This window comes from Hemitrygon akajei, chromosome 7 (genome assembly GCF_048418815.1).
Source record: "Hemitrygon akajei chromosome 7, sHemAka1.3, whole genome shotgun sequence".
In the NCBI taxonomy this organism is placed as follows: domain Eukaryota; kingdom Metazoa; phylum Chordata; class Chondrichthyes; order Myliobatiformes; family Dasyatidae; genus Hemitrygon; species Hemitrygon akajei.
This window is the reverse complement of record NC_133130.1, coordinates 37,470,227-37,714,019: the sequence shown is the minus strand read 5'-3', so window position 1 is coordinate 37,714,019 and position 243,793 is coordinate 37,470,227. Positions and strand designations below refer to the sequence as shown.

General features: G+C 40.2%; 1 protein-coding gene across 12 annotated transcripts; it reads right to left on the bottom strand.

Moving 5' to 3' along the window:
- Positions 1-206: 206 nt before the first annotated feature.
- Positions 207-212,820, bottom strand: ppm1ba (protein phosphatase, Mg2+/Mn2+ dependent, 1Ba). Of its 12 annotated transcripts, none has more exons than XM_073050662.1 (8): positions 212,778-212,820; positions 180,748-180,810; positions 178,416-178,501; positions 85,110-85,966; positions 40,597-40,714; positions 29,098-29,209; positions 23,456-23,513; positions 7,888-8,628 (listed from the first exon to the last, which is right to left on the bottom strand). In XM_073050662.1, the coding sequence occupies exons 4-8, from the start codon at positions 85,953-85,955 to the stop codon at positions 8,377-8,379; spliced, it is 1,386 nt and encodes a 461-aa protein (XP_072906763.1). In that variant the 5' UTR covers positions 85,956-85,966; positions 178,416-178,501; positions 180,748-180,810; positions 212,778-212,820; the 3' UTR covers positions 7,888-8,376. The 12 variants fall into 12 exon arrangements, with proteins under 12 accessions (XP_072906770.1, XP_072906763.1, XP_072906761.1 ...); XM_073050660.1 differs by lacking the exons at positions 178,416-178,501; positions 180,748-180,810; positions 212,778-212,820 and adding exons at positions 121,770-121,954; positions 149,549-149,583; positions 150,442-150,796; XM_073050659.1 differs by lacking the exons at positions 178,416-178,501; positions 180,748-180,810; positions 212,778-212,820 and adding exons at positions 89,897-89,961; positions 149,549-149,583; positions 150,442-150,796.
- Between the last annotated feature and the right edge of the window lie 30,973 nt (positions 212,821-243,793).

The following is a 243,793-nucleotide window of genomic DNA, read 5'->3' as shown; positions in this document are numbered from 1 at the left end:
GTAAGCAGATGTCCAAATAACAGAACATAATTCAGCAGTTAAATGCAAAAATGCATTAATTTTTAACCCATACAGAAATCAATAAAAAAACATAACAGCAAATTCTGATACTGACCATACAGGAAATAGTAAAGGAAAGGTTGGAATGCATTTCAGAACTATTGTAGGAAGATCAGGCAAAAGAACTGACAACTTAAAACTTAAAATGTTTTAGGATTTTTTTCATTGATCCTCAATCCAAGATCCATCATAATACTGGCCAACATACTGTAAACATTTGTCAAAGATGTTATTTCGTTCAGCAGATAAAATAAATTTGGTACCCCTTCTACCTTAACTTACCAAATTATGTATGATGTATTGTACATGGCTATATTCCATTGAGTTAATGATTGGAGATATATTCTGTAACTGAAACAAATGTAGCTGATACACCACAGAAAGCATGATGGCTTGCTACCACAACTTCTCTGCATGTGATTGCAACAAACTGCAGAGTTGTGGACACACCACAGCATATCACAAGGTCCCTCCATGGACTTTGTCTATACTTCTTGCTGTGTCAGTAAAGCAGTCAGCATAATCAAAGACTTCACCCATCAAAGACATTCTCTCTTCTTCCCTCTTCTATTAGGCAGAAAATACAAAAGCCTAAAAGCATACACCACCAGGATTAACAGCTTCTACTCCATTGTTAGAAGACTATTAAATAGTTTCTTAGTCCAATAAGATTAACTTTTTATCTCACAATCTACCTTGTTTAGCTGCAATGCATTATGTAATGATCTGATCTGTACGAACAGTAAGCAAGACAAGCTTTTCACTGTACCATTGTACATGTGACAATAATACACCAATTCCAATTCCATGAATATACTATCTATGAATATTCATTACTCAATATCTCTAAACATGAAGGAGAATTACATACTCAGATTGATGATCTGCATCTTCTATTCTAAAAGGAGAGAATATTTTAAATGCATTATCAACTGATGTGTACATGTAGTTTAAAATATGTATATAAATAATAGTATTTCATATCATTATTGGAAAAAGTAAGTGCAAAATAAAATTGCGATGCTTTTGAAACATGCTATGGGCAGAATTTCATGTTTTAAAATCTATCCTGAAATCTGAACTAATGGGATGCTGAATATACCTCAACAGGATTAAAATACCTTCAAAATCATAAATTTCAAAATCCTATTTGAAGTATTTTCTTAAATTAGTAACTGTAAAATATTGACCAGTCACATGGCAAAATGGCTCAACGTTACTAAAGGAATTAGATTTTTCTCTATTACATACAAACCCAAAATATAACAGATTTTATTCTCAGACAGTATATACACAATACAAACTGTAAATACAAAAGTCATAATGCATTTAGCAATCCTTTATTGAAGATAACAAGGTGGTTATGATCACTGTATTGTATGAAACATCACAAATATCATACAGGGAATATACTATAGTCAGTACAGGGAAGGACCAGAGTCGACAGTCCGTGTACAGTAAGAAACCACTTCGACACTCTTCATCCCATCTTCAAACAACCCCATAATCTCAACAAAGGGTCAAACACCTGTTAACATCATCTTCTTCAGGACATTTTTATTATTGTAGCTAAAATCTAGTGAATAAATAAAAACACGGGCAATAATCATACTCTCTAGGCCAAGAATCATACCTACACAATGAACTAAATGATTGGGGCAGCTGGTTGGAGGCACCAGTGTTCAAAAGGGTGTATGGTAACAGGCAGCTTTCCAGCATAAGGACTTAATGAGGGGAAAAAATCAAAGTTAAGAGAAATACAAATGAATTCCATTGTATACAAATCCAATCAGCAACACTCATTAGTATGTTTCAATCACAATTCAGGGCAGCTCTCAACAGTACACCATCCACTGACTGGCTGAATCATTTAAATCTTACAAGGCATCCATAGCATGTGTTTTCTGTACAAGTGGATACATTCATTGCTCTCTCTGCCCTCATATGCTGCTCAAATCCCCTACCCCTCAACCATTAGCTTAAACCAAACTTTAGTACATGCACAGCTCAAATTTACTCAGTTAAAATTGTGTTATTGCAGAAATATAAATCAAACCAAGAATCTTCAGTACCTTAAAAGACAGCCACTCTGTACCATGCCCATTCCACAATGAATGAAAAGAAAAATCACTGAACAAAATTAAGAAACATATTTGTAAAGCTTAAATTCACAATAGAATATTTTAAATTGCATTTATAAATCTATGTGATCTCTAGTTTTATAATTGTTAATGCAAACAATTCTCTTTTGCAAAACTATACCCCAGTTTACACAAGGCTGTGTCTTTATTTCTGCTGCAAATCAATGATACTAATAGAAAACCACATGTAGAACAAAATCACAATTTACAATATAGTGTGAGAAAGGCAAATTTTATAGCGATATTTTCAACTTCTGCAATAATGAGTGGGATGTCTGAAGCAAATGACAATTGACATAGAAGCATAAATTAATCGATTCAATTTTGTCCAAAGGTTCTGCTTAGCAAGAGCTTAAAATCTACACATGCTTTAAAATCATAAGGGAACTTTACCATACATTTGCTCCATTTATTGCCAAATGCAATGTTATCTTCAAGCAAGCAGTAGACAACATATACTGCATATCGGACAGCTGAGAAAACTGAGTATTTGGTAGTACAGCAGAAATCGAAGTGAAGAATTACACGAAATAAATTTCTACAGCATTCTGCTCACTGCATGTTCCCTCTGGGCCTGAGATAGGTGCAGAAGCTCTCAACCTTGAACCTTGCAATCAAGTAACGCCTTATACAGCAATTTGTACATGCTCATGTCCGGCGAGTTAGATTTAAATTAACAGTACTCAGTGCATCTTCCAAATTAAACTAGAAATCCATGCACCTCAGGTACTTTTATTACATCTGCTACAGCATCACCATTCCTTCAGGCAACAAGATGAGTATAGATGCAATCAGTAAGTCTGAGGCAATCAACAAAATACTGTTTTACAGGAAGATGCGTGAGAGTGGCAATATTAGAATATGCAAAAAAAATGAACAAATGGTGTATAATTCTAACAATTAAGTTCCTCCTGCCCTTCTGACAAAATGACTTTAAAAGAAGATCCTTTGGATTTTTAATTTCCCTTGTAGTAAATAAAAGGTGTGTGAACGAAGGTTTCTTCCATATTTCAAACCAGGAAATTCTTAGCGATTTTAGCCTATTAACTACCAGGGGTCTTCAAGATCTGCGGAACCCTGTGAGAAACAAAACAATACTATTACATTTACATTCTCCACCATGTGCACTAAAGTTTTGTAAGTGCCTTGCAAATTTCAAATACAAAAGTAAAGGCATTATGTTCGTTTAAGAAGCAGGAACAGGTGAGCTAAAGCAACAGACCTTGTCTTAATACTGGATACATAGCAGTGAAAATCTAACAGCAGAAAAAATTAACCTCTTGTTTGGGAAGGGTGTGGGGTGCATGGAAAGAAGAAACAAAGCTCAAACTGATGGACAACTTATGAAACGATTTAAGACACGAACAATCAATAATTCAATTATTTTTAAAATTTGCATTAATTTAAATACTGGTCATTGCTATATCAAAAACAAATTTGATTGCACTAATTTCAGTGTAAACTTATTTGTGAAGGGATGTGAAGAGATTTCTGAACAGAACTAAGGATTACATTCAAACCAACCTAATTTAGGGTCATCATATAGTAAATTTTATGTATTGCACTGTACTACTGCAAAACAGATTTCACAACATATGCCAGTGATAATAAACCTGATTCTGATTCTAAATCTTGGAGTATCTTTGTTCTTCATCAATGTATAACGTGTTTTCACCTTTATCTAAAACATTAGCTTGGGTGCCAGACAAGAATATGTAAAATAGCTAATTACCCAATTGTAAATTGAAAATTAGGATGGAGTTCCACAGTTTTGATAGAAGTACTATAATATAATCAAGATAATAATCAGTAATAACCAAACATTAATTTACAATTAAATTTTTGGTTCGTTCCTCAGAATAACTGACAGATTTTAAATATTCAATGAACACATTAGCCTTTTGCTTTAAACTTGTGATATGGATGCTTGATGATCTGCTTGCTCTTATAACAGTCCCAAATATTGCAAATATAAAATACATTATTCTGTACTTTGATCCCCGTCTCTACTATGCAGTCGCTGTAATTTTGATGAAATAATGAAGGCATAAAGAAAATTAGTTGTTTTGTGTAGAATATTGTTTTAAGATTTAGCAGTAAATTCAAATGCAAATTTTAGATCGAAACCTGTTGGTCAAATTTTAAAAGTAATCAGAAGTTCACAAAATACAAAATTTTAACACCCAAAATAAAAGCTACTTTCTTCTAATCATAACAGACACTAGAATATGCATATCAAAAAAACCAGATCTCTGAAACCAGCAGTTTTTGAATCTTAGATAAATTCTTTATGTACACTAAGTACAATATCTAACATCAGCCTAAACTGTACAAGATAGTAACAACATGCTAGAAATTCAAGAGTCGGGGGAAGAAGTGAATGTTGTCATTATTATTAAGGAGATTGTACTTTGGAAGCTGAAAGGTCTGAATGTGGATAAAGTACTTGGACTAGATGGACTATGCCTTAGGGTTCTGAAAGAGGTGGCTAAAAAGATTATGGAGGCAGTAGTAGTGATTTTTCAAGACTCAATGGAGACAGGAATGGTTCCAGAAGACTGCAAAATCACAAATGTCACCCTACTCTTTTAAAGTAGAGAGGCAAAAGACAGGAAATTATAGGCCAGTAAGCCTGAGTTCAGAGATTGGCAAGATGTTAGGATCCATTATTAAGGATAAGATGCCTTAGTTCTTGGGAGCATATGGTAAAATAGCCTGAAGTCAGTATGTCTTCCTTGAGGGTAGATCTTGCTGAAAATATCTGCTGGAATTCTTTGCAGGAATAGCAAGCAGGATAGACAAAGGAGAGTCAGTGGATATTGTTGACTTGGACTTTCAGAACGCCTTTGACAACACATTACATGAGGCTGCTAAGAAAAATAGGAGCTCATGTTAGCTCAAGAGAGGAAAGGAACCAGCATGGATAGAAGATTGACTGACTGGCAGAAGGCAAAGAATGGGAATAAAGGGGGCCTCTCTTGGCCGACTACCAGTGGCTGAGGGTGTTCTGCAGGTGTTGGTGTTGGGGCCACTACTTTTCACATTACATGTTAATGATTTGGATGATGGAACTGATGAAATCATAGCCTAGTCTGTGGAAGATCCAATAATAGATGAAAGAGCAGATATGGTTAAGGAAGCAAGGAGTCTGGAGAAGCACTTGTAGACAGGTTGGGATTCCATGGGTGAAGTAGTGTCAGATGGAATGCAGTGAATTGCATGCTCATGGTAGAAGAAATAAAAGCACTAACTTTTCTAAATGAGATTTGAAAATCAGAGGTGCAAAGGGACTTGGGAGTCCTTGTGCACAATTCCCTAACTGTTAACTTGCAGGTTGAGTTGGTAAAAAGGAAATGCTAGTATTCATTTCGAGAGGACAAGAATAGAAAAGCAAAGATGTTATGCTGTCGTGTTATAATGTGTTGCTCAGACCACATACAGAGTATTCTGAGCAGTTTTGGATTCCATCTCTTAGGATATGGAAGAGTTGGAGGTTCATGATGAAAGGGTTAATATATGAAAAGTATTTGATAGTTCTGCTATTTAGAAAGATTGGGGGTGGGGTGGAGTGATGTGGGGTATCTCAATGAACTCTATTAAATAATGAAAGTGCTGGGTAGAATGGATGTGGAGAGGATGCTTCCAGTAGTGAGAGACTCTACTGGGCAATATTCATACCACTGCCCATGAAAAGCAGAATGAGCTGCCCCTACGACCATCACCCAGTTGTACTCCATTGAGTGTGATGAAGTGCTTTGAGAAGTCAATTAACTCCTGCTGAAGCAAGGACCTGGACTCATTGCAATTTGCTTATCGCCACAAGAAGTTCACAGCAGATACAATCTCATTGGCTCTCCACTCAGCCTTAACCACCTGGACAATAGCAATACCCATTGTTTATTGATTACAGTGGTGTTTATTGATTATAGCTCAGTGTTCATTGCTCATCTCAGTACAAATCAACAAGCTCCAAAATGTAGGCCTCTGTAACAGGATCCATGACTTCCTTGCCAGGAGACCACACCATAAATAACATCTCCTCACTGACAATCAACACTGGTGCACCTCAAGGATGTGTGCTTGGCTCACTGCTCTACTTTACGCCCACTACCGTGTGGCCAGGCAGAGGTCAAATGGCATCTATAAATTGGCTGATGACACAACTATTGTTGGCAAAATTTCAGACTGTGACAAAAAGGCATACAGGAGTGAAATAGATCAGCTTGTACTCAAGGTCATTGAGTACAATAACCTTGTATTCAATGTAAGACCAAGGAATCAATTGTAGACTTCAGGAAAAGGAAGTCAAGGGAACACACACCTCACTGAGGGATCAGCAGTGGAAAGGGTGAGCAGTTTCAGATTCCCGGGTGTTAACATCTCTGAAGATCTATCCTGGACCCAAGATACTGATGCAACTACAAATACGGCACGTCAGCAGCTATGTTTCATCTAAAGTTTGAGGAGAATTGGAATGACACCAAAGACTCAAGCAAATTTCTACAGATATACTGCGGGGAGCATTCTAACTGGTTACATCACTGTCTGGTATGGAATGCCACAGTACAGGCTCTGAAAATGCTGCAGAAGTTGTGAACTCAGTCATCTCCTTCATAGGCACTAACCTCTCCAGCATTGAGGACATCTTTAAAAGCAGAAGCCTCAAAAAGGCTGTGTCCATCATTAAAGATCCCCATTATCCAGGACATGCCACATTCTCATTGCTACCATCAAGGGGGTGGTACAGGCCTGAAGACACACACTCAGGAACAGCTTCTTCTCCTCCAGATTAGATTTCTGAATGGCTAATAAACCCATGTTCACTACCTCCAATTTTTTGCCCTCTTTTTGCACTAATTATTTAATTAAAAATTTTAAATATGTATAATTTATAGATTTTTATTATTATGTATTGCAATATACTGCTACTGCAAAAAAAATTCACAAAATGTCCCAGTAATATTAAAGCTGATTATGATTCTAGGATCAGAGGGCACAGCCTCAGAATAAAAGGATTGCTCTTTAGTGCAGAGATGAGGAGGAATTTCTTTAGCCAGTGGGGTGAATCTGTGGAATTTACTGCCACAAATGGCTGTAGGGGCTAAGTCGGTATATTTAAAGCAGGGGTTGAGAGGTCCTTAATTAGTAAGGGTGTCAAAGGTTACAGGGAGAAGGTAGGAGAATGGGGTTCAAATTGACAAATAAATCAGCCATCACTGAATGATGCAGCAGACTTGATGGAACGAATGGTCTAATTCTGCTCCAATGTCATTCGGTCTGATGATCTTAAAAATGACCAACTTGCATCTTCATCAGATCTAACCCAATACAAAAACAAATGTAAAAGCGTTCATTTAGAATATGCAGTAATAATTTTTTGTGGCAACCTGAGCATTATACCCCATGACTCGACAAGGATCCTCCAAGTCAAAGATATTCATGTAATCAAGTTTATCTTTTGAATAAAGCTTTAATTTATATTGAAAAGCTATGTGTAGAAAGCATGATACACTTAACATTCACTTAAGTGTTACTGGCATGTACAAAATGATGCTTTTAATTAAGAATTTAGAAAAACAAACTGGGGTGCATTGAAATAATATTTTCCCGCAAAGCTAATTTTAAAAAAAATGCAATTGCAATCTCTAGATAAATCACTTGCCAAATGTAAAACATAACCAGTTGGTTTCATGTTTTATTTGTAATCATTTATTGAGGTGAACAAAACAGATCCAAATTAACTTGTAATGAGCAATTTGAACAATGGTCCAGACATACTGTAAAGCTTTATTAGACACTTAAAACACACATATCTCCTCTCTCACTGAATACTGCAAAAGGAACATACCACGAGGGACAGTTTACAATTAACTAACATTTATACTAAACCATGGTATCAATGTCATAAGCATCTTTCCAGAATCATGCATTTACTACATTTACAATTTTACAACCAAAATTAATGTGCTACAGATAGGTTTTGAAAATTAGCTGTCATTGCATAGGCTTTTATGGTAACCAAACAACAAAAATTGAAATTACAAGCACAAAACACAATAAAACATGCAAAGAGATCATAAACTCATGCGGTGTTATAAATTATAACAGTTGATACACAATGCTGGAAGCGTGAGCTCTTAAGGCATTTCTTATTTATTACTACATCTTCATCAGTTCAGTTTACATCCTTAGGACGATTCTCCTCATCTGTTCGCAACCTGGTCTCTGATTCTCTAGCAGGCATAACTGCAGTAGAAAAAGCTTGCTCGGTAGTACTTGCTTCCCCCTGGATCTGAGCTAGCCTGTAATTAGCCAGCATCTCCTCCATTAGGTGACGGTAGTTCCCCCTATGATTAATTCTCAATTGTCTGAGTGTCTCGAGCAATTTGCCCAGTCTTGTTCCCCCTTCATCTGCTCCAGTAGGGTCCTTTTCAAGATTTAATACCCCAGTGTGAGTAAACAGCCTATGATAATTTTTTGGACTATCAAACACACAAATTAATCAATTCTTTAAAAGTGGTTACAGTTAATAAATATTCAAATCATTTTTATGACTACCTTTGAAGTTACACCTGTGCAATATAAAGATAAGCTGCTTCTATTATTAGAAATTAGCAAAATAAGTAAAAAAAAGTCTTAGGTCCTACATTATTGTGCCCCTTTAATCTCTGAATAACTTTCAAATGGTACTAATAACAAAAAGGAACTAGCATACATAAAGTAATTGTATATTTAATTAATATGAAAAGGTTTGAAATATTTTAAACTTATTCAACAGTGCTAAAAACAATTTCATGAAAAATCAGTTTTTAATACTTGTGTTTAAATCTGAGCAGCTTTCAGGTTACTTTAAAATGAAATTTGCCTTGGCATGCTTATTCAATTCCTTTAATTTTTGTAATATATTTTTACTTCCATATTGTGCAGATATTTCCAAAGACAACTTTACGAATTTGTATATTAAACTGAAGCTAGCCCACAGTATAGTACTGCACACAGTTTTAATGATCATATATGAATATGATAGCACAAGAAAGGACAATGGGATTTAGAATAACTTTGCAGGATTGGAGAATATTAGTCATGAAAGACTAACAATGGTGGCTTTGATTTCTTTGCCGAAGACACAGCTTACAGGGGATTTAATTAACGTATAATTATGGAAGACCCAGTTGAAGTGAACTGGGCAATCAATAACTGGAGCGAGGGGACATGCATACAAGGTAACAGATAAAAAACTACAGGGATATTATCTATATGTTGATGACCATGGCAAGGGGTCTAAGACACAATTTCTCAATTAAAGAGGTCATGATTGAGCAAATCCTTTGAAGACCATAAAAAGATTAAGAATAATCTTCAATAGTCATCAGGAGAACAAAGAGAGGGTTTAATAGATCTGGCAAGTAAGGTTAAGGAAAATTTAAAAGGTTATACAGCTATATTAAAGATAGAAGGGTGAACGGAGCAAGTAGAATCAGCAGGGCCACCCATGTCTTGAGCAGCAGCAACGGGGTGGCATTTTCAAAGAACATTTCTTCTCATTGTTTATTGAAGAGAAAACCATGTTTGCTAAGTGTTAAGGGAAACTGGAAGAGGTATTTTGGAAAAAATTCACATCACCACGGAGGAGCATTTACAGCCTTATAGGGCATTAAGTTGCACAAAGCACCCCTGCCCCATGGTCTGACAAAATGCATCCTCAGACTTTGTAGGAAGCTAGAGTAGAAATAGAATCAGATTTAGTATCATTGGCATATATCATGAAACTTGTTGACTTTATGGCAGCAGTACAATGCAATACATATTTATAGGGGAAAAAATCTAAATTATAACAAGTATATATATTAAATAGTTAAATTTAAAAAGTCATGCAAAAATAGAAATAATGAAGTAGTGAGTGGGTTCGACGTCCAGTCAGAAATCAGATGGCAGAGGGGAAGAAGCTGTTCCAGAATCATTGAGTATGTGCCTTCATGCTTATGTACATCCTCTCTGATGGTAGCAATGAGAACAAGGCATGACTTGGGTGATGGGGGTCCTTAGGTGATAAGGGAAACTAGTGGAGGTGTTTTGGAGGAAATTCGTAAGTGTGCGTCTGCGGGCTCTTGCAGAGATATTTGTATCCCCTCATTAGCTACGAGTGATTTTCTCAAAGACTGGAAGGTGACTAATATTCTGTTTTTTAAAAAAAGATTGAAAAAACAAGCCAAGGAACTACAGGCTGGTCAGCCTGACATCAACAGTTGAGAAGTTACTGTAGGGAATTCTGAGGGCCAAAATTTACCAGCATTTGGATCAAAAGAGTCTGATTAAGAGCAGTCCTTATGCAAAGAAAGTCATGCTTGGTGGATTTTTTAAAGAATTCTTTGATGAGGCAGTAGATGTAATCTATTTGGACTTTAACAAGGCCGCAATATGGTAGGCTGGTCTGGAAGGTTAGGCCCCTTGGAATGCTAGCTGGCTCAGAGGTAGGAAGCAGAAGGTGGTGGTTGAAGGTTGTTTCTTGGAACGAAGTACAGTGACTAGTGATGTGTCACAGGGGTCAGTGTTGGGACTCTTATTATTCATTATTTATATAAATGATTTAGGCGCAAATGTGCAAGGCTTGTAGATGATACCAAATTAAGAGGTGTTATTGATAGTGAAGGTTTTTGCAAATCACAGGGGGATCTTGATCAGTTAGGGAAGTGGGCCAAGGAGTGCCAACTGAATTTCAATGCAGTTAAGTGCAAAGTGAAGCATTTTATTTATTTAGGGATACAGGGCAGAGTAGGCCCTTCAAGCCACAGTGCCCCAGCAACTTGCAACCTGATTAACCTAACCTAATCATGGGCCAATTTACAATGACCAATTAACCTACCCGGACTGTGGAAGGAGAATGGAGGACCCAGAGAACGCCCACGCATTCCACAGGGAGGAAGTACAGAGATTTCTTACAGAATGGCACTGGAACTGAACTCTGAAATGCCCCGAGCTGTAATTACATCGTGCTAATGCTACCATGGCACAGACAGTCAATGCAGCGAGGAACTGAAAGTATGAATGGTAGGGCACAAGGGGATGTAATGGAACAGCAGGATTCAGGAGTACAAGTGCATGTAGTTCGTTGACAAAGGTGTCATATGTAAACTGGGTGATGATAAAGCTGTTTTAGTACGATGGCCTTCATCAGTCAGGACATTCAGTTGGGACATTATCTTGCAGCTGTACAAGTCACTGATGAGGCTGCACTTAAGAGTACTGAGTACAATTTTGGTCATCCTTTTGTAGGAAAGCTGTGGTTAAATTGGAATTAGTTTAGAAAATAGTTATGAGAAAGTTGCCAGGACTAGAAAGCTTTATTCCCTGGAATGTAGGAGAATATTACAGAAATATTTAAAATTATGAGAGGCCTAGATAAGGTGGATGGTAATAGTCCTTTCCTCAGGGCAGGGGAGACCAAAACTAAGGGGCACAAATTTAGGATCAGTGGGGAAAAGTTTAAAAGGTACCTGAGAGGTAACCTTTACCACAGAGGATGGTGAGCATATGGAACGAGCTGCCAGAAGAAGAGAAAGATACAAGTACAATAGAATTAATTAAGAAGCATTTGGAGGAGTAAGCCTCAGAGCGATATGTGTTGAACACATGAAATCGGAACTAGCTAGATGAGCACCGTGGTCAGCACGAACATGTGTCAAAGGGTCTGTATCTGTGCTGTATTAATACATGACCATCACTAAAGACATAGAGCATAAAGTTAAGGGAACTATGCAGAACCTTTCTAAGATACTGACTGAACAGTTGCCATAATACCGATCAATGATCGATCAGAGAAACTGGGCTTGTTTTCTTCAGAGTGAAGGGAAACCTGATAGAAGTAGACAAAATGATGAGAGGTTTGGAAAGAGTATTTACGGTAGTACAAAATTGTTCTCTTTGGTGGAGGGCTTGAATTCTAGTCACAGGAATAAAATACTGAATTACTAGTTGCACAATCTAAACATTATTAGTGTGGTTGGAATCTGGAATGTGGTGTTTGACAGGTGGAGTGGAAGTAGGTTCCATTGGAGCTTTCAAGAAGAAACTGGATAAGTATATAGTCATGAAAAATTTGCAAGGCAATGAATTAGGGTCCAATGGGAATTGCTCTGGTAAAGAGCCATCACTGATAGTGACAGGTTATGTAGCTTCTTTTCATGTTATCTCCACTGCAAATAAGAGTGAATAAATGAATAAACAAGCTTCTCTAAAGATACTAAAATACCCATTAGGTTTTTGTACTGAGTAAATTATTAAAAGCCCTAATTACAGATATTATTACATTTCATTACCTTCTGTGAAGCAGATCTGTATTATTAATGTCGGGGAGGGGGACTTTTAGAAATTTGACCTGGCACTATTAGAAAAGGTACCATGGTATTTGTTTCAGTACTATAACAATGATTAGAACAGTTATTCATTATGTACTATAGCATTATGAGAACATGTTCTCAATGATGATCATATTAGTCTTCAGAGCTATCTCGTTTAGTCCAGCTGCATCATGGCAGTAATACTGAACTAAAACTGCATTATGCTATACTTGTATTACCTGCAGATACAAGTACCACATTTGCATAATTACTAGTTCACAGTAATTATTACAGCCATATGCAACCTGAAGAATATTTATATAATGTTTGGGCAAACAGCTAACAATAACTCCAAAAACTCAGGAGAAAATAAACACGCCATTCTGCACTTTCGGCTTAAGTATTAAATGGATATTATTTTAAAATGTTATATCATTTCAGGAAAATATTACAAGGGTTTTAAAATACTGTATTCATTTTAAAATTTAGGTCCATTTTCTCTAAACTGCAAGTGCAAAAGACTCTGAACATCTTTAATTCAACTTCCTAAGTCATCTGCACATCACAGATCAGAGTGCAACTTTTTATTATTTGCTTTTGAAACATTCGGATTCTTTCTTGGAAGTTTCATCCTCGCTTCTTCTAAACATTTTGACATCGATAGTCAATTAACATAAGTGAATACACGCTAATACTTAAACTTTTTTTGTAACTTATTGGGAAGGCAGATGTGGCCAATTGCATTTTGATGAGGAAATAAAAGAACAATACCCAAATATCTTCATTGGACACAATCCATATGTATTAATTAATAACATAATTATAATTGTTTTTAAGCAACTGTACTAAAAATATGAGGAATTAAATTTTGATCATTGTGAGCTGTTTACTGGCTTATTAAACCATGATTAAAGATTTTTAGCAAAGTGTACAGAGCTAACAAAACATTAGTGAAGCACATTTACCTGTAAGCATACAAGACGTTTCTGGTAGACACACTAAAAGCAACATAACTCATAATAACACCTGTGGCTCCTTAGCAATTTCTACTGGATGACATTAATAAATGCATGTGCTTGGTAAAAGAATCTTGGGAAATCCTAGTGAAATTATTATACGTTTACATTTTGTGCCAAATTATGCTCATCAAAATGATGAATGCCAGGATTAGAAAAAGAATTTTCACTTAACTGGCATGCAATCAGATGTGAACTAAAGTTGCTCAATTGGAAAACAACATGCATCAATCCAGGCTTGGAAAGAACATGATGATATAACCATATAACAATTACAGCACGAAAACAGGTCATCTCGGCCCTTCTAGTCCATGCCGAACACTTACTCTCACCTAATCCCACCGATCCACACTCAGCCCATAACCCTCCCATTCCTTTCCTGTCCATACACCTATCCAAATTTTTTTTAAATGACAAAATCAAACCTGCCTCTACCACATCTACTGGAAGCTCATTCCACACAGCTACCACTCTCTGAGTAAAGAAGTTCCCCCTTGTGTTACCCCTAATCTTTTGCCCCCTAACTCTCAACTCATGTCCTCTTGTTTAAATCTCCCCTACACTCAATGGAAAATGCCTATCCACATCAACTCTATCTATCCCCCTCATAATTTTAAATACCTCTATCAAGTCTCCCATCAACCTTCTACGCTCCAAAGAATATAACTTTAAGGAATTCTCAGTTCCTGCACCTGCTTCTGAATAAGGTGCTATATTCCACACATTTTGTCCTAAATTCTAGACTGCATTGTGGTGAGGAACTATACTACTTACAAACTATCTGTCGATACACCAATTTCATTTTGTATTCCTCAACTTGAATTCTGCAACTTACTTTCCCTTTAAAGCACATTCGCTTCTTTCAATTGAGGACGGTAATGCCCTCTATGTGTACTTAATCCATGCTGATGACCTCTTTTAAACGCTGCCCATCTCAAGCTTTGAGATGTTCAAGGGGAAAGTAAAAATTTAGTACATAAAGTGAAAATAATGGGGCAAATGTAGAAAAGAATGCAAAAGTTCTCTACTAGCTTAAAATCAGTAAGCATGTAGAAGACGTGAAGCTGATGAGGGAACAAATAAATTTATTTATGAAAGCGGGTAATAAACGAGTACTTCACCAAAGTAAATGGTACTAAAGTCTCGGCAAAAAAGATTTCAAATGATAATCTGAAAATTATCAGTGTAAGTAGCTTGTGGGCAGCATTCTTATGAATGGGAATTATTCCCGTTTAAAAAAGCATGGCTTTTTATGGATCAGGTAATACCTTACAAAATTGATTTGATTTTTTTCTTTTAAAAAAGTAGGTTAAGAAGATGATTAATGAGAACAGGGTAGTGGTTATTGTCCACATGGACTTCAGTAAGGTAGTTGGTCTCTAATGGAGGGTTGACTAAGAAAATTATTACATGGGATCTATGGAGAGTTCGTAGACTGGATTCAAAATAGGCTTGGCCATAAAAATTAAGGGTAATAGTGGAAAGGTGTGATTCTGAATGGAGTTTGGTGACCAATGATGGTCTGCAAGGATCAATATTGGAAACCCTCTTGTTTGCAATATATAAATGACATGGGACAAAAATGTGGATAGGCCGACTTGCAAGTTTGCAGATGATGCAAAAATTGGAAGAGTTGTGCATAACGAAGAAAGTTGTCAAAGGATACAGCAGGATATATTTCAGTTGCTAATGTGGATAGGGAAAAGGGAGATGGAATTTAATCCAAGTGTGAAGTTTTGCACATTGAGGCCAAATGTAAGGGGAAAGAATACAGTAAATGGCATCTTTACAAGGAGCATTGATATACAGATGCATATGGGGTACAAATCCATTGTTCCCTAACAGTGCAACACAAGTAGATCAAGTGATAAAGGCAGCATCAATGAGGCTTTCATTGGTTGGGCCTCAGGAAATTATGCAGAAACTATATAAAACATTGCTTCAGCCTCAGTTGAAGTATTTTGTGTACTTCTGGTTGCCAGATTACAGAGGCTCACCAGGATGTTGCTTGGACTACAGAGTACTTACTATAATGAAAGTTTGGACAAATTTAGATTGTTTGATCTGGAGGATTGGAAAGCAGGGGGCAAGCTGATCAAAGAATATAAAATTATGAGAGACAAAGGATGGTCAAGAGTCTTTTGTAGAGTAGAAATGTTAAATATACAGTTGCAAGAAAAAGTTTGTGAACCCTTTGCAACTACAGGTAGTCCCCGAGTTACAAACATCCGACTTACGGACAACTTGTACTTACGAACCAAGGAAGGAGAATGCCGTCCACCATTTTAAGTCCGATCGCGATGCCGCCTGCCATTTTAAGTCATTGCCGTTGACATTGTGTTGAGTGTGTAACTTTGTATTTGGCTTAAATTTTTCTTAGCAAGATTCACCCTGATTTCCCCCCCCCCCCCGTTCCAGTCGGCTGGTGGCGCAGTGAGATCAGCACCGGGCTCGAGAACGCATGTTCCCGAGTTCGATCCAGTGACAGACTGCTCCCGTGCCAAGTTGATGTCGATCCAGTGACTCCCGTACTATCCGTGCCGGGTTGATGTCGAGCTCGCAACTCGACCTCGTAAAAAAAAACTGCCACTTCCAGTTTAAATTCCCACGCGGAATATTGTGGAGGATCAAATACAGTACCCAAACCCAGTACAGCCCCCACTTGTCCCATTTAACCTGCGCGGACCTCAGAAGCCGGCGGAGCTTGGGACCCGCCGCCCCACAGTGTTTCTGTTCCGTTGATGGGAAGCGATCGCGATTGAAAATAAAGTGGAAATATTAAAATGTTTGGAAAGAGGTGAAACGCCATTGGTCATTGGAAAAGCATTAGGGTACAGTCAGTCAACGATCGGAACAATTTTAAAGGATAAAGTGAGAATAATGGAGCATGTGAAAGGCCCTGCCCCGATGAAAGCTACAATTATTACTAAGCAACGCAGTGGTTTAACTATTGTAATACATACGTTTCTTAAGTGTTTTATATGCATAGAAAGGTAAAATATATACTATATACTAAGACAAACGTTTGACTAACTGACGCTAAATAATACCGGATGTACTTGTTCCGACTTATGTATAAATACGACTTAAAGACAGATCCAGGAACGGAACTCCTACGTAACCCGGGGGCTGCCTGTACCTGGTTTTCTGCATTACTTACTCATAGAATGTGATCTTATCTTCAGTTAAGACACACTAATAGACAAATACAATCTGTATGAACTAATAACAGACAATTGTATTTTTCATGTCTTTATTGAATACATGAAAAAGTATGTGAACCCTTGGATTTAATAACCGGTAGAACCTCCTTTAGCAGTAATAATGTCGTTTCCTGTAGCTGCTGATCAGACTTGCACAACAGTGAGGAGGAATTTTAAACTATTCCTCCATACAAAACTGGTTCAGTTCATATTTCTGGGAGACCTTGCATGAACAGCTCTCTTCAGGTCATGCCACAGCATCTTGATTGGGTTAAGCTCTGGACTCCGACTTGGCCATTCCAAAACATAAATTTTCTTCATTTTAAACCATTCTGTTGTTGATTTACTCTTGTGTGTTGGATCATTGTCTTTTTGCATCATCCACCTTCTGTTCAGTTTCAGCTGATGGGCCGCTACCCTGACATTTTCCTGTAAAATATCTTGTTCCTTCAACAATTGCAAGCTGTCCAGGCCCTGTGGCAGCCCCAAACCATGATGCTCCTTCCACCATGCTTCTGTTACGAAAACCCCGTAACCAGGTAACTTACCAGCAAAGATAGATGGATCAGCTGAGTCGGATGCTACTATTTTCAAAAGTTTTATTAATAAAGGGGCACAAAAATTAAGGTTAATACAAACATTCAGATAACATGCGTCACTACTCAATCTAAAACGCAGGTACATTAATAATCACTCAGAAATAAGCTCTTTCGTTGTCTAGGGTATAATACTGAGTCCAATTGGAAATATAAAGAGTCACTCTGAAGTCTGCAGGCTTTTCTCTTTTGGTTTCACGTGTTGGAGAGAGAGAGAGATAAAACGGAAAAACTTGCCGTTTACATCCGTGGAATCAGGGGAGCGATCTTCCCCGTTGTTAGTTAAAAGCGATCTTCCGTTGGTTCCAGCCACAAACCCCGCATTCGGAATTTAACGCACGTGGCTTATTTCAAAATGGCTTCCCGTTCCCACGGGAAGCGTTATCGTGCTTCTTGGTGTCTCCTTGGTGCGTCTGAGGGTCGTCCTCTTTCAGACCCTTCTTTATACTGCCTCACGGGATCTCAGGTGTCAATCAGGTTGCAGGTGATACAATCTCTCTCTCAACCAGCCCACTTTGCCCGAGGGCTTTACAATGTCCCTGCGAGTTGGCACGTCTGCAGTTCCCAGGTGTCTCCTGAGAACAATGCCACAGTCTCCAGCTTTTGTCCCAGTGGAATGCGGTATCCAGCACGTTGCTGTCTTTCCATTTCCTGTGTCCATTCAGCCTGTCTCTCTCTCTCTTGCTCTCTCTCTTGCAATTCTCACAAAGGAGGGGGCCGGTATCATAACACTTCACAGTTGGGATGAGGTTTTAGTGTTGGTGTGTAGTACCCTTTTTCCTCCAAACATAGCAGTGTGCATTTCTGCCAAAGGGTTCAACTTTTGTCTCATCTGTCCAGAGAACGTTGTCCCAGGAACATTGTGGAACATCCAGGTCGTCTCTTGCAAACTTGAGACATACAGCAATGTTTTTTCTGGAGAGCAGTGGTTTCCTCTGTGGTGTTCTTCCATGACCACCATTTTTGTTTAGTGTTTTTATTATAGTGGGCTCATGAACAGACACTTTAGCAAGTTCAAGAGATTTCTGCAGGTCTTTTCCTGTTACCCTTGGGTTCTTTTTCATCTCTTTTAGCATTGCATATTGTGCTTGATGAAATCTTTGCAGGATGCCCAGTCCTTGGGAAAGGAGCAATAGTACTGAACTTCCTCTATTTGTAGACAATTTCTCTTACTGTGGACTGATGAATACTCAGGTCTTTAGAAATTCTTTTTTAGCCTTTTTCCTCGATGTATCTCTACATTTCTTCTTCTAAGGTCCTCTAAAAGTTGTTTGGATCAAGGCATGGTGCGCATAAACAGATCTTTTTGAGAAGAGCAGGCTCTGTCAGTAACCTGACTTTGTGTGTCTTTTATTTTTTGAATACAGAGCAGGGCCCCTCTACAATCCACACCTCCAATCTCATCAGATTGACTGGAACATCTGACTCCAAATAGCTTTTGTAGAAGGCATCATGCCAGAGGTTCACATACTTTTTGGAACCTAGACTGTGACTGTTTAGATGGTGTACTCAGCATTGACAAAAAATAGTATAATTGTTTGTGTGTTAATGCAGAGAACCAGATTATTGCAAAAGAGTTCACAAACTTTTTCTTGCAACTGTAGCTTTAAGGTGAAAGGTAGAAAGTTTAAAGGAGGTTTTTGGGGTAAGCTTTTTTTTTATATATAGAGGATGGCAAATGTCTAGGACACACTGCCAGGGGTGAAATCAGACATGTTAGAGGACAGGGAGGGGAGGACTATGGGTCCTGTACAGACAGAGAGGTCTGATTTGAACTATTGTGGCTGGCACATATATTACACCATAAGACCGTAACACATAGGAGCAGAATTAGGCCGTTTGGCACATTGAGTCACATTGATCATTCAATCATGGTTGATCCTTTCTTTTCCCTCCTCAGCCCCACTCCCAGCCTTCTCCCTGTAACTTTTCATGCTGTGGCCAATTAGGAACCTATCATTCTCCACCTTAAATACACCCAGCAACGTGGTCTCCACAGCTGCCTGTAACAAATTCCACAAATTCACCAACCCCTGGTGAAAAAAATTTCCTCACATCTCTATTTTAAATGGACACCCCTCTATCCTGAGGCTGTGCCCTCTTGTTATAGACTCCCACATCATGGCGAACATCCTTTCTACATCTACTGTCTAGACCTTTCAACATTCAAAAGATTTCAATGAGATTCCATACCCCCCAACCTTCTAAGTTCCAGCAAGTACAGACCCAGAGCCACCAAACATTCCTCTCATGATAACCCTTTCATTCCCAGAATTATTCTTGTGAACCTCCTCTAGACCCGCTCCAAAGTCAGCACATCTTTTTTCAGATGAGGAACCCAAAACTGTTCATAATACTCAAGGCAAGGCCTCACCAGTGCCTCAGCATCACATCCCTGCTCTTATATTCTAGACTTTTTGAAATGAATGCTGATATTGCATTTGTCTTCCTCTACCTGCAAGTTAACCTTTAGTGTGTTCTGCACAAGGACTCTTAAGTCCTTTTGCATTTCAGATTTTTGGATTTTCTCTCCTTTTAGAAAATAGTCCGCACATTTATTTCTTCTACCAAAGTGCATGACCATGCATTTTCCAACATTGTATTTCATTTACCACTCTCTTGCCCATTCTCCTAATCAGTCTAAGTCCTTCTGTAGCTTTCCTATTTCCTCAACACCACCTCTACCAATCTTCGAATCATCTGCAAGCTTGGCAATAAAGCTACCTATTCCATCATCTAAATCACTGATATACAGCTTAAAAAGAAGAGGTCCCAACCCTGGCGGAACACCACCAGTCACTGGCAGCCAACCAGACAAGGATTATTTTATTCCCATTCACTGCCTCCTACCAATCAGTCAATGCTCTAACCATGCTAGTAACTTTCCTGTAATACCATGGCCTCGTAACACTTAGTAAGCAGCCTCATGTGAGGCACCTTGGCAAAGGCCTTCTGAAAATCCAAATATACAACATCCTCTGCATCCCCTTTATCTATCCTACTTGTAATCTCCTCAAAGAATTCCAACAGGTTCGTCAGGCAAGATTTTTCCTTTAAGGAAACCATGCTGACTTTGTTCTATCTTGTCCTGTGTCACCAAGTACTCCATAACCTCCGACATCTTCCCAACCACTAAGGTCAGGCTAACTATAATTATAATTATGGTCAGACTAACTATAATTTCCTTTTAGCTGCCTCCCTCCTTTCTTAAAGAGTGGAGTGACATTTGCAATTTTCCAGTCCATGGAGCCATGCCAGAGTCCAATAATTCTTGAAAGATCATTACTAATGCCTCCACAATTTCTACCACTACCTCTTTCAGAAACCTCGGGTGCAGTTCAAATGTCAAGATGTCAAGGGTCAAAGGGCCTGTTCCTGTACTGTTCTATATTCTATGCTGAGTAGACTGCTTCATTAACTGAGTTGCAGCAAATACATTATTCAACCATTTTTGAACATCTACTACACTTGTTCATGTGACATTTGGTAGTTGGGGAAAAGAGAATTCCTGGGTCAATCAGGAAGCAGCTGATGAAAATGGCCCAAACACCTGTTGCAATATTTTCAGGCCAAGATTTGAAGAGTTCATTATTTTTCCCAAACCTTTCATTACTTCTGAGAAACATTCATCAATTTGAAACATTAGCTTAATTTCTCTCTCCCTAGATGCTACCTGGTTCATATAAATACTTCCAGCATAGCAGCACACACAAAATGCTGAAGGGACTCAGCAGGTCAGACAGCATCAACAGAAAAAGAGTATAGTTGATGTTTCGGGGTGAGACCCTTCATCAGGACTGAAGGAAACAAAAATGATGAGGAGTCAGAGTTAGAAGGTGGGGGGGGAGGAGAAAAAGAAACACAAGGTGCTCGGTGAAACTGGGGTGGGATGGTGAAGTAAAGAGCTGGGAAGTTGATTGGTGAAAGACGTGATGGGCAGGTAAGGAAGGAGATTAAATGAGAGAGGAAAATGCTGAAGGAGATGGGGGGGATTGCATTATTGGAAGTTCAAGAGATCAATGTTCATGCCAGCAGGTTGGACTACCCAGACAGAATATAATGTGTTGATCCTCCAACCTGATTTCCAGCATAGTGTGTTTATAAGTCAAGCACACAGGTGCTAGTTCCATCTACTAATTCATAGCTTAAGAACCAAATCACCCCAAATGTGTGTTTTCTTTTGGCCTTCCATATTGAAAACAGTTAATGACAATTATTCTGCATACAACCAAAGTGCAATCAAAACTAGAGAAATGACAAAAGTACACTATTTGTAGAAAAAATGCATTAGGAATTCTAATTATTGTTTAATGTGGCATATATTGATATTCTTGGAATTTTTTTAAGGGGTCAAAAAGAGAACATGACATTCATTAAGTGCATCTTACATGAGTGCATATATTGGTGAACTAACCCAAAATCTGGCTTGCTATGTCAGCTGCTTTAAATTTAGCCTGTCATACTAACTCAGATGTTAGATACTTTCCCAAAGTTGGGCTGGGAGCGTCTAAAGTAAAAGTATACAGTTAATGGCAGCACCCTTAACAGAGGGATATTGTAGACCAACCGCATACCTTCCTGAAATTGACTATACAAGTATAGCATGCTAGGCTTTGGTAGTTGAAAAAGTTTCAATATACATGTGACAAATGAACCTAATCTCTGTAAACAAATGCTTTCTCAGATGTATTTGGCAAATGAAATAAACTGAGGCCTGTCAATTTATTCAACTGATTTCAAATGATAGGGGTTCAAACTTTCCTACTTTGCCTGGAAAAGTAGCATTTATTATTATCCAGTTCTTTATTTTAAAAAAATACTGTTCAAATGTATGTTCTGGTAGCATAATATTAAGCAGCCCAATTAACTGCTTGAAACCAAACATTTTGAATGCTGAAAATCTAAAATAGAACAGACACTGCTGAATATACATGGCAGATCAGGTAGCAGCTGAGAAGAAAGAAATGCAGTTAATAATTTAGTTAATAATTCTTTCAGCAAAACTAATGAAAAGTTAAAAGTTTCTTTTAAAGTTTGAATGATTAAAAACTCTGCAGTGAAGTTCTGATGGACTTCAGACTTTACCACTCCAAATAAGTTTTTCCTTCTAACTTTCATCAATTCTCCTGAAAGAACTTATCCCTGAAACACGAAGACCATTTCTCTCTCCACAAATGAGATACTCTGTTGAAATACCTCCAGCACCTTTTGATTTACACATGCTGTAGCATATTAAAGTTGTTGTGGCAGATTAAGATCACTCTTTTGACACTGTTACCTGAATTCCAATGCAAATTAGAAGTAAGTTTAAACAATTTTCACCAAAATTCTTAAAGGGGAGTATAGCACTGCCAATAAGCTGGTAACATTCAACAATCTAATTTATAGATTCTGCCAAGTGAGAAGTTTCAGGAAGGTACTATAGGAAGAGATAGGGTCTTTTAAGAGTTTCTTGGATAGGTACATGGAGCTTAGAAAAATAGAGGGCTATGGGTAACGCTAGGTAATTTCTGAAGTAAGTACATGTTCAGCACAGCATTGTGGGCCGAAGGGCCTATATTGTGCCGTAGGTTTTCTAAGTTTCTATGTTAGATAAAAGAACATTTTTTCACACATCTAGGCTGATGTGAGTATATAAGACTATACCAGTATTCACAGTCTGTCAGAAGTAGAAGTTTTCCCTTCCTTAAGATTCATTAATCTTGATGAGCATAATTCATTGAAAATATTTTGAAAGGATTGACTTTTCACACTTCATGTCTTCTATAAATTTTTATACCTTCCAATATTTTTATTTTACAGTTTCACCAATTAATAAGAATGTGCTTATACATTTCAAATTAATTTTTCATCAAAAATGCAAATTTATGCAAAAATATTTATCTTGGCCAAAATTATCTATTTTGCTACATATTAAGGATATGTATCAGAATACTTTATCATAAGAAACTTTATGCCAAGCAAATGTTTAGATTAAAAATGTAATCAAATAGGGGAGAGGGGAAACATTGCAGTCAACATTTTACGTACATTCTAATCCAGAATAAACTTCTGGATCTATTTTGTGAATTAACTGTATATGCATAAGAAAATAAAGCTCACCCCATCATCATCCCTGTGTGGATTCAGTCTATTATAAACAGCTTCTATCACACTGCGCCTAAAAGGATTATGGAAACACAAACAATTAAACTTATAACAAAATGCAAAGAGGTATTAAGCCAAGATATCTAGTATAAAAGGAAGTCGACAGTTAAACATGAGCTGTTTCTTTTTTGGTAGCTCATTTAACATATTTTCCACTGATTGATATTTCTCCCCACTGAGAATGAATATTACAGAAAATGGCACAAGTATCTGAGAATTTAATAAGATGCTTCACTTCTGTGTGAAACAGACTTGACCGCATTACATATGACACAGAAAATGATTTGCCCCTTGCGACTCATCAGTCATCAGATCTATATCCCCGATAGGGTTAAGAACAATGGAATTAATAGTGGAAATAATGGAAATAATACAATACTTAAGATGAAAGTATGTTATCAATATCAGCTGACATTGATCATGTGGAGGACTTGAGTGAGAAGGGGAATTCAATGGACAAAGAATATGATGTCATAAACATAAGCATGGCAAAGCAACTACAGGATACTTGAGAGAAACCAGACCAGCTGGGACAAAGTATTAAACAAAATGGCCCAGCAGGCCACAAAATGGCAGGCAACCTCAATCCTAGTTACAAAATTCTCCATAAACTTAAAAGCATACACCTGGAAGACGGGAGAAGTTTATTGTAACAATCTGAGGAGAAAAAGATTAAAATTGAAGAACATATGGGTAAAAAAGCCAAAGTAGGCCATGAGGCTCCTCATACCTTTCATCATTTAAAAGCTAAAGATGTTATTATCTCATTCTTGAATATAAAGTTGACTAAGACATCATGAGCCTCTCATCTGCAGAATCCACTATAGCTCGGTGAACAAAGTACATCTCATCTATGTCCAGATTGACCATGCTTGAGATTTGAACTTAGTATGAACATACCAGCTGGAGGAAACATCAACTTCACATCTAACCTGACCATCCCCAAAAGAACTGTATGTATTTCAAAGAGATTATCTGTCATTCTTCCAAACACTAGAGAGTATACACCAGTTGTTTAATTTTCCCATCCCAGAACAAACTTTTATTAAGACAGACATACATACTTTACTGATCCCAAGGGAAATTGGGTTTTGTTACAGTCACACCAACCAAGAATAGTGTAGAAATAAAGCAATATAAAACCATAAATAATTAAATAATAAGTAAATTATTCCAAGTGGAAATAAGTCCAGGACCAGCCTATTGGCTCAGGGTGTCTGACACTCTGAGGGAGGAGTTGTAAAGTTTGATGGCCACAGGCAGGAATGACTTCCTATGACGCTCAGTGTAGCATTTTGGTGGAATGAGTCTCTGGCTGAACGTACTCCTATGCCTAACCAGTACATTATGGAGTGGATGGGAGACATTGTCCAAGATGGCATGCAACTTGGACAGCATCCTCTTTTCAGACACCACCGTCAGAGAGTCCAGTTCCACCCCCACAACATCACTAGCCTTACGAATGAGTTTGTTGATTCTGTTGGTGTCTGCTACCCTCAGCCTGCTGCCCCAGCACACAACAGCAAACATGATAGCACTGGCCACCACAGACTCATAAAACATCCTCAGCATCGTCCAGCAGATGTTAAAGGACCTCAGTCTCCTCAGGAAGTAGAGACGGCTCTGACCCTTCTTGTAGACAGCCTCAGTGTTCTTTGACCAGACCAGTTTATTGTCAATTCGTATCCCCAGGTATTTGTAATCCTCCACAATGTCCACACTGACCCCTTGGATGGAAACAGGAGTCACCGGTGCCTTTGCCCCCCCTCAGGTCCACCACCAGCTCCTTAGTCTTTTTCACATTAAGCTGCAGATGATTCTACTCACACCATGTGACAAAGTTTCCGACCTTAGCCCTGTACTCCGCCTCATCTCCCTTGCTGATACATTCAACTATGGCAGAGTCATCAGAAAACTTCTGAAGATGGCAAGACACTGTGCAGTACTTGAAGTCTGAGGTGTAGATGATGAAAAGAAAGGGAGACAGGACAGTCCCCTGTGGAGCCCCAGTGCTGCTGACCACTCTGTCTGACACCCAGTGTTGCAAGCACACATACTGTGATCTGCCAGTCAGGTAATCAATAATCCATGACACCAGGGAAGCATCCACCTGCATCATTGTCAGCTTCTCACCCAGCAGAGCAGGGCAGATGGTGTTGAACGCACTGGTGAAGTCAAAAAACCTCACAGTGCTCGCCAGCTTGTGCAGGTGGGTGTAGACACCATGCCTGGAATTGGACTGTTAATTTTTAACAGCACTGCTCTAATCCAATTTTTTTTTTATGTAGGGAGGTCAAACCTGTATATAATATGTCACATACAGTTACACAAGGGTCCTATATCATTGCAGCAGGATGTCTTTATTCTTATCATGAAACATTCAGGCAATACTAATAACCTGAACAATGATCCTTTCAGTCCTGACATTCCATCATGGAGCAGCTGAATAATTTTTACGAATTTCCTCGGGCATCTGTAATGTCTCAGAATGATCCAGAGAGCCTCCCTGTTTACAGTGTCAAATGCCTTTGTCAGGTCAATGAAGACAAGGCTTGTTCTGCTTGATGCACTTCTCCTTGACTTGCCTCAGGGCAAATGTAAACAGCTTCAAATACTTGGGAAGCATCATCTCGAGTGTTGGGTCTTTGGACAAAGAAATTGACTCCAGGATCAGCAAGCCCAGCCAGGCTCTAGAGAGGCTGTGTACCAGAGTGCTCAATCAACACAACATCTGCATCTCCACAAAGTTGAAAGTCTACAGAGCTGTGGTCATCCCTTCTCTCCTATATGGATGTGAGACCTGGACTCTGTACCTATGACACATCAAACAATTGGAGAAATTTCACATGCGCGCCCTCCGCTCCATCCTTGGCATTCGTTGGCAAGACCGTGTCTCCAATCTGGAGGTCTTGGATCGTGCAGAGTCCACCAGCACTGAGTCCCTGATCATCAGAGCCCAGATGCGGTGGGTGGGACACGTCATCAGAATGGACTACCACCGTATGCCTCGCCAGTTGCTCTATGGTGAACTGGAGACCAGAAAGAGATCTCAAGGTAGTCTACGCAAGCGCTACAAAGACGCTGTGAAGGAAACTCTATGCTACTGTGACATCCAGCCAAGGGAACTAGAAGCTGCGGCTGCTGACAAACCCGCTGGTGAGCCCTGTGCTATGAAGCCAACACCAGTTTTGAAGACAGGCGCTGCCAGAAAGTGATGGAAAACTGTGAGCGGCGTAACAGAACAGCAGCCACAATTATTACAATGGACTTCCAGTGCCCCCATTGTGCTAGACTCTGCACTTCCAGACTGGGATTGCAGAGCCACCTCCGTGTTCACAGATGAACTGCACAACAGTGTGTCTACTTTGAATCTGAAGGACTACCACTAAGTAATCCTTTCAGTCTCTCAACATTTAAGCTACCTTTTCTTACCCAAACAGATGACAGAGTACTTTTGCATATTGTATCCCATTTGACACATGCTTGCCCATTCATGCAGCAAGACTTCATGAAGTCTGCAAGTGAGGCCAGCTTAACCTCTTACCATGGAAATAACCTATTTCTGCTCTGTTTTTCATCCAGTAAACATCCTTAATCCATTCCAGTATTTCATCTCTAATGTTACATTCTAATTTTGTTTATTAACCTCTTCCACAGTAGCCTACAAGGGCCCTCTTAAAGTCCAAATGCACTCCTAAACTGGTATGGCTGAATCTACTCTGCTAAATCCAATGTTAAAATTCAGAACACTCACAACCCTCAGAGCAGAATTTCCTCTCATTTTTTCATTAATTGGACAACCCTGATTTTAAAATTGTCATGCCTCATTCTAGATTTGCTCACAAGAGGAAACATGCTCAACATCAGCATATCAAGATTCCTCAAGAATTTTGTATTAATCAATTCGCTCCTCACTCTTTTAAACCTCTGCTGATACAAGTCAAGCCTGTTCAACCTTTTTTCATAAAATAATCACATTCCAGTTATCAGTCAGGAAACTTTCTGTGAAATGTTTCCAATACATTTACATGCTTACTTTAAAAAAGACCAATACAATACACCAGATGTAGTCTCACCAATGTCCAAGGTAACTGAGGCAGAATATCTCGACATTTGTATTCAGTTACTCTAGCAATGAATGATAACATTTTGTTAGCCTTCCTAATTATTTGTGGGTCTGAGAGTTAGGAGATGAAGCAGCATGACAGGGTCTAAGAGCAATATTCCTGATTGACTAATTGTGAGACACATTAACTAATAGAAGGAAGGTATTATAACCATTACAGAAACATGGCTAAGGGAGGATCAGGTTAGCAGCTTGATGTTCCAGGGTACTGATGCTTTCAGTGAGATAGAGGTGATGGTGGAGAAGTTACATTTCTGAATAACTGGAACATCACAATGAAATTACTGAAGGATCATCCGGTGAGGCTTTAATAGGTGGAGCTGAGAACTAAGAACAGAATGAACCCTTTCTTGGGCTGTACTTTAAACCTCTGAATTAGTCAACAGGAATTGGGGAGAACAAGTATGTGGGGACATTGTGGAGAGCTGTAAGAATAAGGTTGCGATAGTTGGGGATATTAACTTACAAACAGACTGGAACTGCTACATTAAGGGCTTAACTGGGGTGAAGATTGTGCAGTATGTTCAGGAAAGTTTCCTCAGTTAATATACAGAGGCCTAAACAAATGAAAGGGCAAAGCTCCACCTACTCCTGGGTAATAAGGCAGGATAAGTGACTAAGTTGACAGTGGGAGAAATGACATTGGACCAGTAGTTTTAAAATAGTTATGGAAATGGACAGAGATGGTCGAACATTCAAATTTGAAATTGGGACAATACAAATTTTGACAGTATGTGACAGGAGCTTGTAAAGGTTGATTGGATTAAATTGCTTGTGGGCAAAGGGATCTTTGACAAAGGTGAGATAGTGAAAGCTCAATGTGCGTGTTCCTGTTAGAGTGAAGGGCAAGGCTGGCAGGAGTAGGTAATATTGTATGGCAAGAGATAATGAGGCCTAGACCAGGACTCAAACCATATTACTTCAATGCAATTTGCTGTTAGAAATTCTCGCTGCCATTTCATGCTCATCTCCATGATTGTTTCTAAAAGTTTGCCTCACATTGATAAACCTGGCAGTGATTTATTTATTCATAATTGTCAAATTTAATCATTTTCCCTTTAATAAACCTATACAATATTACAAAATACTCCAGTCCTTTGCCTCAATCTTCTAGCCAAAGAGAAATGGAAGATCTTAGCAATGCAAATGCACTTTCTATTTTTGTCTTTTGGAAAAGGACAGTTTTCACTATCTTATCGACTGCCAATGTTGCGTATCCCTCTTTTATTCCTTTGTGTAGCTTTGACTCTAATATATTCAGAGGTATTTTCTATTCTGCAATGCGATTTTGAAGATAATTACTTCAGAAATAATTGAGAAAAATACTGCAAGAAGATTGAATAATTTTGTTTGCCACAACCAGTTGCCTTGTTCCTCAATTTAACCAATGGGCAGTCAAAAAACAACTACAGTAACACTCAAAGGCAAAGTTTATGACTCTCATTATAGATGCAAAAGATTTTATACTCACTTGCTTGCAAGGCCTCCTCCTGGGGGAAGATTAGGGATATTCTCCATAGAGAGAGTACGCATCACGTGAACCAAATCAGGCATCCCTTCTTCACTGGGTTTCGACATTATTTCTAGTTTTGATTATTAAAGAGATACATATTACTAAAGATGTATTTAAAATACAAATTTTCATGTGCTTTGCAACAAAATTAAGAACTATTTCAGGCAGTCCCTGGGTTAAGAATGCGCAACTTATGAACACTGGTACATGTGAGCAGACTTCCTTATAAGTACAGTCGGCCCTCCTTATCTGCAAGTTCGCGTGCGCGGATTCTACCAACCGTGGATCGGGAAAACCCAGAAGTTCTCTCTCTAGCACTTATTGTTTGAGCATGTACAGACTTTTTTTTCTTGTCATTATTCCCTAAATAATACAGTATAACAACTATTTACATAGCATTTACTTTATATTAAGTACTATAAGTAAGTCGGAACAGATACATCCGATATTATTTAGCATCAGTTAATCAAACGTTTATCTTAGTATATAGTATATATTTTACCTTTCTATGCATATAAAACACTTAAGAAACATATGTATTTCAATAATTAAACCACTGCATTGCTTAGTAATAATTGTAGCTTTCATTGGGGTAGGGCCTTTCACATGCTCCATTATTCTCATTTTATCCTTTAAAATTGTTCTGATCGTTCACCGACTGTAGCTGAACGCTCTTCCAATGACTGGTGGCATTTCACCTCTTTCCTATTGCTTTATTATTTCCAATCGTAATCGTTTTCCATCAACGGAACAGAAATACTGCGGATTCAGCAGCAGCTGCGAGCGGCAGGTCCTGAGCTCCACAAAGTCCACCACACTGAAACAGGTTAAAGAAGGTCCCCAGCTTCACAGGTTCCTAAAGTCCACTGCACTAAGACAGGCCAAATAAGGGACTTGAGCATCTGCATTTTTTGGTATCCGCGGGGGGGTCCTGGAACCAATCCACTATGGATAAGGAGGGCCGACTGTAAATTCAAAGGTCCCACGTATGTGCATAGGTGATGGCCAAAAGTAATATTATTTTTGATCAATTATGGCTTAGTTATATTAGATACAAATATTTGCACCTTCCCTGTGGGTCAGTAAACAAAATTCCGCTCTGAATATGAACTCCAGAGTCAATTCTAAGGAAGGACTAAATCAGAGATTTAAGCTTTAAATTAAATTGAATACTAACAGTATGCCATTGTTAAGAGCTTAGAGCACCACATCCTGTATAACAGTGTGCAGGTATTTAATGTCCTGTCCATGTATTGCCCTGATGACCTATTGACAGCTCCTCTACTGATCAAAGACAAATGTAATTAAATACTTAACAAGTAATTCACAGAATAGTCCAATTAAAATTAGAACATAGAAATCTACAGCACATTACAGACCCTTCAGCTCACAATGTTGTGCCAACCTTGTAACCTACTCTAGAAGCTGCCTAGAATTTCCCTACTACATAGCCCAGTATTTTCCTAAGCTCCATGTACTTCTCTAAGTGTCTCTGAAAAAGATCCGCCTCTACCACCTTCGCTGGCAGTGCATTCCACGCATCCATCACTCTGTGTGGAAAACTTACTTCTGATATCCCCCTTGCACCTATTTCCAAGCACCTTAAAACTATGCCCCCTTGTGTAAGCCAATGTGTTAGAAAACATTAATCAGAATCAGGTTTATTAGCTCTGGCATGTGTTATGAAATTTGTTGACTGAGCAGCAGCAGTACAATGCAATACAAGATAATATAGAAAGAAAAAAATAGTAAACCAATTACAGTAAGTATGTGTGTATAGTTAGATATAAAAGTTAGATTAAAAATAATGAAAAAACAAATTAAAAAGTGAGGCAGTGCTCATGAGTTCAATGTACATTTATAAATTGGATGGTAGAGTGGAAGAAGCTGTTCTTGAATCACTAAGTGTGTGCAAATATATTTATTTTAAACAAACTACTCATGTAAATTAAATTATTAATATTAGTTAAAACAAAGTTAACAAAGTAAATAACTTACTTTCAGTGAAGGTCATCAACCCCTTTCTAATAAATGGAACGAGAGTAGATGCATCATCTACAGCTTGCCTAAGGCTAAGAGGGCACATATATAATGTATCTGTCTCCACATGCTCATGTTACAGAATGTACTCGGACGTACTGAGATGCAAAGGGATGATGAGAAGTCAAGCATGCAGCTATTGGTTGGCAGTCAACCAGTCCATTTATGATTTTAAGGAAGTACGTATTCACCAAGTTATTTGAAAGAATTTTTGATTATCAACTAAAAGCCAGTTCACTTTCAGAAGACTGTTGTAATAGAACTATTGAAGCTTTAGGTAGTTAAAAATAGATTAAAAATAATGCAATAACATAAATAATTAAAAAGTGAGTTAGTGATCATGGGCTCATAATTTTGAAAATTATGAATACAGATTCACATGAAGTTCTTATAAAATCAGCTTAGGTGAGGTAAAATTAAATCTAGAAGTGTCACAGGATTCCACCAGTTAGACAATTGTGTAACAATGAAGTAAATGTCTGAAATGAATTTTAAAAAATTCTTTTCCCAGTTTGCAGTTGGAATGGTGGAGAGCAGCAGCTGAGAATTAAATGCAACTAGAACTAAACAAACTTGTGTACTTTCCACTTAACAGCCATATATGCATTTTCAAATCTTTTCTGTTCTCTCATAATGTCTCCTGAATTCCAAGAGGAATTCTCACAAGCTCTGCATGCTTCAACAAGATTAAGCACTCAATACAAAGTACAAGCAGATTCCCCAATCTTTTGAAAAAAGCAATTAACTCCACCCCAATGATGCAATCAAGTATCTACCAAAACCAACAATTCACAACCAACAATTCACAACAGGAGGAATGACTTTCATATTCACTAAAATACGTGTGTTTAAAATTCTTCCATTTCTACCTTCATATTTTTTGATACAGCTTTACTTTTAATTATTGCCCAGATTTAAAAAATAGCATACTCATGTTCTGCATTTCTAGTACATTGCTGTGCTTTGTCCAACTTTTTGTTATACTATTGGTCTGATTGAAAACAAACCAATTTGTGAGCAACATGAATACCAGACCAACTGTTTTTGCAAAGTTTTCCTGGGTAATTCAAGCATCTAATTACCAGTAATGTTGAAATATAGGGCATTAATTTGTCTTCCCTGATGTATTGATTATGACATGAATTACAGATTACACACTGAAAAAATATCCAAAAGTAGATTATGATAATCTACTCTATCCAAGCTTTTAAATCACATATCTGCTTACGTCTGATGATGTATTTTATAAAGAAAAATGTAATGAAGGAATCTCAACATATAGGCTTTACCAAAAGGCCTGATACCAAGCTGCATACTTCACCTGATCTAACAGCAAACAATTCAATATACCATTTTTTCAAAATCAAATCAGGACAAAGAGTGAGACTACAGGTGCAAGCAATACAATTGACTCCACAAGAACTTTCAGAAAAGCAATCACATTTCTTATCTCTTAACCACCAGGATTATTTGGGGAGGAATGAAATAAAAATTAGATTCACCTTGACTTCCACAAAAATTATTACAAGTTCATTCAGCAAATAAACAGCAATAGATGGCCCATGAATACTAAAGAAACATGACCACTGTTTCCATTTGTCATGACATTCTTTGGTCTTTTTGCACTAGTGCTGGGAAAAAACTCTTGCTGCCAAACTGTTTCATTATTTCATTAATTGCTCAATTTCTCTGTTATTCTTAATTCATCCTTCCAAAGATTACATCTTTATGAAAAGTAACATCACAAGGACTTAACTAATATCCTACATTTCTTAGTAATTTTTCAGTAATTTCTTTTACCACAGTTCTTTTCTGCTACAGCTGATCTCACATGCATCTCCCACATTTCAAACTCAATAAGGTTCCTCCACATCACACCCTGGTGCAAATGCTGTTTTGAGAGCAAAGAAAATCATTATTGCCTCACCAAGTACTTTTTGTATCTCTTGCTATTAATATAGAGGTCTGGACTGATGAATTATAAGAGTTCAAATTCCACCGCAGCACTGAAGCAGATAAATTCAGTTAAATAAATTCTAGATTGCACCTATTTTAATACAGTAAACGAAGGACAGTTTTTCTTCAAGACAACAATCAGAGGATGAAGATGTATGATGATTGCAAAGCAACATTGAGGAAACATCATGGAAAAGTAAGAATTTCCAAGTGCAGAAAATCCAAATTTATAACCAGTAGCACTGAAAACACTCATGATAGTTCTGATGAAAGGCTACTGACTATGAAGATTAAATGTTCCTCTCTGCAGGTGCTGCCCAGCATGTGAAGTATTCTAAAATGTTTGTTGTTCTTGTATCAGAAAACACCTTCCTTGTTAGGGTAATGAGTTGGACTGAATGCAATGTTCAACACTACCTATGCAAGAAAGGAGTTCTCTTTAAAAAAGTTGACAAAGCATATTGACTTGAAACACTCTATAAAGCTAGTTGAACACTTCAAAGTTAAACCAGAGAGTGAGGAGGAAAGCAGGAGTACGAGATTAAAATGGGATAGTTCTAACTACCGGCCTCCTTTTGTGAAATATTATTACAAGATATCCCAGTGAACCTTGCAATTAACCAGAAAATCTTTCATGTGGTGCGTCAAACTTTTGCACAAACATACTTAGGATGTAAAAAAACTCATCTTATTAAGAATCTTATTAATCTTAAGATTGAGAAACTTCACCAAGAGACTCTTGCTAATAGTTGAATTAAAGCCACAGCCACTTTGAGATGCAGCTTTTAACAATATTGGTTTTAACAAACTTGGCTTTTCAGGGAAGCATTTCTGATTTCTGCAATTCTGTAATAGCTGATGGAATTAATCACTCAATATCCTAACTTGTATCTGCTCACAGTAATTGTTCATTTTGGGTACACAACCTCAGTGAAGCAAAACAGCATTGGGTTATTGGAGATAGAGCCTGTTCTCTCAAGGAAACACAAGCATCTCAACAGTGATATAAATAATTTTCAAAGAAACTGCACAGAAATACACTTATGTCTGTTATTCTCAAAGTTGGGAAGATAAAACCACCAAGTATCAAGGAAAATGAACTCAAAGTTGAGTTAGAAACAGAAACAAAGAAAACCTACAGCACGATACAGGCCCTTCGGCCCACAAAGCTGTGCCAAACATGTCCTTACCTTAGAAATTACCTGGGGTTACCCATAGCCCTCTATTTCTCCATGCTCCATGTACCTAGCCAGGAGTCTCTTAAAAGACCCTATCGTATCCGCCTCCACCACCGTCGCCGATAGCCCATTCCACACACTCACCACTCTCTGCGTAAACAAAACTTAACCCTGACATCTCCTCTTACATCTGAAACCCCTGACATATCCAAGCACCTTAAAATTGCGCCCTCTCACATTAACCATTTCAGCCATCAAAAGCCTCTGACTATCCACAAGATCAATGCCTCTCGTCATCTTGTACATCTCTATCAGGTCACCTCCCATCCTCTGTCGCTCCAAGGAGAAAAGGCCGAGTTCACTCAACCTATTCTCATAAGGCATGCTCCCTAATCCAGGAAACATCCTTGTAAATCTCCTCTGCACCCTTTCTATGGTTTCCACATCCTTCCTGTAGTGAGGCAACCAGAACTGAGCACAGTACTCCAAGTGGGGTCTGACCAGGGCCCTATGTATCTATAGCATTACCTCTTGGCTCCTAAACTCAATTTCACAATTGATGACGGCCAATGCACCACCATATGCCTTCTTAATCACAGAGTCAACCTGTGCAGCAGCTTTGAATGTCCTATGGACTCAAACGCAAGTCTTGGACTCTGATCCTCCACACTGCTAAGAGTCTTACCATGAATACTATATATTCTGCCATCATATTTGACCTACTAAAATGAACCACTTCACACTTATCTGGGTTGAACTCCATCTGCCACTTCTCAGCCCAGTTTTGCATCCTATCGTTGTCCCGCTGTAACCTCTGACAGCCCTCCATATTATCCACAACACCCACAACCTTTGTGTCATCAGCATATTTTCTAACCCATCCCTCCACTTCTTCATCCAGGTCATTTATAAAAATCACGAAGAATAGGGGTCCCAGAACAGATCCCTGAGGCACACCACTGGTGAACGATGTTGATGCAGAATATGACCCGTCTACAACCACTCTTTGCCTTCTGTGGGCAAGCCAGTTCTGGATCCACAAAGCAATCCCCTTGGATCCCATTCCTCCTTACTTTCTCAATAAGCCTTGCATGGGGTACCTTGTCAAATGCCTTGCTGAAATCCATATACACTACATCTACTGCTCTTCCTTCATCAATGTGTTTAGTCATATCCTGAAAAAATTCAATCAGGCTTGTTACGCACAACCTGCCTTTGACAAAGCCATTTAGACCATTCCTAATCATATTATGCCTCTCCAAATGTTTATAAATCCTGCCTCTCAGAATCTTTTCCATCAACTTACCAACCACTGAAGTAAGACTCACGTGTCTATAATTTCCTGGGCTATCTCAATTCCCTTTCTTAAATAAGGGAACAACATCCGCAACCTCTCCCATCCCCATTGATGATGCAAAGATCATTGTCAGAGGCTCAGCAATGTCCTCCCTCACCTCCCACAGTAGCCTGGGGTACATCTCCTCCGGTCCTGGTGACTTATCCAACTTAAAGCTTTCTAAAAGGTCCAGCACATCCTCTTCCTTAATATCTACATGCTCAAGCTTTTTAGTCCGCTGTAAATCATCCCTACAATCACCAAGATCCTTTTGCCTAGTGAATACGGAAGCAAAATACAGTATTCATTAAGTACCTCTGCTCTCTCCTCCGGTTCCATACACACTTTCCCACTGTCACAGTTGGTTGGTTCTATTCTGTCATGTCTTAACCTCCTACTTTTCACATACTTTCATAAGCTCTTTTCTTCTTGACTAGATTTACAACAGCCTTTGTACACCACGGTTCCTGTGCCCTACACGGTCTGACACGGTGGTCAGCAGCACAGGGGCGCCGCAGGGAACCATACTCTCTCCGGTCCTGTTCACCCTGTACACATCAGACTTCCAATATAACTCGGAGTCCTGCCATGTGCAGAAGTTCGCTGATGACACGGCCATAGTGGGGTGTGTCAGGAATGGACAGGAGGAGGAGTATAGGAAACTGATACAGGACTTTGTGATATGGTGCAACTCAAACTACCTGCGTCTCAATATCACCAAGACCAAGGAGATGGTGGTGGACTTTAGGAGATCTAGGCCTCATATGGAGCCAGTGATCATTAATGGAGAATGTGTGGAGCAGGTTAAGACCTACAAGTATCTGGGAGTACAGTTAGACGAGAAGCTAGACTGGACTGCCAACACAGATGCCTTGTGCAGGAAGGCACAGAGTCGACTGTACTTCCTAAGAAGGTTGGCGTCATTCAATGTCTGTAGTGAGATGCTGAAGATGTTCTATAGGTCAGTTGTGGAGAGCGCCCTCTTCTTTGTGGTGGCGTGTTGGGGAGGAAGCATTAAGAAGAGGGACGCCTCACGTCTTAATAAGCTGGTAAGGAAGGCGGGCTCTGTCGTGGGCAAAGTACTGGAGAGTTTAACATCGGTAGCTGAGCGAAGGGCGCTGAGTAGGCTACGGTCAATTATGGATAACTCTGAACATCCTCTACATAGCACCATCCAGAGACAGAGAAGCAGTTTCAGCGACAGGTTACTATCGATGCAATGCTCCTCAGACAGGATGAAGAGGTCAATACTCCCCAATGCCATTAGGCTTTACAATTCTATCGCCAGGACTTAAGAACTTTTTAAAAGCTATTATTAATGCTTTTTGAGATAGTGATTTAGATGTATATCATATTTTTTACTGAGTTAAGTATTGTATGTAATTAGTTTTGCTACAACAAGTGTATGGGACATTGGAAAAAAGTTGAATTTCCCCATGGGGATGAATAAAGTATCTATCTATCTATCTATCATCCTTTCCCTGTCTCATTGGAACGTATCTATGCAGAACCCCTCACAAATATCCCCTGAACAATGGCCACATTTCTTCTGCACGTTTCCCTAAGAACATCTGTTTCCAATTTATGCTTCCAAATTCCTGCCTGATAGCCTCATAGTCCCCCTTACTCCAAATAAACGCTTTCCCAACTTGTCTGACCCTATCCCTCTCCAAAGCTATGGTAAAGGAGATAGAATTGCGATCACTATCTCCAAAATGCTCTTCCACTGACAGATCTGACACCTAACCAGGTTCATTTCCCAATACCAGAGTAAGTACAGCCTCTCCTCTTGTTGGCTTATCTACATACTGTGTAAAGAAACCTTCCTAAACACATCTAACAAACTCCAGCTCATGTAAACCCCTCGCTCAGGGGACATGCCAATCAATATTTGGGGAATTAAAATCTCCCACCACAACAACCCTGTTATTCTTACACCTTTCCAGAATCTGTATTCTGTCTCCCTATCTGCTCCTTGATGTCCCTGTTACTATTGCATGGTCTATAAAAAATACCCAGTGGAGTTATTGACCCTTCCCTCTTCCTAACTTCCACCCACAGAGACTCCGTAGACAATCCCTCCATGACTTCTTCCCTTTCTGCAGCCGTGACACTATCTTTGATCAACAGTGCCACGCCCCCACCTCTTTTGCCTCCCTCCTTGTCCTTTCTGAAACATCTAAAGCCTGGCACTTGAAGTAACCATTCCTACCCAAGCCATCCAAGTCTCTGTAATGGCCACAACATCATAGCTCCAAGTACTGATCCACGCTCTAAGCTCATCTGCTTTGTTCATAATACTCTTTGCATTAAAACAGACACATCTCAAACCATCGGTCTGAACATGTCCCTTTTCTATCACCTGCCTATCCTCCCTCTCGCACTGTCTACAACTTTCTCTATTTGGGAGCCAACCACCTTTTCCACCATCTCTTCAGTTCGTTTCCCAACTCCCAGCAATTCTAGTTTAAACTCTCCCCAACAGCCTTTGCAAATCTTCCCGCCAGGATATTGGTCCCCCTGGGATTCAAGTGCAACCAGTCCTTTTTGTACAGTCACACCTGCCCCAAAGGAGTTCCCTTGATCCAGAAATCTGAATCCCTGCCCCCGACTCCAATCCCTCAGCCACACATTTATCCTCCACTTCATTCTATTCTCATACTCACTGTCACGTGGCACAGGCCACGTGATCCTGCTTCTCAACTTCCTTCCTAACTTCCTGTAGTCTGTTTTCAAGACCTCCTCCCTTTTCCTACCTACGTTGTTGGTATCAATATGTACCACGACCTCGGGCTGTTCCCTTTCCCACTTCAGGATATCGTGGACACGACCAGAAACATCCCGGTTCCTGGCACCTGCAAGGCAAACTACTATCCGCGTTTCTTTCCTGCGTCCACAGAATCACCTGTCTGACCCACTAACTATACAGTCCCCTATCACTGCTGCTATCCTCTTCCTTTTCCTACCCTTCTGAGCCACAGGGGTAGACTCTGTCCCAGAGGCGCGGCCACTGTTGTTTCCCCCAGATAGGCCGTCCCGCCCAACAGTACTCAAGCAGGAGTACTTATTGTTAAGGGGGACAGCCACAGGGCTACTCTCCAGCCTCTGACTCCTGTCCTTTCCTCTCCTGACTGTTACCCACTTATCTGTCTCCCAAGGCCCTGGTGAGACTACCTACCTATAACTCCTATCACCCCCACTCTCCCTGACCAGACGAAAGTCATCGAGCTACATCTCCAGTTCCCCTAATGCAGTTCCTAAGGAGCTGCAGCTCGATGCAGCTGCATTTTGAGATCATCCACTCAATTTTAACAATTAGTCCTTGACAGTTATACTCCAACAATATTAAAAATACAAATAAAAATAAAGATAAAACAAATCTAGAAACAAGGTTAGCCATCCTGTCACTATTAAAATATTTTGACAATAGATCCTGTACCTGAAAACCAAAATGAAATGATGCAGCAGGAAAAATACAAACAACTCTAATACTGGATAATTATCACTGAGGCCAACATTTTGAAAGGAATTTGGTGAAATCTATTGAAATCCCGACACTTTTACAGCATGCCTTATCCAAGAAATTGCGAACTATTGAGTATCAATACACCACCCTTTGTTAAACTGTCTACCTTCGGAAGGCACAAAGCCTGGGAACATCTTTGTGACTTGAGGTATGGAGAATGAACTACGCATTTAAAAGTAAATACTGGATCATTTGTAATACTGATGGGAATTACATTAAGAGGGCATTGATCCTTGTTGAAAGTATAATTAGACAGATACAATGATTATAGTCGGCCCTCCTTATCTGCGGATTGAGAAAACCCGGAAATTCTCTCTCCAGCACTTGTTGTTTGAGTATGTACACTTTTTTTCTTGTCATTATTCCCTAAGCAATATAGTATAACAACTATTTACATAGCATTTACATTGTATTAGGTATTATAAGTAATCAAGAGATGATTTCAAGTATATGGGAGAATGTGCATAGGTTACCACGGATCAGGAATTTTTTAAAAACGGAAGTTCTCCAAGTCGGAACAGGTACATCTGGTATTATTTAGCATCAGTTAGTCAAATGCTTGTCTTAGTATATAGTATATATTTTACCTTTCTATGCATATAAAACACTTAAGAAACATGTATTTCAATAATTAAACAACTGCGTTGCTTAGTAATAATTATAGCTTTCATCGGGGCAGGGCCTTTCACATGCTCCATTATTCTCATTTTATCCTTTAAAATTGTTCCAATCGTTGACCAACTTTAGCCTAATGCTTTTCCAATGACTAATAGCGTTTCACCCCTTTCCAATCGATCTATTATTTCCACTTTATTTTCAATCATGATCGTTTTCCAGAACAGAAACACTGTGGGCTGCAGGTCCCAAGCTCTGCCGGGTCCTAAAGTCCACCGACTTGAGCATCCATGTTTTTTGGTATCCATGATGGGTCCCGGAACCAATCCCTCACAAATAAGGAGGGCCGACTGTAGTTTAAGCCTGGCTAAAATTTTCTCCAGTTTAACAAACACAATGTCATCATTTACTGGAAGACACTTCCACTACTCAGATCTTGGTGGTACATCTAGCAAGGCAATATATAAAGGTAAAATTATACACAAGCAACATATTTCTGTAAATAACTGGAAAAAGCAGCTACACACTGGAAGGAAAAAGACAAATTAATGACCAACTATACTCTAACTAATGCATTATAGTGACACATTTATGGACATTTTTTATTCAATTTCACATTCTACACAGACAAGTGGAGAAGGGGTTCTTAATGTTCTCAAGATATTTCCTTCTCTTGAGAACACAAAAAATTAAATTGATACCTGAAGAAAGTTATTACTTTAAAAACCTACTTAGTAATAAATTCACTTAATCTTTTCTACAAATATCTCAAGCTAAAAGAAACAATTAAGCCAAATCTATCCTACCTTCAACGCGAGATTCCAGGTACTTATCCAGTTCAGCATCTCTTCTTACTGCCTCTTCTGAAACCTTGGGAGCATTAGGGAAGCAGACCAGTACAATGCTCATATTGTCTCTACTTCCCTACAGAAACAAATGAAGTAATATTATAAAAACATCACTCTACAGGATTATCAGACAGATCAGTCATATTCATAGAACTGGCTTAAGCAAAGGACACAATACTAAGTTAATTAATTTGCAAAATTTCACGAGCTGCTTAATTGACACATACGGATTTTGAAGTACAAAAAATGAATATAGTGGATTCCAGTTAATTGGTCCACTACTTATTTAGGACAACTCTTAAAGAATTAAAAATTAATTGAGAAAATAGCCAGGATTACCTTCATTTATTTTGGACATTATATCACTTAATTGGGGCAGGAAACTATGCCAAGCATTTTCTAACTGCTGTCAGTCGCGTGCACATCGTGTGGCTGTAAGACACGACAGCGTGCTTAGAGCAAACCGTTTTTATATAGCGTCACCGGCACATTTGTGCTTAAAGAGCAGTGATTTTTGTCAAATACTGTAATTAATAGTAAGACAATCAGAACTGTTTTGCTCACTGCGGTTTCAAGCATTTAGGCTTGGAGATGCCAGAAACAGCCAGGAGTGAAAATGAAACCATTTCACTACTTCAACAAGTTAGGGACTATGAAGAATTGAAAGTATTGAAAATCACCTTGAGTATTACAATTAAAATGAAGATTAGGAGGTACAGTCATCAAAAGCACAGTTTGAAGGCAGTCCACTATCTGCACTGATTTTGTTCATTTACAATCAAAAGAACGCATCAGCATACACTGAATGAGTTCCTCTGCCAATAACTATTAGGAGCTAATAGACAGTTTTATAGTACTATAGTTGTTTCGGCAGTGTTGCAATTTATTCTCTATTTCATTTAAATACATAATTTGTTATTCTGTTAAACTGTAGGTGTCTTTTTCGACCTTTTCAGCTTTTTCCATGAAATTTCAGCTAACTGGGGCAGTCACTTAGTTTGGCCAAAATGTACAGGTCCTGATTGACTATCCAAATCAACTGCAATTTCTTGACTTTTACAGGTGATATACTATTATTTTTATCTGAATATAAATTGTAGTATCATTAATTACTATCCTTGTATTAAAATATGAAATTTGTGCCACAACCCCTTTTGAAATTTATATGTGCCATTAGTTTCTAACTTATGCATGGCTTTGAACTTAATCACACATATTTTTTGTCATTTCTTTTCTCTCTACCATGCTAATGGAGAGCAATTTTTAACTGGGAATCCATCAAAAGATGCCTCAAGTTGAGAAGACACAAAAAAGATAATCCATAACTAAATAAGAAAATTATAAAATTGAAAAGCCTATTAATATTGTTGAAAAGGGTCTGATGACTGGGAGCAAAAGATGACACAAAATGAACAGAAAGAAATTAGAACATGAGAAATTAGTAAGTAATGTGAAAACAGGCGGGCAGTTCAGCTATTTTTTTTTAAAAGAAAATGAACAGATAAATGGAAACAAGATTCCATATACTGAGATCTGCAGCATCAATCTGCTGGAGGAACTTGGTGGATCAAGCAGCATCTGTGGAAAAAACAGGACCCGTTAATTTCATACAACAGTCTTCAGGACATGATAGCCTGCAACCGAGGGATCTTAAATATAAAAGTGAAAATCAAGAGTACTTTGCTAGAAAGTTGAAATAAAAAATCGAAAATGCTGGAAATACAAGAAAGAACACTTGGGGGAAAAAAACAAATATTCCAAGTTGAAAATTTGTTGGAACTGGGACAGGACTAAAGGAACCTATCAGATAGAGTGGGGCCAGAGTTGCCAAGAAAATAAATTACCGTATATAGGTTCATTGGTCAGTAGATTAATGGGGACAGTTAGAGAGAGATAATGTAAATACTTGAACCTAGGACTGTAGGACATGCTGTGCTAATGCAGACAGAATGTCTGACAAATGACTTACAACAATACTGGCCAGCTCCAATAGTTACTTGAAGTTGCAGAAATCAATTCAGCATCTGAAAAGCTCCGACAGAAGAAAGAAGCTCCTTAATTGTATTTTGGGCCTCTTTATAACACTGTAATAGACTACACATAGCTAGGTCAGAGTGGGAATAAGTGAGAACTAAAATGAAAAGCAACAGGAAGCTCAGGACCCTCTCAACTGAATGCAGGTACTTTTCAAATTGTTTTCTAATCTGCCTCGGGTTTCTCTGATGTAGTGAACATCAAATTCTAGTCTTTAAGAAGAGCAAGGTGAACCACTGCTTCACCTGAAGGCCTGTTTGTGATTTTGGATGGAGGAAACCGATGATGTGAAAGGATAGGCGTAGCAACAAAAAAGGGATCTTGAGGTTGATTGCGGAGATGAAGTGATAATTTATGAAGAAACATGAAGCAGGTTAGATATTAAAAGAATGACACCTGGTAGCATTGAAAATTTAATATTCCGACAATCGTAATATTTACAATCGTAAGATGGCGATTGTTTAGTTGCTTCGAACTTTTGCTCCGTTACTCTTCTTACCTTTGCACTATGTGTCTCCCTTCTTAAACCTTAGTTAGGTATTTTATTAGTTCTCTTCTACCTGCCTGCGAACACATCTATCTTATAATGGCTACCAAAAGTACTAAAACCGGGAAAAAGGAAACTTCTACAGCTTTGTCGGCTGACATTCTCGCTGTTCTGGAACAACATCGACAAGATACTTTAATGGATTTTAGAAATGAATTTAGAACTTCTTTCAACCAGCTGAATGTCAAACTGGATCAGATTAATGCTAGAGTGGATGATCATGATGAACATTTATCTCGCATTGACGTAACTTCTGAAGATTTAAAACGCCGTGTTCAATATCTTGAAACTCTCTGCTCTAACCTGGAGGAGAAGAATAGTAAACTTTTTTCCAAAATGGTGGATCTTGAAAATCGGAGCAGACGTTGCAATCTACGAATTCTTGGTTTGCCAGAGGCCACCAAAAAGGGCTCTCCCATTGAATTTTTTTCCAAGTTTCAATGTGAGATTTTCGGGAAAGAATTTTTTCCGACTCCACCTGGGCTTGAAAGGGCACACAGGATCTATGTTCCTCGAGCAATTCTGGGTTCCCGCCCACGGCCGATTATTTTATGCTTTCATCAATACCAGGTGAAAAACCGTTTGATGATGGAGGCACGCCGCAGAGGTACTTTTGCCTTTCAAAATACGGTCATTCGTTTTGTGGAGGATTTTGCCCCCCAGGTTCTGAAGATGCGCGCTGAGTTTAAAGGTGTAATGAAAGTGCTTTTTGATCGCGGATTCAGACCCTTTCTTCGAAACCCAACCGATCTTCAAATTACGCTTACTACTGGAGATTATAAGTGGTTTAAATCAGTGAAGGAGGCTGAGGCGTTTGTTGGAAGTCTCCCAGCCACCTCGTCTTCTTTGGAACCGGCCTGACCTTCTAAAATGGTTGATAAGTACTTCTCAAAGTAAAACTATCTTTTCCGAACTCAGACTTTACTTGAATAATTCAGTCATTATCTATTGAAACTCTAAGGGCTGTAGTCAATCTCTCCCTGGACTTGGTGCGTTTTTTCTAAATAGATAATTTAAGTTTAATGTTTCCCTGCGAACTTTCAGATTTTACCTGTGTAATCTATTTTATTTTTGTATAACCTTATCTATAGAGAACTACAGTTGTCTTTAACTTGTTCTGGAGGTTTGGTTTTTATTGAAGGCCTCCCTGTTGGTTGATTCATAGTTTAAGTTTTGCTTTTTTTTCCTGTAAATAGTTGATAAGGACTCTCTTTGAATTTTATAATTTCCCACTTTTCTCCCTCCTTTTTTTTTTCTTTTAATCTTTTATAATTTTTCACGGGTAGGTTAGTTTTAATTTTCTTCTGATTTTCTTTGTATTAAGTTTTATACTTCTGTTGAAGTTGTTCCTATTTATAATTCTGTTTTCTAGTGCATAAATTAGTTATTATTTGCTATATTATTTATACGGAACTTTTGTTAATGACACAGAACTGGAAGTCATACTTGGGTTAATTTTTTTGGTAGAGCTAGCTGCTTTTTTAGGTAGCCGTCTAATTTTGGGTTGCGAGGGGGGGTGGATTCTCCAGTTCCAACACTACTCACTGTTTCTTTTGTTTTCCTTTGTTATTCAGGACATGTCTCTGTTTTGATTCTACGGATCTATGTTTACATTTTTGCTCCCAGACTGTTATTTTACTGCTTGATTTTTTATATGCCTGCTACCTTCTATGCACTAACAATTGATAATGGTTAGTTCACTTAAATTTGTGAGCTAGAATGTAAAGGGATTGAATCATCCTGTTAAAAGAAGGAAGGTCTTCTCGCATATTAAACAACTCAAAGCTGACATTGCTTTCCTTCAAGAAACTCATATTCGTAGTTTTGATAATTCTCGGCTTCTGTCAAAGTGGGCGGGTCAGCATTTTCATTCATCCTTTGCTGCCAAAGCTAGGGGGGGTCTCCATCCTTATTAATTCAAATATTCCTTTTGAACTCCATAATAAGATATCTGATACAAATGGCCGTTTTATTATTGTTTCTGGTAAATTATACAATACTAAAGTTGTACTAGCAAACCTGTATGCTCCCGATTTTGATGATGTTAATTTTTTTGAATGTTTTTTCTCCTCGCTACGAGATTTAAACTCATACTCTCTTATACTGGGTGGCGATTTCAATTGTAGGTTAGATCCTAATTTGGATCGATCATCCTCTGTTACTAGACTACTTACTAAATCTGCCTTAGCTATTCACTCTTTTCTCTCTAATTATGGTATCTCTGATATATGGCGTTTCCTTCATCCCACTGAGAGAGACTACTCTTTTTTTTCACATGTTCACCATACCTTTACCAGAATTGACTACTTTTTACTCGATAATCAACATTCCATCTGTCTATTCTTGTGACTATCAGAGTATACTGATTTCTGACCATGCCCCAATTACTTTGTCTTTAAATTTTCCTGGTCTCCCTCAGAGGAATAAACACTGGCGTTTTGACTCGACTTTATTATCGGATGATGATTTTCTAAAATTTATTAAGGATCAGATAACCTTTTATTTTAACACCAATACATGATCTGAAATGTCATCCCAGATTGTCTGGGATGCCATGAAAGCATATTTGAGGGGTCAAATAATCTCCTATACAGCAAATCTTAATAGAAAGTCCTGTGCAGATCGATTAGACCTCATTAATCAGATTAAAGAATTGGATCAACTGTATGTTCAAACTAAGAATCCTGTATTATAAAAGAAGCGTGTAGAACTTCAAACTAAATTTAATCTTCTGTCTACTCAACCTGTCGAATGCCAACTTCTTGAAAGTAAGAGTTGCTTCTATATTCATGGTGACAAATCTGGTAAATTTCTAGCCAATCAGCTGAGACGTTCCAAAGCCAAACAACATATTACAAAGATCCGGAAGGAGAATGGAGACTTTACATCGGATCACTTAGAAATCAATGACGCATTAAAAAATTTCTATTCTCGACTTTATTCCTCTGAATCTTTGAATGACAATATCTCTGTTGATCACTTTTTAAATAATCTGAATATTCCTTCGCTTTCATCTGATTTTAAAGCCAAACTTAATGCGCCTATTTCATCAGAATAAATATCTTTTGCAATTTCTGCATTGTCTTCAGGGAAATCTCCTGGACCTGATGGGTTCCCCGTAGAATTTTATAAATCATTCTCTTCACTTCTTTCCCCTCAGTTATTCTCAGTATTATCTGACTCGTTTAATTACGGTAAATTGCCACCCTCTTTTAATGAGGCATCTATTATTCTTTTATTAAAAAAGGGTAAAGACCCAACAGAGTGTTCCTCGTATAGGCCAATTTCATTGCTCAATGTTGATGTTAAAATCTTGGCCAAAGTTTTGGCTTATAGATTAGAAACTTATCCCCTCTATTATTTATGATGATCAAACTGGTTTTATTAAAAATCATCTTCCTTTTTTTAACATTCGGCATTTATTTAACATTTTATATTCACCTTCAACTGGGATTCTTGAATGTGTTATTTCCCTCGATGCGGAGATAGCATTTGATCGTATAGAGTGGAACTACCTTTTTGCAGTTTTAGAAAAAATTGACTTCGGTCAAAGTTTTATCTCTTGGATCAAATTGCTGTATTTGTGTCCTACTGCCTCTGTTTTGACTAATTTTCAGAAATCCCAGTTATTTAACCTCAAACGTGGCACCCGCCAGGGATGCCCGTTAAGTCCCTTTCTCTTTGATTTGGCTATAGAACCTTTGGCGATAGCATTTTGAAATTGTCCTGAATTGACCGGGATTTGGAGAGGGGGTGTTGAGCACAGAGTTTCTCTTTATGCTGATGACTTATTACTTTTTCTTTCAAATCCGTCTACATCCTTACCTCCAATGTTTTCACTTCTTGATCAGTTTAGCCAGTTCTCTAGCTATAAACTTAATTTACATAAGAGCGAACTTTTCCCAATTAATAAAGAAGCACAAGAATTAACATTTCGTGATCTCCCTTTTAAATTAGTTCATAATCAATTTACTTATCTTGGGATTACAGTCACAAGGAAGTTTAAAGATCTTTTTCTTGAAAATTTTGCCAATCTTTCATATACTATAAAACAGAGTCTGTTACAATGGTCACCTCTATCTATGTCTTTGGTAGGTCGTATCAATGTTGTTAAAGTGTATGTTCTCCCTAAACTTTTATATTTATTTCAATCAATCCCAATTTTTATTCCTAAATCTTTTTTTGATTCCTTAGACTCTATTATTTTGTCATATCTGTGGAAGAATAAGCGCTCTAGAATTAATAAAGTTTATCTCCAAAAATCTAAAAAAGAGGGTGGCATGGCTTTACCTAACTTTCGTTTATATTATTGGGCAGCCAATATATGTTGTGCTACCTTTTGGTCTTTTTTCCATGGCCAACCCGAGTACCCTAATTGGGTGGCAATGGAGTTGAGTTCCACTAAAGATTTATCTATCTCTGCACTTCTTGGCTCTGTACTCCCTAGTAGTTTGTCCAGATTAATTGTTAATCCTCTTGTTAGACACACTTTGCATATATGGGCTCAGTTTAGGAGGTTTAATGGTTTCCATGGATTTTCCCTTTCTAGCCCTATCTTACATAATCACCTTTTTTTACCTACTACGTATGATTCAGCATCTATCTATCTATCTATCTGGTATAGGAAGGGCATTAGACATTTTGAAGATTTTTTTATTGATAATCGCTTCGCATCTTTTCAACAGCTCTCTGCTAAGTTCAATCTGCCCAATGCTCATTTTTTTAGATATCTCCAAATTAGACACTTTATTAATCCTTTAATTCCTAACTTCCCTGAAATGCCTGAGAAAAATGTTATGGATTTCTTTCTTTCTATTAATCTACTAGGTAAAGGTTTAATATCATTTATTCATGATAAATTAGCATCCTTACGGCGTGCCCCTGTGGATAAAATTAGAATGGCTTGGGAGCATGATTTAAATATCTCCTTATCTGATGAGACTTGGGATTCGATTCTCAAATCGGTTAATTCAACCTCTCTTTGTGCTCGCCATTGCCTTTTACAGTTTAAGATTGTTCATAGAGCCAATATGTCTAAATCTAAACTATCCCAATTTTACCCTAACATTAGTCCTCTCTGTGATAAATGCAAAAGGGGCGAGGCCTCTCTCATTGATATGTACTGGTTTTGTCCTAGCTTGGAGAAATTTTGGAAAGACGTCTTCATAACGTTATCTTGTATTCTGAATCACCACCTAGAACCTAACCCTTTAATTGCTTTGTACGGTTTTTTAAGTGAGACAGATTTACGTCTGAGTTCGACTAAGTGTCGAATATTATCTTTTGCTTCTCTCCTGGCTAGACGTTTAATCCTCCTTAGATGGAGGGATGTTGCCCCGCCCACGCATGCTCAATGGCTTAATGATATTATGTCCTGCTTAGACCTTGAAAAAATTCATTATTCAGTTCTTAATTCGGATACAAAGTTCCATAAGGTCTGGGGACCTTTTATTGAGTATTTTCATAACCTTCCTCTTAACTAAGGTTTTTTTTCGGTCCCTTGCTTTCAGCTCCTTTTTTGTTGGTAGTAGGCATTAATATCTTCTGTTGCTAAGTGTATTTACAGTTTTGGGGGTTTGAATGTCCTGATGTATATTCTCTAGATTGTGTTGTGGTTGGTCTGGAGTTCTTTTTTGTTGCGGGGCTTGGGTAGGATACTAATTTTACATATCTTCAATTTGGGTGCTTTCTCAATTATCTTCTTTTGTATTATATTATTAATATAGTGTGTGTGTGTGTGTGTGTGTGTGTGTGTGTGTGTGGTGTTATCCTGGATTTCAGGCACTCTTGGTTTTGTTTTCAGCAATAAGGAATTGGGTTGTTATTTAGATTTTCCAAATTGGATATTCATTTTCTTTCACACTTAAACAAAAGTAACATTTCAGCTTTACTATCATTCCCAAACAGGAAATCAATGAAATATGGTTTCCACACAGGATGTATTGAGATCAAGATAACTCAATAATGAACAAGTAGAAGGTACTCCGACTGATAGCAGGCTTTAATATATAGCATCTGAAAAACTTATCTCCAGTGACTTTGCAATTTTATTGTATAATGGATCAGGCATGACAGGCTGAATGGCCTACTCCTGTTTCTATTTTTTTACATTAGAAACATAAAAAACCTACAGCGCAATACAGGCCCTTCAGCCAACAAAGCAGTGCCGAACATGTCCTTATCTTTGAACTACCTGGGCTTTACCCACAGCCCTCTATTTTTCTAAGCTCCATGTATCCATCCAGGAGTCTCTTAAAAGACCCTATTGTATCCGCCTCCACCACCGGCAGCCCATTCCACACAATCACCACTCTCCCTGACATCTCCTCTGTACCTACTTCCAAGCCTTAAAAATATGCCCTCTTGTGCTAGCCATTTCAGCCCTGGGAAAAAGCCTCTGACTATCCACAGGATCAATGCCTTTCATTATCTTGTACTCCACTATTAGGTCACCTCTTATCCTCTGTCGCTGCAAGGAAAAAAGGCTGAGTTCACTCAACCTATTCTCATAAGGCATGCTCCCCAATCAAGGCAACATCCTTGTAAATCTCCTACTGTGACACACAACACGACTGCCTTAATCCAGACGCCTCTGCTTCTTGCAGCACTTTGTGGATATGCAATAGCATGTAGAGAAAAGATTACTCAAATTAGAACTTCAACTGATTACTGGGTTCATCAACTTCAGCTGAAAAGAAAAACAAGATGGCTTAATGATATGTCAAACTTCCCTGGCTGCATCAAACAAATGAAACTTCAGCACATTTTACTAACAGAATCCCAGATCCAAAATATCTACTGACCTAAAAAGTTTAAGGGAAAATCTGTGATACCATAATCTTTGAGAAAATAGTGCCAGGATGTGAATCTGAACCAGAAATCTAACTACATGTACAATTCTCTGATTCTTACTCTGTGAGGAAATCCTCCTGTCAGGAATACAAAATTTACTCCAAAATCTAACAAAGGCTTCTTCCTTGAAAGTCATTAAGTCACTTACATTCACATTACTGAAGACCAGAATCCGTCACTGCTTTATAAAGATTCATGAGATATGCTGAAATTCTGGAGAATTTTCTGGAGGTTTTCATTCCACTTATACCTCCGACTGTTCCTGTTTACTTTTTTCAATTTTTACAAACCAAAATCACACAGCCCTGGAAATGTTACATCTAAAGCATGCATTCAGTTGTCATAAGTGCGTAAATGCCTACAAAAAAAATCTTTAAGAGCTGCGTGTTTAGACAATGATGAACTTGTGCAATTTCCTCTTTGTCTTTTTCTCAGATAATACAATCACCAGAACTAGGTACAACTCAGCAAAATCTACTATCTTTTAATTACATAATATATGATGGGGCTTCTTAACCGAGAAAAACTACTCTAAACAAAATAAAGCATAAATTACATACACATTGGTTAAATATCAACCTTTTGCAGCAAGAAGTTGTCAACTCATGCAAGTGTGGTTTGTTGCAACATATGCCAATACCAGTGCAGGTAACAACAGGGAAATTAGAAACGTGTATACAAGCCAATGAAGTTTCCAGAGATTTTCTGGCATTGGAGAGGAAGTTTGGTGCTACTTCTCCTAAATAAGCTAAAGGATTTTCTAAATGTTTTCTTTCCCTAAATATCTGGGTCGTTTATGTTACCCATAAGCTATGTTGACATTATTGGCTACACTCAATGTACAGTCTAATCATATTCTTTTTAAGTTAGGAAGTGGAATGAGATACATCAGACTTAAATTAGTTATCAGACAGCAACAGGAGCTTTCATATCAGTTTGGTGTAACTATCACAAATTGAAGCAGTTATCTTGAGAAATTTTACCACTCATTCTTTGCCTAATAGCCAATGAAATGCTTCATTCTTGTAAACAATGCATTTTTTAAAAAATCAGTGGACCAAAGACATTTGCTTAGTTTGCAACTGATATATCTAGTGGTAGCTGGAATCTCCCAAACTAAGTCCCTTGAGGCAAAATTTCTGCTCATGCTCTCCTTTTGCCAAATGAGTAGTAGTAGTAGGATCACTTGAGTTGACTAAAATATTATCCTAACTAAAGGCTTGCCTACTGGCGGGTCCTTGGGTGGCTGTCAGAGATTCACATATTCTGATGCAGTGTGAACACAAGTAAGTGGTGGCTGTTGTTAAGTATCACTCTTTTGGTTGGTCATTCCCTCTTTTCACAGCTGCCACTTATTCCCTGTGGCACAGAGTGCAGCTCCCTCTAAAAAAGATTTCCTCCAAGTGCATCTATTGAGTGCAATGTCTTCCCAGTTTTTAGATGTAACGTTGAATTTCTTCAGGCTGATTTTGCTGTTATCTTTGAAGCATTTCCTTTGCCCACCAGGGGTTCATTGACCTTCCTTCAACTGAGAGCGAAGGATCTATTTGGGGGAGATGCGAGTTAGGCATCTGAATTACATGCCCTATCCACTGCAGCTGGTGTTGATTTATTGTGGTGGAAATGCTGTTAATGTCTTCCAATACACTGGTGTTAGTTCATCTACCCTTCCAGCTGATTCTCAAAATCTTCCACAAGGTTATTTGGTGGTATTGTTCCATGGCTTTCATGTGTTTATGGTAGGTGGTCCTGATTCACCTCCATACAGTAATGACAGAAGGATGACTTTATAGATCAAAAGTTTTGTCTGGATCTGTAGATCATGGTTTTCAATTACTCTTTTCCTTAATCTTGCAAAGGCTCTACTAACACTACTCAGGAGGTTGTTTGCTTTTGAGGAGAGAATGCTGCCAAGGTAGGGAAAGGGCGCTATCAACAACTTTTATGGAGGGCTAGATAAATGGCTGAGATAGAACCTGTGTCTTTTTTTTATATTCAAAATAAGACCCAGGGCCCTATATGTCTTGGGAAAGGCTTTCAGGATGCATTGGAGGGCTTCTTCAGAGTGCGCTGCGATGGTGTTGTCATTCACATACTGAAGCTCCATGATAGAAGTGGTGCTGACCTTGTTCTTGGCCTTGAACTGGTTGAAGTTGAAAAGCCTGTTGACCATTCTATACACAATTGGGATTCCATGTGGCAGGTCTTGCCCAATGAGATGAAGGATGTCAGCAATAAAGATGACAAACAAGGTGAGTGCAATGATGAAGTCTGTTTGACTTCTGTCTTCACAGTGAAGGGATCTGATTCAGAGTCACTATTGCTGAGTACTGAGGCTGACATATCATCACGCATTCGCCTCAGCATTTATAATTACGTCAGGACAGCTATTTCTCGATAGTATATGCCACGGAGCTTGGTGGTCCACTGTATCAAATGCCTTCGTCAAATCTATGAAAGCCAAGTACAAAGGTTGCCTTTATTTAAGGTAGTTTTCCTGTAATTGGCATGCAGTGAAGATCATGTCTGCAATAACTCTGGATGAGGGGAAACCATACTGAGACTCCGGGAGTACTTATTCAGATAGCGGAAGGAGCTGGTTGACAAGGATATGTGCAAGCACAACCTGCCTTGTTTCCCTTCTTGAATATGGTCCCTATTAGAGCATCCCTGAGCTTTGAGGCCAGTTTTTAATTTTCCCAGACCTTCATGAGCAAAGAGCATGTATGTGGTGCAAGAGAGCTGGTCCACCTTCCTCAAGGATCTCTACTGTGATCTTATCAGGACCAGTAGATTTGTTGCGACTTGTGCTTTTGATGGACCTCTTTCATACTGGGAGGTTCTCCCATGTGTTCCTTCACAGGTCTTTTAAGTATTTCGATAGTAATCTCTGGTTCAGCAGTGCTGTCGCAGTTAAGAAGCTCTTGAAAGTACTCTCACCATCAATTGTTGACATCCTTCCAATCTTTTAGCAGGTTCTTCCCATCCTGTGGGCACAGAGAGTTTAATCTGAATTAACTCTGGTGGCACTGAAGAAACCTCTCTTGTCACCAGAGTCCGCCAGTCTCTGGATTTCCAGGGTTTTCTCAGACCACCGCGTATTCTTTTGTTCCCTTATCATTCACTGGACACAGAGCCTTAGCTCTGGAGTAAGCTTCTCTTTTGGCCTTGCTGCTGATGTCATCTGTCAGGCACAAAATGCTTTCCTTTTCTAGGAGATGAGTTCCATCTCCATGTTCTTATCATCAAACCAATCCTGACGTTTGCTTGACATGTCCAAGGATGTTTTTGCAGGTATTGAAGATGGTGGATTTAAGCAAATCCCAGTGTTTTTTAATATCCTCTGGATATTCCTGTTGGAAGTTTTCCCCCAAATGAGGCCTGGAGGTACTGTTGGGTGACGGTGTAAAGCGGGCTCTCAAATTTTAGTCTTGGTCTCATATGCTTCTTATGAACCCTCTTTTTTTTCCATGAGTCTGATAGACATGGTGGAGCAGATAAGGTGATTATCTGTCCAGCAGTCAAATGTGCCAATCATGACCCTTGCAATATTCACATCACAGTGATCCCCAGCTTGGACAATGGCATAGTCAATGAAACACCACTGTTTACATCAGGGGTGCTTCTAAAATGCCTTGAATTTACTTTTCTGGTGGAAGAGTGTGTTTGTGATAAGATTGTGCTCAACACATATGGTGAGAAGTCGTACTCCATTTGAGTTGATGTTGCCAATGCCTTTCTTTCCTATGGTACCCTTCCAAAGGCTGAAGTCCCAACCGACCAGGACATTGAATTACTTCATCTTTCTTGGGAATGCTCAAGAGTGTCACATTCAGGCAAGCAAAGAAGGGTACTTTTTCATACTTGTACGAGTCCAGAGTTTGTGCAGAACCGCTCACAATAGCTGCCATCTTGTTGCCCAGTCAGGAGGTTTCAAAGCAGGCTGTTTTTAGGGCACCCTTTTCAGCCCCTTCCCTGAGTGGGGGGAACAGACTGAGCTAAAAGGGGCTGCATAGTTGTGGGTGCAGCTGCCAAACTACTCTTTCTGCCGCAGTCCAGGAGCCCAGCCAACAACTACCACTTTCAAACCTCTCAATCCTGCCCCTTTTGTTACTTGCCGATCACCACAGGACTTAATCTGGGATGTTATGGCGGATTCTCTCAATAGAAAACACCTGAGCATCACTTTGTTTAAGGTAGGGAGGCTGACGCAAGGGCAGATCAGGGTCAGGGTCCAGTGGCATGGAGTGCAAGACAACTGTGGACCCTTCACTGCTGAAGTCTTCCTCTGCTTTTACTGACACTGTGGTGTGTCATCAACTGCCAACTCCACTGTTGAGGCTTTCGAGGCACTCTTTGTCTGGAACCAACCCCTTGACCTTACCACCATGAGTGACCCTACCAGGAGCTAAACTCCAGGTGACCTCGCTCTCAGAATCTCAGGAACTCACAAGTCTCTCCACCATGACAAGGGGATCTTTGGAGAAGTCAAATGCAAGTAAAGGCCTTGTCGCTTGTATTTCAACATGAAGCCATTTCTGCATTGTACAGACTATATGGTACTGATATAATGGTGCTTTGTCAACAGATGTACCTTGTAAGTTTTCTTTTGAGGATAAAACCTATTTTTTTTAACTATTTTCCACTGTTTACAAAGGACATCATATTTCATGCAACAATCCCTAAGAAACATGAGAGAAAAATTTGTGGTAAAAGCAAAAAAAAATCTACAGTCTCAGAAACTGAATCAACTGCTCTTGAAATTAAGAGAAATAGTAGTTGAAGTAGGCACATGAGTAGCATTGAAAAGCCATCTCAATTTAAGTGCATGGATATGAGAGATTTAGCCAAATGCAGACAGATGGGACTTGCTGGGCAACACAATCAGCACAGATGAATTGGGCTGAAGGATCAGATTCCATATTGCATTACTATATGGTCTACTAGCAAACATTAAGCAAACCTGGACAAAGGAGTTTTACATGAGCATAATCAGGACCCAGCATAAATGAAGATGAAGCTACAAGAAATAATCATGGGATGCTACTGTGCCTGTTTTAGACAGATTCCATACTTTCAACCCCACAATGCACACACAAAATAAAGGTCTAACACTTAAACAATAAAGGCAATGAAGCTCGGATAACCACTATTTTGAATTGTGACTGAATATTAAAAGCTCCTTCCCCATTTCTCTACTCAATTATTCAAGCTTCTCAATCTCATGAGTACCTCATCAAGATCAGTGAATTTGCAGCTGAAAACTAAAGCTTAATGCCCATGAAGTAAGTGTTATTGTGATTTCCAGATCATCCCAGGCTCTTAAAAGGTGATTAAGTTCTTTTGAAATGACATACAGTAATAAATTTGCACATTAAGGCCATATAAACGGTGGCTCAATAATATGGAATAATGTGGAAGTCACATATTCTTCCTTGAAATATTACCATCTCTGTCTTTTACTCTTATAAAAGACTGAACATTTCTCATCTCTAAGTTCTCAGAAAGAGAACCACAAAACAGTATACACATTGACAAACACCCAAATACCAGCTGATATCTTCACACATCTTGGGGATGGGTGTGAGCACAAACCCTCCTGGCTCAGTGGAGGGGGTGGGGGTGCTATTCCTGTGCACCAAATGACTTTAATTAAATGTTTCCTGATGTTTCAGTAGCATTAACTTGCCAAACAGACACGTCTCTCACAAATTTTAGACCAACGACTCTATAATTGACAGTTCCTCAATACACTGACAAGAGCCAGATTACTTTCTCAATTGGGCAGCTTTAGCAGATATTCACTTCACAAAATAATGGACACACACAGCTCCAATCTGCTGACCAAATTCGCAGATGACGAGACAGCTTACAGAGGAGAGGTTGACACCCTGACACACTGGTGCAAAGATAACAACCTCTCCTTCATTGTCCAAAAAGCAAATGAGCTGACTGTGGATTACGGAAGGAATGGAGACAGGCTCACCCCAATCAACAATGGATCTACAGTTGAGAGGGTGAGTAGTTTCAATTTCCTGAGTATACGCCATCACCGAAGATTTCAGCTGGACTGCACACACAGACTGCCTGGCAAAAAAAAAAGCACAACAGCGTCTCATCCACCCCAGACTATTGAAGAAGTTTGATATGAGCCCCCAAATCCTCAAGATCTTCTACAGGGGCACCATTGAGAGCATCTTGACCGGCTGTATATGCCTGGTACAGGAACTGCACCAACCTTGATTACTGGGCACTGAAGAGAGTGGTACAGACAGCCCAGCATATCTGTGGACGTGAACCTCCTTCCATTGAGGCCATTTAGAGCAGCAGGTTCAAAAAGGCTTGGAACATCATCACAGACACCTATCACCCCAACCATAAACTGTTCCCATCTGGCAAACAGTACCACAGCATTACAACCAGGACAAACAAGCTATGGGACAGCTTCTTTCTATGAGCCTTTACTTATAAATTCACATTGTGACAGAGTCATAATGCAAAGATTTTTACTCCCTCACATTGTGGGATGGATGTAAGATTTTTAAATAAATTCAATAAACTTTGAGATACTCTGAGATTTAATGTATTATATTGCAAAGCAACAATAATGATCCAAAGTAAAGTTTCATTTAACAAAAAAAATTATGTATTTAATTTTTTGTTGCAAACCAGTAAAATTTATTGCTGGTCCTTGACTTTTGCTTCTGATTCTTCAAATTCCAACTCGTTTGGTGGATGTACCTTTGGTCAAAAAGACAATGAAAGGCTTTGAAGCTATCCCCAGCAGGAATATCGTTTAATATTTCACACTGAATAACCTTTTTGTATCATGGCCTGTTATGACAATTTGAATGCACAGGAAAGGAAAAAGCTACAGAGTATTGGACTTAGTGCAATGCATCTTAGGCACATCCACCTTCACTATTGAGTGTAGCTAGGAGGTGCTGCCTCAAGAAAGCAACATCTACTTTCAAAAAACCTCATCTTCCTATATATGCCATCTTCTCACAACTGCCATCAGACGGAAGGTATAGAAATCTGAAGTCTCACACCACTAGGTTTAAGATGTCACGTATATGCAACCCTATAAAAGTATCAGCAACAATAGAACAGACCTGGAGTCTGGTTTTGCTGTTAACAAAACACTACTTTATTACCGTAGATTCCGGATTATAAGCCACTACTTTTTCCCACATTTTGAACAGCTTTGAACTCTGCGGCCTTTAATCCAGAGCGGCTAATACATGGTTTTTTTTCATGCCGCCTCGTAAACATTTTGCCTCGTAACAGTAGACCAATAAAATTGATGAGTAGTTCACAGAGGTCCAATGAAATTGTACGATAAATCAAGCGCACTTTCACAATTAAATTATTGTAAATCAGTCATTTGTACTCACCCTCATCAACATGGAAAATACTCGAAGAAAAGCAAGACCCAAGCGCGTCAGACCCGAGCGCGTCAGACCCGATCGCGTTACGCAAGCGCGTCAGACCCGATTAGACCCGATCGCGTTACGCAAGCGCGTCAGACCCGATTAGACCCGATCGCGTTACGCAAGCGCGTCAGACCCGATTAGACCCGATCGCGTTACGCAAGCGCGTCAGACCCGAGCGAAAACGCTGCTTTTAAGTTAAAGGCGATCAATAACTTTTCCTGGTAGGCTGCCGTATATATATTTTTACCAGTCGCTAGGAGATATTGGAATGTTGTTCGTGCTGTTCAGTAAAAAAGTATATGCAACGTAATTTGTGTTACCGATACGTATGTATATTTAAAAGTAGCGGTGCGGCCTTTACAATTAAAAAATTGATTTTATTTCTAAAATTAGAGCCAGCGGCTTTTAATCAGGTGCGCTCTGTAGTCCGGAATCTACGGTAGTAAATATGTCATATAGTAACTTAAATCAGGAGTTAACGTCATATATAGGTGTAAATAAAGTTCCCAAAGTTATTCAAGCTCAGGTGGCAAGAGTTACAGACTTATGATAGTATGTAAGTTCAGTTCAATCCTCAGATTTATTATTGTTGGTATGAGAGAGATATTTGTAATCCAAAGGTGAATGTTGTGAGAAGGGAATTATGTCGATATTCCACAGTTTCCATGACAGCAATACAAAATAACAACAGTAGGAGGTTGTTCCACTCCATACACGAAGTATCACCGACAGTGATCTTCAACGAATATCCTTTCAACATAAGTGATACCACACCCGAATTCAACTATGGGCCATCTCAAAGTGGTAGCCATAGGATACTCAAACAGAATCCATGTATGGATTATTACCAACAGTAGCTTATCACAAAGGGGACAATCTTCAAAGGAACCACCACCCAGGCAAGGGTCGACAAACCGGTAGATTCCACAAAGTTACCCCAACACACAATGTGATAGCCATTTATCCAGTTCCATGACATACAAAATAATTCCAACAGTGATTTGCCACAGGGGTGCCTTTCTTCAGTGAACTACAACACCCAGACAAAAAGGTAAACACACACGTGGTATTCACAAAGGTTTTCCCCTCACCAGAGAACCCACTATGTGAATTAACTAAATGACAATCACACTGTTGAAGCCGAATGGAAACAAACCACCCTTACGGGCTACTTAGAGAGAGAGTCCAAACAGTGATCTCTTTGTCACTAGGTTTCTTCTGTTTCAAACCTATCTCTCCTCTCCTCTCTTCCTGCAAACTTGTTCTAGTTGCAAAAAACTTGTGAGAGTCATTTATCAATACTCTGGATTGATCTTAACTCACCCCTTTTGGGCTACTGAAAGTTTAAACCAGCGACCGACTCACTGGTGTCTTCCACTGACCGAATCCATCTTGACTCTGAGCTGTGTGTCCTTGTATATTCAAAACAAGCTGCAGAGAAACTATAACATTTGTTGCCCATCAAATAACTCCAACTCTCTCCACCAAGGTAACCAAGCAACTCTGCAGTCAGCAGAAATCCAAGTGTCCAAGTCAGTCTCATTAGCTGACTAAAATATGAACCTTAGGGGTACATAACAAAGAGCAGCTATTTCCCTTCAACCATTTGGTTCTTAAACACAACTTGGCTTTTTTACCCCCAGTGAGCATCAGTGAGAGTATCAGGTAAAATTCACAAACTAATCAAATAGTTCCTTCCAAGGATTTGTACAAGCACAATGGGACAAATCACTCTTTTATGCTTCTATTCTACCAAATTTGGCATTTACAATTCAGTTTCAGTGTAAAATTCCATTACCACACACATTCTCAATTAGAAATAGAAATCTTAGTTTAAGAACAAAATACAACTTTAACTTCAAATGGCTCTTTTAAAACAAGTTTTCTCAATTACAACTCTACCATAAACAACAAAGAATTACATGGGAAAAGATGTCCACAAATCAACTTCCTAATCATTTGAGCTGTGCTACTCATTAAATGGCATTTCTATTTACCTGTGGCCCAATTCAAAACACCTGTCCTGAAAGAAATATACAAAGTTAAAAGAGACACAGAAAGAAAGATAGTTTATTATTTCTCATAGCAGAGATATCCAAAACTAGAGGATATATGTTAAAGGCAAGGGGAAGAAGGTTTAGAGGGAATCTGAAAGGGAATTTTGCTCCCCACACCCAGTACCTGAAATTTGGAATTCAATGCCTGAGATCATGGTGAATGGTGGTCTTCTCACAAAGTTTAAGAAGCTTCAAGAAAAGCACTTGACTCGCCAAGGCATCAAAAGTTATGAACCTAATATGAACACTAGCCAGGATGTGGGATCCAAATTTCAACAGGAAATAGAAAAAGAAATAGGCATGAACCAGATTTGATTAAGGAGCTAAAGGGAAAGAAACCCTTCGGAGGCAGTGATCATAATATGATCATATTATACAGTTTGAGAGGGAGAAGATAAGGGAAGATGTATCAGTATTACAGTGGAGTAAAGGGAATTACAGAGGCATGAGAGGAGCTGGCCAAAGTTGATTGGAAGTGGTCCCTTCCAATCAATCCCCCTACTCCGCTCACTTTACACTTATGACTGTGTGGCTAAGTACAGCTCCAACGCCAGATACAAGTTTGCTGATGACATCACTGTTGTGGGCTGTTCAAAGTGGGTGATGAATCAGCATAAAGGAGGGAGATTGAAAACTTGGCTGAATGGTGTAATAACAACAACCTCCCAATCAATGTCAACAAGACCAAGGAACTAATTGTAGATTACAAGGGAAACCAGAGATCCATGAGCCAGTAATTATTGGAGGATCAAAGGCAGAGAGGGTCAGTAACTTTAAATTCCTGGGTGTCACTATCTCAGACCCATCTGTCCTAGAGCCATCATATAAATATAATTACAAAGAAAGCATGACGGTGCCTCTACTTCCTCAGGAGTCTGCAGAGGTTTGGCATATCATCAGAAACCTTGGCAAATTTCTATAGATGTGTGGTGGAAAGTGAGTTGACTGGCTACATTACGGCCTGGTATGAGAACACAAATACCATTGAGTGGAAAATTCTACTAAAGGTAGTGAATTCTGCCCAGTACACCACAGGTAAATACCTCCCCCCAACCGTTGAGTATATCAACATGAAATGTTGCCACAGAAAAGCAGCATCCATCAAAAATCCTCACCACCCAAGCATGCTGTTTTCTCTCTGCTGCTATCAGGTAGAAGGTAGAGGTGCCTCAGGACTGCACCACCAGGTTCAATAACGGTTACTATCCCTCAACCATCAGGCTCTTGAAAAAAAAAGGGAATAGCTACACTCATTTAAGGACTCTAGTTATATTATTATTTCATGCTTGTTATTTATTGTTTTTATTTACATCTGCATTGCAGTTTGTTTACAGTTTATAGTTTTCACGTTTAGAGTTTAGTTACTGTTCTATAGATATGCCAAGATTAAATGTTACAGGAAAATTTTTTTACTTCATTAAAGAAAGTAATATATTGAGTAATAGACCACTTTCCCAATAAAAACTTGAATACTTTGTAGTATATAGCTTAGTGTATGATGAAACAAAGATGACAAATAGGATGCTAATCATCAATGACATAATGAGTTGAATGAACTAAACAGATTATCTGAAACAAAAACTGGTGTAGAAGAAATCAAACTGAGCAAAAGACAACCAAACTAAAAGTTAAGGGTGTGGTAGATGTGACAATTTAACCTTCAAATCATCAATTTTTACAACATGGCATGAGTACGCATTGCAACAAGGTGGTCATCCTGCATCAGCAAGGTCTTCCCAAGCAGAAATTTCACAGCACACAGGAGTTTTTAAGATGTGCTGCCCAAGCTCTTCTGAAAAAGCACAAAGAAACAGGCAAGGTTGAGGACCAGAAATGCAGTGGACAGCACAGAAACCAAGAGCAGCAGAAGAGACACATCAAACTGACATTCCTTTAAAATTGGAAGAAGTTCACCAATGCTTTCAGCTCGAACTCACAGAAACCATTGTAACCCAAATACACCCCTCCACAGTCCGGATAAGTTTTGTCAGAAGTGGTCTTCACAGAAGAGCTGCTGCCAAAAAAGTCATTCCCTGAAGCAGAAACAAAGTCAAGGGACTCAACTATGCATAAAAACACAAGGACAGAAGTGCTGAACGAGGGTAACAAGTGCTCTGGACTGCCGAGTCAAAATTTGAAGTTTTTCACACAAACAGGAGGCAGTTTGCCCGTAGAAGAGCTGGAGAATGCAACATGGATGAATAACTGCAGCTAACAGTGAAGCATGCTGGAGGCTCCCTACAGGTTTCGGGATACATTTCTTCAAGTAGATTTGGTGATCTGGTCAGAATTAATGAATCCTCAATGCTGAGGAGTACAAGCAGATTCTATCCATCATGCAATACTATCATAGAGGAGTCTGATCTGTCCAAAATTCATTCTGCAGCAGAACAATAACCCCAAACACATGGCCAAGGTCATAAAGAATTATCTTCAGTGATGAGAAGAACAGGAGTTCTACAACAGATAGTATGGCCTCCTCAGAGCCCTTACCTAAACATCAAGGCCACCTGGGATTACCTGGAGACAGAAGCAAGCATGACAGCCAAAGTTTGCAGAAGAGCTATGGCAAATTTTCCAAGAACAACATATCAACTGATATGTGCCTGAGCTTTGCTCAGTACTGTACGCTGAGCCAAGTGTCACAATCAAAAGTCAAAGACTCAACCTAGTGAACAGTTTCACACATCTTGGCAGCACATGGTCCCAGAACATTGTCATTGGTGAGGAAGTAAACACCAGGATTGCCAAAGCAACTGTAGCCTTCAGCAGACTTTACACCAACATCTGGAACAGGAGAGGCACAAGTCAACAGATGAAACTGAAAGTGTATAGGGTCACAAGTACTTCCCACTCTGCTTCACACCTGTGAAACATGGCCAGTGTACCATCAGGATGCCAAGAAACTGAACCATTTCCACACAGTCTGCCTCAGAAAGCTCCTCAACATTAAGTGGCAAGACAACACACTAGGATTCTTACTAAGACATGCCTACCTAATATCGACACCATCCTAATGTAATCCCATTTGTGCTGGGCAGGCCATGTAGCACTTACTCCAGAACATCGGCTGCTTAAGAGACAGTTAAAGTCTGTCCCAAGCCTTATAGGCTCATCAGGCCAGTGGTTATGCCAGTTTCCGTGAAGTGACTGAGAGTACGAGAATGCCGGTACCCATTTTCAGCTGGGTGGACTGAAGCAATGTGTGGTTAAGTGCCTTGTTCAAGGACACAACACGCTGGGACTCCAACTTACAATCTTCAGATCGCTAGTCCAAAGCCTTAACCACTTGGCCACACGCCTAAGAGACAGCTTCATAGCAAACTACATCCCCATCAGACTTCAAAGGAAAAGCTACCTACCCTGAAAACTTCACTGAAAGCCTTTGGCATCAACCCAGACATAGGAGCATATCACCCGGGATCAGGTTGAGTGGCACTCCTCTCTCCACAAGGGTACAGTAACACATGAGGCAGAAAGTACAATTGAATCAGAGACACATAGGCTGGCCAGGGAAGTAAAATCCAGTGACCCCCACCAACAAGGCTGCCATCTTTGCTCCACATTGCCAAAGAATTTTCAAGCGTGGATTTAAAAATCAGAGATGCAAAGGGACTACGGAGTCCTTGTGCAGAATTCCCTAAAGGTTAACTTGCAGCACGAATCAGTGGTAAGGAAGGCAAATACAAAGTTAGCATTCATTTTGTGAGGACTAGAACATAAGAGCAAGTTTGTGACGCCGAGGCTTAATAAGGCATTGGTCAGACTGCACTACGGTTATGAGCTCCTTATCCAAGGAAGCGTGTACTGGGATTGGAAAAGGCCCACATAAGGGTAATGAGAATTTTTCCGGGAATTAAAGTGTTAACATATGAAGAATGTTTGGAGGCTCTAGGCCTGTACTCTCTGGAGTTTAGAAGAATGAAGGGGGATTTCATTGAAGCCCATCACATATTGAAAGGCTGAGACAGAGTGGATGTAGAGAGAATGCTTCAAATAGTGGGGGTGGGGGGGGCTGTCAAGGCACAGATGGTACAGCCACAGATGGGTATCCATTTCGAACAGAGTTAAGAAAGAAATTCTTTGGTCAGAGGGTGGTGTATCTGTCATTGAGTACACTTAAAGCAGAGGTTGATAGGTTCTTGTTTAATTAAGGCGCCAAAGGTTACGGGGAGAAGGCAGGAGAATGGGATTGAGAGGGATAATAAGTTAGCCATGATGAAATGGCACAGCAGACTCATAGGGCCAAATGGCCTAATTCTGCTCCTATGTCTTATGGTTGAATGTGGGTGAAAGCAGTTAGTATAGATGGGTGTGAAAGTCAGTGGATACTTACTGCAATGAATGGCCTATTCCTGTACAAGTGCATTTCAGAAACACACTGCTGTGCCTCAAGTCAGAGATGTAATTTTTCAAAGATGCACACCCATGACAAATTCTCCCTTCTGAGTACAAGCAATGAATAAGAAGTTACTATTTTATAATTATATAATACACCAATGATTCTGATTTAAATACAGGAGTCATGGTTATTGAGAGATTGGAAAAATACCAAAATTAGCAGCATAACTATTGATAAGAAAGCCTGAGATAGGCTGCAGAAAAAGATCAGTAGTCTGGTTAGCAGTGGCGAAGGAAAAATAGCAAATGGAGTTCAAATTGGAGAAATAGAGAGAATTAGAGTCAGCATTGGCAAACAAGTCAACACAAAAAAATGAAGCGATACAGATATCACAGTGTTAAGAATCTTATGGTCAAGGAAACAGACCCTTCAGTCCATCATGCCCGGGCCAACTTTTTTGTCCATCTACAATCACTCTATTTACTCACATTACGACTGTATGTTCCTATGCCTTGCCTATTTAATTGCCTGTCTAAATGCCTTTAACCCAATAATTAAATCTGCTTCTACCATAAGCTCTGGAAATACATTCTAGGCAACAATCACTTCCTGCGTAAAGTTTTACTGCTCAGATCCTTTTTAAAAACTTCTTAGTCTTAGCTTAAACTTACGCCTTCTTGTTTTCAATTTCCCCATCAAGGGAAAAGGATTTTGACTTTTCACACCATGCAATCGAGAAATATCTTGAAGAGCACATCCACGGAAGTCTGAACGTGCCAGAATGGTAAAAATTGGTAGCTAAGGTGGGATTTATGACATTAGACTCTATTTGCTGTAGCTTAAATTGCAAGAGTAAGGAGATCAAGGTGGAAATGCAAACATTGCTTATGCCATTGCTTGGTACATTGTTACAGTCACTAAACTATCGGAAGAACATGAGAGCATGAAGCTTTAAAGATGATTTCTAGATGATGATGTCAGGATTGAAAAATTTTAATAAGCAGTTGTTTTCCTTGAAATAAAGAACTCCTGAGCTGATTTACTTGAGGTGCTTCAAATTGAGTGCACTTCACTAAAGCTGATAAACAAACAAGAGGTGGTTAACAACAATAGAACAGAGATTTAAAATAATTGGTAAAAAAAATTAGAGAATCTTAGAAAATTGGATTTCTGGATGCTTGCAGAAACCCACATTGCAATTAAAAGGCATCTGCATAAAAACATTGTCAAAGCCTATGAGACTGCAGGAATTGAGCTAGTTTTTTGGCCAGTACATAAGTTAAATGGACTCTTACTACTAATTAATTATCCAAACTAAAAATCATTTCCATAATCATAATCAATTTTAAATGCTACATTGTTCCTAACCCCTTCTGCAAGCAATTATAAGATTTTTCTGTGATGATTTTGATGCATCTTTTACATTTTGATACATTTTACATACTAATTTTATAGTCTTGCCATGTTTTCTATCACACTTTCAATCACTTCATTGACAAAGTCTGCACTGGTATATTTGCTTATATGGTGTTTTAGACTGTTATCCATGGATATAATTTGTGGAAGCTGATATTTTGATCCTCAGAGGTACAAAATGAATCGGTATTGCATTATTTTATGAACTTTTCACAGTCATCTTCTTATTTGACCCATTTATTTATTTCCCAGATTACTGTTTATCTCTCATTATACAGCCAGCATTACCTGGACTTATCTTTACTCCCTTAACATTCATGACTATACTGCCACACACAGTTCCAATTTGCTGATCAAATTTGTAGATGACACGACTTTGATCGGCCTTATTTCTAGTGGTAATGAGACAGTCTGCAGAGAAGAGGTTGATAGCCTGACACTGTGTTGCCAGGATAACAACCTTTCCCTCAATGTCCAAAAAATAAAAGAGTTGATTGTGGATTACAGGAGGAACAGAGACAAGCTCAGCCTAATCAGCATCAATGGACCTGCAGTTGAGAGGATGAGTATTTTCAAGTTCCTCAACATACATGTCACTGATGATCTCACCTGGACTGTACACACTGGCCTTATGGGGAGAAAAGGCAAAACAGCGTCTCTTCCACGTAAGGCGACTAAAGGAATATGGCATGGGCCTCTAAATCCTCAAGACCTTCTATACAGGCACCACTGATAACATACTGAATGGCTGTATCACCAACTGGTACAGAAACTGCACTAAGCTTGATCGCTGGGCACTGCAGCGTGGTACAGTCAGCTTAGCGCGCCTGTGGATGTGAACTTCCCTCCATTGAGGACATTTGTAGCAGCAAGTGCAGAAAAAAGGCCTGGAAGATCATTGGGGACACCAACCATAAACTGTTTCAGCTGCTTCCATCTGGCTAACGGTATCACAGCATTAAAGCCAGGACCAACAGCTTCTTTCTACAAGCCATTAGACTTTTAAATTCACATGTCTGTACATTGCAACGGAGTCATAACACAAAGATATTTACTCCCTCACGTTGTGGGATGGATTAAAGATTAAAATAAATTCTAAATAAATAAATTCTATTCACACCCCAGATGGAAACAGAAATCCTGTTAAAATAATTCTGCCTTTGTACGTTTGTGTGATGATTTCATTAATAGTTTACAATTTCACTATTGTTATCACAAAAGCTTCATGCAGCTCCAACATATTTCCCAATTTCTTAATTCTATCCATAAAATCTCTGGCAATACATCTTCAGATATCTTATTATTGATAGCAACTTCATCCTTATTCACCAAGATAAATCTGAACTGTAATTTAAACTTTCATGCCTGGTCCTAACCACCTTCCAAGAGATTGTGCAGTGTAAAACCAGCTTTCCCTCCATCGATTCTGTCTATAATTCTTGTTGCCTTTGGAAAGCAACTGACATAATCAAGGACTTCTCCAACGTCATTATTCTCTCTTCTCCCCTCTCCCTTCAGAATCAGATTTATCATCACTAGCATGTGACGTAAAATTTGTTAATTTAGCAGCAGCAGTTCAATGCAATGCATAATCTAGAAGAAAAAATAATAATAATAAAACAAGTAAATCAATTACAGTATACATATATTGAATAAATTTTAAAAAGTGTATAAAACAGAAACACTGTATATTAAAAAAGTGAGGTAATGTCCAAGGATTCAATGTCCCTTTAGGAATTAGATGCTAGAGGGGAAAAAGCTGTTCCTGAATCGCTGTGTGCCTTCAGGTTTCTGTACCTCCTACCTAATGGACACTGCCCTTCTCAGACACCGCTCCCTGAAGATGTCCTGGGTACTCTATAGGCTAGTACCCAAGATGGAGCTGACTAGATTTACAACGCTCGGCAGCTTCTTTTGGTCCTGTGCAGTAGCCCCCTCCATACCAGACAGTTATGCAGCCTGTCAGAATGCTCTCCACAGTACTTCTATAGAGGTTTTTGAGTGTATTTGTTGACATGCCAAATCTCTTCAAACTCGTAATAAACTATAGCTGCTGGCTTGCTTTCTTTATAACTACATCGATATGTTGGAATCAGGTTAGAGCTTGACACCCCGGGGACTTGAAACTGCTCACTCTCCACTTCTGATCTCTCTACGAGGATTAGTATGTGTTCCTTCGTCTTACCCTTCCAGAAGTCCAAACTAGTTCTTTCGTCTTACTCAGGTTAAGTGCAAGGCTATTGTTAAGGCACCACTCCACAAGTTGGCATATCTCACTCCTGTCTGCCCTCTCATCACCATCTAAGATTCTACCAGCAATGGTTATATCATCAGCAAATTTATTGATGGTATTTGAGCTATGCCTAGCCACACAGTCACGGATATATAGAGAGTAGAGCAGTGAGCTAAGCACACACCCCTGAGGTGCGCCAGTGTTGGAAGATATGTTATCACTGATCCATACAGATTGTGGTCTTCCGATTAGGAAGTCAAGGATCCAACTGCAGAGGGAGGTACAGAGGCCCAGGTTCTGCAACTTCTTAATCAGGATTATGGGAATGATGATATTAAATGCTGAGTTATAGTCGATGGACAGCATCCTTACATAGATATTTGTATTGTCCAGGTGGTCTAAAGCCACGTGGAGAGCCATTGAGATTGTGTCTGCCATTGACCTATTGTGGCGATAGGCAAATTGTAATGGGTCCAGGTCCTTGCTGAGGCAGGAGTTCAGTCCAGTCATGACCAACCTCTCAAAGCATTTCATCACTGTCAATGTGAGTGTTACTGGTGATGGTTATTAAGGCAGCCCACATTATTCTTCTTAGACACTGGTATAATTGTTGCCTTTTTTAAGCAAGTGGGAATTTCCACCTGTAGCAGTGAGAGGTTGAAAATGTCCCTGAATACTCCCACTAGTTGGTTGGCAGAAGGTACAAAGTTCAAGGGCAACTTCTTTCCTGATGTTATCAGACTCAATATGCTAAAAATTAAAAATGCAGAAGTTCAAGGTAAATTTATTATCAAAGTACGTACATGTCACCATGTGCATACAACCCTGAAATCAAATGCAGCCATGCTCAATAAATCCAATAACCATAACAGAATCAATGAAATTTTGCGCTAACAAGACAAACAGTGTGCAAAAGGCAATTAAGATCAGCAAATACAAAAAAGAAAGAAAATAATAATATTAAATAAGTATCCAATAAATAGAGAACATCTAATGACCTCTATTTGAAAGTGAGTCCATAGGGTGGGGGTATGGATCAGCATTGGGGCAAGTGAAGTTATCCCCTTTGGTTCAAAACCTAATGGTTGAGAGGTAATAACTGTTAATAAACCTGGTGGTGTGGGTCCTTAGGCTCATGTACCTTCTTCCTGATGACAGTAGGAAGAAGAGAGCATGACCTAGATGGTGAGGATCCCTGATGATGGATGTTGCATTCTTGCAACAACACTCTGTACAGATATGATCAATGGTGGGGAGAGCTTTACCTGTAATGGACTGGTCCATATCCACTACTTTCTGTCGGATTTTCCATTCAAGGGTATTGGTCTTCCCATACCAGGCTGTGATACAGCCAGTCAAAATCCTCTCTACCAAACATCTCTAGAAGTTTGCCAGAGTTTTAGATGTCAAGCTAAATCTTTGCATACTTCTAAGGAAGTAGAGGCACTGTTGTGCTATCTTCATAACGGTACTTATGTGTTGGGCCCAGGACAGTTCCTCTGAAATGACAACAGCATGGAATTTAAAGTTGCTAACGCTCTCCACCTCTGATCCCCGATGAGGATGGGCTCATTGTAATCTATCTCATCGTGACCTGTAATTTGTTTGTCTACTGCATTTTCTCTATAACTTTAACAACTTATTCTACATTGTTTTCACTTTTACTACCTTGATGTGCTTATTAATGGAATGATTTGCCAAGATGGAATGCAAACGAAAGCTTTTCACAATGTTTCTGTACATGTGACAATAATAAACAAGTATGAATTACTACCAGATAAAATTTCAAACTACACCAAAACTGTACCAAACTCTCTAATCACTGATACTTTAGCTGTGCTCTCACCAGGAAGACGAAAGCAGCTCAATCCTGGCTGTTAAACTTGGCTATTTCAGAAGTTCAATTTGTTCCTTATAGTCAGTCTCACATTATTTTTGGAGAAAAACATGAAACCGTTAAGCACTAACATGTGACACTGGAATTAAATTAGGTCATTCAGCCCATCGAGTCTGCTCTGCCAGTCAGTCATAGCCTATTTATTTTCCCTCTCAATCCTGCCTTCTCCTCATAACTTTTGACACTGCTGCCAATCACAAACTTACTGACCTCCATTTTAAATATACCCAATGACTGGCTTCCAGAGCCATCTGTGGCAATGAATTCCACAGATTTACAATCCACTGGAAAAAGAAATTCCTCATCTCTTCTATTCTGAGGCTGTGTTCTAGACTCTCCCACTATTGGAAACATCCCTTCCTCATCCACCCTACCTGGGTCGCTCAATATTCAGTTGGTTTCAATGAGATTCCCCTCTGTTCTGGTTCCCATCCCCCAACAACTCTAGTTTAACACACCCTCAAACCGTGCAACATGAGCAAACCTTCTCTCAAGGATATTAGCCCCCCTCCAGTTCAAATGAAAAACATCCCATCTGCACAGGTACCCAACTTCCCTGGAAAGAGAGCCCAATGATTCAAAAACTTGAAGTCCTCCTTCCTGTACCATCTCCTTATCCACATTTTAAACTGTGTGATCTTCCTATTTCTGGCCTCACTAGCACATGCAATGGGTAGCAATACTGAGATCACAACCCTGGAGGTCCTGTCCTTTAACCCAGCATCTATCTCCCTGAACTCACTTTGCAGGACCTTCCCACCCTTCCTACCCATATTATTGGCACTGATGAAGACCACAACCTCTGGATGCTCACCCTTCCACTTATGAATGTTGTAGACTTGATCCAGATGTCCCAGACCCTGGCACACAAGAGGCAACGTAATGTCCAGGAATCTCATTCTAGTCCAGAGAACCTCCTGTCAGATCCCCTAACCATTGAATCCCCAATCAATACAGCTCACCATTTTCTCCCCTCCCTTTCTGAGCCACAGACCTGACTGCTATGGCTTTCCTCTGCTGTCATTAGCCCCTAACAATAATTGTTATTGTGGGGAATATTGCAGGGATAGTCATCAGGGACACCAGAGGTCTCCATGTCTTACCACATACAGCAAGTGGAGCATTCTGTTATCATGCCTGGCATCCCACTGCTCTAACTATACAATAAGGAAACAGAGAAAGAAAAACTAAACAATAAAAATCTACCAACAGCTTCTGCCTCTCCTCACAGAAATCTCTAATAAGCCAAAGCCTCAAATTCCCACTCTAACACTGGCCTACTCACACAATAGCCACTTCGCATAAACCTAACTTCTTTATAATGGTACTTGCCAGGTGTCTAATAATACAAAATCCAATGTGTGGTGTGCAAAATGTCATGACTGCTCCCGTTTGCTTCTTTTGAAGTCTCTCTCCCACTATGGAAATCCAACGACCCCTTGCAATATGTGGCACACAGGCAGCCTACATCTTTATTTCTTCTATCCAAGTGCATTACCTTCCTGGCACTGTATTCTATCTGCCACTTCTTTGCCCATTCTCCTAATCTGTTTAAGTCATTTTGCAGATGCCCTGCTTCCTCACCACTACCTGTTCCTCCACCTTTAAGCATGCAAATGAGGTTTTTTAAATGAAGTTGAGCCAAAAATTCACAGAAAGCTCACACTTAATCTCTTTGTAAAAAATGTCTAAATTCTGCTTCAACTTTTTATTGCTAATACTTATTTTGCTCACTCTAATCACTTTCTATTATCTTTCTCCTTGACTGCAGTGACTAAGCTCTGCTTTTTCAATTGTTTTGGAATTATTTATTTAACCTCCTTTCACTTAAAAATATTGAGCTTTCATGTACACCTTTATTAACCTTTCCTTTAGTCCCCGATTCTAGCTTGGTTCCGGCAGTCAGTCCCAGCTTCAAATGAAATAGAATTTTTTTTCCCTGACACTAACCTCACTCTTTGGTGTGTTAATACTGCAAGAATAGACAATAATTGAACCTTTCTGAAATCATGCTGGACCTGCTGCACAGATCTTGTCTTTTTATGATTTACATTCATTCACCATTTCCTAGTTGTGCTCTGTATGTTAGTTAAAAAGAGTACAGATGGTTCTGCACTAGATATTTGTATGATTTTTTTAAATGTTGACACATGCAGATTTTTATTCTAAGAAGCATCTTTGCATTCATGAATATCCTTTTAATTCTAAACCACAAGATTCCATTCGCAACTGAGCAAAAGCTGGTTTTCCTAGCTTTATCTGCTTCCTTTTTGCTTGGTTGTACATCAAAGTGAAGTGAAACATTCGATTAATGTGGTCAATTTTTCAGTTTCTTACATCACTACACTTAAAATAGTTCCAAAGATATACATTTTCCAAAGCTCTTCTTTCATACACTTATTCTACACACTCATGACAACGTGACTGATTCTTTCCAACTCCACTTGCAGTTTTCAAATGATACCACCATACACTTTTAATGAAATTATCTATATGGACAATATAGAAGTTTTTCACTGTATCTTGGCACACATAATACTAAACAAATTTACCAATTTCACTTTCTCTTGGAGGAAAGAGCCACAATGTTTCACATTAAAATCTATTCAAAAATTGATGGCACTAAGGTACTTATTCTTGATTCAGTCTATATTCTTCTGGAAAGCCAAGGCCTTGCTCTTATTTTAAGGTGTACAGATTACACTTAAATGTTACAGTATAATAATTCAGAGAGGCCAAGAGAATGCAAGTCAGTCAAAAAGCACAGAGCCAAAACAGCCTCAAAATTTCCTATACTATTTCAATATCAAACCATGTGCTGACTGCAGAAAGGTTCTTGCAAACAGATGAGAAATCTTTGTATTTTCACATTTGCTCCTCTCTGTTTTCTCAAACATCTCCATCTGAATAGGGAGGCTAGAGAGATAATAGATCCCCTTAGAGGCCAGCATGGCTGCCTATGTCTCAAGCTACAGGAGATGGGTGAACTCTTCAAAAGGCCAAAATCATGGTTGCTCAAGAGATAAGGGAAACTACTGCTAGGTCTGGAGAACATCCATATTACCAGGGAGGAGGTATTTGCAGCTTTGCAGTGTATTAAGGTAGATAAATCCCCAGAACCTGACCAAGTACATCCCGAGGCTACGGCCACACCAGACCAGATAAATCCATAACCGAAGCTTTTTCTCTTCGTTTTTACCCTCCATCCACACTAAAACGGGGTTTTCCTCCCCCGAAAACAGAGATTTTCAGAAACGCTCTCCAGAGTCTGTAATTTTGAAAACGCCAGATTGGCCAGAACAGCGTGGACAGAGTAACTGGAGATTTCTAGAAACGCTGTCATGACATGCCAGAACAGATGGTGACGGCAGCACGCCATTTCATTGTTTTCTTGAACGCAACCTAACAATTTCAGAACAGATGACAACGAGACCGAAGCCAGGAGTTAGAAATGCACTCACCAAATACTTTGACCCATAACTTACTGAATAAATAAGTATACTCACTTTGCCCTGTTCTCTGTACTTGCTAGTATGAAGGTGGTTTACCTATTTATGCAAGTACTTCTCTGACAATAGATGTGTAACAGCCTAATGTAACATTGCATGGAAATATAAGATAATACTGATGCAGACATGTTTTATACATTTAACAAGGGGCTTTATTAATGCAACAGAGTTAATCAGTTTTTCTAATGTTTGTCATCAGCCGGGTCATACTGTCCGTGAACTCCCTGTCGGTTGCCTCCATACACCCCAGTATTTGTTTTTTTTTTTAAGTTTTAAGTCCTCCTGCGCGAGAGCCAACAGCTGTCCGTCGTTTAAGTTTCTCTAGTCTGTAACTGAACAAACGCGCACCAAGTCTTTCACGGTGAGATTCAACACCAAACATGTTGCTCGTTTTCGGTAGATGTGTCCTGCACACGCGCACTAGGAGAAGATTCACCGAAATATCCGTTTTAATGTGGACAGAAGTATTTTCAAAAATGCTTAGTGTGGACGCCTATCGTTTTTACGCGAAACCAGCATTTTCAAAATTATCCGGTCTAGTGTGGACATAGCCTCAAACTTAGTGGGCAGCTAGAGAAGAAATCGCAGAAACTTTTGTGGAAATACATTTGCTACAGGTAAATTTCATGAAAACCACAAAGTGGCTAACGTCATTCTGTTGTTTAAGGGTAGCAAGAACAAGTCCAGTCAGCCCAACATCAATGGCAGGGAAGACACTGAGGGACAGAATTTGACAGAGAGGAGTCAACATGGGAAGGTAAGTTTAATGGATTTTTTTAGAGCTCTTAAGATATAACCCAAAGGGTAGATGTGGGTGTGACAGTGGATGCTATTTGAACTTCAGCAAAGCCTTTCACAAGGTCCTGAATGGCAGGTTGGTCTTGAAGGTTAGGTCTGGAGGTTCAAGTCCTGGCAACATCCTCGTAAATCTTTCCTACATTCCTTCCAGTTAATACAGTACTCCAAATGCAGCCCCACCAGTGACTTAATACAACTGCAACATAATGCTCCAAGACCTATATTCAAAGCTCTGTAGGGTTCCAGCAATTAATTGACATTTATGCACTTGCAATAACTAAAACATCAATGACTAATATACAATATTGAACATCATATTGAGGTAAATGTGGAACATAAGAGAAACTTTTCAAATCTCAATGATGGAAAATAATCATTCTGCATTCAAGAGCAGCGTCCCTGACTAAGAATTATGATATTTACTGAATCAATAGCATTTTCACTATCGTTTAGGCAAGCAACAACATTCTCCTCAGGTTGAGTGTCCTGGCCATGCTGGGGAGTGACCTATCTAAATAGTCAGGATGCTCTGTAAAATGAAAATATAGCCAATTGTTTTCTTTACCTAGTCCTAACATTACAAATACCTAATGCATCCAAGAGCCAGTACTCATCAGTGGAATGGAGGTAGAGTAAATATCTTTAAATTCCTCTGCATTAATCTATCAGGGGATGTGTCGAGACCAACACATAATTGTCATCACGAAGATGGTACAACAGAGGTTCTAGTTCGAAGTTTGTGTAGATTCAGCATGTCACTAATAACTTTGACAAACATCTATAAATGCACAGTGGAGAGTATCCATACTGGTTGCATCAAACCAGTTGCCTAGTATCAAAACACCAATTCCCAGGAACAGAAAAAAATACAAAGTGGTGGATCCAGCGCTGTCCACATGCAAAGCTCTCCCCACCACTGGGTATATTTATATGAAGCACTGCCACAAGAAAGCAGCATCTATCATTAAAGACCCTTACCAGAGGCCATGCCCTCTTCTCACCACTATCATTGGACAGGAGGTGCAGAATCCTCAAATCCCATACCACCAGGTTCAGGAACAGCAACTACCCTATAACCATCACACTCTTGAACTGGCATAGATAACTTCATTCACTACTCACTGAATTGATTTCACGAATTGTCTTGAATTTACTTTTTAATGACTCTTTATAACTCATGTTCTTAGTATTATTTTTATTTACAGTTTGTCTTCTTTTGCATATTGGTTGTTTGGCAGTCTTTGCCTATGTATGTTTTTTCATAAATTCTTTTGTACTTTTTTTTCCTGTCAATGAATCTCAGGTAGTACATGGTAACATATACATACTTTGATAATAAATTTACTTTACTTTGAAGAGGCAATGCTCATTACTGCCTTTTGAAGCCTCCAATCACAAAGGCATATTCCACTAACATACAGCAGCCTTCTCAGCCTGCCCAGTATCAATCAGAAGGTAATGCTGGCTACAAACCATAGAAACAAAATGGCACATGCTCAGGAAACAAGGGATTGCAGATGCTGTAATATGGAGCAACTACTACTTATTGTTGGAACTCAGCAGGTTCATAAGTATCTGTGGGAGGAAAGGTACTGTTGACATTTCAGGTTGAAACCCTGTATCAGGACTGTCTGATTAAGGGCTTCACTCTGAAACACCCACAGCTTATTTCCTCCCACAGATGCTGCTCAACCTGCTGAGTTCTTCTAGCCAATTGTTTATTGCTGCCATGTACTCAGGTTAACAAAATACTACTGACTCATCTTTTAAAAAGCTATTTTTTATTTCTCCAGGTTTGGGAACATTAATAGGGAAATATAATGGTCTTGTCTTGGAAACTTGGAGAAGACCCATGTCATCATGAACTTTAATTGCAATTAAAATCTCAAACAATATTGCACAGATATTGATATTTGTTTTGCAATTGATTTATTTCAGAATACTACTTAAGCAATCTCTTGGGATTAAGGATATATCAAAAAATGTAACAGATCTCAAAAGTACTTTCAAATTTATATAAAGCTATAGGATAAAATTAGAGTGTTCCTAAAAGGGACAAGATATGCCCTTCTGCCAGTAAACCAAAATTACCATTTTTGCACTGTTCATCACTGTCAAGAAATACTTTCTAGCTCATTATACAAACCAAACACATGAAAAATCTTTCTTGCACATCAGCTGAGTACCCTCCTCCTGTATTTGCACAATAAAAGGTGCCTTAGAGAACTTTAAATTACTGAAAAAAAACTAAATTTTCAGACTAAATGTTAACTCTTTCTACAAAGTTTCATGGAGGTACTGAATGTTTTCAGATTTTTGTTTTTGCTTTAAATACTAGGGTATTTTGGTAGAAATGATGAAGTTCCAAGGAAATTCTTTCAGTAATGTGTTGTTGTCAGAGTGGTAATTTTACCTGAGCAGAATTTCTGTTTTGCCTGTGATCAAGTTCAATTGTCATTCAACTGTATGTGAATACCCATGAATACAGCCAAACAAAACAGCATTACTCTGGGGCCAAGGTGCAAAGCACAGTACCAACAGTCACACACAGCACAAGGCACATGTAAGAGAGTAAGCACACCTAAGATAGCAGTAAAATATAGTCACACAAAAAAAAGTTTAAGATTGGGCCCATGAATATTGCAGCAACCTGCAAACACAGTACAGCTTGTCTTCTGCCGAGCAAACACTGGGGGGGCAGCACCAACTCCAGCTTGGATGCCGAACCACACCAGTGTACTCCAGTGGAGTACAACTACTCCAACACCTCTCTTCTGGGTGGCTGTAAGGAGGCAACACCACAGCTTGAGGCCTAGTCCTCTCTACAACTGAGGTCACACATTTCACTGATCTATTGGAGGAAGGCAGGGGAAATCAGACTTGCAACAACGTCCAACAGTCTTGCGATCACAAGAAACCACAGGTTTCCCTGAGACCACCAGCTTCTCCCATGTCCTCAGACATATTAATTAGTAACTCAATTACCCCCATGTTAAAATCAAAAAGATTTAATGGGGAGTTGAGGGCATTTGTGAGATATAGTGCAAGGAAATTAGAGTAAAATCAGACCAATTGGACTGCAATCTTGGAGCTGACATGGGCCCTGTGGCTGGCTCCTGATCTGACAGTTGATCCCTCCTCCAAGTATTGTTTATAGAGACTTAACCCATGATTACAAATATGTAATTTTAAAATATGCAAGAAAATTCAGCCAACTATTTAGAATTACTTCAAAATATGTCTGAATATACCTTTCATTTCACATGTCATTGGTATGATAGTTTCTTAAAATACAAATGTAAACAAGAACAAATAAATTTGCAACACAAATATTAAATGTTGTGAAAGCTCCTACCATGCCTACTGAAGTCATACATCATGGAAACAGTCTGTTCAACCCAACTCTCCTCCATGCTGACCAAGATGTCCATCTATATTAATCTCATTTTCCTGCATTTGGCCTATATCCCCCTATTCCTTTCCTATGCACATACCTGTCCAAATGTTGTGATTGTACCTGCCTCTAACTCCTCTTGTGGCAACTTGTTCCATACACTCACCACTCTGCACTTCCTTATAACATTTCCATTCTCATCTTAAACCTACGTATGACCTCTAGTCCTGCACAACTCCAGCAAGATAAAGAGAGATTCTGGCTCTACCCTATTTATGCCGCTCAATCTTATACACCTCTATCATGTCATGTCTCAGCCTTCTTTGCTCTACAATCTTAGTCTAAACAATCTGCCCCGATGGTACAAGTCGTCCAATTCAGATAACATCCTTGTAAATCTTTTCTGCACCTTTTCGCGCTTAATCATTTCCTTTGCGGTGACCACAACACTTAAGTATAGCTAACCAACATTTTGTACAATTGTAATGTGACTTCCCAACTCTGATACTTAATGTCTCGGAGAATACAAGCACACCATGAATCTTGTCCACAGTATTTTCATTTTTAGTAAACTATGTACTTGTATCCCAAGATCTCTGTTTTACAACACTCCCTATGACCCTGCCCCGCCCTGGTTTAACTTGATCAAATGCATCAATTTGCACTCAAAGTTAAATTCCATCAGCTGTTCCTTTGTCCAATTGACCTAAATTCTGATCCAAATCATTTATTTATAAGTCTAGTGTCACTGAAATCATTTTAGTAGATTACTTATGTATCTTCTTTCAAGTTTTCACATCTTTCTTGACATGTGGTTCAGAATAGACACCATAGTCTAACTGTGGTCATTTTTATAACTGTAAATGTTCACTAGGCTGATGGGGTGGAGCTGTGTCTCTACCAAAGGAGGTGAAAAGCACTCCTTCTCTCCTCTTGCCTGCAGGTTACCCTTGGGCAAGGTGTAGAACCTGCTTAGCCTCCTCAATCAGGTTTACATGAAACCATGGGAGAAGGTATGAGCAGTTGCTGCAAATCACAAATCCTGGTTACGTGACCACTGACACCAGGCAGACAATCTCTGAAGAGTATTGATAGTGGCTGGGGTCACCCAACTGGTAAAGACACTGCTCAGAAAGCGACAATGGCAAATTTCTATCAAAAAATTTGCCAAGGATAATCATGTTCAAATAGACCATGATCACCCACATCATATGACACAGCACATAATGATGATGATGAAATTTTACTGTGCCTTACTTGCTTTTGCACTTGGTGCAGTTATTTATAGTGACTATAAAAAATATTCACCCCCACCCCTTGGAAGTTTTCATGTTTTATTCTTCTACAATATTGAAACACAGTGGTTTTAATTTGGATTTTTATTTTGACACCGACCAAGAGAAAAAGACTTTGGTGCCAAAGTGAAAACAGATCTCTACAAAGTGATCTAATTACAAATATAAAACACAAAATAATTGATTGCAAAAGTATTCACCCCTTCAGGTCAGTGATTGTAGATGCACCTTTGGCAGCATTTGCAGCCTCGAGTCTGTGTGCCTCTGTCGTGGGCAAAGTACTGGAGAGTTTAACATCGGTAGCTGAGCGAAGGGCGCTAAGTAGGCTACGGTCAATTATGGAAAACTCTGAACATCCTCTACATAGCACCATCCAGAGACAGAGAAGCAGTTTCAGCGACAGGTTACTATCGATGCAATGCTCCTCAGACAGGATGAAGAGGTCAATACTCCCCAATGCCATTAGGCTTTACAATTCAACCGCCAGGACTTAAGAACTTTTTAAAAGCTATTATTAATGCTTTTTGAGATAGTGATTTAGATGCATATCATATTTTTTACTGAGTTAAGTATTGTATGTAATTAGTTTTGCTACAACAAGTGTATGGGACATTGGAAAAAAGTTGAATTTCCCCATGGGGATGAATAAAGTATCTATCTATCTATCTTAACACTGCAATTTTCCCCATTCTTCGTTACAAAACTGCTCAATCTCTGTCAGATTGCATGAGGAACTCGAGTGAACAGCCCTTTCCAAGTCCAGCCACAAATTCTCAATTGGATTGAGGTCTGGACTCTGATTTGGCCACTCCAGGACACTAACTTTGCTGTTTTTAAGCCATTCTTGTGCAGTTTTGGCTTTATGCTTAAGGTCATTGTCTTGCTGGAAAATAAATCTTCACCCAAGTCACAGTTCTCTTGTAGACTGCCTCTAGGATTTCCCTGCATTTTGCTGCATTCATTTTACCCTCTACCTTCACAAGCCTTCCAGAGCCTGCTGCAGTGAAGCATGCCCACAGCATGATGCAGCTACCATCATGCTTAACAGTAGGGACAGTGTGTTTTGATGATGTGCAGTGTTTACCTTACACCAAACAGAGTTTTCAGTCTGATAGCCAAGTAGCTCAACTTTGGTTTCATCAGACGATAGAACCTTCCTCCAGTTGACTTCAGAGTCTCCCACATGCCTTTTGGCAAACTCTAGCCACGATTTCATGTGAGTTTTTCCAACAGTGGTTTTCTCTTTGCCACTCACCTATAAAGCTGCAACTGGTGGAGCACCTGTTGTTTAAGCAGTCTCTCCCACCTCAGCCACTGAAGCTTGTAACACTTCCAAAGTTGTCATAGGACTCTTAGTGGCCTCCCTCACTTGTCCCCTTCTTGCACAGTCACTCAGTGTTGCAGATGGTCTGCTCTAGGCAGATCTACAGCTGTGCCATATTCTTTCCATTTCTTGATGATTGACTTAACTGTTCTCCAAGGGATATTCAATGACTTGGAAATTTTCTTGTATCCATCTCCTGATTTGTGCTTTTCAATAACCTTTTCGTGGAATTGTCTGGAGTGTTCTTTTGTCTTTGTGGTGTAGTTTTTGCCAGGATACTGGCTCACCAGCAGTTGGACCTTCTGGATATAGGTGTATTTTTACTACAATCAATTGAAACACTGTGACTGCACACTATGATCTCCATTTAAAATTATGTGACTTCTAAAACCAATTGGCTGCACCAGTGATGATTTGGTGTTTCATATTGAAGGGGGTGAATAATTACAGAATCAATTATTTTGTGCTTCATATTTGTGATTAATTTGAATTGAATTGACTTTATTTTCTACATCCTTCACATTCTTGAGTAAAAATCTTTACGTTATGGTTCCATCTAAATGTGCAAGTGTGCATTCATAGTAATTTATAATAAATAGAACAGTCAATTTAATATAGAGTTCATCAGTATGATGGCCTCGTGGAAGAAGCTGTCCCAGAGCTTCTTGGTCCTCGCTTTTATGCTGCAGTACTGCTTCCCAGATGGTAGCAGCTAGAATAGATTGTGGTTGGGGTGGCTCGGGTCCCCAATGATCCTTCAGGCCCTTTTTACACACCCATCTTTGTAAATGTCCTGAATCATGGGAAGTTCACAACTACAGATGCGCTGGGCTGTCCGCACCACTCTCTGCAGAGTCCTGCAATTAAGGGAGGTACAGTTCCCATACCAGGCAGTGATGCAGCCAAGACGTACAAAAAAGCTGGATGAACTCAGCAGGTCAGGCAGCATCCGTTGAAAGAAGCAGTCAACGTTTCGGGTCGAAACCCTTCGTCAGGACTAAAGAAGGAGGGGGCAGGGGCCCTATAAAGAAGGTGGAGAGAGGGTGGAAAACCAATCAGAGGAAAGATCAAGGGGTGGGGGAGGGGAAGCAGGGAGAGGATAGGCAGGAGAGGTGAAGAAGGAATCTAAGGGGAAAGCACTATGGGTAGTAGAAGAAGGCAGAGTCATGAGAGGTGATAAGCAGTTAGAAGAGGAGACAGAGTAGAGGTGGGATGGGGAAGGAAGAGGGAGGGAATTACCGGAAGTTGGAGAATTCGATGACCACAGCATCTGCAGTGCACTTAGTGATGCAGCCAGTCAGGATGCTCTCAATTGTGCCCCTGTAGAAAGTTCTTAGGATTTAGGAGCTCATACCAAACCTCCTCAACCGTCTGAGATGAAGGAGGCGCTGTTGGGCCATTTTCACACCGCTGGTGTGTACAGACCACGTGAGGTCCTCAGTGATGTGGATGCCGAGGAACTTGAAGCTGTTTACCCTCTCAACTCCAGATCCACTGATGTCACTTTGTAGAGATCTGTTTTCACTTTGATATGAAAAAGTATTTTTTCTGTTGATTAGTGTAAAAAAAAAGCCAAATTCAATCCACTGTGATTCAATGTTGTAAAACAATAAAACAAGACAACTTTGGGGGCGGGGCAATGAACACTTATTATAGGTACAGTATAAAGCTCAGGATCACATATGTATTTTCTAAAATCCTTTTTTCATATTTAACAAGCAATGCATATACCTTTCCCTTTCTGAACTATGTCCTCCTGTTTATACTTCCTCCCATCTTTCACCCTACCAACATGTGACACACACATTATGCAGCATCAAATTTCATCTGCCAGCCCTCCATTTCAGCAGTCTGCCCATAAATCCTTTACAGTTCACTACAACTGCATGTTTTGTACCATTTGCAGTTGAAAGTAATACCTATGAGAAAATAAGTGATTCTGGTACTGATCCCAGGTAAGTTCCATTGCAATCACCTTACAGACTAACCTGAAAAACAAATATTACTCTCCCTTTCCCATTTTAGCCAATTTTCTCTTCATGGCACTCTGGGCCACTTTATTTCATGGAATTCAATATTAATGATGACTATAATGTGGCAACATTTTCAGATGTAGTTTGGGAGCCCATATATACAGCAATTGCATTTCTATTCATTAATCCTTAGGACACCAAAGATATAATATAGTTTACTTGATATTATCATAAACAAACCCTTGCTTCACTATTCAACTCACTCAAGTTACTGCTAATTCAGTCCAGTTTGATGCCTCATCACATTTACATGAGGTTGAAAACTCAAGGTTAGATGCCAAGGATGCATACCATTGGATTTAGCCCAAGATGCAGTCTAGAAGCCAAAGACAGACCAGAAAAAATATATTTGTCGGTTTAATTAATCTAAGATGGAAAGGAAATCAAGGAAAGATCCACAGGACATATTCAGTATAATATTACAAACATTAGACGTGATGCCTTAAAGTGGACTAGTCAACAGTATGGAAGTGGTATTAATCATAAATAATAATGAAACTCTCTTAACCAAACAGCTTGGGCATTTGTTCATGCCAGATGAGTACCGTAGTTTAAATCAGGACAATTAAATGCACAGGAAACACAGCCTTAGTGAGCTTCAAGGGAGCACAGGAACTGGTATCTGGAACCAGGATCCTAGCTGAGTGAAAAGTAGCATGGAAACCAGTAGCATAAGTGTGATGCAGAACCATCAAAATTTCCAAATAGTCATAAAGTAGGTAACTATCGTTTTATTTTATTTCAGATGGCAACAAAAACATAGACAGGAATTTCAGGTTCCTGTACTTGGGGACTGATAAACAGCCTTTTCTCAGATATGAAAATCACTCTGTAAGCTGAAAGTCACAATGAGTTTGCAGCCTCTCTCTGCATTTTTGCATGTTTTGAATTTTATTTTTGCAACTTGAAGGTACTAGCTTACGATTTGTAAAATAGGAGATACTTTTAGTAATTATCACAGATGCAGTTTTGACTTATGTGCCGATTTAACATCAAAATACAAAGGATAATTTTGGATTAAATTCTTGTGCTCGAAGTAAACATAAATGAATTAAACCTCCTCTTTAAGTACACCCATTGACTCGGCCTCCACAGCCCTCTGTGGCAATGAATTCCATAGAACCACCATATTCCGGCTCAAGAAATTCCTCCTTGTTAGACCATAAGAGAAGACGACATAGGAGCAGAATTAGGCCATTCAGCCTATCGAGTCTGCTGTGCCATTCCATCATGGCTGAACCTGGATCCCACCCAACCCCTTCTCACCATATCCCTTCATGCCCCGACAAATCAGGAATCCATCAATTTCAGCTATAAATATACCCATGGACTGGGCCTTCCACAGATTCATTACACTCTGCCTAAAGAAAAATTCCTCCTCACCTCTATTTTAAAAGATCATCCCTCAATTTTGAGGCTGTGACCTTTTAGAACAGAGGTAAGGAAGAATTTCTCAAGGTACGCACTTTCATCCTTCTTAAAGTGGAATGACATTTGCAATTTTCCAGCCCTCCAAAACCAGCCCAGTGAATCTGGTAATCTTTCAAAAGCCAAGTGAGGCTAATGCCTCCATAATTTCTTCAGCTACTTCTTTCAGACCACCCTAGTGTAGTCTGTTTGGCTGAGTTGAGTTCTTGAGACCTTTTATCTTCCTAAGTATCTTTTCCTTAATAACAGCAACTACATTCACTTCTGCCCCCTGACACCAATATTTCTGGCATGCTGCTAATGTCTTCCACACAGTCTGACATAAAATATTTACTTACTTCCATTTCTTATTATTACCTTTGATGTTCTAGTTTCCCTCCAACATCCCAAAGATATGCCAATTGTTTGGTGAATTACTTACTGTAAAATACTCCTAATGAAAGGAACTAGTAGGAGAAACAAGGTGTGTTGGGCATGAGAGGGAGAGAATAGAAAAGTGGAAGAAAGATGATTGCTTTATGAGAGCCAGCAGAGACTCCATGGGCATCATGAGGGAATATCAGAAAATGACAAAGCATATACAGGAATAGAATAAAACATAGGAACAGAATTAGGCCATTTTGGCCCATTTAGTCTGCTAGACTATATCATCATGGTTGATTTATTATCCCTCTCAACACCACTGTACTGACCTTCTTTCTCCCCATAATCTTTGGTGCCCTGACTAGTCAGGAACCTATCAATCTCCATTTTAAATATACCCAATGGCTTGGCTTCCATAGCCATCATTCTCCTGCTTCTCTGCTCAAAAGTGAATTGAAAAAGATCACCAATTAATGTACCCGTTTGAAACAATTCGTACATCAGCCACTCTCCTTGTGTCATCAAACCAGCTAAAGTTCGATCTAACGTGCATAAAATCCAGAACTCAGAATGAATAGGAAATATTTACTGCAAAACCCATGAACACTGATAAGATTTCAATGGAAATTGGTAGCCCAAGTTAGATGAAAGGTACAAAAGAGCACTAATTGATCTACTATCACTTAACATGATCAAATAAGATATTTCCAGTTGTCATAAGAAAAACTAAATTCCAACACCGGAAAAAAAACCTGGAAAATTTTGGAAGGTCTAAACTAGTCTGAGAAGCCTTTAACTTCCGAGTTCCCACTCTGCTTAAAGATCTCGGATAATTATCGATCAAACTTTAAAGTTTACAAGCAAACGTTAAATTTTCTCTCACAACTGCCCTTTCTCAAAATTTGTCCCTTTTTCTTATACAAGCACAATTATAAGGATAAATTCTACATGCACATGGTCCAAATGATGATTTGATATATAGAAGACAAGACTTTAAAAGATACAATTGCCATTAATTAGTGAATGAAGGAAAAAATACATGTTATATATTTCTTCTATCAAGATCAACTGTTCTGCCCTCTTTCCTGTGAGTAACTAAGGCCAGACCCACCAGTTCTTCCCCACTCCCCCAAACATTAGAGAGAAACAGTCTATTTGTCAAATATATACCAAGAATTTAAACATTGTTTGCATCTATCATAAGTACAAATCTACTAATTTATTTTCTGAAATAAGTGAGGTTAAGTTACTTTCTGAAGCATGTGAGGTGAATTTATACATAATGACAAATCATTAAAACCAATAGTTTACAAATGATCAAGAAGCAATAACCAGTTTGGCATGTGTGAACTAAAAGCTATGACAACACGTACAGTACATCAGTTAAAAACAGACTTGACTGAAAAAATATCTGAAGTCTGAAATCAGCAATTCAAGAGTACATTACAACCATACTTATTTCAAACCATAGTATGTTCAGATTAATTAAATTAATAAAATATGCATTAACTACCTTGTGTAAGCAGGTGTCCACTATCCAGTTGCAGACTTTTTCAAGGTCGTCCGTTATCTCTAGTCTAGATCTAGCGAACTCACAGAGCTCCTCATTGGACATCACATCCCAGATGCCATCACAAGCCAGTATAATAAACTCATCTTCTTCTGCTCTAAGAATCTCATACACTTCAGGTTCTGGTGATACCAGCTGCTCTGTAGGCCCTTTCCCATCGACACACTTGTAATCATAGTCCCCCAGGGCTCTCGACACAGCTAATGATCCATTAACTCGTTGTATCATTACACTCCCCCCTGCATTCTGGATTCGCTCTTTCTCCCTTGGGTTGCAAGGCTTATGATCCTGTGTTGAAAAGCAAAGTTGTGCATTTCTGTATAGAACAGCTCTTGAGTCGCCACAGTTGATAAAATAAGTGTGCTCCGGGGAGATCATCACTGCTACAGCTGTTGACCCACTCCTGTCCATGCCATTTCTCAGCTCTGCAAAGTTACGCATGTACTCATCAATTTTCAAAAATCCAGTTCTGATACCACTCTTGACATGTTCTATGGTAGGTTCAATGGGATAACCAGACACATTTGTGCCTCTGAAGTCTTCATTACTTGTGATGTGTTCAAGTAAGTGCTTTGAACAATAGTTTGCCACCCGAGAGCCTGCATGCCCATCATACACTGCGAAGAAGGACCACGAGTCCAAGCCTTGAGGAATGCCAACAATAGCTGTATGAGCATCTTCCATCTCAACTCTCCAACCCTGCATGCTGCTAAGGCCATAACGCAAATCATTTCCTGCACCATGTGCGTTAAGCTTCTCTGTTTTTGGTTTATCCAAAAATGCTCCCATTTTTCACTTCCCTGAAAAAAAGCAAGAGACACACAAATAACAGGTTATTTGCAAACAAAATTAAAAAGAAAATTCTTCCACTTGTCAAAAAAATTGCATTAAACTTCGCATTCTTCTCCATGAAAGTATGTTACTATATTGTTTCACAAAAACTAATGAATACAAAAATCAAATAGAATTCCTCTCCAAAGCTTTCAAGCCTTTCTACATAATACAGAAACAAGGTTGTCAACTTTCTTAAAAACTGCAAAATATATCATAGTACGACTATAGACATTTTCCAAGAATTTTATCAAATCAATAACAGAACATGGAAATTTTATACATTATATACAAACACGAATAAACTGAAACAACAATAATTTGAAGGTTTAACTGCAAAAATCAAATACAGAAATACAGAACACAGATCATTCATGGAATTTACACCTTTATTTATAAATTTTTCAACCTCATTTTCCCTGGATGAGTAACAAATGACAGAAATGATTTTACTGATGAAAAACAATAAAAATTAGAACACATGAAAACAAATTAAATTTACTATTTGAGTTGCATGGTTATCTTTACCTTAACTCAACATCAATTGCTGGTTCAGATTTTCAATATTTTCCTTTGTGCAATTTATACAATTTAAGTTACATTCCCAATCCTTCAGGAATATCCTACATTATGGAACATATATTGTCCACTTCTTTCATATACCCATAGAGTTCTTTAGCATCTAATCTTTAAAGAATTTCTAAACTACCATCAAAATGGCCATTGCTACATAATTTGAAGATGTTTACTGCGAAGGATTACGTTTATCCAGCAAAATAATCAGTTTGCTTCACACACATCCCAATTATCAATTCACAAAGGTTAAAGATGTGCCTTTTCTCTCCTTTCATATTAAAAGTATTTGAACTTTAGACTAATATTAAGCATCAATTAATTTGTTTTCTCTTTATTTTTTACATTAATGAAGACAAAGCCCAAAGTCACTGCAATTCAATCATACACCATCTTCCTTGTTCCAAGCAGTACAATGTGATATGCAATCGGTTCTGGTTAATGGGAACACTTCAGTACCAGTACACTTAGACCAATTAAGTAGCTGCCCCAATTAGCCGGTTTCATGGAAACAGTTCAATGGTAGTTTGCCTTTCTAATACCCATTTAACTGAATAAAAAATTACGTATTTAAATGAAATATATAACAAATTAGAATACTCCCCAACACTACAAAACTGTGTACTAGTTCCTGACTGGAATCGATGGAGGAATTCTGCCGCATTATTTTGATTGACCATAAATGAACAAAATCAGTGCAGAGACCTCGTGCAAATAATGGACCGCCTTCATAAAATGCTATCGGTAATTGCATGCTCCAAATCTTCATTTTCATTATAACATTCAAGATATAAGATTGTTGATAGTTCCTGACTATCAACTAACTAAGTAGTGAAATCATTTCATTTTCACTCCTGGCTGTTCCTGGCATCCATAAGCCTGAATGCTTGAAACCACAGTGAATAAAACAGATCTGAATCACCTTCCTGCTTAGTTCTCGCAACTATCAGTGACAATCACTGCTTTTTGAACAGAATGACACGCAACCGATGCTACTTAAAATTTGTTTGCTCCAAGCACAAGTGCAGGTGGCTGACGCTAGTTAGAAACTGTTTGGCAACAGCTATCTTCCCTAATTAAGCCTCATAGTGTCCCAAAAAACAAAGGGGATCCAAATCCCAGCTATTCTGTTGATTAGTTTTTGTTCTTTAAGAGTAGTCCCAAATAAGCGCCTGCCCCAGTTAACCAATGGCCAATTAACCAGAATACACTGTATATTCATAACTGTAGGAGGCATGACCTTCAATGTTAATGTGCAAACAGATCTTTATAAATGAATGACCTAAGATTGTCTGTGGAAACTATCAAACATGAATTACAAGGCTTTCACTGTGATTCTGCTTGACGATATGGAAGACAAAATAAAAACTAGAAACTGCATCATTTTCTAACTGCCATACACTTAGTTCAAAAATACAAATGGAACAAAACATGCATACCTTTTACTGGTTCTAACTTCCTTGCCTGAGCATGAAGTTGGGAATGCACTGAAAATCAGATGCCAGTGCCCTGCCTTGCAGAAAACAAACTGTAGGAGAAACTCAGCAGGTTGAGCAGCATCTACTGATGCAAAGGGATAGTCAATGTTTCAATTTGTGACCCAAGATTAAGAGCAACTGAGAGGACAGCACCTCATGTTCCTACTGGGTATCCCAAAACCTAATGATACAAACACTGATTTTTCCATGTTACCCACTGCTCTTGATCCAGAGTCCTTTCTCCTTTTGTTTACCTTTCTCATTTTCTTTTATGCCAACACCCACACCTCTATCCACCTCGTTCATTTTGACCTTATAATTGAGAAAGGTAACCAACCCTACCACCCTTCCTCCTGGCTCCACCTGCACTGTTTTTCTGTTTTCACCGACTAGCCTGTTTTCTTCACTATCCCCTATGCCTCTCCGTGTGCCTCATCTGTTCCACCTATCACCTACTATTCTGTCTCACCGATCCTCATTACCCTTTATAATGGCTATCTTTCCTCCAGACTCTCTGTTCTGCAAGGTCATGACCCAAAACCTTCAGCTCTCCTTTTGCCTTCACAAATGTTGCTTAACACATTGAGTTCCTTCAGCAGTTTCATTTTCACGCCTGTATTCTCATATCCTTGATTTGTTCTTTGCATTCAGCCCAGTCATTCTGAGTTGACATGTCAGAGACACTTTCAATCTGGCCTCCTAGCTCAATGCCAACCATAGTTCTAGCAAAATATTCTGATATTTCTAGCATAACCTCATTCATTTAAAAGTTGCAAAACTGGACATCAAATACACATCACCTGTTTTTTTCTTCTCCTTTGATAACTATTATTGTAGCAATCAAAAAGTTCATAGATAAATGTATTAATAATTTCATTTCCATTTTTTGAAGTATTTCAAAGCTTATTCTGAGATATACCCAGCAATAACTGGAAGGGCCTGTGTCAGCAGAATCTAAAGAACCATCAGAGTGGTCCATGGTTCAGGCACCACTTCATAAAACAGGTATTCAAAGCAAGACATGGAGCTCAATTTGCTCCATGGGTTCTGAAGATTATGAGCAAGTCTGGTCATTACAAAATAGATGAAAGGATGGGACAGGACAGGCATTGCACAGCTACTAACAAATAAATAATTCTATCAAAACTTGAAAAACTTATCAATTTTCTTTACACGACTCCTGTACATTCAGATAATGAAAGAGACAAGTCTTTTGTACATGAGATTACAAAATCTGCCTTTACAGAATTCAAAAGTCAACTACCCAAAAATGAGATACAGAATAAAATTCATCCAAACAGAATGCAAGTGGAAAAAAAACAATTTTTAAATTAAGTTTCTTGGCATGCGTAGATGCTGTGACTTCAATCATCATATGAACCACTTTCTCGGAACCCAGTACCCCAGTCAAATAAAATAGGGGCTGCCTGCACACGCAAAAATGTTCGTTCAAAATATAAATATAATCCATTTACGCATTTTCAGAAAAATAGTATAAGCTACATAGCATGTCAAACTTCAGTTATTTGTTACACATTGTTAACTCATGTTCCTACTGACAAGTTTAAGTAACAAGCAAAATACGCACATGCCGTACAAAAGACAAGGCAAAGATTCACACAGAAGTAAATACAGGGAAGATGAGATCATCGAAAAGAAATCACACGCTGAAGGCATTAACATTTGTCACGTGCTCTTGTTTTACAAAAACTAGACACAGTTAAGTATTTTCCATAACCACCACAGAACAGTAGAAATGTGGACTGTTATTTTTATTTTTATAGAGGAAACAACAGTTGGATGAATCTTATTCATCTGCATACATTCTCTGCACATTTCCTTATTCACCTGTTATTCTTCTGCACAGTTCCGAATCAGGGATCTGGTCGATAATTCTGTCAGCAAGTAAAAGGCTAAAACACAAATCAGAAATGTATATTTATAAATATTTTTCAGCTACAATACTCTGTATTCGTAAATGCTTGCCACATTTAAGATTCACCCAGTATATGGCATTTGCCCAACTGCTTCAGCACTCTTTCTTTGCACTCCTGCACTTAAGTTTCTCAACAAGTTTAAAGATTCTATGACGGAAGGATCAATGCCATCTTTTTTGCAATATCAAAATGACCTTTTAAAAAGAAACTACCAAAATACGTATAGCACAAGCGTATAAGTTCTTGTTCCAAATTAGGTCAAAAGTTGTAAAACTTTAATTGGTATTAGTGTCCCTCAGGTCGGAGAACGTAAATGCATGTTTTTCTTTCCAAATGGTCAAATCAGCCAATCCCAGACGAGTACAAAGTTAGAGTTCTCTGCAATGGAATGAATAGTCAAATAATACATATAACAACCTGTTTTGTACATAGATACATAGAGAAGTCCTTGGGCAGGAAATTTGAGTTTGTCATCAACAAGGTATCTACAACAGCTCATTTCCTAAACATTATGGGAAGAGGAAATACTAGTTAAAAACTGGAGGGGAGAGTGGGGCAATTTCAAGAAAATAACTAAGACAGAAGACATGACTAACAGGTGAATATGGGTTGAAGAAATAAAGAAAGAAAAACCTCAACTAATTAGTTAGCAGGACTTCAAATTCAATGGGACAATGGGGAGGAATAAAATGTGCTAACTACAATTGATAACAAAGTGAAAACACCATATGCCAAAAAAGATAAAAATAAATGCATAGTGGAGAACATCAAGATTAGATGTCAGCAAGTGTTGAAAACCCCCTTATCGAATGGGTGAGAAATCACTCAAAATTAGAACGACAGTTCTAATTAATAGAAAATCTAACGAACAATGACCCAGGAAATTATATCCTGATCAATGAACCAAGTTACCCTAGGGATAACAGCGCAATCCTTTCTTAGAGCCCCCATCGCCGAAAGGGTTTTTAGTTGTGCATTCTTTGCATCTTACCAGTAAATACTGAATAGTTCCATGCTAGTGTTAAAATATCATATTTGTTAACCTTTAGATTACAAAGTGGGATTACTGGGTATTGTAGCGATGTACTACATACAGAGCTAGAGACGACACGCAGTCGGTAAGTAGTTTCGAGACTAATTTATTCAAACCGCAGCGCTGGCATTTAATCCCTAGCGCCTGCCCTCTCCGGGCGGAAATGACATCAGAGGTGCATTACCAAAGTCTCCCCCCGCACGCTGGCTATTTGTGAGCCGGTTTGCCTGCGCAGAAAGTGGGTCGCCACATAACCCCCCTCCCAGAGCCAGCGATACACCCCCCAATGTCCACAGTCTGGATCAACCTCTGTTTGGGAGGTCTGCCTCTGCGCCACAGTGCCTGAACCTCGACCGGCTGCGCCAAGTCCACATAGGCTGGTTTGAGTTGGTCCACCGTGAAAACCTCCTCTTTCCCCCCCAATGTCCAGAACGTACGTGGACCCGTTGTTGTTGATCACCTTGAACAGCCCCTCGTACGGCCGCTGTAGCGGTGCCCGGTGTCCGCCCCTTCGTACAAACACAAACTTACAGTCCTGTAGGTCTTTGGGTACATGGGTTGGGGTCCGTCCGTGCTGTGAAGTTGGTACGGGGGCCAGGTTGCCGAGCCTTTCGCGTAGGCTGTCCAGGACTGCTGCGGCTTCTTCCACTTGCCCCCTTGGGGCTGGTATGAACTCTCCTGGGGTGGCCAGGGGTGCGCCGTACACCAACTCAGCCGACGAGGCGTGCAGATCCTCTTTGGGCGCTGTGCAAATTCCAAGCAGGACCCAAGGAAGCTCGTCCACCCAGTTAGGTCCTCTCAGGCGGGCCATGAGAGCTGACTTCAAATGACGGTGGAAGCGTTCCACTAGTCCGTTCGACTATGGGTGGTAGGCAGTAGTGTGGTGTAGCTGCATTCCCAACAGGCTGGCCACAGCCGACCACAGGCTGGAAGTGAACTGGGCACCTCTGTCAGAGGTAATGTGGGCCGGTACCTCGAAACGTGCTACCCAGGTTGCAATCAGTGCTCGGGCACAGGAATCGGCAGATGTGTCGGTGAGCAGGACCGCCTCTGGCCACCTCGTGAACCAGTCTACCATAGTTAGGAGGTACCGCGCTCCTCGGGACACTGGTAGGGGGCCCACAAGATCCACATGAATGTGGTCGAACCTCCGGTGGGTGGGCTCGAACTGCTGCGGCGGGGCTTTACTGTGCACCTTGGATATCTGGCACTGCGCACACGTTCTGGCCCATTCACTGACCTGCTTGCAAAGTCCGTGCCACGCGAACTTACTGGAGACCAGCCGGACGGTTGTCTTGATAGATGGGTGCGCCAAACCGTGTATGGAGTCAAAAACTCGCCGCCTCCAGGCTGCCGGGACGATGGGGCAAGGTTGGCTGGTAGCCACGTCGCACAGGAGGGTCCTCTCACCTGGGCCTATAAGAAAGTCCTGCAGCTGCAAACCCGAGACTGCGGTCCTGTAGCTGGGCATCTCGTCGTCTGCCTGCTGCGCCTCCGCCAGTGCTGCAGAGTCCACCCCAGGGACAGGGCCTGGGGAGTGTGTCCGCCACGACGTTGTCCTTTCCCAAGACATGCTGGATGTCCATCGTGTACTCCGATACGTAGGACAGATGTCGCTGCTGGCAAGACGACCAGGGATCGGACACCTTCGTGTACGCGAAGGTCAACAGTTTGTAGTCCGTGAACGTAGTGAACGGCCTGCCTTCTAAGAAGTACCTGAAATGCCGGATTGCCAGATACAATGCCAACAGCTCCCGGTCGAAAGCACTGTACTTGAGTTCGGGTGGTCGTAGGTGCTTGCTGAAGAACGCCAAGGGTTGCCAGTGCCCCTCGATGAGCTGCTCCAGCACCCCACCGACTGCTGCGTCGGATGTGTCCACCATGAGAGCGGTCGGAACGTCCGTTCTGGGGTGCACCAGCATCGCGGCATCTGCCAAGGCTTCCTTGGCTTTAACGAAAGCGGCCGCAGCCTCCTCATCCCAAGTAATGTCCTTGCCTTTACCCGACATCAGGGTGTACAAAGGGCACATGATACGGGCTGCTGAGGGGAGGAAACGGTGGTAGAGGTTCACCATACCAACGAACTCCTGCAGGCCTTTGACCGTGTTGGGCCGGGCAAGTAGCAGATCGCATCTACCTTGGCGGGCAGAGGTGTTGCCCCGTCTTTGGTAATCCTGTGGCCCAGGAAGTCAATGGTATCAAGATCGAACTGGCATTTGGCCAGGTTGATAGTGAGGCCGAAATCACTCAGGCGGGAGTAGAGCTGGCGGAGGTGGGACAGATGCTCCTGGCGACTACTGCTGGCTATAAGGATGTCGTCCAAATAGATGAACGCAAAGTCCAGGTTGCGTCCCACCTCATCCATTAGCCGCTGGAACGTCTGTGCTGCATTCTTCAGGCCGAACGGCATTCGGAGGAACTCAAACAGGCCGAACGGGGTGATGAGTGCTGTTTTGGGGATGTCTTCAGGGTGCACCGGGATTTGATGGTATCCCCGGACGAGGTCTACTTTGGAAAAGATTCTTGCCCCATGCAGGTTTGCTGCAAAGTCCTGTATGTGCGGCACGGGGTAGTGGTCTGGAGTGGTAGCCTCGTTCAGTCTGCGGTAGTCACCGCATAGTCTCCAACCCCCAGCTGCTTTGGGCACCATGTGCAGGGGGGAAGCCCATGGGCTGTCGGACCTCCGTACGATCCCCAATTCCTCCATCCTCTTGAACTCCTCCTTCGCCAGGCGGAGCTTTTCCAGAGGGAGCCTTCGTGCGCGGGCGTGGAGGGGTGGTCCCTGGGTTGGGATGTGGTGCTGAACCCCGTGTCTGGGCATGGCTGCCGTGAACTGCAGTGCCAGAATCAATGGAAAGTCCACCAAGATTCTGGTGAATTCGATGTCCGACAGTGTGATGGAGTCCAGGTGTGGGGCCGGCAACTTGGCTTCACCCAGGGGGAACGTCTGGAAAGTCTCGGCATGTACCAGTCTTTGCCCTTGCAAGTCGACCAGCAGGCTGTGAGCTTGCAAGAAGTCCGCCCCCAGGAGTGGTTGGGCCACCGCGGCCAGTATGAAGTCCCACGTGAACCGGCTGGCGCCGAACTGCAGCTGCACTGTGCGGGTGCCATAGGTCCGTATCGTGCTGCCATTTGCGGTCCTCAGGGTGGGTCCTGGCTTCCTGTTGCGGGTGTCGTACCCCGTTGGGGGCAAGACGCTGATTTCCGCTCCAGTGTCGACCAAGAAGCGGCGTCCCGACTGTTTGTCCCAGATGTACAAGAGGCTGCCCTGGTGGCCAGCTACCATAGTCATTAGCGGCTGCTGGCCCTGGCAGGGCGGGCGACAACGGCGGGCTTCTGTGCCCTGCCGCTGGTGGCAGAAACACCACTGTTCACTGTCCTCCTCACTCCTGCCTCTGTGTTGTGTGCGCCCCCCTGCCGGGCCTGGTCTGGTTTGCTGTTGGGCGCATGGCCTGGTAATCTGACGGACGGACGCCACACTCTCCCTCTTGGCTTTCCACAGCACGTCTGCCCGGGCCACCACCTTCCGGGGGTCGCTGAAATCTGTGACGGCCAGCAGCAGATGTATGTCCTCGGGCAGTTGCTCTAGGAACGCTTGCTCGAACATGAGGCAGGGCTTGTGTCCGTCAGCCAGGGCCAGCATCTCGTTCATCAATGCTGACGGCAGCCTGTCTCCCAAACCGTCCAGGTGAAGCAGGCGGGCACCCCGCTCACGCGAGAGGCCAAAGGTCCCAATGAGCAGCGCTCTGAATGCTTCATATTTGCCTTCTTCCGGGGGCAACTGTATGAAATCCGCAACCTGGGCGGCCATCTCCTGGTCAAGGGCGCTCGCCACGTGGTAGTAACGTGTGGAATCAGAGGATATCTGCTGAAACTGGAACTGGGCTTCTGCTTGGCTAAACCACACGCGTGGTCGCAGCGTCCAGAAAGTCGGCAGTTTTAGCGAAACTGCGTGAACAGATGAAGAGTTGGTCATCTTTGGTCCAAATCCTGTTTGGACCGTCGGGGTCACCAATGTAGCAATGTACTACATACAGAGCTAGAGACGACACGCTCTAGCTAAGTCGTTTTGAGACTAGTTTATTCAAACTTCGCGGCGCTGGCATTTAATCCCTAGCGCCCGCCCTCTCCAGGCAGAAATGATGTCAGAGGTGCATTACCAAAGTCTCTCCCCACGCACTAGCCATTTGTGAGCCGGTTCGCCTGCGCAGAAAGTGGGTCGCCACAGTATAATCTTTCATTGCAATATATTCTACAGATAATAGTATGAACCCATTTCTGATGAAGGATCACTAAAATGAAAGTTAATGCTGTTTCACTCTCCACAGATGCTACCTGACCTGCTGAATATCATCAGTGTCCTTGGTTATTACCAGCCCAAGTATATATGTTCACTACAATGCAGTTTTTATATTCTCTTCATTTTTCATCACATCCAATACAAATGTTCCTTGAAACATGTATGATTTGATTTAATTGGAAATATGCCATCATTCAGTAATAGCTTCATACATTTGGTGCTGTATGCTTTAAAATAGTAATTGACTGAAAATATCACGTGGTGATCCTTTGTTACTTCCCACAATATGACTTAGTTATGGAATATTTAAAAGATGCAAATCATTGTAGAATTAATCTGCAATAACCAATGATTTAAATATCAGAAACAAATACCAAGACAGTAAAATAAACAAGTATTTAATAGTTTTGATGGCTAAAATTTATCACCTGACTTCACTGCACATGATTCATTTGGGAAACTGAACCTAACTCTCGTTGTACTCTATCATATCATGATCACCAAGGATAAATGTTCATATATGAAAAAGCATTTACGGTAACCACATTTATAATGGTTCCTCCCTGGAGGTTTCCAGGACATGCTGCAGTGAAAAATGCTCTTCACAACAAGCTTGCCTGCATACAGAAATCTACATTAAAGTGAAAATTGAGTCATCCTGCTTTTTCTCCATTCTTGCCTTATTTCTGCATTTAAACAATACAGCCAGTTTAAATCAAGTTTTAACAAATTCTAATTGCCATCAATAAAATGTCCATCTGGAAATGTAACTCCATTCATCCCTAGCAATTTAATTTGTAATAATCCCTTTCTAAAACAAATAACGAATTCCAGCTACAAATCCATTCAATACCTTATCACATATGATTCATCCCAGGCTTTACTATATCCTTAAGAGACAAAAGCATCTTAAATAATCATGATTAATCTTCTTTCTGAAACATACCTTTGGTCACACCTTAGAGGTGATCATCCTATCTAAGTTCATGAAATCATTGTTGCAGAACCATATTGAATTGTCACTGCTGCAACTTTTGAATACAACATTAAATCAATTTCTCAGTTTTACGTTCAGGTCAACACAAAAATGGTACCATCTGAAATTGGAATTCTTCCAGAGAAAGACAACAGCTTTCCTAAATGAGTAATAACTCAAAATATCTTTTTCCATACTGCTTGCAGATCTTTCAGGAATAAATAGTTTGACTTCAAAGTTATTGATTGACTATTTGATGTTTTTTTGACTAAGGAGAAGTCAATCCAAAGATGAAAGAATGTAACTCCTTAACATTCCTGCCACCTTAAGATGAATAGGATGCCACCGATGAATGTAGAACAGTGCAACATAGTACAAGTCCTTCATACACTATGTTGTGCCAACCTTTTAACGTAATTTAACCATTCCGTCCAACATCGCCCAGAACCCTCCAAGATCCTCTTAAATGTCCCTACTGTACCTGCCTCTACCACCACTCCAGGAAGCAGCACTCACCACTGTATTAAAAAAAATCTATCTGTGGCATCACCCCTATACATTCTTCCAAGCACATTATGATTATTCCCCCCCCCCCCACCTCATTTCCACCCTGTGACAACTTTGCTGGCTGTCCACACTAGTTATGCCCATTAACATTATATGTACCTCTGTCATGTCACTTCTCAACCTCCTCTTCTTCAAAGAAAAAAAGAGCCAGCTCACTCAGCCTATCCTCATAAAATGTGCTCTCTAATCTAGGCAGTATACTGTTAAATCTCTTCTGCACTTTCTTTAAAGCTTCCACATCCTTCCTATAATGAGGCATCCAGAACTGAACACAATACTCCATGTGCAGTCTAACCAGAGTATTTTAGAGCTGCAACATTACCTCATAGATCTTTAACTCAATCCCCTGATGAATGAAGGACATATACCTTCTGAACCACCCTATCAACTTGAGTGGCAACTTTCAGGGATCTTTAGACACACACCCCAAAATTTCTCTGTTCCTCCACACTACAAATAATCTTGCTATTATCCTGTAAATCTGCCTTCAAGTTCAACTTGAAGATAGAACTCCAATAATTCATCAAAACTCGAAATTTGGTTCAGGAAGTTTCTGGCTGTTCACAATATGCATATTAAACATTCAGTGGTGATTCAACAGTCCATCCAATCAAGAGACTGAGAACATCAATGTGAGAACTATAAATCTGAAATTACTTTGGGCCCGATCTAAAGTTCAAACGATTCTGGGATACATTTCTATGATAATTATATTTTGGGAGGAATAAAGTAGACTTTCCCTTCCTAATTAAATTGCTGCAGTTTAGACATAGTTGGATCAAATGTAAATAGAAATTTGATGGCACTGTAATTTTCTCTGCTATACTATTTTTGGAAATTTTGTCTCTTGTGAATTATTGGGTCATTGAAATAAGTGTGATTTTTTAGGACGTTAAAAAGGCCTGGTCATATCCTCACATGCACAATCTGCTTACATAAAAAGACAGCACTTTTCTCCTTAAACCATTCACCCAAACTCCACCCCCCCCCCCCACCCCAACAAAACAAAAATCGCTAACATTATATTTTTCTTTAACTGGGTCAATTTCTCTCCAAGGAACACCCGATTTTCCTTCTCCGTTCCTCCAGTTTCAGTTTTCTGACATATTTCTTTTTTGGCTTCTCCTTTTATCTCCGCCTCCCTACCTCGGGGCCTTTTAAATGATTAATTCTGGATTCCAACACGAGTTGCATTCAGCATCCCAAGAGAAGAAAACAAACTATATACTGCGTTGAAGAACCCTGTTAAAAATTAAGCGATCGATCCCGGTAGCAGTCGCTTCGTGGTTGAACTAACGCGCTCCAAACTTAGCGACTGACACTGGCGCAGGAAAGGCCCAGGCTTTAATCACGGCCTAGGTCGTCATTTCCCGCTCGGTAGTCGCGTTTCACCGCGGTCCTAGCGCCCGCCAAGTTATCGAATCGACTTGATTCTCCAACAAAATGAAAGCACGTCAAACAAAAAGGTTGCTATATTAGCAGTTCCACGAATTAGACAACTTCAAGAGAAGCATCGGTTACTGCAGCGCTTACCCTCGTTGTGCCCGTGTCTTCTTTCCTTACTGCAGACACAGCATCAAATGTTGACATCTAATTTGAATTTATTTATTACATCCTTCACATACACGAGTAAAAATCTTTACGTCTCCGTCTGAATGTGCAATGTGCAATTTATAGTAAATAGTATGTAGAACAGAACAGTCAATATAGCTTAGAAATACAACTGTGTCAGTGTGAATTAATCAGTCTGATGGCCTGGTGGAAGAAGTTGTTCTGGAGCCTGTTGGTCCTGGCTATAATGCTGCGGTACCGTTACCCGGTTGGTAGCAGCCGGAACAGTATAATATAACCGACTACCTGGATGGTCCTGGACGTGCGGAGGAAATGTACTGAATTTAAAAGTTGGTGAATTATAAAACCTCAAAACTGTTGGATAAAAAAAGCCACAGAATATCGTGTTATTAGTACATCGAGCAAATCGTGAAACTTCTCCAGTTCAAAATATTCAAAAGTCTACATGAATTCAGTATTCTTACCCGAATACAAATTCCTAGTTACTGTTCCATAAAAAAATTAACTTTAATCCGGACACCTCATATTATCTAAACGAAGCTAGCATACAATTCAATCATTCTTGCATCTCGTAACACAATTCATTTTCTTCAAAAGTTTATATGCTCTAGTGTACACTCCTGTTCAGAACAGCAATGTGACAGTTCTCCAGAATCAAGGATGGATTCAGATGCAAAAGGCCAGTTGTACTTGCTCAGAGCCGCATTACTGTGCCACCAAATGTGCACGAATCATTTTAAGACTCCATTTGCTATTTATATTTCAGTGTCAGATTTCACTGTTTCTGGCAAAGGTCGAAGAAACAAACAGAATGTACTTTACCTATATTTTCAAATACAACTTGTAGTTTGCACTGTATCTCAACGTTCCCAGCATTACAGTATTTAACATTAAACGTCTGATGTCATTTCAAAACATTATAAATTCTATCATCATTAATCATATTATAAATTACATGGATCAAGTGAGTTTTTCTTTCTGACTAGTTTTGCAACATTACAAAAGTTAAAATATTTTCTTAAAGAGGATATTGAAGACTGCCTACACAGGAAATCTGAAATTAAAATAGAAGATGCTGGAAACACTCAGCAAGCAGCCAACATCTGTGGAAATAAACCCTTTATCACAACTGGGACAGAAAGAAAACTAATTTGTTACACATTGGAGCGAGGTGGGAGAAATGATAAGAAACGAGGCAAGTAAAAATTAAAAATATAGATAATGGAAATGTGAAATAAAAACAGAACATGCTGGGGAAAAAAGTCAGGTCAGCCAGCCTGAAATGGTAACTGGTTTTGGTTCCCAGATTCAGGTGACATGGGAGTTTTTCCCCAGCATTTCCAAATGCTTTTAATCTCAGGGGTAAAGCCAAAATTACCACAGATTAAGTCATCCAGTTGATGATAGTAGTTACTTTAAGGAACATAAAAGCTGTGAAATGCAAAGCCATAAGAAATGACCAGTAAGGCAGACAATGCTAAATGGGAAGAAAAAAATCTGAGCCACTTTTTTTTTTAAGGATTGCCAGAAGGTTCCACTGAAAATGCTATGTCTTTTTACCTCTTCCCTTCCAAACATCCAGGAAGTGAAACAATCTTAATTGAAGTAACAATTAATTTGCATTCCTCCCAACACTGCATTTGGTGCTCAATGTCCTCCAACAAAGAAACCAAAGAGAGATTGGGTGATGACTTTCTGGAATTTAAATGTTGTGCCTGAAGAAGTAACTTTCAGCCGCCATTTAATTCTTCATCCCACTCCACCTAAATTATCTGTGGCTTCCTGACCTAATGCAAGTTTAAGGGAAAGAACCTCATCTTCCTTCTGAGCGCATTTCAGCCTTTAAAATCAATATAGAATTCAACAATTAAATGTAACTTTTTTTCTCTGTATCAGAACTTATTAATTCTGCTGTAAGTGGAATATTAGCTCAATTTTTCTCCCTCTGTTAGCAGTTCGATCATTCGGCATCTCCTGCTGCACTACATTTCATTCTTGTATTAATTCTCTTACAAAATAAACCAGATATCTTCATCTACTGCTTATCCGCATGGCAATGCTGGCCTCACCATTCGACAGATATTTTCTTTCTTTCATCCGTCCCTTCTCAAACACTCCGCAACTTTAAAGAGCTTTTTCTCTGTCTCAGTTCTGACGAAAGATTTTTGATCTGAAACCAACTTTGTTGCTCTTCCATGATGGATGCCACCTTGCTGGGCATCACCTTTTATAGAATTTCTCAATGGTGGAAAGGCTATTCCCCATGATGGAACTGGCCGACTTTAGAACCTTTTGTCTTTTTCCTTTTACGAATTATCCAGAGGCCCAAAAAGTTCTTTCAACTGAATCAACAATTCACTAGCTCTTCACACAAGCTAATATAATGCATTTGGTATTCACAATGTGGTGTCCTCACACAAATTGGGTAATTGCTTTGCAGAGCAGCTGTTTATTGTTAAGCTTTCACCTTAATACAGGTGTCCCCCGTTTTTTGAATGTTCGGTTTACAACACCTCGCTGTTATGAAAGACCTACATTAGTTACCTGTTTTCGCTAACAGGTGTTTTCACTGTTATGAAAAAAGGCAGCACATGAAAAAGGCAGCGCGCGCCCCGAGCAGCCAAGCTCCTCCCCCGGAACTGCATTCTCGCTGCCATTGCTTAAACACGTGCCTGTGAGCATCTGAGCTTTATCTAGAGTTATTTTGTGCATCCATTAGCAAGATGAGTTCTAAGGTATCAGAAAAGCCTAAAAGAGCTCGTAAGGGTGTTACACTTACCGTAAAACTAGACATAATTAAGCATTTCGATCGTGGTGAATGAAGTAAGGACAAAGTGAGCTTGGCTTGTGGAAGTTGACAAAGATGATGTTGAACAGGTTTTGGCATCCCATGACCAAGAACTGATAGATGTAGAGCTGATGCAGTTGCAAGAGTAAAGTATAACGATCAAAACCAAACACAGTAGCAAATGGATCGAAAGTGGAGTCGTCCAGGAACTAAACGTGAAGCAACTGCCTGAGATTTTTGCTGCGATTGACAACGCTACAATGGATTGTAGAAAAGTACGACTTTAATTTTGAAAGGGTACATAGGTTTAGGGCATATTTGCAGGATGGTTTGAGTGCTTACAAAGAACTATGATAGAAAAAAGCGCGAGGCTAAGCCGTCAAGCATACTGTCATTTTTCAAGCCTTCCACATCACCCACAGCAGACAACGAACCTCAACCTTCGACATCGAGGCAGGCAGACATAGAAGATGACCTGCCTGCCCTGATGGAAACAGATGAGATGACACCCCAGTCTCCTACCACCCCAACATCCAACGACTCAGCCTAACACACCATCATCAGTGTGCTTGCTGTCTTCCGGATTCCAGTAAGTGAAACTACACTGTACATACATTATTTCTACTGTGTATAGGCTGTGTATTTTTATGTGTTATTTGGTATGATTTGACAGTTTCAGAGCTTAAAGTTTACTGGAGAGAATGCTTCTTCCGAGAGTGCTTGCACCGCATGTTTCAGCCTAGAGCGCTTCTGAGATTTTCGCTACGGTGGACAGTGCTGCGATGATTGCAGAAAAGTATTTCTACTTTATATAGGCTGTGTATTTATCATCATTCCTGTGTTACTACCATAGATTCTGGATTTTAAGCCGCTACTTTTTTCCCACATTTTGAACAGCTTTGAACTCTGCGGCCTTTAATACGGAGCAGCTAATGCATTATTTTTTTCATGCCGCCAAAAACATTTTGCCTCGTAACAGTAGACCAATAAAATTGATGAGTAGTTCACAGAGGTCCAATGAAATTGTACGATAAATCAAGCGCACTTTCACAATTAAATTATTGTAAATCAGTCATTTGTACTCACCCTCATCAACATGGAAAACACTCGAAGAAAAGCATTGCGCTGCCTTTATGGCAGTTATTTAGTTTATAATATTTTCGCTTAGTAATTCATTTGTTAGTTAAAGTTAGAAGTGTTTTAACTATATTTGTTTTCTGTACTACATCGCGGGATGCTATGACGTCACACCCGGTTTCGCCGCGTCTTGTGGGAAAACGCCGGTTTGCGATAAACGGGACGGCGGGGGGGAGCGGCGGAGCCAAAACGCTGCTTTTAAGTTAAAGGCGATCAATAACTTTTCCTGGTAGGCTGCAGTATATATATTTTTTACCAGTCGTTAGGAGATATTGGAATGTTGTTCAGTAAAAAAGTATACGCAACGTATATTTAAAAGTAGCCGCGTTACAGGCACGGTTCGAAAAAAAGCATTTGCAATATGTATTTGTTTATGTTACCATATGGATTTAATTAAAAGTTAAAAAATCCTCACGTGTAATATCTTTCTGTGTAAATATCTCATATTACAACGTGGGACACCTGCGGCCGAAAATTCGGTGCGGCCTGTACAAGTAAAAAATTGATTTTCTTTCTAAAATTAGAGCCAGCGGCTTTTAATCAGGTGCGCTCTGTAGTCCGGAATCTACGGTATATGTTACTGTTATTGTAGGTTTTATGTATTATTTGAATGATTTGGTAGGTTATTTTTTTGGGTCTGGGAACACTCACAAATTTTTCCTATATAAATAAATGGTAATTGCTTCTTCACTTTATGACATTCCAGCTTACTAACCATTTCATAGGAACGCTCTACCTTTAGATGGCGAGGGAAACCTGTACTCCATTCTCAGCACAGAAATAGGCCCGTTGGCCCATCTAGTCTATTAATTTACCTAGTCCCATCGACCTGCACCTGGACCATAACCCTCCATACCCCTCCCACCCATGTACCTATTCAAACATCTTTTAAATGTGGAAACTGAACCCGAATCCACCACTTCCACTGGTCACACTCTCACCAGCCTCTGAATGAAGTAGTTCCCCTCACTTTCCCCTTAAACATTTCACCTTTTAATCTTAACCCATGACATCTATTTGTAGTCTCACACAACCTCAGTGGAAAAAGCCAGCTTGCATTTACCCTTTCGATACCTCTCATAATTTTGTATACCTTGATCAAATCTCCCCTCATTCTTCTATAAAGTAGTGAATAAAGTCCAAACCTATTCAACCTTTTCCTATGACTCAGGTCCCCATGTCCTAGCAACATCCTTGTAAATTCTCTCAGCACTCTTTCAATCATTTTGACATCTTTCCTGCAGGTAGGTGATCAAAATTGCACAGGATACTCCAAATTAGACCTCACTAATGTCTTATAAAATTTCAACATAACATCCTAACTCCTATACTCAATATTTTTATTATGAAGGCCAATGTGCCAAAAGTTTTCTTTACAACACTATCAAACTGTGATGCCCCACTTTCAAGGAATTATGGATCTGTATTCCACTTCTCAGTGCCCAACCACTCTCTGTGTAAGCCCTACTCTGGGTTGTCCTCCCAAAGGGCAAAACCTCACACTTGTCTGCAGTAAATTTCATCTGCCATTTTTCAGCCTGTTTTTCCAGCTGCATCAGATCCCACTGCAAGATTTAGGAGTCATCCTCACTATCCACTACACCGCCAATCTTAGTGTAATCCAAAAATTTGCTGATCCAGTTAACCACATTATGATCCAGATCATTGATATAAATGACAAACAACAATGGACCCAGCACCAATTCCTGCAGCACTCCACTAGTCACAGGTCTTCAGACAGAGAGGGAACCATCTACTACCATTCTCTGGCTTCTTCCTCAAAGCCAATTGCTAATCCAATTTACTACATCATCTTGAATACCATGTGGGATCTTGTCAAAGGCTTTGCTAAAGTCCATATAGACAATATCCACTGCCCTGCCTTCAGCAACTTACCTGGTAACTTCCTCAAAAAGCTCCAAGATTGGTTAGACATGACTCATCAAACACAAAGCCATGTTGACAATCTCTAATTAGTCCATATCTATCCAAATGCTTATATATCTGGTCCCTTAGAATACCTTCCAATAATTTACCAAGTACTGACGCCAGGCTCACCAGCCTTTAATTTCACAGCTTATTCTTAGAGCCTTTCTTAAGTAATGGAACAACATTAGCTATCCTCCAATCCTCTGACACCTCTCCTGTTGCTGAAAATGTTTTAAATATCTTTGTTAGGGCCCCTGCAATTTCTGCACTAACGTCCCACAAGGTCTGAGGGAATAGATTGTCAGGTCCTGGGGCTTTATCCACCCTAAAATGCCCTCAAGATAGCAGTTAAAGAATTTGTCGTCAAGTTTTTGAGGCTGCATTTTGCTTAAGAAACAAAATCTTATCTTCTGTCTAGACAAAATGCAGCCTCACAAACTTGATAACAAGTTCTTTAACTGCAGATAACTTATTTTCTCTATTCCTTTCACAAAGGCCATTTCTACCATTGGCTCAAGTTTTGCTCTCTCCATTAGTACAGTCTAACTTGCTGGGCCACAGACCTACTTTAACAGTACATTAAATTGTATCATCACATTCTAATTGTCCTCATTAACCCATTTAACCATTTGTAATCTTGGCCTGGAATCATCAGAAATTCACTTTGTCTTTTCCATCTCTCTGCAACCTGTAACATTCTTTTTTCCACAAATCTGACGCAGGGTCTTCAACCCCAAATGTTAACTCAGTTTCACTTTCCACAGGGGCTGTTCAACTTGTTGAGTGTTTCTGTTATTTTAATTTTGAGGCTACATCACAAACTATGTACTAATGTATTTCTTTAATTTTAGTAATGCAAATAAATGTACCTTTGTCTTTGTTCGTAAAGATTGGTATTTCTTAACATTTTATCATGTAAAAAATGTTTTCAATTATGTAAAATAATTGTAAACCATGTACAAGGATGACTAACATACAAGAATAAGGTTTACAGTTTCAAAATTTTAATCTTTCAGAAATATTACTGTAATTAGCTATATTCCAGAGCAGTATCATGAGGATCCCTTCTGTACAGAAATGGTCTGGACCTTCTAATAGGTTTCAAGAAAAAAAAATTGTCTATTAAGCATTGCTAGCTTAAAGAAGTGAGGGGTAGAGGTGAAAAGAAACAAATCAAAATACAAGGCAAAGCCTGCTTTGCAGAGAGATTGCATTCTAAGAAAATTATCCGTATAATGATTTTCTGTTGATTCAAAATCCTATTTCTCTTGAAATCCTGTGTTATAAATGGAGATCTATTCTGACAGAATGTTTTTCTCTCAACAGTAACGATGCATACTACAGCTGCCAAGGGCCATATAAACAACTGCCTTGTCAGTTGTCAGCTTCCGAAGCAAAGTTCTTAAGTGGCCAGCAGCTACATTTGGAAATACAAGCAACTACAGATCTAATTCACCTTCCAGTCTTCAGACTGAATGGAGATGCATACTTTAAAACTCATCATCAAATATAGGTAAAATGGTTTAATGATGTATTTCACAACAAATAATATTGATCATTTAGATATACTGTACAACTTTCACTTAAACTTGCTAGCCCTGTATCAAACATCTTAAATCATAAGTAAAAATCTTGGGATCAAAAAACTTAACAAAATTAACCTACTGTTAAAAAAAATTCACATTATCTGCACCTCATCAAGACAAGAAGAGTTGAAAACAAGACAAACCCCAGAAAAAGCAGGATCTCCCAGTGGCCACACATTTTAATTCCACGTCCCATTCCCATTCTGATATGTCTATCCATGGCCTCCTCTACTGTCAAGATGAAGCCACACTCAGGAGGCACAACACCTTATATATGGTCTGGGTAGCCTCCAACCTGATGGCATGAATATCGATTTCTCAAACTTCTGGTAATGGCCACCCACCTTCCCCTTCACCATTCCCCATCCCTCTTTTCCCTCTCTCTTTGCCTACCCATCGCTTCCCTCTTCTCTTTCTTCCATGGCCTTCTGTCCTCTCCTATTACACTCCCCTTTCTCCAGCCCTTTATCTCTTTCAGCAATCAACTTCTCAGCTCTTTACTTCAATCCTGCCCCTCCCGATTTTGCCTATCACTTTGTGTTTCTCCCTCTCCTCCCTCCATCTTTTTTTCTCTCAGTTCTGCAAAGGTTCTTATCACAAAACGTCGATTGCACTCTTTTCCAATCATGCTGCCTGGCCTGCTGAGTTCCTCCAGCATTTTGTGTTTGTTGCTTGGATTTCCAGCAACTGCAGATCTTCTCTTGTTTGAGGTTTGAACTAGAGTCAGTCGCATACACTTATCTAGCCATTAGACACTACCATGCTTAGAGCGAACAGTTTGTAAACAGCATCAGTTGCATTGTGTTAAAAAAAATCAGTGATTTTTGTCACTGACAGTTGGCGAGAAATAACGAGCAAGACAATTCAAAACTGTTTTACTCACTGCAGTTTCAAGCATTCAGGCTTAGAGATGCCAGAGAAATAGCTTGGAGTAAAAATGAAACAATTTCATGACTTCAGCAAGTTAGGAATCAAAGTATTTGAAGGTATTGTCTTGAATCATTTCAAAGTTGCAGTCAATATAAAGATTTGGAGGATGCAATCATTGATTGCATTGTGTGACAGCAGTCCATTATCTCCACCAGGTATCTGAGCTGATGTTATTCATTTAGAGTCAATCAAAAGAACACAGCAGTGTACACTGGATGAATTCTTCCATTGATAACCATTAGGGACTAATATACAGTTTTATAGTACTGTAGTAGTATTCATAGTGTTGTAATTTGTTCTATATTTCATTTCAATGCATAATTTGCTTCTCAGTTAAACGGTAGATTGTCTTTTTGATACCTTTTTAACTATTTCAATGCAATGTGTCCCAATTAACTTCTCAATTCAGGACAGAACATTGAAAGAGTATTTTGATCTTCAGCCAATGGCTATAATGACCTAACAACTTACAGAGCTGACAGTTAAGCAACTGAAAGTGGAACATTAAGACAAGAATGTGTTCTTTTCCCTCCAGACCTTAATAGATGTCACCTGCTTAGGTGATCTCAATAAACTACATTCGTATCAGCATAATTTTCATTGAAATAAACAAATCCTCTGTATAATACAAATACTACCGTAGATTCCGGACTACAGAGCGCACCTGATTAAAAGCCGCTGGCTCTAATTTTAGAAATAAAATCAATTTTTTACTTGTACAGGCCGCACCGGATTTTAGGCCGCACCGGATTTTCGGCCGCAGGTGTCCCACGTTGTAATATGAGATATTTACACAGAAAGATATTACACGTGAGGATTTTTTAACTTTTAATTAAATCCATATGGTAACAAACAAATATATATTGCAAATGCTTTTTTTCGAACCGTGCCTGTAATACGGCTACTTTTAAATATACATACGTATCGGTAACACAAATTACGTTGCATATACTTTTTTACTGAACAGCACGAACAACATTCCAATATCTCCTAGTGACTGGTAAAAATATATATACTGCAGCCTACCAGGAAAAGTTATTGATCGCCTTTAACTTAAAAGCAGCGTTTTCGCTCGGGTCTGATGAGCTCGGGTCTGATGAGCTCGCGTAACGCGATCGGGTCTGATGTGCTCGGGTCTGATGTGCTCGGGTCTGATGTGCTTTTCTTCGAGTGTTTTCCATGTTGATGAGGGTGAGTACAAATGACTGATTTACAATAATTTAATTGTGAAAGTGCGCTTGATTTATCGTACAATTTCATTGGACCTCTGTGAACTACTCATCAATTTTATTGGTCTACTGTTACGAGGCAAAATGTTTACGAGGCGGCATGAAAAAAAAAACATGTATTAGCCGCTCTGGATTAAAGGCCGCAGAGTTCAAAGCTGTTCAAAATGTGGGGAAAAAGTAGCGGCTTATAATCCGGAATCTACGGTACTTGTAAACATGACAGCTTAAAATTTAAAACCATGCTTTTATACATGAAACACAACAAAGCAATACTCATTTGTCTTTCAGTCTCCCAGACTTCCTTGCATATCAGGCCCTGAGTTACAATAGAATGCTGGCGCAGGTGAGACACAAACTGCTTCAATTAATACAATTATACTGTGAATACTTTTGACTCTACTATTGAATTAACATTTCCACATTTTGATCTTTTGCCGATGGGAACTGGGAGGAAAATTTTCATTGATACTTCTTGTTAATTTACAGCCTGCTTCAAAGGAGAATGTTTCTTTTTCTCTTCTATACATTTTTATATACACTTGCATTACAGCAACTGATTCTAGCAAATGCTAGGCCTCTTTGTTCAAAAGCCCAATTAAATGACTAGATTTTAAATTTACAATTGACTGTTTGATTCAAATTTAAGTAGCCCGAAGGACTATACTTTCAAAACTAAAAGTGTTGCAAAGTTAATTATCTTCAATTAATTCTAAAGAGCAAAGGTGCTTTTGAATCCAAATAAAATATCATGGAAATCTCGCAAATAGTCTATGCAAGAGTATATAACTCAAGCAATTTGGCCAACTCAAAAGTACAAAGTGGCTATCAAAAGCTAAAATTCATAAGTGTTCCCAGCTTCACCTGCTTAGATAAAATCAGTAGAGCTCCGCATGCTAATACGCAAAAATTTTAATATAAAATAGTTAAATACATCTTTCAACTGTTCTCCCATTATCAGATTTTTCTCAGATTCCTTAGTTAAGCTGTAATCTTCTTAAATCTAAATAAAACAATGTTGACCATGCAAAGGATTTCTTAAGGTTGCCATATCTGGGGAAGTAAGTTCCCACTACCCATCAAATGCTCCTCATGGCATGCATCTCAAATGGCCTCTGACAACCAAGACTACTTTCAGGCCTTCATGTGTGGCCTAACTATTAAGCCTGGCAGAACCATTTCTACTAACAGGAAATGGGGGAAAGGCAGGTTACTGGCGCCTTAAAACCGGCCACTTTGGGCAGATAAGGCCAGTCAGCCATGGTTGGCAGCTCATTTAGGAGAAGGAAAGCTCTGATCTCAAACCTCTGCTGCCATGAGGCTTTTCACCCATGGAGAATGTTTTGGGAGTAATCCCTGAGGGAAAATTGATTAGGGGACACAAGGTAAAAGAACCCCAAGGGGAAAGTGATCATAATATGATTAAATTCACCCTGAAATTAGAGGAGAGGCTAAAGTCAGATGTCTCAGTATTACAGTGGAGTGAAGGGAGTTACAGAGGCATGATAAAGGAGTTGGCCAGAATTGATTGGAAAATAACACTGGCAGGGATGACAACAGAGCAGCAATGGTTGGAATTTCTGGAAGCAATTTGGAAGGCATAGGATATATACATCCCAAAGAGGAAGTATTCTAAAGGCAAGATGACACCACCATGGTTGCATAACCACACAAGGTTAATATATTTTCTAAAACTGTTGCATCTTTCATGTTTTTGGGATACATTAAAAACCCAAACTGCTTTCAGCCCACACGTTGCAGGATGGTTCAGCCAATGCACCCCAATTTCAATAGTTATTGTGACATTAGAAAAACTAATGGCATTGAGCTGCAAACCTGGAGCCTGAGGCCTCAAGTTGCACAACAGCAGAAAAGTCACTGGACTGACAGGGGAAATGTCAGAATCAAAACTAAATTCATGACATGCAACATGAATGTTTTGTTTTTAGTGAACAGAGAGAATCACTTTTTAACCTCATTCACAACAGAAAAATCAGAATAGCCAACTGAACTTCAATTATCCAAACACAGTTATCATCCTATCATTGGACCTTGCAAGCAGATTTTTAAAAATTCTACGCAACCACTTTAATAATTATTTATAGGCTCTGCATATTTCAAATATCATTTGAATATAGGGGAAGAAAGGCCAATTGAAACTTTGCCCAATTGAAATGATGCCAAACTGCAGCAATATGGTTCTATTGCAACTCCGTTAAGCTACTGAAAACCTTAATCCAATTTAAAAGTATAACATGTAAATACTTCACCACCTGTACCAGAACATGCAGAGACATGAGAAATGTTACATGTATAAAGACATACCACTTAGCACAGAATTTCAATTTTAGCTGTGGGTGTGTTCTTACTCAATAATCCAGAGAAGCATTGGCAGAATTCTGTTGACAGCGCACTCCCACCCTCAGATAGCATAGTAATCATAAACACAAGATTTAATTCAAGTTAATTTAGAAAATACATCAATAAAGAAAAACAGACATGGATTATTTATTAAATACGAGAAATAATTATCTATGATGCCAAAAAGTTATATCATTGAGATTAGCATTCCATTTTTTCCTTGTCAAAATCAAATAAAGCAAACAACCAAAGGTTTAAGGCTGACAGAAGCCAATATAGATAATGAAATAATGTATCAATACAATCTGTTGAGGTTGTCTATTGTGTTCAGTGCTCCTTATGCAGCTTCCTCTATACTGACGAGTCTCATTGTAATTAAGGGACCGCTTCATCAAGCACCTCTGCACCATTCGTCACTACCCAGAGGGAATATAAGATGTTGCTCCTCCACCCTGATGTGGGCTCATCTTGACACAGGAGGAGGCTATGGACATCAGAACGGTAATAGGAATCAGAATTAAAATGAATGGGTACCACTTGTGGTGATTCATGCCTCCAACCTGATGGAATGAATATCGAGTTCTCCTTTCAGTAAACAAATTCCACGCCTTCTTCCCCACTCTGACCCTTTACCTCTTCTCACCAGTCTATTACTTGCCCACTTGGGTCCCCTCCTTCTTCCCTTTCTCAACTGGTCCAACTGTCCTTTCCTATCAGATTCCTTCTTCTCCAGCCCTCGACTTTTCCCAATCATATGGCTTCACCTATTACCTTCCAACTAGCCTCCTTCCCCTCCCCCCACCTTTTTAATTCCCCCTTCCAAAATGCTGGTGGAAATCAGCAGGCCAGGCAGCATCTATAAAAGTACAGTCGACGTTTCGAGCAGAGACCCTTCTTCAGGAATAATTGAAAGAAAAGATAGTAAGAAATTTGAAAATGGGAAGTGGAGGGGGAAATCCGAAATGATAAGAGAAGACAGGAGGGGGTGGGATGAAGCTAAGAGCTGGAAAGGTGATTGGCAAAAGGGATACACAGCTGGAGAAGGGAAAGGATCATGGGATGGGAGGGCTGGGGAGGAGGGGGGGAGGAGAAGGAAAAAAAGGGGGGAATTAATAAGGGATGGTGTAAGAAGAGGAGGAGGGGCATTAACAGAAGTAAGAGAAATCCCATGATCCCTCTGCTGCTCCCCTCCTCCTTTCTTTCTCCCTAGGCCTCCTGTCCCATGATCCTTTCCCTTCTCCAGCTCTGTATCCCTTTTGCCAATCAACTTTCCAGCTTTTAGCTTCATCCCACCCCCTCCGGTCTTCTATCATTTTGGATCTCTCCCTCCCCCCCACTTTCAAATCTCTTAATATCTCTTCTTTCAGTTAGTCCCGATGAAGGGTCTTGGCCCAAAATGTCAACTGTACTTCTTCCTATAGATACTGCCTGGCTTGCTGCGTTCCACCAGCATTTTGTGTGCGTTGCTTGGATTTCCAGCATCTGCAGATTTCCTCGTGTTTGCGTATTCCCCCTTCCTTCTCAGTCCTGAAGAAGGGTCTCAGTTTGAAACGTCGATTATCTATTCATTTCCAACCTGACCTGCTGAGTTCCTCTAGCATTTTGTGTATGTTGCAATACATCAAGTATTTATTCCATTTATCAGAGCCAACTCTAGAAAAGTGCTTATCTTTTGGATATTTCCACAAAATCAAATGTAAAGTTTTAATTTAAGCAAGAAAAAATTTAGATTCAAAGTTCATCCCGGGAAACATTTATAATCACTACAATGCTCAGAAATATTGTGATCAGTTTGCAAACAAGGAGGTATTTAAGTGCAAATAAATTAATATCTATATAATCTGACGTTATTGAGAATAATGGCTTAGTTCCAGAAGGCATCACTGCTTTTACATAGATAAGCAGTACAGGATAATTCATAATCAACAGCAGCAGATGGGATCTTAAGGTAATGCCTCACCTGCAAGACAACACTTTTGACAACTGAATACTGTACGAGATTACAAACTCAAACCCTGAAATAAGGTTAGAACCTGTGATTATCTAATTAGAAGACCGTGGAGCCAAAGCTGACAGGGGCCCAGTATAAACTATGCATCTCAGAATTTGGTTACAACTGGCTGTCTTTTTTTTTGGAAAGTTGCCACCCACAATCACACCAGATGTGCACCTATCAATTTAATTCTAGCTACCATGATTATTGAAAAAAAATCTCAAATACTCTGACCTTTTACCTCTTCTCACCTGCTTATTACTTCCCCATGGGTCCCCTCTTCTTTCCCTTTTTCCTATGGTCCACTCTCCTATCAAATTTCTCCTTCAACCCTTGACCTTTCCCACCCACCTGGATTCACCCGATCACTTTCCAACTAGCCTCTTTCCCCTCCCCCCAATTTTTTATTTAGGCATCTTCCCCCCTTCTTTCTCAGTCCTGAAGTAGGGTCTCTGCTTGAAACAAGTCTCTATTCATTTCCATAGATGCTGCCTGAACTGCTGAGTTCCTCCAGCATTTTGAGGGTGTTGCTTTGCATTTCCAATATCTGCATACTTTCTCCTGTATATGTTAATATTTTTCCACTTTTTTTTTGCTTTTCTTTTCACACATTTTTGGGTAATATTCTGCTGAATGTCAATACCCTGAAACAATGACTCAATTTCTACCTTCAGAGATGCTGTGTAATCCACTAGTATTTGAAGTATTTTGTATTATTTCACATTTCCAATATTTTTCATAACTTGCACACTAAACCAACAGTGAACCCTAATGCACTGGGTAGATATTTGCTGCTTAAAGTAAATGAGAAAAAATTAAACAGAAAGCTAGAAAGATTGAATCGTCCAGAATCACAAATGAAATTCTTACATTGATATGAACAAACACACAAATTTACTGCAAATATGTCCTCTAAAACAAACCACTGTACTTCTCATAACAAACAGAATCATGCACAGTGAGAATGACTCATCTTTTAGGACCACTCAGAAGTATAGGTTTGCTTAATGGTTGTTACTTCCTGTATATCACAAGGTAACAACCATTAATCAAACCAACACTTACTGGTGCTCATGAATCCCTTAAATCCAAACTATCCACATGCAGAGCCTAAATTCAAATGGCACCTCCAAAACATGTGACGGGTATTATCAAGAAATAGAGACAAGGATAGCTGGTGCATGAGAACATTACCCAACTCCACAAACTACTTACACATAGACCATCACCTTGGTTTTCAACCTCAGTGCCTTTTCTTCATCGACACATTTTTAATTTGTGCAACTTTATTCTCAATACCACTGTGGAAGTATCTTCAGCAAAAGAATGGCATCAATTCAAGACATCAGCTTCTCTTGGGCAATTTGGTATGAGAAATATAACCTGTGATGCCAGCCTTTCCACAAATCAATTTTAAAAATCTGACAGGAAGTCACATTGACGTTTATCTCAACTATTGTTTTTGTTTCCATACAAATACACATTCCATATTTATCAAATCTTTTTTGGTTCAGGTTGCATTGCCAGATGATGAATGTCCTTATAAATATTATGGTAGGAAGTAGAGAATGGTGGTGGGGCAGCTAAGTAGTAAGCTGATGTGGTTTTTCTGCATTCAGAGAGCTTGAATTCTGGCATTAACTACCCCTTTGAACTCCATAGCAACATGGTTTGGGAAAATGCAAATGTTATTCTGCTATTTAAGAAGGGTGGGAGGCAGCAGAAAGGAAACTATAGACCTGTTAGCCTGACATCAGTGGTTGGGAAGTTGTTGGAATCGACTGTTAGGGTTGAGATTAGAGAGTACCTGGAGGCACATGACAAGACAGGCCAAAGCCAGCATGATTTCCTGAAAAGAAAATCTTGCCTGACTAACCTACTGCAATTTTTAAAGGAAATTACAAGCAGAGTAAACAAAGGAGATGCAGTAGGTGTGGTGTACTTAGATTTCAAGAAGGCCTTTGACAAGCTGCTTTAGCAAAGGTAACAGCCCATGGAATTACAGGGGAATTACCAGCAAAACAGAGAGTTGGAATAAAGGGATCCTATTCTGACTGGCTGCCAGTTACCAGTGGAGTTCCACAGGGGTCGGTGTGGGGACCACTACTTTTTACGATGTATGTCAATGACTTGGACTATGGGATTAATGGACTTGTGGCTAAATTTGCTGACGTTAGAAAGATAGGTGGAGGAGCAGGTAATGTTGGGGAAACAGAGAGCCTGCAGAGGGACTTAGTTAGTTCAGAGGAATGGGCAAAAGTGGCAAATGAAATACAATGTTGGAAAGTGTATGGTTATGCACTGTGGTGGAATAAATAAAAGGGCAGACTATTATTTAGATGGAGAGAGAATTCAAAACGCAGAGATGCAAAGGGACTTGGGAGTCCTTTTGCAGGATAACCTAAAGGTTAATCTCCAGGTTGAGTCGGTGGTGAAGAAAGCAAATGCAATGTTGGCATTCATTTCTTGAGATACAGAATATAACAGCAGGGATGTGATGTTGAGGCTCTGTAAGGCACTCGTGAGACCACATTTGGAGCATTGTGTGCAGTTTTGGACTCCTTATTTTAGAAGGGATATACTGACATTGGAGAGAGTTCAGAGAAGATTCATGAGATTGATTCCAGGAAAGGGTTACCGTATGAGGAATGTCTGGTAGCTCTTGAGCTGTAAGCCCTGGCGTTCAGGAGAATGAGGGGTGATCTCATAGAAACATTCCCAATGTTAAAAGGCCTGAACAGATTAGATATGGCAAAGTTATTTCCCATGGTAGGAGAGTCGAGGACAAGAGGCCATGACTTCAGAATTGAAGGACGTCCATTTAGAACAGAGATGCGGAGAAATTACTTTTGTCAGAGGGTGGTAAATCTGTGGAATTTGTTGCTACGAGCGGCTGTGGAGGCCAAGTCATTGGGTGCATTTAAGGTAGAGATAGATAGGTTCCTGATTAGCCAGGACATCAAAGGGTATGGAGAGAAGGCAGGGGAATGGGGATGACTGGAAGAATTGATTCAGCCCATGATTGAATGGCAGAGCAGACTTGATGGGATGAATGGCCTACTTCTGCTCCTATGTTTTAAGGTCTTAATTCTGAAGATTATCAGCTATAAGCCACAGGAGCATAGCAGTTAGCGTGATGCTATTACAATTCAGAGCATTCTGAGTTTGGAGTTGAACTCGGATGGCATTATGTCAGGAGTTTCTGTATGTTCTCCCCATGGAATCAGTGGGATTTCCCCGGGTCCTCCAATCTCCTCCCACAGCCCAAAGATAAACTGGGTAGGTTTATTGGTCATTGTAAGTTATCCCTTGATTAAGTTAAGGTTATTCCGGGTTGTAGGCTTGCTAGGGCAACATGGCTCGACGGGACAGAAAGGCCTACTCTGTGCTGCATCGCTAAACAAAATAAAATAAAAATAAATAAGGCCTGAAATTTTTTTTAGAAAGAGCTAATCTGGGGGCTCAGTAAGCGATGCCTAAGGTTAAGATTTTAATTTTATTATGATATTCGGCCACAGTAATCCAGATCTCTGTACTAAATAAATTACAGACCTGGATAAAAGGAATTGAAGTTTGACATGAAGAGCTTCACAGACCTGGCCAAACATGGTTGGAATCACCAAGGAATTATAGCAAAGGGGAAGTGTTCATGATCTGGCAGGAATGGAACAAATTTAAGACACCCTAAGTTCTTTAAGAAGCAAGGGTAGACTGTGAATGAATATAATATTTATGTTTTGGGTCAATAATTGTCAGATTTCCAATAATACTTGGAAGGGGTGGACAGGCTGTGAAGTTGCTGAAGAGCAACACCACCTTTCACTAAAATGGCACACCAACCTTGCAGACAACAGCAGCTAAACTTTCGTCTGCAAAGGATTTTCCATCCAGCTCCTCCCATCATTGTCTTTATGTGCCAGTCGCACACACACATCAAGAAAGGATAAACAGTGGGGTCATCTGAAGAGAAGTGACTTGCACGTAGATAGTTTGTTTTGTTGCATTGGGTTGTGAAAAAAATACGGCAATAGGTAAATGCAACAATGAGGTGGGATTTAGGAAATCCTACATCTGGGCATATTTTGAGGAAAATAGCCATTAGTCTTCATCCTACCCTGATGCCAATCTTCATTGCTGTTTACCTTGGTTTGAACCTGTAGGTGCTCAGCCAATCACAAAATAAGAGCAGCAAGCATTCTGAATATTGGGGGAGGGATGGGCGTGGTGCATTTCTTATTGCTCTTGTGTTAAAATGCCTTTGTAGGATTATGGTGGAAAGTTCTAGTTCATTTATTGTTACATCTTAGCTTGGGTTATACCAGTGGTTCCCAACCTTTTTTTGGCCATGCCCCACCTAATCACCTCTAAAATCCTGATGCCCCCTGTGGTGATATATAATTCTTATTATTCAAAAAGTGAACTCCTATTCACCTGGAGGAAGCCTAAAAGACCATTAACTTGGTTTAAACAAGCTTCCAAAGAACATGGCATTCATGAAAGAGAAAAATAAAAGAACCAAAGGACTGTTAAAGTTCTGAGGAAGAAATTACTAAGAAATTGTAAAAAAAAATTAAGTGATATTAAAATAATAATAAATAAATAAAACAATGCCGATTCGTTTCTACAGCATACAAAGACAGATACATCGTTTAAAAGAGATGACGCAATGTACACACCTTCACACCACCAAGAACCGAAAGCTACTGCAAAAAGCAGCATTGGCGCGACCTCGTTCGAGTTTCTTACGCGTTTGGACTTGTTCATTCGTTCCTTCCTACATCAGTCAATTCATTAATTTAATTATGAAAGCCATTTGATGGTTGTAATGATGGTGATACACTATATATACAGTACATACGCAATTACACATGTACATACACACAAGTATTTTTATGTATGCATATTGTATATGCACATATGTATTAACTTGCACACACACTCATACTCACACAGACTTACTAGAAAAAATTCACTGTTAATAACTCATTCTCGAATTGCCCCCCTTAAAAATCAAATTACCCCCCTGTGGGGTACGTTCCACGTTGGGAACCACTGGGTTATACAGTTATTGCTTGTATATTTGTGAGTCAGCCCTACTGTAACCGGGGTGTGTGATGGTCACCTCACCCCGTCTGTGAGACTGGGTTCTCTCTCTGGGTCATGGTGCCCGGTCTGTCTTGTGTCTGTTAAAAAAAATAAAACAGTTTTTGAGTTCAGCGAGCTTCCTCATCTGTCATTATGCACCAAATGCTCGCCACATTGGTGTCAGGAGTGGGATGTGAGATCAGCAACAAGATTGAAGAACTATGACGTTGGATAGAGTGCCTCAAGACCCGGGGAATAGGATGAGGGATTGAGTAGCATGCCTCCCCCACACCCATGGGCAGGTATCGTAAAGACAAGACCCGGAGGGAGTACCTGGGAACGGCACATTGTGCTTTTCCAGGGAGCCCGAACGGAGCAAGTGTACCCAGGCTCCCCAACCGGGGGGACAGAGTGGTGCGCATCACTCGCCTCCGTCATGACTCACACCAGAAAACCTAAGATGCCGTAGCCATGGGAGGATGGGAACCATGGCAGGCGCTGGCAGTGCAAGAGGAAAATCAAAGGGCCTCGATGATCTGTGTCTCAAGGTCTACCTTGAAGCTCCCCAGATACAATGGTACCAGCTGTCTGGGGCAAATCAAACTTGTCGCATGGCACAATGGGTGGAGCCCCACCGAGACAGTGGTGCACTTTGCCCTGGCACTGGAGGGAGATGCCCTACATTGTTGGTGGAGCAAAGTGGCTTTTGAGCTCTCGTAGTGGCGCTGGAGCAGCATTTTGAGCAGAGGCTGTTGGTGGAAGCAATGAGGGAGGAAATGTGCAGCAGATGAGGCCTTTTGGGAGAAAGTCTGGGAATATTAGCAGCTCATCTTCACCACTGTGCTCAGCTTGGTTACCCCCAGTTCCCTCTCACAGCCCAGGAAGAGCTTGCCCTCTACCCCTATATAAAGGTACTGATGCTGAAGTGCCTTTGGCAGCATGTACATTTGATGTCATTGAATGAACATTGGCCGAGGCAGAGAGGGCGGAAGCAATTTTAGCCCCCTCAAAGTGCTCCAGTTTCCCCGCACGCAGCAAACCTGGGTTTGTGTCACCAAGGGTAAGGAGGAAAGTGACAAGGAGGAGCCCATGAGACAGGTCCAACCAGTGCCATACCAACCCCATCGCGGGTGACGAAACAATCTTTGTGATGAGGCAGGACATCTGGCCCGGGACTGCCCCACACCGGCACCACGCCACAGCTCAGAGAAGCCATGGGGAGATGCCAAGTGGGGAGCGCTGCTTGAACCCTCCAGCAAAACCCTTTTGGGTGGGCCATCCGGGTGAAGAGCAAGGCTTATATGTGGACTGTATCATGGAGGGCATCAGATGCCGTGCGTTGCTGAACACGGGGTCAACCATCACTATCATCCATCCCAGTGTCCTCCCCAACACGGACCAACCATCCCCACCTGGGTGGACAACGACGGTGGTCCAACTGGCTACGGTCACCGGCAACTGTGTGGTGATGCGAGGGAAGAGGAGGCTGCGTATTGCAGTGGGGAAAAATACAGTGGAGCACAAGGTGTGGCTCTCCGACATTCGAGAGCCCTGCATCCTTGGCCTGGACCTGCTGTCCCGCTGGGGGGCCTGCGTGGATGTGTCGGGTGCAACACTCTACCTCAGTGCTGAAGCTGTAGTCCTCCAGCAGGGCAGCTCCAGGAAGCAGTCCCAGTGGGGGCAGCAACCACCGTCAGTTTCACAGCGGCCCACGGCAGTGCAGCACACTTTGCAGCAGCCCAACACAACACAGCTGAACCACGGGCAAGTGACAGCACTTCAGGTGACAGCCAGCGACAACCTCCCCACTATGGACCATGAACAGCTGCGCAGTGAACAGGTGAGCAATCCCAAATTGGCCTGGGTGAGGGAATGGTTGACTGTGGGACGACGACCAGAGTGGGCAGAGGTCTCCGCCCTAGACCCAGAGACCACTACCCCATACTCGCAGTGGGGACCGCTGGAGGTCCATGACAGGTTGCTCTTCAGGCGGTGGTAGTTGTCTGATGGTGACAGACATCTCTTGCAGCTGGTGGTCCCCCAGGGGCTCCACACCACAGTACAAAGATGTTGGGCATGAAAACTTCTATTAGCCTGGGTACAGGCAAGACGTGAAGTTGTTCGTGCACTGCTGCGATGCTTGCAAGTTCCAGAAGGGGCTGGGCCACCAGTCTAAGGTGCCAATGCAGCAGTACGTGGTGAGGGCCCCAGTATGGGTCTACTGCCCCTCCCGGAAGAAGGGACTATCCCCCAGGCTTGGAAGCCATTGGAAGGGGCCGGGAGAGGTGCTCGACTGCACCTCTGATGTGGGATATTGGGTGCGGTTACCTGAGTGGCAGAAGACAGTCGTGCTGCACCAGGACCAGCTGGCACCGTGTCACCCCTTGGCCACCACTAACCCAGCAAGGCTGAAGGAAGGAACCCTACCTCCTGCCTCACACAGACAGGTGGCAGTATTGACACCCACTGGAACTTTTGGACTTTGCTATGGACTATAGGGTTGCTGGGGACGGTTGACCCCTCCGGTGGGGCAGTCTGATTTGGGGGGGGGGCCTGGTTGACAGCCCACCCCTGCATTTCTTATTGTTCTTGCATTAAAATACTGGTGGGATTATGGTGGGAAGTTATGAGGTGCTACATTTTGGTAGGAATAATCCAAATAGGATATACATGTAAATGGTAGGGCATTGAAGAATGCAGTAGAACAGAGTGATCTAAGAATAATGGTGCATAGTTCCCTGAAGGTGGAATCTCATGTGGATAGGGTGGTGAAGAAAGCTTTTGGTATGTTGGCCTTTATAAATCAGAGCATTGAGCATAGGAGTTGGGATGTAATGTTAAAATTGTACAAGGCGTTGGTAAGGCTGAATTTGGAGTATTGTGTGCAGTTCTGGTCACCGAATTATAGGAAAGATGTCAACAAAATAGAGAGAGTACAGAGAAGATTTACTATAATGTTACCTGGGTTTCAGCACCTAAGTTACAGGGAAAGGTTGAACAAATTAGGTCTTTATTCTTTGGAGCGTAGAAGGTTGAGGGGGGACTTGATAGAAGTATTAAAAATTATGAGGGGGATAGAGTTGATGTGGATAGGCTTTTTCCATTGAGAGTAGGGGAGATTCAAACAAGAGGACATGAGTTGAGACTTAGGGGGCAAAAGTTTAAGGGTTAACATGAGGGGGAATTTCTTTACTCAGAGAGTGGTAGCTGTGTGGAATGAGCTTCCAGGAGAAGTAGTAGAGGCAGGTTCGGTATTGTCATTTAAAGCAAAATTGGATAGGTATATGGACAGGAAAGGAATGGAGGGTTACGGGCTAAGTGCGGGTCAGTGGGACTAGGTGAGAGTAAGCGTTCGGCACGGACTAGAAGGGCCGAGATGGCCTGTTTCCATGCTGTAATTGTTATATGGTTATTATAAGTTCCAGTTCATTTATTGTTACATTTTAGCTTGGGTTATACAGTTGTGTATTTGTGGGTCAGCCTAACTTTAACTGGGGTGTGTGATAGTCATCTCCCCCTGTCTGTGTGAGACTGGTGGGGTTCACACTCTGGGTCATGGTGCCCGGTCTGTTTTGAGTCTCTCAATAAAAACAGTTGTTGAGTTCAACGAGCTTCCTTGTCTGTCATTATGGACCAAATGCTTGCCACATTATATTTATCGACCACCAACAAAATGTCAAACCGATATATAATTTCCTGCTAAATATGCAATATGCCATCAAATTAGGGAAGTACAAAAGCTCACACCACAGACCTAACGTACCCCGGATTATCAATATTTTCTGACAACTGTCGAAAACACAGCCATTGGGACATGAAGTAGATTTAGAAGACAGGGTTAACAAAAAAGAGAAGGCATGACAGAGAAGCTATGGTTTGGATACAGTTAGCTGCAAAACAGAGAAGCTGGGGCAAGGAGGGTCTCAAAGAGGATGGGTTGGAGGCATGTGCAAATTAAGAGCTGGTAGGCAAGGTACATCAGAGGAAGGGGAAGAAAAAACACATATAACAACAGTGCAGCACTGCCTCAGTACTATGCCATATTAGCCTTGATTATATGCTTACAGCTCTGAAATGAATCTACAGACCAGGGGTTTCCAACTTGGTCCATGGCATAAAAAAGTTTGGGAACCCCTGCTCTCGACAAATGAAAACAGGAATCAAGACGAATAAAAGGGGGAAATCGAACTTATAGTAAGGTTCAAGTCAAGATGCTGACTGATGTAGCTGGAAGTATACAATTTTGGTGCATTTCGGCTATTGCTTTAAATTGTGTCTTTTACAATGCATTTGTTTCTTACCTTGCTTCAGTAGAAGTCCGAGTCACTACCATTATTGACATCCATTTTGCTATCACCATTCATTTAGAAATAGTCAGAGGGGAAAAGAGGAAGTTGCAGCTATAGCTGATCAATGATTGATGAGCAGAGTAAAACCTTCTGTTGGAGAAGGAATTGGCTATATTTTGGATTTGCCTACCCAATTCCTAGAAAATACAAAACACTTTTTCTGAAATATTTCATGGAAGTTAACTTCTTGCCAGTTAGATTAATATTTCACTTTATTTTTATCCTAATCATCATCCTTATTATTGGCCACAGTGAACAATTTAGCAAGAAAGGGATGGACAATGAATAATTGGACTATGAATATACAGGCAGTCCCCAGGTTACGTACAAGTTCCGTTCCTGAGTCCGTCTTTAAGTCAGATTTGTACGTAAGTCGGAACAAGTACATACGGTATTATTTAGCCAAATAAGTTAGTCAAACATTTGTCTTAGTATATAGTGTAATAAACCACTGTGTCGTTTATTAATAACTGTAGCTTTCGTCGGGGCAGGGCCTTTCACATGCTCCATTATTCTCACTTTATTCGTTATCTTTTAAAATTGTTCCGATCGTTGACCGACTGTAGCCTAATGCTTTTCCAATGACCGATAGCGTTTCACTTCTTTCCAAACACTTCACTATTTCCACTTTATTTTCAATCGTGATCGCTTCCGTCAATGGAACAGAAACACTGCGGGCAGCGGGTCCTGAGCTCCGCTGGCTCCCGAGGTCCACTGGGTCCTAAGGACCACCGCACTGAATTCCCCGGGTCCTAAACTCCACTGCACTGAGACAGGCTAAATGGGACAAGTGGGGGCTGTGCTGGGTTTGGGTATTTGATCCTCCCCAATATTCCGTGTGGGAATTTAAACTGGAGGTGGCAGTGTTTTTATTTACGAAGTCCAGTTGCAAGTTCGACATCAACCCGGTACAGATGGTATGGGAGTCACTGGATCGACATCAACCCAGCACGGTAGCTGTCTATCACTGGATCGAAGTTGGAAACCTCCGATCTCGAGCCCAGCACTGATCTCACTGCGCCACCAGCCGACCAGAATGGGGGGGGAGGGGGGAGGACAGGGTCAGGATGAATCTTACTAAGAAAAATTTAAGCCAAATACAAAGTTAAACACTCAACACAGTGTCAACGGCAACGACTTAAAATGGCAGACGGCGTTCTCCTTCCTCGGTTCGTAAGTACGAGTTGTCCGTAAGTCGGACGTTCGTAACTCGGGGACTACCTGTAATTATGACTCAAGCCTCATTTAAAAATTCTGTTACATCCTTAGTTTTGTATAATTTGAAACAAAATATATTAACATATTAAATACTTTATATTTTCTACCCATTTTTCCATTGTAAATTCCAATTCCAACATTTTTTAAGGATACAGGCAACATTAATGATTCAATTAAATGTTTCCACTTCTTCATGTCTTAAATGACATTAAGTTAAAATAACATTTAAAATGTATAAGACAGCTGATTATGTGCAAAATAGGCAGAAAGATTTCTAATTATTAAAAGAATCAAGGGATATGGTGTTGGGCAGGAAATTGGCACTGAGATAAAAGATCAGCACTGATCTAGTCGAATGAAACATAGAAAATAGGTGCAGGAGTAGGCCATTCAGCCCTTCGAGCCTGCACTGCCATTCAGTATGATCATGGCTGATCATCCAACTCAGAACCCTGTACCTGCTTTCTCTCCATACCCCCGATCCCTTGAGCCACAAGGGCCATATCTAACTTCCTCTTAAATATAGCCAATGAACCGGCCTCAACTGTTTCCTGTGGCAGAGAATTCTACAGATTCACCACTCTCTGCGTGAAGAAGTTTTTCCTCATCTCGGTCCTAAAAAGCTTCCCCTTTATCCTTAAACTGTGACCCCTCGTTCTGGACTTCCCCAACATCGGAAACAATCTTCCTGCATCTAGCCTGTCCAATTCCTTTAGAATTTTATACGTTTCAATAAGATCCGCCCTCAATCTTCTAAATTTCAGTGAGTATAAGCTTAGTCGATCCAGTCTTTCTTCATATGAAAGTCCTGCCATCCCAGGAATCAATCTGGTAAACCTTCTCTGTACTCCCTCTATGGCAAGAATGTCTTTCCTCAGATTAGGGGACCAAAACTGCACACAATATTCTAGGTGCGGTCTCACCAAGGCCTTGTACAACTGCAGTAGAACCTCCCTGCTCCTGTACTCAAATCCTTTTGCTATGAATGCCAACATACCATTTGCCTTTTTCACCGCCTGCTGTACCTGCATGCCCTCCTTCAATGACTGGTGTACAATGACACCCAGGTCTTGTTGCATCTCCCCTTTTCCTAATCGGCCACCATTCAGATAATAATCTGTTTTCCTGCTCTTGCAACCAAAGTGGATAACCTCACATTTATCCACATTAAATTGCATCTGCCATGAATTTGCCCACTCACCTAACCTATCCAAGTAACCCTGCATCCTCTTAGCATCCTCCTCACAGCTAACACCGCCGCCCAGCTTTGTGTCATCCGCAAACTTGGAGATGCTGCATTTAATTCCCTCGTCTAAATCATTAATATATATTGTAAACAACTGGGGTCCCAGCACTGAGCCTTGCGGTACCCCACTAGTCACTGCCTGCCATTCTGAAAAGGTCCTGTTTACTCCCACTCTTTGCTTCCTGTCTGCCAACCAATTCTCTATCCACATCAATACCATACCCCCAATTCCGTGTGCTTTAAGTTTGCACACTTATCTCCTGTGTGGGACCTTGTCAAAAGCCCTTTGAAAATCTAAATATACCACATCCACTGGCTCTCCCCTATCCACTCTACTAGTTACATCTTCAAAACTATTTTTTATGATTCGTCAGACATGATTTTCCTTTCACAAATCCATGCTGACTTTGTCCGATGATTTCACCTCTTTCCAAATGTGCTGTTATCACATCTTTGATAACCGACTCTAGCATTTTCCCCACCACCGATGTCAGACTAATCGGTCTATAATTCCCCGGTTTCTCTCTCCCTCCTTTTTTAAAAAGTGGGGTTACATTAGCCACCCTCCAATCCTCAGGAACTAATCCAGAATCTAAGGAGTTTTGAAAAATTATCACTAATTCATCCACTATTTCTTGGGCTACTTCCTTAAGCACTCTGGGATGCAGACCATCTGGCCCTGGGGATTTATCTGCCTTTAATCCCTTCAATTTACCTAACACCACTTCCCTACTAACATGTATTTCCCTCAGTTTCTCCATCTCACTAGACCCTCGGCCCCCTACAATTTCTGGAAGATTATTTATGTCCTCCTTAGTGAAGACAGAACCAAAGTAGTTATTCAATTGGACTGCCATGTTTTTGTTCCCTATGATCAATTCACCTGTTTCTGACTGTAAAGGTCCTACATTTGTCTTGACCAATCTTTTTCTTTTCACATATCTATAAAAGCTTTTACAGTCAGTTTTTAAGTTCCCTGCCAGCTTTCTCTCAATCTTTTTTCCCTTTCCTAATTAAGCCCTTTGTCCTCCTCTGCTGGTCTCTGAATTTCTCCCAGTCCTCAGGTGTGCCACTTTTTTTTGCTAATTTATATGTTTCTTCTTTGGACTTGATACTATCCCTAATTTCCCTTGTCAGCCACGGGTGCACTATCTTCCCTGGTTTATTCTTTTGCCAAACTGGGATGAACAATTGTTGTAGTTCATCCATGTGATCTTTAAATGCTTGCCATTGCATATCCACCATCAACCCTTTAAGTATCATTTGCCAGTCTATCTTAGCTAATTCACGTCTCATACCTTCAAAGTTACCCTTGTTTAAGTTCAGAACCTTTGTTTCTGAATTAACTATGTCACTCTCCATCTTAATGAAAAATTCCACCATACTATGGTCACTCTTACCCAAGGGGCCTTGCACGACAAGACTGCTAACTAACCCTTCCTCATTGCTCAATACCCAATCTAGAATGGCCTGCTCTCTAGTTGGTTCCTCGACATGTTGGTTCAGAAAACCATCCCGCAAACATTCCAAGAAATCCTCTTCCTCAGCACCCTCACCAATTTGGTTCACCCAATCTATATGTAGATTGAAGTCACCCATTATAACTACTGTTCCTTTATTGCACGCATTTCTAATTTCCTGTTTAATGCCATCCCCAACCTCACTACTACTGTTAGAACAAGACTGGAGGTAAGAACAAAATGGTTCATTCATGCTTTTATTTAATATGTCGCTATAACAAGAGAATTTGATTTCAATAGACTAGAAGAGACAGTCCAGTTCAAGTAGGAAACAAATCAGATGTTGGAATGTACCCAGATTTTCTTTTAGAACCATAGATTTCAGAACTTACATGAAATCAGTTAATGCTAAATTTAAGGATAAAAGGTAACTAAATTAATCAATAATCTGATGCAAAGGAAAAATAGTAAACGCAAGAAGACTGAACTTGGTATTACATTTGCAAAGGTACAAAGAGAGCTTATGAATAAGGAGCCAGAGAGCACAGAAACAGGCTATTTAGCTCAACTCATCCAGCCTACCTGAATTAGTCCCATTTGCTAGTTTTTAGTACATATCTGTGGACCAGTTTGGGAAACCCTGCAAACCCTCTCATTCATTTACCTGTCCAAATGCCTTTTTAACATTGTCATCTATGCAAAGTAAATTCCAATGGAATAGCAAACGATTTGACCATTGCAAAGTTATTAATATTGGATTAAGAAAAAATAAGTAGTATTTGATTGACACTGAAATAATAGCTGTATAGAAGTCAAGGTATTAGGATTGTCATACACACAAATCATTAAAATTGATCTGAGAGCCATAAACTAGCTATTATTGAGCTTCATCCCAAAGGAGTGAACAATCAAGAAATGGCAAATGCTGGAAATCTGAAACAAAATCAGAAAATGCTGGAAATACCCGTGCAGATCAGGCCTCGTGAGTGGGAAGAGAAACAGATAATATTTCATGCTGAAAGATTTTTTTTGTGTTGAAGATACTTCCACCAGAACCCAGTTCATTTCTGCCATTTTGGCAAAGGATCTTCAATTTGAAATATTAACCCTGTTTCTCTTCCCACAGATGTGGCCGGATCTGCTGACTGTTTCCAGCAATTTGTTTTTATCTCATCTCACAGAAACAATGTACAAAGCATAGAACTAGATCCCAAATCTTTTCTTATGTTTTGACCATCACATACCAGTGTCAGTAACAACATTCCCCCCCCCAGCCTCATCTGCCCATCTTCTGTGCCCTCCCACACACACCCTGCCCCTACCCACAAAAACTGGTTCTACCTATTTGCCTACCAGCCTTTGACTCACTCCTCCATCTTCCCTCGATATAGTTCCCTTCCCCCCCCTCTATAAACTATCCTAATGTAGGGTCTTCACCTGAAATATTGATCATCTTTTTGCCTCCGCAAATGCTGCCTGACCTAAGCTACTGTGCGGATCCCATTTGGAATATTGGATTTAAAAGTGCACATCATAGTGCAAAAACAGTATCTTTACCTTATGTAGGGAATACAAATGCACAAATTGTCAAACTTAATGGTTTAAATTACAAGATCAGTTTTCATAAACTTAATAGTAAACCCTTGAATTAAAAATGCTTATGATGAAGCTAACCAAAGTATCAAGTGTTTATTGGTTAGACACAGAGGAACTATTTCTTAATGGTCTTAAATTAGAAATGAGCCAGTAATTCCTTCAGCTTCTCTTTCCCTACTACCCTCTATCCCACATTAGAAAGGCAACCAATGTAAGGCAATTGCAATGACCAAGATTGGATCTCAAGGTTTTATATGGTGACATATATCTAATAAAATTTACTTTGAACTTCGGATAATGTTTGAGCACAGTGTCAGGGGATATGAAGCAAATGTAGAAAAATGAAGTAGAAATCAACTGCCGTCCAATTCAAAGACAGAACAAGCTCACGGAGCAGAATGACATAATCCTATTCCTCCATTCCATTCATACAATTAGAGTTCATTCATTCAGTTCATACAATTAGAGTCTATGCTATAATAAAGGGATAGGTGTGCAAATTAGTCAAGGGTTCTTGTAGATGCAGAGGGTCACACACAATTAAAAGTAAACATGGAATGAGATGGCTTTCAGAGTGGAGACACATGTATAAGGCCAATGGAAGGCATTAAATCCAAGAAAGTGTCAGCACTTCAGGGTGAAGGCTAACTCTGTTCTTTGTAGCATAACTGATTATGATTTGGAAAAATATGCAAACCTTAAATACATTATTTCCAGGCAGACTATTATCTTAATGAAGACAAAGTGCAAATGAGTTGACTATGAGTGTTCTTGTGCATGAAACATCAAAAGTTAGTATGAAGGTGTTCAAGGAATTAAGTAAACAAATGCATATTGGTCTCTTTCCTCAAAGGCTGGAAATTTAAAAAATAGAGTATTGTTACAACTACATAGGCACTTGGACAACAGTTTTGATCACCCCATTTAAGAAAGATTATACTAGCAATGGAGGCAGTCCAAAAGAGATTATGCTAAAAAGCTCTCATTTTCCCAATACTACCTCAAAGCAATGTTTCTTTCTGCTGTTACCTTGCTAACCACATTTATCCCAATTGTCTTGTTAATTATGAATTATTCATTCTCTGAAGGAGGTAAATATCAATGTGAGGGAGAAGAATTTACCAAGAAGTGACAACACTATTTAAATGTATTCTGTAATTTATGGGATTCAAGGAAAATATAACCATATAACAATTACAACACGGAAACAGGCCATCTTGGCCCTTCTAGTCCGTGCTGAACGCTTACTCTCACCTCGTCCCACCTACCTGCACACAGCCCATAACCCTCCATTCCTTTCCTGTCCATATACCTATCTAATTTTTCTATAATGACAAAATTGAACCTGCCTCTACCACTTCTACTGGAAGCTCGTTCCACACAGCTACCACTCTCTGAGTAAAGAAGTTCCCCCTCCTGTTACCCCTAAACTTTTGCCCCTTAACTCTCAACTCATCCTCTTGTTTGACTCTCCCCTACTCTCAATGGAAAAAGCCTATCCATATCAACTATCCATCCCCCTCACAATTTTAAATACCTCTATCAAGTCTCCCATCAACCTCCTACACTTCAAAGAGGGGTAATTCTGAAAATTATAGGCTGATAAACCTCACATCAATTGGAGGGAAACTGTTGGAGAGGATGCTTAGGGATTTATGAGCTTCTTGAAAAGCATGGCCTTGTCAGGAACAATGAGCATGACTGTGCAGGACAAATTATATCTCACTAACTTGGCTGAGATCTTTAAGGTGGCATCCAAGGTGATGATGAGGTCAGAGGAGTGGTTATTGACTACATGGATTACGTGGACTACAAGTATCGCATTTGACAAATCCCCCATTTCAGTCTCATTCAGAACATTAAGATGCATATGTTTTCTGGATAGACAGAGGATGAAGGGAGACCTGATAGAAGTTTACAAAATTATAAGCAGAGATAGAAAGACAGGTGGTATCTTTTTCTTAGGGTCAACATGTTTAATACTAAAGGGCATGCATTTTTGATGAGGTGAAAGTTCAAAGAAGATTTACGGGGCAAGTTTATTTTACACAGACTGGTGGGTGCTTGAAATGCACTGCTAGGTGTGGTGGTGGAGGCAGATACAATAGAAATGTTTAAGAGGCTCTTCGATAAGCAAATGAGTATGTAGAGACTAGAGGTTTATAGACCAGTTGCAGACAGAAGGGACATCAGCATAATTAGTTCAGCACATCTTGGGCTGTAGGACCTGCTCTATTCTTATACAGGCTAACCCCTATTGACATCAATGGACAACTTTAAGTACTTCAGCATACACATCACCAAAGATCTCACGTGATCTGTACATACTGACTGTGCAGTGAAAAAAGCACAACAGTGCCTCTTTCACCTCAGACAGTTGAAGAAGTTTGGTATGGGCCCCCAAATCCTAAAGACTTTCTACAGGGGCACAATTGAGAGCATCCTGACTGCCTACATCACTGCCTGGTATGGGAACTGTACTTCCCTCAACTGCAAGACTCTACAGAGGGAAGGATCATTGGAGACCCGAGTCACCCCAACCACAAACTGTTCCAGCTGCTAAATAGTACCGTAGCATTAAAGTCAGGACTAACAAGCTCCAGGATAGCTTCTTTCACCAGGCCATCAGATTGATTAATTCACACTGATACAATTGTATTTCTATGCTATATTGACTGTCCTATTGTACATAATATTTATTACAAATTACTATAAATTGCACATTTAAATTGTGAAGTACCGCAAAGATTTTTATTCCTCATGTATGTGAGGGATGTAAGAAATAAAGTCAATTCAATTCATGCTACTGAAGAAACCTATGGTAGTGATCTCAAAAGCAACAATATGCCAGATATATCATAAAAGTACAATCCAAATAACATACGCAAGAGATAAATACAAATTTGAAGGTACAAGGTGATGAAATTTCTTGAGTCATATTTGTTTTAAGTCTCTTCATCACAGCAGTCCTTTGCTAAATCCATGCAACTTATAACTGACCAAGTCAGTAATTTCAATAATATCATTACTAAATAATCATCAACTGGGAACGGAATTTGTATATGCCTATTTAAACTCACTGTGGTTCAAAAATAATTCAGGGTCAACTATGAAAATGATTCCATACAGCTCAGAAAATTTGGAATCACAGATGACATTACACAGTGTGGAAAGAAAGCACATCTCAGTATTTCAAGGTTTAAGTCAAACAAGGATAAGGAAACTAACTGCTGATTACTATCCCCACCCTTATCATAAATCACATAGAACAACAGTTGGAGGAAGCACAGAAGTATGCAAGGCACAAAACATGTCTCAACTTCTGCCAACCATTAAAAAGGCTCAGTAGCACCTACTGTAATTAAGCTACTTGAATCCCAAATACTAAGCTGCCAGACCAGATCTGCTTCAGGTAGTGGGAACCAACACAAGGGAACAGCCCTGTTTAGCTAGAAATGAAAAGCCTGCAGACTAGGCACATGGGTGGTGGCACAGGAATAATCATGAAGCATTTTTTTTCAATACAATACCTTCACGTGGACTGTGATAACACCATCTACTCTATAATGCAGTATAGCCACCATGACAAATGCAACAGAACAAAAACAAATTCAACAGCCCAAATCTGGGAATCTACAATGCACACTGAGCATAGGCACCTGTACAATTGTGTTCCAGCACAATGTGCAACCAAGCAAATGAGCTCCAGCAAACTTCTACTGAATAGAAATATCAACCAACTGAAATCGTATCTTATGCATCGGAAGGCAGTCATCATTGCTCAAGTCCAACCATCATAACCCCAAACAACAGTGCTGGAGTTCCTCAGTACAGTGTCATGCCTAAAATTTCATTTGGTTTTGACATCTTTCAAAAATCTTGATGTCAGAATTTGTGTTCTTCGCTGATGTATTCTGTTCAGCTCTTATTTTTTCTTTGTTAAAAAAATGGCCAGTGATAATAAAGTAGCCTATGTTTCAGTATAGAATCAGAACTTGGACCAAAGCAAATCCATTCACAGCAACACCCTCCCTCCAGTGCTGCACACATTGCAACAGGAAACTGACAGTGAGCGAAGACTTCAAATAAACACTTAAAAATATTACTCCAATCCAATATGAAGTCCCCTTCTACCAATCATGGCCAAATATCTCAACTTGACTACTGTAGTAAGGTAATCTTTAAAATAATTTCAAAGAATAGACTTGTAACCCACCCAAAGTTTGCTATGCATTCTCTTAACAAGTGATTCTTCCTACTGTTAACAGAATGAGGAGAAACTCAAACCCTTCCATCTTTAGTCAAGTCAATCACATGAATTCTTCAACTGACTTACCACCTTGCATTACCATCACCAACAGTTGTTGTTTATTCCTTTCTGCGCTTGTGGCACATTGAGCGGCAACCTTGCTGTTTCTTTAGCACTTTTGTCTGTTCAACACTCAACCCAGCAGAGACAGAAAGAAGCAAGGAGCCAGCTGGATTCAAACCCTGGATCACTTATCTAGAAATCTGGTGCGGATGCCCTTGCACCACCAGTTGGCATACCACCAAAAGACACCAAGTCAAAATAATCTGCAGCAGAAAATATATCTGACCTACTCCAAGCAAAAATTAGAGTTCCATCAGGCTTGTGGAAAGTGAGTATGGTGACAGTATAGTGTCCAATCCAGAAACCAAGACCAAGTGATGCAAATTCAAGACCCACCATGGTAATTGTAGAACTTAATATATTATTTTGAATTCAACATCCAATATCACTAAAGAAAACCACAAAATATTCAGAATGCCTTTTAATAAAAAAGCACACAGCAAATTATTTGCCAAAGGAAATTAATGAACCATGCTTATCTGGCCTGACCTACATACAAATCCAGCCCAACAGCAACAAGGTCAGTTCTGAAATGGCCAAGCAATGCACTCATTGTATTACTCAATTTGATTCACCACTACCTTCTCAAAAGGAAATATGAAATGAGCAATAAATGCTGGCCTTGTCAGTATCATCCAAGTCTCTGTGGGCTGACAAATGGCAGGCATCTTCTGCATTAGTTAGATTACAGACCTTCAACAAAAGAAATTTCAGTCACTTCTATGAAAGAAATAGCACAAGAGCAGGCCACTGACTTCTGCTGATTCCTGGGTCAATCCAATTAACCCCTCTCACCCTACCTGTAGTCCTGTATTCCTCCCTTCTCTTCAACTACTTATCCTATTCCAATTTGAATACTGGAGGATTTGCCAGCAGCACTCTCCAGATGAGACTTGCTAAATAAACATTTTTTTCCTCTCATGTCACCTCTGACGCTTGAAAAACACTATTAACTAGAAACCTCCCTGGACCATTCAACACTGGGGTTACACAACTCAGACAATTAAAATCAGACATTCTTCCTGGAGCAAATCATCAGCAACCAAGCATCTCTTCTCTTACTTAAAAATTCAAGTTAACCAGTGATGGAATTCAAAACTGGACAATCCAGCTGGAACAACAGGAAAACCTCAACCTGAACCACAACATCAACTTCAAGTATCTGGGCACTGAACTCTATTCATTACAGTTTAATAAGAATAGGTTGTATGAGAATACTTCAACAATAACCCCACAGCTCACAATCAAGGGCACAAATACTAGCAGACAATTACCTCTAAATTACATGATGCTAAGTTGCACCTATACCAACTTTCTTCCTTAACAATGACTGAAATTTCTGGACTACTTCAGTATATACAATAGAGGTGGTACCATGAATGTACCCTGCAGTTGCTCAAGAAGAGTTCTGTCAACTACAGTTACACAAGTTTCCTTTTGCATGAAATGCTAACATCTAAAGATCAGATATTTTTCCTCTCATTTTTATGTGGAAAAACAATGGTGAGAAGTTTAGGGCCAAAGAGAATAACATTTACAACTGAGAGCATTCTAACGTACTGTATCACTGTGTGCTACAGTAACTGTACTGCCGCAGATAGGAGGTCTATACAACAGATAATTAAATCTGCCGAACACATCACTGGCATCAGGCTACCCACTGTCAAGGAAATAGAAACAGAGAGGAGTTGGAAAAAGGCCAGCAATATCATAAAGGATCCCACCCATCCTACTTTTGGGCTGTTTGTCCCACTCCCAACAGGGAAGAGGTGACGCAGCATCCATGCCAGGATCACTGGACTCAAAAAGTGAAACCCCCCACCCCAAGTCATCAGGACCTATCAACACCTCCACCCATTAACACACCTCATCATCAACCACTTCCTTCTACAGGCCCTGCTTTTATATTTATATTTACAGAATGTTTATGCTTATTCTATTTATATGCTGCATTGGAACAAAGGAACAATCATTTTGCTCTCCTTTATACTCCCATAGTGAAGAATGACAACAAACAATCTTAAAATCTTGAAATAAAAAGAATGAAGTGTAGAATAATTTATATAATAGCTGGGAGGACTAGAAAATATTAAAAGACACTAGAGGATTGGAGGATACCCAATGTTGTCCCGCTTTTTTTAAAAAAAACTCTAAACATAAACCAGGAAATGATAGGATGGCGAGTTTGACATCAGTTGTGGGAAAGTTATTGGAAGGTATTCCAATATCTGAGTATTGGGACCAGGTATCTGAGTATTTGGATAGACGTGGACTGATTAAAGATAGACAGCATGGCTTTGTGCGTGGTAGGTCATATCTAACCAATCTGGTAGAGTTGTTCAAGGAAGTTACCATGAAAGTGGATGAAGGCAAGGCAGTGGATGTTGTCTACATGGACTTTAGCAAGGCATTTGACAAGGGCCTGTATAAAAGGTTGGTCAAGAAGGTTCAGTCACTCGGCATTTAAGATGGATTAGACATTAGATTTGAGGGAAAAGCCAGAGAGTGGTAGTAGATAGTTGCCTCTCTGATTGGAGGCCTGTGACTAGTGGTGTGCCACAGGGATCGGTGCTGGATCCTTCATTGTTTGTCATCCATATTGATGATCTAGATGATAATGTGGTTAACTGGTTCAGCAAATTTGCGGACACCAAGATTAGGAGTGTCGTGGACAGTAAGTAAGGCCATCACAACTTGCAGTGGGATCTGACACAGCTGGAAAAATAGGCTGAAAAATGGCAGATGGAATTAACGCAGACAAGTGTGAGGTTTTTGCACTTTGGTAGGACCAACCGGGATAGGTCTTACACAGTGAACGGTAGGGCACTGAGAAGGGTGGTGGAACAAAGTGATCTGGGAATAAAGATACATAATTCCTTAAAAGTGGCATCACAAATAGATAGGGTTGTAAAGAAAGCTTTTGGCACATTGGCCTTCATAAATCAATGTATTGAATACAGGAGATGGAATGTTATGTTTCAATTGTTCAAGATGCTGGTGAGGCCTCATTTGGAGTATTGTGTGCAGTTTTGGTCATCTACCTGCAGGAAAGATGTAAATTAGATTGAATGAGTACAGAGAAAATTTACAAGGATGTTGCTGGGACTGGAGGGCCTGAGTTATAAGGAAAGATCGAATAAGTTTGGACTGTATTCCTTAGATTGTAGAAGATTGAGAGATTTGATAAAAATATACAAAATTATGAGGGGTATTAATACGGTACGTGCAAGCAGGCTTTTTCCAATGAAGTTGGATGGGACTACAACTTGAGGTCATGGGTTAAGGGCAAAAGGTGAAAAGTTGAAGAGGAACACGAGGGGAAACTTCTTCACTCAGAGGATTGTGAAAGTGTGGAACGAGCTGCCAGTGCAACTGGCACATGCAAGCTCAATTTTAATGTTTCTGAGAAGTTTGGTTAGGTACGTGGATGGTAGAGACATGAAAGGCTATGGCCTCAGTGCAGGTCAATGGAAGCAGGCAGTTTAAATAGTTTCAGCATGGATTTGATGGGCCGAAGGACCTGTTTTGGTGCTGAACTTCTCTATGACTCTAATTAATAGTAAAATACTTTAGAAAATCTTCAGACTATCTTAATGATAACATTAGGCGCAAGTAATATTTCAAATGAAAATAAGGAAATGGCAGTAATGTTGAACAACTTTTTTCTTGATCTTCACAAGAATACCTGACAGCTAGGGGGAAATAATACAAAACCAAGTATTCATTAAAATTAATCAAGAAAAAGGGAAAAGTATTGACAATAAAAACTGATTATTTACAAAATATTAAGATAGCTCTTAAAAATAGGATTTTAAAGGAAGTAAGTGAAGAAATTGATTGGGAAACATACTTTAGATTGCAAAATCGATTTTTTTTTTAAAGATGAGATCAAAAAGTCATTAACAGTTGAAAAGGACTTAATTATAAACAAAGTCAGTAACTGCTGAAAGAGATAAACTGCAGATGTAACAGGTACACATCCATTACATCTGCACACTGGACACTCACCAATATGATTACTGACAGAACTACTCTACGACCGATGCCATGGCATCTGTCATACACCTGCCCTGACATACCTAGAAAACAAGGATACTCATGTCAGAATGCTGCTTCTAGATTTCAGATCGGCATTCAACACTGTTGTCCTTGATGAACAAACTCCTACTCCTCAGTCTAAATGCACTGCTGTGCAACAGGGTGCTGGATTTCCTAAACAACAGACTTCAGATAATCAGATGCACAACCATTCCTTCCACCCCATCATCCTCAACACGGGTGCCCCCCAGGGCTGTGTACTGAGCCCTCAGATCACACGACTGCATGGCCAAACACCTAAGTAACTACATTGTCAAGTTTGCTGAAGTCACGACAGAAGTGGGATTCATTACCAACAATGATCACACAACCTACAGAGAGAAGATGGAAGAGGTTGTGGCATGAGGCCAGGCAAATAACCTCTTCCTTAATGTCAACAAGACAAAGGAAACGGTTATCGACTTCAGGAGAACTCACACACCTCAGTGATACAACTGCGTGCAATTTCAAACTCCTGGGAGAGCACATCCTACACAATATCTCATGGTTTCAGAACACATCTCAAGAAAGCTCACCAATGCCTTTACTTTTTGATGCAACATAGTGCCCACGCCAGGACCACCAGGCTTAAAAACAGTTACTTTCCTCAAGCAAAAAGGCCAATTAACACCTCCACTCACTAACCCACCCCACCACTATTATCATTTCCTGTCTGAGCCCATTTATGTACAGATATTCCTCTACCTAGCGTCTCTTTATAAACATATAATCAATGTATATACAGCTTAGATTCTAAGTTATCTTGGGTATTATTTATTGTATTTTATGTTACTGTGTTATTTATCATCGTGTGTTTGTTACATGCTGCATTAAATCTGGAATAACAATTTCTTCCTTCTCCTTTACATCTATGTACTGGAAATCACATTAAACAATTTTGAATCTACATCTCTTTAAATCAAACTAAAGTAGTAAAAAGAATAGGAAGTTAATGCAATACTCAGGTTAGGCAGCATCTCTACAAACAGAAACACAATCAATGACCTTTCATGAAAAATGAGGAAGTTGGAAATAAAACAAGTTTTAAAATAAGTTTTCATCAGTTTGAATAAACGATCATTCATTTGATTTCATTGGAATTGAAAGATCATTCATTTGAAATTGAATTTCTTTCTCCGTAGGTTCTACCTGACCTGAGTATTTTCAGTACAGGTTGAATACCCAATCCAAAAATCCAAAATCTGAAAACCTCTGAAATCAGAATTTTTGTTTTAACACAGACAGACACGAACAGAAAATTTCACAAGACACTTACTTGGAAGGTGGTCAGGCAATGTGCAGGTCTCTGCACATCAGACAGTTCTGAAAATTGACCTCACAGTAACGAAGTGAAATTAATGAAAAATAGAAACACTGCATAAAGCAAAAAATGAAGAAATCAACAGTGTATTGAAAGAATAAATTCGTCAGCATCAAAGTGAACATATGCCGCTTAATGGTACACTGATCATGAAACAAGCAAAGATCTATCAGAACCAACTGAAAATTGAAGGTACTTGCGAATATTCAGCAGGCTGGCTCCAAAAATTTAAGAAAAGGCACAGCATTATATTTTTAAAGATAATGCATCTGTTAATCATAAAACTGTAGAGAAAGTCATATGTTGCTGATGAAAATCTAACACCAGAACAAGTCTACAAATGCTGATTGTTTTTATAACTTACAAAAAAATGCAAATAGTGTACTGCAGTCTTTTAATCACAACAGGTATTTTCCTGATGCTGCTGTGCTGCTTTTGTGTCCCTACACACATTATATTTTCATTATATTAATGGTATGTAATAATTTTTTACTGTTAAGTACACATGTGTGATGAACAAATGCAAGACAAAGACTGCTTATCAGTAGCATACAAATACAGAGTCTGAAATTATGATGATCCTAAGCTATCTCATCTTTTATTCCAAAATCTGAAAATATCAAAATCCGAAACCCTTCTGACCCCAAGCATTTCAGATAAGGGGTATTCAACCGGTATTTTGTTTCTATTTTATATTTGATGTCTTAAGTATTGTTTAACTTCTCAGCAACCCTCTGTTTCTCTCTCTCTGATGGGATTTCCATTTGCACCCTTTCTCTTAATTCACCTTCATTAGTTTCTGTAACATCTTTGTTTTTGGTAATTTATTAAAATTCATTTTCATAGCTGTATCTCTTTTTTTTAATTGGCTCTCACTTTTTCCACATACATTCAAACTAAAATCTTCTTGGTCTGTCCTACCTGTTATTTCTCTAAGAATTCCAAAAGATTTGTCAGGTAAGGTTTCCCCTTAAGGAAACGATGCTGACTTGGGCCTCATCAAGAAACCTCATTCTTAATAATGGACTCTAACATCTTGCAAACCGCTGAAGTCAGGCTAACTGGCCTATAATTCCTTGTCTTTTGCTTTCCTCTCTTCCTAGAGTGGACTGACATTTTGTGACTCTTCGGTTCTTACTGAACCATTGCAGAATACAGCAATTCTGCAATGATTTTAGATTAGTAAATATATTCCACTTTTCTAGAATCACCATCTTTAATGAAAACTATACATCGGTTTCCATCCTCTGACATTCTCAGAGTCTAGCTCTTACTTAAAACTTTTCGGGTCCCACATCCTTTGCCGTTGCCACATCCAATCATTCAGTTATGACATTTTCCTCCTATCAGGTGTCAAGGAGGCATGAGAGAAGAGCTGATCAAGGTTGATTAGAAGAGAGGACTAGCAGAGATGACGGTACAGCAGTAATGGTGGAGTTTCTTTGAGTAATTGGGAAAATACAGCATCAGTTCATCCCAAAGAGAAGTCAAAGACAGCATAAAAGCAAAAGAGAATGCATACAATATAGCAAAGCTTAGTGGGGAAACTAGAGTTAAAAACAACTCCACTATGGACAGTCCCAAGCCTGCTTTGAGATGGGGATGGTTGGGCATGTGACTAGCAACCACATCTCTTAAAAACCCAGAGCTACAGAAATGCCAACAGAAGCTCCAAAGATCTCATCCCTGGGAAAGAAAGGACCTTTGCCTTGAAGATGTATGAAGTCATGAGGTGAAAATGGAAACCAGAGGGCCAATTAACCGTCAGCCCAAGACTGAGGACTCTGGCGAGCTGCTATCGCCAGTCAGTGCACCAATAGGGGTGATAGCAGCATGCCAGAAAATCAAGAGTGACAAGTGACAAGCAAGGGGATAGTTGCTATTACTCAGGAAAAAGTGTTGGGGAAATTGAAAAATATGAAGGTAGGCAAATTACCTGGACCAGATGGACTACTCCTTAGCGTTTTGAAAAAAGTAGCTTAAAAGATTGTGGAGATATTAATCGTGATTGATCAAAAATCACTGTATTCTGCAATGGTTCCGTAAGAACCGAAGAGTCACAAAATGTCAGTCCACTCTAGGAAGAGAGGAAAGCAAAAGACAAGGAATTATAGGCCAGTTAGCCTGACTTCAGCGGTTTGCAAGATGTTAGAGTCCATTATTAAGAATGAGGTTTCTTGATGAGGCCCAAGTCAGCATCGTTTCCTTAAGGGGAAACCTTACCTGACAAATCTTTTGGAATTCTTAGAGAAATAACAGGTAGGACAGACCAAGAAGAGTCCGCAAATGTTGTATACTTGGATTTTCAGAAGATCTTTTACAAGATGCCATAAATGAATCTACCACACAAGATGAGATTACATGGTATTACAGAAAATATACTAACTTGAACAGAAGATTGCCAAACTGACAGAAAGCAAAGGGTAGGAATAAAGGAGGCCTTTTCTGGTTAACAATATGGATAAGGGAATTGATGGCTTTGTGCCCATGTTTGTGATGATACCAAAAATAGCTGGAGGAGCAGGTAGAGTTGAGGAAGCAGGGAGTCCACAGAAAGACTTGGACAAGTTAGGAGAATTGGCAAAGAAGTGACATATGGGATACAGAGCAGGGAAATGTATGGTCACGCACTTTGGTAGAAGGAAAGACAAACTACTTTCTAAACAGAAAACAATTTCTGAAATCAGATTTGCAAAGGGACTTGAGAACCCTAGTGTACAATTCCCTTAATGCTAACTTGCAGGTTGAGATGATATTAAGGAAGGAAAATGCATATTAGCATTCATTTCAAGAGGATTAGAATATAAAAATAAGGATGTATTGTTGAGACTTTATAAAGCATTGATCAGACCACATTTGGAGTATTCTTAGCAGTTTTGAGCCTCAGATCCAAGAAAGGATGTGCTGTACTTGACAGGGTCCAGAGGTGGTTTATGAGAATTAACCTGGGAATGAAAGAGTTACACGTACAAGGAGTGTTTGACAGCTCTAGGCATGTACTCATTGGAGTTTGGAAAAATGAGGCAGAATCTCATTGAAACCTACCGACTATTGAAAGGTCTACAAAGAGTGGAAGTGGAGAGGATATGTCCAATAGTGGGATAGTCCAGGATTTCAGGGCACAGACTCAGAATACAAGGATATCTCTTTAGAAAAGAGATGGGGAGGAATTTCTTTACCTTCAAATTCTTCATAGTTTGTAACTTGTGTGAAATTGTATGAGTTTCACTCTCAGCCATTTTTGGCATCTCCAAGACTGAATGCTTGCAACCGTAGTGAACAAAACAGTTCCAAATTATCTTTCTACTCACTTCTCTGACAAAAAATCTCTGCTTTATGAATACAAACAAATTTAACTGACACTATTTAAAAACTATTTGCTCTAAGCATGGTGTAGTGTTTAATGGTTACACAAGTGCATGTGACCAACACTAGTTAGAAACTTCAGCAACAGTTTCCTGTCCCAATTAAGGGGCATAGTGTTCCAAATAAACAAACGAACTCCCAGCTATTTTCTCAATTAACTTTTGTTCTTTAAGGGTTGTCCCAAACAAGCAGCTGCTCCAAATAACCAATCACCCAATTAACCGGAATCCACCGTACATGTACAACTTACATTGTACCTACATGCCAGTGATGCTGCTGTGAGTTTTTCCACAGTACTGTACCTCACCATACATGTGCACGTGACAAATGAGTCTACTTGACTTGAGATGAACTTATCAAGAAATGCAGAGTTGGAGGTGAATACATGAAGATGAAAGCAGGGTGAAAATGACAATGATGAAACTTCCCAGTCAGTAGAAAGTGGGATTGATACAATCATCAATACAACAGAAAAATGGGTGAGAAAAGGGAACCAATTAGGACTGCAACAGGGAATATCCCACAAAGGCAGCAATATCCTGAAACCATATGCATTGACAAAGCAACATCTTATACTTGGACAAGTTTGTGAGAACGAGTCCAGTCATGAGGAAGTGTGCACTTAGGATGGAAATGGTTGAGCCATACATGAACAGGATGATATGTTGAAGACAGCCTGGTTGAAGAGGACAAAGGGAGTTAGATATTTGTGATTAAAATATGAATTGGGATCAGGGAACTAAAATCTTTAAGTAATGATGGGATCAATATTGTAAAGAAATTCAGCAAAAAATTAAAATAATTAATTTAGGAAGAAATGTATTCCATGCAATAAGAACATATTGATGCAAATAAAAGACATAGGAATATCTGTGAAAACTGTTTTTGTTTTGGTCCCTTATTTGTACACATTTTCTCAACAATTTAATTCAATCAAGTACTCTTCACAAATCTGCATTTGATCTACATATTGTGTAATTTTATTCTTCCTTTTGCACACGAGGAAGTGAGGCAGTACGCAGCCCATCATCCATGCAAACTCCTAACACACAATCCTGAGATAATATTCCACAGCTCTTTCAAACTTGCTAAGTACTTTTCAACAAGGGCCTATCTAGTTCCCTCCCTCACTACTCTTGCTGACAGTGAGTTCCAAAAATATTTTTTCCTTCACATCTCCTTATGTGTACATAAGAAATCAAGATTTCAAGGAGACCACATGACCCCTCAACGTGATCCATCATTAATTCTCATAATGACCAATTTGCTCCAGGCCTCAGCTTCTCTTTCCTCAATCACTGATATTTCAAAAAAAATATTTTGTGCTCCCCTTACATACATTCAATGATCTAGCCCCCATAAATATGCAGGGTACGAATTCCAGAAAATCACTAACATGTAGAAGAACTAATTCTTATGCATCTCAACTTTAAATCACCATCCCTCATCGTATAACTCTATCCTCTTTGTGACTATTTCTCCCTTGAAAACATCTCAATATCCACCTTGTTGTGGCCCTTAGGGTTTTATGTTTCATTAAAATTATTCCTTATTTTTAACTCAAAGAATCAAGTTATTTCTTTGGCCAATTATGATCCAAGAATTAGCCTAGTGAATCTGTTTTGAAGTGCCTCCAATGCTACTGTATTATTGCCTAACATAGGAATCAAAACCATGTACAGTTCTCCAGGTATGGTCTCACTAACACCCTTGACAAATGGAACAATGTTTCCCTTTTTCGAAATGTCAAATGCCTCGCAATAAAAGTCAATATGTCATTTACCTTCCATATTTTTTGTGATTCATGCTCAAGAACTTCTGGAACCCTCTGTATTCCAAAAGGAAGTGGCCGAGGCAGATACATTAACATTTAAAGATAAGAAAGGTTGATATGGACCAAATGCAGACAAAAGAGGCTAGCTTAAATACTTTGGTTAACCAGTGGGTCTAAAGGGGCTGTTTCCATGCTTTATGACATGCTATTTCACTCATTTACAACTTCATTTCGAAAACAGCCTGCCTTTTCATTCCTCTTCTCAAAGTACATTTTTTACACACTTTCCTACATTAAATTTCATTTGTCAAGTTGTCATCCACTGAATTTGTATTCTGTTGTACATTCCAAGTATCCTCATCACAAAGTGCCTCCCTATCTATTTTTGAGTTGTCAGCAAACCTGGATTTGTTACATTCTGCTCCGTTCTTCAGGTCATTAATATAATGAGTAATTAATTAGGGGCCAAAAACCAACCCTTGGGGCACCCCAATAGTTAAAACCTTCCAGCTTGAAAAAGACACATTTACTCTTAGTATTAGTAAAAATTTTAAACTTGTATCTTGATCTACCAACCAATGGGAACAGTATCATTCTAATTTCTCCACCCCCCCCCCCCAACAAAAAGGTCAAGATCTTGCACATCTCTATTTATCGTTTACATTACTCAAAGTGCAAGGACCCTTTCTTTATCAGTGTGACCATATGGCTGGTTGTATTGTTTATTTTGAGATTTGGGAGTCACTGGCAAAGTTTCATTGTTTACACTTAAATGTCCTCAGGTAAGTGGTCGTGCTGATCTCTGATGCAGTCCTTCTGGAAAATGATAAATATACGAAGTTATTTTTCCAAGTCTGCATGCCATAAAACTTGGGAAAAAAACATGTAGTAGTTATTATCCCATACACCTGAAGCTCATCCTCCTGGATGATAGTCACATGTTTCTCTGGATTTTTTTCCCCTGTGTATCCCTTTCTTACTAATTTTAGGAAACCAAAACTGAACAAAAATATACCAGCGAGTATTCATGATTTCCCTAGTTTATTTCCCTAGTATGAATCCCCGGTCCCACATGCTTTTCTAATTATTGCAGATTTACCCAGCTTCCACTGTTCCTGTTTAAATTACAGAACTGTGTCATTTGATTTACTTCATCTCTCTTCATTCGTACTGCCAAATGTATCATAAAACCATAAAACCACAAGACATAGGAGAAGAATTAGGCCATCTGGTCCATCGAGTCTGCTCCGCCATTCAATCATGGCTGATCATTTTTTTCTATCTCCTCCTCAACCCCAGTTCCTGGCCTTCTCCCCATAACTTTTGATGCCATGTCCAATCAAGTACCTATCAATGTCTGCCTTAAATACACCCAACGACCTGGCCTCCACAGCTGCATGTGGCACAAATTCCACAAATTCACCACCCTTTGGCTAATGAAATTTCCCTGTATCTCTGTTTTGAAAGGGCGCCCCTCTATCCTGAGGTTGTGCCCTCCTGTCCTAGGCTCTCCCACCATAGGAAAGATCCTTTCCACATCTACTCTGTCTAGGCCTTTCAACATTCAACAGGTTTCAATGAGATTCCCCCCTCCTTCTGAATTCCAGCAAGTACAGACCCAGAGCTGTCAAATGTTTCTCATATAATGCTTTTATTCCTGGAATCATCCTTGTGAACCTCCTCTGGACCCTCTCCAATGCCAGCACATCTTTTCTAAGATGAGGGGCCCAAAACTGTTTACAATTCTCAGGTGAGGCCTCACCATTGCCTTATAAAGCCTCAGCATCGTATCCTTGCTCGTGTATTCTAGACCTCTTGAAATGAATGCTGCCATGGCATTTGCCTTCCTCACTACCGACTCTACCTGCAAGTGAACCTTCAGGGTGTTCTGCACAAAGACACCAAAATCCTTCTGATCTCAGATTCCTGGATTTTCTCCGTTTAGAAATAGTCCGCACATTTATTTCTACCACCAAAGTGCATGACTATGCATTTTCCAACATTCTTTTTCATTTGCCACTTTCTTGCCCATTCTCCCAATCTGTCTAAGTCCTTCTGCATCCTATCTGTTTTCTCAACACTACCTGCCCTTCCATCAATCTTCGTATGATTGGCAAACTTGGCAACAAAGTCACCTAGTCCATCATCTAAATTATTTATATACAGCATAAAAAGTGATCCCAACACCGACCCCTGCAGAACACCACTAGTCACTGGAAGCCAACCAGAAAAGGATCCTTTTATTCCCACTTGCTGCCTCCTACCAATCAGCCAATGCTCTACCCATGTTAATAACTTTCCTGTAAAACCATGGGCTCTTAACTTGGTAAGCAGACTCATGTGTGGCACCTTGTCAAAGGCCTTCTGAAAGTCCAAATATACAACATCCACTGCTTCCCCTTTATCTATCCTACTTGTAATCTCCTCACAGAATTCCAACAGGTTCATCAGGCAGAATTTTCCCTATCTTATCCTGTGTCACCAAGTACTCCATCACCTCATCCTTAACAATTGACTCTAACATCTTCCCAACCACTGAGGTCAGGCTAACTGGTCTGTAATTTCCTTTCTGCTGCCTTCCTCCTTTCTTAAAGAGTGGAGTAACATTTGCAATTTTCCAGTCCTCTGGCACCATGCCAGAGTCCAATGATTTTTGAAAGATCATTTCTAATGCTACCACAATCTCTAGCACTATCTCTTTCAGAACCCTAGGGGGCAGTTCATGTGGTCCGGGTGACTTACCGTATGTACCTTTAGGTCTTTCAGCTTTTTGAGCACCTTCTTTCTTGTAACAGTAACTGCACCCACTTCTCTTCCTTCACACACTACAACATCAGGTATACTGGTAGTGTCTTCCACAGTGAAGAATGACACAAAATATTCATTTAGTTCATCAGCCATCTTCTAATCCAGAACTACCTCATTTTCAAGCGGTCCTATATCCACTCTTATACTCTTATTTTTAACATACTGATTTGAAAAAACTTTTACTATCCACTTTGATATTATTTGCTAGGTTGCTTTCATATTTTATCTTTATCCTTCTAATGATATTTTTGTTGCTCTCTGTAGATTATAAAAACTTCCCAATCCTCTATCTTCCCACTACTTTTTGCTTTGTTGTATGCTCTTTCTTTTGCAATAGCTTTGACTTCCCTTGTCAGCCACAGTAGTACCATTTTACCATTTGAGTATTTCTTCATTTTTGGAACACAGATGCCCTGCACCTTGCTCATCTTTCCCAGAAATGCACGCCATTGCTGCTCTGCTGACATCCCTGCCAGCAGCTCCTTCCAATTTACTTTGGCCAACTCCTCTCTCATACCACTGTAATTTCCCTTATCCCATGAAATACTGCTACATCAGACTTTACTTTCTCCCTATCAAATTTCAAGTTGAAACCAAATCATATCATGATCACAGGTTCCTAATGGTTCTTTTACCTTAAGCTCCCTAATTGTCTCCAGTTCATTACGTAACACCCAATCCAGTATCAAATCATACTTTTCTGTATTAAAAAGCACCTACTATTTGCCTTCCTATTCTACCTATTCTATCCATGCTCTCTAAAAATAGATAATAAATTTAAAGAAAGAGATTTAGTTCTTAATGCTGAAGGCAAGGGATATCAGAAGCAAGTGTGAATTGGTCACTTAAGTGGATGCTCAGCCATCATCATGCAGGATGGTGGAGGAGGCCAACATTTACAACACATTCAAACTTTTGTCATTCACAAATTTGGAAACTTAATTCTACAAACGCAAATCAAAATAATTTGAATTTATCAGACAATGGTTCCAACAGGAAGAATACTACTACTAATTACTTCACTCCAATATAGAAAAACAATGATTTCACTCTTTATCTTCACCCTTAAAGTTAATCTCTTAATCAAATTGCTATTAGCCTTCTGTTTCCATGGATCTCATTTTCCTGCTTGCCCGTTCAGCTTCTGGCAATTGACTAACACAAAATTGTACGTTTACTTCTAGGGTGACTTGCGTAGCAGCAGAACTCTCAATGAATATGATTAAATATTCTCCTTTCAAGCTGCTACAGCTAAAGCGCACAACTGCTTCCACGGTCAGTACAGTCAACAAAGATGTCCTCATGCGTTTAAATGAACTATCACTGCTTAAAACTGACGGAAACAATGCCGACTTGGGATGGATTCATCCTTGTAGAGTCCATGCAGGTCAAGGATACAAGTGCGTTTAAGGAAACGGGCTTTTAAAACTCCCAATACCGACTACCTTGCTGGCAAACATGCAGCCTCTTGTAAATAAAATCGATGATCTCAGAGCTAGGGTGCTGAATCAGAGGGACATTAGGACTGAGTGTGTCCTTTGTTTCACGATTCAGATCGGTAGGTTTACTATACAACGTCAGGATAGATCTATAGTCTCTCAAAAGCAGAGGTGGAGGAGAATGCCTCATGATCAACTCTTCTTGGTGCACAAATACATCAGTGCTGTCCCAATTCTGGTCACCAGCCCTGGAATATCTAGCAGTTAAGTGCTGTCCTGCTTACCCACCGCAGGAGATTTCTGGGATCATTTTGGGAGCAGCATACGTTCCACCTCTGGCTAATGACAATCATGCTCCAGATGATCTGAGCATTGGGATCAACATGCACGAAACAGCGCACCCTAATGCCTTCACCATCGTTTTGGGGGATTTTAACCAGGCCAGTCTGGAAAAACTCCTGAAGCAATTACCATCAACAAATCACTTGCAATACTAAAGGAAACAAGACACTGGACCATCGCTACACCACCATCAAGAATGCTTACCATGCTATTCCATGCCCTCACTTCAGGAAGTCTGATCACCTGGCTGTACTTCTACTCTCTGAGTATAGGCAGAAACTGAAGACTGCATCACGAGTAGTGAGGACCAAGAAGGTTTGGACAAGGGAAGCACAGGAGCGCCTACTGGACTGATTTCTATCGGTGGACTGGACTGTATTCAGGGATTCATCTTTGAATCTGGATGAGTATGCTTCAGTTTTTACCAACTTCATTAAAACCTGTGTGGATGAGTGTGTGCCCACAAAGACTTACTGTACATTCCCAAACCAAAAGCCGTGGATGAACCAGGAAGTACGTCATCTGCTGAAGGCTAGATCTGTGGCATTCAAGTCGGGCTGTGGCCAAATCAAGACGTACAAAAAAGCTGGATGAATTCAGCAGGTCAGGCAGCATCCGTTGAAAGAAGCAGACAACATTTCGGGCCGAGACCCTTCGTCAGGACTAAGGAAGGAGGGGGCAGGGGCCCTATAAAGAAGGTGGGGTGAGGGTGGAATGTGCCAGGTGAAAAACCAGAGGAAAGATCAAGGGGTGGGGGAGGGGAAGCAGGGAGGGGATAGGCAGGAAAGATGAAGAAGGAATCTAAGGGGAAAGCACTATGGGTAGTAGAAGGTGGCAGAATCATGAGAGGTGATAGGCAGCTGGAAGAGGAAACAACTTTCACTCTGTCTCCTCTTCTAGCTGCCTATCACCTCTCTCATGATTCTGCCTTCTTCTACTACCCATAGTGCTTTCCCCTTAGATTCCTTCTTCACCTTTCCTGCCTATCCCCTCCCTGCTTCCCCTTCCCTTGATATTTCCTGTTTCATTTTTCACCTGGCACATTCCACCCTTCCCCCCCCCACCTTCTTTATAGGGCCCCTGCCCCATCCTTCCTTAGTCCTGACGAAGGGTCTCGGCCCGAAATGTTGACTGTTGATTTCAACAGATGCTGCCCAACCTGCTGAGTTCATCCAGCTTTTTTGTACGTCTTGAGAGGGTTGTAAATCTAGTCAGCTCCATCTTGGGTACTAGCCTACAAAGTACCCAACATATCTTCTAGGAGCAGTGTCTCAGAAAGGCAGCGTCCATTATTATGGACCTTCAGCACCCAGAGCATGCCCTTTTCTCACTGTTACCATCAGGTAGGAGGTACAGAAGCCTGAAGGAACACACTCAGTGATTCAAGAACAGCTTCTTTCCCTCTGCCATCCAAATGGACATTGAACCCATGAACACTACCATATTTTTTTACTATATATTATTTCTGCTTTTTTGCATGATTTTTAATTTAATCAATATATGTAATTGATTTACTTATTGTTATTTTATTATTTTTTTTCTTCTTCTATATGATGTATTGCATTGACAGGTACTGATAAGTTAACAAATTTCATGACACACATCAGTGATAATAAACCTGATTCTGAGTCCCACTCCAGAGATTCAACCTATCAATATATACAAACTCCAGTGCAAATCTGAGGGAATACTCCATTGTGGGAGATTGCTCATTTGGATAGAAATATAGTTCTGGTGTTATATACCAAAGAAAATAATGGAGCTTAGAAAAATAGAGGGCTATGGGTAACCCTAGGTAATCTCTAAAGTAAGCACATGCTCAACACAGCATTTTGGGCTGAAGGGCCTGTATTGTGCTGTAGGTTTTCTACGTTTCTGTGTTTCTAAAATGAGTGGAGTTAGTGCAGTGTTCTGGCTAACAAATCTTTACAACTTATCATGTTGTTGTTTTCATCATTACAAGAGGGCTTGAACTTCAAAAGTAATAAATTGGCAGCAAAATACTTTGGAACATTCTAAGATAATAGGCTCCACATAAAAGTAGGATTTTTCCTATTCTCCTGAACAGTATATAAACTTGCAACTTCTCAGAGCACTCCACTTCAAAACATTTTCTTACAAAAGAGGCTCTTCCATACCTTCATCAGGTACATCTATAGTCCTGCTATTACTCTGAATTACAAAACTATAATTAAAAAACTGAACATAATCTTCACATTCCACAGCAGGTCATCCCCTACATTATCAAGAATTGGGCAACTTTCTATTTTTTTTTTTTAAAAAGTAATTGAAAATCAGACAGCAAGTCAGCTTAATACTAAAAACTTATTCCACTTCTCCCATCACAACCCCTTCTCCTAAGCAGATACACTTCTATTGCCACAGCACCAATCTGATATAATTTTATTATATGGAAAATATTATATGAAGGTTCTCCGAATCTCTAAATATTGTCGTTTCATGGAAGCTTGAGCTTACGAGTTTCAATTTGGTAAAGCCCTTAACCTATCTATAACTGTAAACAAATGAGCTACTTAAGTCTTACAAATTGACAGATATTGTGCCCAGCATTTTTCCATAAACTGATTCATAAACACAAGAAATATTTATCAAAATTGGCTTATTCTAACAAGAATCAAAACTTAAACTGAACACACATTACATTTCCTACTGAGTTTCACTACTACCTTGAAAATGCAAAAAGAAACAAACCTGGTTTAGTAGACAAATTGAACTGAAATAATTAACTGGAAGAAATAAACAAAAAATCAATTAAGAGAAACCCAATACAACAAATATACAAAGGAGGACCATTAATGATGACAACAAAATATTTTAGAATATTCAAAACCAAACAATATTATTTTGTAAAATAATATCAAATGTTACTAAGTTTCTAAGAACCCAAAGATGACAATTTCAAGGACATGACAGGGACATCTTTTGTTACAAAAATGCATGAATTACATATTCATTCAGATGTCTGCAGCTAAAAATAAAAATACATTTTAAACTATATCTAGAGGACATACAACACATTTAATATCACATTAAAATCACTAAAAAGATGGAAAAAAATGAAAGATGTATCTTGCTCCTATTACAGCATTATCATCATTTAAAGACTTGTTTAAAATGCTTTAGAATACATTTAACAACTGTCAAATAGAAATCTGAGACTATTTTGCACAATGACCTTTTATCATGCCCCAGTCTACCTGCTCGTCAGTTAAGGGGGCTAATATTATTTTAAGTACATGTCAACACATTATAAAGACAATTTAAACGAATATTTACTAGAAATAGCTTTATTTCGTGTATTCGACAACTGGCGAATTTATAAAGTTGGAATCTGCTCGTCATGCTATTATATATGAAACCATATGATGAAACAAACACTCCTAAACAAAAATAATCGTGTGGGCCTAAGCCTTTTACCAAGCCCTGACCTCCAGTGAGAGAATCGGGCCGGGAGGAGGAGGAGGAGTGACGGGGAGGTGAGGACAGAGAAGCGATAAGGATACCATGGTGAAGGGTTGGAAAAGAAGAGGGTAGACATACATCGACACGGAGACTCTCCCAGTTATTTAAACACGGCTACTTACGGATCTTTTTTTTCCTGCCTCCGTTGTTAAATTCCCGATTTCAGATTTACACACAAGGTTAATTCTTATTTAAAAATATTTTCTTCAGAATACCAGTTTATACAGTATTGTCACTCATTAGTGCCTGCAGCTCACAGCAGCGGACATTTTCAGACATTTTAATGACGTCTTAGACGGACATCAAATATGATTTTTTTTTAAAAAACAAGTGAGGGTCGAAAAAGAAACAGACGCCACCACCGCTCATTCCATTGAGATAGCGCTTGGGCAGGCACGTCCAACAAACTATGTAATCAAAGTTGTTGTGTGATAGATGTGTTTCGCCTTTCCCTCCCGCCCCAAAAAGCCGGAAATTGGTGCAGAACCTTCAGTCAACCCATTTTTATCGTCAACCACATAATTTATTTAGCCTTTAAAAATCCCGTCTCCTTTTCAGAACTCTGCTCATCATTGGTGAAAATGCGTCAGGCTTCCTCGGCGATTGGATAACATACATGCCAATCAACTGTAGATTATCTTCGTCCGCCTGATAACTTTGAGGCAATTTGTACCCGGATGTTACTGGGATGAAATCACCAGTAGCCAATACGAGTCGATGATGTCAGTCTTGCAACAATAATTTCTTTTTCCCACCACCTCTCACCTGTTTAAGTATGTGTTGTAACATTTTTTAAAAGCTCATTTATGTTGAAGTCCGAGCACATCTAAAACTTGAGATTATGCGTTTTTGCGAATAGCACTCTTACATTTTTGTCAATAGCTTTTTGGTTACAGATGCGTGACGTGTTGACGTTCTATTTTTAGGTCATGCTGAAGCAGCCAAGGCAACTGCAGCTCACAGCTCTAAGTGTTTTCAACTAATGTGTTATCTAGACTGGATCACAACAATTTTAAATGTTCATCAAAGTTATTTTATTATTGTTATGATCCTGACATTTCCATTTACAAATTGCTTCAAGGATAGAATATGTGCCATTTTCAATATCGCATGTTAAATCATTGTTATTTTAAGGCTCTAGCTGTTTAAGGATTCCATCATGTGACCGACTGCTTTCTGATTTGCAACATGTTTTTTTGTGATTTGTCATAATTATCTGTCCCTGAAAGAAATTGCCGTTTTGACATTTTATGGTTTTAATTTATGTAACTAAGTACCCTGTTTAGCTTGAATTACTGACTCCTCCACTATCTAAGGGAAATACTGAGGCCGTTTCTGTAGTGATATTGATAAAACCAGAAAATTTTGATATTGGAAGATTGAATGGTACTTCCCAATTGGAACAATATGTGAACGTGGACTGAGCGTGAACTGTGTGGTTTAAGTAAAACACATAAAAAGACTTGAATCAAGTCAAGTCAACTTTTATTGTCATTTTGACCATAACTGCTGGTACAGTACATAGTAAAAATGAGAACGTTTTTCAGGACCATGGTTCACATGACACAGTACAAAAACTAGACTGAACTACGTAATAAAAAAAAACACAGAGAAAGCTATACTAGACTACAGACCTACACTGGACTGCATAAGTGCACAAAAACAGTACCAGCATTACAATAAATAATAAACAGGACAATAGGGCAAGGTGTCAGTCCAGGCTTCGGGTATTGGGGAGTCTGATAGCTTGGGGGAAGAAACTGTTATATAGTCTGGTCGTAAGAGCCCGAATGCTTCGGAGCCTTTTCCCAGATGGCAAGAGGGAGAAGAGATTGTATGACGGGTGCATGGGGTCCTTCATAATGCTGTTTCCTTTGCAGATTATGTAACATAATGAGGCACCATCAATAACTCTCAGAGACGGGAGGCGAACAATAGGCTTTTATTAGCAGCAAGAGACCACCACACAACATCCTGGAGACTGAGGGAGGAGCAGTGCCTCCAATCGCCTTTATACAGGGGTCTGTGGGAGGAGACACAGGAGCAGTCAGCAGAGGGGCATGTCCAGACAGGTATATGTAGTTTACCACACATAATCAGTGGATTATGTAACTTGTAGCCTGCCTAAAGAATAAAGAGAGTGAAAGGTGGAGTTTGTGTTGTATATTTACACCAGGAGAGAACTGTATCATAACATGAAACTATCAAATGAAACTGGGGAATACATTTTGCACAAATGGCAACCTACCTATAAAATGAAACAGTTCATTGTTGCTGATTCATGACATTAAAATCAGGAAGAAGAAATCCTTTGATACTTTTTTAAAGCAAAATTCAGCAGATAAATTGCAGAAATATAAACGTGTAGGTTTTGCTCACCAAAGATCAGATTATTTGTGGAGTGTAGAAATCAGTCCGATGGAGCAGCCACAACATGAGAAAGAGTTAAGAGTGCTTTCAGAGATGAAAAGCCGCAGAACGACCTACAGCCAGGCCTGAACTGTTGGACGGTTAACAGCAGGAAGTACATGCAGTGAAATGAAACACAAAAGGCAGAAAGAAGAAAGCATTGCAAGTATTGTGGAAAGTGGCATGAGTAAATGAAAAAGAAATGTCCTGCTTTTAGGAGAATGCTTTATGGACTATAAAATCATTTCTACAGTGTAGCCAATGAAGAGGGAACAATAAAAAGCTATATGGTAGATAAGATGAAACATACAGGGACAGGGTCGAGATCAGATTCAGACTATCATGCGAATACAGTGTACCAGGTTCCATAAAGGTCAATTCAGTGAAGACACCACCATGCATATTCAGCTTGATTTGAGAGCAACATGTAAAGTTGTTTTCAGGCAAGTCAGCAATCTTGAGGCAGTATATTTGAAACACTGAGTACTGTACTGTTTATATACTAGAGAACAATGAAGGTGATTTGGAAATTCCGTTCAAAGTGCCAAACACAAATCAACAAAAGAAATATGTGATTTTCAATAAAGCAGATGAAAAAAGGCTGTGACACTTACAAAGTGAAGTTGTATAATGGGGCAGGTGGGACTTCAACAGCACATCACACAGCCAAGTATGCAAATGTTTAATCGAACAGGGATACCAAAACTAAAAAGCTGTAAGAACACAAGTTGAGGAAGACAAATAAAAAGATCAGGACAACTGCAACTGAGTACAAAAGATCTGCCACTGTTAAAGAGTTGAAATGTCAACTGTCAAGTTTCCCTTGCTCCCTGACCTCCTGAATTCCAGCAGCAGCTTACATTTTTGCTTCAGTTCGACACATGATGTGACAATAATTCGTCGATATTTCACCATTTTATCAGCACTATAAAATTGCAAGATGCAGGTTGCTTTCAAAACCACGATCTCCATTTCTATAAAACCAGGGACAGTTTGCATATTGAGAAAATGGCAAGTTTGCAAGTCACTTCAAATTGGCAATAGGTAACCTTTTAGAGCAGGGGTTCCCAAACTGGGGTCTACGGACCCCTTGCTTTATGGTATTGGTCCATAACAAAAAAAAGGTCGGGAATCCCTGCATATGAAAAATCCAGTCACTTAACAGATAATTGACCAGAAGAGAAAGGTAATAACTCTCATTTTGATTATATTTCACATCATTCCATAAATCACCTTTGTGACCCTGGTGCAATTCCAGTGTAAATCATGTTCACAATGACCCTCTTCGTCATGCAACATTGCTTTTGGAGCATGATTTCAGGGACTTGATCCAGGTGATCCTAGAACAACCTTTATTAGACTCCACAGGGCAACTGTATTTCAGTCACATGGGCTGGGCTGGATTTTGATGTGGAAAAGTAACCAACACAAATCCATTAGCATTCACCAACTCTCCTTGACCCACTGCTCTTTGTCAGTTAAAGCCCAATCCTTTAACCCTCCCAGGCCCTTCTAATTCTCCAGACATCTTAAGGCCACTAATCTTAGAACAGAAACAGTACAGCACAGTAGGAGCCTTTTGATGTTGAGCTGAGCTGTATAAACATACTCCACAATCAACATAACCCTTCCCACCTACATAGCCCATAATCCTTCATTTTTCTTTACATCTATGTGCCTATCTAAGAGTATTTTAAATGTTGCTATTGTACCAGCCTCTATCACCACTCCCACAGTGTGTTCCAGACACCCACCTCTTTCTGTACTAAAAACCTACTTCTAACATTTCCCGAAACTTTTCTCCACTCACGTTGAATGGATGTCTTCCAGTATTGGCCACTGCCACCATTGAAAGGTCCTGGCTGTCCACTCTATCTATAAGATCCTCTCATAAACTTGTACACTTTTCATCCACCGAAGCAAAAAATTCATAGCTCATTCAACCTTTCCTCACAAGACATGTTCTCTAATCTAGGCACCATCCTGGTAGATCTCCTCTGCACTCTCCTTTAAGCTTCCACATCCTTCCTATCATGAGGCAAGCAGAATAAAATACAATGCTCCAAGTGTTGTCTAACCCGAGCTTTATAGAGCCAACATTACCTCATGCTCTTCAACTCAATCCCCTGACTAATAAAGGCTAACACACTATACACCTTCTTAACCATCCTATCAACTTGTGTGGCAACTTTGACGGAATCCATAGTCTCTGACCCCAAGATCCCTCTGCTTCACAACACTGCTAAGAATCCTACCATTGTGTCAAAGAGAGGCAAGGGTGGATATCGGATCGCTGGAAAACAATGCTGAAGAGGTAATAATGGGGGACAAGGAAATGGCTGATGAACTGATTAAGTAGTTTAATCAGTATTTTACCAACTGAATAAGTCGGCACAATAAGGAATACTGAATAAATATCTCACTCTGAAAGACACTAACAGTATGGTGAAAATCCCAGGTGAAGTGTGTGAAGTTACCAATTCCAGGGAGAAGGTTCTTGGGAAACATAAAGATCAGAAGGTAATAAACTCACCTGTACCAGATGGTGTACACTCCAGTGTTCTGAAAGAGGTGGCTGAAGAGATTGTGGAGACATTAATAATGATCTTTCAAGAATTGCTAGATTCTGGAATGGTTCCAGAAGACTGGAATATGGCAAATGTCACTCCAATCTTCAAGAAGTGAGAGGCAGAAGAAAGGAAATTATAGGTCAGTTACTCTGACATCAGCAATTGGGAAGATGTTGGAGCTGGCTGTTAAGAATACGGTTTCGGGATACTTGGAGGAACATGATAAAATGGTCAGCGTAGTTTCCTCAAAAGAAAATCTTGCCTGACAAACTTGTTGAAATTCTTAGAAGAAATAACAAGTAGGATAGACAAAGGAGAATCAGTTGATGTTGTGTAGTGGAATTTTCAGAAAGCCTTTGACAAGGTGTCACACAGGAGGCTTTTTATTTTTTTTCCATGGTATTACAGGGAAGATTCTAGCATGGATAAAGCAGGAGGCAAAGAGTAGGAATGAAGGGAGCCTTTTCGGACTGGCTGCCAGTGACTGGTTGTGTTCCACAGGGGTCTGTGTTGGGTCCAATTCCTTTTACGTTATGTCAATGATTTGGATGATGGAATCGATGTCTTTGTTGCAAAGTTTGCAGGCAATACAAAGATAGATGGGACAACAGGTAGTTTTGAGGAAGTAGAGAGGCTGCAAAAGGACTGAGACAGATAAGTAGAATGGGCAAAGTAGCAGATGGAATACAGTGTCAGGAAGTGTATGGTCATGCACTTTGGTAGAAGAAATGAAAGGGTTAACTATTTTCTAAATGGAGAGGAAAATATAAAAAACAGAGGTGCAAAAGGACTTGGCAGTCCTTGTGCAGGATTCCCTATAAGTTATTTTGAAGGTTGAGTCTGTGGTGAGGAAGGCAAATGCAAAGTTTGCATTCATTTCAAGAGGATTAGAATGTAAAAACAAGGATGTAATGTTGAAAATTTATAAAGCACTGATGAGGCCTCACCTGGAGTTTCAAAGGTACAATTTAATATCAGAGAAATGTATACAATATACATACTGAAATGCTTTTTCTTCACAACCATCCACGGAAGCAGAGGAGTGCCCCAAAGAATGAACAACAGTCAAATGTTAGAACCACAAAGTACCCCCCCAGCTCCCCCTTCCCGTGCATAAGTGGGAGCAAGTAACAATCCTCCTCCCCCCACCAGCAACAAAAAAAGCATCTGCCACCGAGCACTCAAGCATGAGCAAAGCAACAGTAAAGACACAGACTTGCAGTTACCCCAAAGACCTCATTGTTCACCTGGCATTTGACATACCACAGGTTTTCTCTCTCTCCCTAATAAGGGAGAAAGAGGCCTCCATTTTCACAGTGAGCAGTTTTTGACATATTATCTGAGGAAAAGATGCGCTGAAGCTGAAGAGGGTTCAAAGGAGATTCACGAAAATGATTCAAGGATTTAACAGCTTGTCATATGAAGATGAGTGGTCGGTAATGTTGTAGCATTAGCACTGGATCCTGGTCCTACAGATGGCCAGGTCCCAACCTGGGCAATATCAGCATCTGGGCAGAAGAAAGGTTTGGAAATCTATTTCCTTATCTTGCCAACTACATTATCCATAGGGTCGCCAAGATTTAACAATGACTTACAGACACTTAACAACATATGAAGAGTATTTGATGGCTTGAAGAGTATTTACTGGAATTCAGAAGAATCAAAGGTGAACTCATTGAAACTAATCAAATGGTGAAAGGTGTTGATTGAATGGATATGGAGAGGATGTTTCCTATGGTGGGAGAGTCCAAGACCAGAACACACCACCTCAGAATGGAGAAGCATCCTCTTTGAATGAAGATGAGGAGGAATCTCTTCAGTTAGAGATTGGTGACTATGGTATTATTTGTCACAGGCAGATGTGGAGCTGTGTGTATATTTAAGCCAGAGGTTGATAGATTCTTGATTAATCAGGGAATGAAGGGATAGCGGGGAAGGCAGGAGACTGGGACTGAGAGGAAAATTGGATTAGCCGTGATAAAATGGCAGAGCAGTCTCGATGGGCAAAATGGCCTAATTCTGTTCCTGTATCTTATGGTCTTATGATTTTGTCAAGTTTGATCTTTCAAAGTGTAGCACCTCACACTTTGCTGCATTGAATTCCATCTGCCACTTCTTTAACCAATTCTTTATTCTGTTCTAATTGACTACAACCTTCTACACTATCCACAACATGTCCAACTTTCATATCAGCTGCAAACTTTCCACGTCCTTGTCCAAGTCATTCATAAAATCACAAAGAGCACGGGTCCCAGAACAGAAAACTAGTTATTGACCTCCAGGCAGAATACTCTCCATCTACTATCACCCTCTGCCTTCTGTGGGCAGCCAACTCCAAATTCACACAAGCAAGTTCCCATAGATCATAAGCCTCTTGACTTTCTGGATTAGTCTACCACAGAGAACCTTGTCAAATGCCTTACCAAAATCCATATACATTGCATCCCCAACACTTCTTCTTCTTCTTCTTCTGAAGCCCACCTACTGAGACATTGAGCCTTGTCAGAAGCTCACCAGAGTCCTGTGTCATTGGCCAGTCATTCAAGGTGTAGTCCATCAAAGATCCTTCCTGTCCCAGGAATGAGGCCATTACACCTCTCGTTGGCATTTCTGTAGTGTTGAGTTTATATAGATAGGATTGCTAGTTTCATGCCCAACACTCCTCCTTCGCAGTTGGACTTGGGAACATCCATGGTGGAGTTATCCATCATTTTACTTTCATCAATTTGTGTTGTCACCTCCTTGAAAAAGTCAATTAGGCTTATGAAGCATGACCTACCCTTCACAAAGCCATGTTGACTATATCTAATTTGACTACACTTCTCCAAATGTGTCTATGTCCCATTTCTAATAATCCTCTCTGATAGTTTGCCCACACCTGACATACGACTCACCAGTTTATATTCCCAAAATTCTCCCGTTTAACTTTCTTGGCCAAACGAACAACATTTACCATCTTCCAATCCTCTGATACCACTCTTTTGACCAGGGAAGATGCAAAGATCATCTTCAACATTTCCTTTGCTTCAAGTCAAGTCGCTTTTTATTGTTATTTCGACCATAAACTGCTGGTACAGTATACAGTAAAAAAAGAAACAACGTTCCTCCAGGACCATAGTGCTACATCAAAACAACACACAACTACACTAGACTGTGTGAGACAACTCAAGACTACACCAGATTACGTAAAAACAACACAAAAACACTAGACTACAGACTTACACAGGACTACATAAAGTGCACAAAGCAGTACAATAATTAATTAATAATTAATAAACAAGACAATAGGCACAGTAGGGGACAAATTTCAATATAATAATAAATGATGTAGGTGTCAGTCTAGACCCTGGGTATTGAGGAGTCTGATGGCATGGGGGAATAAACTGTTACACAGTCTGGTCGTCAGAGCCCGAATGATTCAGTACCTGTTGCCAGATGGCAGGAGGGAGAAGAGTTTGTATGAGGGGTGTGTGGGTCCTTCACAATGCTGTTAGCTTTGCGGGTGCAGTGCGTGGTGTAAATGTCTGTAATGGCCGGAAGAGAAACCCTGATGATCTTCTCAGCTGACCTCACTATCCACTGCAGAGTCTTGCCATCCGAGACGGTGCAATTCCCAAACCAAGCTGTGATGCAGCTGCTCAGGATGCTCTCAATGCATCCTCTGTAAAATGTGGTGAGAATGGGGGGTGGGAGATGGACTTTTCACAGCCTTTGCAGAAAGTAGAGATGCTCCTGGGCTTTCTTGGCTATGGAGCTGGTGTTGAGGGACCAGGTAAGATCCTCCGCCAGGTGAACACCAAGAAATTTGGTGCTCTTAACGATCCCAATGGAGGAGCCGTCAATGTTCAGCGGAGAGTGGTCAATCCGCGCTCTCCTGAAGTCATCATCTGTCTCTTCCGGTGAAACTAGGGATATATCTCATCCAGGTCCAAAGACTTACGTATCCTTATGTTTTTCAGAAGCTTCAACACTCCCTTTTTCTTGACTACAATAGGAACCAGCACATTAACCTGTTCTACGTTGACCTCAAATACGTCAAAATCTTTTTTGGCAAACATTGAAGCCAAATAAATGTCATATATGAACATTGAAGCAAAATATATGTTACTTCCTCCACCACCAGACACATTTCCCCATTCTCCCTGAGTGGTTCTACCCTCACTCTATTCATCCTCCTATTCTTGATATAGCTGTGGAATGCCATAAGAGTTCTCCTTAATCCTATTTGATAAGGTTCTTCTTATGCCCCCTCCTAAACCCTTTCTTCCCAAACAATAAGCATGTACCGTTTCCCTCATCTAAATGTTACACCTCTCTTACCAAACAGGGCTCCTTCACTCTACCATTCTTTCCCTGTCCCAGTTGGACAAACTTATCCATAATGCTTTGCAAATGATCCCAAAAATATTCCACATTTATGCCCTTCCCTGATAACATCTGTTCCCATTTTAAGCTCCAAAATTCCAGCCTAATACTATAGTAATTCCATTATGATTATCCCTCCCCCAATTAACTACTTCCCATATCACCTGCTTCCATCTCGGTCCATAGCTGTGCTTAAGATCAGGGAGTTGTGTTCACTATCTCCTAAATGCCCGCCCACAGGTACATTGCCGAGTAATAGATCAAGTATGGCCTTTCCCTAGTTGGCCTATCCACATACTATGTCAGGTATCATCTTACAGGAAAGAAACTGGTGTTCCTGCTTGAACAAAGATCATATTGCTACATCACTTCCTTTAATTTGATATCATAGCAGAATATATTGATGATTTTCAAAGCTTTGCTCTCCGCCAAATCCATCGCTCTCCTTGGCTCCCATCTCAAACTACATCAAATGCTTTACATTGCAGGCCTCATACTTAAAACTGAGCTGAGCTTCATTTCCATCCATGCTGAGCTTAGTTGCTTCTGTTACGTTCTATTCATACTTTAGTTATGCTTGCAACCTAAACATTCTTTGGCTAGACTCCCATCATCCATAAAGCATCAACTGAGCTCACCCAAAACTACTAAAAAAGTTCTATCCTGTATGCTGCATTCCTTCTTGGTCTTGGTGGGCACTGATCTGCAGTGGCTTTCAGTTGATCAAAGCTACAAATTTGGAATCGTTTAGTTCTTTTCACACTGCCGCTGTTCACTGCATCTCAAGTCTCTTAACTTTTCATTGGCCAAATCAAAGGTGGTGACAAATCAGCATATAAGAGGGAGATTGGAGGCCAAATGGTGCCACAACAACCTTTGACTCAATGTCAGCATAACTAAGAAGCTGATTATTGACCTCAGTATAAGGAAATAGAAGGTCCATGAGCCAGTCCGCATCCAGGATGAGGGATGGGGAGGGTCAGCAACTTTAAATTCCTCCATGCTGTTTTCAGTGGACCTCTCCTGGGTCCAGCACGCAAGTGCAATTACAAAGATTATGTCTAGCAGGAAGGAGCTTAAAAATGAAATTAGGAGAGCCAGAACGGACCATGAGAAGGCCTTGGCGGGCAGGATGAAGGAAAATCCCAAGACATTCTACAAGTATGTGAAGAGCAAGAGGATAAGATGTGAGAGAATAGGACCAATCAAGTGTGACAGTGGAAAAGTGTGTATGGAACCAGAAGTGATAGCAGAGGTACTTAATGAGTACTTTGTTTCAGTATTAACTACTGAAAAGGATCTTAGCAATTGTAGGGAGGACTTACAGTGGGCTGAAAAGCTTGAGCGTGTAGATATTAAGAAAGAGGATGTGTTGGAGCTTTTGGGAAGTATTAAGATGGTTAAGTCACCACGACCGGACAAGATGTATCTCAGGCTATTGTGGTAGGCAAGGGAGGAGATTGCTGAGCCTCTGGTGATGATCTTTGCATCATCAATGGGGATGGGAGAGGTTCCAGAGGATTGGAGGGTTGCGGATGTTGTTCCCTTATTCAACAAAGGTAGCCCAGAAGAGATAGCCCAGAAAATTATAGCCCAGTGAGCCTTACTTCAGTGGTTGGTAAGTTGATGGAGAAGATTCTGAGAGACAGGATTTATGAACATTTGGAGAGGCATAATATAATTAGGAATAGTCAGCATGGCTTTATCAAAGGCAGGTCATGCTTTATGAGCCTGATTGATTTTTTTTCTGAGGATGTGGCTAAACACATTGATGAAGGTAGAGCTGTAGATGTAGTGCATAGGAATTTCAGCAAGGCATTTGACAAGGTACCCCATGTAAAGCTTATTGAGAAAGTAAGGAGGCATGGGATGCAAGGGGACATTGCTTTGTGGATCCAGAACTGGGTTGCCTACAGAAGGCACAGTGTGGTTGTAGACAGGTCATATTCTGCATGGAGGTCGGTGACCAGTGGTGTGCCTCAGGGATCTGCTCTGGGACCCCTACTCCGTGATTTTTATAAATGAACTGGATGAAGAAGTGGAGGGATGGGTTCATAAATTTGCTGATGACACAAAGGTTGGAGGTGTTGTAGATAGTGTGGAGGGCTGTCAGAGGTTACAATGGAACATTGATAGGATGCAAAACTGGGCTGAGAAGTGGCAGATGGAATTCAACCCAGATAAGTGTGAGGTGGTTCATTTTGGTAGGTCAAATATGATGGCAGAATATAGTATTAATGGTAAGACTCTTGGCAGTGTGGAGGATCAGAAGGATTTTGGGGTCCGAGTCCATAGGACACTCAAAGCTGCTGCACAGGTTGACTCTGTGGTTAAGAAAGCATACGGTGTATTGGCCTTCATCAATCGTGGGATTGAGTTTAGGAGCCGAGTGGTAATGTTGCAGCTATATAGGACCCTGGTCAGACCCTACTTGGAGTACTGTGCTCAGTTCTGGTCACCTCACTATAAAAAGGGTGCAGAGGAGATTTACAAGGATATTGCCTGGATTAGAGAGTATGCCTTATGAGAATAGATTGAGTGAGCTCGGCCTTTTCTCCTTGGAGCGACGGAGACTGAGAGGTGACCTGATAAAGGTGTATAAGATGTTGAGAGGTATTGATCACGTGGATAGTCAGAGGCTTCTTCCCAGAGCTGAAATGGCTATCACGAGAGGGCACAGTTTTAAGGTGCTTTGAAGTAGGTACAGAGGAGATGTCAGGGGTAATTTTGTTTTTACAAAGAGAGTGGTGAGTACATGGAATGGGCTGCCAGCGACGGTGGTGGAGGTGGATACGATAGGGTCTTTTAAGAGACTCCTGGACAGGTACATAGAGCTCAGAAAAATAGAGGGCTATGGGTAACCCTAGGTAATTTCTAAGGTAAGGACATGTTCGGCACAGCTTTATGGGCCAAAAGGCCTGTACTGTGCTGTAGGTTTTCTATGTTTCTATGTTTCAATTTGAAATACTCCTTTCTCTCTCTCTCTCTGCAACTGTGTGATCTGCTGAGTACTTTCATCATTTTGTGTTTTTATTTTAGGTTTCTGATATCTACAGTATTTTGCTTTTGGATTATTATTCTTACTCGGCTACTCAAATGTATCCAAAATCTTGTCATTCCAGAACTCTTTTGCCCAACAATTTACCAAGTTTTCCTCAATTTTGTCTCTTGTGTATCCCTCTTCCTTTCACCTCACAATATTTATTTATACAAACCACTGGTGATTAAGGAACAGATTCAATGAACTACAGGTCCAAGTTCACCTTGGAGTTTGCAAATGGTAAGCATTCATGAGAAATAACCATAAAACAATCTATACTAGGAAACAAATTATTCCTAATTGTTAAATCTATATAAATATGAAAAAGATTCCTGAAGAGAGGAATAGCTTTGGCAATTAAGATTGAAATGACTTTAATAAGAGTCAAAAGACAGTAGAGACCTTATAAGTATAATTAAGAAATGGGAAAATATCCACACTGTAATGGGAGGTGTTTACAGGCTCCCAATAGCAGCTATTAAGTATTACATGTGAGAATAGACTAATGAGTAAAATAACGATCTTAATATTCAAACCAGCTTATTTTGTGACAATGCAGAATTATGTTTGACATCAATAAGTCCCAGATGTGGAAAGGCATACTCAACTTAGCAATCCATAATGAGCCAAATGTATGTTAACAGCCTAACAGTTTATGATTATTTTTCTAATAGAGATTATTAAGTTTAATGTGATGTTTTGAAAGGGGAAAGCAGAATGGCTTTTGATATTTTAGCTTTAGTCCAGATTTAATTCTCTGTTTGAAGATGAAAACTATCCATGTTGAAGTGGACAAATCCATTAATGGGTAAAGGCACACATGATCATTAAGGTTCTAATCCAATTTGTGTTATGCCACCAGAACCCAAGAAACAAAGGTGCTATTTTAAACAAAAAAGTTGAAAGATGAAAAGAAAAAAAGATAAAATAAACTAAAAGAAGAAAACATGCTTAAATTCCCAGTGTCTTGGAGAAAAGCAAAATAAATACAAGTGAAAAAATGGAATGGGAAAAGAAAGTTTAAAAAGATATTAAAAGCTTAGCATGATTTTTTATTACAATATTACATTTATGTTAAAGATATTAGCAACAATTAAGTCCTTTTGGAAATTTATATAAATGAAAATAAGAAAATGTCAAAATAAATAATTACTTTTTGTTAATATTTATAGAAGAAGATAGCTTGCTACATATCCCAAGGAAATCACAATAAACCAGGGCTGTAATGTAATGTAAGCAAATTTCCAATAATGAGAAAATAATTGGTCTATAGCATGAAAGATCCCCAGGGCTAAATGGTTTCCATCATGGTACTTCCAAAGAATTTGGCAATAGCATTGCAGATGTTGTAACAACAGCTATACACTATTAATTGATTCAGGAACCAATCTTTAGGGTTGGAAATTACAGCTGTCATTCCACAATACAAAAAAGGTGAAGGATCAAAACCATAGAATTATAAATAAATTAGCCTAGTATCTGTTGTTCAGAAATTACTGTAGGGTATAATTAGGAACAGAGTGACTGAATTTATTTAACCAGCTAACAAGGCAAATTAAATAAATGTGGTATTTACATTGAAATGATGAGAATGCACAAGTTATGCAACAATTACATATAATGCAATGTTTAGATAACTTCTATGGACTATACCTTTGAAAGGATGGACTGTCCTTTTGTTATTAAGTGCAATTGTGAACAATAGCCAGGTTAGAAACACTGATCAAGTCAACTAGTTCCCAAAGAGAACTCTGATAGGCCAATCAGATAGTTCACCACTGGTCAGCAATAGAACACAAAAAAATCATTTGTCCTTGAATTGCAGCACAGTTAAACAGTTACCAGAATGAAACCCAGATTCCCAAGGTTGCAGTATAAGAATTTGGTTAATTATAAAGAAAAGCACGAATTGTAAAGGGCTACATTATACCAGTTGAGGCAATTGATTTTTTTCATGAAGTGATTAAAGTAGTAGTCAGAGAAATTAATGTCTTTGGCTGTTATGTACATAGACTTCCAAGACACAAAATCCCTCAAAAAAGTCCTCTTAGTTAAATTTGCAGCTCTGGAACTGAAGCTAAAAATTATTAAACTGTTTCAAAAATGGCTGAGAAAATAAAGATATTAGGCACATCACATACAGGGTATGTCTTTAGGGTAGGAAACAGTTAACTGGGTTACTGTCAGGAGAGAGAAAAAGGATAGACAGCCAATACAGGGTATTCTTGTAGCCATTCTCCTTAATATCAATTTGATAATGTTTTAAATACTATTGGGAGAATGACCTAGCAGGGGAAAGGCACAGTAGTCAGGTATCTGGAACTGAGTCTGGTTTTGTGACTCAAAAGGGAAGCAAGGGATGAGCAGTAGTGATGTGGAATTCATTGGTTAAAGACACAGACAAGAGGTTCTATGGACAGAAACAAGATTCATGATAGTATGTTGCCTCCCAGATGCCAGAATCATGGATTGAATCCACAGCATTCTTAAAGGGGAGGGTGAGCAGCAAGGCGTTCTGATCCATGTCAGTGCCAATGACATAGGGAGGAAGGGTGATGAGTTCCTGCAAAGTGAATATAAGGAGTTAGGTGCAAAGTTAAAGGACATGACTTCCAGGGTGATGATTGCAGGATTGTTACCTATGTGTTATTGAAGCTCGAAACAGGAATATAATATGGTTTAACTCACAGTTGGGGAGACAGTGCAGGACAAAGTGCTTAAGATTTTTGCATCATTGCACTCACCTACATACAAAGACAGGAACTAAAAGGTTGAGCATGGTGGGACTAATGTTCTGAGTTGCATCTTTTTCAATGCAAGGAGTATTGTAGATAAGGCAGATGAGCTGAGAGCATCGATCAGCATGTGAAATTATGATACTGTAGCCATAAGTGAGACTTGAATGCAGAACAGGCAGGACTGGCAACTCAGTATTCTGGGGTTCCATTTTTTAAACATGAGAAAGGGTGAGGTGGCATTTTACTCATCAGGGAATATGTCCAGGCAGTACTCTTACTAGACAAAATGGACTGTTCGTCTTTTGAGGCTACATGGGTGGAAATGAAGTACAAGAAAGGGATGACCAAGCTAATGGGATTATATTATAGATTATCCAACAGACAGCAGGATTTCATTGAGAAAATCTGTAGAAAAAATGGCAGACAGCTGCAAGGAAAATAAGGCTGTGTTATTAGGTGATTTTAACATTCCACATATTGACTCCCATACTGTTAAAGGATTGGATGGTATAGAGTTTGCCAAATGTGTTTAAGAAGGGGGGGGGGGGGGGAGAGAGGAGAGAGGAGAGAGGAGAGAGGAGAGAGGAGAGAGGAGAGAGGAGAGAGAGAGAGAGAGAGAGAGAGAGAGAGAGAGAGAGAGAGGAGAGAGAGAGAGAGAGAGAGAGAGAGAGAGAGAGAGAGAGAGAGAGAGAGAGAGAGAGAGAGAGAGAGCGCGCGCGCAATACTGGATCTTCAACAGGGAAGGAGACAGGTCAGGTGACAGAAGTGTGTCGGGAAACACTTTGGATCCAGCGATCACAATTCCATTAGTTTCAAGCTAATTATGGAGAAGGATAGGATTAGTCCTCGGGTAGATCTGACAGATGTGGCTTGCTATAGCTTGTTTTCTGGCAAAGGAATTCTTGGTAAGTGCAAGTAGAGCAGCCATTCATTTGGACTGTGCCAGTCTTTAGAGTGGCTTTGGCTCATCAGGCTTGGCTGAGGTATATTGTCTCGTAAGTTACTCTCTCTCTATCCTTATTTGTTCATTCTTCATCTGTTAGGGCAGAGTAGATTAGTTACAATGGCTCCAGGGGTAGTGTTTTGTACTCTGTGTGGGATGCAAGAAGTCTGGGAGACCTCCAACCTCCCAGATAAACGCATCTGCCCAGGTGCACTGAGCTACAGCTCCTGTGAGAATGTATTAAGGAAATGGAACTGCAGCTTGATGATCTTCAACTCATACAGGAGAATGAGGAGGTGATAGGCAGGAGCTACAGGGAGGTAGCTACACCCTAGGTTGCAGGAGACAGGTAACTGGGTGACTGTAAGGAGAAAGAGGGGAAATGCACAGACAGTGTAGAGTACATCTGTGGCTGTTCCCCTCAATAATAAGTATATAACTTTAGATACTATTGAGAGGGACAATCTACTGGGGCGGAGCCATAGTGACCATTTCTCTGGCACTGAGTCTGATGCAGTGGCTCAGAAGAGCAGAGAGCTGAAGAGGACTGCAGCGTTAATAGGAGATTCCTCAGTAAGAGGAATAGAGACAAGTTCTATGGGTGCAACAGAGATATCCGGATGGTATGTTGCCTCCCTAGTGCCAGGGTCAGGGATGTCTCAGATTGGGTCCATGCCAATCTCAAGGGCTAGGCTGAGCAGCCAGAAGTCTTGGTGCATATTAGCACCAATGACATAGTAGACAAGGAGGTGCTGAAGAGAGATTTTAAGGAACTGGGTAGAAAGCTAAGAAACAGGACCTCCAGGGTAGTAATCTCTGGATTGCTCCCTGTGTCACGTGCCAGTGAGGGTAAGAATAGAATGATTTGGCAGGTGAATGCATGGCTGAGGAACTGGTGCAGGCGACAGGGGTTCAGATTTATGGATCATTGAGATCTCTTCTGGGGAAGATATGACCTGTACAAAAGGGATAAGTTACACCTGAACCCAAAGGAGTCCAATACCCTTGTGGGCAGGTTGGCTGGAGTTGTTCATGTCGGTTTAAACTAATTTGGGAGGGCGATGGGAACTGGAGTGATAGTGTTAAAGATGAGGTAGCTGGTTTACAAACAGAGGCAATGCGCGGTAAGACTCTTAGCAAGGACGAGCTGTTGATTGGGCAAAATTGCAGGTAACAGGATGAGTTGTAACGTAAAAGGTGGACAAAATCAAAAAAGGAGAAACAAGGACTGAAGGTGTTATATTAAAATGCATGCAGCATATGGAATAAGGGAGATGAACTTGTAGCACAGTTGCAGATTGGTATGCATTATGTTGTAGGCATCACTGAATCATGGCCGAAAGAAGATTATAACTGAGAGCTTAACGTCCAAGGGTAAACATTGTATTAAAAGGACAGACGGGAAGGCAGAGGGGTTGACATTGCTCTGCTGGTAAAAATTGAGAGGAATTGATCATGTGAATAGTCAGAGGCTTTTTTCCAGGGCTGAAATGGTTGCCACAAGAGGACACAGGTTTAAGGTACTGGGGAGTAGGTACAGAGGAGATGTCAGGTGTAAGCTTTTTTACTCAGAGAATAGTAAGTGTGTGGAATGGGCTGCCAGCAATGGTGGTGGAGGCAGATACGATTGGGTCTTTTAAGAGACTTTTGGATAGGTACATGGAGCTTAGAAAAATAGAGGGCTATGGGTAAGCCTTGTAATTTCTAAGGTAGGGACATGTTTGACACAATGTTGTGGCCTGAAGGGCCTGTATTGTGCTGTAGGTTTTCTATGTTTCTATGTTTTTTAACTCATTAGAAAGAGGTGACAGAAGGTTAGAAGGTGTTGAAATATTGTAGATAGAGCTAAGGAACTGCAAGGGTAAAAAGACCCTGATACGAGTTAGAAACAGACCCCCAAACAGTAGTAAGAATGTGATATAAAAATTTCAACAAGAGACAGAAAATGCTTGACGAAAGGGCAACGTTACTATTGTCATGGAGTATTTCAATATGCAGATCGATTGGGAAAATCAGGTTGGTGCTGAATCCTAACAGGGGGAATTTCTACGAGATGTGTTTTTAGAGCAGCTCATGGTTGAGCCCACTGGGGGATCAGCTATTCTGGACTGAGTGTTGTGCAATGATCTGGAACTGATTAGAGACCTTAAGGTAAAAGAACCCTTAGAGCATATATGTCAAACTCAAGGCCCGCAGGCCAAATCCGGCCCGCGGTGGAATTATCTTTGGCCCGCGAGATAGTATCTAATTACTATTAAAGCTGGTCCCAGTAATCGAAGCGCCTATGGCGTATGATATGGCTAATGCTGAGTTTATGCAGGTACCAGGTTTTCAGGGTTTTTAGTGTTTATTCGGCAGTCTTGCTCGGCAGTCTTCTTCATAAGAAACGGAATTTGTAAAGTGAAACACTTTGTAGTTATAGCAGAGACTGAGACACATGAGAGCAGGCTGAAAAAACGGAGGCAACGAAAGCTGCGTTCGCACGCGTCCGACTGATCCGGCCCGCATGAAGCTGCATTTTGCTCAATCCGGCCCGTGACCTAAAATGAGTTTGACACCCCTGGCCAAGAGGATCATCAGGGTCTCTCTTCCACTTGATCAAGATATTTATCAGGAGCGCCATGTACACAGGGCCCTAAGCTTTGTCAGTGATCCCTCCCATCCACCCAACAATCTTTTTGACCCCCTAACCATCAGACATCAGGTACCATAGCATTAAGACAAGGACTGTTAGGATGGAAAACAGCTTCTTCTCCAAGGCTATAGGAACTCCATGCCATCACCCACATCTCATCATGTATGAGAGGCCAGTAGCATTATACTGTTTACTTTTCAACTTGTATTGTTAATATACCTTACTAATTGTTAATTCAGTCGTGGTAATACATTATGTGAAATATGTGTGTTACGTGTATTGTTTTGTGCATCTTGGTCGAGATAAATGTTGTCTCGTCTGGCGATATAGATGTGTACAGTTGAATGACAATAAAATTTAACTTTTACTCGCAAACAGGGCTGCAACAATTCATTGTATCAGTGGGACAAAAGACCATACCAAACTTGCCAAAGACAATATTACAGATAGCAATATAAACTGTGTTTTAGATGGAATCATTAAATTACAAGACATATGTCTATCAAGTAATCTTCTTTCTCCGAGATGGCATTGAGCTTCTTGAGCATTGTGGGCACTGAAATCATCCAGAACATAGTTCACATCCTGATATGCCTTGCAGAAGTTAGAAAGGTTTTGAGGTGTAAGGAAATGAGTCACTTACCACTGGATACCTAGCCTCTGCCTGTTCTTTTTTCTCTGTACTTACATGGCTGCTTGAAATGAATTTCTGTTCTATAACATACCTTGGATGGTGATGGTGGGAAACTCCATGCTGGCACCAGTATTAAAATCAAGGGTATTTAGACTACATTTGCTGGTTAAACTTCACTCCTGTTTGAGAGGGTACTTTGGTAGTGTCAATGTTACTTGTCATTTATATCAGAACGATGATACAAAGTTACTGAGTAATTTTATGTATGATATTAATGAAATACTACTGAGAGATGTAATAAAAGCAGGGAAATGGAATTTAGTTACAGATCAGCAATGATCCCACCATTTCTGACCCCATTTATTGAGTTCTCAGATTAATCGTTTGAGAATCACCATTTCTTTGGGTTGTCTCCCAACTCCTTTATGTCCAGTTTCAATCATGTTCATTGTGAACCACCAATGTTATTGTCAAGATAGTAGCATAACATATATTGAGAGATTGAATACATGAAAGCATTATCAGATGTTTTGGCATGGAACTAAATGTGCTTCTAGTTTAATGTTTAATGTTAATGTTAAATCATAATCAAAATCCAATGCAAAACCCTATCTTAATTATTTTGTTAGTACAGTTACCCAAATGAAAAGTGGGTGAAATGACTTCATTACCTCTGTATGGTGTACTGTTTCTATTAAGTAATTTCAAGTCCATCATGACATGGGTTAAATCCAGTATGACACTTCACTCTATCCCAACTATATACCTTGTCCAAATTTTAAAGGAGTACCAAATTAATATTTCACATTTCCCACATCAACTACCCTCATTACCCTCTGAATGAAACACCCACCATAATCACTCTAAAGTTCTGACTTCACAGATTGAGATTGTTATTTATGAATCACGTTATTTTACCTATATTAGTTCAGTAACTGCCACCAAGGGAATACCCAAAACTGCTGCAAGATGTTGCAGGCAATGTTCTGCTTTACATTATGCCAAGGACAATCCATCAGCTCTTAAATTGCACGTATTGAAAAAACTGCAGCTGTTAGAAATCCAAAACAAAAATTTGCAAGTGCTGGAAATACTCATTAATGAAGGCTCAGTTTCATGTAGCATAATTTTTGAACTGACAAACTTGTGCTGTTAGTATTAGTGGATCCACATGCCTGAGTAGCAACAATTGGAGCTCCTTCCTTCTTTTCAGGATTATATGATGGTGCAACAGGTGGTGCAGAGGGTTTAAAAATTCAACAGGAAATTGTACAGCCTCATCAATGTCTGTCACACTGTCAACAGATTTATATTTTACAGTGTCTGGGCCTTTGGGAACAGGAACCCTTAGGGAACAGTGATTACAATATGATCGAGTTCACTTTGAAATTGGAGAAGGGGGAACTAAATTCCAATGTGTTGGTATTTCAGTGGAATAAAGGAAAATACAATGCTATGAGAGGGGAACTGGCCAAGGATGACTGGAAAGAGACACTAGCAGGAAGGACAGCAGAGCAGCAATGGCTGGAGTTTCTGCGAAAAATGAGGGAAGTGCAAGACAGATATATTCCAAATAAGAAAAAAAATTCAAATGGAAGAAGGATACTACCGTGGCTGACAAGTGAAGTCAGAGCCAAAATAAAAGCAAAAGAGAGGGCATACAAGGAAGCCAAAGCTAGTGGGAAGATAGAGGATTGGGAAGCTTTTAAAAACTTGCGGAAGGAAACTAAGAAAGTAATTAGGAAGGAAAAGATGAATCATGAAAGGAAGCTGGCGACTAATATCAAAGAAGATACTAAAAGCTTCTTTAAATATATAAAGGGTAAAAGAGAGATGAAGGTAGATATAGGACCAATATAAAATTACGCTTTAGATATTGTAATGAAAGACGCAGAGATGGCAGAGGAACTGAATGCGTATTTTGCATCAGAGTTCACAGTGGAAGACATCTACAGTATACTGGATATTCCTTAAAGGAAAATTCTGCCTGACATACCTACTGCAATTTTTTGAGGAAATTACGAGCAGGGTAGACAAAGGAGATGCAGTAGATGTGGTGTACTTGGATTTTCAGAAGGCGTTTGCCAAGGTGCTGCACTTAAGTCTACTTAGCAAGATAAGAGCCCATGGAATTACAGGGGAACTACTAGCATGGGTGGAGCATTGGCTGATCAGCAGAAAACAGAGAGTGGGAATAAAGGGATCCGATTCTGGCTGGCTGCCAGTTACCAGTGGAGTTCACAGAGGTCAGTGTTGGGACCGCTGCTTTTTATGATATATGTCAATGTTTTGGACTATGGGATTAATGGATTTGTGGCTAAGTTTGCTGATGATACATAGATAGGTGGAGAGAGCCTGCAGACAGACTTAGTTCAGGGGAATGGGCAAGGAAGTGAGCTTTATCAAGAGGGATTTCTTGCAGGTCGGTGGCGGTTATTTAAAAAGGGAGCGTGAAGAGTGTTTGTCCATTGTTTGTGGCCTATCAGCAGCTATAACCGGAGCACCAATCGTGACTTACATAGCGGGGGAGGTTCAGGCATGAAAGGGAGACACTGCCTCGCGAAGCAGTCATCAAAGGAATGATCTGAGGCAGAGTGGTAGGGCATTGCCTCATTCGGGCTTCGGCGATAACGGGTCTAAACAAGGTAAGTTACCTGTGAGGAATAGAAACAGGAAGTATGTCTGTGAGGCTGGTGTTCTGTACTGGGTGTCAGATGTGGGAAGTTCGAGAGAGTCCCAGCCTCCCGGATGGCCACATCTGCATCAGGTGCGTTGAGCTGCAGCTACTTAGATACCGCGTTAGGGAACTGGAGATGCACCTCGATGACCTTCGTCTGGTCAGGGAAAGTGGGGAGGTGTAGAGAGGAGCTATAGCCAAGTAGTCACACCAGGGCCTCAGGAGACAGATAAGTGGGTAACACTCAGGAGAGGGCAGGGCAAGAGTCAGATGCTAGAGAGTACCCCTGTGGCTGTCCCCCTTAACAATAAGTACTCCTGCCTGAGTACTGTTGGAGAGGGAGGGGGACTGCCTACTTGGGGGAAGCAGCAGTGGCTGTGTCTCTGGCACAGAGTCTGGCCCTGTGGCTCAGAAGGGTAGGGAAAGAAAGAGGATGGCAGCAGTGATAGTGGACTCCACAGTTAGGGGGTCAGACAGGTGATTCTGTGGACGCAGGAAAAAAACACGGATGGTAGTTTGCCTCCCAGGTGCCAGGGTCCGGGATGTTTCTGGTCATGTCCATGATATCCTGAAGTGGGAAGGTGAACAGACAGAGGTCGTGGTACATATTGATATCAATGACATAAGTAGGAAAAGGGAGGAGGTCCTGAAAACAGACTACAGGGAGTTAGGAAGGAAATTGAGAAGCAGGACCTCAAAGGTAGTAATCTCCGGATTACTGCCTGTGCCACGCAACAGTGAGTATAGGAATAGAGTGAGGTGGAGGATAAGTACGTGGCTGAGGGATTGGAACAGGGGGCAGGGATTCAGATTTCTGGATCACTGCGACCTCTTTTGGGACAGGCATGACCTGTACAAAAAGGATAGGTTGCACTTGAATCCGAGGGGGATCAATATCCTGGCAGGGAGGTTTGCTAAGGCCACTGGGGAGAGTTTAAACTAGAATTGCTGGAGGGTGGGATCCGAACTGAAGAGACGGAGGAAGGGGCGGTTGGCAGACAAATTGTCAAAGCTTATGGACAGTGTGAGAAGGAAGATAAGGCAGGGGATAGAGAAGGGATACACTCAGACCAATGGTTTGAGATGTGTCTATTTTAACGCAAGAAGCATCATAAACAAAGCGGATGAGCTTAGAGTGTGGATCAGTACCTGGAGCTATGATGTTGTGGCCTCTACAGAGACTTGGATGACTCAGGGGCAGGAATGGTTACTTAGAGTGTCAGGCTTTAGATGTTTCAGAAAGGACAGGGATGGAGGGAAAAGAGGTGGGGGCATGGCACTGTTGATCAGAGATAGTGTCACAGCTGCAGAAAAGGAGGAAGTTGTGGAGGGATTGTCTACTGAGTCTCTGTGGGTGGAAGTTAGAAACAGAAAGGGGTCAATAACTCTACTGGGTGTTTTTTAATAGACCACCCAATAGTAACAGGGACATCGAGGAGCAGATAGGGAGATAGATTCTAGATTTGGAGATAGTGATCATAATTCCATCTCCTTTACAATAGCATTGGAGAGAGGAACAGACAAGTTAAAAAAGCATTTAATTGGAGTAAGGGGAATTATGAGGCTATCAGGCAGGAAATTGGAAGCTTAAATTGGAAATAGATGTTCTCAGGGAAAAGTACGGAAGAAATATTGCAAATGTTCAGGGGATATTTGTGTGGAGTTCTGCATAGGTACTTTCCAATGAGACAGGGAAGTTATGGTAGGGTACAGGAACCATGGTGCACAAAGGCTGTTGAAAATCTAGTCCAGAAGAAAAGAAAAGCTTATGAAAGGTACAAAAAACTAAGTAATGATAAAGATCTAGATTATAAAGCTAGCAGGAAGGAGTTTAAGAATGAAATTAGGAGACCCAGAAGGTGCCATGGAAAGGCCTTGGCGCACAGGATTGAAGAAAACCCCAAGGCATTCTACAAGTATGTGAGAGCAAGAGAATACGTGAGAGAATAGAGCCAATCAAGTGTGACAGTGGAAAAGTGTGTATGGAACCAGAGGAGATAGCAGAGGTACTTGATTAATACTTTGCTTCAATATTCATTATGGAAAAGCATCTTGGCGATTGTAAGGATGATTTACAGTGGATTGAAAAGCTTGAGCATATGGACATTAAGAAAGAGGATGCGCTGGAGCTTTTGGAAAGCATCAAGTTGGATAAGTCTCCGGGATCAGACAAGATGTACCCCAGGCTACTGTGGGAGGCGAGAGAGGAGATTGCTGAGCCTCTGGCAAGGATCTTTGCATCATCAATGGAGATGGGAGAGGTTCCAGAGGATTAGACAGTTGCGGACGTCAAGAAAGGGAGTAAAGATAGCCCAGGAAATTATAAACCGGTGAGTCTTACTTCAGTGGTTGGGAAGTTGATGGAGAAGATCCTGAGAGGCAGGATTTATGAACATTTGGAGAAGCATAATATGATTAGGAATAGTCAGCATGGCTTTGCCAAAAGCAGGTCGTGCCTTACGAAATTGATTGAATTTTTTGAGGATGTGACTAAACACATTGATGAAGGAAGAGCAGTAGATGTAGCATATATGGATTTCAGCAAGGCATTTGATAAGGTGCCCCATGCATGGCTTATTGAGAAAATAAGGAGGCATAGGACCCAAGGGGACATTGCTTTGTGGATCCAGAACTGGCTTGCCCACAGAAGGCAAAGGGTGGTTATAGACGGGTCATATTCTGCATGGAGGTCAGTGACCAGTGATGTGCCTCAGGGATTTGTTCTGGGACCCCTTCTCTTCGTGATCTTTATAAATGACCTGGATGAGGAAGTGGAGGGATGGGTTAGAAAATTTGCTGATGATGCAAAGGTGGGGGGTGTTGTGGATAATGTGGAGGGCTGTCAGAGGTTACAGCGGGACATCAATAGGATGCAAAACTGGCCTGAGAAGTGGCAGATGGAGTTCAACCCAGATAAGTGTGAGGTGGTTCATTTTGGTAGGTCTAGTATTAATAGTAATACTCCTGGCAGAGTGGAGGATCAGAGGGATCTTGGGGTCCGAGTCCATAGGACACTCAAAGTTGTTGTGCAGGTTGATTCTGTGGTTAAGAAGGCATACAGTTTATTGCCCTTCATCAACTGTGGGATTGAGTTTAAGAGCTGAGGGGTAAAGTTGCAGCTTTATCAGACACTGGTCAGACCCCACTTGGAGTACTGTGCTCAATTCTGGTCGCCTCACTATAAAAAGGGTGCAGAGGAGATTTACAAGGATGTTGCCTGGATTGGGGAGCATGCCTTATGAGAACAGGTTGAGAACTCAGCCTTTTCTCCTTGGAGCGATAGAGGATGAGAGGTGACCTGATAGAGATGTACAAGATAATGACATGCATTGATCGTGTGGATAGTCAGAGGCTTTTGATGGCTGAAATGGCTAACACGAGAAGGCATTGTTTTAAGGTGCTTGGAAGTAGGTACAGAGGAGAAGTCAGGGGTAAGACTTTTAGGCAGAGAGTGGTGAGTGCATGGAACGGGCTGCCAGTGGTGGTGGTGGAAACGGATACAATAGGGTCTTTTAAGAGACTCCTAGATAGGTACATGGAGCATAGAAAAATAGACGGCAATGGGTAACCCTAGGTCATTTCTAAAGTAAGTACATGTTCGGCACAGCATTGTGTGCTGAAGGGCCTGTATTGCGCTGTAGGTTTTCTATGTTTCTATGAAATACAATGTTCAAAAGTGTATGGTCATGTACTTTGGTGGAAGGGAGAGAATTCAAAATGCAGATATGCAAAGGGATTTGGGAGCCCTTGTGAAGGATACCCTCAAGGTTAACCTCCAGGTTGAGTCAGTGATGAAGAAAGCGAATGCAATGTTGGCATTTATTTCTAAAGGTATAGAATATAAGAGTAGGGATGTGATGTGAAGGCTCTTTTGGGCACACATGAGACCACACTTAGAGTACTGGTTGCAGTTTTGGGCTCCTTATTGTAGAAAGGATACACTGAGTGTTCAGAGAAGATTCATGAGAATTATTCCAGGAATCAAAGGGTTACTGCATGAGGAATGACTGGCTGTATTCCCTGGAGTTCAAGAGAATGAGGGGGATCTCGTCGAAACATTCCGAATGTTAAAAGGCCTGAACAGATTAGATATGGCAACGTTATTTCCCATTGTAGCAGAGTCCAGGACAAGAGGGCATGATTTCAAGATTGAAGGACAAACATTTAGAAAAGAGATGAGGAGAAATTACTTTAGTCAGAGAGTGGTAAATCTTTGGAATTTGTTGCCACGCGTGGCTGTGGAGGCCAAGTTGTTGGGTGCATTTAAGGCAGAGATAGATAGGTTCTTGATTAGCCAGGGCATCAAAAGGTATGAGGAGAAGGCAGGGGAGTAGGGATGACTGGAAGGATTGGATCAGCTCATGACTGAATGGTGGAGCAGACTCAATGGGCCAAATGGCCTACTTCTGCTCCTATATTTTATGGTCTTATTACGGTGTTTGTTCATGGCCTGCACCATGTCACATTTTCCTGAGATTACTGTTTCATGCAAACATTGGTCATTCAAGTGGTGTTGAATGGCATTTAGTTAAACAGCTTGCATAAGAGCATTAAGTAATGTAATAACTCATCATAAAAAACATTCATGTTGAGTCTTTGTTTTTAATTTCCCCATTCATAATTTGAGTAAATTCCAAGAAAATCTCTCATAGCCTATCAAATGAGCTCACGTTTCAGTTTCCAAACATAATCTCTTAACATATTCCCAAATAAATGGTGTTTTAATGCAGGCTTTCAATTTATATGCCTTATGAATTTACTGGGAGCATTTGATGAAAATCCCCAACTAGCACTAGCGTAACAGTTCTGATTAATTTATTATTTGGCCTTAGAGTTTGCATTGTTTCTAAAGTTTCAATGCTGTGTGAGCTACTGTATATTCACCCCATTCAATATGACTACAATCTTTCAGAGTTTCTTCCTTCAGTTTCCCAATCAATGTTCGATGTTGGAAACTCTACATTGGTCAAATTTAAAGCGAGTTTTAATGTGCAGTTTCCCCCATCAAAAGTGTTGAGGCAATGCCTGATGATGCCCCAGCTAGGTTTTATTCTAACTATATTAAAACATTGAACGTTACCACACAGGAACCAGCTCTCCAGTCCACAATACTTGCCAAATTTATTAAATTAGTAATCAAATGCTCATCGAAATTAATCTCTTCTGCCTACACAATGTCCATATCCTTCCACTTTTTGCACATTCATGTGCTTATCTAAAATCCTCCTGAAACCCTTGACCATATTTTTCTCCACCACCAGCCTAGGAAGCACACTCAGGCACCCACCACTCTGTGTGTAAAACAAACTTGACACCATATCTCTTTTAAACTTAACCCACCTTAAATGCATGCATGCCTTTGCACTGGGCATTTCAAATATTGGAAAAAGGTACTGGCTGTGTGCTCTGTCTCTGTCTCTCATAATCTTATAAGCCTCCTTCAGATCTCCCCTCAGTCTCTGCCCCTACAAAGAAAGCAACCCAAATTTGTCCGACCTCACCATGACCTGGAGAGGAGTGTGGATTATGGGTGAAAGGGAAGAAGGAGGTGCACCAGCAAGAGGTAATAGGCAGTTGAGGAGAAGAGCTAAGAGGCTGGAGTGAGGAATAGAGGAAGGTGGGGGGGGGGTGAATAAAATCTTATCTAGAAGGAGAAATCAATGTCACCAGGTTGGAGGCTACCTGGATGGAATATGAGGTGTTCTTCTTTTCCCCCATGGTCCACTCTCACCTCCTATTAGATTCCTTCCTCCCTTTACCCTTCCCAGCTACCCGGATTCACCAATCATCTTCGGATAATCATCCTTCCCTTCCCCCATCATTTCTGGCATCTTCCCATTCCATTCAATTCCTGAAGAAGGATCTCACCGAAATATCAACTGCTTATTCATTTCCATAGTTACAACTTGACCTGCTGAGATCCTCCAGCATTTTCACATGTTCATCTGAATTTCCAGCATCTGCAGAATCTCTTGTGTCAAAGAAATTTCTTTTCACCTCAGTTGCAAATAGTCAAACACTTCTCTGAAACAAAGCCTCTTTGTTTAGCCTCCCCACATGCAGGAAAGAAACTCACGGCACTTACCCAGTCAATGTCCAAACATAGGCAAATCTGACTCCATTTCACCACACAGAACAAAGCCACTCAGCGCAGGTATCAACCTTGTGAACCTATAATAAAATAGTTCCTAGATAAATGAATATTTCTATGAGACAGTAAAAGAACACATGGTGCTCCAAATGTGGATTCAGCAAATACTTCTAAAATGTTAGGAAGATTTCCTTCCTTATTTTTATAATCTTAATTATCTACAGATATGATTTAATAAATACTTTATATGAGAATTTCTGATGTTACAAAAAGGGGCATACAGAAAAATGACAATTTTAATGAACTTTAGAAATCATTTATAATAACCAACACAAAAGAAAGGCAAAACCATTACAGCAATGATAAAAATGAATTGTTATTCAAATGCCATCACGAGATGGGCAAACAGATTTCAGCACTGTATGTTGTGATTCTATTCAGCTATGTGGAATCTTTTTCTTGTTTAATTAGTTCTGTTTGTCCAACATTGGCTAAAAATAAGCCAATTTTAATTCAGAGCAAATCAAAAAAGGAGAGCAGGAAGTCCATTTTGCATTAGGGATGAGGCCCAGGAGATTTAGCTGTTAGTCTATTTTCATTTCTTTCACAGGTTACACAATGAGCATGGGAAGAGTTGGGCAGCTGCCAAAATGGTACATGCAATATGCACTTGACTCATAGTTCTGCCATTGTTTTGATTTCATTACTGATTGATATTAATTTATCACCTCACATTTCCTTCAAAACAGATAGAATCATTCAAACTTCTTAATGTAGAAAACTTTTTAATTTAACCCTTTAGATGTGTGTCAATTGGTGGGGGAGGCGGGAGAGCTTCCCAGTCTAATCCCACCTTCTAATACTAGGTCACAAACAAGAGAAAATCTGCAAATCTGGAAACCCGAACAACACACACAAATTGCGGAAGCAACTCTCGGCCCAAAACATCGGCTGTACTCCTTTCCAAAGATGCTGCCTAGCTTGCTGAGTTCTATGCCTAGCATTTTGACAGTGTTGTTCCAATACTCAGTCATGGCTCTTCAGTACATGATCAATGACTTTAAAAAAAATGATGAGGGCCACTATTTCTACCATTCCTTCGGGCATTGAGTTCCCAACTCTCACTTCCCTATTGATGCCAAAAGTTCCATCATTTTCTCCTTATAACCATATAACAATTACAGCATGGAAACAGGCCATCTTGGCCCTTCTAGTCTGTGCCGAACACTTACTCTCAGCTATTCCCACCTACCTGCACTCAGCCCATAACCCTCCATTCCTTTCCTGTCCATATACCGATCCAATTTTACTTTAAATGACAATACTGAACCTGCCTCTACCACTTCTACTGGAAGCTCGTTCCACACAGCTACCACTCTCTGAGTAAAAGAAGTTCCCCCTCGTGTTACCCCTAAACTTTTGCCCCCTAACTCTCAACTCATGTCCTCTTGTTTGAATCTCCCCTACTCTCAATGGAAAAAGCCTATCCATGTCAACTCTACCTATCCCCTTCATAATTTTAAATACCTCTATCAAGTCCCCCCCTCAACCTTCTGCGCTCCAAAGAATAAAGACCTAACTTGTTCAACCTTTCTCTGTAACTTAGGTACTGAAACCCAGGTAACATTCTAGTAAATCTTATCCTTTCACCTATTACTTTAAAGCTATACTCCTTGATTTTTGACTCCTCTGACCAGAGAAATGGGTCCTTCCCTTTACTCTGCCTTCGCTCAAGTCTCCACTGAGCCTAATACAAAATAACTCCATTCTAAGCATTATTTCTTCATATTTAAACTTTTCCAGTCAGGGCAATATTTTTGAGTATTTCTTCCTCACCCCCTCCTGTGTAATTGCATCTTCCCTTTGATGACCATAACCATGGTGATTAATCTGAAACCTAATTTGCATTTATGCATTTCAGACATAACCTTCCAGCTCTTGTATTTCACAGCATAGCAAATAAAGCAACACATTTCAAATGTAAATCATAAAACCTGATGATGATAGAAATCTGTGGTTGGATGTTCAAAAGTCAAAATCAGTATGTTAAGCATTAAGATTTAAAATAAAATAGAGGGAACTAATGTGAGAGGGTTAAGAAAACAGTGAGTTAGAGCTAGTTAATTAAGATTCCTCCGGTGTGCTGGTTTACTCACATTTCTCATCACACATAATACTTTGTTAACAATTCCAATCATTACTTCAATAAAATAAAACTGCTTGGGAATTACTTTGTTCAGTAACTACAGTATGCATTTTTTCATCAATTTTCAGTTCAAATAATCCAATAGAATTTTAATACTTCATTTTGACTGCTTAAGCATACCTAGATTTTCAGAATCCATCATCCAATTGAAGGTGGGTTGGAACCACTTGAACTTAAGTTTCACTGAAAAAGGCAAAAGCATAATCTCAGTTGTTGACATCAGAAATAGAACTTGTATATCTATGGGAAATGTATCTGAAAGAAATCACACAAAATATTGATAAAATAATTTATATTAGGGAATGTTTTTTTAATGTCAAAAAATCAGTGGTTATAGTCTATTCTCTCGGTCAGAGGATTGAGGTCCCATGCCAAGAATTTAGGCTTGTAATTCACAGATATACATTTGAAATCACTATCTTTTGGATGAAACATCACTACATTACAACATGAAGTACACGGTATAAGTGTTTAATTTTCCAGAAAGCATCCTGGGATATTTGGAGATCTTTAAAGATACTATATAAATCCAGGCCCCATTGTTTCTCTTGTTTGCACATGCAGAGTGTTCTCTAATTATCCAGTGCAACATTCCGCTCACTACACGAGCTACACTGGCTGATGGGCAGGAGGCAAAGAGTGGAAACAATGGGGGCCTTTTCTGGCTACTTGCTGCTGACTAGTGGTATTCCGCAGGGGCCGGAGCTGTGACCACTTCTTTTCACATTGTATGTCAAGTACTTGGATGACAGAACCGATAGCTTTGTGGCAAAGTTTATGGATGATATGAAGATAGATGGAATGCAGGTAGTGTTGAAGCAGGCAATCTGCAGAAGGACTTAAATGGACTTAGGAGAAAGGGCAAGGAAGTGACAGATGAAATACAGAGTAAGGAAATAGACTATTTTTTTTTAAAAACAGGAAGAAAATTTTAAAATCAGAGGTGCAAAGGGACTGATGCAGGATTCCCAAAATGTTAACTTGTGGTTTGAGTTAGTGGGGTAAGGAAGGCAAATGCAATGTTAGCATTCATTTCAAGAGAACTAGAATATATGAGGAGGGATGTGATGCTGAGGCTTTACAAGGCATTGGTCAGACTGCACTTGGGAGAATTGTGAGCAGGTTTTGGCCCCTTATCTCAGAAATGATGTGCTGACATTGGACAGAGTTTCAGAGGCGGTTCACAAGGATGATTCTAGGAATGAAAAGGTTATCATATGAGGAATGTTTTATGGCTCTAGGCCTGTACTCAGTGGAGTTTAGAAGAATAAGGCGGGGGGATCTCATTGAAGCCTGTTGGTATTGAAAGGCCTTGTTAGAGTGGATGTGGGAGAATATTTCCTATAGTGGTTGAGTCTAGGACCAGTGGGCACAGCCACAGAATTGAGGGACATCCACTTAGAATTGAGATGAGGAGAAATTTCTTTCGCCAGATGGTGGTGAATCTGTGGAATTCATTGCCACAGACAGCTGTGGAGGAGAAGTCATTGGGTATATTTAAAGTGGAGGTTGATGGGTTCTTCATTAGTCAGGATGTCAAAGGTTACAGGGAGAAGGCATGAAAACGTGGTTGAGAGGGATAACAATACAGCCATGATGGAAAGCTGGAGCAGACTCAATGAGCCAAATGGTCTACTTCTTCTCCTATGTCTCATGTTTTTACATTTAAAATCAGTGAAGCTTCATCTCATTGCTGACTATGTAAAGATGGAAGCATAAATCACTGCACATTGCTCAGCATAACCCTATTATAATGTTATTCATTCAATGTGAGGTGTTTTCAAATTTCTGAAAAGTGTGATTAACATGCAAAGTTCTCCTTCTTTGAAGGCATCCCATTTGACAGTTCTAAAGGTCTGGAGATGGCTCTTCTGTCCATTGACTCTCCTGTAGAGTGGAAGTACATGGTACGAGGGAACTATGAGGGCATAATGAAACTTTGAATACAAAAATCCCTGTACAATTTATTTGGCAACTTAAAAGCTGGCACAAGTAGGCCTGCACATTCATTGATGTAAGCTTGCCTCTCTCCCTTTTTTTGACACTAACTTTCTGGATGTTTCAATACCCCGTATACAGGAATTTCTGCCAAATAACATGCTGCTGAATACTAATTATGGGTGTTAGTTAATGGAAGTAGAATAGTCCAGTTGTCAGTCAAAGTGTTATTTGCTTGAAATGAACAATGGATTAACTGTAGTTGCTTCGTTCAGAAGGAAAGAGCTGCAAATGAGTATTCAAGTTGCACCATAACTAAGTTCCCCTATGAAGGATTTAAAGCTGCAGTACTGTACATGATAAATTGCAGACCTAAAATTTGTATTTATGACACAAAAAGAACCAATGAATACAAGCCAGCAATATAATTGAGGATTCAGGGGTGTAATTGTTCCATCTATGGTAATATTACCAGCCATTTACAGCTTATAGTGGCACGGTTATTTTGGCACTAGCTCTACTTTTAGCATAATTACTGCAATTCCATATTTTCTGCAGTTAATTAAGCACAGCTGCAATGCATTACTGCATGATGACTAAAACACTAATTATATCAATTATAAAAGAACATAAAATAAAGCCAACCTGCAATTTTCCACATCAGATACCAATATCATCCACGTGTGCTAGAAGTCAAAATTAAAATAAGGTTAAATGCCACTTGTGCATATGGACTCTTTTTTTCACACTAATGAATAACAGGAATGTCTCATCTGAGTGTAGTGTTTATTTTGGCAGCAGCTGAATTACAATTAAAAAAAGCAACAAGGAGGAGGAAAAATTTGGGAATGAGGTAATATTCTTTCATAAGAACAGATTGGCAAAACAGCAAACGTTTAGCTTGATAAAACACTGGCTTCTATGATTGTATTTGTTTCTCTCCTGGGGACACTATGCTTATAAACATGCCCTGACAGTTAAATTCAGAGTTGAAATAACTATCTTGGATTCCCACTATGCTACCTGTAACCAATGAGCAACGGAGTGATCAAATTCTATTTCACTAGTTGTTTTCTTTAACATTCTTGGGAGCAATCACACACAATACCACCATACATTATTCTTAATAGGCAGCCAGGTAACTCTTCTCAATACTATCTAACCTTATGTACCTAGGAGATTTGAATTTCCATTTTGGAAGTTGAAATCCCCACGTCAGCTAACAACCGTGTAGAGTTCAAGTCACAGATGACCATCATAGAAGATCAGAGGAGAACAGGAACCATCTACAGCAGGGTTATGTGGTGAAAACTGATTTGGAATCGGCTGGAATTGACTGTGGTCAGGGGAGCAGGAATGAGACTCTGAGACAAAGAAGTCTCACTTTCCTCTATCCCACAAGGATGCTAAGAAAAGCAATTAAACTTTTACCTAATTTTCTGAAACTACTCAGGTTTTGATCATTAGTTTGTCAAAAACTGACAACAACAAAAGTTTGCCTTCAGGTTTAATAAACTACCACATTTAACAGATAAAGCTGATGTTGTGTTGCTGAGAGCACCAATGAATTGCAGCAGCTTCATTCCACATGGCCCATTGTTTTTGCAACAATCATTCCACTGGAACTGTCGAGGTACTGATAAAATGGCAGTGAGCAGGAGCATATCAAGAAAAGGGGAAGACTACAGTACTTATATTTAAGCAAAAAAATTCAATGGAAAGTTCTGAAAATACACCAAATTATTCAACATCTGACGCAAGACAAACAGAATTAATTTTTCAAAACAGTAATATTTCATGAGATCTGGCACAACTTTAAACACAAACAATTCAAATAAAATGTGACTTTGCCAGCAATACCCTCTTCCACTTTGAATAACAAAGTGAAATAATCAGCAGTACTCACAACTTTTAAAATCTATACGGTGTTTCAGTTGTTAATATTTGATTATCTGCTTGGATATTTTGTCATGGATAATGCTGGACAATAAGATTTTGCCTCCTGAATACTTTTGGGTGTATCTTATGGATTTTGGGCTGCTGATCATGGAAATCACCATGAAATTTCCTGATCATGCACAATTGTTTTGTAATCACCTATAATTGTTATTCCAATTCATAATTCAAACCACAATGTAAGCGGAAAACTTTTCTACCTTGTCCAGGCATGCCTGGGCATGCTTAGGCATGGTGGATGCAGCATGGCAGGACTGGCTATAAAAGCATCACACACACACACACCATTCCATGCACTGTGTTTACATGCATATCGGTTTGCGATCATGTTGATGCGTGTGCTGTATGAGTGCAGCATATTGTGTGTACTCATAATAATAAAGTAATTATATTTTCAGGAGTATTTGTGATAGCAAAATGTCTCTCCCATTTTGCAACAGCCGCAATACTTTCTGTTATATTTGTTGTGAGTACCTGCTTAAATCTCAAAGACGGCTCATGTCTCCTCTTATTAAGAAAGCCTATGAGCTCTACTTTGGCTGTAAAATTGACGACCAAGACAAAGAATGGGCTCCTCACTTTGTTGCGCAACATGCGTTGTCAATCTTAGAGTTTGGCTCAGAAGTCAATGCAGTTCGCTGTCCCAATGATATGGTGAGTGCAGGATTATGTAATAGACTGCTACATCTGTTTGACCAGCGAGTCTGATTTCTCTGCTAAAAACAAGAAATCCATTGAATACCCCAATCTCCCGTCAGCCGTGAGACCTTTGCCACATGACAACAGTCTTCCAGAACTGAAGCCACCATTGACATGGAGTCGAAAGGAGGCAGACAAAGATGCAATGATGCACAAGCCAGGAATGGAAAACAACCCTGATACTGATACAGATTTTGAATCCTTTATGTTGAGTGAGCCTAATCTGATAACTCAATCTGAGTTCAATAACCTGGTCAGAGACTTGGGTTTGTCAAAAGCAAAGGCTGAATTACTGGGTTCAAGACTGCAAGGATGGAATCTGCTGTCACCAGGCACAAAAATTTCCATGAAGGATTTCGATATTTGAGACAGATGTTTCCTAGAATAACTGATGCCAAGATTAAGAAAGGCACTTTTGTTGGTCCACAAATCAAACACGTCATCAATGACAGGTAATCTGAAGAACTTCTCGTGGGACCGGAGAAAAGTGCATGTAAAGCATTGAAGGATGTTGTGAAAATTTTTTTGGCAATTTCAGAGCACCAAACTACATGCAGCTGGTTGACAACATGCTTCAAGTATACAAAAACAGGAAGTGCAACATGTCACTAAAGACTCATTTTCTGCATTCCCATTTAGAATTCTTCCCTGCAAATCTTGGGACTGTCAGTGACGAGCATGGTGAAAGGTTTCACCAGGACATTGGGGTCATGGAGACACTGCATCAGGGCAACTGTAATCCATCAATGCTGGCTGATTATTGTTCTACACTTAAATGAGAAGCTTGAGACACTGAGTACAAAGGAAAATCATCAACAAAACATCTTTAGCTCAGTTGAACTATTGCAAAGTGTCAGCACCATTATGCAATTAAACACATTATATTCAATAAAAGTTCATTTCTTTTTTTCTCCAAATTCCTAAATGAATCATGTAGTCTGAAATTACATTCATGTTCAGCTTCAAGCAGTCTATCATAACCACAAAAATATTCTGAGGAAGCAACACTTTCGGAAAAATTTACTGTCCAGTGTAATTAGTTATTAACCCATCACTTCTGGTCAATTATGAGATTTTTTATGCAGAAGATTAATAGGATCTTTGAAAGGTTTTCATATGATCAGCTATGTGTCTGGAATTCTAATGATACATGTGGAGAAGCTTAAAAATATATCGTTAATTTGGCTGCATCAGTAAATTAAACATAGAAAATAGATCACAGCACAGTACAGGCCCTTCAGCCAACGATGTTGTACCAACCTTTAACCCATTCTAAGATCAACCTGACCCTTTCCGGCTACACAGTCCTCCATATGTCAATCTAAGAATTTCTGAAGTGTCATTAATGTACTGGCCTCTACCACCACCCCTGACAGGGTGTTCCATGCACTCAGCACCCTCTGTGGAAAAACTTGCCTCTGACATCCCCCCATACGTTCCTCTTATCACCTTTAAATTATGCCCCTTCACATTAGCCATTTTAGCACTGGGTAAAAATATCTCGCTACCTACTTGATCTCTATCCATTGTCATCTTGTACACCAATGTCAAGTCACCTCTCATCCTCCTTCTATACAAACAGAAATCCCCTTTCTCATTCAACCTTTCCTCATAAGACTTGCTCTCTAATCTAGGCAGCATCCTGGTAAATCTCCTCTGCACCTTCTCTGAAGTTTCCACATCTTTCCTATAATGAGGTGACCAGAACTGAACACAATAGTCAAAGTATGGTCTAATTAGGCTTTTACAGAACTGGAACATTACCTCAAGGCTTTTGAGCTGAATCCAACTGACTAATGAAAGCCATTATAGATAGATAGATAGATAGATACTTTATTCATCCCCATGGGGAAATTCAACTTTTTTTCCAATGTCCCATACACTTGTTGTAGCAAAACTAATTACATACAATACTTAACTCAGTAAAAAAATATGATATGCATCTAAATCACTATCTCAAAAAGCATTAATAATAGCTTTTAAAAAGTTCTTAAGTCCTGGCGGTAGAATTGTAAAGCCTAATGGCATTGGGGAGTATTGACCTCTTCATCCTGTCTGAGGAGCATTGCATCGATAGTAACCTGTCGCTGAAACTGCTTCTCTGTCTCTGGATGGTGCTATGTAGAGGATGTTCAGAGTTATCCATAATTGACCGTAGCCTACTCAGCGCCCTTCGCTCAGCTACCGATGTTAAACTCTCCAGTACTTTGCCCACGACAGAGCCCGCCTTCCTTACCAGCTTATTAAGACGTGAGGCGTCCCTCTTCTTAATGCTTCCTCCCCAACACGCCACCACAAAGAAGAGGGTGCTCTCCACAACTGACCTATAGAACATCTTCAGCATCTCACTACAGACATTGAATGATGCCAACCTTCTTAGGAAGTACAGTCGACTCTGTGTCTTCCTGCACAAGGCATCTGTGTTGGCAGTCCAGTCTAGCTTCTCGTCTAACTGTACTCCCAGATACTTGTAGGTCTTAACCTGCTCCACACATTCTCCATTAATGATCACTGGCTCCATATGAGGCCTAGATCTCCTGAAGTCCACCACCATCTCCTTGGTCTTGGTGATATTGAGACGCAGGTAGTTTGAGTTGCACCATATCACAAAGTCCTGTATCAGTTTCCTATACTCCTCCTCCTGTCCATTCCTGACACACCCCACTATGGCCGTGTCATCAGCGAACTTTTGCACATGGCAGGACTCCGAGTTATATTGGAAGTCTGATTATATCATATGCCGTCTTAACAACCCCATCAACTTGCACAGCAAATGTGAGGGATCTATGGATGTGGACTCCAAGATCTCTCTGTTCCTCCACACTGCTAAGAATCTTGCCATTAATCTGTATTCTGCTTTCAAATTCAATCTTCCAAAGTGAATCACTTCATACGTTTCCAGGTTGTACTCTATTTGCCACTTCTCAGCCCAGCTTGGCAGCCTGTCTGTGTCCATTTATAACCTACCAAAGCCTTCCATATCATCCACAACTTGACCAACCTTCATGTTATCTGTGAACTTACTAACCCATTCTTCTATTTCTTCATCTTAAGTCATTTAAAAAAATCACAAAAAGTGGGGGTCACCGAACAGATCCCTGTGGAACACAGTTGGTCACCAACCTCCAGGTATAATACACTCCCTGCCTACTATCAGAATCAGAATCAGGTTTAACATCAATGGCATATGTCATGAAATTTGTCATTTCACAGCAGCAGTACTGTGCAATACATAACAATAAAAAACCTATAAATTACTATAAGAAAATAAACAGTGCCTTGAAAAAGTATTCAGCACCCAACTCTTTGTTCACATAAATGAGTATTACAACCAGGGATTTTGATCAATTTAACTGAGAATATTTATTTGTGAATCACATGCTCCTTCCCCCCCCCCCCCCCCCACCCCAACAGTGGAGACCAAAAAAAACAGGGAAAATTGTAAAACATGAAAAACTAAAAATTCAAAGACTGAAATGTCAGAAGTTCAAAAATATTCATCCCCCTTTGCTCAGTACTCCACCTCTCACAGCTGTTACAGTCAGTAGAATTTTTGGAAAAGGCTCTGTTAGCTTTGTACAATGTGAGGGAGTATGAATTGCCCATTCCTCCTTGTTAAATTGCTCAAGCTGTGCCAGTTTAGTTGGGAAGTAGCGGTGGACACAATCTTGAGGTCTTGGCAGAGATGTCTGATCGCTTTAAGGTCAGGACTCTGACTGGGCTACTCAAGGACATCAATTTTCTTCATTTGAAGCCACTCTATTGTTGCTCTAGCGTTGTGCTTATGGCCATTCTCCTGCTGAAAGAACAACTTCCTCCCCAGGTTAAGCTTTCTAGCAGAGGCTAGCAGGTTTTTATCCAGGATCTCTGTATTTATCTTTCCATCAATCCTGACCGGATTTCCAGTCCCTGTTGCTGAAAAAAATCCCAACAGCATGATGCTACCTCCACCATAATTTACAGTAGGGATGTTGTTACCTGGCTGATGCATATGTACTGCTTAGTTTTGAGGCCAAAAGTTTCCACTTTAGTATCATCCAACCACAAAACCTCCTTCTACATTTTTTGCATCTTTGACGCTTTGCTGAGTCTTTATGGTCAAGACCAGGGCTTCTTCCTTTTAGTAAATTGTTGACAGGCTTTGGAATTTTTCTTTTGATTTGATGTCATGCACAATACTTTGTAGATTAGCTTAAAATCTTACTTCAATATATTTTAAATTTAGAAAATGAGATGGTAATGTGAAAATATTTGTTGGGCTGAATACTTCTTCAAGGCAATGTAAACAGTGAATACTGGTTAATTGGGACACATCAAGACCAGTACATTTTGTCCTAATTTGGCCCCATTAGGCCAAAGTTTCATGGAAATAGTTAGAAAGGTATATAAAAAAAGACAAACTACCGTTTAACTGAGTAACAAATTATGTATTTAAGTGAAATGCAAAACAAATGAAAACATTACCAATACTACCACAGTACTATAAAACTGTGTAATAGTTCCTAATAGTTGTCAATGGAGGAATTTATCCAGTGTGTGCAGCCATGTTCATTTGATTCATTGTAAATGAACAAAATCATCACAGATACCTAGGGTATATTCTTTTTAGCCAGTGTCAAAACTTTTCATGGCATTTTGACAAAGGTCTGTAATTTTTAAAGAACAAATAAAAAAAATATAAATCAAAATCGGTGCTTTTTGAATTGGCATCTGTCGGCCCAAATGGATAACATAACACAAGCATACACAACTAACGCTATTTAAAGACAGTTCATTCTAACCATGGTGTAATATCAAATGACCACACAAGTGCTTGCGACTGACTTTAGTTAGAAAATGCTTGGCAATGGTTTCCTGTCCCAATTCAGTGGCGTAGTGTTGCAAATAAATGAAAGGAGTCCTGGACTATTTTCTCAATAAGTTTTTGTTCTTTCAGAGTTGTCCCAAATAAGCAGCTGCCCAATTAACCAATGGCCCAATTGATTGGAATCCACTGTAAATAAAAAAAGATAAACACGTAGTGCAAAAAAGGGCAAAAAAAAAGAAAAAATAGTGAGGTAGTGCACAAAGGTTCATTGTCCATTCAGAAATCTGATGACAGAGGGGAGGAAGCTGTTCCTAAGATATTGTGTGCATGTCTTCAGGCTTCTGGGCCTCCTTCTTGATGGTAGCAACGAAAAAAGGGCATATCCTGGGTAAAGAGGGTTCGTAATGATGGATGCTGTCTTTTTCAAGGCATCACCTATTGAAGATGTCCTCAATGCTGGGGAGGCTAATGCCCATGATGGAGGTGACTGAGTTTGCAGATTTTTGCAGCTTTTTTTCCATTCCTGACAAGTGACCCCTCCATACCAGACCATGATGCAACCAGTTAGAATGCTCCCTATGGTACATCTGTAGGAATTTACTAGAGTCTTTGGTGATATATCAAGTTACATCAAACTCCAAATGTTGTGCCTTCTTTGTAATTGCATCAATATGTTGGGCCCAGGACAGATTTTCAGTGATGTTGACATGAAACTGCTCACACTTTATACTTCTGAATCCTTGATGTTTTCCCTTCACCTCCCCTTCCTGAAATCCACAATCAATTCCTTGGTCTTACTGACATTTAGTGCAAGGCTCTTGTTGTGACACCACTCATCCAGCTGATCTATCTCACTCGTATGCCTCATCACACTCTGAAATTCTGCCAAAAGTTATGTCATCGGCATTTGAGCTGAACCTAGCTGCACAGTCACGGGTGTAGACGGAGTAGAGCAGTGGGCTAAGCATGCATCCTTGAGGCGTGCCAGTGTTGACTTTCAGCAAGGACGGAATGTTATTTCTCATCCACACTTACTGTGATCTCCTAATGAGGAAGTCAAGGAATCAGTTGCAAAAGGACTTATAGAAGCCCAGGCTTTTGAGCTTGTTGATTTGTACTGAGCATACGATGCTATTAAAGGCTGAGCTGTAGTCAATAAACAGCAGCCTGATGTAGGTGTTGTTTTTTTCCAGGTGATCCAAGGTTGAGTGGCAAGCCAGTGTAATTGCATCCGCTGCAGACCTGTTGTGGGAATCAGCGAATTGCAACAGGTCCATATCTTTGCTTAGGCAGAAGATGACTCTAGCCATGACTAACCTCTCAAAGCACAGTAGATGTGAGAACAACTGGGTGATAGTCGTTAAAACAGCTCACCTGCTCTTCTCAGGCACTGCTATGATTGTCACTCTTTTGAAGCAGGTGGGAACTTCCGAACACAGCAGTGAGAGGTTGGCCATGTCCTTGAACACTCCCACCAGTTCATTTGCACAGGTTTTCAGAGCCCTGCCAGGTACACAATCAGGCCCTGATGCCTTGTGAGAATCCACATAGCCAAGTTTCCCTGGATTGCATGGCTCCTGACTTTCTGAATTAGTGTATGATGGGGAACATTATCAAATACCTTACTAAAATCCATATACACCACAACCACTATTCTACCTTCAATGTTCTTTGTCACATCCTTAAAGAAGCCAAATGCTCATAAACCCAGGCCCGAAGAATCTTCTCCACTAATTTGTCCACAACTGAATTTGATTGTCATTTTGATTTTTCCCCCAGTAAACATTTACAGTAATTTAATTCTAAGCAGTCCATGCCAAAAATCTGAATAAGACATTGCCTCAATGATTTTCACTGTTGTTGGTAAATAGCACTTTCAATTGAGAACGATCTGATGAATGATGTCCCAATGGAATAAATAGATGCCAGTGCTAAGTATTAACTGAAGTTGATTCATTTCTATAGACATTCAACCATTTTTAGAAAAGTAAATATAATGCATTGCAACTTCAAGAAAGTGAAAAAACAATAGCTGTTCTGATGGGCATATTTGCACAAAATACGTAAACTTTGTAAATTACTAATTCTAAGCAGCTTACACTTTTAAAATTTCCCTTTCATATAACCAATGTGTGTTTAAAAATTATAGGCAAAATATTGCGAAGCAACTATATTTACATATTTCATGCTCAGCTAGGGCAATATATGACTCAGGATAGAACGGATGGTAAAAAAAGCAAAGACAGCATGCAGTCAGATGGTCAGGAAGGGCAGACAGATGATAGGACAAAATTGCAGCCAGCAGGGTGAGTATCAGTGCATTAGGGATGCAGAATCAAAAAGAGTAGCAAATAGAGTACACAAAGTGTTATATCTCAAGGCATGGAGTATCAGAAATAAGATGGATGATCTTGTTGCACTATAACAGGTTGTCAGGTATGATGCTGTGGCCATCACTCAATCGTGGCTGAAGTATGTTTGCAGTTGGGAGCTGAATGTCCAAGGTTACACATTGTATTGGAGGGATAGGAAGGTGGGCAGAGGGAGTGGCGTGGCTCTACTGGTAAAGAATGACATAAAGTCAGTAGGAAGATGTGACACAGGATTGGAAGATGTTGAATCCTTGTGAGTTGAGTTGAGAAACTGCAAGGGCAAAAGGACCCTGATGGAAGTTACATTCAGGCCTCCCAGCAGTAGCTGGGATGTCGACCACAGATTACGACATGAAATAGAAAAGGCGTGTCGAAAGGGCAATGTTATAATAGTCATGGAAGATTTCAACTTGCAGGTCGATTGGGAAAATCAGGTTGGTAATGGATCTCAAGAGAGTGAGTTTGTTGAATACCTATGAGATAGCTTTTTAGAGTGGTTTGTCTTTGAGCCTACTAGGGGATCAGCTATACTGGATTGGGGGTTATGTAATGAACTGGAGGTGATTAGGAAGCTTAAGGTAAAATAAACTTTAGGAGGCAGTGATCACAATATGATTGAAATTTGATTGGAAGAAAGTAAAGTCTGACGTAGCAGTATTTCAGTGGAGTAAAGGAAATTATAGTGGTATGAGACAGGAGTTGGCCAAAGTGAATTGGAAGGATATTCTGGCAGGGATAACAGCAGAGCAGCAATGGTAGAAGTTTCTGGGATAAATGAGGAAAGTGCAGGATAGACGTCTTCCAAAAACAAAGCAATACTCAAATGACAAAATACTACGAGTGTAACTGACAAGGTAAGTCAAAGGTAATGCAAAAGCAAAAGAGAGGGCATACAACAAAAATTAGTGGGAGGATAAAGGATTGGGAAGCTTAAAAAAAAACCTACAGAGTATCTAAAAGAATCATTAGGAGGGAAAAGATAATCCAACAAACAATATGAAAGTGGATAGTAAAAGCTTTTTCAAGTATGTAAAAAAATAAAGAAGAGATGAGAGTGGATACAGGAGGTCTAGAAAATGAGGCCGGAGAAATAATAATGGGATACAAGGAGATGGCAGGTGAACTAAGTGAGTATTTTGCAAATATTCTTAATTGTGGAAGACACGAGCAGTGTACCAGATGTTGAAGGATGTGAGGATCCTGCCAAAAGGTCAAGGCCTAAAACGTCGACTATACTCTTTTCCTGAGATGCTGCCTGGCCTGCTGAGCTCCTCCAGCATTTGTGTCTGTTGCTTGGATTTCCAGCATCTGCAGATTTTCTCTTGTTTGTGGATAATGGAATAGATTACCTTGCTGCAAAGTTTGCAGATGATATGAAGATTGATGGAGGGGCAGGTAGTGTTGAGGAAACAGGTAGGCTACAGAAGGATTTAGACAGATTTGAAGAATAGGTGAGAAAGTGGCAAATGAAATAACATTGGAAAAAGCATGGTCATGCACTTCAGTAGTAGAAATAAATGTGCAGACTATTTTCTAAACAGGCAGAAAATCCAGAAATCTGAGGTGCAAAAGGACTTGATAGTCCTTGTGCAGAACACCATGAAGGTTAACTTGCAAGTTGAGTTGGTGGTGAGGAAGTCAAATACCACATTAGCATTCATTTCAAGAGGTCTAGAATACAAGAGCGGGGATGTGATACTGAGGCTTTATAAGGCAATGGTGAGGCCTCACCTTGAGTATTGTGAACAGTTTTGTACTCCTCATCTAAGAAAAGATTTGCTGGCATTGGAGAGGGTCCAAAGGAGGCTCACAGGATGATTCCAGGAATGAAAGGGTTATCATACGAGGAACGTTTGATGGCTCTGGGTCTGTACTCGCTGGAACTTAGGAGCATGATGGGGAATCTCATTGAAAACTTTCGCATGTTGAAAGGCCGAGATGTGGAAAGGGTATTTTCCATGGTGGAGGAGTCTAGCACAAAAGGGCACAGACTCATGATAGAAGGGATTCAAAACAGAGATGTGGAGAAATTTCTTTAGCTAGAGTGTGGTGAATTAGACAGGCAGCTGTGGAGGCCAGGTCATTGGGTTGACTTAAGGTAAAGATTGATAAATTCTTGATTGGATAAGGCACCAAAGACTATGGGGAGAAGACTGAGGAGCGGGGCTGAAGAGGGGTAAAAAAAAAAGTGATCAGCCATGGTTGAATGGCAGAGCTGACTCAATGAGCCAAATGTCCTAATTCTGCTCCTATGTCTAATGGTCTAACATAATCTTCAAACAAGGTGGCAGCCACCTTTCTTCATATTTTCAAAATTGATATTCAGGTTTCCAGCCAGCTTGGAACATGGATGCTGTTTGTATTTGCCATCTTGGTTACTTACTGTAGTTACAATATGAGTGCTACATAATCTCAGTTAGGTTTTCTGTTTTATGTGTAATAAGCCAGCTTCATTCAAGATTCATTTTCCAATGAATTGAGATTTCTGAGGAATAGATGAGTAGCTACATAATGATTAGTTCAGCGACAGGAAGCAAGTATTTTTCAACACCAATCGAAGCAAATATTCTTTGTAAGAAATTAGACAACATTGATTCCATACTTTATAATTTAATTAAACAGAATGTTCTGCAATTCCCTTTCCTTTGGGTTCATTGATCGCTCAATGCATTGGATGGACAGTTTTGGTTTGATTTTGACGAGATGCTATTTGTGAATGGGACTAGTTCTTGATTTGGTTCTTCTAAAAACATAAATGGTTCATATTGGACTCAAGTTTATAGCTTCCAATGATTTGGTAGTAAGATATGTGGCACACATTAAACCAAAATGAAAGGACAAAGAACTGAACATTATTGTCTACCTTGAAGAAATGTAGCTTGACAAAAATAAACCTTACGTCATCCAAAATACACAGATGTACAATTCACTGGAGAAATTAGATATAGTATTTCTGATAGTTTGGTCGATCTAAAGCCAGGGTTAAAATGAACTTGGGAGGCTTTACTCAGGAAAATTGTACTGAGGGACAACACTTCAGCTTCTAAGGAATTATTGAAAGTTATGAACAGAAAAGAATCTATCAGGTCATTGCTCCATACCTTTAATTGAAACTGTCTGGCAGAGTGGACGTACATTTATTTCAAAAACACCTTTGTCGTTAATTGTTTTGCTTTATAATTTCGGACTCTATCCCATTCTAAGTTGTTTTGTATAATTACATTTTGGATTAAGGAAGACATTTGACCCATCTCAGTTCATCTATCAGAATTTTCATGCAGCTTAAATTGTTATTAAGTGTATGTTTCCAAAGGTACTTCTTTTATTCCGGTCTGAAGAAGGATTTCCTGGTATCAGACACAAATTTTCCCTTTATTAATTTCAATTTTGTTCTACTCTGCTAGTTTTTTTCATTCTTTCCACATAAATCAAACTTGAATATCAACCTCAAATGGTTGCTCTCTCCAAGCTTAAATATCCTTCATGTGCCCTGGTAACCAGAACAGAAATCAGTACTCTTGGTATTATAACCAAAACACAATACAGTTTGATCAAGATTTCCTTGTATATTTTTCAGTTTGGGTTCTGTAATTACCCTTTCCCTCGGGTTCACAACGCAGTGGATAGACATTTTTGCATTGATTTGGTTCTTCTGAAAACATAAGAGGCTCAAAAAGGTCTCAAGGTCATAGTTTACCATGAATCAGGAGACATTTCCCACACTAAACCAAAGTAAAAGTCCAAAGAAATGAATATTATTGTCTTCCTTGAAGATATGCAGCTTGATGAAAAATAAATCTCACGCCATCCAAAATATATAAATGAGCACAATAGCAAAAATGAAGATACACATGACTACACATTGGATAAGCAAAATGTGCTTCCAAATATTTTTGTGCATCAGTGATGGGGAGTAGATTTGTTATGATTTCCCCTCCACAGGTGCTGCCTGAGCTGCTGAGTTCCTCCAGCATTTTGTGTGAGTTGTTCGCGATTTCCAGCATCTGCAGAATCTCTTGTGTGAGTTTTATTTTGCAAATGTGTTAACATCATGTGCTCAAAATCAAGAAATTCAAAGAAATAGATGTGGCATAGAGTGAAATATCCTATATTCCTTTCCAATTCTTACAAATGGCAGGTTACAACACAGCCTGGTGTGGAGGTTCCAATGCACAGGATTGCAAGAGGGTTGTAGGCTCAGCTCACTCCATCACAGGCACAACCCACCCCACCACTGGGGTCATCTGCAAGAAACCGAGCATCAGGAAGGCAGCATCTATCACTGGGGCCCTGATCACCTAGAACATGCCCTCTTCCCATTACTGCTATTGGGAGAGAAGGTACAAGAGCCTGAAGAAAGACTCAATGATTCAGAAAGAGCTTCTTCCCCTTCACCCGATTTCTGAATGGTCCACGAACCCATGAACCACTCCATTAGTGCAGCACTGTAGCATAGTAGGTAGCATGATGCTTTACAGACCAGGCAACCCAGGTTCAATTCCCGCCGCTGCCTATAAGGAGTTTATATGTTCTCCCCATAACTGCGTGGGTTTCCTCCAGGTCCTCCGGATTTCTCCCACAGTCCAAAGATGTACTGGTCGGTAGGTGAATTGGTCATTGTAAATTATCCCGTGATCAGGCTTGGGTTAAATTCGGGGTTGATGGGTGGTGTGGTTTGAAAGGCCTATTCCGTGCTGTATCTCAATCAATCAATACATCAATATTTGTTTATGCACTATTATTTAATTTTATTATTATAACTTTAATGCCTGAACACTGTACTGTTGCTGCAGAACATCAATTTCATGTAACCTAAGTTAGTAAAAATAAATCTGATTCTGAACTAACAAAACTCTTACCAAAGGAAATGAAACTGGGCAGAGAGGGATAATTGAGTCACAAGAGAGTTCAGATGCTGAAACCTGGAGCAACAACGTGCTACAGGAAATCAGCAGGTCATGCGGCATCTGTGGGAGGAAAGAAATTATCAGTGTTTTGGACTGAGTCTTGATTCAGAGCTTTGACCTAAAACATTGATCATTCCTTTTTATTGTTTAAAAAAGGCTCTAAAAGTAATCTGGGAAATTATAGGCCGGTAAGTTTGATATCAGTAGTAGGTAAATTATTGGAAGGAGTACTAAGAGGTATGATCTACAAGCATTTGGATAGACAGAGAATTATTAGGGAGAGTCAACACAGCTTTGTGTGTGGTAGGTCACGTTTAACAAATCTATTAGAGTTTTTCAAGGAGGTTACAAGGAAAGTGGATGAAGGGAAGGCAGTGGATGTTGTCTACATGGACTTCAGTAAGACCTTTGACAAGGTCCCGCATGGGACGTTAGTTAGGAAGATTCAGTTGCTAGGTATACATGGTGAGGTAGTAAATTCGATTAGACATTGGCTCAATGGGAGAATTGATAGTGGAGGATTGCTTCTCTGAGTGGAGGAGTGTGACTAGTGGTGTGCCACAGGGATCAGTGCTGGGTCCATTATTATTTGTCATCTATATCAATGATCTGAATGATAATGTGGTAAATTGGATCAGCAAATTTGCTGATAATACGAAGATTGAAGGTGTCGTGGACTGTGAGGAAGATTTTCAAAGCTTGCAGAGGGATTTTGACCAGCAGGAAAAATGGGCTGAAAAACTGGCAGATGGAGTTTTATACAGACAAGTGTGAGGTATTTCACTTTGGAAGGAAAAACCAAGGTAGAACATACAAGGTAAATGGTAGGGTACTGAAGAGTGCAGTAGAACAAAGGGATCTAGGAATACAGATACAAAATTCACTAAAAGTGGTGTCACAGTTAGACAGGGTAGTAAAGAGAGCTATTGGTACATTGGCCTTTATAAATCAAAATATTGAGTATAAGAGTTGGAATGTTATGGTGAGGTTGTATAAGGCATTCGTGAGGCCGAGTTTGGACTATTGTGTGCAGTTTTGGTCACCGAATTACAGGAAGGATATTAATAAGGTTGAAAGAGTGCAGAGAAGGTTTACAAGGATGTTGCCGGGACTTGAGAAACTGGGTTACAGAGAAAGATTGAATAGGTTAGGACTTTATTCCCTGGAGCGTAGAAGAATGAGGGGAGACTTGATAGAGGTATATAAAATTATGATGGGTATAGATAGAGTGAATGCAAGCAGGCTTTTTCCACTGAGGCTAAGGGAGAAAAAAAACCAGAGGACATGGGTTAAGGGTGAAGGGGGGAAAGTTTAAAGGGAACACTGGGGTGGCTTCTTCACACAGAGAGTGGTGGAAGTGTGGAATGAGCTGCCAGATGAACTAGTAAATGCAGGCTCACTTTTAACATTTAAGAAAAACTTGGACAGGTACATGGATGAGAGGTGTATGTAGGGAAATGGGCCGGGTGCAGGTCAGAGAGACTAGGCAGAAAAATGGTTCAGCACAGCCAAGAGAGGCCAAAAGGCCTGTTTCTGTGCTGTAATGTTCTATGGTTCTTTCCTCGCAAAGGTGCTGTATGACCTGCCTCACCAAATGAACTTTGATAAGGCATTTGACAAAGTCCTGTATGGTAGGCTAGTCCAAAAGGTTCAAGCACATGGGAATCAAAGGCAACTGGCTAATTGGATCAAAATTGGCTTGGTCGTAGGAAAGAGAGAGAACCAGTGAAAGTGTGCTTTGCTGATTGCAAATCTGTGACTAGTGGAATACCATAGAGTTTAGTGTTGGGAACTACGCTGTTTATGGTACATATTAATGGCTTGGGTCAATGTAGTTGTAATGATTAATAGGTTTGCAGATGACACAAATGCAAGATGATGTTTAGGAAATACAGTAGAGATACGACATATACAGTAAATGGTAGGTTAAGGTTCAGGTCCATAGTTCCCTGAAAATGGAAACAAGGATAAAGATATGGGTGGTGAAGATGGCAAATGGCATCCTTTCTTAGGTGGAGGGAGGCACGCAATATAAAGTTGGATTATGTTGCAACTTTACAAAACCCTGGTTAGGTCACACTACAGAAAGGATGTGATTGCATTGAAAGAGCGCAGAGATTTGCCGAGGCGCTGCCTGGATTTGAAGACATTTGTTATAAGGACACACTGAGCTTTTTTTTGCACAGAAGTGAAGGAGGCTGATGGGTGTCCTGACAGAGGTATATAAAATTATAGGAGAAATAGATATAGTATGTAATATGAAATGTTTTCCCAAGGTTGGGGTTAGTATTTAAAACAAAAGGCCATTGGTTTAAGGTAAGAGGAAAATTTGAGGGGAATGTTTGTTTTTAAAGAGAGTGGTTGACATCTGAAACTCACAGCCAGTGGAGGTGGTAGAATCTGATACAATTGCCCTGTTAACAGGCATTAAATAAGTACAGTACTGGAATACACAAAACATAGAAGGAAATAGAACTAAAGTGGGAAAATGGTATAAGTATTGATGGGCAAAAGAATGTTGGCATGGATCTGGTGAATTAAAAGGCCTGTTTCCGAAATATGCAACTCTGTCTGTCATTCAATGATTCTCATGCTGATCATTTCCAGGTTTCACACTAGCTAACCTTCGAAATGGGACGCATAAGAAATGCAATCAACATATCTCTACTTGTTGTCAAATTAGGATGTTTCTTCTACTAAGTACTCACAAAGACATGAATTGAGGCCTTCCAGTTTCATTACAATTTAATCCCATAGTATGGTCTGAATTTAAAGGCAAAAGGACAGTATGCAAATCCACTCGACCAATCAGTCACTAGGCGTGATCATTTTAACATGCCCCTGATAAAAGTTATATTTAGAAACTTTTTCTATTTACTTGACCCGAAAACATGTGAACACAATGTTTTTGAAATCCTGGATTAAGGACACACCAAATAAGTCAAACTGACAAATGTTTACACTTATCTCAGAGCAGCAGTGAGCAAGGAGATGCATACCAGAGAAGTTATGTAACTAAGTAATAATGTACTTTAAAAAACACTTGTAAAAGCCAAGCACCAGTCAGGCGATGTTGTATCACATTACTGCTCTACTACAATGCTATAACACGCTTTTGTTTGTGCTAAGACACCACATTCTCACTACACAGCACTCTTGTCATTGGCATTAATTTTTGAGTGTGCACAAACTTACATGTTAGTCAAACAAGATTAAACTTGAAAAAATGTGTGCAAAACAGCAGCTAGCTGGTGACAGCAAAATTGTTGGCACAGTTACAGACAGATGATGATTATAAATTGCTTTAGCTTCATTCTCACTTTTTATGATGTCATCTGACCCAACCAGCTGCACTGTAGCCTTCTAACGTCTTCATACTACACTCTGTGAAATATGACTGCTTTCTCCATTTGCATTTGTGATAGGTCATTCAAAGTCAATTTAGCCTACCCGCACAAATTGTACTTAGTGAGAAATTTATGCTGATTATCTATTTTTAATCATTTATTTTGAAAAATAAAACTGATAAACAATCTTTGTGATAATTCAGAAAATATTGCACCCTGTCAGTGCATCATTATTTTCATATTCTGTGATTTAAATATTGAGTTATGTAAGAGCAGTGCTCTCTTGGATATCAAAATATATCAGCTTCAAGCTACGTACGCTTTGTGCAGATTGAAGAATGGAATGCAAACATTTCAGGCCCAAGGTGTTTTAACCTCTGGGTCTCGTGGTTTCCAGTGGTGGATTTCCCATCTGCTGTCAACGGAATGGAAGAATTATCCATTTTTCATATGTAGTTTTGACTGGCTTTGACAGAGCAATTTAGAACAGGAATCCAGCACTTAAAAGGTAAAGTATCACTTTCTTGATGTTGCTATCCTGAAGTGCAAGATAAGAATAGAAGATCACAATAGGTAAACACAGTAGACTATTTGGCCTTTTAGCCTTCTCGCCATTCAAAAAGAATATGGCTGATCATGTTCCTCTCAATAGGAATCCTGTCAGATTCCACCTATAACCTCCCAGCTTGTCACCTCATCTCTCCTCCCCCAGCTTCACCTATCATTTGCCACCATGCCCTCCTTCCCGACCCCCAGCATGTCCTCCTTCCCCCACCAGCATGTCCCCCTTCCCTTCCCCCACCTTGTTATTCTGGCTTCTTCCCCCTTCCTTTCCAGTCCTAAGGAAGAATCTTGGTTTGAAACCTCAAAAGTTTATTCACCTCCATAAATGTTACCTGACCTGCTGAGTACCTTCAACATGTTGTATGCCTTGCTCTGAATGAACACAACTACAGCTGTGAAGATTCCTGCTGCACCTGTTGACCCTGTGATCTCAGTCTAACATCAGCCTCTGAGACAGTCTTTAAAGAGAGTGAACCCTTGCAAGGCGGAATGTCCCAATGGAGTACCTGGTAATGCTCTGAAAGCCTGTGCCAACCAACTGGCGGGAGTATTCAAGGACATTTTCAACCTCTCACTGCTATGGGCAGAAGTTCCCACTTGCTTTAAAAATGCAACAATTATATCAGTGCCAAAGAAGAATAATGTGGACTGCCTTAACAACTATCGCACATTAGCACTCACATCGAAAGTGATTAAATGCTTTGAGATGTTGGTTATGACTAGACTGAACTCCTGCCTCAGCAAGGACCTGGACCCATTGCAATTTCCCTATTGTCACAATAGGTCAATGGCAGACACAATCTCAATGGCTCTTCACACGGCTTTAGACCACCTAGACAACACAAACACTTATATCAGGATGCTGTTAATCGACTATAGCTCAGCATTTAATACCATCATTCCCACAATCCTGATTAAGAAGTTGCAGAACCTGGGCCTCTATACCTCCCTCTGTAATTGGATCCTCAACTTCCTAACCGGAAAACCACAGTCTGTGCAGATTGGTGATAACATATCTTCGTTGATGATCAACACCAGCGCACCTCAGGGGTGTGTGCTTAGCCCACTGCTCTACTCTCTGTATACACATGACTGTGAGGCTAGGCATAGCTCAAATACCATCTATAAATTTGCTGACAATACAACCATTGTTGGTAGAATCTCAGGTGGTGACAAGAAGGTGTACAGGAGTGAGATATGCCAACTAGTGGAAAGGTGCCATAGCAACAACCTGGCTCTCAATGTCAGTAAGACGGAAGAGCTTATTGTGGAATTCAGGAAGGGTAAGATGAAGGAACACATACCAATCCTCATAGAGGGATCAGAAGTGCAGAGAGTGAGCAGCTTGAAGTTCCTAGGTGTCAAGATCTCTGAGGATCTAACCTGGTCCCAACACATTGATGTAGTTATTAAGAAGGCAAGACAGCAGCTATACTTTATTAGGGGTTTGAAGAGATTCGGCATGTCAACAAATACACTCAAAAACTTCTATAGTTATACCGTGGAGAGCATTCTGACAGGCTACATCACTGTCTGGTATGGAGAGGCTAATGCACAAGACCGAAAGAAGCTGCAGAAGGTTGTAAATCTAGTCAGCTCCATCTTGGGCACTAGCCTACAAAGTGCCCAGGACATCGTCAGGGAGCATTGTTTCAGAAAGGCAATGTCCATTATTAAGGACCTCCAGCATCCAGGGCATGCACTTTTCTCACTGTTACCATCAGTAGGAGATACAGAAGCTTGAAGGCACACACTCAGCGATTCAGGAACAGCTTCTTCCCCTCTGCCATCTGATTCCTAAATGGAGTTTGAAGCTTTGGACAATACCTCACTTTTTTAATATACAGTATTTCTGTTTGTGCATATTTTTAATAATCTATTCAATATATGTAATTGATATGCTTGTTTATTATTATATTTTATTTTATTCATTATTATTATTATTTCTCTCTGCTAGATTATATATTGCATTTAACTGCTGCTGCTAAATTAACAAATTGCACGTAACATGCCGGTGATAATAAACCTGATTCTGAACAACCTTATGTTTTTCCTATACCTCATTATGTTTCCTGCCTGAATCCCCTGTCTTCTGATTCCCTCATGCAAAATTTATTATTTCACAGCTCAGAAATACTTAAAAACTGAGCATCCTACTCAAAGAAATTTCTCCTCATCTCAATTCTCAAGGCCTGACACTTTATCCTGATATTGTACTCATGTTCTAAATTTTCCAGCTAGAAATAAAAAAACATCTTGACATTTACCCTCTCCATCGCTCTTAAAATCTTATGTATTTCATTCTTTTAATATCCAGCAAGTGTGGGTCAAACTTACTTTTAAATGGACAGCTAGCTCATGGTTATTAATCCTCTTGACTATTGGCCTAATAACTTAATTATGATTCCATTCTAGCTCTAAGGTGAGCCAGAAGTAAGTTGCCTGGGCAGGTGAAAGGGGAGAACAGTTCTCCCATTCTCATGAACAGAAGAAAGAAACCCAGAATAAGTACTCAGATGACCTCAAGAAAGATGGCTGAAACTGTCATCAGCAGCAACATGAAGGCCCACCCGTCATCAATATATATCACAAACAACAACGATCCCAAAATCAATCCCTACATATGCTACTAGTTATAAACTTCCAATCAGAAAAAGCATCTCCCACCATTACCCTTTGCCTCCTGTCACCAGCCAATTTTGGATCCAATCAGCCAATTCACTTTAGATCCAATGTATTTTAAGCTTCTGGACAAAATTATCACGCATGACTTCATCAAATATCTTGCTCAAGTCCACATGAACATGTACTGTTTTTCCATCAATTTCCTTTGTTAGCTCCTCAAAACAATTCAATCAAGGGAGATAGGATTTCTTGTTCACAAAGTGACCCTCCCTAATCAATCACTGCCTTTAAAAATGTACATGAATTCTTCTCTCTCAAGTCTTCTCCAATAGTTTTCTGACCACTGATGAAAGGCTCACTTTTTGCCAATAGCATCCTAATGTCTCAAATCTTGATGGGAGAGGCCTATCTGAACAGGTTGTCTGGCAAGAAAAACCTTACTACACTTCATAAAATGCTCAGTTTGTGAAGATTGTTATCTGTCAATGCCAAATCAGCTCTCACCTTCCTCGGGAGCAAAAGACCATTCTAAAGGACTTCTCATGGGACATCTTCTGAGGAGAAAACATAACTTCTTCCATCTCTACCAAGTATCAGTACAAAAACTGACTCTACTGAACCTGTGGCTATTTACATTGATGTTCACATTGAGATCAAGTAAAGATGAACAGGTGGTGTAGTAAAGTCAACCAGCTCCCCTCAGGGAGTGGTTCTATGCTACCTCTGTTGAGGATTGAGATTTTGGAACCCCAATAATGAAAGGACAACTGGTGGCCTCACACAAGCTACTGGTAAATCCATTAAGAAATTGTACAGCATAACTGTAAAAATGGAGAATTGCACACACAAAATGTTAGAAGAGCTCAGCAGGTCAGGGAGCATCTATGGAAAGGAAGAAAGAGTTGACATTTTGGGCTGATATACTTCATGAGTCCTGGCAGTTTGTGTGTATTACTGTGGATTTCCAGCATCTGCAGAATCTCCTGAGTGTTCAAATGGAGAGGTTGGTTTTGAAGTTGTCTTACATTTGTAGTTTAAATTGAAGCACCAAGATGAGAAACTAGACTGGACTGCCAATACAGATGCCTTGTGCAGGAAGGCACAGAGTCGACTGTACTTCCTTAGAAGGTTGGCGTCATTCAATGTTTGTAGTGAGATGCTGAAGATGTTCTATAGGTCAGTTGTGGAGAGCGCCCTCTTCTTTGTGGTGGCGTGTTGGGGAGGCAGCATTAAGAAGAGGGACGCCTCACGTCTTAATAAGCTGGTAAGGAAGGCGGGCTCTGTCGTGGGCAAAGTACTGGAGAGTATAACATCGGTAGCAGAGCGAAGGGCGCTGAGTAGGCTACGGTCAATTATGGAAAACCCTGAACATCCTCTACATAGCACCATCCAGAGACAGAGAAGCAGTTTCAGCGACAGGTTGCTATCGATGCAATGCTCCTCAGACAGGATGAAGAGATCAATACTCCCCAATGCCATTCGGCTTTACAATTCAACCGCCAGGAGTAAGATATGTTAAAGTGCCGGGGTTAGGACTCAATGTATTTAAGTAAACTACTTAAGAACTTTTTAAAAGCTATTATTAATGCTTTTTGAGAGGGTGATTTTAGATGCATATCATATTTTTACTGAGTTAAGTATTGTATGTAATTAGTTTTGCTACAATAAGTGTATGGGACATTGGAAAAAATGTTGAATTTCCCCATGGGGATGAATAAAGTATCTATCTATCTATCTATTTACTCCCAGTTGCTCTCACAAAGGCTTCAACATTATAGTATTTGTACCTTTGGTGAACTACAATAAGCCAACATCAGACAAGGAAACTGCAGCTCAAAGTGGCTGGACAAGTCTGTCTGGGCATCACTGCAATTTGCCCTCCCACAAATTATGATGTGCCACACCTCATAAGCATGTCAGGGGCAGGAACTTAATATCGTCTCATGTTTTCAGCTTACTCCCTCAACAAAACTCAGCCCATGTGCCAGAAAACCAGCTGCATTAAATTGCTTTGACAGCAAATAAAGCACAACATTCTTCAGGCAGGCCCATACTGGCCACAAGTCACAGCTCTCCTCCACTTTCGGTGAAACCACTCGAGTGGGCAGTAAACCTTCCAATAAATATACTATTGCTTTTAATAACTAAACTATTAATTGACAATTAATTGATGTTTGCAAAGAAGTTGTTGCATTAATCACTTTTCTTACATTTTGTGATCAAGTTTTAAAACTAATTGGAACAAATAGTGAATCTGTTCCCTCACAGCTCCAGCTCCCTTGGTTCAATCCCGACCTCTGGTATTGTCCGTGCGGAGGTTGTTTCCCATGAGTTTTCTCTTGGTGCTTCAATGTCCTTCCACATCCCAAACATGTGTGGGTTGGTAGATTAATTGGCCACTGAAAATTGCACCTTGTCTGTACACAAGTGGAAGACTGGCATCGCTGCTCAGAACATGCTGCAAATAAAATAGGTTCTAGCAGGATAAGTGTAAAAATGAGTGTTTGATATGATTTTGAGCCCACAAAATCTGTGCAATTGTTTCAATACTGTACATTCCTATGGTATCCTATGTTAGTATTATCCATGCATTCTAAAAAAAAGTTGGTCAGTGTTTCACAACTGATTACATCCTACTTTTATTTTGCATCATTTCAATCAATTCTTCCTCATCAGATACAATTTCCTACTGCTTTGCTTTCTCCATTCCTCCCAGTGTTGTCACTTGTTGTAACTTGCACTGCACTGTAATGGTGAAGCAAACTTTGAGTGATTTATTGTGAGTAGTTCCAGACCCATTCATGAACACAAATTTTGCACCAGCTTTGTGCTCAAGACAAGTGTTGTCCATGCACGGATTATATGAGAGCTGCCCTGGAGTGGTGGTGGTGGTGGGATGGAAGTATCTCTGGAGCCAAAACCATTCCACCATCAACTCCCCTCACCTACCTTTTAAAAAGTCTATCTGTAATTGGTTGTGAGATTACAGCTGTAGCTCATCTTTATAATGTTATAAAGAAAAGCAAAGAGCCTGCACACTCAGAACCATTTGGAAATCCACCAAACACCAAACAAAAGGTATGCACATTCCCATGACCTTGGGCTTTGCAGCCCTTTTCCTTGAAGTACTGTTTCCAGTCAGTCAACTGTACCTAAAATCAATTCTCACAACGTATTACTCAAGGGTTGATTGGTTGGCAAAGCTTCAGGCTGCCCAGTTCAAATCACACTGGGTGCCTAGAGAGGCAATGCCTGATGATTGATGCTTACACAAATTTGCCAGGCACTGCCTTTCTTTCTGGAGATGCTTTGGTTAGCTGTTACGATATCGTCAAGCAAAATTATAGTGAGTCAGTTACTTGAAAAGATTGTAATTTAATGAGGCCATGTAGCCTACTGTTCAGAAAAATACTGTAGCATAGATATGCTCTTTGGAGACTGGGGCAAAACAGAGGGAAGTTTAACATCTAGAGCTGACCTCAATCATTTAACACTAAAAAAAGGTCAGAAATTAAAAAACTGTTTAATTTCATAACACTTTGAAATAGTCTCAGTGTCTATTCATGTGTAGAAAATAGAGATTACAGTTAATGCAATTGGAGGTCTGCAGATGTCAAGAGAATGCCTTGACATTCTTTGAGGTGAATGAGAAAGAGTTATTGAAATACGGTAGGGGAAAAAAGGACAAAAAGTTGAAGGGCAAACCTGGGAATTTTAGACTATGTGGTAAAACTGGAATCAAAGAAGTCCAACCTCAGTAGGGAATATGAAATCATATCAAAAATATTATTTACAATCATATTGTTCAAGCAAGGATTAAAGGCAGTGAGAGATTGACTTGAATGGAAACATAAGATTGAAAAGAAAGCTTTAAAAACTTGACTCGAAAAATGGCTTACAAAATTTTGAAAAGATTTATGAAAATAAGCAATGATTGATAACTCAAGAGTTCACAGAGAAGGTGCAAAGAAAATTTACAAGGATGTTTCCAAGGGTGGAGAATTATAGTTATGAAAAAAACACAAAGGAAAGCAGGAAAGTTAGGGAAGACTTAACTGAAGTATGATTTCACTGAGATGTTTAAAATTGAGAGGCCTGGACGGTGGAAACAAAAGGTCTTATTTTCCACAGGAAGGGCAAAATCTAGGGACTTTAGGATTAAGTTAATTCTCATGACTTTGGTCTCATTCTATCGATTAAATAGTCTTTGACTTCCCTTGCCAGCCAGAGAAAACATACAATATTGCAAACACCAGAGTGAAGGTAGGGGATTGGGAAGCTTTTAAGAACCAACAGAAGGCAACTAAAAAGCCATATAGAGAGAAAAGCTGAAATATGAAGGTAAGCTAGCCAATAACATAGAAGATACAAAATGTTTTTTCAGATATATAAAAGAGTGAAAAAAAGATAGTGTATATCAGACCACTGGAAAATGACGCTGGAGAGGTAGTATTGGAGGATAGAGAAGTGGTGGATAAAGTTGATAAGCATTTTGCAACAGTCTTCACTATGGAAGACATGAGCTGAATGCTAGGAGAATGTCAGGGGGCAGAAGTGAGTGTCATTGCTATTAGTAGGAAGGTGCTTGGGAAGCTGAAAAATGTGAATGTAGGTGTGTCACCTGAACCAGATGGACTACACCCCATGGTCTCACAGAGGTCACTGAAGTGATCGTGGTGGCGTTAGTAATGATTGTTCCTCATGATTGTTCAAGAATCACTAGATACTGGAGTGGTTCTGGAGGACTAGAATATTGCAAATATCAATCCACTCTTTAAGAAGCGAGGGAGGGAGAAGAAAGAATTATAGGCCAGTTAGCCTGACTTCAGGGGTTGGAAAGATGTTGGAGTCTTTTATTAAGGATGAGTTTTAGTGGCACTTGAAGGCACATGGCAAAATAGGCCAAAGTCAGCATGTTTTCCTGAAGTGGAGATCTTTCCTTACAAATCTGTTGGAATTCTTTGAGGAAATAACAGGAAGGATAGACAAAAGAAAGTCAGTGGATGTTGAACAGGTACTTTGGATCTGTCTTCACTAGGGAAGACACAAACAATCTCCCAGATGTAATAGTGGCCAAAGGAACTAGGGTAAAGGATGAACTGAAGGAAATTTATATTAGGTAAGAAACAGTGTTGGATAGACTGTTGAGTCTGAAGGCTGGTAAGTCCCCGGGACCTGATGGTCTGCATCCCAGGGTACTTAAAGAGGTGGCTCTAGAAATCGTGGACGCATTGGTAATCATTTTCCAATGTTCTATAGATTCAGGAACAGTTCCTGCTGATTGGAGGGTGGCTAATGTTGTCCCACTTTTCAAGAAAGATGGGAGAGAGAAAACAGGGAATTATAGACCGGTTAGCCTGACGTCAGTGGTGGGAAAGATGCTGGAGTCAATTATAAAAGAGGAAATTACGACACAATTGGATAGCATTAGAAGGATCAGTCCAAGTCAGCATGGATTTATGAAGGGAAAATCATGCTTGACTAATCTTCTGGAGTTTTTTGAGGATGTAACTATGAAAATGGACAAGGGAGAGCCAGTGGATGTAGTGTACCTGGACTTCCAGTAAGCTTTTGATAAAGTCCCACATAGGAGATTAGTGGGCAAAATTAGGGCACATGGTATTGGGGGCAGAGTACTGACATGGATTGAAAATTGGCTGGCTGACAGGAAATAAAGAGTAGTGATTAACGGGTCCCTTTCGGAATGGCAGGCTGTGACCAGTGGGGTACTGCAAGGTTCGGTGCTGGGACCGCAGCTGTTTACAATATACATTAATGATTTAGATGAAGGGATTAAAAGTAACATTAGCAAATTTGCTGATGACACAAAGCTGGGTGGCAGTGTGAAATGTCAGGAGGATGTTATGAGAATGCAGGGTAACTTGGACAGGTTGGGTGAGTGGGCAAATGTATGGCAGATGCAGTTTAATGTGGATAAATGTGAGGTTATCCACTTTGGTGGCAAGAACAGGAAGGCAGATTACTATCTAAATGGAGTCAAGTTAGGAAAAGGGGAAGTACAACAAGATCTAGATGTTCTTGTACATCAGTCAATGAAAGCAAGCATGCAGGCACAGCAGGCAGTGAAGAAAGCTAATGGCATGCTGGCTTTTATAACAAGAGGAATTGAGTATAGGAGTAAAGAGGTCCTTCTGCAGCTGTACAGGGCCCTGGTGAGACCCCACCTGGAGTATTGTGTGCAGTTTTGGTCTCCAAATTTGAGGAAGGACATTCTTGCTATTGAGGGAGTGCAGCGTAGGTTCACAAGGTTAATTCCCGGAATGGCGGGACTGTCATATGTTGAAAGATTGGAGCCACTGGGCTTGTATACACTGGAATTTAGAAGGATGAGAGGGGATCTGATTGAAACATATAAGATTATTAAGGGATTGGACACACTGGAGGCAGGAAGCATGTTCCCGCTGACGGGTGAGTCCAGAACTAGAGGCCACAGTTTAAGAATAAGGGGTAGGCCATTTTAGAACAGAGATGCGGAAAAATTTTTTCACCCAGAGAGTGGTGGATATGTGGAATGCTCTGCCCCAGAAGGCAGTGGAGGACAAGTCTCTGGATGCATTCAAGAGAGAGTTAGATAGAGCTCTTATAGATAGCGGGGTCAAGGGATATGGGGAGAGGGCAGGAACGGGGTACTGATTGTGTATGAACAGCCATGATCACAGTGAATGGTGGTGCTGGCTAGAAGGGCTGAATGGCCTACTCCTGCACCTACTGTCTATTGTTTATTTGGATTTTCAGATGGCCTTTGACAAGGTGCTGCACCAGGAGGCTGCTGAACAAGACAAGAATCCATGGCATTACTGGAAAGATACTAGCATGAAGGGAGGATTAATTGACTGACAGAAGGCAATAAATGGGAATAAAGGGGGCTTTCTCTGGTAGGCTGCTGGTGACCAGTGGTGTTCCACAAGGGTCATGTTGGACTGCTTTTTTTTCATGTGTCAATGATTTGATGAAGAAATTGATGGCTTTGGGGACAATACGAAGATAGGTGGGAGAGCAGGTAGTTTTGAGGGAGCAGGGAGTCTGTAGAAGGGCTTACACAAATCGGGAGAATGGGCAAAGAAGTGGCAGATGAAATATAGTGTGGGGAAGTGCAGGGTCATGCACTTTGGTAGAAGGAATAAAAGCATAGACTATTTACTAAATGGGGAGAAAATTCCTAAATCAGAGGTGCAAATGGACTTAGAAATCCTCATGCAATACTCCTGAAGGTTAACTTGCAGCTCGAGTCAGTGGTAAGGAAGGCAAATGCAATGCTAGCATTCATTTCGAGGAGACTAGAATACAAAAGCAAGGATGTCATTCAAAGGGTTTATTTGGCATTGGTCAGACCACATTTGGAGTATTGTGAGCAGCTTTGGGTCACTTATCTAAGAAAGGATGTGCTGGCATTGGAGAGGGGGGCTGGCAATGAATTCTACAGATTCACCACCCTCTGGTGAAAGGAATTCCACAGATTCACCACCTTCTGGCAAAAGGAATTCCTCATCTCCGTTCTAAACAGACGTCCTTCTACTGAGGTTGTGCCCACTGGTCCTAGCCCAGCTCCTACAGAAAGCATCCTCTCCACATCCACTCTAACAAGGGCTTTCAATATTTGCCAGCACACCTTTTCTTAGATAAAGGACTTAAAACTACACAAAATACTCCAAATGGTGACTGACTAATGCCTTATAAAGCCTCAACATCCTCAACATTACATCGTTGCTCTTATATTCTGGTCCTCTCAAAATGAATGCTGACATTGCATTTGCCTTCCTCACCACCAACTAACCTGCAAGTTAACCTTTAGGGTATCCTGCACAAGGACTCCCAAGTCCATTTGCACCTCTGATTTTTTAATTTTTTTGCCCTGCTGAAAAATAGTCAACACCTTTATTTCTTCTACCAAAGTGCATGGCCGTAACCCCCCTACACTACATTCCATCTGCCACTTATTTGCCCATTCTCATAATCTGTCCAAGTCCTTCTACAGACTCCATGCTTCAACACTATCTACCACTCCACCCATCTTCATATCATCTGCCAACCTGGCCTCAAAGCCATCAATTCCAACATCCAGATCATTAACATAACTTGAAAAGGAGCAGTGCCAACACCAAACCCTGTGCATCACCATTAGTCACTGACAGCCAACCCAGCAAAGACTCCCTTTATTTCCACTCTTTGCCTCCAGCCAGTCAACCAATCTTCCATCCGTGCTAGTATGGCTCCTATAAATCCACGGGCTTTCATCTTATTTAGCAACCTCATGTGCAGGACCTTGTCAAAAGCCTTCTTAAAATCCAAGTAAACAACATCCATTAACTCTCCTTTTTCTGCCCCAACTGTTATTCCCTCAAATAGTTCTTCAAAGATTTGTCAGGCAAGATTTCCCTTAAGGAGACTATGCTGACTTTGAGACTTACAACAAGGGAAAGGAAGGTGTTAGTAGGTGTGAAAGAACACAGGGATCTTGGTGTATATTTCAAGAAATGAGGAAAAAGCTCTTTAACTTGGGTTCAGAGAGTGATAAAGATTCAGAACTTAATTCCTGAAAGGCGGTACAGGCACAACCCATTTCAGTGATGTTTTGAAGTGTTTTTGAACAGCTGCTCCAGAGGTTGTGATATGACTAGACAGCTCCTTTTGCGGTACTGATCATAATGGGCTAAATAGCCGCCTTCTGTGAAAGACATTTTCACTGATTCTTTCCTTCCCAACCATCTGGGGCTATTGCAACAGAGAAAGCAAGGAAGAGGCTATAACATCAATTAAAAAGGTCATTAAGAATTTGTTAGAGAGCCCAGAGAAGTTTACCTTGGTATTAAACTGAAGCCGGCCATAAGAAAATCCATCAATCGCCCTACTTCTAGCCCAGGCCTAACCTCCGGGACAAACCCAGCAAGAGGACACCACACCCCTGTTGACTTACCCCTAACCTGACACTGCCATTCTCCTTGGCCGCGGTGGAGCGCGCCTCAGTGGCCCGGCCCCGCCTGCGCTGAACCTTCTTCAGCGGCGCACAGCGACACCTGCTGGTCGGCGGCCGCACATTGAGCGGAGATTGGCTGTGACCCTGGTCCGGGGAAGGGTGCTGAGAGCAGAGAGAAACCTCAATTTTAACGAGTTCTGACAGTTTCTTGTGAATGAACACTGAGAGAACTCGCTGTTCCGGGTGAAACTGTCCGCAAATCCCGAGCGGCGGGTATAACTTTAAAATGCATCTCGCGCGCTTCCTGCATTTACCACCACTCACAGGGCGGGCAGTGAAATAATAAAAAGATGTAGGGTCTGAAAACGTTGAAGTTTTGAATTTCTAGACAAATTAGCATGTTGGCAACATACACGCTGAATTTAAAAGGCCCTGTGGCTATGACGTTTTAAACAAAGTCAAACTATTTTAATAGCAGTGACAAATTTACAGATGAAAAGAATTAGATAATATTTTAAAATCGTAGTGTTATTACTTCAGTTATCAGTTATTCATGAAGCCTCGAGGAATGTTGTGATTGTATTATTCGCCTCTCGATTCCTTGAAGGGATCATTTCTTCACTGTTTTCAATCATTTTTTGTGTTCATTCTTCATCAATTGTGAGACAAGCGTCAGGAATATAAGCAAATTCCCAATCGCCCTTACTATTTTATACTGGGTTCAATTAGCCAATGGGAACCAATCTGAATTTTCCGTCTCCTCTCACGGCGCAATTCTTCGAACCACAATCTTTCTAGTCTTCCAATTTTTCATCTTTGACTTTCTTGGTTCTTGGTGGACTTTAACACGGAATTGCTCTTCACAACACATTCTGGGATGTCTCTTTCTTCCCCCTTTCTCCCTGGATTTGGCCCTTCCCGCATGAGATGTATCCATAAATCGCTTATGGTGTTGATTTATGGCTGAGAAAAAAAACTGAATTATTTCTTAATTTTAAGGCATGATCTGCTTTGTATGAATTACTTCCCTCTTTCACTATGTACACTCATTTCTAAGCTTCTTTATTTGAGAGTGCATGGTAAGGTGCTGTAAAGGAACATTTAATTCTGTTTTGCTTCATAGATTGTTAAAATTCAGTTGATCAAACTTGCAGGCTGTTCCATCATTGTAACATCATCTGAGATAATCTGCCTGGCATGTGGGATCATTGATTTTGAATGGCTGTTGACCAAGTTGTTCTTATGTTATGTGGTTCCTCTTGGTGGCTGCCATTACTGTCTTGGCAGTTAATTGTTCCATTTGTTCTTGCTTGGCTCTGCTGGACCAGTTAATGGTCAAGGAGCTACTCTTTTCATGTTAGAAATGCCCAAGAAGTCCTTCAGTATTGTGTGTTTGGGTATCCCTGCTGCATAGCTTTGTTATTGATATTCTGATTTGTCAACACTTTATAAAGTCCATAATAGAAAGACTTTATATTATCATCTAAACATTCCAAGGTCATCTCTCTGAAACGATGAATCTTTTTCTCTCTCCACGGCAGTGACTCTACTTCCTTAGAAGTTTGTGAAGATTGAACATGACATCTAAAACTTTGACAAACTTCTGTAGATGTGTGCTGGAGAGTATATTGACTGGCTGCATATCAGCCTGGTATGGAAACAGCAAAGTCCTTGAGTGGAAAATTCTACAAAAAGTAGTGGAAACAGCCAACATTCCCTCAATTTGTTTTAACAGCGGTGCAGATCAACCATTATCACCCTTCAATCATCAGACTCTTCAGCCTTGAATACTTTCCTTGTCCCATCATTGAAATGTTCCCACAACTTGTGGACTCACTTTCAAGGACTCTTCATCTCACGTTCTCAGTATATGTTAATGATATATTTCTTATTATTATTTCTTCTTTTCTTTTGTTGTCTTCTGCACTTTGGTTGTTTGTCTGTCCTGTTGGCTGTGGTCTTTCATCGATTCTATTATGTTTCTTGGATTGACTGAGTATACCCATAAGAACTCAAACCAAAGTTGTATATGGGTAATGAGTACTGTATGTATTTTGACAATAAATTCACTTTGAACTTTGAATTGATACTCTTTCTCAGATGTGTATGCTCCAGCATGATATCCCAGATTGTGCCCATGTCACAGTTAAATGACCCATGCCCAACACTATTGTGGCAGTATTTGATCCCTGGTCCTAAGCCCAGCATTGGGTAGGGCCCAGGAATCTGGTACCAGCATCAGGTGAGCACACAACAAAGCAAATCAAGCCCTACCCTTGGCCGACTGCAGCAGTTCCCACATGTATTTCCAAGTTCACCTGCCTGATGACGTCACAAGCCCTTTCTTTTAAGAAGTTGGAGCTATCCCTGTGACTCCTGGGAGCTGTCAGTAATCTGTGGCTGGGACAGTTAGCAAGGCTTTATGAGCCTCCAGCAGCAGCAGATGCTGGTGGATCGCATGGGCCCATGCTGTGGGCTGGATGCAATGTCCATCAGTTTGTCCTTGCACTCGGAGGCAATGCACCCTCTCTTTTAGTCGTTGCAAAAAGCTGCTCCTCGACACTGATGCACGGATGATAGATGATCTTCATACAAAGGCAGCTCCTTTTGTGCTGGTACCACCTTTTGCAACAAACGTGCTAAAATTACGTGCTTAGAATGAGGCATCGTTGGCTTACTGCATCTATCTCTACACCACTGTAACCTCACAATGTACTAGCTGAAGTGCTTCATAGTTTTTGGAAGCCATCTCCTCCGATGTGGCTACTGTATGCTCTCCTAGCAGTCCATTTAAGGTCAAAGATCATACACGCTTAATGATTTTTTTTTCACATTTGTAAAACCACACATAAATTTTCCCCACTGCGTTTGACTATGAAGTTCTCCAAAATTACAGTATTGAGTATTCTTCAGCACAGCTAATTACCAACGGACTTTGGTTTTGGTCTGTGGTTTTTGCTTCTGACCTTGCAGCTTTTTATAATTACTAAGAGCGCTGGTTTGCAAAATCTCCTAATTACTTTATCAAATGAATGCCTTTAGTGACACCAGGCACTCTGAATGTTGCTGAGGATATCTCTGTTAGTAAAGCTGCTTCCTTATCCTATCTTTTATTTCTTTTCCATATATACATATATACATACACACGCACTTACATATATATATATACATACAGGAGTGGAACCTGCTGTGGTCTTCTGTTGCTGTATCCCATCCACTATGACATGTTTTGCATTCAGAGATGCACTTCTGCACACCGCTATTGTGACACAAGGCTGTTTAAGTTACTGCCACCTTCCTGTCACTTGAACCAGTCTGGCCATTCTTCTCTGACCTCCCATAAACAAAGTGTCTTTGCCCATTGACCTGCTGCTCATTGAATGATTTATGTTTATTGCACCATACTCTGTGAACTCTAGAGACTGTTCTGCATGAAAACTCCCAGAGATCGTCAGTTTCTGAGGTACTCAAACCACACTGTCTGGCACCGACAAACATTCCACGGTCAAGGTTGCCTAGATCAGATTCCTTCCTGATTCTGATGTTTGGTCTGAACAACAACTGAACCTCTTGACCATGTCTGCATGCTTTTATGCTTTGAGTTGCTGCCACATGGTTGGCTGATTAGATATTTGCATTAATAAATAGGTATAAACAAAGTGGCCACTGAGTGTAGTTGGAGTAGATTTGAGCTGACATCCAGCACCATTCCTAATTCAACAGTTGCATTGTGTTACACTGAAGTTTATTTCTGAGCTTAATGTTGAATTTGAACCTGTTGCCTCAGATCTGCTCTTTAAACTTATCATGAACCATTGTGAACTTCAGTATCTATAGATTTAATTATATTCCATCCTATGCTTTTCCTCCGTGTGATAGATATGAGACTTAATCATAATAGGGTAACATTTATTTTAGATGAATAACATTATGAGGAGTGTAAATAAGGTAAATGGGAACCACTAACGGAGGTGTCAGAAATCAGTGATGGAGGAAATTTGGTTTCTCTCAGAAGGCGGAGGGAGTCTGGGTTTCACTGTCTGAAGGTGTACCAAATGTAGACAATTGGACCTGTGCTTGAGGAGCTGTGATTGGTGGGTTCACAGACCTGATACTGGAAGGTGGGGTTAGGTTGGGTAGTTCTAAACTCAGCTGAATGGCTAAAATCCTGTGCTTGATATTTCTGAACTTGTGCTATTGGTGTTTATATACATGGCACAGTAGGAAGTTAAGAATCTACCAATGTTGGTCCATTGAAAAGGAAATGAAAAAAATGAATGCAATTCAAGGGGCCTTTTGAACTGGTGGATTGTAAAATTTGAACAAGGGACATACATGCATTTCTGTCTTCCTCTCTGATCGTGTGTGTGCATGCCTTTTTGATGCTTTGCGTTCAGCCTCTTTACAAAGTTTCAATGCTGAATTCCTTATTTCCCTGAGGGATTCCATATTTCCTTATGATGATTCAGCCTATCAAATCTGTGCCATATTTAAAAAGCAGTCCCAATCCCCAGGGGAAATTTACAGTGGCCAGTGAACCTATTGACCTGCATGACTTTGGGATGTGGGAGGAGGCTGGAATGCCCAGGGAAAGCTTGTTTTGACAGTGGGGGGGGGGGGGGTACAACTTCACAGAGACAGCAGCTGATGTCAAGATTGAACCCAGTTCACTGAAGCAATGAGGCAGCAGCTCTGCTTGTTATGCCACGACTCTGTCATAGCATTCACGGTACCTGAAATAACAAAGGGACGTTACATCCTCCCAGTACCCAGAATGTCATTCTAGCTCAAGTGCTAGACATTAGTAAAAATCTAACTGCCCAACTGTGAGAATTTATGGCATTAATATTGCTGGAAGGCCCAACCAGAGTTTGCTATTCACTACAACTTTAGCTAGATCAGCTTTATAAATGCATTCAGGGTCAGAGCAGGTCAGATTCTGTGGTAAATCTCTTGACACACCAAAGCCTTTCCGCCCTCCATAATGCGAAGTCAGAAATACAGAGACATTCTCTACTTGTTTGAATGGACGGAGCTTCAATACATTTGGGAAGGCTAACGGTATCCAAGACAATGCAATTCACTCAAGTGGCAGGTTATCCACCACCTAAGCGATTACTTTCTCTTCTGTTCTTGCTCTATGTACATCAACAAAATGCAATTTGTTTTTACACAAGGTACACAGGTATATAAAACTCCTAATTCGAGAAAAAATTGCAGATTATATTTACTTGGACTCCTAAGATATCACTTGTAAGATCTGGTTGCTCAATCTAAATTCTGTACATCTGGGTATGAATGTTTTTTTCATCGAGATTTGCTGAAAATGATATTTTCTCCTCAGTATCTCCTCAGTGCTTTGAGCACCTAATTATTCTACCTAGAAACTTAATATTGCAGGAGTATAAAAACTGAAGAAAAAACCTAAGAAAGAAATCAGGAGGGCTAAAAGAAGACATGAGGCAGTCAAGGCGAAGGATAATCCAAAGAGCTTCTACAGGTATATTAAGAGCAAAAGGATAGTAAGGGTTAAAATTGGTCCTCTTGAAGATCAGAGTGGTTGGCTATGGTTGGTTGGAACCAAAAGAAATGGGGGAGATCTTAAATGGGTTTTTTGCGTCTGTATTTACTAAGGAAACTGGCATGGAGTCAATGGAAATAAGGCAAACAAGTACTGAGGTCATGGAACCTATACAGATTGAAGAGGAGGAGGTGTTTGCTATCTTGAGGCAAATCAGAGTAGATAAATCCCCAGGACCTGACAGAATATTCCCTCGGACCTTGAGGGAGACTAGTGTTGAAATTGCAGGGGCCTGGCATATATATTTAAAATGTCAGTATCTACGGGTGAGGTGCCGGAGGATTGGAGGATAACTCATGTTGTTCCGTTGTTTAAAAAAAGGTTCTAAAAGTATTCCAGGAAATTACAGGCCGGTAAGTTTGACGTCAGTAGTAGGCTTTGTGCATGGTGGGTCATGTTTAACAAATCTACTAGAGCTTTTTGAGGAGGTTACCAGGAAAGTGGATGAAGGAAAGGCAGTGGATGTTGTCTACATGGACTTCAGTAAGGCCTTTGACAAGGTCCCACATGAGAGGTTCGTTAGGAAGATTCAGTGGTGAGGTAGTAAATTGGATTAGACATTGGCTCAATGGAAGAAGCCAGAGAGTGGTAGCGGAGGATTGCTACTCTGAGTGGAGGCCTGTGACTAATGGTGTGCCATAGGGATCAGTGCTGGGTGCATTGTTATTTGTCATCTATATCAATGATCTGGATAATAATTTGGTAAATTGGATCAGCAAATTTGCTGATGATACAAAGATTGTAGGTGTAGTGGACAGTAAGGAAGGTTTTCAAAGCTTGCAGAGGGATTTGGACCAGCTGGAAAAAATGGGCTGAAAAATGGCATATGGAGTTTAATACAGACAAGTGTGAGGTATTGCACTTTGGAAGGACAAACCAAGGTAGAACATACAAGGTAAATGGTAGGGTACCGAGGAGTGCAATAGAACAGAGGGATCTGGGAATACAGATACAAAATTCCCTAAAATTGGCATCACAGGTAGATAGGGTCGTAAAGAGAGCTTTTGGTACATTGGCCTTTATAAATCAAAGTATTGAGTGTAAGAGTTGGACTGTTATCATGTGGTTGTATGAGACATTGGTGAGACCGAATTTGGAGTATTGTGTGCAGTTTTGATCACCTAATTACAGGAAGGATATTAATAAGGTTGAAAGAGTGCAGAGAAGGTTTACAAGGATGTTGCCGGGACTTGAGAAACTGAGTTGCAGAGAAAGGTTGAATAGGTTAGGTCTTTATTCCCTGGAGAGCAGAAGAATGAGGGGAGATTTGATAGAGATATATAAAATTATGATGGGTTCAGACAGAGTGAATGCAAGTAGGCTTTTTTCCACTGAGGCCAGGGGAGAAAAAAACCAGAGGACATGGGTTAAAGGTGAAGGGGGAAAAGTTTAAAGGGAACATGGGGGGGGGGGGCTTCTTCACACAGAGAGTGGTGGGACTATGGAATGAGCTGCCAGATGAAGTGGTAAATGCGGGCTCACTTTTAACATTTAAGAAAAACTTGGACAGGTATATGGATGAGAGGTGTATGGAGGGATATGGTCCAGGTGCAGGTTAATGGGACTAGGCGGAAAAATGGTTCAGCACAGCCAAGAAGGGCCAAATGGCCTGTTTCTGTGCTGTAATGTTCTATGGTTCTATATATGATGCCAGCCAATAGAGGCAAAGTCCCGGAGTTTAACTTGGATTCTGATCAATCCAGATCTACATATTGAGATATGCTGGTGATTGACAATTACATTATAACACAGGAACATCAGAAACAGGGGGTGGAATAAATTATTTGGTCCCTTGGGACCTGGCCCAGCAGTTCAATAAAATCATAGTAAATTTGTTCTTTCTGTCGGTTTCTCATAACCCTTGACTATGCTGTAGTCCAAGTCCTGGAAAGTCTAGACATCACAGGAAAGATACTGGAATGGATAGAGGAAAGGCTGATCAGCAGGAGGCAGCTAATGGGAATAAAAGGGGCCTTTTCTGGTTGGTTGTCAGTGACTAGTGGTATTCCTCAGGGGTCAGTATTGGGACCACTACTTTTCACATTGCTTATCAGTGTTTTGGATAATGGAATTAATGGCTTTGTGGCAAAGTTTGCAGATGTTACCAAGATAGGTGGAGGGGTAGGTAGTGCTGAGGAAACAATGCAGGATTTAGACGGAATGGAAGAATGGGCAAGGAAGTGGCAGATAGAATACAGTGATGGGAAACATATGATAATGCAATTTGGTAAGAGGAACAATAGTGCAGACTATTATCTAAATGGGGAGAAAGTTCAAACATCAGAGGTGCAGAGGGACTTAGGAGTCCTCATGCAAGACACCCAGAAGGTTAATTTACAGGTTGAGTTTGTGGTAAAGAAGGCAAATGCAATGTTGCCATTTATTTCAAGGGGAATAGAATATAAAAGTGAGGAGATAATGTAGATCCTTTAAAAGACACTAGTCAGGCTGCACTTGGACTACTGTCAACAGTTATGGCCTCCATATCTCAGAAAGGATGCGTTGTCCTTGGAGAGAGTCCAGAGGAGATTCATGAGGATGATCCAGGAATGAAGGGGTTAACATGTGATGAGCATTTGGCAGTTTTGGGCCTGTACTTGCTGGAATTTAGAAGAATGCGTGGGGATCTCATTGAAACCTACCGAATGTTGAAAGAACTAGATAGGATGGATGTGGAGAGGATGTTTCCTATGGTGGGGTGTCCAGAACTAGAGGACACAGCCTCAAAATTGAGGGGTGACCTTTTAGAACAGAGGTAAGGAGGAATTTTTTTTTTAGCCAATGAGTGGTGAATCTGTGGAATACTCTGCCATAAACAGTGGTAGGGATCAAGTCTGTGGGTATATTTAAGGTGGAAGTTAATCATTTCCTAATTGGTCAGGGCAACAAAGTATATGGCAAGAGGGCAGGTGTATGGAGTTGGGTGGGTTCTGGATCAGATTGGAATGTTGGAGCAGACTTGATGGGCTGAATGGCCTAATTCTGCTCCTATAACTTATGGTCTTATGGTTCCTGTCTGTTGAGACTCAATATATTTAATGACTCATACTTTCACAGCTCTTTGGGATAGAGAATGCTGAAAATTCACAACTCTCTGAAAGGGACTCCTTACCTGACACCTTGTTGACCACTTCTCATCATCACTAAAGCTGACAATACTTTTGATCTCTTCAAATCAGTCATTATAATTGTAAACAGCCAAGGAGCAACAGCGATTTCTGTAATGACTACTCACCACTAAAACCAGGAACTTTGCCTGATTCTTCTCATTTTTGTCAAAAGGGCTGAACTCAATGTAGATCAAGGATGAAACTTGTTTTTCTGTATATTTGATGAAGTATCGTTTTCAGACAGATTTAACAAAAGAAATCTGGAAAACCTATGGAGCAAAACTCTGCAGTTGCTGGAAATCCAAAATAAACAGAGATTTCTCAGGAGAGACAGGGGGCGTCTGTAGAAAAAAGAAACAGTCAGCGTTTCAGGTCAAGAACATCTCATTACAACGGGAAAAGTAAGAAACATTGAACTTACCAATTTCCCTACAAATGACTGTACCTCCCTGCTTCCGTTTATTTATTGTTTTCTCTTTATCTCTAACTGCTGATACTGAAAGTACAGCGGATTCCAGTTAATTGATCCATTGGTTAATCAAGGCAGCCACTTGTTTGGGACAACTCTAAAAGAACAAAAACTAATTAAGGAACTAGCTGGGATTCCCTGAGTTTATTTGGGACATGATGCCACTTAATTGGGACAGGACACTGTTCTAACTAGCGTCAGATGCATGCACTTTTGTGGCCGTTAGACACTACACTGTGTGAACAGTTTTTTAACAACATCAGTCGCATGTGCTTGTGATCAAAAAGCAATGATTTGCAAGAAATAGACAGTAAGACAATTCAGAACTGTTTTGCTCACTGTAGTTTCAAGTATTCAGGCTTGGAGATGCCAGAAATGGACAGAAGTGAAAATGAAACAATTTCACTACTTCAAGTTAGGAACAAAGAAGAATTTGAAGGTATCGATGATCATCTTGAATGTTACAATGAAAATGAAGATTTGGAGGATGCAATCATCGAAAGCATTGTATGAAGGGCAGTCAATTTAGATTAGGCATCTGCACTGATTTTTTTTATTTAGTCAATCAAAAGAATGCAGCAGTGTAGGCTGAATTCCTCCGATGACTATTAGAAACTAATGCGCAGTTTTATAGTACTGTAGTAGTATTGGTGGTGTTCTAATTTGTTCTGTATTTCACTTAATTACATAATTTGTTACTCGTTTGAATGGTAGTTTGTATTTTTATCTCCTTTTAACTATTTCCATGAAATCTGCTCATTGGAGAGCTGATTAATTTGGCCAAAATGTACTAGACCTGATGTGTCCCAAGTAAGACCATAAGATATAGGAGCAGAATTAGTCCATTTGGACCATCATGTCTGCTCCACCATTTCATCATGGCTGATCCATTTCTTCTGTCCCTGTGTCCCTTCATGCCCTGACCAATCAAGAATCTATCAACTTCTGCCTTAAATATACATAAAGGCTTGGCCTCCCCCACTGCCTGTGGCAATGAATTTCACAGATTCACCACTCAGATTGCCAGCAGGTGGTAAGAGTGGGTGCTCTTACCTCCACCCCTCTGACTCTCAACACAGGAGCCCCTCAAGGCTGCATACTAAGTCCCCTCCTTTACTCCCTGTATACCCATGACTGTGTCACCACCCACAGCTCTAATGTGCTAATTAAATTTGCCGACAAAACTACACTGATTAGCCTTATCTCAAATAATAATGAAGTGACCTACAGGGAAGAACTCATCTCTCTGACACAGTGGTATCAAGAACACAATCTCTCCCTCAACATCGGAAAATCAAAGGAGCTGGTTGTGGACTACAGGGGGAATGGAGACGGGCTAACCCCTATTGACATCAATGGATCTGGGGTTGAGAGGGTAAACAGCTTTAAGTTTTACAAACAAGCTGGATCAACTCATCAGGTCCGGCAGCATCCGTTGAAATGAGCAGTCAACTTTTCGGGCCGAGACCTAAGTTTCTTGGCATCCACATCACTGAGGACCTCACGTGGTCTGTACACACCAGCTGTGTGAAAATGGCACAACAGCGCCTCTTTCACCTCCGACGGTTTAGGAATTTGGTATAGGCCCCCAAATCCTAAGAACTTTCTATAGGGGCACAATTGAGAGCATCCTGACTGGCTGCATCACTGCCTGGTATGGGAACTGTACCTCCCTTAATTGCAGGATTCTGCAGAGAGTGGTGTGGACAGCCCAGCGCATCTGTAGTTGTGAACTTCCCATCATTTAGGACATTTACAAAAGACAGGTGTGTAAAAAGGGCCTGAAGGATCATTTTGGACCCGAGGCACCCCAACCACAATCTATTCCAGCTGCTTCCGTCTGGGAAACGGTACCACAGAATAAAAGCCAGGACCAACAGACTCTGGGACAGCTCCTTCCACCAGGCCATCAGACTGATTAACTCACGCTGATTTGAGTGTATTTCTATGTTACGTTGACTGTTCTATTTATTATAAATTACTATGATTGCACATTTGTGTGGAAATGTAACGTAAAGATTTTTACTCCTCAGGTATGTGAGGGATGTAAAAAAATAAAGTCAATTCAATTCACTAGCTAAAGAGATTCCTCCTAATCTCTGTACGAAAAGGATGCTCCGTTGTTCTGAGGCTGTGTCCTCAGGTCTTAGATCCCCCCACCATAAGAAATATCATCTCCACATCCACTCTATCAAGACCTTTCACCATTCGATAGGTTTCAATGAGGTCACCCTTCATCCTTCAGAATTCCAGTCAATACAGGCCCAGAGCCATCAAACATGCTTCATATGGCAAGCATTCAATCCTGGAATTGTTCATGAATCTCCATTAAACCCTCCCCAACGTCAGCGCATCCTTTCTTAGAAAAGGGGCCAAAAACTACTCACTCTACTCCAAGTGAGGCCTCACTAGTACGAGCCTCAGCATTACATCCTTGCTTTTATATTCTAGTTCTCTTGAAATGAATGCTAACATTACATTTGCCTTCCTCACCGCAGACTCAACCTGCAAACTAATCTTTAGGGGATCCTGCACAAAGACCCCTAGGTCTCTTTGTGCCTCAGATTTTTGAATTTCCTCTCCATTTAGAGAATAGTCAACCCTTTTATTTCTTCCACCAAAGTGCATGGCCATACACTTCCCAACACTGTGTTCCATCTGCCATCCTTTGCCCATTCTCCAAATCTGTCTCAACCCTTCTGTAACCTCTCCACTTCCTCAGAAAGACCTCGCCCTCCATTTATCTTTTGCCTGGTCCACAAACTTTGCTACAAATTTTCCATCATCCAAATCATTGACATACAATGTAAAAAATAACAGTCCCAACAAAGACCGCTGTGAAACGCCACTAGTCACTAGCAGCCAACCAGAAACAGCACCCTTTATTCCCACTCTTTGCCTCCTACTAATCAGCCATTGCTTTATCCATGCTACATTCTTTCCTGTAATACCATGAGCTCTTAACATGTTAAGTAGCCTCATGTGTGGCAACTTGTCAAAGGCCTTTTCAAAATCCAAGTACACAACATCAACTGATTCTCCTTTGTCTCTCCTGCTTGTTATTTCTTCAAAGAATTCCAACAGATTTTTCAAGCGAAATTTTCCCTTGAGGAAACCATGCTGATTACAGCCTATTTTATCATGTGCCTCCAAATACCACGAAACCACATCCTTAATAATCAATTCCAACACCGTCCCAACCACAGAGGTCAGACTAACTGGCCTACAATTTCCTTTCTTCTGCCACTCTCCCTACTAGAATAGTGGAGTGACATTTGCAATTTTCCAGTACAACTATTTCTATTCCGGAACCATTCCAGAATCCAGTGATCTTTGAAAGATTGTTACCAATGTCTCCACAATCTCTTCAACTACCTCTTTCAGAACTCTGGGGTGTGCACCATGTGGACATCTGCCTTCAGACCTTTGCATTTCCCAAAAACCTTCTCCCTATTAATGAAAACTTCACACACATTGACCCCAGACATTCCGGAACTTCCACCATACTGCTTGTGTCTTCCACAGTGAAGACTGATGTAAAATACTTATTCAGTTCATCCGCCACTTCCTTGTCCCCCTTACTATCTCTCCGTTGGATATTCACTCTCACCTCTCTTTTACACTTTATGTATCTGAAGAAACTTCTGCTATCATCTTTAATATTATTGGCTTGCTTACTTTTATACTCCATCTTTTCTGTCTTAACGGCTTTTCTAGTTGCCATCTGGTGGTTTTTAAAAGCTTCCCAGTCCTCTAAGTTCCCACTGACTTTTGCTCTATTATATGTCCTCTCTTTGGCTCTTATGTTGTCTTTGACTTCTCTTGTTAACCACAGTGCATCATCCTGCCTTTAGAACATGCCTTCTTCTTTGGGATGTGTCTACCCTGCACCTTCCAAGTTGCTCCCAGAAACTCTAGCCATTGCTGCTCTGCCATCATCCCTGCTAGTGTCCCCTTTCAATCACCTTTGTCCAACTCCTTCCTCTTGCCTATGCAATTCCTTTTACTCCACTTTAATTCTAATACATCTGACGTTAGCTCCTCCCTCACAAATTGCAAGGTGAATTCTATCATATTATGATCACTGGCTCCCTAAGGTTCCTTTACCTTAAGCTCTCTAATCAATCTGTTTCATTGCACAACACCCATTCCAGAATAGCTGATCCCCTCATGGGCTCAACCAGAAGCTGCTGTAAAAAGTCGGTCTTGTAGGCATTTTGGAAACTCCCCCTCTTAGGATCCAGCACCAACCTAATTTTCCCAATCTACTTGCAAATTGAAATCCCCCATGACTATTGTAACATTGCTTTTGACATGCATCTTCTATCTTCCATTTTAACTTGTGGACCACATTCTGACCACTGTTTGGGTATTATAATACAATGCCCATCAGCGTCTTTTTACTCTTCCAGTTCCATAGCTCTACCCACAATGATTCAACACCTTCCAACCCTACGTCACCTCTTCCTAATGATTTGATATCATTTTTTTACCAACAGAGCCACACTACCCCTCTGCCTACCTGTCCATCCTTTCAATACAATGAGTATCCTCGGATGTTAAGCTCCTAGCTAAAATCTTCTTTCAGCCATTATTCAGTGATGCCAACAACATCATGTATGCTAATCTGTAACTGTCCAATAAGTTCATCGACCTTATTCCATATACTGCGTACATTCAAATATAATACTATCAGTCCTGTATTCACCCTTTTCAATTTTGTCCACCTTTTACATTGCAACTCATCCTGTTGACTGCAATTTTGCCCTATCATAGCCTATCCTTGCCAGAGTCTCATTACACATTGCCTTTCTTCGTAAACCAACTACCTCATCCTCAGCAATATCACTCTGGTTCCCATCCCCCTGCCAAATTAGTTTAAACCCTCCCGAACAACTCTAGCCAAACTGCCCACAAGGGTATTGGTCCCCATTGGGTTCAGGTGTAACCCCTCCCTTTTGAACAGTTTGTACTTTCCTCGGAAGAGATCCTAATGATCCAGAAATCTGATCTCTTGCTCCCTGCACCAGTTCCTCAGCCAGGCATTCACCTGCCAAATCATCCTATTCTTACCCTCACTGGTGCATGGCACAGGCAGCGATCCGGAGATTACTACCCTGCAGATCCTACTTTTCAGCTTTCCACCTAGCTCCCTGAAATCTCTCTTTAGGACCTCCTCACCTTGTTTACCTAAGCCATTGGTGCCAATATGCACCAAGACTTCTGGCTGCTCATCCTCACTCTTGAGAATATCATGGACCCGATCCAAGACATCCCTGATCCTGGCACCAGGGAGGCAACATGCTATCCAAATGTCTCTGTCGTGCCCACAGAATCTCGTCTCTGTTCCTCTGACTATTGAATCTCCTATCAACACTGCAGTCCTCTTCACCTCTCTTCTCTTCTGAGCCACAGCACCAGACTCAGTGCCAGAGACCCAGTGACTGTGACTCCTCCCTGGTAAGTCATCCCTCTCAACGCAATCTGAAGTTGTATACTTATTATTGAGGTGAACGACCAAGGGGTTCTCTGCACTGGCTGAGCATTTTGCTCCTTTTCCTGACTGTCAGCCAGTTACCTCTCTTCTGCAATCTAGGGATGACTACCTCCCTGTAGCTCCCATCTATCACTTCATTCTCCAGTATGAGTCGAAGGTCATCGAGCTGCAACTCCAGTTCCTTGGGAGCTGCAACTCGGTGCACCTGGTTCAGATGTGTTTATCTGGGAGGTTGGAGGTCTCCCAGACCTCCTACATCCCACGCAGAGTAGAAAACACCGCCCCTGGAACATTGTCACTAATCTACTCTGTCCTGACAGGTGAGGAATGAACAAAGAACAGAAAGAGAGAAACTTACCAGATGCATTACCTCACCCAAGCCTGATCTCGCCTAAGCCTGAATCGAATGTAATTGACAAATTTGCTCTGCATTCCTCACTGATATTTCCTCCGTTCTCTCCAAGCTTCCCTCTTGGCAACTTATAAAGCTTAAAGATATTCCTCACTTCTCCGGTCTTGCTGAAGGAGTCTTGATTATCCATCTGTTTGTTGTTTGGAAGAATGTTAGTATTTTCTTCAGTAAGCAAAACATGAACCACAATTTCAGAGGGTTTACAGCATGCAAGCACAAATGCACACTTGCTTGTCAGCAGGAAACACTGACAATGAACCTCTGTTCGGTGGGGTTGGTTGTGTGAAAACTTGTAACAGGATGTGCAGTGCGATTTAACCTCTATTTTGTAGTTGTATCTTCTTTCACTTTGTTTAAATATTATTTCACAGATAAATAGGGAATCAGGATTTAAAATGTTCCTTAAACCATACAAATTCATCTAGAAACTAAGCAGAGAATCCTGAAATGCAGAACTGAACTGTACAGTGTCACCACTGGGCAGTGACTGTAAATACAACTCCTGAATGCTCTTGTACTGTGCTCAAATACATTAATAATGGAACCTGCTGACTATGAATATGCAAGGGTTTACCCACTTTCAGACACATTTTTGTCTGTTGCAAAGTTACTTGCTCATGTGGTCCTAGCCAGTGTGCAGATTCTAGCTGAGCGCACATCCCAGAACCCTTAGTAGTTTTGGAACCAGGAGATCCACAGTGGGTGTGGTTGTCCCAGTTCAGCAGCTGCCTGAGAAACACCAGAACCAAAGAAGACTATTGTATGTTCTCTTGTTAAGGCTTTCATTTAGGCAATTTACCGGTGGAGAATATCTCTTTCCACAACAAAGCTGATGGAAAGCTGCGTACATGAAAGTTGAGACACATGTGCACCATATCGTCTTCAGGCATTTGTTTGTGCTGACAATGTTGCAATGGATTCTGACACCATGGAACCTTCCAGCAGCTGGTAGACAGGTTCTCTCATAGCTTCGAGCACCTGGACGGACCATTGACGTCAGTGCAGGGCTCAGCCAGCAGTTTACACTAATAATATGTCAATGAAAGTAGTTGAACAGCTTCTTGTATCTGTCTCCACAGTCACCAGCAATGTGCAGTCTGATGTTCACATCATTTTCAAATCTGCAGCCATTTGTCCAAGCTAAACAAGGTGATGTAGGCTTAGAGGAACTTGACAGAAATCTTATCAGGCCTGTGACTTTGTACATCCACCAACATTAGCAGGGGCTGTACAATGTGGTGAAGGTATGAGGGAATACTTAAATAAAAATGAAAAATGCTGGAATCACTCAGTAAGCCAGGTGGCACCTGTGGAAAGAGAACCAGAGTTAATCTTTTATACCCTGCATCCTTTGTCAGAACGTACCCCTGACATCTGGATGGAAGCGAAGGTCACCAAGATTGGGGATGCAGTGGACAGCAAGGAAGACTATCACAGCCTGCAGTGGGATCTAGATCAGCTGGACAAATGGGCTAAAAAATGGAAGATGGAATTTAATGCAGACAAGTGCAAGGTCTTGCACTTCAGTAGGATGACAGGGTAGGTCATACACAGTGAACTGTAGCACACTGAGGAGTGCATAGAACAAAGGGATCTGGGAATACAGGTCCATAATTCATTGGAAGTGGACTCTCAGGTAGATAAAGTCATAAAGAAAACTTCTGGCACATTGACCTTCATCTATCAAACTACTTAGTACAGGAAATGGGATGTTATGTTGAAGTTCATATCAGACATTGGTGAAGCCTAATTTGGAGTATTGTGTGAAGTTTTGGTCACCTACCTACAGGAAAGATGCAATTAAGGTTGAAAGAATAGAGAGAAAATTTAAAAGGATGTTGCTGGGTTTGGAGGTCCTGAATTATAAGGAAAGATTGAATAAGTTCGGACTGCATTCCTTAGAACATAGAAGATGGAAATGAGCTTTTGATAGATGTATACAAACTTATGAGGGGTATAGATAGGGAAAATGCAAGCAGGCTTTTTCCACTGATGTTGGGTGGGACTACAACCAGAGCTCATGGGTTAAAAGTGAAAGGTGAAAAGTTTAAGAGGAACATGAGGGGTAACTTCTTCAATCGTGTGGAACAAGCTTCCAGCACAAGTGGTGCATGCAAGCTCGATTAAGAGAAGTCTGGATGGGTATGTGGATGGTAGGGGTATGTTGGGCTATGGTCCTCTTGCAGGTTGATGCGAGTAAGCAGTTTAAATGGTTCAGCGTAGACTAGTTGGGCCAAAGGAGCTGGTTTTGTGTTGTACTTTTCAATAACTCAATCAGCAACTTAGATGTACTACAAAATTCCAAGCTCTTGAGTATATCTGTACTCCTAAGCCAATGACATATGTAGTGTATTAGCCACATTCATTGAATGGATGGTGGCTATATTCCCAAAGATGTTTTGTTCAGGATGTGATGAAGGGTTTTAGTCTGAAATATTGACTGATTATTCTCCTCCATAGATGCTGTTTGATTTGGTGAGTTCCTCCAGTGTTTTGTGTATGTTGTTCAAGATTTCCAGCATTTGCAGAATCACTTGTATTTCTAATTTGCTGAATGTCTGTCTTTGCCTGACAAGAGTAGCTATTCAAGATCCAAAGAGGACTGACAGCTACTCAGGAGAATGGCTATCACAGGTTAGGACTTTGGGATGTTGCCAGCTCAAGAGAACGTTGGAAGAAGCAAGGAGAAATTGTTCAGCTGGCCGAGAAGAGGTCCAGAGAAAGAAAGGCCAGCAAATTGTATACCTTCTCAGCCCACTGTCTTCAACTGCAACAAATGAACCAGAGATAACCAGACTTAGGAGGTCCTAAGTGACACCAGATGACATTCGACCTGAAGATGACCACCAAGAGGCAAATCATCATCCTACAGGATGGAAGACTGCCGCAGTTGATACACCTTTGATTGTATTGCTCTCTGCAATATATAGGGAGGTTTAAATATTTCAAATATTTTACAAAAATGCATTGTTACTTACATTTGGAAATTGGTTATGGATCAAGACATAGGCAACATCATCTGCAGAATTAGCTCCCTTGGTTGACTTTATGGGGGGAAAACGGGCAAGCACTTGGCACCTCTGTAGATCCTGTATGACTAATAGACACTGCATGATGTTTAGACATTTGATCTACATTTTGTTCATTATGACATTGAATGCACAGTCAATATAAACATCTTATGTTCAGATTCATTTGTGATTTTTTTCAGCGTTATGATATGGTAACTTTGTATACAATACTTTGAAATTATTATACTTGGCTGGAACCGAAACAGACACTATTGTACAGTCGTGGATACTTGGGTGAATAAAACAATATCTTATTTCACTTTAATTAAGGTTATGCTTAGGAACATGAACTGATTAGGAGTGACATTAAATATTCACTGCACATTGATTCAAACTTATTTTTAGTTTTCTTAACAATTCTACCTGTCTATCTGAACCCCCACATAGTGAATTAGATGACATAAATTATACAAGATAATTCTGTGAGGGTAAATTATATTTTTGTTGCCCAGTGGAGTGATAATTCACAGAAGTGACAAAAAAAGATCACACATGAGTGAACTTCTAGTTGACAGTTGTCATCAATGCACATAACAGCCTCAAAAGCCTTCAGAGGCTTCACTGAGTTTATCAATAGAACAAGCACACAGTCTGACTGGAGGTAGTCTGTTTGGAATGTTTTTTCTCCTTGTACCAATATCCATTGTATAATTCATTCATGCCTGGAGCACTTCTGGGTGTTTTTCTTTTACACGGGGAAATGAACACCGGTGATTCATCCATTCAGGAGCTGTTCTTTGTGTAGTAGTGAATCATCGAGAGTTAAAGATACAAAAATAAATGATACCCAGAAATCCATTATAAGATATCAGTCAGTGTCTAACATCAAGGTTCATTAAATTCACTAAAGTTTGTGTTTTCTTCTTCAAAAACTGATATTTTCTGTTTTTATTTGATGCTTATTAAGAAAAAAGAACCTATGTTAAAGTTTTGGGACAGTTTGTACCAGAAAGATTGCAGTGGTTCAAGAAAATGACTCACTATTGCCTTCTCAAAGACAATTATGGATGAGTAAGAAATATCGACTTTGCAATAGAATGCTGATCCTGAAAATTAATGTAAAGGAAGAGCAAATATTCACAGCTTTTAAGTGTCAGAAAACACCAAATCAACTTTTGTTTAATGCATTAGAATTTAACAACATGTGTGAGAATTCACTGTGGAAGTGGAGCAACAAAGTTAATTTTTTTGGTCAATGACTATTCATCAGAATGCCCTTCATCACAATTTTTTGAAATCACATTTCCAACATTTGCCTGTGAACTTCGGAAGGGGAGGCTGGGAGAACACACACCAGTCCTTATCGAGGGGTTAGTGGCGGAACGGTGCAATGTAACGAAGACACTCTGACAGCTACGTTGAGGAGATTGGGTATGCCACCAAAGATTCTCACAAGTTTCTACAGACGTGCTGTGCAGTGGAGAGCATTCTGACTGGTTGCACCACAGTCTGGCCTGGCATGGAGGCTCCAATGTACAGAACCAAAAAAAAGCTGCAGAGGGCTGTAGACTCAGCTAGCTCCTTCACGGGTACTAGCCTTCCCACCAGGACATCTTCAAAAAGCAGCATCTAAAGAAGACAGCACTCATTTTCAAGGAGCCTCACTAGCCAGGACATGCCCTCTTCTAATTGCTGATAGCAGAGAGGAGGTACAGGAGCCTGAAGATACACTCAGCTTCTTCCCTTCTGCCATGAGATTTCTGAACAGTCCATTGATACATGAACACTACCTCACTATTTTTGCTCTCTTTTTGCACTGTTTATTTAATTTTTATATTTCTTCTTGTAACTGAACAATATATTCTTGTGCAGTGAAGGCAGGAGTAAGTGGTGGTTCTCGTTAGTGGTTGGATCTTCTGGTTGTTCATTCTCCCCCTCCACAGCTGCCACTTATTCCCTGCGTAAAGCAAAGACTGTTCTTGCAGTGCAGCTCCCACTTGAACAGATTTCCTTCAGGTGAATCTATTGGGTGCAATGTCTTCCCAGTTTGTAGGTGTAATGTTAATTTTCTTCAGGCTGATTTTTGATGTTACATTTGAAGTGCTTCCTTTGCCCACCAGTGCTCACTGAACTTACTTCAACAGAGAGTAAAGGATCTTTCTGGAGATGTGAACTAGGCATCCGGATGACAAGACCTATCCATTGAAGTTGGTGTTGCTTTATCATGGTGGAGATGCTGTTCTTGTTGGCCTTCTCCAATAAGCTGGTGTTAGTGTGTCTGTCTTTCCAGCTGGTGCTCAAAATCTTTCATAAGGATCTTTGGTGATATTTTTCCTGGGCTTTTGGGTACCTACTGTAGTGGTCTATGATCCGCTCCATCCAGTAATGTAGTACGACTACAAGAAGTTTGTTTGGACCTGTAGGTTATGGTCTTCAAAAATAATGTTCCTTAATCTTGCATAGGCTCCACTGTTGCTCTTAAGCAATGTTTGCTCTTAAAGGGAAAATGCTCCCAAGGTAGAGAAAATGGATTACTTTTTCAAGGGCGATATCATTAATTTTTTATGTACTGCTGTGATAATCAATCTAGTTGTGATCTGCACATATTTGTTGTTTGATTACTGTTTAATTCATTTACTTCTCTTCCAGGAGTTTCCATCTTGCAGAAGCTCTCCTCTCTTCAAAGGGATTTCTATCTGTCTCTTTCACCTTGTGTGAAGGACAATTGACCTGAATTCTCTTTCTCTCTCTCTGCAGATGCTGCCTGAATTGTTGAGGATTCTCAGCATTTTCATATTTTATTGGTTTAATGTGTCTCTGCCCGGAGTTCTTAAATCATGAGATTTTAAATTACAATTAGATAATTTTGGATGTTGTCACTAAACATTTACAAAATAATAATTTAGAGGAATAAAAAGGAACAAAATAATTTTGTATCTGAAGCTGGATTGGATATGAAATGTTATGATATGTATGTTATATTGTTATTTTTGAAACACACTTGTCAGCTAAATTACACATTATCATTAAATGGCACAGGTGATGAAAGATAGTCATTATGAATTATGTATGAAAATATATTACAACAGTAGAAACATACAATATAATAACAGCACCAAATAACCTTTGACTCAAAGTAATCTCACTAATGCATGACAAAATCTATCAATCCTTGGACAATGCAACTCATTTGGAAAATCATTTAACAAATAAATGCTTTACTGACAGCTAAAAGAGATGACCTTCAGTGAATTTGACATGTGTTCAGTAACTATTGATTGTATCACCATAAAACGTCCACTTAAATTCCATTTGCTTAAGTGAGTGAAAAAGTGAAGCCGATCATTTTAGATATTAGGTATATAAAAATACCCCGTGGAAAATAATTCAATAATGACTCAATTAATGGAAGCTTTCAAACTGCACACAGTTTGAACATGTGCAAAATTAATAATGTTCGAAGTAACATTCGAGCGAGGAACAGAACCTCGATGAAGTAGAACAATAGATGCCACACGGAGAGGAGCCTTGGATCCTGGAGTGAAGCAGGGAAATACAATGTCTACATAACCGCTATGAAGTAAAAGAGGGGGAGACAGAGAGGGAGAGAGAAAGAGAGAGAGGGAGGCAGAGAGCAATGGTGTGGTTAATTTCGCGCAACTCACTATCTGGTGTCCTCAAGAAGTATAACATCAAGTGGTTGAGATGACAATATCAATTTCAAGAATGAAGCTCAATGAATTTAACTATGTCACCTAAACTTGAAATCTGTTTCTGCTTCAGTATAAACCCTTGAATGTATGATTTTTATCTAACAATGAATTCTCTAGAGTAGTTACTGTGAATTTACAGAAGAATTTTACAGAGTTACAGAATGGAAGGGGCCAATTACACCTTTGAATGTATTTAGGTTCTATGCAAGAAAAATCAACTAATCCACTCCACCATCCTAAAATATTCTTTCTTGACAAATACCAGCTTCATTTTCAGTGTTATATTTAGAATATATGGCTGCATGGAGTAATGGAGATAGATTCAAATTCACACCACCATTATGTCTCAAAAAGAAATTCCACATCTTTAGTTTGACAATTTTGGTTATTTTGTAAATCACCATCATTTTATGCTCCCACTGCGACTTTCTGCTTCCTGGTACTCAGCCAATTTCCTATCCTTTTATTCTGTGGTCTTCAGTCCTGATTACAGGATTATTATGTAGAATCTGATCACTCTTCAACAAAGTCCATTTAAATTGCATTCCTCACTGGCCATATCTGTTAATTCATCAAACAACACAAATTAAATAGTTTTTAAAAACACTTTTAAAATTGATAACAGATTTTCATTTAGAATAAAGTCCATGTGGCCAAAGAAGGAATATTGGGATTTAATTCACAGGCTGTTAAAGGAAATTGTCTAAGCCAATTTAAAATATGAGAGACGTTATGAAATTTTTAAAAATAAGTATCATGTGTATGTTCATGTTTCTCTGCTCATGCTAATTTTTCTCAGTTACATTAAATCATTATTCCTCTTTTTCAAATAATTATCAACTGTCCCTTTAAAATAATTAGTATTTTCTTCTGCAATGGAATAGATCATATGAGCTGGATTCTGTAAAGTTAAATAGCAATAAGAAGATTGGGAAGAAACTCAGCAATCCTTTCAGTGGTGCTTGAGAACAATTATTTCTGTCAGTACCTTACAATGAACCAGGCACCATCTTCTTTTTGCATCTGACTTCTACACATGGTTTAATTGCTTAATCATAGAAAATGATATTCTTTATTTTTAATTCATGTTATAATCTTTTAAAATTCCTGTATTGCTATGAATAAAATAGTGCTCCCTTTTTAAATGGAGGCACTTCCTTTCTATTACAATGAACTGGATTTTCCTTTAGTTGGATAGTGCTGGTTTATCATCAAATTATTGCTTGGTGAGTTTTAACTGTAGCTCACTGGATAACTGAAACAGAGAACAGATCACTGCATTCAGCTAAAATCCAGTCACTGGGTGGGGAAAGCTTTCTTATCAGATGAAGGAGGATCTGCTTCAGAACTATCCACTTCCTGGATGCCATATAAATAAGTACACCATCAAGCTGCCTGCCCATGTAACTTAAAAGTAATTCTGTTTACAACTCCTCAGAAAATGAAGAAAGTTGTTCCTGCATGCAGAAAGGCCTAGACCACATTACAGCTTGGGCTGAAGTGAGTCAAATCATATTTGAGACCTCAGTGTCGGGTTGGACTCATTTCCAATCGTGGAGAGTTAAGGCATTCAGCAAATGACATTCTGATGATGAACTGCACGACCATTGATAGTTCTGGTTATCACTCTGAGCAGCAGCTCAGCTGAACCATGCATATAACTATTGTGGATGCAAGAGCCGATCTGATTCCCCAAATATTTTATAGTGTGTGAATGTGGAATTAATTTCCACAGACCACTGTGAAAGCCAAGTCATTGGGTCTGTTTAAAGTAGACAATGATAGGCTCTTCATTAATAAGGGTGGTAAAGGTTACAGGGAGAAGGCAGGAGAATGGGGTTGGGAAGGAAAATAAATCAGCCTTGATGGAATGGCAGAGCAGACTCCATAGGCTGAATAGCCTAATTCTGCTCCAAAGTCCGTAAGACAGGACAACTGCTCACAATAGTCCAAATACAGTCTGATTAAGGTCTTGTAAAGCCTCAGTATCACAATGAATACTAACATTGCATTTTGCTTCCTTACCACTGACTCAACCTGCAAGTTACTTGCTGGGGAATCCTGCATGGGTACTTGATGCACCATCAATAACTCTTGGAGACGTGAGGTGAGATATAGGCTTTTATTGGCTGGAAGAAAGAACAAGCAGCAATTGACCACCACACTACATCCTGGAGACTGAGGCCAGGGCGGTGTCCCCAATCGCCTTTATACCGGGGTCCGTGGGAGGAGCCATGGTCAGTGGGAGGAGCCACAGGAGCAGTCAGCGGGGGGGGGGGGGGGGGGCGTGTCCAGACAGGTATATGTAGTTCACCACAGTACTCCCAAGTCCCTTTGCATGAATGACTTCAGAATTTTTTCCCCATTAAGAAAATAGTCTATGCTTTTATTCGTTCTACCAAGGTACATGACCAAACACTTCTCTGCACTTTATTCTATCTGCCATTTTTTTTTGCCCATTCTCTTAATCTGTCCAAGTCCTTCTGCAGACTCCCTGCTTCCTCAACACGACCTGGCCCTCCATCTATCTTCATATCATCCACAAACCTGACGACAAACCCATCAATTCCTTCATCCAAATTATTGACATACAATAAGAAAAGTAGTGATGTCAATGTGACACCTACAGAACACCAAGCCAACCAGAAAAGGTCCTCTTTATCGCCACTCTTTGCCTCCTGCCAGTCAGCTGATCTTTTACCCGTTCTAGTGTCTCTCCTCTATTCTATGGATGCGCACCATGTTGTAATGTAAACTATCAACTTCACCACAGCAACTCAGCAATCCTTCAGTTTCACTTTCAGACAGGTGACGTAGATCAGGTGCAGGAAAAGGCATCAAAATTCAGAAGACTCGGCACTATTCAGGGCACTGTCATCTCCAAGGCACAAACCATGCTGACTTCGTAAGATATGGCTTTCACTTGATCGTTGCTGGGTTATTTTCCTGGAACTCTGCATCAAAGACCATGGGATCATTTCTTAACAGAGACAGCATTTCTTAACAACAGTGCAAGAAATGTTGGGTTTTCAAGGTTGGGTAGGATGATCATTGAATATTGGCATTGCTTGTGACATCTGCATCCTGTACACAAACAAAAATAAGAGAATTAAATATCCCATAGATATGCTAATCTGCTTACTATGTTGTATTTTCCAGTTACACCAACTGCCGACATGGAACTGTGCTCAAAAGACAGTTTAGGAGTTTACCAAGCTGAGTCTGATATTCAAAGTTTAAGTGCAGGAACAGCAAATAACTTAAGGATCAAGCTGACTTGTTGCTTTTAAAATGTATTTCTATTTGCAATCCACTTGCATTAAAGAAGTTGATTTGCCATTAGGCATCTCTACATTCTGTAAAATATTTAAATCATAGTAGTATTACTGCCATATAAGATCATGTTTCCTGATGGAAATCATTCATTTTTTATATGATGTGATGGGAGCATATCATTTCTGTCACCCATCTCAAGCACTCCTGTAGCTTGCAGATTGCTAAGTTTATAATGCCATTTGAACCACTTGGTAACATTTACAACAGATTCAAAGTTTGAAGCTTTTCAATTTCATAAGGTTTTGTGCTGAGCATAAAAGGCTATAACAAATATTTTGCGAATGTGAAATAAAACAAAGGATCTTTTCACTATAATTATACAAAGAAAATGTCAAGGTTTCAAATGTTTTGCTTATACACAAAAAACAGGGTTTTTGTGGTTCAAACATGCAGAAAATATGCAGTTCCTCAAAGATACAGAATGTGACCAAATTGAGAGCTAATCATTCTCTTAAAAATAATGCCATCAATTCATATTTAATGTTTTCTCTAATAGTTTTTCTCCTTGCTTTTGATATGATGCTGACATTTGTATGCTATACCACAGGACAGATATATGTTCACAATCATCAATTTCTGCCAAACATTGTATATTTGGCAAACATTATAATGTACTCAATGGATTTTAATTTAGTGGAAGTGCCATTTCAATTTGTTTAGAGTGAGGGAGCAGAGGGAGCACAGGGATCAGTAAAGGGGAAGAGAAGTTACAAGTTCATTGAGGGCAGAGATCTGCAGGCTACCTTTTCACGGTTTTAACGATATCATAACATATAATAAGAACATAAGAAATAGGAGCAGGAGTAGGCCATCTGGCCTGGTAAGCCTGCTCCACCATTCAATAATTATGTGGCTGATCTGACCATGGACTCATCTCACCTACCTGTTTTTTCCTCATAACTCTTAATTCCCCTACAATGCAAAAATCCTATCCACCTTGTCTTAAGTATATTTACTGAGGTAGCCTCCTCTGCTTCATTGGGCAGAGAATTCTGCAGAATAACAACTCTTTGGGAAAAGAAGTTCTTCCTCATCTCTGCCCTAAATTTGCTCCCTTGAATCTTGAAGCTATGTCCCCTAGTTCTACTCTCATCTACCAGTGAAAACAACTTTCCTGACTCTATTTTATCTATCCCTTTCATAATTTTATGTTTCTATAAGATCCCCTCTCATCCTTCTGAATTCCAGTGAGTACAGTCCCAGGTGACTCAATCTCTCCTCATAGTCTAACCCTCTCATCTCTGGAATCAACCTGGTGAACCTCCTCTGTACTGCCTCCAAAGCCAGTATATCCTTCCTTACGTAAGGAGACCAGAAGTGCACACAGTACTCCAGGTGTGGCCTCACAAGTACCCTGTACAGTTGCAGCATAACCTCCCTGCTCTTGAATTCAATCCCTTGATCAATGAAGGCCAACATTCCATTTGCCTTCTTGATAGCCTGCTGCACCTGCAAACCAGCCTTTTGTGATTCAGGCACAAGCACTCCCAAGCCCCTCTGCACAGCAGCATGCTGCAATCTTCTATCATTTAAATAATAATTTGATCTTCCATTTTTCCTTCCAAAGTGGATGACCTCACATTTACCAACATTGTACTCCATCTGCCAGACCTTTGCCCATTTGTTTAACCTACCTGTATATCTCTGTAGACTCCCCGTATCCTCTGCATAATTTGCTTTTCCAGTCTATTTAGTATCATCAGCAAACTTAGATACACCACACTATGTCCCCCCTTTCAGATCGTGAACAGTTATGGGCCAAGCACCGACCTCTGTGGCACACCACTCACCGCTGATTGCCAACCAGAGAAACACCCATGTATATCTCAACTCTCTGCTTTCTATTGGTTAACCAATTCTCTATCCATGTTAATACATCACCCCCAACCCTATGTATCTTTACTTATGGAAAAGTCTTTGATGTAGCACCTTATCGAACGCCTTCTGGATATTCAAGTAAATGGCGTCCGTCTGTTCCCCTCTGTCCACTGCACTCATTATATCCTCAAAGAACTCCAGTAAGTTTGTCAAGCAGGAGCTGCCTTTGCTGAATCCATGCTGCATCTGCCTGATGGATCCATTTCTTTCCAGATGCCTCGCTAATTCTTCTTTAATGATAGTTTCAAGCATTTTCCCAACTACAAACTAGCTGGCCTATAGTTACCTGCCTTTTGCCGACATCCTTTTTAGAACAGTGGCATGACATTCGCCTTCTTCCAATCTGCCAGGATCTGCCCAGCGTCCAGAGAATTTTGGTAAATTATCACCAAAGCCTCAACCATAACCTCTCCCATTTCTTTGAGTATCCTGGGATGCATTCCAACAGGACCAGGGGGATTATCTATCTTCAGACCCATAAGTTTGCTCAGTACTACCTCTTTAGTGATAGCTATTGTATCGAGGTCCCCACCTCCCAGTGATTTTAGAATTTTCTAGCATTTTCTCTTTTTATATCAATAAAATTGTTGGTTCAAAAACAATATTTGAGAAATTATTAGGACTGAAAGATGATAAATCGCATTCAAGAGGTTGGAAGTAGAAAGGACTGAAGATAATGGTTGCCCTGATTGTCATCTTAAACATTCCATACACTATAATGTTTCACACAGATTGGGAGATAGGAAAGAGACAAAACATGTGTCATCACAGATCATGCTCAGCCATTCAGGACAGAGAAGAGATTTTTTTTTACCTGGAGGTGGGTGAACCTTTGGAATCCTTCACCCAAGAGGAGGCTCAGTCACCCCATGTATTCAAGACAGAGAACACTAGATTTTTAGATATAAAGAGAATTGAGGAATATGGTAGCTTGCAGGAAAGTTGTGCTGTAGGCTAATATCATCTCGTAAAGCAAGCACATTAGGTCAAATTACCTTCTCCGCTTCTACTTTATATGTTTCTAGTTAGAGATATTGTGCTGATGTACCTGGGTAATATGGGTCCTGGACGTTGATGATTCTGGGTTTGATCCTGGTTTTTGCATTCTCCAACCCTCTTTGCTTCTTTTTCATTCTTCAGTTCTCCATTAATCCTCAGAGAGACCTGCTCACACTCTCTCTCTATTCACCTTCTCTTTTGTTTTTTTCCCTTCTATTGCTCTCCCTGTTTTTTAAACTTTATATTTCAGCCTCACAATCAGCAACTGAGACCAGAATTAGGGAGCAGTAATTAAATAGAGATATGTCCATTATGTAAATCCTCGGGCTAACATTTTCTGAATTGGAGACCTAACAACGAAAGTCTCCCAGAAGACATATAAATAAGAGTTACAGTCATCTCCTCTTACACAGAAAAGCTTTCCAATATTTCAAAGGGAGTTACTTAAAGAATTCATCAGCATTATAATCAAATGAAAAGTATACCAAATGCTGAAGTGTTATCATGGCAGTTTGGTCACTTGTGAGAGCAAGTGGGTAGTGTACCAGAGTGAAGAAGAGGTTCATGAAATGTGGAGCCAAAGATACAGTTGAATAAATTGATTATTTCAGAAACAAAATGAATGGACAATCATTTTAAGATTTGGAAAGTCAATGAATTGGAAGAGAGGTTTTCCCAGAGACAGACACAGGATGACTTGGAGTTTGATGAGGGGAATGGATGGGTCAGGATGTGGATTGGCAGCAATACAAGAAAGTAATCTGGTTTGGCCCAATCAGTTATTGAGATACAGTGTGGGAACACAAGATGAAAAGGTCAAAGCTGAATATTGTTGGGGAAATTGAAGGACAGGAGGGTAGTTCAATGAGAGTAGATTATTTAGATAGAGTTTGGAATCACCAAGGATGAGTAGCTGCCACAGAGCGCTGTGACAGGTACTTCTGCATGGCAGTGAACACTTGGAGGGATGACATGGCTGACGATTCAATGGCTGAGAGCCAACAGTTCTGGCTCCAGCCAATCACATTTGCCTCTCTTTTTTAGCACTTGAGTAGGCAGTGAAGAATGAGAACTTTCTAGAAGTAGGTGGGTTGTACAAAGAGGAGGAAGTGTCAAAGTAGGAGCAGGCCAGACCAAGGTGGCATTTAATGGAAACAGCCAATCAAGTTAATAGAGTCATTATCTAGTTTATCCAGAACAACATAAGTAATCGATGTTTTGGGCCGAGACCCTTTATCAGGAATGGAAGGGAGGGGGAAGAAGCCAGAATAAGTAGGTGGGGTAAGGGGCGGATACCAGCTGGCAAGTAATATCTGAAACTAGGTGAGGGGGGAGGTATGTCAGTTGGGGAAGGGGATGAAGTGAGAAGCTGGGAGGTGATAGATGGAAGAGGTACTGGGCTGAAGAAGATGGAATCTGATAGGGGAGGACAGTGGACAATGGGAGAAAGGGAAGGAGGAGGGGCAACAAAAGAAGATGAGGAGAAGAGAAGGGAGTGGGGAGCCAGAATGGGGAATGGAAAATGACAGAAGGGGAGGACGGAGAACTGTCAAAGCCAATTATCAAAATAACCAGTGGTGAAGAGGGAGGAGTCAACTCTAAAGCAGTGGAGGAATGTAAATCATGTGCATTGTGTCACTTTGTTTATGCGTGTGGGTCCACAAATATGTACACACTAATTTAGTGGATTACAGTTTGACGTTCCTTGCCATGGACCATGACCTCATTTTACCAAACCACAATATCTTGCATGTTCTCAGCCCAGATGGACTGCCTATGAAAAAAGAAGCAGTATGAGATTGAGATTGTGAACCATTTCTGGAAGGTCAGGCGGCTGTATTGATAAGGTAAGAAAAAATAGTGGAACGTTCATTTAAAGTATTGGAGAGTCAAAGAATAAGAAATGCTGTCACTGGAGACTGGGTTTCCCAAAAAATAGCAGCAATAGGTTTCTCTATTAAAAGCCTGTGTGATAGAAGCACCTGTACTGAGTAGGAGCTGTATTCATTCAGCAAGTTATTGGGAATATCTGGGTTTAATTATATTACCTTCTGCAGATTTATGCTTGATTGCTGCAATCATGAGCTGAGTATAGGTCTCAGTAGTCACATGAGCCAGGCTATGAAAGTTTATAAAAGGCTTTTTTTAAGTAGCTTTGATGATCTTGTCCTTTCCAATAGGCTGACCAGATAGAAATAGACTTAGTTTGCAGATTTTCATGTTTCCTGGTTCACACATTCTGTTAAACCATTGCTTTTAGAGCTTTACATTTGTGACATGCCTTAGAACCTTTAAAATGGATTATATTGTGTCACAGCTTCACTGACTTTTGAACCAAACGTGAAGCATCTACTCCTACTGAGTGGTCTGCAGAATTCATTGCTGCGCCTCGCAGTGATTTTGCTCACTTTGCTATTTGGTCTATTTGCTACATTTTTGCATTATTTCAAATGTTAAACATATTAAAGTCAATTCAAAAGTTATCAAACCAGAAACTCTTTCAGTATTCGACTTTGATATTTAAGTATTCACACTAATTGCCTTCAGAAGAATGAGAAGCTCTTAGCGTATCATCCTGAATACAAAAACAAATAGAAGCCGTTGACTTCATTCATTACTCTTGAAGCCAGTCCTTCTTAAATTCTGTTCTGTACTGAAACATATTTCTAAATGTGAATCAGTCTATGCCATAAAAATATGCATTTTAAGGGGATTTTCTGTGTAATGCTTGTTCACCCTCTTGGGTAGGGCCATTATCCATAATACTAAAGGGGTGTCTCATTTTCAGGAAGGTTGATCAGGATCAAGGGGGTTGTTTTCTGCTTTTTGAAACCATGATGTTAATTTAGTAATTTTCTTTTTCTTTTAACAGCATTTTAATGCTAATTACTACTATTTTCCATTGGGTGAGTTTGATCAATGAGCTTGCCATCAGAAATCAGGCCATTTAGAGTCATCTGCAATAATGATCCTCTGGTACTTCTCAAGTGGCTTAACAGTCACTTAACTG

What these genes read in the sequence shown, in the direction of transcription:
- ppm1ba (XM_073050662.1), bottom strand. Translation starts at nt 85,955, where the DNA reads ATGGGAGCATTTTTGGATAAACCAAAAACAGAGAAGCTTAACGCACAT. An exon ending in CCTGGAATCTCGCGTTGAAG is followed by an intron (nt 29,210 to 40,596) that starts GTAGGATAGATT and finishes AATCAAAACTAG; the next exon opens with AAATAATGTCGAAACCCAGT. An exon ending in GGAGGAGGCCTTGCAAGCAA is followed by an intron (nt 23,514 to 29,097) that starts GTGAGTATAAAA and finishes TAATCCTTTTAG; the next exon opens with GCGCAGTGTGATAGAAGCTG.